This window comes from Hoplias malabaricus, chromosome 6 (assembly GCF_029633855.1).
Source record: "Hoplias malabaricus isolate fHopMal1 chromosome 6, fHopMal1.hap1, whole genome shotgun sequence".
In the NCBI taxonomy this organism is placed as follows: Eukaryota; Metazoa; Chordata; class Actinopteri; order Characiformes; family Erythrinidae; genus Hoplias; species Hoplias malabaricus.
The window spans coordinates 844,742-1,092,241 of NC_089805.1; the positions used below are offsets into that span (position 1 = coordinate 844,742).

At 42.3% G+C, this 247,500-nt stretch overlaps 4 protein-coding genes across 12 annotated transcripts in view; all 4 read left to right on the forward strand.

Annotated features, from left to right (window-relative positions):
• Positions 1 to 36,571: 36,571 nt before the first annotated feature.
• Positions 36,572 to 82,462, forward strand: atp1a3a (ATPase Na+/K+ transporting subunit alpha 3a). 2 transcript variants are annotated; one of them, XM_066673665.1, is made up of 21 exons: positions 36,572 to 36,698; positions 56,706 to 56,819; positions 57,615 to 57,674; positions 60,232 to 60,435; positions 61,664 to 61,777; positions 62,128 to 62,262; positions 62,404 to 62,521; positions 66,116 to 66,384; positions 70,021 to 70,219; positions 70,717 to 70,961; positions 71,298 to 71,490; positions 71,903 to 72,215; positions 73,244 to 73,394; positions 74,676 to 74,844; positions 74,959 to 75,113; positions 75,351 to 75,474; positions 77,757 to 77,902; positions 78,404 to 78,534; positions 79,261 to 79,362; positions 80,488 to 80,579; positions 81,110 to 82,462. In XM_066673665.1, the coding sequence occupies exons 3-21, from the start codon at positions 57,627 to 57,629 to the stop codon at positions 81,136 to 81,138; spliced, it is 2,937 nt and encodes a 978-aa protein (XP_066529762.1). In that variant the 5' UTR covers positions 36,572 to 36,698; positions 56,706 to 56,819; positions 57,615 to 57,626; the 3' UTR covers positions 81,139 to 82,462. The 2 variants fall into 2 exon arrangements, with proteins under 2 accessions (XP_066529762.1, XP_066529761.1); XM_066673664.1 differs by lacking the exon at positions 36,572 to 36,698 and adding an exon at positions 48,407 to 48,713.
• A 15,536-nt stretch (positions 82,463 to 97,998) lies between these two features.
• On the forward strand, positions 97,999 to 160,149 carry pou2f2a (POU class 2 homeobox 2a). 5 transcript variants are annotated; one of them, XM_066673716.1, is made up of 17 exons: positions 97,999 to 98,073; positions 100,905 to 101,168; positions 102,009 to 102,096; positions 140,512 to 140,580; positions 141,097 to 141,131; positions 141,658 to 141,714; positions 142,407 to 142,520; positions 144,058 to 144,333; positions 144,833 to 144,944; positions 145,047 to 145,138; positions 145,310 to 145,510; positions 147,806 to 147,947; positions 148,080 to 148,228; positions 153,736 to 153,927; positions 154,887 to 154,935; positions 156,284 to 156,432; positions 158,777 to 160,149. In XM_066673716.1, exons 3-17 carry the CDS (start codon positions 102,027 to 102,029, stop codon positions 159,083 to 159,085), a joined length of 2,016 nt encoding a protein of 671 aa, XP_066529813.1. In that variant the 5' UTR covers positions 97,999 to 98,073; positions 100,905 to 101,168; positions 102,009 to 102,026; the 3' UTR covers positions 159,086 to 160,149. The 5 variants fall into 5 exon arrangements, with proteins under 5 accessions (XP_066529813.1, XP_066529815.1, XP_066529816.1 ...); XM_066673718.1 differs by lacking the exons at positions 97,999 to 98,073; positions 100,905 to 101,168; positions 102,009 to 102,096 and adding exons at positions 103,966 to 104,986; positions 157,895 to 157,968 and having other exon boundaries at positions 158,777 to 158,933; XM_066673719.1 differs by lacking the exons at positions 97,999 to 98,073; positions 100,905 to 101,168; positions 102,009 to 102,096 and adding exons at positions 103,966 to 104,986; positions 157,895 to 157,968 and having other exon boundaries at positions 156,329 to 156,432; positions 158,777 to 158,933.
• An 8,848-nt stretch (positions 160,150 to 168,997) lies between these two features.
• erf (Ets2 repressor factor) lies at positions 168,998 to 228,256 on the forward strand. Of its 4 annotated transcripts, XM_066673723.1 has the most exons (9): positions 168,998 to 169,065; positions 169,198 to 169,460; positions 175,480 to 175,610; positions 176,904 to 177,017; positions 214,535 to 214,769; positions 223,301 to 223,416; positions 223,517 to 224,439; positions 224,538 to 225,005; positions 225,319 to 228,256. In XM_066673723.1, exons 4-9 carry the CDS (start codon positions 176,927 to 176,929, stop codon positions 225,331 to 225,333), a joined length of 1,848 nt encoding a protein of 615 aa, XP_066529820.1. In that variant the 5' UTR covers positions 168,998 to 169,065; positions 169,198 to 169,460; positions 175,480 to 175,610; positions 176,904 to 176,926; the 3' UTR covers positions 225,334 to 228,256. The 4 variants fall into 4 exon arrangements, with proteins under 4 accessions (XP_066529820.1, XP_066529817.1, XP_066529818.1 ...); XM_066673720.1 differs by having other exon boundaries at positions 224,538 to 228,256; XM_066673721.1 differs by having other exon boundaries at positions 169,005 to 169,065; positions 169,344 to 169,460; positions 224,538 to 228,256.
• A 12,079-nt stretch (positions 228,257 to 240,335) lies between these two features.
• Positions 240,336 to 247,500, forward strand: part of cica (capicua transcriptional repressor a) — a 45,145-nt gene continuing 37,980 nt past the window's right edge. The window contains exons 1-2 of the mRNA XM_066674192.1: positions 240,336 to 240,501; positions 243,660 to 247,396. Of these exons, the coding sequence (XP_066530289.1) occupies positions 243,817 to 247,396 (3,580 nt within the window). The 5' untranslated portion in view covers positions 240,336 to 240,501; positions 243,660 to 243,816. The remainder of the gene's footprint in view (positions 240,502 to 243,659; positions 247,397 to 247,500) is intronic.

Consider the following 247,500-nt stretch of genomic DNA (forward strand, 5'->3'; position numbering starts at 1 on the left):
CACACCACACTCCTCACAGACAGTCACCCGGAGGAAACCCACGCAGACACAGAGAACACACCACACTCTTCACAGACAGTCACCCGCAGGAAACCCACACAGACACAGAGAGAACACACCACACTCCTCACAGACAGTCACCCGGAGGAAACCCACGCAGACACAGGGAGAACACACCACACTCCTCACAGACAGTCACCCGGAGGAAACCCACGCAGACACAGGGCGAACACACCACACTCTTCACAGACAGTCACCCGGAGGAAACCCACACAGACACAGAGAGAACACACCACACTCCTCACAGACAGTCACCCGGAGGAAACCCACGCAGACACAGGGAGAACACACCACACTCCTCACAGACAGTCACCCGGAGGAAACCCACGCAGACACAGAGAGAACACACCACACTCCTCAGACAGTCACCCGGAGCGGGAATCGATCTTGCGTTTGTTTGTAATGCCACGACTGAAGCCACCAAACAACACGTTTTCCTCACCTTGACCTCTGAAACAATAACTTCTACCGCGCAATCTCCAAAGTTTCTCTTTCTTGATTTTCGGTCCTCCATAGTCTCCACTCTCTCACACAGAAATGAACAGAGAAGATCATATTTAAATATTCATGAGGTTATTTGCATTGAACGTTTATAGGTAAATGTGGGCATTATGGAGGCGGAACATGAGACCAGTTCCTCTGTGCACGTTTTGTGGAGTCAGTTCCTATTTAAGTAACGTAACAGTATCAGCACAAATAAGTCAATATCACCCAGCGATGAAGCAGGCGTAGAGTAACATCCTCATCTCTTTTCATGCTTTTCAACATTTGGAGGTCTCTCCACCATCGAAAGGCCTCCAGATGCTGTTTCTCGGTTGTGGCTGAAGGAAAGAGAAAGCCTGAGCCAGTTGGCACATAGTTCTTTTGTTTTTCCCTATTTACTGAGCCAGGGCTGCATATAAACAACTGACTTTTTTCCACTTTTCCACTTTTTTTCCACAAACAGACCAGAGAGCTGGCAAATGGTGAAGAAGTATTCTCTGAATTTTCAAAACTGTGCACTGGATTTTAATGATGTACAAAGTGAAAAATAACAGGTAGATTATTCCAGAGGCTGCACAGGACTACTTGTATTGTACTGATATTATTTGTTCACGTTCCTTCGCTGCCTGATGAAGACCCTAAAGGGCAATACTTTGCAACATTAATAAGGGAGTTTTCTCTCATTTTGTCTTATAATTTTTTATTTATTGTGGCTGGTTTTGCACACATTTTTATACGCTTTTTATATTAGTTCTGGAATATGACTCGAAGCAAGGCCTGATTAAATCTATTAAATACAAACATGTCAAAGTATTATTGTCCCTATGTTTTGTTTCTGTGCTTTTGTTTTTGGTCTAATTTAAGCACACATACACAATGACATATCATGAAGAATAATGACAAAACAAGCCTTTTACCCACTTTACAATAGACACTAAATGGTCCATGTCGTGATGAGCAGCTTTCATGCTCACACTAAAAGTAAATACTAATGACTCAGAGAACTGCGTGATGTTCTAACACTGCCAAAGGCCCTTTATGAGGATTAATATGATGAGCTGGTTATATCATCTCCCATGATAACCGTAAAGTCAATTACTTCTACAGTGAGTGTGTGTATGACAGCCGTACACCCACTTGCCCTGGGAACTCTGGCTGGAAGTTGTGCAAAGATTGAAGGGTTTCATTCCATCTGTACCCATATTGGCTTTGTAGAGGTCACCTTAAAAGCACCGCATTCAAAAATGAATGGCTTCATTTTCATGCCTGAACTAAGCGATTACTAGCTGTGAAGCTGATTGCTGGTATATGTGGTCATGTAATGCTGTATATAAAATCACCATCCTATTGGCAACAGGCACATGGCCCTCAGCTACAGCCAGACTAGCCACCAGATGTGAATGAATGGCTACAATAGAATTTCAAAATGTAACAGCTGCTGGACCCATGCGAGCTCATTCTCACCCAGACAGATTTAGACGCCGTTATTATCCATGAATTCCCAGCTGGCACAGCAAGATCGCATATGTAACATATGTTTAAAAGACAGGCTTTGCAGACATCCCATAATAGTTTTAAAATCGGAGACAAAACAAAGAAATCACCATTTACTCACTCATGTCAGTGCACACCTTCGAGCAGATAGTGGGTTACTAGGTTTTTTGGGTATGTCTAATAAGTGTGGTATTTTACATCTGGCTATGGGTCTTACATAATGTCGCATGTGTTGTAAATTTGCTGCATATTGGATGGTGGTATGATCTTCCAGTGAATTATACGTTACACACTTTAAAATGAAATGGTGTGATTTTACAGTTAGTTACAGTGCAGTTGTCTTATTTCAGAATAGTTCTGCATTTTGCTGTGAATTCCGGGAGTTGATGTTCAATCTTATGATTTTTGTATAATTTCTTTAAAATGTACATATCCCAGAATTCCCTGCATTCACTACAGAAGTAAAATGGGAAAACTAAAAGCTTTACTACAAATTCCATAACATTAAAACAAAACAAGCTAAATTTGATTTGACATTTAATAATGTTGTATTAATTCATCTTAATTGCATTATAAGCAAAGTGAGTAGTAAAGATGTGGTACATTACTGCAGCTTTGATGGTGTTTATAAGAGGTAGATTTGTGGGTGGGAGCTGTACAGTGAATAGTTACAACGTCTACCACCTAAAGTTATGCAATAAAAACGACACAGTATTTTATAATCTGAAATAAGGCTTATTACTGTTAGTATGTCGCTGGTTAAAGATAAAAACTACAGCATGTAATTCTTGTTTTATTGTTATTTACTATTAGAGTTTTAACACTGCTACAGGGGTTTGGCTGAAATCTTGCAGAATGGTCCAGTTGGGTTGAGCAATTGAATTAATTTATATACAATTCAAACCTTCCTGTTCATTAGTTAGCCAGCAAAATGCCCCAACACCGTAACAGAGCCACCAGACCCCCTCAGGGTAAGGGTCAGGCATTCAGGTGTGTACCGTTCTCCTCTTAAAGACATACACTTGTCATCTTGTGGAGAATTTGATAAATGATTTATTGGCCTATAGACTAGCATTAGTTTACTCAATACTTAACTTTCAACTATTCATTCGTCTTTGTACTGACGGATATATATATATATATGTGTGTGTGTGTGTGTGTCTGCATGGAAATGGACAGATTGTCTGTTCACATTCTTCATTAACATTCTCAGTCACGTAAGAAACAGCTGCTTCTGTTTTCTCTTGTTTTCCATTGTAACATCTGGGGATTCTGGGGAACTGCTGCTCTCTCTGGTTTGTTTATTTTCAGAAGCTCTACATCTTTGTACATGGTATGTTTGAGGAAAAAAAATTACTGTTGTCTGAATGTGGCTGAAGTTTAACTTTTCTGGTTGTTTTTATTCACTATTTTCCCACAAAAGCTCCTTTTGTAACTCGAGTTGTTTTGAATTGTTGCATGTTTTGTCTGTGATTACTTTCATGAAGTTAGCAATTTCCCAATTTTAGAGTCATTATGTCAAATTATGTCAACATTGCCCAACTATGAAGCAGGAATAGAGCAATATCCTCATCTCAGTTTGTTTCTTGGTGGTCTCTTCACTGTCTGAACACTTGCAGATTACATTTCTCTGATGTGAGAAGAGAGAGAAAGCCTAGAATATCAGTTATTCGAGTTTTTTTTACCCATGTACTGACATTGACAAATGTGCACGGTATCTCAAAATCAGGGCAGTAATTCAAAATTAGGGCAAATTTAGGGAAATTGTGTCAAATTTCTCTTGTGTCTGATTAAATTAAGTACAAGGCCATAGAGTTTATTTATTAAAGAGAGTCACAGGGAGGGGGCGCTGTGGGAGTTGTCACTGGTGATGACTGGTGATGTCACATTCTGAAAATGGGTCGGGAAAAAAACAGTAGCCCACTGAGATTAACGCTGAGTTTGGGTAAAAATTGAGAGGAAGGAAGCTGAAAACAAACAAAATACCCAGAAGAATTAAACTGAACACTACTGGAAACCACTCTAATGTGTATATACTGTGCTAATATTTTGAAACAATATGAAAAAACATGGATACTGCCCATTCCTAATTGTGAACATCACCTTCAATACAAATAAAAATTTTAAACAATATTTTATTGTCTATTAATGATATTTAAGGTCTACACCACAGATCTAACCACATTCACTTACCATTCTTACTTCTACACTAACCAGCATCGTTACAATATGAGGTTCCAACAGCCATAAACTGTCTGTACAGTCCAGCTAATGACTGTGTGTTGATCTTTCAGGATCTAGATGACGAGAATCCCAGCAGTCCTCAGAATGGTGGCGCCCCCTCTGCTTGGGTGGGCTCGGGACACCCTCCTGAGATGGATGAATCTGCCAGTGATGCCCTCCCTCCATATGAGCCTGCAAACCACAACAGCGTGGATGCCAACCATGAGCCCCCAGCTCCTAACATCACGTCTGCGGAGAGCTTTGTGTCTGCACCCATGTTGGTCTAGAGATGAAGGCTGTGCCAGCAAATCGCACTGCCACGCAACCTAAGCTGGAAATAAGAGGAAGGTAACCATGACTTGGGCACCTACAAAAAACCACCCCAGCCTAAATATGTGGTCAAATAAATTCTAATTATTCATGGTTGATGTCGTATTGCCAGTTTTCATGCTTTTTTGCAAATGGTCAGTCTGTTACATCTCATGTCTGGAGCATTGTAATCATACTATATTTTTAAATAATATGGGGTTTCAGTGAAAACACTTATGCAATGACCTTTTTGGGGGCTAAATTATTGAATGAGAATTGGTAACACTTTACTTTTTAGGTAGTGTGTAATATTCTAGCCTTGTTTTGTCAGTCACTTTGACCAATAGATCAATGAACTACATAAGAATATGCTTTCGGTTTGTCAAAATACACTGCATTTACTAAAATATATCTGTGCGTACTTTACATTTTATTTTGAAACCATGCCGTACGATGCACTTTTACTCACTTATATCACCTGCCTTTGTCTGTGTTTTCAACTTTGGTGATTTTAAAGAAATTGTCTTGTAGTATATGCAATGTATTTCACAAATGGCAAAGAAAATGTATTTTTATATTTTGTATTTGACCTTTTTGATTTGCAAGGTGACTAACATGGTTTTATTTTCATTTCTTTCCACATTACGTTTTAAGGTTGTTTTCATTTGGAGGGCACCAAGAGAAAATCTGTAAATAATATTATGAGGAGATATATATTGTTAGGTAAATGTGTGCTCAGAAAAACTGAACATCAGTGAGTAAATGAAATTGTACATTTTTGACACCTTATTGGAGCAGGTACTATTATTAATGTTGTATGCCAATGTTTAAAAGATAAACTGTGAAGACTTTTATTCTGTATAATCTGCATGGCATGAATGGTTGATTTTCTTAACACGATGGGCACAATTTTTTCACATCATGCCTCATTCCATCCCTCATTTCTCAGGCCACATAAAGCACAATTTTATAATATAGAGCAAAGGGATGGGAGAGGGTTTTTAGTGAAATAATCAACCGTGGGCCGTTTTAGCCTTTTCAAACGAAAGCAGTTTTTTGATCATTGAAAAGCAGTGAGCGATTAGTAAAACATGTTTGATCACATCGGTTAAAGTAGTTTAGACTATAGCTTCTTCCTGTCCTGTGATTGATTTACTCATATTGTCTTAAAGATTAATAATGCTGATAACATACAGAGACCATATTCGTCTTTCTTTGAGAGTGGAAGCGGTATCTCAATCATTTGGACATGCTGCTACTTCAGTGAGCTCTCACTTTTCCTCTCCTGAGAGGTTTGCCTTTGAGTCTGTATCAAACACACAGAGCCCTCAGCAGATGTAAAAGTGACTGAAAGCTTCAAAGTGTGCTCGTGCCAAAGAGCTATAAGCCAACGTCCTGCTTTCCCATCCTACTTTGCTCTGCTCATCGAACTTTACTTCGCCGTATCTTTGTCTAGAGCAGGCGCACTACGGGGACCATTACTTTGGGTCCTTAAAAAAAATGGGCTGGACCAAAGCCACCAAAACATGCTTTATGTAATCGCTTTGTCATGTGGCTACAAATCTCAATATTTCTTGATGTCAGCATTCATAAGAGAGCAGTGTCAGACTGAGCAAACGGACCAATCAAACACAGCTGTGGAACACATGTCTGAATGATGCTTCAGGCAGTTGATCACATGATTTTTATTTAAACAGCAGTGATCTAAAAGCTACAAATACATTTAAAAAGTGTATTTTTGTCTAACGTATCATTTTAATTCATATATTCTCCCAGTTGTTAGTCATTTAAGGGTAATGTTGCATGGTATTAAAAATGACAATGGTCGTTTTATTGAAATAAATAAAAAATTAAGCATTAATATGCTACGTAAATGATCGCTAACACTGCAATCACCATCTTTAAATCATCTATTGGATGCACTCCCAAGAACCACACAAATTGATGCACATGCTTTTGCAGGCCTTCTTCCTCAATAAAACTCGTAATACTTCATTTTTAGGTTGTTTTTGATTGAATGAAATTAAATTTTCATTTTTTTTAAATACTATACAGCACTTACCATTAAATGACCAATAACTGGGAGAATGATTGAAGAATTAATTACATGATTTGAATGTTACACACACAAAAAAAAAATAATAGTAATACAGGGGGTCCTCGACTTACAACGTTGAGCCGTTCCTACGTTGCGTCGTAAACCGATTTTCGGTGTAAGTCGGAACATACGTACATACTGTACGTAAATAACATACTGTAAGCACTTATCCTCCTCCTAACACCTATCATCCTCGGTCCCGAGCCGCGTCACCGTGTATTCTTCCACTGCGCAGCGCACCACACACGAAGTTCACCAGTTCACTATGTTCAACCACTTACGTCGAAACAAGGCTTTATACCGTAAATGGGATTTGTAACCCGAGGACCTCCTGTAATAGTTGCTTATTTGTTCACCTAATACGTAAAGAATAGTGCAATGGTAAAAAGTGAAAATTGAGTTTTTTCTGCACGTGTAAAATAAAAACAATTGGACACTTTGGAAGAAAATGTAAGGATAGTTTACACACCACAATATTTCATTCTATATATGACAATCTAACCATTGCTTATTTTCTCTTTCCTGAGCGGTAATTTAGTCTGTTTACTTACGAAAAAAAAGAAGAAATGGGCGTCTGCATGCTGCATGGAATTCTGGGTAGTTTGCACAAGTGCCATGTGCAAGGTGGCAGGTCATTCACTAAAAACAGTGCAGCACAGGGCAATCACAGTATTGCTGTTTTTCTCAGAAGGGACATATAAGAGTGTGTTAACCCTTTGATGCATAGAGGTCATCTCTGTGTGTTATCATCAGTGGGGAACCCACTTCAGATAAGGCCTTGTAACACTTTGGAAATAAAAATGTGGGGTTCTTTGCTTTATTTTATTATTTTAATTAATAATTAGGTCCATTGTGTTATTTTTAATCCAGATGTGTTTTTTCCCAGTAATATCAAGGTAGATACAGTCAAACAGGCTTGTCCTTAAGTATTAAACATCAGATTAACTGTCACCATAATTAGAAAGATTCAGAATGGACAACCAGTGATTTTTTTTAAAACAAAGATCAATTCTATGAAAAAGGTCATCATTCTGACGATTCTAGACAGTCACTTTGAGTATGAGGATGTTCTAAATGGAAAAGAGCAGCAGCAGCTCTACAAAAGGGTTCTGTTTTGAAAGAGCCAGAGTAAAACCTGTACATACGACTTAAAACATGATGAAGTGTATAAAATACTACAAATAAAACACATTAATAAGTTTTGTAAGTTTCATATTGCATGTTTAACCTACAACCAAAAAACTGTTAAACATCCCATAGCAGAAATTATACGTGCTGTTTTTTTTCTCGTTAATTCAGCATGCTTTTGTTTTTATTTTATTTCATTTATTTATATATTTTTTAAATTTTTGTGGTAACTCAAATCACATAGAATTTCATTTTGGAACCATGTGTGTCTGAACACAGCAGTTTCAGATGTATCTGTTTACGCTACACTGCAGAAATGTGGACGTACTGTATTAAGTTGCCAGAATCATTATTATTGGAAATATGCATCAAAGGGTTAAACTTAGATTTTGTTTTTAAATTATCATTAGGGGTTTACAGCATATTTTTTACATACATTTTTATTTTAAAATGATTATTTCCTGTGTTCTATGTGTTGTTTCACATTATTGCTATGTTTATGAACCTATACAAAAAAAATTGTCAAATAATAGACAATCATGGTAATGTGAAAACAATAGATTTTGCCTCCACAGGCTTAGATTAACTGCAGTGGCTGCAAAAGGTGCATATCTACTGTACTTGATGTAAATGTGTGCTTTGTCTGAAATTACCATTTGAAAAGGCATGGGCTCTGATTGATGTAAAACCAAGAGCAGCTTCACGTCTGCTACTCCTTAGCTTGTTGATCATCTACCAAGCCAAATGTGCCTTTGTTTTCTTTTTTTTTAACGTGTCTTTGCTTATGTTCTGCCACTTTGGGATTCTAATCACAAGATCACAGTTCACACTCTGCACCCTTGAGACATTTTTAGTGGGGGTTATTTGTCTGTAGGGGCATATAAATTTATACCCATTATGAGAAACTTGTTCTGTGTTTTATGGATCATTGTGATGTCAAATAAAACATAAGCCTCATTTCCACTACTGTTTCTTTGGGAAATTCAATGTTGACACTGGTTAAAACTTGTAATATATATTAATAATTAAATGCTAAAATATGACTTTCACTGGTTTACCATAATGTACTGTGCTGCTTGTTATCATTATGGTTGCAAAGATGTTGAACAGAATAAAGCGTGCCGGCGCACACATTTTAGCATGTGCAGAGATGTTCTAGCTTTTAATTATGCTCGTTAGCGTGGCTGCAAGTGTGTGTTTACATTGTGTGAATGAATGTTCTTGGCCTGCTGCACCTTTTCAAGAACAAGCACTTCACATCCAATGTCCTCGTTATTAATGTCCTTTATTTATTTGAGTGTTCTCACAGTGATGTTCTCAGCCTTTTTGGCAGGAGCAGGCAAGTGAAGATCACATGTAACGCAGTCATTCACCATCTGGAAAGACATCAATAAGCACAAAACACAAAGTACCAAAGCTTATCTTGTTGCATTACACCTTTTAAAGTTTCCAGAAGCAGTTCTGATGTCTGGTCTGATGCTTTTCAAACGCGAACGACTAAAAGCCCATGGCACTAACCCACTTCTGACCTCAGAGTTTGAAAGGAGTCTATCTACCTTAATGTCCCCTGTGGGGTCTGCTTTTGTGACGGCTTGAAATGAGTTGAAGTAATCCTTTACTGTGGTAGGAATCAAATGAATCCCTAAAGCCCTAACGTTTTGGGCTAATGACATTTTATAAAGTACATACATTTACGCTAATGAAGTTGCTTAATATTCACATTACCGTGCACTTCTCTGCTTACAATTAGGGGACTGTCCAATCCTTTATCAAGTATTGCACAAATGCATTTAACTATTGGTGTTTTTCCACTGGATTGAACCTACACGACTCAACTCTGCACGGCTCTTTTGCTTTTCCACTGGCCAAATCTGGTACCTGGTCCCTGGAGCTGGGTACGTTTTCAGTCCCAGCTCACTACGGGTTCCAACCGTGCAGAGTAGGTACTAAATGGTGATGTGTAAACCCTGAAGAGCACTGATTGGCCAGAGCCATGTTAATCACCAAAAAATGCAGAGCTCAAATCCAGCAACAACTCGCAGATTGTAAAATCTCTCAAGTTACACAACGGCAGCTTATAACTTTACCTCAAGGTGTTTTGAGGAGGTTTAATTGCTCCATGAGCCGATGGCCGATGACAATATCCAGTGAAAGCAAAACGTGCAACAAGTGAATCTGATCTGTGAGAACTGTGTTTAGTCCAAAAAACTAAAACAACACACGAACACACAATGAGTAAACAGCGCCACAATTGTTGTGGTTTTCAAAGTCAGTGATTATTGTTAGAGATGGGTTTTGCGACTTCACCGTCTCCATTTCGCAGGAGCCAATGGAAACGCGACAAGCTTTAAGTGTGCAAAGCCAAGCCATGTCGAGTCATGTAGAGCCGGACCCATGCAGTGGAAATGCACCGTATTTAAAATGAAGCCTATAGAAGACACAGGCATGAAATTAAGCACTGACACAGCTTGTACAAATGTCTGTTGAAAAGCACTGCCTCTAGAACGATACACATTTTCAATCTACAAACTAATGCCAATGCACAATGCTAAATGTTAGCTAGAGCAGTGTAAAGCCCTTCAGCACTGGTCCCAATCTTTTCTGGTGAGATGACAACGAATGACATCTCTCTTTAATCAATAAGTGTTGCTGGTTCTCCCTTTACTTTCATGTTTTGCTTTTTTACCAATAGCCTTGATGTAAAGTGCAGTTGTGCCAGATTTTCTTTATCACAGCACTGTCCAATACCATTGAGATGAGCTGAATCAAGTCATATCCTATGGCAATGTTCCAACGTTAAGTGTAAAGCCTCTAAAAGAAGTAGAGGCAGTTAACTGCAGCAATGGGAAATAAACCTCAAATCATATTAATGAGTCATATTATTATTAATTTTATAAGAAATTGTGGAAACCTTTGCAAAAACTGTAAAATACTCACTAGATTTCACACTACGACGTATTCAACATTTGACTGACAACGTTACTTTGTTGTAATGAGCATGATTTATATTTGTCTTTCACTAATAATAGTTTGTTAATGTTATTGTTAATGAGTGAAATGATCTAATGTCGTTTTTATGTATAAAGAATTACTTTGATTAAACAATTTGTCTGTGATGTGTTGAGGTAGAATGAAAGGCAGTTTCTCCAGGACAAAGTGCTAACATAAGTTCCGCTGCAAAACAACCCCCTGTGAGCGTGACTGTTATTTCATTGGCTGCGGCATTGAAAGACGGACAGATAACTCTGTCATGATGTGAATATGCCCATAATATGAAGCACCAAAGCTTCTCAAGGACCTCTAATAGGAAGGATATGTTTTTTGGGAGTTACCCTCCGACTGCTGATACGCCAGAAGGTGTATGACATGCTATGCAGACAATGTCGGTCCAGCAAATCTAGGCTTGCCTGGTCTTGCTTTTTATTCTTCTTTGACTGAAAAGCAGCTGAACTTAACCTGGTGGATCATACTTTGTTATACTATTTTTAAAAGTATAATGGCTACATTGTCATGGCAATAAGCTAAGCTGCTATTTCTTGCTCCCTCCCATTGACCAAACACCAGTCATGGTGCAGTAATAAGCTAAGCTTCTGATGTGACATATATTTTATTTCTTTTGTGGAAGAACCTTGGCAATTACAGCTTATGTGAGCACCCATCACTCTGCATGCGTTAGCCCCTTCCTTAATTAAAGAGTTGGGTCCCTAGGCTCCATTGCTGATGAGATGCGAGCTGAGTGTAGAGATTTCTCTGTGTCACATCTTGTTAAGTCATAGGTGGGAAGCTCTGGGATGTGACTGAGGCCATTATTAAATGTTGATAATAATGATGTGCAATCAGCCGTAAAAAGGGGTGGGAGGAGCATTTGTTAACAGCTAACTTGCTTTAAGCCCTGCCTTCTGGACACACACAGTGAGTAGGGCAGTCTACAACAGAAGAGGGAGACAAAATAAAAAGAGGTCTTGAGAAAGCAGTTGCAGTGACTAGAGGAAAAAAGAAGAGTAAAAGCAAGTTTGAGCAAACAACACAGAAAGATGGGTTTTCCTTTCTTTTGACTTGATCTTTGATCTCGATTAGCCCGAGGAAGATGAAGGGTCAGAGTGAACAGGTATTTTCTGCTGGAAATGGGAAAGATGGAAATATATGCTGCTGTTAGAAGAGTGAGAGCTACCTCTAGTGGCCAGGAGCTTTCATATAAAAATGTGTTATTATAAATCTGTCTAGATCTAAGATGAATAATTTGTCACACAGCCAAATTTAAAAATGAATTTGGTACTTCCCACATCCATCCACCCGTTTCTTCTTCCAGTTAAACACACAATTCCCGCTACTGGTATAATTCCCTTACACATTTGTTTATAAAAATATGCTGCAAAACATGGTTTTATTTTTAAATCAGGTTTTATGATATTATTATAATTATAATAATGATGATACGGGCTGGTTTCCAGGACATGGATTAAGCCTCCTATTAGACAACAAATCTGAATAGAGACTCTCCATTAATATTAACATATAGTCCATGATTAGACGTAAAGCCTGTTCAGGATAAAGGACCAGCATGTATAAATGAATTAATGTATAAATATATGTAGTGTTCTGGGTATTGCTTTACCTTGCCTTGTGTATAAATGTATAAACGTTATACATGATTCTAATTCCTGATGCTATGAAAAATGGCACAGGATTTTCTACAGCATCATGTTTTTGGTTTCCCAGACGATGTGATGTGATGGTGTTCATATAAATAATACATGTACTAACATCAAATAAATATGTATATATATTGCAGAAAAATATACAGCTACATCTAGTTATTTATAATGCTGAATAAAGTTAATTCCTCATATCAATATTCTAATATATAATATCCCCTTAAATTCAGAGAATATATTAGTCAACAAATATGTAGATTTGGCCATTTAGTGTTTGCCATGTTATTGGGCGGCATGGTGGTGCAGCAGGTAGTGTCGCAGTCACAGCTCCAGGGACCTGGATTTGTGGGTTTGAGCCCCGCTTAGGAGGAGTGTGGTGTGTTCTCCCTGTGTCTGCATGGGTTTCCTCCGGGTGCTCCGGTTTCCTCCCACAGTCCAAAAACACATGTTGGTAGGTGGATTGGTGACTCAAAAGTATCCATAGATGTGTGTGTGTGTGAGTGAATGTGTGAGTGTGTGTCACCCTCCGAAGGACTGGCGCCCCCTCCAGGGTGTGTTCCAGCCTTGCACCCAATGATTCCAGGTTGGCTCTGGACCCACCGCGACCCTGAACTGGATAAGGGTTACAGATAATGAATGAATGAAAAAAATTAAATGATGAAACAACTCATTACAAATATATAAAATAGCATATTTTATTCTAGCCCATGCTTCAGTTGCGATGAAATAAGAAAGCACATAATGGCGCACAAGTAGTGAGATTAGATTAGCTTAGATTAGGTTAGATTTCAGGGAGCTACTTGCATGTAGTTTGCTCAGTAGAGCTTGACATTGTTTTGGATTGTATTCCCTCTGTGAATGACATTGTACACCTAGAAGATTTTAAATGGCACTGTAAAAAAAACTGTCAGGGTGAAAACCATATGGGGGCAACCCTAATTTCAAGTCATTGATTCATTCATTGTCTGTAACCACTTATCCAGCTCAGGGTCGAGGTGGGTCTCACACATTCGCTCACACACTCCCACCTACAGGCACTTTTGAGTAGCCAATTTACCTACTAAAGTGTGTTTTTGGACCATGGGAGGTAACACAGTGACACAGGGAGAACACACGAAACTCTTCACAGACCGTCACCTGGTGCGGGGCTTGAACCCACAACCTCCAGGACCCTGAATCTGTGTGACAGCAACACCACCTGCTGTGCCACCCTACCACCCTATATTTGTAATGTGCTTGTGAATAAATATTGTCTACATGTCATTTTAAAGACACTAGCAAAAGTGTCAAAAGAAAATCCTGTAAGATAGTGGGAGGGGATAGAGCAAGACCTATTATTATGAGCCATGACTCAAAAGGCCTTGGCTTAATGGAAACATTAATGATGTCAGGGATTAAGACATAATCAGATCTTACACAGGAAAGATCATTTTGATAAGCCCATGATTAGTGTATAAAGTCTGGAGGGTGTAGAAATACTATACACTTAAAATAAAATGGCTACTTGGACATGTCAGAGATGTGTAATCATGACTAATGATAACCAGTCTAAATACAGAGGTGTGCACCTGATGTGAGGCAAACTGTCATTGCTGTCTAATTAAAAACATCTCCAAAATAGCAACTGTACAAGAGAAAGGAAAAACCTTAATTCAGTAGAAGTCAATGTAAAAAGATTGTATTCCAAACATTTGTGGAACATTTATATTGGCCCCTTCATCATGAAACTTTCACACGGTATGAAGGACATTTTAAAAGTACAGCAACGATATGTACTGAAGGCTGTCATGTCAGCAGGACGTCCAAATGGCTATGAATGGTGATAGAGGTCCTGTAGAACTCAGCTAAATTAATTAGGCACCACATTTCTCAACATGTAAGAAAAATGTGAATATTTTGACAGAGATTCCAAAAGCCTAATAGCTCTAAATAATGCCTGCTTCTCTTCCTGTGACTGAACAGCCAATCCTGCATGCCCTGTATGTGTTGTGTGCCCTCTTCTGGAGCTTGCTTTTGGCTCTTTGGTGCTGCTATGTGAGCTGACACATGGCCTTCAGCTGTTTGAGCAGGCATCAGTCAAAGTTGGCTTCATTGACAACATTGTCCCTGGCCCTAAATAGATGACTAAACACCAGGCATTTGGCACCTGCAGGCTTCACCCTATTCACATCACCAAGGGAAAGTGACCAGAGCTTCGACTGCAATCGCTCCCTAAAAAGAAATAGTGCACTATATAGTGCCATTTTGTAGTGTTGTTCGAAATCTCCACGGTACATTTCAGGCCCTTGCCCTGTGTCATGCATTCCTGTTCTGTTTTTGTTTCCTTTTCACTACCATGTGATCATTTAGCATATGGCTCTGTTTGTTTTGGTCCTTGCACTCTCGCCAGTGTCGCCGCCTGTGTCTTCTCTGTGGTCCTGCCCCTCGTTTGTCCTGTGGGTATATGCAGGTGCTGGTCATAAAATTAGAATATCATGAAAAATTTGATTTATTTCAGTAATTTCATTCAAAAAGAGAAACTTGTATATTATACTCATGCATTACACACAGACTGATACATCTCAAGTGTTTATTTCTTTTAATTTGATGATTATAACTGACAACTAATGAAAACCCCAAATTCAGTTTCTCAGAAAATTAGAATACTGTGAAAAGGTTGAGTGTTGAAGTCACCTGGTGCCACATTTTAATCCGTGAATTAACTCAAAACACCTGCAAAGGCCTTTAAATGGTCTCTCAGTCTAGTTCTGTAGGCTCCACAGTCATGGGGAACACTGCTGACTGACAGTTCTTCAGAAGATGACCATTGACACCTTACACGAGCAGAGCAAGACACAAAAGGTCATTGCTAAAGAGGCTGTTCACAGAGCTGTGTGTCCAAGCTCATTAATAGAGAGGGGGTAGAAAAACATGTACAAGCGGTAACCACACCCTGGAGAGGATTGTGAAACAAAACCCATTCAAAAATGTGGGGGAGATTCACAAAGACTGGACTGCAGCTGGAGTCAGTGCTTCAAGAACCACCACCACACAGACGTATGTAAGACATGGGTTTCAGCGTCGCATTCCTTGTGTAAAGCCACTCTTGGACAAGAGACAGTGTCAGAAGCGTCTCGCTTCCAAAAAGGACTGGACTGCTGCTGAATGGAACAAAGTTATGTTCCCTGATTAAAGTAAATTTTACATTTCCTTTGGAAATCAAGGCCCCAGAGTCTGGAGGAAGAGAGGAGAGGCACAGAATCCATGTTGCTTGTGATCTAGTTTAAAGTTTCCAGAGTCAGTGATGGTTTGGGGTGCCATGTCATCTGCTGGTGTTGGTCCACTGTGTTTTTTGAGGTCCAACGCCAACTCATCCTTGCATATCCTGGACAAAGGGGCACCAGCCAAAAATCTTACCTAGGACTCAGATTGGTTTTGGCCTGGCTCTACTCACGCTCTGATCATCTGGGGTGTCTAAATCACTGCACAAACTTATAGCAGCTCCACGGTTGCTGTTACAGCGTGGAGTGCTGCCTGGTATTGGTGTGGGCACACCAGAAATGTGAGTCGGAAAATGGAGAAAGTCTAGAAACATGTACTAAACCACAAAATGACTGAAAAACAAAGAGACAAGGGACCAGGCATTTAAAACATCAGAAAACATAAAGGAACATTAAGAACGTGGAATGGAAAACAAAACAAGGGAAATCAAGATGGAAACAGAACTGTACAGAAAAACAAAACTAAGAGAAAGAAGGGCAGAGCAGAAATGTCACAGTCCAATAAATGTCTGCTGAATTTCCACAGTATTGCTGTCTTCTCAGTGTAGAATAGGTCTTAAAATGGGTGAAATCTGCATAAGCTTTACCTTGACCAATCACATGGTTCCACCTCTATAAGCCTCACAAGAAGTAAACCCAGTGCTTATCCCAAGACTCACCCTGAGTAAAATCAGTGCCTACTCCTCTACTCACATAAGGCTCACATTGTGTAAAACAAGCACTTTTTCCCTTTTTTTCACTGCTGGATCCAGAGCTCACAGTCTTTGGGTATGTACATATATGAATGTATAAATCACTTCTCTCCATGTGTGCCATTATGTTGTGTATCTACACCGGTCAACCATAACATTATGACCACCTACTTGTTTCTACACTCTGTGAATTCTCTTAGCTCCACTGACCATACGGAGCACTTTGTAATTCTACAGTTAAAGACTATTGTCCACTTGTTGCTCTACATTTGTTGTTTGCCCAGATTCACCCGGTTCTTCAATGGTCAGGACCCCCACAGGACCATCACAGAGCAGGTATGATTTGGGTGATGGCTCCTTCTCAGTGCTGAAGTGACACTGACGTGGTGGTGGTGTGTTATGCTGGTGTAGAGTGGATCAGACACAGCCTTGATGCTGGAGTTTTTGAACACTGTATCCACTCACTGTCCACTCTGTTACACACCTACCTCATTTGTCCTCCTTGTACATGTAAAGTCAGAGACAGTAGCCCATCTGTTGAGGCACAGTTTGTTTGGTCATCCTATAGTCTTTCATCAGTAGTCGATGGATGTTGCCAGCAGGACTCTGTTGGAAGGATTGTTTTGGTGAGTGGACTATTCTCAGTCTAGCACTGACAATGAAGTGTTTAACAACACCAGCAGCACTGCTGTTTCACAATTGCACATATTTTAAAGGGATATTTACAACTGTGACATGATCACATTTCACAGGTTTATATTTTCCACCAGGTGTCTTCCACCATATAAACAATTCTCTTTTGTGTTTTATATTTAAATTTGCTTAATGCTTCACATCACACACATATATAGTAATATACAAAAAAATCAATACATCAAAATGTGTTCCCTAGGGCTTTAAATGTTCTCCAAGCTCCAATATTATATCTTATTTTTAAGGATGGTTTTCTTACAGTAAATAGTCCTAACAACTGTTTTACAGTTTACAGTTTAAATACAGTACTTGGGAGTGCTGGTGCTTTCCTCTGTTTAAAAATTATATTGTGTTACTTTATATATTTGTTTTCATATGAGGGATATTTAGGGATACACTTTATGGTTATTCCATTGATATTGTTGGGCAAGTTACTCTTGTTTTATATATTTTCTTGCAACTGAACATGAAGAGGGTGGTACGGTGGTGCAGCAGGTAGGTGTCGCAGTCACACAGCTCCAGGGACCTGGAGGTTGTGGGTTCGATTCCCGTTCCAGGTGACTGTCTGTGAGGAGTGTGGTGTGTTCTCCCTGTGTCTGCGTGGGTTTCCTCCGGGTGACTGTCTATGAGGAGTGTGGTGTGTTCTCCCTGTGTCTGTGTGGGTTTCCTCTGGGTGACTGTCTGTGAGGAGTGTGGTGTGTTCTCCCTGTGTCTGCGTGGGTTTCCTCCGGGTGACTGTCTGTGAGGAGTGTGGTGTGTTCTCCCTGTGTCTGCGTGGGTTTCCTCCGGGTGACTGTCTGTGAGGAGTGTGGTGTGTTCTCTCTGTGTCTGCATGGGTTTCCTCCGGGTGACTGTCTGTGAGGAGTGTGGTGTGTTCTCCCTGTGTCTGCGTGGGTTTCCTCCGGGTGACTGTCTGTGAGGAGTGTGTTGTGTTTTCCCCTGTGTCTGCGTGGGTTTCCTCTGGGTGACTGTCTGTGAGGAGTGTGGTGTGTTCTCCCTGTGTCTGCGTGGGTTTCCTCCGGATGACTGCCTGTGAGGAGTGTGGTGTGTTCTCTCTGTGTCTGCATGGGTTTCCTCCGGGTGACTGTCTGTGAGGAGTGTGGTGTGTTCTCCCTGTGTCTGCGTGGGTTTCCTCCGGGTGACTGTCTGTGAGGAGTGTGTTGTGTTTTCCCCTGTGTCTGCGTGGGTTTCCTCTGGGTGACTGTCTGTGAGGAGTGTGGTGTGTTCTCCCTGTGTCTGCGTGGGTTTCCTCCGGGTGACTGTCTATGAGGAGTGTGGTGTGTTCTCCCTGTGTCTGCGTGGGTTTCCTCCGGGTGACTGTCTGTGAGGAGTGTGGTGTGTTCTCTCTGTGTCTGTGTGGGTTTCCTCCGGGTGACTGTCTGTGAGGAGTGTGGTGTGTTTTCCCTGTGTCTGCGTGAGTTTCCTCCGGGTGACTGTCTGTGAGGAGTGTGGTGTGTTCTCTCTGTGTCTGCATGGGTTTCCTCCGGGTGACTGTCTGTGAGGAGTGTGGTGTGTTCTCTCTGTGTCTGTGTGGGTTTCCTCCGGGTGCTCCGGTTTCCTCCCACAGTCCAAAAACACATGTTGGTAGGTGGATTGGTGACTCAACAGTGTCCGTAGGTGTGAGTGTGTTAGTGAACGTGTGTGTCTGTGTTGCCCTGTGAAGGATTGGTGCGCCCTCCAGGGTGTATTCCCGCCTTGTGCCTAATGATTCCAGGTAGGCTCTGGACCAATTGGATAAGCGGTTACGGATAATGGATGGATGGAAGTAGTCAGTGTGCAAGTTGTGCCTGTGGCTTCTTATTCCTTATTTATTTATGACTTTATTCATTACTTGCTTGTGATTAGGTTGCACTGTACAGCTGAAGTTTAAAGAGAAATGCCAATGAAATTACTGAAGAATTTAGCAAGAACATAATCTGGTGGCTCTTTTTGTGTTCTTTTCATAGTTTATCTGAAGCTTAGAATAATTAACTAAACAAATATTTATCTTGGTACCTTGACTGTTGATATTGGACCTGTAATATGTGAGATATACTGACGGATATAAACAATGAGTGCTTTTTTATCCCACCGGGGGCTCTGATGTGATAAGTGGATAAAAACAGTGCCACAGCAGAAAACAGCTTGAAAAATAATAACTTATTCAGTAACATTAGTGAGATAACTTAACACACTGCTCAAAAACATAAAGGGAAGACTTAAACAACACAGTGTTACTCCTATTAAATCACACTTCTGTGAAATCAACCTTAGGAAGCAACACTGATTGTGAATCAGTTTCACCTGCTGATGTGTAAATGGAACAGACACCAGGTAGAAACGAGGCAATTAGCAACACAACTCTATAAAGGAGTGGTTCTGCAGGTGGTGACCACAGACCATTTCTCAGTTCTCATCCTTTCTCGCTGATGTTCTGGTCACTTTTCCATTTTGTCGGTGCTCTCACCCCTAGAGAAAGCATGAGGCGGTGTCTACAACCCACAGAAGTGGCTCAGGTAGTGCAGCTCATGCAGGATGGCACATCAATGCAAGCTGTGGCAAGAAGTTTTGCTGTGTCTGTCAGCACAGTGTCCAGAGCATGGAGAAGATACCAGGAGTCAGGCCAGTACACCAGGAGACGTGGAGGGGGGCCATAGGAGGGCAACAACCCAGCAGCAGGACCACTACTTCCTCCTTTGTGCAAGGAGGAACAGGAGGAGCAGTGCCAGAGCCCTGCAAAATGACCTCCAGCAGGCCACTAATTTCCATGTCAGTAATGGTGTGGGGAGGTATTCTTTGGAGGACCACACAGCCTCCATGTGCTAGCCAGAGGTACCCAGACTACCATTAGATACCAGGATGAGATCCTCAGACACGTTGTGAGACTATATGCTGGTGCAGTGGGCCCTGGGTTCCTTCTGATGCATGACAATGCTAGGCCTCATGTGGCTGAAGTGTGTCAGCAGTTCCTGCATGATGAAGGCATTGATGCTATGGACTGGCCCTGGTTCCTCAGACCTGAATCCAATTGAGCACATCTGGGACATCATGTCTCGTTCCATCCACCAATGCCACGTTGCAGCACAGAACGTCCAGGAATTAACTGACACTTTAATCCAGGTCTGGGAGGAGATCCCTCAGGAGAACATCCGCCGCCTCATCAGGAGCATGCCCAGGTGTTGTAGGAAGGTCCTGCAGGCACATGGAGGCCACACACACCACTGAGCCTCATTTTAACTCGTTCTGAGGAGTTTCCTCTTAAGGTGGATCAGCTGTAATTTGATTTTCCACTTTTATTGAGTATGATTCCAGACCTCCATGGGATAATAATTTTGATTTACATTGATTATTTTTATGTTATTTTGTTCTCAACGCATTCCACTATGTAATGAATAAAGATTTTCAACTGGAATATTTCATTCATTGAGATCTAGGACGTGTTATTTTAGTGTTCTCTTTATTTTTTTGAGCAGTGTATATGAGCCTATACAATCAGTTTTACCTCATAACTAATGCAGAGTTAGCTAGCGAGATTAGCTAATGTTAAATTATGAGCTCTCACCCCTCGCTGCCATTGTATTCTTAGCTGAACCTATGTGTGCTTTTAGGTCCTTTACACCTTTATTTGCTACACAAAACATGGGAGTTTTTTTTTTTTTTTTATTCATCCGAGAACTTACATTTACGTTTCGGCATAGCTGCTCGAGATGAGGGTGGGTACATGAGCTTTGCCTGACGTAAACAAGGACTACTGACGCGCAGACTGACCAATTAAATGTTTACAGAGAAGGTTATCGACCAATAACGGTAGCTCTACAGTCAGACCGTCCAATCAGAAGATTTTAGGCTACTTCACCACGCCCCCTTCTCACTCAAGCGAACCAATCGGAGTAGGGGAGGGCGGGAGTAGTTTGTGAACGAAACTTCTCGAAGTTCTATGTAAGCTCTAGAAAAACAAAATCCTGGACGTTTGTGAAATTCCGCCCGGACATTTTTTAAAGTCTAAAATAGAGGACATGTCCGGGTAAAAGAGGACGTCTGGTCACCCTGTGTTAACTAATTTTTGCTCTTTTAAACTGAAATCAGTTAGCTATCTAAAAGGTAGTAAATCAATTGGATGTATTTATATAATGCTCTACAAACTTCACATAAACTTTATAAACCAGGTAATAATATCAAAAACATTATTTTATTCCTCACTTCTTATGCAAAGTAAGGGCAGCTGTGAGGGAGTTATCAGAAACAGCTGAAAGGTGTAGTCAGTGGTAGTTGTTAAGGATGGCCGGTTGTTGATCGGATCATAAACGGCCACAGCAACCTTAGCGTTGAGTTGTAGGTTTCAACAGGAATTTTGGTGGCTGCAGGTAGGAGGAGTGTGTGAGTGAGGGCCCTATGTGAAGGTCTAAGGATTGGCATAGGATAGTGTACATCTTGTCTTGTGTATGATTATGATTACCTCGTCAGTAGAGCACACTGTCTAGAACCATCTAAAATGGACAAAACTGGCTCCATCCGGATTAAAATGGCTCCTCTAACTTCCAAATCTCTGTAGCCTTGGCAACAGTATGCAAACTGGGCTGCACTGTGGAAAACGTGTTATTTCTCCTAAAAGCAGTTATTCATGCAGTTTTTATGACATTTCAGTTTGGAAAAGTTAGGAAATTGTATCATTGGGAGACCTTTTATCAAAATCAAGTTACATTTATGAAAAGTTTCAGGTTTCATTGATGTTACTGTAAGAACCTTTACTTCAAACATTAGGAGAACCTCGGCATAACGTTAGCCAAAGTTGTTAAGCTCACATATTTTGGCAATGTTTTAATTAATTAAATGTGAGGTGGCTCCAGTCCATCACAGGGCATCACACAGTCACTCACAACAGTAACACATGTTAATAGACAATCCAACCTAGCGGAATGTGATTTTTGCACCAGGGGAGGAAACCCACGTAGCACCATGCTGCCCTTGTGGTAAAATAATGTATAATAATGCTACTGGACCTGCACATTTTTTAAAATAATGAATATATATAATGTGACTAAAATTGGGGGCTCTTTTGTAGATATAGATTGTCTAAATGAACAGTGTTATACTCAACTTTGCTGTGCCCTTTAGCATTGGTGGTTTTCAGGATGTTAAGATATGGTAATTTTTTTATAATTACAGTATCCTTCAGTCAGTAATAACTGGTGTTTCCTCGTCCATATCATTCTCCTGATTCTATTTCCTAATTGTTGTCCCCATGCTAACACCTTGAGACATGGCTTCATGACTCATTGGTAGGATTCATATTTAGTGATATTTGGGCCATTAGATGGCGCACTGCCAATTCATTTCCAGGTATTACTCTCAGTGTAGTTTATGTTCCTATCACACGGCTTTGTTGCTGTAGTATAAAAGTAAGATTCTCGTCGCCCTGAAACTCACAGGCCTTGAACACAAAGCACAACAATGCTGAAGGCAAACAGGCAAATACAGGAGCCAATTCAATGCACTTCCCAAACAGCAGAGGGCGCGCTAGCGATAGACACTAGCGCCACAAGGACGTGAGATAATCCTACGCAGCGCCTTATTCTCGAAGCAGATTGTGCGGGGGGCCGTGCTACAGAGATGTCTGTCAAGGTCACTTCACCGTTTCTTATGTTACTGATTCTTCGCATGAAAAGAGTCCTTATTTGGACTAATATGACTCCTGATGTCCTCAAATCATATATTTCCCTCTGTTCATAATCTGCTGAACTGTATATGCAGCAGTTTAGTGGGTTGAAATAGAGGGAGGTTTTTACTTTTCAGGGGTGGGTTAAGGTACAGGTGCGTCTCAATGAATTATAATATCATCCAGATGTTCATTTGTTTCAATAATTCAATTCAAAAACTCATATAGATTCATTACAAACAGAGTGATCTATTTCATTTTTATTTATTTTAATGATGATCAATGAAAACCCAAAAGTCCTAATCTCAGAAAATATGAATATTATATAAGACCAATATAAAAATAATTTTAATACAAAAATGTTGGCCTACGGAAAAGTATGTATAATATATGCACTCAATACTTGGTTGGGGCTCTTTTTGCATGAATTACTACAGTTTGCTGGTCAATCAAGCAACCACAGTGATATTATGGTTATTAAACCAGGTATTGATACTTTTTGCAGTGTGGACAGGTGCCATGTCCTGCTGGAAAATGAAATCTACACTTTAGTTACAGATTGGATCCCATATGTTGGTCTGTATACACTTTGCACCTTTTCACCACCACAGAGCAGGTATGATTTGGGTGGTGGATCACTCTCAGTGCTACAGTGTGTTAGTGTGTGTTCTGCTGGTATGAGTGGATCAGATACATCAGTACTGCTGGAGTTTTTAAAGCCCTTATTGCCGCATATGGATTGAGAATACCTCAAATCAGTAATCTCCCGCCAGAAATGTCCTGTGGGCAGCGATGACGGACTAGAGGACGATCAACACACACTGTATCTGACTTTACTTCTACAAAACATTCCAGCTAAACACCACACACACGCTCACCACATACACACTTGCACACACAAACAGCACATACACAACAAGCAAACAGACACCCACAACAACAACGTCGCAATGACCTGGACTTAACAACAACTTGGCAACCACATGGAATACAAAGCAAGCACTGAATTCTATGGCAACATCCTCAAATCACCTTAAAAAACATCTGGGACACCATAGCAGCACCTTAGACACTTCCTGGAATAGCAACTACATTAGCAACTATCTTGGATACCACTGCAACCACCTAGCAACAGCCTAATAACACTTTAACAATTACCATGTTTTCTGTTGCAATTGACAAGTGACAACATAAGCAACTGTAGCGATGTCATAGAAACACATTAGCAAAGGTATTACATCTTCTTTGAAACCACCTGGTGTAGCATAGCATATGTATAGCAACACCCTAGCAATCACTTTGGATACCATAGAACCTGTCTAGCTTCTACATAGCAACCACTAGGATACAAACCACCTAACCACCTCACAAAACATTACAAACTACCCCCCATACACACACACACACACACACACACTGTGCTACACAAGAACACTGTCTTTCCTTTCACTTCATCTTTCTGATTTTCAGCATCATTACTTTCTCCTCATTCTCTCTCTCTCTCTCTCTCTCTCTCTCTCTCTCTCTCTTTGCCTATATCATCCATATTTCTCTATTCAATCCTGGATAGAGAATACCCCATTCATCCCCCTCCCCATTTCCCCAATGTGGTGGTGGCATTGATAAGCCATTTCCATGGAAACAGCTTAGCAACAGGCTGACTCCACTCAGCCAATGAGGATGCTCTGTGATTTCGGCTCTCGTCCAATTACTTTGGTTTGTTTGGTAAGCTGAGCTTGTCAAGGTGAATGCTCAGAGGAGCATGAACACTTTCTCTATGGTAAATTTCGTCCCTCTGTCCCTCTCTTTCACCCTCTCTCCCACTTGCTGAAACACACACACACAAACACACACACACACAGACATTCCTCTCGCTCCAGTGCCTCAAAACCTTTTCCCTCAGAATATCTCTAAAATGGATGAGCAGCTAATGCACTTCTTACTTTCCGGTTCTGAATCTCAGACTAGTTATTATGGGAAGTGGTTTATGTAACAAACCACAAACTAGGTTTCTGAAAGTCCTGCTAGGCTTAAAACGTCAAGGGAAATAAAGTGGGAGTGGTGTTTAGATGGTAGAAAGCGAATGATAAAAACAATGTAATGGTCCTAATGTAACATAATGGTCCTAAAAGGGAAATCTTGACAAACATCAAAAAATTACATTTATGTAATGATTTCCTCAGACATTACTCCATCTATTATCTGTAAGTGCTTATCCAATTGAGGATATAGACAGACAGTCACCCGGAGGAAACCCACGCAGACACAGAGAGAACACACCGCACTCCTCACAGACAGTCACCCGGAGGAAACCCACGCAGACACAGGGAGAACACACCACACTCCTCACAGACAGTCACCCGGAGGAAACCCACGCAGACACAGAGAGAACACACCACACTCCTCACAGACAGTCACCTGGAGGAAACCCACGCAGACACAGAGAGAACACACCACACTCCTCACAGACAGTCACCCGGAGGAAACCCACGCAGACACAGAGAGAACACACCACACTCCTCACAGACAGTCACCGGAGGAAACCCATGCAGACACAGGGAGAACACACCACACTCCTCACAGACAGTCACCCAGAGGAAACCCACGCAGACACAGGGAGAACACACCAACTCCTCACAGACAGTCATCCGGAGGAAACCCACGCAGACACAGGGAGAACACACCACACTCCTCACAGACAGTCACCCGGAGGAAACCCACGCAGACACAGAGAGAACACACCACACTCCTCACAGACAGTCACCCGGAGGAAACCTACGCAGACACAGGGAGAACACACCAACTCCTCACAGACAGTCACCCGGAGGAAACCCACACAGACACAGAAAGAACACACCACACTCCTCACAGACAGTCACCCGGAGGAAACCCACGCAGACACAGGGAGAACACACCACACTCCTCACAGACAGTCACCCGGAGGAAACCCACACAGACACAGGGAGAACACACCACACTCCTCACAGACAGTCACCCGGAGGAAACCCACACAGACACAGAGAGAACACACCACACTCCTCACAGACAGTCACCCGGAGGAAACCCACGCAGACACAGGGAGAACACACCACACTCCTCACAGACAGTCACCCGGAGGAAACCCACACAGACACAGGGAGAACACACCACACTCCTCACAGACAGTCACCCGGAGGAAACCCACGCAGACACAGGGAGAACACACCACACTCCTCACAGACAGTCACCCGGAGGAAACCCACGCAGACACAGAGAGAACACACCACACTCCTCACAGACAGTCACCCGGAGGAAACCCACGCAGACACAGGGAGAACACACCAACTCCTCACAGACAGTCACCCGGAGGAAACCCACGCAGACACAGGGAGAACACACCACACTCCTCACAGACAGTCACCCGAAGCGGGACTCGAACCCACAACCTCCAGGTCCCTGGAACTGTGTGACTGACACCACCTGCTGCTCCACCGTGCCGCCCTGTAATTAAGTCGTTTGTGTTAATTGTAACAGTCTATGTAAAAAAAAAGACCTTTAGGGCATTACATAGACAAATACTGGGGAATTCACTTATTCAAGCCACACTTATTGCTAATATGTCCATAAACATCAGCATACAATCATTTGAAACCCATGTAATTGATGAACATTGGAAGTAGAACGAGTGCTGAGGACCTCAGTGATATTCAGTGTGGTCCTGTCATAAGATGACACCTTTCGAATGAGATTATTTGTTCTGCCATGTAAATGATACTGTGAAGTGGAGACATCTGGGAATAACAAGAGCTCAGCTGTGAGTTAAAAAACAAGATTATATCACACATCTAACCACAGAGTTACAAAATGCATCATAAAACAAACAAGCAGTTTATTTGGAAGCTTTGTGAATTGAGTTTCCACAAATCATTTGCTAGAGGAGTAGAAAGCATTGAGTTACAGAGTGCAGGAACAACATCAGTATCTGTACCTGACTTTACTAAGGCACTGTGGTTACATTCAGTCAGATCCTCAGCAGTGAGTTTTAATCCTTCCCCAGAAGAGTAGAGCCTCCAACCAATAATGTACCTTATTCCAGAAGAAAAACCGGGTTGTGTCTGCAAACTTTTGGATGTGTAATAAAGGTCGATTAATTCAATCTTCTGAAGGAGATGAATAATTTAAAACACAACACTGAACAGTGTTATTAATCACTCCTGGTCTCAGGGCGTTGAGGGCAAAGGGGGCAAAGGTTTTGTTTGTTGCAAACTGTTGGTGATTGATTTTTTAAAAGACTACTAGGAGATTAGATTTCATAAAGTCTCTGCTTGTAGCATGACCTTGATACCGAGGGTCAGCGTTGTTTAGAAAAATGAGTGCGCAGATGATTGATTTATTTATTTGTGGATAGAGTTGAATATTAAAAGCCAGATGCAACAGATATTTTATATAATGTCACAAACTAATGATACACAGCAGTTATTTATTAAATGTATTCATCAGCCCAATGTCCACTGATAGTTTGGTGATCCTGGCAAAATTAGGAATCAAATTCCAGTCTCTAAGTGCTTCCCAGTAAGGGCTGCAGTGTTTCCCACTAGGCAAAACCAGACCTAATAAAACAACACCACAGTAGAAGACATAATGCAGAAGATTGTTCAGTCAACATGAGAAGAAAGAGTGCTAAAAATATCCCAAATATCTCTGTACTGTGTCATGGTAATAGACAATAGAATCCTTCAGTGACATTAGCGATAACGTATCACATATTCTTCTTCTTTCAGCTGCTCCCTCCCGTCAGGGATCTCCACAGCTGATCACCTGCGATCCACACCATCGATCTGGCACGGTTTTTATGCCGGATGCCCTTCCTGATGCAACCCTCCCTATTTATGTGGGCTTTGGAACTGGCACTACAACACGAGGCATTCGAGAGGTTAGGTACACACATTCACACCTATGGACAATCTCACGAGTTGCCAGCGTGTGTTCTTTGGATCGTGGGAGGAAACAGGAGCACCTGGAGGAAACCTACACGGACACGGGGAGACCACACCAAACCACCTGGAGCTGTGACTGCGACACTACCTGCTGCACCACCGTGTCGCCCAATAACGTGGTACACATTACAAGGCCAAATCTACATATTTACTGACCAATACAGAGTGGGCCATTTATATGGATACAGATTGATAAAATGGGAATGGTTGGTGATATTAACTTCCTGTTTGTGGCACATTAGTATATGGGAGGGGGGAAACTTTTCAAGATGGGTGGTGACCATGGCGGGCATTTTTATGTCGGCCATTTTGGATCCAACTTTTGTTTTTTCAATGGGAAGAAGGTGATGTGACACATCAAACTCATTGGGAATTTCACAAGAAAAACAATGGTATGTTTTAACATAACTTTATTCTTTCATGAGTTATTTACAAGTTTCTGACCACTTATAAAATGTGTTCAAAGTGCTGCCCATTGTGTTGATTGTCAATGCAACCCTCTTCTCCCACTCTTCACACACTGATAGCAACACCACAGGAGAAATGCTAGCACAGGCTTCCAGTATCCGTAGTTTCAGGTGCTGCACGTCTCGAATCTTCACAGCATAGACAATTGCCTTCAGATGACCCCAAAGATAAAGGTCTAAGGGGTCAGATCGGAAGACCTTGGGGGCGATTCAACTGACCCACAACAACCAATCCACTTTCCTGGAAACTGTTCATCTAGGAATGCTCTGAAATATCTGTAATAAAATGTTACATAAATCATACAAATCTTCTTCTAGAGAAGAGAATGTAATGTACCATTAGGGAACACAATAGGACTTTAAAACCAGGAATTTTTTCACAGTTTGTACCTTTAGTGACAATAATGCACCTCTGTCGTACTTGTTTATAGCAAAAGTGAACCAAAAACATTGAGTGAAGGTACATCACTACAAACATGCAGTTCCTCTGCTTCACAGCCCAGTGCAGAGTGTTTAATTTCCATCTAGTCTATGCTTGTCATTGGGAATGGTGATCTTAAACTCATGTGTGACTGCTTAATTTCATTCCATTTATTGCCAGCATTGTTTGCTGAAGATGTGGAAATCACTCTTTATTGCATGGGTTGATGTGATGTACTTCAAAGTTGAAAAACCCTCAGGCTATTGATAACCAGTGAAAAATGCCCAGCAAAGATTTATTGATTTGCCCTAAACATGAGTATAGTTTTTTAAGGTGAAGCCATGGAATATTTTGTCATTAATTACGGAGGGCGACCAATCTTAGTCCCCAGCTATAAACATTTATCCATGGAAACAACATCCTAATGACGCCAGCTGTTCACAAATTTGACCCTGGCATTTATTTGCCTGCAACCATGACAGCGGCAGTGATTTCCACGTACGTTGTATCTCTACTCAACTAATTCGGCCATATCTGAAAAAAAAGTTAGTTAATTCATACATTGTCTGAAACCACTTATCCAATTTAAGGTCGCGGTTGGGTCCAGAGCCTACCCAGAATCACTTGACGCAAGGCAGGAACACGCCCTGGAGAGGGCACTAGTCCTTCACAGGGCGACACACACTCTCACCTACGGACACTTTTGAGTTGCCAATCCACCTATCAACGTGTGTTTGTTGGTGTTGGAGGAAACCCATGCGGACACAGGGAGAACACACCACACTCCTCACAGACAGTCACCCGGAGGAAACCCACACAGACACAGAGAGAACACATCACACTCCTCACAGACAGTCACCCGGAGGAAACCCACGCAGACACAGAGAGAACACATCACACTCCTCACAGACAATCACCCGGAGGAAACCCACGCAGACACAGAGAGAACACATCACACTCCTCACAGACAATCACCCAGAGGAAACCCACGCAGACACAGAGAGAACACATCACACTCCTCACAGACAGTCACCCGGAGGAAACCCACGCAGACACAGAGAGAACACACCACACTCCTCACAGACAGTCACCCGGAGGAAACTCTTTCAAACTATACTCAATTGAATACAATACAAAGACAAGATATTTAATGTTCAAACGGATAAACTTTATAGTTGTTTGCTCCCTTTATACCCAGTCATGACACTCACCAGTTTCCAGTTCACCTCTTCACCTGTGGAATGATCCAAACAGGTGTTTTCTGAGCATTCCTCAACTTTCCCAGTCTTTTGTTGCCCCTGTCCCAACACATTTGGAATGTGTTGCTGGCCTCAAATTCAAAATGAGTGAATATTTGCAAAAAATAATAATAATGATAAATAAATAAATAAAGTTTTGCGTTTGAACATTAAGTATCTTGTCTTTGTTGTGTATTCGATTGAAAAAGATTTGTAAATCATAGTATTCTGTTTTTATTTGTTTTACACAACATCCCAACTTCACTGGAATTGGGGTTGTATATACAGTACATGTTTGATTTTTTTTTTCTTTTTGCATGCTTTATACTTACAAAGCAATAGATATCCTGGCTCTATTTGTAGTCCTACACTTTATAGTTCAGTTTGCTCTATGGATGCTTACTGCTTACTTTGCACCTCCTACTTGTCAGACTACATTTGCCATGCTTAAACCTCATGCTGTGTCCAAAACCTCATACTATCTTACTTAGTAATACCGTAGAATTATGAATAGCCATTATTCACACCATTGTGCATTTATTAAAACAGCATGTGTTTCTGCATGAAAAAAAAACAAACAGATTTTCACCCTGTGAACACCAGGACACTAATTCCTGGCAGTTAAAACATCGGTAGGAAACTGACCCACTGTGGGTGAAATGTTTGGGGCGTTCAGGCAGTGGAGGTGTGAGTAATTTGCATATGAAAATAGTTATATGTGGTTATAGATACAGTACACATCTCTAGTAATTTTAAATAAATAACTTTTGTGGGCGTCACGGTGGCGCAGCAGGTAGCAGTCACACAGCTCCAGGGACCTGGAGGTTGTGGGTTCGAATCCCGCTCCGGGTGACTGACTGTGAGGAGTGTGGTGTGTTCTCCCTGTGTCTGCATGGGTTTCCTCCGGGTGACTGTCTGTGAGGAGTGTGGTGTGTTCTCCCTGTGTCTGCATGGGTTTCCTCCGGGTGACTGTCTGTGAGGAGTGTGGTGTGTTCTCCCTGTGTCTGCGTGGGTTTCCTCCGGGTGACTGTCTGTGAGGAGTTTGGTGTGTTCTCTCTGTGTCTGCGTGGGTTTCCTCCGGGTGACTGTCTGTGAGGAGTGTGGTGTGTTCTCCCTGTGTCTGCGTGGGTTTCCTCCGGGTGCTCCGGTTTCCTCCCACAGTCCAAAAACACACGTTGGTAGGTGGATTGGAGACTCAAAAGTGTCCGTAGGTGTGAGTGTGTGAGTGAATGTGTGTGTTTCCCTGTGAAGGACTGGTGCCCCCTCCAGGGTGTGTTCCCGCCTTGCGCCCAATGATTCCAGGTAGGCCCTGGACCCTCCCCGACCCTGAACTGGATAAGGGTTACAGATAATGGATGGATGAAATAACTTTTGTCCAGCTACATTAGCAATTTTATATAATGGCACATGTGATTTCTAAATCATTACTGAATGTACATTTAAATTTGTGGTGTGATTCTCTTGGTGTGTACCAAAGCAGAAAATGATACATTGTTACATTTTAGTTTTGATTTATCTTGCATTAACACTGGCATGTCCAGCCTGACACCAATGATGTAACTGATTAAGAACTGATTTAAAAAATGTCAGGTAAAACCCACACAAAATTCTGAAAAATAATAAATAATACAAAATATGGGACACACATAATGTAGCTGTGCATTAAATCTTTTGGAAATAAGTTATTTTAATTTCAATTTATCATTATGTAATTAGACCAGGAATTTTTAAACACTTTTCATATGATTTCTGTCCAAAGAAAAACATCTAACTACAAAATAGTAACTTTTTAGAAGATAGAACAATCCTTAACTTTCAATGGAAGTCCAATTGAAATGGTTTTTAGTAACTTTAGGAGCATTTGTATTGGTCTGTTCATTTGTGCCACACTTTAGAGCCAGCTTTGAGGAGGGAGTCTAGCTGATCCCGTGTTCTCAAACCTGTCCGTGATTGGCTCCTTGGACACTAGAGTGTTTCAGGCAGAAATGTTCAAGTCCTGAATCTTCCAAGCAGCAGCCATTTTCCCCAAATTAATATTTAGACTGATTTATAAACTCTGGCCCGGCATCTTTCACCATAAAGAGACAGAGACACATTTTTTAAAAGCACTACCAAACTGGTTTATCATAATGAGGACATGCTGCCATACTGTGATGCTCAGACGCTGCAGATGCAGATTCCAATGTTGGTGAAAGCTGTTGTGTGTGTGTGTGTGTGTGTGTGTGTGTGTGTGTGTGTATGTGTGGTGAGTGAGACTGTGCCAGTACCAGTTATCTCCAGTCACGTGACCAGTCCAGTAACCTAGCAACCACCCACCCCCTTCCCCTCCTCTTTCCCTTGTACCCCTCTTCACATTTCTCTCTGTCCATTCCTTTGCTGGTTCTTTCCTCCACTCTGTGCCTGTGGGCGTGACAGAGCGAGCCAATGAGATGTAGTTATTTATAGATCTGACGGGTAAAATGGTGATGGGGATGAGTTAGGTGTTTTCTAAAATTAAACCTTGCCTCTTGCTCTGACTCACACACACACACACACTGGTGTCATTCATGACATGGCTGATGATCAAAGTCTGTAGAGATGGCAACTGTTCTGTAGCTCTTTAAAGAACCTGGAGTCATGCTGATGCTGAAAATAGCTGGTAATATCATTTTAATAAGATCTTTTATTTATAAAGCAATAAAAATAGCGCAGTTCATTTAAAGTTATTAATGACCAGTTTTTACTGTGAAATGATAAGCACTTATTTTATTTACAGAGCTTCAGTCAAAGACACAATGTCATCCTCTGCCCACGATTGAATTCAGAGGGCTCTGTTTTAGTCTTCCTGCTGTCAGCTGCACAGATGAGACGACTCCATTTAGGGGAAGAGAAATGCATTTGATGGGATTATTATTTTTAAATAGAAGCACCAATGCGAACTAAACTGTGAGCGGTTATAATTAGTGACGGGGTGCTGTTATTATGAGGCCTAACACCGTTGCTGATTGGTGGGCTGCAGTCTGAGATAAAACCTCTGAGCTGTGCAGTGCTAGATCGGGGCACATTATTGACTGACCTCTTTCAATGACAAAACCAGGTCACTCCTTTCTGCCCCTTTCATTTCTGTGTGAATGGAGCCAGGCTGGTGTACCGCAGCGGGCCGGAAGAGATGAGAGTCCGTGATGGAATTATTTTGGATTAAATGTCAATGTTTTCTTTGGATTCAACAGAGAATAACAGGTTCTTTTCTTTCATCACACTCACTCCCTCATGCACAAGCACAGATAGAAACATCTCCCTCAAAACAACACGGAACAGAAGCATAATGGTCCAGTTATTCCCAAACACATTCCGTACACATTCCGTACACATTCAGTACACATTCCGTACACATTCCGTACACATCTCACAGACAGTCACCCGGAGGAAACCCACACAGACACAGGGAGAACACACCACACTCCTCACAGACAGTCACCCGGAGGAAACCCACGCAGACACAGGGAGAACACACCACACTCCTCACAGACAGTCACCCGGAGGAAACCCACACAGACACAGGGAGAACACACCACACTCCTCACAGACAGTCACCCGGAGGAAACCCACGCAGACACAGAGAGAACACACCACACTCCTCACAGACAGTCACCTGGAGGAAACCCACGCAGACACAGGGAGAACACACCACACTCCTCACAGACAGTCACCTGGAGGAAACCCACGCAGACACAGGGAGAACACACCACACTCCTCACAGACAGTCACCCGGAGGAAACCCACACAGACACAGGGAGAACACACCACACTCCTCACAGACAGTCACCCGGAGGAAACCCACGCAGACACAGAGAGAACACACCACACTCCTCACAGACAGTCACCTGGAGGAAACCCACGCAGACACAGGGAGAACACACCACACTCCTCACAGACAGTCACCTGGAGGAAACCCACGCAGACACAGGGAGAACACACCACACTCCTCACAGACAGTCACCCGGAGGAAACCCACGCAGACACAGGGAGAACACACCACACTCCTCACAGACAGTCACCCGGAGGAAACCCACACAGACACAGGGAGAACACACCACACTCCTCACAGACAGTCACCTGGAGGAAACCCACGCAGACACAGGGAGAACACACCACACTCCTCACAGACAGTCACCCGGAGGAAACCCACGCAGACACAGGGAGAACACACCACACTCCTCACAGACAGTCACCCGGAGGAAACCCACGCAGACACAGGGAGAACACACCACACTCCTCACAGACAGTCACCCGGAGGAAACCCACGCAGACACAGAGAGAACACACCACACTCCTCACAGACAGTCACCCGGAGGAAACCCACGCAGACACGGAGAACACAACACACTCCTCACAGACAGTCACCCGGAGGAAACCCACACAGACACAGGGAGAACACACCACACTCCTCACAGACAGTCACCCGGAGGAAACCCACGCAGACACAGGGAGAACACACCACACTCCTCACAGACAGTCACCCGGAGGAAACCCACGCAGACACAGGGAGAACACACCACACTCCTCACAGACAGTCACCCGGAGGAAACCCACACAGACACAGGGAGAACACACCACACTCCTCACAGACAGTCACCTGGAGGAAACCCACGCAGACACAGGGAGAACACACCACACTCCTCACAGACAGTCACCCGGAGGAAACCCACGCAGACACAGGGAGAACACACCACACTCCTCACAGACAGTCACCCGGAGGAAACCCACGCAGACACAGAGAGAACACACCACACTCCTCACAGACAGTCACCCGGAGGAAACCCACGCAGACACGGAGAACACAACACACTCCTCACAGACAGTCACCCGGAGGAAACCCACACAGACACAGGGAGAACACACCACACTCCTCACAGACAGTCACCCGGAGGAAACCCACGCAGACACAGGGAGAACACACCACACTCCTCACAGACAGTCACCCGGAGGAAACCCACGCAGACACAGGGAGAACACACCACACTCCTCACAGACAGTCACCCGGAGGAAACCCACGCAGACACAGGGAGAACACACCACACTCCTCCGGCCCCTGGAGCTGTGTGACTGCGACACTAACTGCTGCGCCACAGTGCCGCCCGCTATATTTGAATGTAAGGGCTAATTTCACAGACACACATAGGAATATGCAATGTGTAAGCAGCTGTGCTTCAGTCTGCACAACTACAAATGATCTAGAGTCATTTTATCATTAACATGTCTTGATGTTAATAACTGATTTATTTAACAACCTTTAAATAATTTATATTTAATTCGGTGCATGTCGTTGTGTTTGTCTGTCTTTATGTCCTTTATGACCTGTATATAACCAAACATCGTGAAGCACATACCCAAGCTTTGCTCTACTCAGGAATGACAGCCTGCCAATGTCGTCTAGGCGTACAGTATTGTGTGTGTGTGTGTGTGTGTGTGAGAGAGAGAGAAAAGAGAAAGACAGGAGAGAAAACCACATCCACCACTGTGCCTTTCCTTTTTTTCACCCTCTTATATATTCTACATGAAGATTATGCAACAATTATGCAGACTGAGGCAGAAAAGGAGTGAGGGAAGAGACGAGAGGGTGAGAGAGGGAAAGAAAAGAAGAGCTGAAACATGGATGGGGAATTCCTTCCACCAGTAAACCAGTGCTGTGGAATGCACACACCTCCACAACCCCCCACCCCATCCTCCCTTATTCTCAAACACCCTCCCATTCTCTCCAACAAGGTCGTTGGCAAGGACACCCTTGTTGCAGCATCACCTCCCTGATTGGCTGCCACAGTCGGCAGGGATTTAAAGAGACAGGAATATGATTCTGGAACAGAAGCTCTGTTAGATTCCCCCAGCCTTGCATGGACAGATAAGAACATTATGTCTATAAAGGAGATTGAATGGATATAAAGGAGACTGATAGAATGGATAAATACCTCTGTCGTCTCAGCTTAGTGAGAAGGGTTTTTGGGGCTGTGTTCAGAAAGCAGTTAATCTCCAGTTGTACACTGTCTGCATCAGAGCAGGAGCACCAGACAAGGTTATTTGGAGAGTATTCATGAGGGGGGGCAGCTGCATTGATTGCGATGGAAGCTTTTCTACCCACGCTGTGACGCAGTCCTATAGATCTCCTTGGGTAGAATTACAGTGAGAGTAAGACAAATGGAAACATGGGCAGAACCCATGAGTAAAATGAGTAAAAGAGGCTCAGACATAAAGGATTCAACTGATATGGAATTTCTGTGTAAATAATTCTAATGAATAACTAATATCTAGTAATCTAGTATCTTTATGCATTTTAAATAGGTTCAGCACTTAGGTTTAGCAGTAGTTGTACTTGATTATTTGACTTAACCGTTGCCAGAAATATGCTACGTCATGTCGTATGCCAATCACTTCCTGTGACTGATTATAGTCAGTGCCATGAATTGGTTTAGAAACACCTCCCTTGTATTAATTTCATCAGCTCCACTGATCATACAGACTGTAGACCACCTGTATCTCTGCATGCTTTCTTATCCCCATTCCACCCTGTTCTTCAATGGTCAGGACCACCACAGGGCAGGTACGATTTGGGTGGGGGATCATTCGGGGCAGTGCAGTGACGCTGACATGGTGGTGATGTGTTAGTGGGTTCTAACCAAACTGGTTACCAGGATTGTATAGTTTGGTGCCATATTTTGTTTTAGTTTTCCTCCTATCCACTAGGGGTGGTAGAGAGGTTTTCCCTGAGGTGGAGTTTAAATAGAGGAAGCCAGGTAGGGTGTAGGTGAGAGTTGGCCTTAAGCAAATACATCTGGTGGCAGATCTTCTATTTTTATTTTTGTTTTTGAGAAACCCAGTGTTTCAAGTTCATTGTAAGTTTGTTTTCTTTCTCCTTTCCTTTAGAGGACAAAGATGGAGTTTTGTTGCCTTTTTATACATATAACACTAGTTTATTTGGCTGGGCAGCAGTTTAGATGCTAATTCTAAAAATGCTAATGCCTTTATGTGAGAGTGCGTATATATGCTGTAGTTGAACATAATTCTGTTTTTCAGGGATCAGTCCTAAGCCTTTTTCTTTATATCCTGCACATACTGGCACTTGGCTAGATCATTCATCGTCAGTGGCCCAAAGGTTTAATTTTACAGATATTACACTCAGGTGATTGTTGGAGTGTTCAGTTTTCAGCAGTGGTTCGTAAACTTGGTGTTCATTTAGAATCTTTCCTTTGTGTTGAGTCTAACATTAAGACTCGAAATCGTTTTGCCAACTTGTGTCAATCACTATTCAAACAGGCTCTCGAGGTAGCGCTGCGTTCGAGGTAGAACGAATGTAACTGTTACCAGCCAAAAGGTGGTAGCCAAAACCCTGTGTTTGCCTGCTCTGACTGACTGCCAGAAATGTCTCTGGAAGTAATGTGTGCAAGTTACATTTCCTTTTAGAATAACGTAATGGCCTCTGAGGAAGCTGCAGATATTAAAATGCTCTGCTGCCTCTGAGGCAGATTCTGAACATTTGAATTATGACTGCTGTGTGTGAACGACCTTCGGGATGTCATTCAGTACTACTCTGCTTCCTCTGAAGACAAAATGAGACAGCGCATGATTGCTGCCTCTGAGAAAGCAGCGCATTATTTTATGTTGTTCTGCAGCTTCTTCAGAGGCAGCAGTCATACATCAAGTGTGCACAATGTACTTCTTTACAATCTGCTTTTGTAACATTCTGCAGCTCCCTCTGAGGCAGGAGTCATAACTCAAATGTGCAGGACAGTGCTTCTTCAGAATCTTTATAACAGCCCCCAAAAAAGAAAATTATATCACACAGTTATTTCTTCCAAAGTCATTTCTGACAGCAGCCAGAGCAGGGAGACCTCGGCGGAGCTCTACCAGTTTATAGTGCTGTATTTGAAAATCTCCACTCAACGTGTGCTAATCATGCTCATCATCACCTGTTGCCTGGTAACCAATTACTTTGGTTCTGCCTCAAAGGCAACACTACCTTCAGAACAATTTTGAGTGATGAAAGTCTTTCACCTATTCAGTGAAAGAAGCTGAGAATCTGGTCCATGCTTTTAATATAATCCCGTTTAAATGACCACACCTCTGTTTTCTTTGAAGTGCCAGTTGAAAACCTCCCTCCTCTTGAGAATGTACGATATTCAACCATTAGAATTTCATCTAATGCCAAAATGAACAAAAGAATTCTATTTACCTCTTATATCTTTTTTCATACCATTTTTCACAATATTTCCATCTGCCTCTCACACCAATACTTTTTGAATATGAGAAAGATGCTATGTAAATTAAACCTTTTTTCTTCTTCTTCTTATTGTTATTAATATCATTTCTAATGCACAGACATCACAGTCAATAAACGTATCGTTCTGAACAAAATATCCAGTTCAGATCTCTTTAGTAAAGAGTTTACCATAGATTTAAATAGGAAACTGGATGCAATAATGGGCTTTCTTTCACTCATCTTTTACATTTCCTCGTTATACAAAACAGAGAGAGAGATAATGGGCCTGCACTATATTTCTACACCCACCACAGAGTGTGGTATGGTGTTAATTGCTTTTCAACATAATGTAGTTTCTATCTGTTTAAGTGCTCACCTATTGATCTTCAAGTCAAAAGAAAATCCCTGTGTTTTTTCAAAAATACGCCTGGTGTGTCAGTGCTGTCTCGTGTGTGTGAGGAGAGAAACTAAAACTTATTTGAAGGTAGAGATGTCCCCTCTCCAAACTTTACCACTCTGTTTTCACACCAGCGCCCGAGCTTCTTGTTTTAGTAAATGTGTGGAATATTGTAGACGTACAGCAGCTCTGCACAAAAGTCAGAAACCACACAGCATTTTACTTTCCACTCGAATCATTAAGAACGAGCGCTGTACCACAGAAACGACACAGATGGCCGATAAATAAATATTAAATCAAGCTTTTTGATATAAACAGCCCACACAGATCTCTCCACGTCCCTCAGTTCAATGCCGTCCCTGATCACTGGGGCCTACGTCCTCTGAAATTTATTCGCAAAAGAGCAGTGGATGGAAATACAACTAACTTAGTTTTTTTTTGTTTGTTTGTTTGTTTGTTTTTCTGCAGATATTTCTTTATTACACAAAACATATGATAAACATACAATACAACAAATGAAACCCACCTATTGTTTATTCAAAAACCTTGTTCCATCACACTTTTGCACATTAACGATATTCTAACTTCCCCACCTCGCCCGAGCGTAAATATTTAGGTTTTTTATACGCATTTTAATAATTCGCTAAAATTCAGTGAATGGAAAACTCACTACAGATTTATTCTCGCTGCTTAAACACAGACAAAGTTCTGAAAAAAAAAAACCTGTGTAGTTTCTGTAGTAATTGTAACAGTGAATATAAACTTACAAGAATCCAAGCTATGTACGACCAGTCATCTAATTTTTTTTCTCCCTCAAACATACAGTTTCACTGTGGTCCATGAAACGTATATTGTTAATTCATTATCCCGTTCACTGGGCGCAAGGCGGAGGCACCAGTCCTCACACATTCACTCACAGCTACGGACACTTTTGAGTAGCCAATTCACCTACCAATGCATGTTTTTCCTGTGGGAGGAAACCCACGCAGACACGGGGAGAATACCCCAAACGTCTCACAGACAGTCATCCGGAGGAAACCCACGCAGACACGGGGAGAACACACCACACTCCTCACAGACAGTCACCCGGAGGAAACCCACGCAGACACAGAGAGAACACACCACACTCCTCACAGACAGTCACCCGGAGGAAACCCACGCAGACACAGAGAGAACACACCACACTCCTCACAGACAGTCACCCAGAGGAAACCCACACAGACACAGAGAGAACACACCACACTCCTCCCAGACAGGAGCTGTGTGACTGTGACACTACCTACTGCGACACTGTGCCGCCTGAAATTCATATTAAAAAAACAAAAAATATAGCAAGATACTAATACTAAGTATTATAGCAAGACACTAAGAACTAATATAGATAAGTACTTGTATAAATCTTGCCTTGCCCTGCCTTTATTATTTCCTCTCTCCTTCTGCACACTCATCCTCTCCTTCCGACTGACTCATGCTTTTCTTCCAGTTGCTTCACTGTGCGTACAGAAAACCTGCCAATTTTACAGTTCCCTCAGTTGCACTCTCTGATGGGCCCAGGTTATGGTCAACACAGGCTTTTCATTATGGCTTTTCATTCAGATTTTACTCTCTTCTCCCTGTATGCACACAAACACACTTACATTTGTACATTGTGCATAGCTACACATGGCCTTGTTAACAAAAAATGCAATGGGAAGTATGTCCATGTTTTCCTCTTCTTCATCAGTTCAGTCAGTTTATCAGTGTAATGCTGTATGACGTATAAATGTAAATGCCCCCAGATTGCCCTGAATTTAAATGAAAGATTAAAGTGCATCGACTGGATGCAGAACATTCCATTGTGCATTTACAGCTTTTATTATTTTCACAGAAAAGTGAAGCTCAGGAGCAGCTGCACAAGAGTTTAATGCCACCAGGCTTAATGCTTGCTAGAGGGGCAATAAGGCCCTCAGCTGAAACAGTGGAACTGCATTCTCTGGAGTGATGTAGCACTCTCCAATACCTTTGGGATGAGTTAGGTTGCCAACATGGCAGAATTCAATCTAACGCTCACAGCAATCTCCTAAATAGCTCTAAAGCTTTCCTTGAAGAGAAGATAACTTTTACTGAAGGAAGGGGGACAATCACAAAAGCAGATATCAGTTCAGAAAAATGTGTTGAGTGAGAAGTGAGTAATATTTTTCACGTGGACATTTAGTGTACAATGAGTAATTGCACTGAGAAAGATACTGGGGTGTATTTGGAGGCAGACCTTTACAAGGTCACAGAAAAGATAGCAAGGGAACAAACAGCAATTTTGGCTTGCTGCCTAGCGTGATGCAGTGGCACCAGACGTCCCAAACCCCCTTCTTCTTAATGGCAAACACTTGCACAACACCTTACCTCATTACACACCAAGCCCCAACCACACACACTACACAAACCCACAACAACAACATTTAACCTGTAAAACAGCCCCTTAAAAAACCCAAAATAAAAAATGGCGGCTGTGAAACGTGCTATGAACTCCCCAGCTCCTCCCATACTTTGCACCACCACTTTAATAGAGAGAGAGATGCTACATCTGATATTCTCAAACTAGAGGTTGCTATGGGGATTTTCCAGGGAGTCACAAAAGGCTGATGCTAATGGAGTTGTGAAATAACGCTCCTCTTTAAACATCAGCTAGGTTTTCTCTGAAGGTCTACGTCACTTTTTTTTCCAGATTTAGTTTTGTTAGTATTTTGAAACCGATTGACATCAAACGTCTGAATATTTAGAAGTTTGTTTTGCATTCGTCTCATAACTCAGAAGAAACTGAGCCCAAGTATTTTTAGCTCTTTATAGACATTACATAAAAAGTCCTAGTTTGAGTAACATTCCACTTTTACATTGCAACTGATCAAATGTAGCGTATGTAGCACTCACATGGGTCTGTTATTTATTTATTTATTTATTCAATAATTGACATTTATAGAGTTCCACCTGAATAAAAGCACAATTTCCAGATGTTGTAAACACAGAAAAATGCGCTGAAATACAAACTCAATTTCCAGAAGTCTGTGATTTAAGTCTCATCATAATCGTACAAAGATACATTTACACTAAAGTGAATCCTTCTTTGCTCTCCTCCTACATTTTTCCAGTAGACTTCCCATATTTCCTTTTGCTTCCCTAAAGTTTACACTCTTGATCGATTATCTTGGGGCCAGTAGCTGGTGCATCGTCAGAAGTTTGAATTATTGGTTAATTAATATTGGTTAAGTCTAATATTTTGTACTGCCACTAACCTCATTACAAACTGATCATTATTTCTTCATACATCTTTTTGGTCATATATCCATTCTGCACTTATCCGCTTGCCCTTCATCTATCTCGTGGTCTAGTGTTCTCAAAATCTTACTGTCAGCAACATGATTAGACAGCAAGGTTACTTAGCTGCCGTTGCCATGGAGATGAGAGAAAAAGAAAGAGAGAGGGAGGTGGGAGTGTGTGTGTGTTGTGGGGGCAGTGGTGGGAAAAGTGAGATAGAGAGACCTCAGATTGAAAGTGGAAAACAAAGGTTAAAGGAGGATATTGAACCTCAGATGCTGTCAACAATTTTCTTCTTCTCTGAACATACTTTTATTTATAGCACAGACCGGGACAGATGAAAGGGATTGAAAGAAAGCATCTCTGGAAATTGATTTCACCAAAATTATTTGGCTGATTTTAACCTGGCGTTTGGAACAGAGGCACAACTGACATGAAAACAACAAAATGTAGCCAGATGAACTAATGCTAGATTTGAATGGTGATACTGAATCTGTAATCTGAATTTGTAATCTGGGGGAGCTAAACATTTAACTGTAAGAGCTAATCCAGGTCAATTTGGTCCGAGGTCTCACGTTTTTAAAATGCCTGCAGATACCCCAATGTCCATTATTTGATTTATTAATTGCAATAAATAAAGCAAAAGCAAGAATATATGATTTCTGTCATAGACTTGAATTGTCAGTACAAGTTCACCCGAGCACATGTTGCTATATTTATGAATGTAGCATGACTCATGCGATGCTAAGGGCTCAGAGTCATTCACATTCGACAGTGCTGTACAGCCATTCCCAAACAGACTAAGATTTCTCCTGATTTCCTGAATATTCTTACAGTATAATGTGTGATATAAAGTGAAACATCTACATTCTTTGCTTTGAGGAATGCACTTTTTACATTTTTTTTTTAGACAATTGACTTGAGACGTTCAGCCCAAACTGGTGAGCCACAGCCCATCTTTACTTGTTAAAGCTGGGCCATTATTGGATGCTCGTACCTATTGTAGAATGTGTCAGAATGTGTCCACTCTGCTGAATACAAACCCCTTTTCAAGAAAAAATTGGGACACTTTCTAAATGGGCAATAAAAAATAGCTTGTTAATATACTTCCACCTTTATTTAACAGACAAAATGACAAAAGAAAAAGGTTTGCAGTGTTTTAATGACATCAATATTTTTAGTAACACATTTACAATGTCTTCAGTACAATTTAAAAAACCAAAAAAACATGTTATTCACTGGGTCATGTCACCATTTCTTTTAATTCCACTTTTATCATCTGTAAGATACTAATTGTAGTTGCAGTTTTAAAAATGAAATACTTTGTTTGAGCCGCTCTACAGTCTGGCTACAGTCTGTCTCTACAGCCATATTCTGATTCTGATGGATCCTTGGACCTTGATAACAGTCTGTATGGTCTACTTTACACAGATTCATTCATTCATTCATTATCTGTAACCCTTATCCAGTTCAGGGTCGCGGTGGGTCCAGAGCCTACCTGGAATCATTGGGCGCAAGGTGGGAATACACCCTGGAGGGGGCACCAGTCCTTCACAGGGCAACACACACACACACACACCTACGGACACATTTGAGTCGCCAATCCACCTACCAACGTGTGTTTTTGGACTGTGGGAGGAAACCGGAGCACCCGGAGGAAACTCATGCGGACACCGGGAGAACACACCACACTCCTCACAGACAGTCACCCGGAGGAAACCCACGCGGACACAGAGAGAACACACCACACTCCTCACAGACAGTCACCCGGAGCGGGAATCGAACCCACAACCTCCAGGACCCTGGAGCTGTGTGACTGCGACACCTACCTGCTGCACCACCGTGCCGCCCCTTCACACAGATTCCTACGTCCAAAAACAAGCCAAAACATGGACTCATCTGGCCACAGAACAAAATTAATATATGGCTTCCTCTTTGCAATGTACAGTTTGAGGTTGCATTTCCCAATGCATCTGAGGACTGTGTCAAATTACAGTGACGTTCCAAATGACTCCTGAGCCCATGAGGCTTTGTTCATCAAGGTATGATAGTTTCTCAAAAAAATACCACATATTTAGCAGTGTTTTCTGCCCTTGGTCTTTACACATCAGATTTCCACTGAAATTCTGAGTCTTTGACATTTCAATGATATTCTGAACTGTAGAATGTTGAAAGACCTACATTCGTTTCAATTTTGCATTTCAGAATATTCTGTTTGAACATTTTCTTATGTAGTTTGGCATAAAGTGATGGGCCACCACCTGTTTTTGCTCGCACAGCCTGAGTAATTTATGAATGCTCCATGTACACATTTCATATTCATCTGCTTATATGTAAAGGTGGAGCAGCAGGTGGTGTCTCAGTCACACAGCTCCAGGGACCTGGAGGTTGTGGGTTTGATTCCTGCTCTGGGTGACTGTCTGTGAGGAGTGTGGTGTGTTCTCCCTGTGTTTTATTTTGATCACTTTCTCTAAATAGAATGTCTCTAACAGCTGTCTCTTATTCTAAATGAACCCTAGAACAATAAAAATAATCACAAACACATACATGTCGTTGACATATAACACTTCCAAGGTTCCAAAAACATGGATCAATTATATAAGCTGAGACAACAGGTGCTGCAGAGGGGAATAAGCTCCTTAGATCAAGAGAACTCTGTTGAATTCTGATCTGGAATATGTTTTTGAAGAATATTTAACTGTGTTCACAAAATTGAGCAAGACTTATGCAGTACTTTCCCTTTCAATATTATTATCACAATCATAGTATGCATCAATACCCAAGAGTAAGAGGAGAGTTTTTGAAGATTGCTTCTTGCATAAAACATTTTACGAACATTCAGTTAAATGGAAATTAAAGAAATGCCTAAGCTGTAATTTTAGATTATTGTGTGTCCAAAACAGTGCTGAAGCTTCAAACAAAGCCTCAACATAATTGTAAGGGATTTTGTTTTCTTTTCATTTAAAGTATTTAAGATTGTGAGCAGCTCACAAGGGGTTAAAGGAACATTTTGAGGCCAAAATTGAACTTGATTATTATATGCAAATTTCCACTGGTCCACTTTTATTTATACTCAGTGATCACTATTGGTTTCACAGTTAATTGATGATACACTAATCAAATGTCACAGAGCTTCTCTGAAGGTAAAGTCCACTGACATAAAGCTGTTTTTAATGTCATATTCTGTCAAGGTGGGGGGCAATGGCAAATATGTATTTGAGATTCAGCGTACGTGGTATATTGTGAATCAGTAACATCAGGTTAAAAAAAAGATATGTTTTATATTTATTATTAGTTGCAAATAATTTAATTAATAAACCTTTAGCCATTTTTAAACTGTAGCTGCTTATGATCTTATTTATAGGCGGTTTTCATGCTGTAGAATGTTTGCTGAAGTTTAGCCAATGCTCTTTTAGTCATTTTAATTTAGCATTTTGATGTCCAAGAAACAATTATATTTATATATTTTAATGATGGTTTATATTCTGTTCGCTGTCAAAAATGGATACAGATTTTACTTTGGTTTCTTGGTCACACATCTATGCTGTGAACCAAGTAGGTTTTAATTACCAGTACTAGATCATTAACTGGATAACTGAAGTAGATTCACTGGTCTGAAAGGTAGTGAAGCTTGCTACAGCATAAAAACGGTATGTCAACCTTTTCATATAAACAATATGAATCCATGGGTTTATACACATAGTAGGACCAGCTGATCCTAGGCCTGTTTTAATACAAAGCATTTGTACAGTATAGGATTAGAAAGTAATGTAAATGTGATTAGTTAAAATACCGCACCATAAACCGTAAACTCTGCCTAGTCCACAGTTTGAAATGGGCGCAATATAATTAACTTGTTTCATTACAGCACACTTAGTTACGTTGCATACTTTGTTGGAAGTGCAAAAAATATCAGTATTTAGTTTCACTTTGGATGATTTTCTGCTTCTCAGAGTGCTGCAGAATGTTATAGAATGATGCTGTTTGTGCTCTGAGGCAAGCACTAAGACACAATGAAGCTCCTGACTGCTGCCTCAGAGGAAGCAGAGAATTATTGTGTGTCTTTCTGCTGCTTTCTCTGAGGCAACAAACACAACTCAAATGTGCAGCAATATACTTTTTCAGAATCTATCCCTGAGGAGGCAGAGTATAATTTTTATTACATTTTGCAGCTTCTGAAGGCCCATGATGGGTTCCATATAAAGTCAAACCAAAGGCATGTGACCCAGCGGGGATGGTGGATAGGGATCATCCATGTCAGATAGGTACAGTGAATGTCTATAGGAGACGGTAGCTCTAGGACACAGGATGATGCAGCCATGAAGGCAGACAAAAACCGAGGACAGCAGCAGCAGTCATGTATGGAATCCCATATCCGGGCACATCTGGACCAAAGTAACTCAAATGGTGGTCCCTAGACATAAGTCACTCTCAGATGTAAACAGCAATGGAAGCATCGTTCAAGAGCTCCTCCACTGGGGAAGAGAAGTCTGGTATGGGCTGGTCATCAGTCACTGGCAGCTTGTTAATCAGTACCTGCCACTGTTGAGGCTGGAGACGGAGCAATAAGGTCTGCATGTGAGTCACAGTGCTGGAGAAATCCTCCCACAGGATACTTTTTAGGATGCTATGCCGCAGCGGAGCTTGTGACTTCTCATTATGCAATGTTTGGTAGCAGGGGTCCCCAATATACTCAGTAAATAAGTAAGTAAAACAACATTTAAAAATACACATAAGACAAAAATCATCACAATCAAACAGAAGGGTCGAAGACTAACCTGTAAATGTAGGTTTTTAAAACCCACAAATGTTGGGATGCTACATAAAATGTAAATAAGTGTAAAGAGAACTAAACGCAATTATTTATAAACGTTAGAGACACATCTTAATCACAGTAGAACATAGAAAACATATCAGATATAGAAAGAGAGAAAATGTTTTCTATGGGGGAAGGTTCCGGACTGAAGGCAGAGTTCTTCTTCTGCGAAACCATGCTGTTTTGCTTGATGCAGTATGTGGTTTAGCACTGTTTTGCTGAAATATGCAAGGCCTCCCTTGAAAGAGAAGTTGGTCTGGATAAGAGAATTGTTTTTGTTCCAAAACCTCTATGTAATGTTCAGTATTGACAGTGCCTTTCCAGATGTGTAAAGTGCTCATGCCATAGGCACTAATGGAACCCTTATACCACCAGAGATGCAGGCTTGGGGGATGGTCCCACATCTCTTGAGTATGCAGGACATGGCGTCGTTGTTTCCAAAAGACAATTTCAAGTTTGTATTCATCGAACCACAAAGCAGTTTTCCATCTTGGCTCTGTCCATTTTTAACTGAGCTTCTGGATCATGTTGACGTAGGGCTGCTTCTTTGCACCAGACAGTGTTTTTTTTTTTTTTTTTGACTTACTTTGCTCACAGACAGTGATTTTTATAGATGTTTTTATCCAGTTCAGGGTCGCAGTGGGTCCAGAGCCTACCTGGAATCATTGGGTGCAAGGTGGGAATACACCCTGGAGGGGGCGCCAGTCCTTCACAGGGCAACACACACAGATTTACACCTACGGACACTTTTGAGTCGCCAATCCACCTACCAATGTGTGTTTTTGGAGTGTGGGAGGAAACCGGAGCACCCGGAGGAAACCCACGCGGACACAGAGAGAACACACCACACTCCTCACAGACAGTCACCCGGAGGAAACCCACTTAGACACAGGGAGAACACACCACACTCCTCACAGACAGTCACCCGGAGGAAACCCATGCAGACACAGAGAGAACACACCACACACCTCACAGACAGTCACCTGGAGGAAACCCACACAGACACAGAGAGAAAACACCACACTCCTCACCGACAGTCACCCGGAGGAAACCCACTTAGACACAGGGAGAACACACCACACTCCTCACAGACAGTCACCTGGAGGAAACCCACACAGACACAGAGAGAAAACACCACACTCCTCACAGACAGTCACCCGGAGGAAACCCACTTAGACACAGGGAGAACACACCACACTCCTCACAGACAGTCACCTGGAGGAAACCCACACAGACACAGAGAGAAAACACCACACTCCTCACAGACACTCGGAGCGGGAATCGAACCCACAACCTGCAGGTCCCTGGAGCTGTGTTGTGGATTCGATTCCCGCTCCGGGTGACTGTTTGTGAGGAGTTGGTATAAATTAAATACGTAATTACCTAATAACAAATAACAGATCAAAAAATACATTAAATAATGTCAGGGGACTAAAAAAATATATTAACGTTACTCCTTACAATATACACCACAAAACTATGTGGACACGTTAAATCATAGTAGCCCCACTAGTTCTGTTACTATCATAAAGTATCTTTTTTTGTGTGCTGACCCCTCTATAAAGCTCTTTACTCGTGTTAACGTTACTAATTACATTATACGTTGCTAATACTCCTAACTGATAATCCTACATTAGAATAGTAGATAACCGAGAGACAATGTGATTTAACGCGTCCACATACTTTTGCTGCGTATAATCAAATTGCCCTTAGCAAAGTTTGGTACGGTCGCCGGCGCTTCTTTCAGCCGAGCATTGAGCGGACCGGGGTGTGCCGCGGTACCAAGGAGAGGCGGAGGGACACATCGTTGAGAGGAAAGCACTTCGGCTCTTCAGTGGCCGGCTGCTTTAGCGTTGGTGAGAGCGGCGGCGCGCGCACCCGAATCACCTCAACGAACCGACCCCTCGCGCTGCTAAACCGACACTTTATAGCGGGGTTTACTTCATGACGGCCCCACCGCGTTCGATATTATAAATGATATCTTAGAGAAATCTCTCATTTCATTCATTATTTTTGTCTACCACTGAGCAGGGGTCTTTAAGGTTTTTCTCCGCGCGTTTTTCGTTTTCCATCTCTCTCCTGACTGACGGAGAAAAGCCAACGCCATTTGAACGACAGCAGAGACACCCGCTGACTGCGCCAACATGGGGGTAAGAACTAGACTTTAGCTCAAAATGAGACTCACTATATTCATTTAATTTTCATCGTGTTTTAACCGTCTGTCCCATAATTCCATTTTCCATAGCGTTAGAGTAATTCGTTTGTATTGTCCCGTACATATTACTTGGATCTAATTTTTTAGCTGTGGTGAATTTAACATTAAAATAGTTCCTTTTTCCGTCTTCCACTGGTCTGTTCTCTCGCGTTTAAAGAAAACAACCGTCACCTATGGAAGACGTGATTGATATTCACAGGGTGCACTGCCGTCGTCTTCTACAGCACCACACACCAGAATACGAACTCGATAACACCTTTCATGTTTTATTTCATTTTTGGGACCGACCCTAATATGTGCCCAAGCTTCTTTATGACGAGACGCACAGCTGCAGATCCCGTTATCAGAATGGCTGGAGGATGGTTGTAGGATAGTGATGGTATGATATGTTGCAGTGCTGTAGAAGAACAGACCCCAGATCAGAATACAGACAGTGATGAGCATTCTACCCTCTTTTGATACCCTTTTATAGCCAAATACAGTCACACTATGTGCTGGACTCGTGACGTCCAGTGAGTCCAAATGGTTGATCAATGGAACAGACAGAGGACTGGTGCAGACAACTGCGTCAAGATGGATGCCTGCTCCCCCAGTTTCTGCATGTATTACTGATTCAAATTGGTGTTACAGTCAACACCTAATGCAGCAACCTTCAGGTTTAAGATTTTATTGAAGCTTCTGTCAAATCAGGAGCGTCTGCCTGTATTTCCTTACGACTGTGCTGGACAAAAGCAGGTGTAAACTTGACAAATGAACCCACCTCTATCATTCAATCATTACTCTTCTGAATGCTGTAGACGTATCTAAATGGTGTCATTCTATCTTAGTCTTTGTCGGGCCCCTGGAGGGAGGACTGTGTTTGACACTCAAGGGTTCATCAGAGTGGAAATTCCCAGTGCTAGTACTGCTGTAATGTGTTAATTTGCACAACAGGGGGCTAAAGAACGGTAATGGTAAAAGCTAATTTAAATAAACCTCAATCGATAATAAGGAGCTGCATGAGACTGGTGCATAGGGAAGAGATGAATGAAGGTCAGGCAGTCGAAGGGTCATGCGATAGGGTGTAACTCAGTTTCCTAAGAAGGAATGGGGGAGGATAAAGGACGAGGAGGGAAAAGGAATGGAGATCGTGTCACCTTCAGGTGGCCGTAGTTGGTGGTTTGGCGTCTGAGGCTTGAGGGCATTGGATTGGGACCAGTGCGCTGGTGAGGGTGATTCCGGCTGTGATGCCCTTGGGGCACTGCTCCAAAGAGTCAAACCAATCTGGGAACTAGAAGGGAAGGGTGAGTATGTGCTCATGGTAATTCGAGCCATGAGAAAGGACCCCCCCCCCCCCCCCCCCACCATTGTAGCCATTTTCAGCTACCATTTTAAACACAGACTCATTCTAATGTATACTTATGCATTATGCAACTTAAAGTTGAGGTTTGTAGGGTGCCATAGGGTGTAAGGTGTGTGTATTTGTTAGTGTGAGCTTGAAAGAGCGAGATGGACAGATGACACAGAGAAAGAGAGAATGAGTCAGAGATGTGTGATTATACATGGTTGTGTAAACCACTGTTCAATATCCCGTTCACACTGACGGTACTGGCTGTTCCCTGTGAGAGATGGAGGGTATAAGACTGTGTGTGTGTTATGTAGTTTTCCACTACGTATGACATCCATAATGATTTTATGCCACAGCTCAGGGTCACCCAATCAATATTTGCAGGCTGTCATGCTATTCGTTGATGACCTGTTCTTCATGGTGATGTCACATCCTGTTGGACATTCCCCAGTCGATCAAGAAGCTTAATGTGATCGCCCACTGAGTAGAATCGCTTAGTTTGTTTTCTCTCCCTCAGGATTGATTTCTCAGTCATTGTATTATATGTAATTACTGAGATAACAAATGTTATTTTATTTGCCTGGATGTACCATCTGTTAAAGGGCTATAAAATAATAACTGTAAGGCCCTAATAAGCGTTCAAGAAGGTTGTATTACCTTTCACTGTAGTGCTTTATGTGTTAAACATATGTGGTCAATGGTAAGCATATTTGTGTGTATGAATTAATCATCATGGGGGATAGATTGTCTAATTATATTAAGTACGGATTGCACAAAAATGTCAGAATTCTTTAAAATATAATAAAATATTAGTGTTTTAATACATTTCTAATTCTATATGCACCAGAGTATTAGGTATCTTTATATATTTATATATAGATTTCTTCAGTGTTCAGTTTTCCATTTTAAATTGTCCGTTTGTGAGTGAGTGAGTGTGTGTCGCCCTCTGAAGGACTGGCGCCTGGATAAGCTGTTCATTTATAATTTAACCTTGTTAGATTTTGGATTGCTTCTTAATGAATTGTGTTTTGATTTTTTTGTTCCAGCTCTACTAATTACTAGCAAATTTGTGAACACAGCCATAGTCCCCCTATGATATTGGGCAATAAAGCAGTAAATAAAAACAAGATACAGTAGGGAGAGATACTAAAATGGCAAACAATGTTTACAATGAAAGAGTTTTAATTTGTTTGGTTATAGTTTTGATTGCATGTACCCTGCTGGAACACTCTAATTTCCTTACATAAACCTAAATAAGTAAGGTTAATTAGGAAATATAATTATTATATTTAATTGTATAGTTACAATAATTATTCAAGTTCTATCAGCTGCCATATCAAACACAACAGCACCTAGAAATCGTAGAGTCACAGAGTGGAATTGATTGGTGGGCTGTTGTAATACTATCCAGTTTAGCGGTTCAGTTCATCTGCATGACCATATCAACTGTACTGATTGGCACCTGAGTGAAAATGTGATAAAATAGTAGTGTTTCAGTGGACTTTTGATGAGGTATGAAACACGTTTGTGACAAAAAACTCTGTGTTGCATGACTGAAGTGCCCTTGAGCAAGGCACCTAACGGCTTTACGGCCCCCTGTCTTGCTTGAGTGTCAGTTCACTACCCCTAGTGTGTGTGTAAAAAATTGTGTGTTTGTGTGTGGGGTTATGGGACAATCTCTTTTACCAAATATCTCTGATGATTAACTGGAGTGCAGGTACACAACTTTTTTTCAGCTACCAGCCGTGTTAATATTATTACAGATGTGTATGGATTAACACAATGGCATGGTGGTCGCTGTCCACAGTTCCAGGGTCCTGAGGTTGTGGGTTCAAGCCCTGCTCCGAGTTTGGTGTGTTCTCCCTATGTCCGTGTGGGTTTCCTCTGGTTTCCAACACCCGTTGGTAGATGAATTGGCGACTCAAAAGTGTCCATAGGTGTGAGTGAATATGTGAGTGTGTGATGCCCTGCAAAGGACTGGCGCTCCCTCTAGGGTGTGTTTCTGCCTTTCCCCCAGTGATAGGCTCCGGACCCACCACGACCCTGGTTTCAGACAATGAATGAATGAATGGGCAGCATATTGTTACATATTGACATTTGGTATTTGAGTACATGATGTGATTTCTCTGCCATCCACTGGTAAGCTGTTTCTAGAACTAAATCCAGTGTGAGTGCTTTATGCATTGGTACTGATTATCCATGAAAAGTGCACTTTTACTGCTCCCAAAGGAACTCGCAATAATCAAGGTGACTTGAAATAAAAGTACTACAATATTTCCCCTGGCTAACATTGTTTGTGTTAAATGAGAGTGTGCGTCAAATGAAAAATGCTTTGGGAATGAAGCTAGGAGCACACTTCTGGGGACTCATAGATACATTCAGCAATGTATGAGAGAGAATACCCAGGATATCAAATGAATTTGAAGAAGGGAATATATGGACATCTGAGTCTTTCAGTGGGAGAGAGAGAAAGAGAGAGAGAGAGACTTACATTACAACTGTTCAGTGGGTTAATCCAAGCTGTAGTAAACAATCATAATCCTGCTCTACTGTCGCAGCCAGAGGACAGAATGAGGAAAGTCTCGACAGATGGCCAAACTGATCAAATACAACCTGAACCATCAGCGACACACACACACACACACAAACATGCACGAACAAACTCAAATGCTGTAACTCTGGCATTTTGTTTGATTTAGTTGCAGTATTTCTGTGTGTATTATGTAAGTTAAGACTACTACAGCCTCAAATATATATATTTTTTGCTGCGTTATGATATTAAAATGATCTTCAATTTTTTCACTGTTTTATTATGCTTCAAAATAATTTTTCATCAAATCATTGATAGAATTTTTAAATAATATTTCAATCAAAATTGTGATTGTTTCACCATGCGTTGGTTACCAGCTCCAAATAGGCCACCGAGACACAGCATATTAACAGATGACACGTCAGTACAGTGACTTAGTATGGATTAACCACATTACCACAGTAGACCACCCTTCACTACACGCACACACACATGCGCAAAAATGTACCGGCACACACACATCTCTAATACATATCAGGGGAACTCAGAAGGACAGAGCATGTGCAGTAATAATGGTGTGGGTGTGTGTGCATGTTCAATCTGAGTGGAATTTCCTCTTGATTTTGCGTTCTAGCTTTTTTTGCCTGAAGCTATAAAATGTGCTAAATATATCATTTAAAGTATTACACATTTTTTTTATATCTTGGCTTAAAATCACGGTAGCACAGGGGTCACAAACAGGAGTCTTGACTAGGGGTGGGTGATATGGCCCTAAAATAATTTGACGATATTTCAGGTTATTTTTGGCAGTAACGATATTCTTGGCGATATGAAAAAAAAACAACACTTTTATTAATTTCAAGAACACACTGTTGTGACAAAATAAATGTTATATTAATATTAATTATTTTAAATGAATAATATATTTAATTACTTATTTAAATTATATTTAATCACATTTTATTTTAGTACAAATCTAACCATTTCAAACATTCAAAAGACATTACAAATAAATGTGAAAACATTTGCTTATTTTTTAAACAACCGTAACTTTCCAAGATTCTGACATTTGTATTAAAAATATTTACAATATTGATATTTTATTTCCAAACCACCTCCACACGACTGAAGTCACTCATCCTTTGGAGCAAATTTTTGAACGCAGAGCAAATTTCCATGACACCTGTCTCTGTGCGTAAATGACATCATGACGTAAACAAGTCAGAATATCACGATAATCACGATATTGATTTTTCTTTTATCGTTTAAAAATAAAATTGCGATATTATTGCACACGATACGATATGGCACAACCCTAGTCCGGACCCAGATGCTGTCCTACACGGACCTGGACCTGTAACTGATAAACTATTAAGAGCTGTTTGTTTTAAATGGTGTGAATCTTCTAGTCGTTACGGTTCCGTTTTAGCGCTCTAGGAAACTCATAAACTAATCACATGTGTTTCTGTATATCGCACTTGAGGCTACTCAGCCAATCAGATCCATGCATTATGATGAGTGACACCCACAGGGCGGGGCTCCAGACTCCTGTCCTGGGGCCAGTAAATACAGCCCAAGGGACGTGATAAAAGCTATTCTGTACACTTTCAGGATGATGGTGTTGTTTGAGGTAAAACCAGAAACATTAAAAATAAAGGAACAATTACAGGTTGAAATTCTTATGACACTGAACATGGATTTCTGTCCTGCAGCATAAAGAGCCAATCAGCTTATTGTTCACGGATAAAGTCCCGCCCTCCAGCAATAAGAACCAATCAGATTGCTGGTTATGTAAAGCAGTAAATCAACTGCAACTAGTCATAAGTCATAAAGGACATTATTTACACTTGCATTTTTTTAATCATTGTTTTATTTGTAAATAAATTGAAATGAGAAAAGGACATTTTATTTAGATAATTTGTAATTTACAATATTTATAAATCGTGTTGAAATATATTGGAATGTAATTGAAAGGGTAATTTGATTTTAAATCCTGTTGTTAACGACATAAAATGGTGCTATAGCTACAAGGCTACGTCATTATGCAGGATATGGCACTAATCATAATGCAGGTTATACGTTATGTTCCGAACCTTGGCTTGAGAAATTTTTCTCTCACTGGACCTTAATGAATTTTAAATAATTACCCCTGCAGTTGTGGACTTGATTTCCACAAGTCATTTAGCTAACAATAAATCCTCTTCCTTAAGTCTACAGTGCACATTTCCTGTTGAAATAATTAGAAAACTTCATTGTTTAGGATAATTGAGAGGGTTTATTTTTTTCATTTTTGTGCTTAAATTCAACAGCGTTTTTTTAGATGAATAATAAAAACTGCTGAAATGCAATAAGTGAATTAATAAAATTAAATTTTTATTTGATTTGTTATGTGAAAATGTATAAATATTTAAATTGTTTGTGGCCAGGATTACGTTAAGAGAAAATAAATTATAAGTTTGCATCCATTTCACTCAAAATGTAAAGAATCACAAAATTGCAAATTAAATGAGCTCAGATTTCAGAATCAGGTTTTACAGCTATTTAATTATATACTGAATGGAATTCAAAGGAAGGGATTGCAACACATGACAAAACTCAGGAGGAGAAAAAACGAGAAAATTATTAAAGACGCTGTCCATTGAACAGAGGAAAAGTGCAACTGTAGATATAAACAAACACATTTATTTTGCATGCTGCAGTTTTTCAGTGACTATAGAGGAATCTGAAGTCTGAGCTCTGAGTTTGCTTATGTCTTGCTATTTAAGGACTATGACTCGTTTGATTTTGGATAAGCCAAGCAAGAGCAATCAACTATTAAAGGCTAAGCACCATTTAATGGACCTCCATGAATATTTCACATTATTATTGTAGTTACTGACATATATGTATTAATTAAAATGAAAATAGCTGCTTAATTTGCTTTAAAACTGACAATTTTATTAAACTGACGGAAAAACCCGAGCTCGCTACGGAAATTCTCGAACGCAACCGTGACGTCACTGGTGGACAACAGCTGAACAACGCCGCGGTAAAACACCGTTATGACTGACTGTTATGACAGTATCTAGCTAAATACCCAACATTATTCATGACAATAGCCTAGCAATAAGCTAAACTCAAATGTAGAGGTACCGTTATTCTTGTAAATGTGATCGAAGTCAAACTCGAATTCATCCGACACTATAAACCTCCGTAATGCAGCTACGTAGACGAGTATAATCTGAGCCACCGAGTTTAGCGAGTCAAGCTAACGTTAACTAACACCAACTAAAACAGGCGAAGTGAGTGTCCTTACCCTGTTTACCTCCATGTTACAGAGGCTCTTGAACACCTTTCGTTGGTGTCCTTACATGCCCATATTGTTGGAAAAGCGCCAGTGAAATGAGCTACAGATAACGGAGTGAGCGGAGGGTCCTTTCCAAAGTGCCCGTTTAAAGTGGACAAATTTAGTCCATTTTCTGGATATTTTGGGATCTTTGGGCCATTTGTGCACAGATGTCCCACTGTACATTGAATGATTGCAGCCAAAAACAACACACCTTTTCCTCATTTTGCATTAAATTAAGTGCAGCTTTTAGAGTTGTTGTCCACCATCTACGTCACAGGCAACGGTCTTTTAAACCTTATTCCTTCAATTAGTAAGAAATAACATGTTTTCTGACTCTCAATAAACACAAGTTAGGAACTCAAACTCCACTGTGTTTATTTGTTTGACTCTTTCATAGAGCTGCTGCTTAGCCTTTAAAGGTTAGATTCAAGTCATTTCCATTAATCAGATTCAGAAATGCCAATATATATTAGATTGGGACCTCAATCCCCTACCTCCATCCTACTAAAAAACATCATTAACTCTAATTGTCATTTGTGTCTGGTTTTAGACTCATTACTCCAAAAAATAAATGAATAAATTGATAATCTATTTTCCAATTTCTTGGTTGACATTCATGTCTCAAATTACTATTCATTATGTTTTTATATTTGTTTAGATCTCCCAACACTAATGTAATATCTTAATATATTAGGATAGTAATATCGTATAATATCATAATATCCTAAACTTTATTCTGCAGTATGGACGTTCGGACAGCTATCGCGTGGCAACCACGCAGGACAACGATGAAAAAGACTCCCCAAAAAAGAAAGGAGGGAAGGATCTGGATGACTTGAAGAAGGAAGTACCGTTGGTAAGGGTCAAACACACATGCGTATTGTTCTGTTACACCCTTTAAGAACTAAAAGATTTAAAAAGACACTTTTGGTTTTATTTCAAATTGCACTTTCTTTTGTAGTTTTACCGTGAAGTGACATATGAAACTGAAAAAAGTTCAGTCTTCTGTCTTTCACGGATTGTTGAAGTTGTTTTTTGTTTGTTTACTTCACTGATAAACTCCCTCATTATTGTTATGTGTGTGATATCATTCACTTTAGTTCAGCAGGTGAAAATAAGTTAAAACTAAGAAATGATACAATAACTGTGGAAGAAACTTAGTTGCGTTTTTCAGCTGGTCAGTGTATTACAGCACTGTGTGATTACACATTCAAACCCAGAGCTATCCGTATACTGGATGAGTTCCTGTGAAAAGCTGAGGCACAGCATAACAATTGTTAACAAGTGTGATGAGTGCATTACACCAGTTAGTGGTTTTGCGCCATTATTCAAAAAGTGTAACCAAATTTAGCACAGGTACAGTAAGGTTTACTGGGCATTGAAAACAACAAACCAAAATGCGATCACAGATTTGTAACTGAACCACATCACCTTCGTAGAAAAAGACTATTAGAGACCAGTAATACCACTGTGAAATGCCCGCACATTTTAATTTTTTAAAACTTTAACATCATAGCAGCAAAACATACCACCAAATGTCTTTCTCATTCATTTATTTATTTATATGTTTATGCCTAATCAATCTTTTTTTTCCTCTTTCACTCTGTTTCTTTTTACACTCTGTCTGTGCTGCTTTCTTTCTCCTAATTAGACAGAGCATAAGATGTCCATAGAAGAAGTGTGCCGAAAGTACAGCACTGATATTGTGCAGGTAGGTTCTGCACATGATTTGTTTTCTCTGAATTCAGGGGGAGCAGAAGAGTTGTTCAATTCATGGGATGTAAAGTTAAGGTTCACAAGCCAGCCTACGGAAAAGTATTTCTGAATAAAAAGATTTGCATACGTATGCATTGACCAGGGCTTGCACAATAGCAGCACGCAACAAACACAGGTCTGTGCACCTGCCCCTTGTTCTCTCAGTGTTTACGGCTAACAGTGTGAGGACACTGGTTTGAGAATCTCCACTGTTGTTCATCAAGTACTTTTTCAAATGACACAGACAAGATGATGTGACAGGAAGTGTCAGAAATATCCACATCATTTTGTAAATGAATCTTTATATGTCTTATGTAGGGTAAGAATTCCTGAGGGCTGGAGAGACCTGTTAACTCTAGGTTCATAATAAAAAAAACTTCCAGTAGTTATACTGCTACTGATCAGTGAAGTAGCCAGAAATTGACCTATTCATTCATTCATTATCTGTAAGTGCTTATCCAGTTCAGGGTCGCAGTGGATCCAGAGCCTACATGGAATCATTGGGCGCAAGGCGGGAATACACCCTGGAGGGGGCGCCAGTCCTTCACAGGGCAACATAGACACACTCACACATTCACACACCTACAGACACTTTTGAGTCGCCAATCCACCTATCAGCATGTACTTTTGGACTGTGGGAGGAAACCGGAGCACCCGGAGGAAACCCAAGCAGACACAGAGAGAACACACCACACTCCTCACAGACAGTCACCCGGAGGAAACCCACGCGGACCCAGGGAGAACACACCACACTCCTCACAGACAGTCACCCGGAGGAAACCCACGCAGACACAGAGAGAACACAACACACTCCTCACAGACAGTCACCCGGAGGAAACCCACGCAGACACAGAGAGAACACACCACACTCCTCACAGACAGTCACCCGGAAGAAACCCACGCAGACACAGGGAGAACACAACACACTCCTCACAGACAGTCACCCGGAGGAAACCCACGCAGACACAGAGAGAACACACCACACTCCTCACAGACAGTCACCCGGAGGAAACCCACGCAGACACAGGGAGAACACACCACACTCCTCCCAGACAGTCACCCGGAGGAAACCCACGCAGACACAGGGAGAACACAACACACTCCTCACAGACAGTCACCCGGAGGAAACCCACGCAGACACAGGGAGAACACACCACACTCCTCACAGACGGTCACCCGGAGGAAACCCACGCAGACACAGGGAGAACACACCACACTCCTCACAGACGGTCACCCGGAGGAAACCCACGCGGACCCAGGGAGAACACACCACACTCCTCACAGACAGTCACCCGGAGGAAACCCACGCAGACACAGAGAGAACACACCACACTCCTCACAAACAGTCACCTGGAGGAAACCCACGCAGACACAGGGAGAACACACCACACTCCTCACAGACAGTCACCCGGAGGAAACCCACGCAGACACAGGGAGAACACACCACACTCCTCACAAACAGTCACCTGGAGGAAACCCACGCAGACCCAGGGAGAACACACCACACTCCTCACAGACAGTCACCCGGAGGAAACCCACGCAGACACAGAGAGAACACACCACACTCCTCACAGACAGTCACCCGGAGGAAACCCACGCAGACACAGAGAGAACACACCACACTCCTCACAGACAGTCACCCGGAAGAAACCCACGCAGACACAGGGAGAACACAACACACTCCTCACAGACAGTCACCCGGAGGAAACCCACGCAGACACAGAGAGAACACACCACACTCCTCACAGACAGTCACCCGGAAGAAACCCACGCAGACACAGGGAGAACACAACACACTCCTCACAGACAGTCACCCGGAGGAAACCCACGCAGACACAGGGAGAACACACCACACTCCTCACAGACAGTCACCTGGAGGAAACCCACGCAGACCCAGGGAGAACACACCACACTCCTCACAGACAGTCACCCGGAGGAAACCCACGCAGACACAGAGAGAACACACCACACTCCTCACAGACAGTCACCCGGAGGAAACCCACGCAGACACAGAGAGAACACACCACACTCCTCACAGACAGTCACCCGGAGGAAACCCACGCAGACACAGGGAGAACACAACACACTCCTCACAGACAGTCACCCGGAGCGGGAATCGAACCCACAACCTCCAGGTCCCTGGAGCTGTGTAACTGCGACAGCTACCTGCTGCGCCACTGTGCCACAGGGCACAAATATTCATTCTGGAATAATAAACAAATGCAAACCTTAGGGGTGTGGAGGAATTGGTTTCAGTTCAGCACTTGTTTTAGTATTATTATCAGAGTTATCTATTGTGATTGATTTGTGTATAAAGAATTACTCTGCAGTCATTCAGCCTTATTGTCATCACAGATGCGTTGAGGGAGAATGTGTCATGTCCCATTCAACCTTTGCATTCCTCCTTTTCTAATTTTTGCTTATAAAAGCATACAGTTGTTGAGCCTGCACATAGAGTTGTCCATCATAAAACTAATTTTCCTGCTACACTGTTAATGTGTCTCTGTATCCAGGGTCTGACTAATGCTAGGGCAGCTGAGTACCTTGCCAGGGATGGCCCAAACGCACTGACCCCACCCCCCACAACACCAGAGTGGGTGAAGTTCTGTCGGCAGCTCTTTGGAGGCTTTTCCATTTTGCTGTGGATCGGAGCCATCCTTTGCTTCTTGGCCTATGCCATCCAGGCTGCCACTGAAGATGAGCCAGCTGGAGACAATGTGAGGGCACACACACACTCACACACACACATATATAAATGAACATGCAAGTACAAATAAGTTGTCAGGGGGAGGACCTCGAGGAGTGCAAGGAGATTAAGATTTATTATTATTATTATAGCAAAATGGAAAAAATAGCTCCACTGACCGTACCGGAGCACTTAGAGTTCTACAAATACAGACTCAAATTCACCTGTTGCTCTGCATACTTTCTTACTCATACTTTCAACCTGTTCCTCAGTGGTTAGGACCACCACACAGCTGGGGTTTTTGGCTTATGGGTCGTTCTGTGCACTGCATTGACACTGAAACGGTGATGGTGTGTTTAGTGTGTGTTGTGAGGGTAAAAGTACACTAGACATAGCTGTGCTGCTGGATTGTTTAAACCACTCAATGTCACTTCTGGACTGAGAACCACAGCATCCAGTGGGCTGTGTCCTGAGGCCAATGATGAAGGACTAGAGCATGACCAACACGAAAAAAGTGCAGCAACAGATGAGCTGCTGTCTATAAATTTACATCCACCAGGTTGACCAACAAGGTAGCTGTGCCTAACAGAGTGGACACTGTTTAAAATCTCCAGCAGTCTGATCCACTCGCACCAGCGCAACAAACCTTAACACACCGCCACCACGTCAGTGTAGCGGCATCACTACGAACGATCCACAAGCCAAATCATACCTGCTCTCTGGTGTTCCAGTGGGAGTTCTCACCATTGAAGAATAGGTTGAAAAGGGGCAAACAAAGTACACGGAACAACAGATGAACTACAACGTGCTCCTAAAATATCAGTGGACCTGATAGAACAGGCAGTGCCTTTAGAATCTGTGTGTATCACTTCAGATTAATATCAGCCCACCTGTGACACAGCTGAAAGAACTAATCAGGAACATCTCAGTGTCAGAACCAGGCATGTTAGATTAAGATTGAAGCTAAGCTCTTCAGAAGCGTAGCTCTCTAGACGTTGTGCACCCACCTGTTGTCGAAGGGAAACCAAAGTCTTTCAAACGTGCAACTACAAAGACATGTAAACAAGCGAAATAACATCGGCGTAGCAGCGTTTCTCCTTTTAAAAATAAGCTTAAGAATACTTCATTGTCCTCAATTAGTTTCTAAGAAACCAGGTGAACACTGACAGAAAAAGTAGGGATAGATTAGTAATCCCTCAAAAGAACATAATCACGAGATTGTGCACACACTAATCCATAATCTCTCCCTCTTTCCTCAGTTGTACCTGGGTATCGTGCTCTCTGCAGTGGTCATCATTACCGGCTGCTTCTCCTACTTCCAGGAAGCTAAGAGCTCAAAAATCATGGAGTCTTTCAAGAATATGGTGCCACAGGTGCTAAACATTGATAAGAATATTTTCTGCATTATAATAAATCTCCAGAAACTTCACAAACGTATGGTGAAATGTGAAAGTCCAGTCCATGTTTAATGGAGATTGCACGATTGGTTCAAATAAAACTTTCAGACATAAGCCTGAACATAAATTGGTCATAAAGAACCCAAATGACTCGCTAGCACTGCTTTAACTCTAGTCTAAGCACTTAACATTAGTCTAATTGAAGACTAATCCCAATTATTTTCTCCTGCCTCAGACACAAAATCCTCTAAACTGTCTTAAGATGCCTGGATGTAATCCTCTTCTTGTGTTCAAAAATATCATTTGTATGTGTCTGTGTGACATAGCAAGCACTGGTGATCCGTGAGGGTGAGAAGCTGCAGATAAATGCTGAGGAGGTGGTGGCTGGAGACTTGGTGGAGGTGAAAGGAGGAGACAGAATCCCTGCTGACCTTAGGATCATCTCTGCTCACGGCTGCAAGGTGAACACAGAAATTCTCAATATAACACGATTACACTTTTCATTTTACTGTGGAAACTATACTTTTATTAATTGTTTAATTTTTACGACCGTTTAAAAACTAGCTAGGTACACGTTTTTTTTAAAATATCCTCATTTTCAGGTTGACAACTCTTCTCTGACTGGGGAGTCAGAGCCTCAGACCAGGTCACCTGACTGCACCCACGATAACCCTTTGGAAACTCGAAACATTGCCTTTTTCTCAACCAACTGTGTCGAAGGTACGATCACTGACTTCAGTTACGTTAACTGTAATCACCTTTACCTTTGTAAGGCTTTAAATATTTAATTTTGTCTGTCTCTGTTTTTCATACTGTAGTATTTTTCTGTTCTTCTTTGCTGTGAAATGGATGAGAAGTGTTGTCATGACAACCTCCTTTTCTAGTTTCCTTCCCTGCTTCATCACTCCATCTTGTTGCTTATCAATCACCCACACAATCTCTTTCTCTCTCTCTCTCTCTCTCTCTCTCTCTATTTTTCTCTCTCTAATTTTCTCACTCTCTCTCTTTCTCTACTCTCTCTCTCTACTTTTCTCTCTCTCTCTTTCTCTACTTCTCTCTCTCTCTCTCTACTTTTCTCTCTCTCTCTCTCTCTCTCCCTCTCTCTACTTTTCTCTCTTTCTCTCTCTACTTTTCTCTCTCTCTCTCTCTCTCTCTACTTTTCTCTCTCTCCCTCTCTCAATTCAATTCAGTTCAATTCAGCTTGGCTTTATTGGCATGACTGTTTCAGTAAGAATGTTGCCAAAGCACATAAACAAAATTACACTGAACATATATTTTTTACAACAAATACTTAATTAACCGTTTATTTAAGCAAATAATCATTAATTTCCATTAGAAAACAAATATATATAAAAAATACAATGAATAGATAAAATAATGATAATTATAATAACAAGAACAATAATAATAATGACAATCAGACAATCAATCAATCAGTTAAAAAAAAAGACCACATATTATTAAATTAACAAAAAAAGACTTTTTCTCTCTCTCTATTTTTCTCTCACTCTCTCTATATTTGTCTCTCTCCCTCCCTCTACTTTTCTCTCTCTGCTTTTCTCTCACTCTCTTTCTCTACTCTCTCTCTCTCTCTCTACTTTTCACTCTCTCTCTCTCTACTTTTCTCTCTCTCTCTCTAGTTTTCTCTCTCTCTCTCTACTTTTCTCTCTCTATTTCTCTCTCTCACTCTCTCTCTATTTCTCTCTCTCACACTCTCTGTCTATTTCTCTTTCTCTCTCTCTCTCTCTCTCTCTCTCACCCTACCTCTCCCATACTCATTACTACTCTAACTACTTCCAGTATAGATGTAGTGTAAACAAAATGTAACACACGTTTATTTTTATTGATGTTAAACGTTGACACGTGAAAGACACTTGCTTGGTGTGGCTTCAGTTTTACATCCTAACAAAGCAGGTGCAGACACTGAGCTGAACACTTAAACCAGTTGATTTAATAAACCTAATCAGATGTGATCAGGCTTGATTGCAAACAAAATAGAACAGCTATGTCTGTCTTTTGTGGATATAATTAGGTCTCCCAATAATAGATCAATGCAATTGTCTGATGAGTCAGACCAAAACACACCAAAAAAATAAGGAATTCTCTGCCTAAAATAAGTCTGCTGTTCTTATGACCTTCGGCTACTTTATTAAAGATTGGGTGCACACTCCACAGATGACTGAGCAACAGGGGAGTCCTTCCAGAATTTGTGATTGATGCTAGCGTGTGTTTTTTAACTAAATCTGGGATCAGTTTTACTTTCACATTCTAACAAATGCCATTGCATGACGGGACAAATATTCTCAGCAGGTTTAGATGCTTGTTCATATGAGCCATGGCCTTGTGTATGGCTTCTGTCACCGTCAGCCTGTGAATGCCTCCCAGTCACTGAAGTGCCTGCTTTAGCTGAGGTCAATAGACTTATGCTACTGTTTAAAGGGCGTCTGTCTGCATATGCTAGGGCTGTCAGCAGGATGCTCCTGTCCTATGATTCCTGACACAATCGCTTACAGGCGTGCTTATCTCTTTAATGGAGATCTACTGCCCCTTGTGGCAAATGAAAGCCATATTAAAAGCATCTCTCTCTCTCTCTCTCTCTCACAAACAAATTTAAAAACATTTTTCGTGTTTATTCTTTTAATATAATAAATGTGTGTGTGTGTGTGTGTGTATATACTTGTGAGGACCTCCATTCAAATAATGATTACTGTAGATTACTATTAGCACTTCTCCTACACCTGACCTTAACCTTAACCTTAGTAACCAAAAGTAAATCATTTTCTTTTTATATTTTATAGGAAACTGATATTTTAATGTGAAAAATTATAACATTAGAAGGACTACCTAAATGTGTCTCACTATACCACAAAATGTGAGATATTCCTATCCCTGCTGGGACATAAAAACACACACATTTTTTTTAATTGATTAATTTTATCTACCAGAAGGGGGCAGTAGATATTCATTATATAAATAAGTCCACTAGTAGGAATCTTCGGGCAACAGTAATGAATAATGTATAACATGTATAAAGCACCTACACATATCTGCTATGGCTGAAAATGTAAGCACATTTTTTGGCCTACTCATGGGGATTTATCCAGCTGGATGTGTCGCAAGTGCAAATGTTACTGAGGGGTTTGGTACTTAGGGGCCCGGCTAAAAACTAGAAAATTAATGCAAAATACATCCATCCATCCATTATCTGTATCCGCTTATCCAATTCAGGGTCATGGTGGGTTCAGAGCCTACTTGGAATCATTGGGCGCAAGGCAGGAATACACCCTTGAGGGGGCGCCAGTCCTTCACAGGGCAACACAGACACACACACATTCACTCACACACAAACTCACACCTACGGTCACTTTTGAGTCGCCGATCCACCTACCAACGTGTGTTTTTGGACTGTGGGAGGAAACCAGAGCACCCGGAGGAAACCCACGCATACACAGAGAGAACACACCACACTCCTCACAGACATTCACCCGGAGGAAACCCACGCAGACACAGGCAGAACACACCACACTCCTCACAGACAGTCACCCGGAGGCGGGCTTGAACCCACAACTCCAAGTCCCTGGAGCTGTGTGACTGCGACACTAACTGCTGGTTTTTTCGGGTGCTCCGGTTTCCTCCCACAAACACACAGTAGGTGGATTGGCTACCCGGAAGATTGTCGATAGTCCAAGTGTGTGTATCTAGCCACTGGAATGCATCGCGTTGTAGTGCTGGTCCCAAAGCCCGGATACATATGGAGCGTTGTGTCAGGAAGCGCATCCAGCATAAAAACTGTGCCAGATTGACAGAGCGGATTGTAGTTGATTCACTGTGGCGACCCCAGACGGGAGCAGCCAAAAGAAGAAGAATGCTTTGTCAATGTGGTCCATATATACGTTGTTTAATAAAAAAATATCAGCATGATAAAGTTGATATATATATATATATATATATATATTTTTTCTTTTTTTTTTTTTTTTTTTTTTTTTTTTTTTCATTCATTGTCTGTAACCGCTTATCCAGGGACTTGGTGGTTCCGGACTCTACCCGAAATCACTGGGCGCAAGGCGGGAAATTCACCCTGGAGACGGTGCCAGTCCATCGCAATGAAATACATTTATTAACCTAAAATATATTCTGTATAACTTATTAAAAATATGGGAAATGTTGTATGGGAAGATGGATTTCTAATTACGGCCTGGTGGAGGCTTGGAAAGGGCAAAAAATGTGCGTGTGACCAAACTGATAAATGGCTGAAAATAATCAATGACAAACAAAAGCAACAGGCACATTTACGCAATCTCTTTCCACCTGCAGGAACAGCTCGTGGTATTGTTGTGTGTACTGGAGACCGTACTGTTATGGGCCGTATAGCAACTCTGACATCTGGCCTTGAGACTGGCAAGACACCGATTGCCAAGGAGATCGAGCACTTCATCCACATCATCACCGGTGTGGCTGTCTTCCTGGGTGTCACCTTCTTCATCTTGTCCATCATCCTTGGCTACTCCTGGCTGGAGGCTGTCATCTTCCTGATCGGCATCATTGTGGCTAACGTGCCCGAAGGTCTCCTGGCTACTGTCACTGTGAGAACTATTCTTCACCGTTTTTTTAAGTTTGTGTGTTTGTGTGTTGTGTAGTCAAGCGTTAGTTCAGAGGGATGTTATACGATGAGATGGCAGGTTGCTTTTATGGGACAAGGGGCTAAAATTGCATCCTGCCTCCTTGCTATATCTAATACATCCTGTACTATATAAAACTGTTAAAGTAAGTGACAGTTCAACTGTAGTCATATCTGTGATTAAAGCACTTATCAATTTAAATGATTAGAGTATTAAATCTCTTTAAATTAAATGATGTTTTAGGGCACTTAGAAGACTTGCCTAAGTGACAGGCTCAATAATGTGCCTATGACTTCCCAAAAAACTACAGAAATGATGTAGATATTTTTAGAGATTTATTTCCATAAGCTTTAAGTAGTACCAGTGCAAAGCAACATTTTGTTGCTTTGACAGAAAAGCTAATCTCACCAGCTCCAAGCAGGTAAAATGTTGTAGATGTTTTGTTTAGTTGCAGTCTCCATTGCCACATTGCTTTGGCGTTTGATAGCCGTTATGACTGATGGTAGCAGAATTAGAAAAAAACAGGGCTTATAGCAGTTTCACAACCCTGATCAAACACTGTGAAACCACGATACAAACACAACCCTATTCCTCATCTTAGACATATGACATACAACTGATGAGAACTTTGTTTAAACTACCATTTTGGAGGTATTTAAGGCCATTCTGCAAATTTAGCTTCATCCATAGTGTAGAAAAGATGCTATTTACAAAAGGATTACAAAATAATTTGTCATTTCTGGCTTGTTTTACTGCTAAATTGGGAATGTCTCATGAAGAAGATACAGGGGTTGGACAATGAAAGTGAAACACCTGTCATTGTAGTGTGGGAGGTTTCAGGGCTAAACTGGAGCAGCCTGGTGAACAATCTTCATTAACTCCACACTGCACCAGTAAGACCATGTGCATCCAATGGTTCAAACACTGTGTCCTGAAGGCGGTGCCGTGTATCAGGACGACAATGCACCAATACACACAGCGAGACTGGTGAAAGATTGGTTTGATGAACATGAAAGTGAAGTTGAACATCTCCCATGGCCTGCACAGTCACCAGATCTAAATATTATTGAGCCACTTTGGGGTGTTTTGGAGGAGCGAGTCAGGAAACGTTTTCCTCCACCAGCATCACGTAGAGACCTGGCCACTATCCTGCAAGAAGAATGGCTTCAAATCCCTCTGACCACTGTGCAGGACTTGTGTATGTCATTCCCAAGACCAACTGACGCTGTATCGGCCGCAAAAGGAGGCCCTACATCGTACTAATACATTACTGTGGTCTAAAACCAGGTGTTTCACTTTCATTGTCCAACCCTTGTATATTACTGTTATGTATTCATTTTTAGTACTATTTATTTATGTCTGTTTCCGGTGTAGAACTATGTCAAGCCCTGATGACACGGCATGATTTTATCATCATATATTTGAAACACCTTGCGTTCAAATGAGAAAAAGAGAGAAATTAGTGTGAAATAAAGTGAAGGCTGTGCTAAGTCAAAGTTTTCTTGATTACAACCAGCGTATCTTTGCTCTTAATACTATGTTATCACAATTCTGCACAGAGGTACTCGTTAAATGCTTGTGGACTTTTTAGTATCGGAAAGGGTCACAGGTACATGCACTTACAAAGTAATTACTTTCAGATCATATAGATAAATAATGCTGTAAAATGAGAGTTGATCCAAAAAACAGTGGCTTATTAACACCTTAAGATTTTGTTTTTGTCTTATTGTTCCTGTCCAATTAAAAAAATGTATCTCCATTTTTGTGGATTTTTAGTTTCCTACATCATTTGAACAGTGCCCCTGTCCTTCACATTGTGTAAACATTTCATGACGAATGGACGAATACATCATCATCTTCTTCTTCTCCACTCCTCCATTTCAGGGTCGCGGTGTGGACGAATACAAATGCTCCAAAATAAAAATCATTTTACATTGACCTTCACCTAAAGTTAAGAAGGATTTCCTTGTCCTGTAAAGTTGCTATTTTGGAAGATACATGGTTTTCGTTGGACAGCGACATTGTGCTTATCCAGTTTTAGTGCTATATAACTACAGGGGGTCCTCGACTTATGACGTTGATCCGTTCCTACGTCGCGTCGTAAACCGATTTTCGGTGTAAGTCGGAACATACGTACATACTGTGCGTAAATAACATACTGTAAGCACTGATCCTATCCTAACACCTATCCTCCTCGGTCCCGAGCCGCGTCACCGTGTATTCTTCCGGAGCGCACACCACACACGAAGTTCACGTTACGACGTTTATGACGCAAAACCACTTAAGTCGAAACAAGGCTTTATACAGTAAATGGGAGATGTGTCGTAACCACGAAACATCGTAACTCAGGACTGACGTAACCCGAGGACCTCCTGTATGAACTTTTTTGCTGTTCTAACTGTAGTACCTCCAAAATGGCGTGTTGGTGACATCACATGCAGGAACCACACACAAGTGACAGACGAATACACACATACTGTAGTACACATGGAGTATACTGGACTCATCCTTTGGCTATGATTCTCCCTACTACCTACCTACGACTTTATCTTTTCTATTAATTTGTGAAAATAATCTGGAGGTTTGTGAATCACAGGCACATTATTAAGTCTGATTTTATTTGGCCGTACAGGTACAGGCTGAACTGGTAGATTAGAAATCAAAATACATATTAGACAAGGTAACAAAACAATGTAAAATTCACCAATTTATTTTATTTTTACTCACTTTGGTTTGATTTAACATTTTGAATAACGTATGCTATAACATAACAAATCTAAACGTTGATAAAACTGTGCTCCTGTAGACTACTCTTTTAGTACATCTTGTTGTTCTTTGAATTTTCAGAGGTAGCGTATGTGATCCTTTGGTGTTAGTGGTGATCTGTGCTATCGTTGTGTCTGTCAGTGACAGCTTGTGTCAGTGTTGTGTGATTCTCTTTTACTGTATCCCTTCTATCTAATCCTGTTTCTGTGACTCTTTGTGACTGTGACTCTATCGCTCTCTTTGTGTGTGTGTGTGTGTGTTCCTCTCTTGTCCTCTTTTTCAGACTCTCACTGTTGAAGGCCAGTGTGAAAAGCTGAAAAAGTATTACCATGTGTTATACTTAGTTTGCTTGCGCTGGCTGATGGATATAACTTAAGAAATATCTGACACTCTTGCAGTCAATAGCTTGTGCTGTGCTTGGCTGTGCCGGGCTAGCCTGTGCCCACTGAGTGCGCTACATTGCTAGGAAATGCTTTATCTACCTGTGCTACACCTGTGCTTAGCTCTCTAGGGCCTTCTTTCTGAAATGTTTTGCAAGTGCACTGCACTGAACTCCAATACACTTTGCCACTAAAATTAGTGGAGTTTCACTAACACCAGCTCTCTTCTGTTTCTCTCTCTTTATTTTTCTATATTTTCTTTAATGTCCTATTTTCTCTACTACCTCTTCAACTATGGCCCTTTTCTCGCTGTCTCTCTCACAAACCTTTTCTCTTGTACTCTGCTATTCTTCCTATATTCCTTCTCCTTCCCACTGTCTGAACTGCCCACTCTTGCATTGGCTCTTTTTTTTTTTTTTGTTGCTCTTTTTCGTTCTTTCATTCTCTTTCTCAGGTGTGTCTGACCCTAACAGCTAAGCGCATGGCTCGTAAGAACTGTCTGGTAAAGAACCTCGAGGCTGTAGAGACTCTGGGTTCTACCTCCACCATCTGCTCAGACAAAACTGGCACTCTAACACAAAACCGCATGACCGTTGCCCACATGTGGTTTGACAATCAGATCCATGAGGCTGACACCACCGAGGACCAGTCTGGTGAGAGGATATCCTTGTTAGCATTCTGTTCTATTAGGGATCTGTTGCTTACCTGTCGCTGCTTCCATATCATATCATTAACTGTATAAATTAAATATTCTTAGAGCTTATAAAATATTACTTGATGACACTGGAGCCACAAATACCACATTCAGTATAAAAATGTTTTATTATCAGGCATTAAAGACTTTGGAATTTTTTGCAATGAATAAAAGATTTGTCAGTTTTATTTAAATGATAAAAGTACAACAAAAGTATAGCAATGTTTTTAGTAATTAACAATTGACAGTATTTTGTAAATATAAACAAATTTAGAATTGGATGCCTGTAACTCCAAAGAGTGTCTTATATCATAATTTACACTTTTTAATCATTGGGAACTGAAGATACAAATTGTAGAAATTTTGCAAGTGGAATCATTGCCCATTTTTGCTTGATACAAACTTTGATACAAACATTCGCAACTTTGCAAACTGGAAACTGTGTTGTTTTTTTAGGAACATCCTTTGATAAGACGTCGGTGACATGGGTATCTTTAGCCCGTGTAGCGGCACTCTGTAATAGAGCAGTGTTTAAAGCTGGGCAGGATACTTTGCCAATCCTTAAGAGAGATGTGGCTGGCGATGCCTCGGAGTCAGCCCTGCTAAAGTGTATTGAACTCTCCTGTGGCTCAGTCAAAGCCATGAGGGACAAGAACAAGAAAGTGGCTGAGATTCCATTCAACTCCACCAATAAGTACCAGGTCAGTTATTATTTAAGGCAGTGACGTCAGAAAAACTATAACAATTAGGTACTTTTTATGTGGCAGACTTTAAACTTGTGGTGAAGATGTTTGGTATTAATTTGGATCCCCACTTATTAATTTCCCAATTTCCTCTAAATACGTTACTCAAGAGCTACACTGAAGTTATTTTTATCATTTGCCGTGATTAGCCTCATCACATATTAGATCAATGTGTTTCTGAAAAGGAGAGAATTTCCATAATCAATAAAATGAAAAATGTTATAGATTTAGTTCTTTTAAGGGAAAATAATTCAGTTATTAAAAAAGAATCTTTTGTATGTAACATCCCTCCAGCTTTCTGTTCATGAGAATGAAGACCCCAACGATAACCGCTACCTGCTGGTAATGAAGGGAGCACCAGAGCGTATTCTGGACCGTTGCTCTACCATCATGGTTCAGGGCAAAGAGCAGCCAATGGATGAGGAGATGAAGGAGGCCTTTCAGAACGCTTACCTGGAACTGGGAGGACTGGGAGAGAGAGTGTTGGGTGAGTGAGAGTGTAGTAATGATACAAAACACAAGAAGACTTTAACCATTAAACCCAGAGTGATGGACTTTGTTTGAACATGTGTGATCTAGGAAGATCACTGGCAACTGAGTGAGAGAGACTCACATTAGTGTTGCTTCATGGAGCTTGTAATGTGGTCATAGAGAGACGTAATCATCTAATAGAGCAGGGATGTTGACTAACAGGCCCAAGGAGCTTGAGGAGTAGACGAGTTGTAATTGCCCCATGATTTATGATCAGGTCATGTTTTAGAACAGAATCTTTGCATTGAAATTGTCAAATAGATTTAAAACAATAGATGAGTCGAACGTTTCTGTGGAATTTACATCACTCTTTACATCTCTCTCTATCTCTCTCTCTCTCTCTCTCTCTCTCCATTTTGTTACTCCAGGTTTCTGCCATGTGTTTTTGCCTGAGGACCAGTACCCTAAAGGCTTCGCGTTTGATACAGATGATGTCAACTTCCAAACAGATAACCTCTGCTTTGTGGGGCTGATGTCCATGATTGACCCACCCCGGGCTGCGGTCCCTGATGCTGTGGGCAAATGCCGTTCAGCTGGCATCAAAGTCATCATGGTGACAGGTGACCATCCAATTACAGCCAAAGCCATTGCCAAAGGGGTGGGCATCATCTCTGAGGGAAACGAGACAGTGGAGGATATTGCTGCCCGTCTTAATATCCCTGTCAGCCAGGTTAACCCCAGGTACAGTCCCATTCATATGATGTGTATGTACACACACACACACACATGGTGTAGGCCTGTACCACTTAGGGTGTGTTCAGACTTGTATTCCTGTTCCCTTGGTCCATACCAAACAAGAAAATGATAAACTGTTACTGACCTTGTTTGAATTCACACGGACACATTTACAATCAACATGTGACTTTTATTTTGCCGTTTATTTGTCATTTAGAGTCATCAGCTGGGTTTATTACATTTATAGGGATTAGTGTGTGTTTACATGGAGGTATTTTTAATAACTGGAAACACAGCATGATGTGGTAAAATGCATCAGTCAAAACAGGGTCAGAAATTCTTTCGATTCACAAACCAAAGTCCACTTCAGGGAGAAAATGTTAGGCTTGTCCTCAGCGTATTGTTTGTTTCCAATGTTCCTTTGCTGCCCAATTATTGTTTAATCTTTGGACATCACGCCCTATGTTTGGTTCATTTAGCTGCCTTTGGTTTATATTGCATTCACACTTGACACGAACCACAACACAGTTTGTTTAGAAATATGCAGTGACCTCTGAGGTGTCCAGTCTTGCTGTAGACTGAGATTTCTTTAATCTTTCCATTGTGTTATGTCTGCTATATATTGAAAAGCCTAAATTCTTGCATTGACAATTTCTTTTTGAGTTGATTGAAAGTGGTCAGCCAAGCCCCAAAGCCTTTGGTAGATCTGTTTTAAAATATATATATATATTTACCTGTTTATTGATTTAAAATGGTGTAATTAGAATATTATATTTTGCCCGTCATAAATATTTTGAAGAGTACAACAGGCACCAATGTCTAGATTTGTTTATTTTTTCACAAAATACAATGATGTTGTTCATTAAAAAATTTATTTTTATTTTTCAATGAACATCATTTTTTTTTTTTTTTTTTTTTGTCAGTTAAAGTGTCAGTAGAATTATGAAACCAGAGACTTGTTTTACTTGCATTTTAAAAAGTTCAGTCTTTTCTGAAAATGGGTTTGTAACACTTTTTTTAATGTATGTCGTCAGGGATGCAAAAGCTTGTGTGATACACGGCACAGATCTAAAAGACATGACCCAAGAGCAGATGGATGATGTGCTAAAAAACCACACCGAGATTGTCTTTGCCCGGACATCACCACAACAGAAGCTGATAATTGTAGAGGGCTGTCAGAGACAGGTACGCACAAAAATCTCCAAAACATAATTGCAGGTCAAGAACGGTCAGAATGTCCACCGTAGAGCAGGTATTTGGTGGATGATCATTCTCAGTACAGCAGTAACACAGTGTGGTGTTGGCATCTTAGCATGTGTTGCACTGCTAGAGAGTAGCGCTGCTTCCTGGGCTGTGAATAAGTCCAGCATTTAAATATTTTAGCCAAAAGCATAATGTGATCACTATTTTAGGATTAAACCATGACCAGCACAAACTGTGGACCATGGTGTGGAAAGTGAGTGGACACTCTTAATTAGCGCAACACAAATTTACATGCCACCATCATGTCTGTGTCACCACACTGGTGAGAATGGTCCCACAAGTCCACTCATCAAATGGTTCAAGCTCTGTGAAGGTCCTTGGGGCTTCTGATCATTTATTGAACAGGAAGAAACAGGGATAACACTTGCAGAACAAACATGGAGTAGAGTCTGCTAGTGCTACGTGCACCTAAAGGATAACTGGATATGGACAATGTGTGTAGAAACAAAGAGGTAGTTTTATGGTAGTCTTATGAGATGGTGTTTTTTCCCATAAACATCACCAATTGAAAGTATTATCAAGGGAGGTCTGGCAGACGAGCAACATCCGCTGCTTTCCAAAAAATATCCTCTTAACCCTCTCAGCCAAGGTTTACAGCAGGTTTATTCACAGCATGGAATTCCAGAAAACTGTTTAAACCAAATCACAACAAACACACCCATGTTTCTGGTGTTAAACTCACCCACTTCATAAACTAGTTTTGTTTTTACTTTCATTTTTATCGTTTGATAGAATACCACTGTTGTCACCTGGCATTCAAAATCAGTCAAATACACTGCAATAAGCCTAAACAATCCTATGCCAATGGTTCCAGTGGTAATATTGTCAATTAACAATTAAGATCATTGGGGTTTGGTTAGCATCTGTATAACGCTAGTCATATATCGTTGCTGTCCATTAAAAAAAACGTGTCTCCATTTTTGTAAATTTTTTTTTATTTACTGCATCTTTTGAACCCAGCAGCTGTCCTTCACATTGTATGTGGATTGGACCAATAGAAATGCTCCAAATCTTTTTACGGTGACTTCCATTTAAATGTTTTTTCCTTCTCCTCTAAAGTTGCTATATTGGAAATACATGTTTTTCATCGGACAGCAATGATATGGATTTTGGGTTAAACACATTGTTCATTATAAACATATAAATGGATCCCCATCTTGGTTTAAACACGATGTTAAGACAAAGTGCCCTGTCATTGTTCAGGGGGCCATTGTGGCTGTGACTGGCGATGGCGTAAATGATTCTCCCGCTCTGAAGAAGGCTGACATTGGTGTTGCCATGGGAATCTCTGGTTCCGATGTTTCCAAGCAGGCAGCGGACATGATTTTGCTAGATGACAACTTTGCTTCTATCGTCACTGGAGTGGAAGAAGGTGAGAGAATAATGATGATCTGAGATGAACAGAGAAATAATAAAGCAGTTTGAATGAATGGTTGAGCTGTATAGTGCATGCTTGTGAATGTATGTGTGTGTTTTGTTTGTGTAGGGCGCCTGATCTTTGATAACCTCAAGAAATCTATTGCCTACACTCTGACAAGCAACATCCCTGAAATCACTCCATTCCTGTTCTTCATCTTGGTTAATATTCCTCTTCCTCTTGGGACAATTACCATTCTCTGCATCGACTTGGGCACTGACATGGTGAGACGCACAACACACACACAACTGAAATGCAGTGCGTAACAGAGTAGAGGCAGAGCATTTAGCGATTAGATTAACCTTACAGCCGCATGCATTGAGAAGAATTATTACATAAAAGAGCCACACATAGAATTTGAAACGCAATCCTGTGTACACGTAACTATAATTTCTCCTGAATTATAAACACAAAGCTATTTACCTTGCACACACTCACCAGTCACTCTTTCTGTGTCCCAGGTGCCTGCTATCTCTCTGGCTTATGAAGCAGCAGAGAGTGACATCATGAAGCGGCAGCCTCGTAATCCTCTGAGAGACAAACTGGTCAACGAACGTCTTATCAGTATTGCCTACGGACAGATTGGTCAGTACACAGCTAAAACAGCCACATTAAGGTCGATTTGTCCTAATCTAATAATACATTCTTCATTGAAAAGGTTAAGCCAAGGATTCCCCGTACACTTCACTGCACATTTTAGTGATTTGTCTCACCTAGCACACCTGATTCAACAATACAAGGGGTCCTCGACTTACGACGCTGATCCGTTCCTAAGTCGCGTCATAAACCGATGTTCAGTGTAAGTCGGAACAAACGTACATACTGTACGTAAATAACATACTGTAAGCACTGATCCTATCCTAACACCTATCCTCCTCGGTCCCGAGCCACGTAACCGCGTATTCTTCCGCCGCGCACACCACACACGAAGTTCACGTTACGACGTTTACGACGCAAAACCACTTAAGTCAAAACAAGGCTTTATACAGTAAATGGGAGATGTGTTGTAACCACGAAACTTCGTAACCCGAGTACCTCCTGTAATTATAGTGGATTGGTGCCCTGACCAGGGTATGTTCCTGCTTTGTGTCCAGTGGTTCCAGGCAGGCTCTGCAAAGTTATAAGAGATGCAGGCATGGAGGCAGGGCCCGAGTGCAGGCTGGTCTTGTTTACAGAGTCTACAGAGTCCTTTTTGCACTATGTTCAATTTTGCACAACTGCATTTTGTCTTGTACCTGTACAGAGCAATGACAATGAAGTTGAATGTTTATATCTTATCTATCTATGGGCTCTCCAAAGAGTACAGGCGAATAGACAAAAATGAGTTTATTATTTCAGGTGATACACATTCAAGCAGCCATCATTTGGAATGGCAGTTTTATATGAAAAAACGTGTATTGAGAAATGATCTCTTCTCCCTTTTATTTTTTCAGATGATTATTAAACTTTTTAATAAATTTGTGAAATGAAACCGGATTAAGAATTCTCACAAATTTTTCATTGTCTGATATTTGTAGCTGCTGCTTTTGTAGAAGTGGGAATTAAAATGGATACACTGTTTTTTTTATTATAGCACGTTATTGCACAGTGCATGTTGCATGTAAAATGTATGTTTTGAATGACTTGACTTTACTGTGAGTGATTTGACAAATGTGTTTGTAAGGTTTTCCTTCACAGATTTTGTCTCTGGAAAAGGATAATAGATATTTTGTGAATTATTATCTTTTTATTATCTTATGATCCTGTTGTTTAGTCAGCGTATTCTCTAGCTTGTATATTAAAACTGAATCAGGAATTTCATCGCTTTGTAAATATTTATAACTGTTATAAAACATGGGTGGCATTGTGGCACAGTCACACAGCTCCAGGGACCTGGAAGTCCCGCTCTGGGTGACTGTCTGTGAGGAGTGTGGTGTGTTCTCCCTGTGTCTGCGTGGTTTTCCTCCAGGTGACTGTCTGTGAGGAGTGTGGTGTGTTCTCCCTTTGTCTGCGTGGGTTTCCTCCGGGTGACGGTCTGTGAGGAGTGTGGTGTGTTCTCTCTGTGTCTGCGTGGGTTTCCTCTGGGTGACTGTCTGTGAGGAGTGTGGTGTGTTCTCCCTGTGTCTGCGTGGGTTTCCTCCGGGTGACTGTCTGTGAGGAGTGTGGTGTGTTCTCCCTGTGTCTGCGTGGGTTTCCTCCGGGTGACTGTCTGTGAGGAGTGTGCTGTGTTCTCCCTGTGTCTGCGTGGGTTTCCTCCGGGTGACTGTCTGTGAGGAGTGTGGTGTGTTCTCCCTGTGTCTGCGTGGGTTTTCTCCGGGTGACTGTCTGTGAGGAGTGTGGTGTGTTCTCTGTGTCTGTGTGGTGTGTTCTCCCTGTGTCTGCGTGGGTTTCCTCCGGGTGACTGTCTGTGAGGAGTGTGGTGTGTTCTCCCTGTGTCCGCGTGGGTTTCCTCCGGGTGACTGTCTGTGAGAAGTGTGGTGTGTTCTCCCTGTGTCTGCGTGGGTTTCCTCCGGGTGACTGTCTGTGAGGATTGTGGTGTGTTCTCCCTGTGTCTGCGTGGGTTTCCTCCGGGTGACTGTCTGTGAGGAGTGTGGTGTGTTCTCTCTGTGTCTGCGTGGGTTTCCTCCGGGTGACCGTCTGTGAGGAGTGTGGTGTGTTCTCCTTGTGTCTGCGTGGGTTTCCTCCGGGTGACTGTCTGTGAGGAGTGTGGTGTGTTCTCTCTGTGTCTGCGTGGGTTTCCTCCGGGTGACTGTCTGTGAGGAGTGTGGTGTGTTCTCTCTGTGTCTGCGTGGGTTTCCTCCGGGTGACTGTCTGTGAGGAGTTGGTGTGTTCTCCCTGTGTCTGCGTGGGTTTCCTCAAGCATTCAGAATTGTCTCTGTTTTTTTTAGGCATGATTCAGGCCCTGGGAGGTTTCTTTGCCTACTTTGTGATCATGGCTGAGAACGGGTTTCTGCCCTCAGTACTGGTGGGCATCCGGCTGAATTGGGACGACCGCTCAAACAATGATCTAGAGGACAGCTACGGCCAGCAGTGGGTGAGTAATGAAACATAGTGCTCTTTCTGCATAAAAGAAACCATATAACGGTTACACTTTTAAATTTCCTACATTCAGATGAGCAACAAATATTAAAATGTAAGTTCATCATCTGTCTAAACACTTAAAAAGCTATCTGTGGCAGTTAGGGTGATTTTGCTGGATAAATGTTACTGAATAATCTGAAAACAACAGAATTAATGATGCATGATATCAGAAAAACATCTGCAGATAATTGGAATAAAAACTATCTGTATCAGACAAAGGTTTAATATTTTGATTTGATTATGTAATTATTGTGTTCTTAAAAGTATAAAATTGAGATGATTCTGGGGGAATGGTGCTAAGATACATGCATTTTATTCATTTAACAACATTAGAAATACTACTGAAGGAATAAATATAAAAAATACCTAAATTAGTTTACATATGAACATGTGTAATGTCTGATTTTTACCTCTCTCTTAAAAAAACTGTTTATCATACTTCTTTCTTTCTCAGACATATGAGCAGAGGAAGATTGTGGAGTTCACGTGTCACACGGCCTTCTTTGTAAGCATCGTGGTGGTGCAGTGGGCCGACGTCATCATTTGCAAGACCAGACGCAACTCCGTGTTCCAGCAGGGAATGAAGTTAGTGCCATCTCTTCTCATTCCTTTTGCCCCTCTCAATCTCTCACACTCTTCCTCTGTCTTGCTCACGTTCCCTGTTCCTGTTCTCGGTATCCCCATCCGTTTCGTCTGCAGCTTTTTTTAATCCTTTTAGGGGACAAATGAAACATTTCAGCATGCTCCAGATTATGATATGAGAGTAGAAACAGAGTAGAAATCCTCTTCTTACAGTTGACATTGATTCTTAAATGAATATGTGAATGTGTTTATGGGTGAAGGAATGAGGACATTGAAGGCGTAATATTAATTGACCCAGCTAGACTTCAGTATCTTAATATTTTAAATCACATCACTGTGTGTTTGCCCTATGGGGAGTGAGAGTTCAATTCCCAGCAATGCCTTAGTCATCCAAGGCCAGGAGTCCAATAGAGCATTACCCAAGCTCCCTTCTCTCTTCCCACCAATGCTAGCCAATGTGTTAATCTCACATAACAGAATCAGATGTTTATTGTTCTCTTCCAAGTGTGTTGAATTATCTTGTGACATTGTACTAACAGCAGTTTGAAAGGATCAATAGTGTGGCTTTATGTCTCAGAGAAAGGTTCTAACGTCACTGTGTGATTGTAGAGGTCTTAGCTAACAGATGGAAAAGGTAGTGACTTAAATGGGGAAAATCTCCAGAATGTTATAAAATAAGTCCTAATAAAGTCCTTAACTCTCTGTATCTATCTCTTTCTCTTTCTGCAGGAATAAGATTCTGATCTTTGGACTGTTTGAGGAAACAGCGCTAGCTGCCTTCCTCTCATACTGCCCAGGCATGGATGTGGCTCTCAGGATGTACCCACTCAAGTAAGCAATTCAAGCATTACATAAGGAGTTGATTAACACAGCTAAAACTATACAAACACTCATTCGAATTAGTGGGTTTAGCTACTTCATCCACATGTCATGCTAACAAGGGCATTAAATGCATGTGATGCTAACACACATGCATTAAACTGTCACACAGTCACTCTAGATAATCACTGGTAGTAGCTTGAGCTGCTAGGGTTAAGTGTTGATATTTTGAGGTGGCAGCAGCTTTATATCTGTGAAATGGTAGGTACACAAGCTCAAACAGGACTGCAGAGTGCCAAACGTGTGGAATTATCTGTACCGTCATCCCTTTTTTGTTGTGCGACATGTCTTAGTGAAAAATTATATTAGGTAGGCCTTGTGGAGCATTTTAGCTTGGGGGTGGGAAGAGAAACATAATATTATTGCTTAAAGTAACACTGTATATTTTTTGTATCTTATTTATGTACCCGAAACATTCATTCATTGTCTGTGACCGCTTATCCAGTTCAGGGTCACATTGAGTCAGGAGCCTACCCCCGAATCATGGAGCACAAGGCAGGAACACACACTGGAGGGGGCGCCAGTCCTTCACAGGGCAACGCACACACTCACACACACCTAAGGACACTTTTGAGTCGCCAATCCACCTACCAACGTGTGTTTTTGGACTGTGGGAGGACACAGGGAGAACACACCCCTCTCCTCACAGACAGTCACCCGGAGGAAACCCACGCAGACACAAGGAGAACACACCACACTCCTCACAGACAGTCACCCGGAGGAAACCCACACAGACACAGGGAGAACACACCACACTCCTCCAGATTCCAAAAACACACTCCATGGTGTGTTCCTGCCTTGCGCCCAGTGATTCCAGGTAGGCTCCGCACTGACCGTGACCCTGAATTGGATACGCAGTTACTGACAATGAAGGAATATTACTGTAATGTTATATGAACGCATACTTTTGCCTGATGATTTCTGGATGTTTCTACCTTGTATTGGCACTACAAAACACAGCTGCCCTCTAGTGGTCAAGATAGAAATAGGAAATGGTGTCAGGGTGTTTTGAAGGTGGTGAGTTATTTGATTCTCTGCTGAACACATTTATGTACTTTCTCAATGTCTCTCTTTCAGGCCCAGCTGGTGGTTCTGTGCATTCCCATACAGTTTCCTAATCTTTGTTTATGATGAGATTCGAAAACTCATCCTGCGCCGCAACCCAGGAGGTATGAGAACACACACACACACACGTGCACACACACACACACACACTCCAGACATTACCCAGAGGAGCTGTAAGTGTGAACGCAAATGTCCGGAACAGTTGTACATTACCCAGATTTTATCCTGTGAGTTGGCATGAATCATAAAGACTGCCTCTTTCTACACATCATGCAAAAATAACATTGTGATTGGTCCTTCTGGGTGTCAGTCAAATTTTTTTCACTGCAGTGGTAGGCAGTTATTGACCATGTTTAAGCGGTGAAAGGTACCAGACTCTCCCTAGAGAGTGTAGCAGAGCGAGACTACCCCATACCTAAATAACGTGGACCATTTCCAGCTGTGAGAGAAGGAAAATCTCTGTCTGTACACTACATCTCTGGAATATGTCTGGACCCGATTTTCCTTTTGCAGAGCTCATGTGAAAACAGCTATACACACACACACACACACACACTCTCTCACTCATACACAGTGATGCAGAATTAAATGATGAATTAACCATTGTTTCCCTTTTATTTTTCTGTCTCTCCAGGTTGGGTGGAAAAAGAAACCTACTATTAAATTATCAATTCATGCTTTACTTCATTCTGCCCCCATTCCCTGCACTTCCCCTTCCTACCACTATCTCTCCATTCCTTTCTGTCCCTCCTTCCCCTCAGGGCCATAACTCATGCTACATTCCTCCATCCAAATAAACAAACACACAAAACAAATGCCAAAAGAATGAGAAGACCAACGACAGAGGAGAGGGCTCCACTCTCCTGTCTCCCTCATATTTTTCGATGCGATCCTGACTTGTAACTCACACTATGACATACATATGCCTCACTCACTCACACAGTTAAGAAAAGCACCACAATGTGCTGTTTCTCAGATTTAATCACATTTACGTAATGCTCCACAGAGATGTGCTGGTGTGCTTCGCATCAGTGACACTTTGTGTTTTTGTTTTCTTTTTCTGACCTGAAGAATTCAGCTCGGTCCGTCAGTGTCTTTCTTGTGTTCTTTTTTGTTCAGTACACTGCCAATGTTGTGAAGAACACAGATGAAGCTGTAGCTGGCAGCTGCACTTCAATTCAATTGCGACCAACTGTGACACCAAGTGTCCTGTGCACACACTGCCACTTCATTTCTCCCATCGGAACTATTACCAGCCACTTGCTGTTCTATAGTTTCACTCATTTTTCTCTGTCTTACTGCTACAGTTCCACAACTCAACGGTCAAAACCCTCTCTCGCCATCTAGAGGCGAATAAAAGGATCAACATACACTCATCTCTGGTCCATTTCTCTTCGTTACCCTTTACTCCTTCCTCTTTCTCATCTTATTCCTGCGACTGTGTTTTTAAAGACGGCTAGAGGTTTTTTGTTTGTTTTTTCTTTTTTCAGAAAAGGATTGTAAAAATGTTGTTTTACTTTTTTATGTTTGGTGTGGGACTGAGAGCTACTTATTTTGATTTTATTGAATTTTTTTTCTCACATGACAAAGCACACTGCCACTGTCACTCTCTCTCTCTCTCTCTCTCTCTCTCTCTCTCTCTCTCGTGCACGCTCTCACTCCTTCCTTCCCTCTCTTTCTCCTGCACTTTCCTGTCCCTCCCTCCCCTTTCTGTCCGTTTGTCTGTCTGTCTGTTTGTGGATGCCGTGAACAAACCCTCTTCCCCAGTCCTGCTCCTCTCACTTTTCTCCTCCCTCTCCCGTGTTCAGAAAAAAAGAACATACGATCTTTCTGTGTCCTAGGAAAAAGAGATTTCTCTCCAGTTTCATTATTTAAATAAGTGAGGAAAATAGGAAAAAAAAACTGAATAAGGTGGCGTACCTAATGTGCGAAACAGCAGTAAGAAAATGAAATAAAAAAGAAGGATCTCTCTTTTTCAGTTTGGTGTCAATTTTGTTTCTGGGTGTGGTTTATTAAATAATTCGTCTTGGCTGTTATTATTCATAATAATTCATTCATCAGCTCAATGGTGTTTTATTAATTCTTTCATTTCTCTGTAAACACTTATCACTTCATCTTATTTTGGGTCACTGTGGGTCCAGAGACGATCTGAGATTATTGGCTGCAAGGCAGGAACACACCCTGCAGGGGGCGCCAATCCATCACAGGACATCACACATTCGCTCAAAACACACACACGTACCTGTGGACATTTTAGGAGCTAGTCTACCTGTGTTTTTTGACTGTGGAAAGAAACCAGAGCACCTGGAGGAAACCCATTTAGACACAGGGAGAACACACCAAACATTTCAGTCAGTGACTTTAGGCAGGGCTTGGACCTCCAACCCCAGAATCCCCTAAGTTCTGTTAAAATGACACTATTAGTAGCGCAGCGCTGTTGAATGTTTTAGTTAAAGCCTTTAACACTGATGTAGACGTCATGAAGGGCCACTTTTTTATTTAGGGGCTTTAAGCATCATGTACAATTATATAGTCTTATATTATTAAATGCTGCAGGGTATTAGGCCCTCTTATATTGTTTAAAGCACAAATGGGTTTTGCTGACTTGTTAGGGTAGAGTTCAGTGATTGTTCCATCCATTATCTGTAACCCTTATCCAGTTCAGCGTCGCGGTGGGTCCAGAACCTACATGGAATCATTGGCAAGGCTGGAATACAACCTGGAGGGGGTGCCAGTCCTTCACAGGGCAACACGCACACTCTCACACACACACACATTCAAACCACCTATCAACTTGTGTTTTTGGATTGTGGGAGGAAACCGGAGCACCCGAATGAAACCCACGCAGACACAGGGAGAACACACCACACTCCTCACAGACAGTCACCGGGAGGAAACCCACGCAGACACAGAGAGAACACACCACTCTCCTCACAGACAGTCACCCGGAGGAAACCCACGCAGACACAGGGAGAACACACCACACTCCTCACAGACAGTCACCCGGAGGAAACCCACGCAGACACAGGGAGAACACACCACACTCCTCACAGACAGTCACCTGGAGGAAACCCACGCAGACACAGAGAGAACACATCACACTCCTCACAGACAGTCACCCGAATGAAACCCACGCAGACACAGAGAGAACACATCACACTCCTCACAGACCTATACAGCTATGTGTATGCTGCAGAACAGTTGGAAACAGGTGACAGTTGATTCAGTTTTGCACACTTTTACATTTCTTCCAAGCAACTTCAAGATGAATGACTCCAAAGGCTTTTACACCAGTGACGTCTGTAGAGGATCTAATAAGTGGTAAACTTTGGTTATTTTAAAACAAACTGCAAGCATTTAACACTTAATAAAATATTGTTTTAAATAAAAAAATAATAATAATTTAAAAAACCTACATTTTACTGATGGAGAAAGTTGGTCAAAAGACAGAAATAAATGTTTTGTCTCTACGTTTTTCATAAATGTATATTTAAATCAAGCTCATGAATCTATAACTTAATGTTAAGTTGTATTTATATAGCATAATTTACAGTTAATGAGATGGAGATTCATAATCATTTTTAATCTGAATATTATTAATAAAACAACAATAATAATAATAATACAAATGATGGGGACTAATTATACATTGAATGTGACGTGGAAATAACTGCAAACTTCATTTAAATTCACCTCCAGCACCCAAAATATTTATTACCAAAATTATTTTTAATGCCATAAAAACAAGAATTTGTCATTTGTTCATTCTCCTAAAACTTTAGAACAGAGCAACTCAATTGGATTTATTTACCAAATTTTGCATTTTGATTGGGGCTTTCCTTATGATTTAGCTTTTTTGGCCACGGAGGCTATCATTGAGATACTGAAATACATGTGAGCCCTGTAGGTACCCCAACTTCCGGCCACTTTAATTACAATATTGGAAATCTTAGCTTACTGTAAATAAATAGAAGGACTTTACTCACTCAAATCAACATTTTCCAGGAATCAAATATGTGTAGATTAATGTCCAAGACTTGCTTGACTTTGAAAGAAAATGTTTTTAGATTAAAGCGCTTTTGTTTAAGTAGGTGCCAATACTGCTAAGATTATTAGCGCCCCCTAACTTCGGCCACCTCCCCTGCTTGTGACAGTCAAACGAGACCGTTACCACCACATTCAGTGGTTCTGAGAGGTTTGTCCTGTGTTGGTATCCGTACTCTACATGTAAGGATTAAAATGGCGGTAGATTTTCCCCTCAGAGAAAAGGAAGCTAGCCGGTAAGCTAACTTTTACACTGAGGGAAATATCTGTCGCGAAATGGAAATGTGTTGTGTTCTACATGCAGTTTTGCACACAAAGAATTACAACACTGTTAGAGACACTTAAATATAGTTTAGATGTGTGATTTCTTGCAAGATTGATGTTTAAATGTCCTACTAAGGCTTGAATTTACGTTTTATTGTTTTACCCAATGCGACTGGCGAAGAGAGAGAGAGAGCGGAACTGCACCATATACAGCAGTGGCCGGAATAGGGGGAAAGACTGATATATGACACTTTTTTTAATATGTGATGTTCATGAATTTAATAAAAAAAAATTAATACTTTTATTTCCTCCCCGTTAGCTAGTTCTCCAGTGTGTTTTTGAGGTGGGTAAGTCCTCGGGTTTGTAACGTTTTTGTAACTGACAGAGTTGCTCGCTCTGACTCTGAGAGTTAGCGCCGAGAGACGGGAAGCGGTTGGATGTGGGCGAGACCTCCGAATGTTGACCATGGAAATAACCTCAAAAAAGGGGGTAACAAACACTGTTATTTGAATACCATTTTTACTGTTTTTTGTGCCTGTATTATATTCGCATTATAAGAACTCATGAGGCCCGTTAGATAGTTTGTGTGGAAGGAACCTTTATTTTGAAAGTTGGTTTACCGTTCGCTGCTTGTTCGTGTTGTTTTCAAGTCATAAGCATTAAATATACGATGAACCACCAGTCACTGAAAAGCCATCACTCAAATGGGGAATGCTACGGACCATGTAAAGACATGATGACGTTGTTCTCTTCCTGGAACAAGTGGAACTGTTTATAAACTCAGGAGACTGCTGTGGAAGCAAATCTGTCTCATCAGACTTTGAAATATTACCACCTTTAAATCTGTAGCATATTCCACAGATTCTGTCAAATCACACGCTCTGTTCACAGGGCCATTACTAAAAAAATCCACAGTAAAATATCTTCATCTTCAGGACATCAATAGTCTGTTATATTGTGTCTTTAGTGAGACTTTCAGATTTTTGAGACACTTTGAAAATAAAGAGCTAATTTCCGCGGAAGGAGGCTAAACGTGTAGTTTTTCCACGGTGTGGAAGTTGTGTTCGTATGTCGTCATCTAGCGGCGATAGAATGCAACTACTGCACCATTTAAGGTGAAAGAGAAAATCCTCATGAATCGATTGCTCATCCTTGGTGACCCGGATGTGTATCTGAGTTTTTTGTAACTCGTATTTTGGGATCTGAATGCCGTCTACCGAATTCAATATATTGTTTGAATTTTTTTTATCTGAATTTATTAACCCTTGAATAACAGTGAAAACGTGTTCTTGAACATTCACGAGTTCTATTCAAGAGCGATTATATTCAGACGCATCATTTCAGTGCAAAAAAATATTCAGTGCTACAAGTTCAAAGTTGGTTATGTTTCAGAGTCTGATGAGACGGTTCTTCCATAACTGCTAGTCCAGGCCACACAAGCTCCGCCCATAAGCTGATGGCGAATCTGATCGTTTCAGGGCATTATCCAGGCCCCAGGATATTCCCCCCAAAGCGTGCCACAGGAAGTGAGCGGTGAAGCTATGAGAGGGTCATCAAAGAGTAGCGCGCCTTTCACTCCCATTCATTTCGAGCTGAGGATGTAGATCTCCGAGCCGTTTCTGAATACGACACAGAGGATGATGGGCTTTAGATGAATTTGATCCACAAGTTTAACAATCTCTTCATAGTTTAAAAATGAATGTTTTTGGAATGTTATAGTCTTTCAATCTTGGTGAAAAGTGTATATTTATTTTCACACTTGTCCACGAAGTAGTAGATTATAAGACATCTGCTGCCTGTAATTTTTGATCGACTTTCTTGTGACATACAGACGTTTAAATCCATCTGGTTCTTCACTGAGATTTTGTTTGTTTGTTTAATACTTTAATATTTTGTTTTATGCTCATCTTAAATCATCACTAATTATTTGTAAAGGAGCACAGTCAAAGTCTGGCTCGAGGAAACAATATGAGAAACTTCCTAAATGCAGTGAGAATGAAGAAAACACCATTGCAGGAATAAGTCAGAAAGAGAATTATAAATCCATCCATCCATTCATTGTCTGTAACCCTTATCCAATTCAGGGTCGCGGTGGGTCCAGAGCCTACCTGGAATCATTGGGCGCTAGGCAGGAATACACCCTGGAGTGGGAGCCAGTCCTTCACAGGGCAACACACACTCACACACACATTCACTCACACCTATGGACACTTTTGAGTTGCCAATCAACCTACCAATGTGTGTTTTTGGACTGTGGAAGGAAACCGGAGCACCCGGAGGAAACCCACGCAGACACAGAGAGAACACACCACACTCCTCACAGACAGTCACCCGGAGGAAACCCACGCAGACACAGAGAGAACACACCACACTCCTCACAGACAGTCACCCGGAGGAAACCCACGCAGACACAGAGAGAACACACCACACTCCTCACAGACAGTCACCCGGAGGAAACCCACGCAGACACAGATAGAACACACCACACTCCTCACAGACAGTCACCCGGAGGAAACCCACGCAGACACAGAGAGAACACACCACACTCCTCACAGTCACCGGGAGGAAACCCACACAGACACAGAGAGAACACACCACACTCCTCACAGACAGTCACCCGGAGGAAACCCACTACTGTACTACTGTAAGAACATTAAATATTACTGTACATGTGCATTCAATTTTATCAAGGTGCAGACAATATTAAAGCCTTCAAAGGTCCCATAATGTATATTTGATGAGGTTTAAAGGTACACTGAATTCGATGATTCAATATATTGTCATAAACTAGTATTTTTAAATTGGAAAATTAAGTTAAATAATAAAAAATTTATATGTTCTCAAAGAAATAACATAAACATACTCTTCATCACAGTTTACTCCACGTCTTCAGAGAGTGAGAGCACTGCTGTAAACCACAGATTCAAACAGTACACATCTAATCAACACATTTATTTAAACCTAAAAACAAATCATTTAATTTATTTAATCATTTGAAATTGGGGTGATACTCAGTCAGATAAAGAAGGATGTAGCAGGTCTATATCCAGGGGACTAGTTAAATCACACTTGCCTGACATGAGGTTTTGAAGTGAATACTATAAGCAGTATGGAAAAAAGGGAAAGACGGGCAACACTGGAAAAGCTTTGATGAATTCCCTGGTTAGACGCGGCCTGCATTTCATTTTGATGATGAACACAACAGCAATGAGCCTTACACACACACTCACACACGCACACACACACACACTCACACACGCGTACGCACACACACACTCACACACGCATACACATACCTACTAAACAAAATTACCAACATGCCTCGGAGCCACCTCTCCATAACAACAGAAATATGTCCCCTCATTATAATGCGTGCGCACACACACACACACACACACAAGTCTGTTTCTGTGAATTGTGGGGACATTATATTGAATACAGTTTATTTGATAGAGACCTAAACCTTAGCCACAATTAATCCTTAAACTAACCCTAAGATTTTAACTTTTAAGCATGTCGTCACTTTTAAATCTGAGTTTACATTTAAGTGTGTGTGTAAACAGATTTTGTTCCCCACAACATGATATATCCCTGGTACACACACACACACACCACTCTTTTATCAGCTGTCCTCCCCCGCCTTATAATCTCTCTGCACCCCCATTTCTCTCTCTCTCTCTCTCTCTCTCTCTCTCTCTCTCTCTCTCTCTCTCTCTCTCTCTCTCCCCCTCTCCCTCTCTCTCTCTCTCTCTCTCTCCTCTCTCTCTCTCTCTCTCTCTCTCTCTCTCTCTCTCTCTCTCCCCCTCACGCTCCACTGTTCTGTGTGATAGAATATCGATCGCTTGCCTTCTCTCAGCAGAGGGGGGAAAGGAGGGGCTGTGGTCAGACAGGCTCCAAGGTCGTCTCCCATGGCAACTACCGGATGGGTCACAGGGTTGCCATGGAGCCTAGGTCACCAAGGTCACATGACGGGTGGGGGGGTGGGGGGGGGTCATCTGGATGACCAGTAATGTTTGGGTGATGAGTAATTGTGGATATGGGATTGGTGTGTGTGTGTCTGTGTGTGTGTGTGTGTGTGTATGTGTGTGTGTGTTGGGAGGGGGACTCCCTGAAAATATATGTATGGTATATTTTTTTTATTCTAAACCATCAACAAGCACCAAGTTTCCAAATGTTGTAAAGCTGTGTATTTGATTTAAAATGTATAACGTAAACACCTGAGTAGTCCATTTATGAAGAGATATGAGGTGTGTATGGAATTCATGGGGCTCCATTAGTGTGAGCGAGCGTACAGGTGCTTGTAGCTGTGTGTAGTTTTCAGGTCTGGAGCTGGACTCAGGTTCCTATGGTAACCTGCCTGGTAGCATCTCCAGTGTGCAGTTAGTAAACAACAGCAACCAATCATCAGCGCAGCTTCATGTGTGAGTGGCAACAAACCAAGCCAAAGGCAGCTTAGGGGCTGGAAAGAAAGAAAGAAAGAAAGAAAGAAAGAAAGAAAGAAAAAGAAAACAAAGAGGCAAAGAGAAAAAATGCAAGAAACCTTTTTTTTTCATTATATTTTCTGAATAAATTACTCCAGTTTTATATAAAATAAAAATTAAATTGAAGAATAAAAAACAACAAAAAAAGACAATAAAACAAGACATTTTTGAAAGACTACAAGAATATGCTAAAATTAATACATGATATAAAACTGCAAAAGAAAGAAGAACAAAGACGAGAGTCACAGTAAAGACAGGAAAAGGAAAGATACTAACAAACTTAATCTAATGACCGAATTAAATAGGAGAGAGAGAGAGAGAGAGGGAGAGCAGTATTCCCTGTTTACAGAATATCACTGTGTTTGTAGAAAAGTGCCACCTCTCTAATAAGAGCTCATCATTTTTCATCTAACGATATTTCGATTATTATTGTATTTATTATCATTTATTTGCGAGTCTGAAGATCAATAATCACATGACCCCCACACCGCCACCGCCAAAAAGCATTTGCGTGTTTTCTTTGAGCGCGTGAGTGTAATTAATGTTTTCCTTCCGTCGTTAATTCAGTCTTAACTCTTAGCGCAGAATCAAACTGAAAAAAATACCTACAAAGAGCAGAAGCGCGGTCAATAAACTGCTGTTCGAACGAAGAGCGAATGAAAAAAGTCAGAACATGAGAGAAGCAGGTTGTTCGGACTTTTTCTGCCTCTTCGCGTGAGATATTTGGAGGTTTGGCGAATTATTTAATAAAAGAGCACGTGTGTGGAGTTTCTGAAATGAATATGTACCAATGAATATATATTGGATATGTGCAGGACGTCTTTGTGACCGATAGATGGTGTCAAAACACCTCTAGAGCAGTGGGGAAGGTCCGGCGATGGGAAAGAATAAAGTTCACATATTTTTCAGAAAAAGCCTGTTAGATTACTTCTTTGTAGCGGAAAAAAACACGTGCCTGCTGCTGATCGTACAAACTCAGATTTACAAAACGGCAGCAATTAAATAGCCATAAAAATGTCAATCTCGGGATGAACAGCAGCAAATATAATGATCTGTGAAACTGTTAATCTCGCTTTTAAATGATTTTAGTTCACAGTCTATTTACGCGCTACAGAAAACGACAAGACCATATGCGGTCCGTCTGAATGTTAAACAGATTTCTAGCAAATTCTACCAACAGCTAATTTCACACTTTAGCATAGATGCTATGTATAAATGAACCCATGTCGTGTATTTATACGGGGCTGCGTTCAAAACCGCTTGCTAATATAAAAGTCAAAAATTGTACGTCACAGTGAGAAATATAATCTGAGAGTATAATACAGAGAGTGTATAGTGAGCCATTAAGGTTTGGGGCGTGGCCTTTACGTCTCTAGAGACTTCCAGAAAAATCTAGAAAATGTTTATCCCAAAAAAAAAAAAGCAGTGTTGGAGCGTTCAAGTTGCGTTTCCGTTTCCGGGACGAAAAATAACGTTGAATATATGTTGAGTATATTCAGTATTTTTAAGATGTACTCGCATTAAGGTTGTGTTTTGACTTCTTGTCGCTGTCCGTGTATGTTTTAATCGATGGTCTTTGGGGATGAAACGGTTTATTGATGAATATCATGACTCTAGCTGTTATATTAGTGGGTCACCGGTTTACGTTGTCTGTTATTATCGTTGTTATGAAGCTCACAGTTGCAGAAAACCCCCCAAACATCTCCAGTTTGTTAAGTTTTCCTAACGATTAACTTACAGTATTTCATTATGTGCCATTGGCAATCAACAACAATCTGCCATCTAACAACTCTTTACCCCCTTCCGCACGTGCCCCTCTGCCTCCATAGCGCCTACCAGGTCGCCATGGAAACAGCCAAGGTGAGGGGAGAGAGAGAGAGAGAGAGGTTGTGAGCCAGAGGAATAGGGAAAAGTGTCTGAAGGTCGCTCGTGGATTAAAGGTGGGTGGTTTTGACCGCGTGCGCGCGCTTGTCTTGGTTTTGGGCGCTTTTCTCTCTTTCAGGAAGCGACACAGAATTTCAGCGTCATCCGAGAAATGTCCGCACAAACATTTAATTTAACCCCCTCTCCCCTGCTCTTTTCACTCCAACATATTTTACAGTCAACTTTCTCTCTCTCTCTCTCTCTGTGTGTGTGTGTGTGTGTGTGTGTGTGTGTGTGTGTGTTTCTCGCTGAAAGGGCCAGATGGGGTGAGCTGTTTTATTCTCAGAGGCCCTCCTGCACGTGCCTTCTATTGAAAGCCTTAAAGCGTTTAATTCATGAGAGGCTTGATTCTACAGCAGAGGGGCCTCAACATCCGTCCTCTCTCTTTCTCTTTCTCTTTCTCTCTCTCGTTGCTCCCCTTTGTTTTTTTTTTTCCTGTACCTCCCGCACTCCTCTTACCCAGCGTCTACCTCCCTGTCGCTCATTCCAGATTCAAATGTTGTTCTTCTATCATCTCCACGCCTTTATCCGCTCACACTTTTAACCCCCAGACGGTTTTACAGTGCGTTCATTTGGAGACGTGTGGTTTATAAACAGTAAACAGAGAGTCTCACACCGCGGGGTGTCTCATTTCTGTTTTATTTATTGTACCGGATATTAATGTTTTACCTGGTTCTTTCTCTTTGGGAAAATCACACACGTGTGGGTGTGTGTGTGTGTGTTTGGCGAAGAAAAGAAGCAGAAATGCTGATCTTGACCGGTGAAAATGAAGTACAATATTTGACTGTATTTGTACTGTATTGTATTATATAACTGTATTAATGCACCCCTTACATATGAATCCAGGTCACATTCAACGCTCTACACCGTGTGCACAGCCCCCTCCCCTGTGCCGGGGGAAACAGGATTATTTAGTGTTGTTGGGCCTTAATTGTTATTGAATGTGGCGAGTATTAGTGGGCGCTAAGTGCGGAATAATAAGGCCGCTGTGTTGGGGGCGACGGGGCTGTCGTGCGGGGTCCGGAACAAAATCGATGGACACACTGAGTTAATTATGTGAAATCAATTAAGAGGAGGGAGCGGCTGTTTTACAAGAGTCGAGCGCTTCGAGGAAGAGGAGGCGATGGATGTGATCTCTCCTCAGCTCCTCACCTTCGCCTCCTAAAACATCTGCAGCGACGCCGTTTCAGAAATGTCACAACGTCTCCTGGTGATTGTTTCCAACGCTCGAGCGCAAATACACGAGCTCCAAATTAGCAGTGCCTTAAAACACTTGAAAAGTAAAAGAATTGTTTAAAAAAATACCTCTAAATGAGCTACAATCGTTTAATATCAGACTGATCGGTGTTTAACAGATTAATACATCCCCCTTTCTCCGTTTCTAATATTAAACAATATCTATTTTTAAATGATATATAACTAAAGGTTCTAAAACGCTGATATTAATAATAACCCTGTCTTTAAATTAAACCTCAAATATCGTAAAGGCTAGTTGCTCAATATTTGTGCGCGTGCTTTAAAGGAACGAGAAAAGCGTTGAGGATATTCGGAATTTTAAGTTGCATTTCATTTAAAGATAAAAATAAGAGAGTTGTCGTAATACTTCAGTGGAGGTGTGATAAGGTTTACGTCACACAGGAGAACATCTGGACGCGTCCACACTAAAGTCCATTTCAACATTAGCATATTATTTTTAGTGATAAACCCGAGAGAAAACGCGTCAACTTCCGCTTTGTTTTTCAGCGTTTCTTTAAGTGAGAGTTCAGACGTTAAATAATAAAAATAATAATAAAGAACAGTAACTGATGTAAAGACAGTGAGAGGAGCGGAAAGACACTAAAAAGATACTTCTGTAGGAAAAGGAATAAATAACTGACAAATTTAGTGAAGCGTTTAGTAACAGAAAAAACCCTGTATTTTCAGTTGAGCGCGCGGTTCAAAAATAACTGACCAAATGTAGCCGTAGCGCGTTATAAAATCTAAATAAAGTTCCCAACTCTTACTCACACGGTCCAATGTTGTGAACTACACTCCTCCTGTTTTTGACGGCGTCTAAAATATTTATAGCGATCATTCTCCTGTATTTACACGAGTTTAAAATAATATACACGACATTAATATTTAAACCCGACACATCCCCGATCGCCTTTATGCATAATTACAGTGGTGTAAATTTGCATATGCAAACGTGCCCTATTTTAATATTCACAGGTCCGCGGCGGTTCTGAGTGAAGACGCTTGGCCAAATTCCTCCGCTTTAACGCGCAAATATTCAACAGAAAATATTCAGATATTCATCCAGAAAAACAGTCATTTGTATTTTTAAATAGAATTTTAAACAGAACCCGGATGTAGAATATCGGAATTTACAGGAAACAGAAAATAATATCAGTGAAAGATTGTATGATAATAAATGTATGCAAATTATGCAAATAAATAGGGGAATATTTAGCGGTAAATATTGCAGGACGCTGACGAGAGGATCGCGAATGTTTTGTTCCCTCGCGGATTGAGACTATTGTAAAATTCTTTTGAATATTTAACAGCTGAAATGTGTTTGTGAATAAACTGATTCCAGTCTTGTTTCTCAGCGATGATGAGAGTTTCTAGTGAAGATTTAACAAAACACCAGGGCGGTATTTTCTGTGTTAAATAATCAGGAGTTTAATATTCATAAACATACCTTTGCATATCAATAATGTCGCGTTTATAAATCCACTCTAAAGTCTTGTGAGCTTGTATAATAATAATAATAATAATAATAATAATGATAATAATAATAATAATAATAATAATAATAATAGTTTAGTGTGTTATAATTTTACTGGTTAAAGACATAAATGGACGCTCCTTTTTTTCAAGAATTCACTGTTTTATTCGCTATTTTTTATCATTTGGATTTAAAGCGCTGTGATGATAAAAATTGACTTAATACACTTCCCCTCTTTTGCCGCCTCTTGTATGAGTGCACTTTGAATAATCACTGGAAATAAAGAGCTGTTACATCATTTAACACTTTAAATCAGTTCTGTAAGTTTACCGTTTTTATTTATTTTTCTTTTTTTCCCGTTATTTTCTTTACAGATTATATATATTTTTAAATTGTTAATGTCATTTTATTACAACCTCCAAGTCAATGCTATGACCGTCAGAGTCATATTTCTTTCCTATCGTTCAGAGGGAGGGGATAAGTGTGACACTGAAACAAACAAAAATAAACAAAAAATAGCGAAAAAAGCGGAAGTGAGCAACGCCGAGTGTGATCTCGAAACAGTCCACTGTCAGAATTCACAAACGCACACAACACCAACGCACTCATATTTACCCATATCTCAGATCCATAAAATAGTGCGTGAACATCCGCGAATATGTTTCAGCTGAAGGGCAAATGTAGAAGAACGTACTCGGATTGTTACATAGTTAGTTTCACCGTTTGTTGCCGGTTCCTGAGGTAAAAAAGAAATAAACGTTAATATTATAACATCAGATAAATGTGTGTCGAATAAAAAGTAGTTCTCGTATCACGGTGAAATCATATTTTTTGGATTATGTTCACATCAATAGGACGTTATTCAAGGCTGAGTCCACTCTGAGGCCTTTTGTTTCCTTTGGCAATTGTTTAATCAATGGCTTTGATTTTCTAATCCTGATCATTGAATCATCAAAGAGAGAGGATCAGCTACACATCGATCCACAAATTGATCTTGTGTTTTGGTTATTGGTGTCAGTACATTGATATTGTCCGCAGTGGGAGTGTGTGTGTGTGTGTGTTGGCCAGAGGCCACAGAAGAGTCGTTAAGCACGACCCCAGCCGTAACAAAATGTTTGACATTCCTCAAATAAATAATTCATGGCTGGGAAGGTGAGCTGAGGTGATGTCCACCACACAGTCGTCGCTGATCTACAGCTTATGAGGAGAATAGATAAATGGAATGCAATTGTTTAGTTGCACACACAAACATGCACGGCACTTACGGGACGGACGCTGCCCGGCCAACCAGGTGCTTAGGATGCGGGCTAGCGATCAAGCAGAGCGGGTCAAAGGTCAGTTCTATCCCAGACGAATGACCTTATTCGTTTGTGACTGACCCTTGTGGTCACACTTGTAGGGGGAGGAGAGAGAGAGAGAGATGGTGATTTTGCTGTCTGGTGATTTCTGAGCTAGTCGCATTCTTACATACTTTCAGCGTTTATTGTCTATCCGTGATATTGCAACTCTGTATTTCTTGTTTTGACCGATATTTCATTGCTTCCCTCTGCTCATGAATTAGCACCTGACCTTGAACAGTGACCCCACACATATGCACTGACCCTTACCCTCTGGAGCACCCACACCCCAACTCCCAATGCCCCGACACACACATAAACACACACACAAAGACAAACACATTTTCACTTAGAGACCGAGGCAGAGACGAAGACTACAGAGAATACAGAATAGAAGAATACAGAGCAGAGGTGAATATTAAGAAAGGTTCCAAATATTTTGTAAAGTTCAAAGTACATCCAGCACATGAACAATTGACAATCCAAAAGGCATGTCCTGAGCTAACAAACAAAATGGCGGTGTGTGAGGGCCGTGGCTGCCGCAGGATGAGATCGGTTTATTAACAGAGGGCATGGAAAATCTGTATCGCCACATTTTATTGAGTGCTATCTTGGAGCATTATTGCTTTCGAAGGTCCCTGGTGTTGCAACCACAAAAAGTGGCCAGTCAGTTCTTACAGCTCTACAGTTACCTGCAGCAATTAGTCGGAATCTTCTAGCAACCTGCATTCAACACGTGCTCTGTGCTCTCCTGGTCACACACACGTAACGGTTCTTGTTGATGATAATTTAAACGTGAGCAAACATCTGTGTGAGATCTGCATTTCTCATGTAGATACCTGTGAACTCCACCGTCCTTCAGCAAAGCTTCGGATCACGTGTTTACGGCGGCTGTAAAGTTGCCGTAATCTACGGGTGGCAATAGAGAGCATGTTCCACTGTGGCTAGGTTTACTGTCACCTCCCCGTAAACAAGGAATGAGGAATAGACAAGCAGACAAGAGGCCTAGGAGGGGTTCGTGGAGGAAAGAGTGATGGACACGGGCATTCTCCTGACTAAGTGCCTTTGGCTCTATTGTGTGCAGACCCTTCTCCTCCCCAAAACATCCCTCTCTCTTTCTTTCCCTCTGCTTCCTCCTCCTTTCCTCAAGTTAATCCCTCCCCACTCCACCAGGTTTTCTAATCCCAAATATCTTAGACCCCCCACCCCTATTGCCTTTTATAGCCGTAATGCAGTATCCTCCATATCCTGTCTTTCCCTCCCTCTCGCTCTCCCTCTCTCTCTCTCTTATCACTCTCTGACACTCCCTTTACTTGTCCTCTCATGCCACATACATACGCTGACCTCTTGTTCGTTTCTCCTCCATTGCTTTTCTCACTTTCATTTTCTTCTGGAATCGGTTTCCTACTTGTAAACTATATATATGTAATGTGTCAGAAATGTGATCAATATCACGTCTGCATTGGTTTAATTTGGAGTTTAAGCAATCGTTGTCATTAGTCAAAATTCTTTTGTATTTGACATGCTGTTGATTTTGTTTGTTTGGGTTTTTTAAATTAACATTAATCTATAAACATGACGACATTTGGCCCTATTTTATTTTGACACATTTAAGTATGAATGTAGATGTATATTAGTAAGATGTGATCAAAGGTGTATGTACAGGACGCTATATTGATCTCATGCTTCTATGTTGGTAGGCCTATTGTTCATATTTTAACAACAGTGTGCTGTCACGATGATGACCTGTGAGACTGTTGTCAGTGTCAGTTGTGTTCTTATCTATAGCTTGACTTGTCTGATGTGCGCTGGACACTGGCCCAGCAGAGACAACAGTCTCAAGGTGAAATCAGGTAGACGACTACTGATTATAAATGACTGAGTGTAATCCGTTTCAGGTTTAAAAAACTGCAAGGTACACAAGTTGTGTAATGGTGCGAAAGAACCCATAGAAGAACATTTAGGAATGAACAGGTTAATACCCTAAATGTTGGAGCAGTGGCTGCTGTATTTGAAGCAAATTGGTAAGAGACTTTTATTTTGCCTTTTTCAAAAACATTAAAATAAATATCTCAAGTTTCACTTTGTTATTCGGGCTGTCACCCAGTAAACATTTGATTCAACGTTGAAATAACGTAATGACTGCCGTCTAATCAACGTTCTCTTAAGGTTGAAAATAAAAGTTGAAAAAACGTCCAAACACAGACATTGAAAAGACGACTATTAGACGTATTTTGGACGTCCATTGACGTTATTAATTGGTCCCGAAATAAATTACTTGTATACAACGCATTTTGGACGTCCACTGACGTTATCGATTGGTCACCACTTAACTAACTTATTAAGATGGAATTTGGACGTTCATTGACGTTTAAAATATGTCCTTGACGGTCAGACTACTTTTAGACTTATTTTGAACGTCCAGGGACGTTTATAAAGATGAGAATCAAACAGTTTGAAGTGCATGACTTCCGTAATTCCAGAACTTCAACGTCACTGTATCACATGACCAGTACTTATATTCCAGAACTGTGAGCTAAAGCCTGTGCGCGCGCGCCCTCGTGCGTGTGTGTGTGTGTGTATAGCCAGGGTGCCAAGTGTCATATCGATAGGTTAATGGCCATGGTGTCAGATTCAGTAAGTCACTGATTAGTTGGCACTTCACTAATCCACACACTAGTCAGGAGTTATAGACCCTCCGCCATTGATTTTTTCCGCTTGCCTTTGGGAGTGAGGTAGGGCTCGGGTGGGACGAAGGTTCAGGTATCGATCGACCTCAGTTCAACCCCATACAGCCGCCTCTGACCTGACCTGCCTCCGCTTTCCCCTGCTTTTGGAGGTGAACAGAACTTCATTCGGAAAGCTTCGTCCGTTGGACACTTTGTTTTTATTTTTTGTAGTAATTAGGTATCGATAATTAGGCGTGTATTTGATTGACAACCAGATTCACACACTTACTAATGGATGAGTAGCTCTGTGTTTGACCATCTGATGGAACCGTTGAGCCAACTGCCACCCACCCACGCGCGCGCGCACACGGAGGCTAACCTTCGACATCCTAATTTGCTTAGTCACCGCTGAGAAGCTAATGATGAACTCTTTCGTTGGCTGTTCGCCATAATGGCGACACAACTTGCCAGAAACCATTTACTATCGGTGTCGAACCTTCTCCTCGGTCCAAACCTTGCCTTTTCTCACTTTTATTTTGCCTCATTGTCCTCCCTTGACGTCTACCTCTCTTTGCCTTTCTCATTTGTCCGCTCATTGTCTCTACGTCCTTCCTTTCCCTTCTTCCCAATCCCTCCATCTCAGTTCAGCTTGTCAGCTTTTCTCTTCTTCTCCTCCTCCCCTACTTCTGTTGCTCCCCAAATCCCAACTGTAATCTCATCTTCTCTCTCTCTCTCTCTCTCTCTCTCTCTCTCTCTCGTGCTCCCTCTCTTCCTCGCAGTGTAAGCAAGAGAGAGGAGGTTGTTAAACATTTTTCTTCTCTCTTAATTGTTTTGACTTGTGCCATTGGCATCCCGATTAGAGCCCATTGATTTCCTGGTGCTAAGTGCATTGATTTCTACATTTCTTATTGATCCTGGTTCTAAATCTACCCACACACGGTCTCAGTGCACAGGGAGAGTGGGAGAGACGGGGGGGGGGGGAGAGAGAGACGGAAGGAATCTGTTCGGGGTATTAGAACAAACCTGTTTGCACTTGACCAACACTGGGAAATCGAATGCAAAAAGAGAGAGAGAGAGATGTATTAAGTAGCACTGATAAAAAGGTAGAGTTGGCCGCTGAGATACAACGCTTTGGGCCGGTGATACTCTTGATTTACTGTCATTTTGATGTAAATGCTCAAAAATCACTAGAAGTGTGGAAGTGTGGGGAGATTTTTATTTATTTTTTAACAATGATACCATCCACACATGAAACACATCCACCCACACACACCCAGCTGAGATGCACTGCTCTCTCACAAACACACATGAGCATGGATACACAAAAAACAAATCCATGCTGCATTCGCTTGATCTCTCTCTCTCTCTCTCTCTCTCTCTCTCTCTCTCTCTCTCTCTCATAAACACACACACGTTTGTATTATTGTTTTGAGGGCATTTCTGTTGTAAATACAGTGATAATACCCTATCAACAAAAGTAAAAGAAGAATAATAACGAAGCTCGTTTATCGTTCGTGTATAAAATACGTTGGCTTCAATTATTAGATGGACGTAACGCAACTGCTGGATAATTACAATTGTTCCTGGAAAAAGTCTTGAAACCCCAGGGTCTATAACTCAGCTCAAGCGTGGCTTATCATCATTTGTTTTTCAATTCCCACTGTAACTTTTCCGAAAATATTTTATATAAAAAAAAATCAATAGGGTGTGGGGTGTAAGGCCAAGATGCAAGTAAAGCAGGGGTCCTCATAAAGAGCTGAATACACGGCCACAGGCACAAACTGCAGCGTGAAAACCCACACGCGTGCCTCAGGTTTTTTTATTATTTATTTATTTCTTTAACACTTCCCTGTGCCACCATGCAACTCCGTCACACACAGACAGCCGTACAGATCAGAGACTGGGTGTTTGGCTCTTTATCCTGTTCCTCTGTATCGGCGGATCAAATGTGTAACGGCTCCCCGCAGGACTACGGCCTGCACGCCGCTGATATACCTCATAACCGCCGCGCTCCCCACACTTTATCACAGGAAACGGGCCGCGCTGAATACCGTAACATTGGTGTTAATAGTATGGGCAAAATAAGGGGAACTGAGAATTCCTGCCACGGGCAAGCGCATTAAATCCCAATAGTTTGAGGATATTTTGAGCTCGAGGGGCCTCCGTATTCGGTTTTCTGAGGTAAAAACAAAATGGAGGGGGTTCGGCTTTGAGATGTCGCTGTGCCAAAATCAACACGTAGCTACCACAGCTTCCGTGCTTAGCTTTTTTTTCTGAGTGAAATCTGGACACGATACGTTTTTATTGATACGAAATGCGTCGAACAGTAGGCCACATTATACAATAAACCAAAGCCCAACTGCCTATTAGACTCGTAGCTCGGGTACAATGCTAAAGCGGCTAACCCCACTTCTGCTCTCCCCCGTCGACTAAACCCTCTCAAAATGAACCTCCGTTTATCAAAATAATGTATTTACAAGTTATTTCCAACAAAACAGCCCACTACTGCCTTAAAAGTGGCTTATTCTTTGTAATTGATTTTGTAACACGTTTGGATTTATACTTTTTACAGTTTTGTACACCTTTATCTCCAGTTACTCATCAATTTGAATTTGACTGGATTGGTTCCGTAGGTCTGTGACGCATGAAACCTTGACTTTGTAACGCTACACGTTTGCCTTCATTCATTAATTATGGCTCTATCTCCACTATCCCCATCCACAGTAAGTTGACTGGATTGTTGGTTTGTTAACTTGCCCATTTGAGACTGTCTTTGGCACGGAAACTCGAACATTGCTTATTTTGTTCATGAGTGATTTCTAGCATGTTAAACCACCACAGGTGCATGATAACGAGTTCACAATATACATTACTGTTCCTGACTGGATGAGTGCTTTAACACAGCGTTCCCTAAACCCAGCCACACTGCCGTTTACTATTCTTCTGTAAAAATGCAGCATTATCTAAAATTCCACTTTGTGTTTCCCCATCTTTGACGTAGAGCACAGGGGCTCGGATGCAGTTTTTTTTCCAGTCGGTGTGGGAAAAGAAAAGAGCTCTGCCCCCATCTTGAGACCCGTCTCCAGCATTCCGCAGCGACGGTGGCTTCAGAAATCTGCGAGATGAGCTACGAGCCCACGTCCAGTGTGTTGATGAAGAGAGACCAAGCCCAACACTAAAGGCGCTGCAATAATTACTTCACCTGGACACAAGAGCTCCTCGGTGTTGTCAGGCCCACGACTCAGATAATGGATATGTATTAGAGGTATTGGCAGGGGTTGAGCTGGCTATTGACAATATGTCAGCACTGATCATTAGGCCAAGCTCACAAAGAGAGACAGCCTGTGTGCGAGTGTGTGAGAGTGTTTGAATCTCTTCTCACTTTCTTTCCCAACCTCTCTCTCACTCTCTCTCTGTGCCCCCTCACTCAGAAAGGCGTTGACAGACAAGTGATAAGGGAAACGATAAAGTAAGGCTAAGTGTGTGTGAGAGAGAGAGAGAGAGAGTGTGTGTGTGTGAGTGAGTGAGTGTGTGTTTCCGTATTAGGCGATTGTATTCAAGCACGCTTCGGTGCATGTGTTTGTGTTTCGGTGTTTAGGAATTGTATTCAAGTTGAATGTAAGGACAGCACTGTGTGTGTGTGTGTGTGTGTGTGCAGGCCACAGTATTAGCTGCTTGTTAGAGTGAGCGGGGGTGGTGATATAATTGTAAGCTCGTATTGATTGGGGGCGCCTTGTTATTGATGAGAGAGAATTTAATTCAACCAACTCGTTTGTCAACATGACATTGCCATTTAACAATGAACTCTCTCTTTCTCGCTCCCTCTTGCACACACACACACACACACACACACACACACAATAAGACGTGACGTCCGCTTTTTTAATCATAGGCGTCAATCTATAAATAAAGACAATATAATATTGAAATAATAAATAATCAGGGGAATGACTTGCTGTCGCCACATAGAGCTCGGTTCCTGAGTCACTGCGACTTCTGTCATTGCTGTTAAAGCCCAGATGGACGGGTTTATGGCACGTTTCTTTATACATGTGTTTGTGAGTTGATGTTATTAATTATGTTCTTTTTTATTATTATTATTTAGTCGTTTTCACCGGCTGAAATGATTCCGTCTGTGGTGGACATTACTGAGGCCAGAGCTGCTGTAAACAGCGACGTGAACGCTGGACCAGGTAAGCTAGAAAATGTCAGAGATGTGTGTGTGTGTGTGTGTGTTTGTGTGTGTTCTCAGGGCGTTATTGGGCTCAACACCATCTTCAATCCACCTTCCTTCCCTCTCCGCGCGATAGACGCGCAAAACACACTATATTCTACAAGAAATAATTGCTTTTGTCTGGAAGGAGTTTGGATGGGGGGGCAGTGGCCTCTCCGCTCAGGGGGGTTCGGGAAGGACAACCGCGCGTTCCCCTTTTCCCTCATTCTCCTACTTTTTCTCTACCTCTCTCTCTCTCTCTCTCTCTCTCGGGCTGGACACACGGATGTCATCTGTCAAACGCAGAGGAGGAAGAGCAGGAGGAGGAGGAGGATGAAGTGGGACTGTGGCGGACAATGAGGCTTCCACAGTCACTGCGTCTTTACAGGCCTCCGCGCGGCAACGAGAACGGAATGAGCTTTAATACCGAGAAATAGGGGGGTCGTGATAATATTTTAACAAGGCTGCCATTACCAGTCATGAATAAATCTGTCATATCTCGTCATTAAATAATGCTTCCAGTTTTTATGATCCGTGGGTCTATAATTGATCGATATCTCATTAAAAAGCCTGGAGAGAGAGAGAGAGAGATATACAGAGGGAGAGAGAGAGGCAGGGAGGGGTAGAAGGAGGTGGGGGTGGATCTGGCTCTGTGCTTTCGATTTCCCCGTATTGACCGCGATGTTTAGCGTATAGATTTTTCTATTTTAAAAATCTATGTGGGCAATAATCTTGAGTGTAAGTGCGCGGCGCAGATTGTAGCTTTATAAGTGACAGTGCGCGGCGGATGGGAAGATGGGAGGGGAGGAGAGGGAGAGGAAAAAGACACGGCATCTGATCTTAGGAACTCACAAGCCCTCGTTTCTGCTGCCAGAGGAAGGGTATCACAGGTGCATTTTGTTCGTCAAAGCGTTCCACGAAGATAAAACAATACCCTGTGAATGACACGAGCCTGAATACGTCACTCACTTTGCAAGCGGAAACGAACGTCGCCTTAACGTTTATTAGAAAAAAAAGGTCGTCGGTTCAACTTAAACATATGATTGTGGTTAAATACATGCGTAAGGGCCGCAAAAAGTGTAAGGAACAGGTGTACATTAGTGTGTGTTGGGGGGGGGGGGGGGTATAGTAACACAAACTTTTACAAACGTTTAATACCAGTGACCCATGAAGCTGCACGCGTCCAATTGCCAATGTATCGTACGTGTGTTTGGACGCAGTCGCCGTATCTTCGCCTACACTATGGGCCTGAATACCATCCTCGAGCCCCCCCCCCTATACCGTCTTTATCAACACCTGCGCGGAAAGGTGAGCGCTGTGCCGCTCACCTGCTGAAATCCACCCCGCGCGTGCATATTGTGTAAAAAACCCCTATCGATTATCCGCGGCTCACCGCAATCATCAGAGCCGCCCATAATGAAGAAAAATCAGGGGATCAATACGGGGGAGAGCCGCCCTTCTATAGGATTAGTCAAAAAAGAGAGAGAGGGGAGGGGGGGGTAGAAGAAGGAGGGGAATGGGGTGGTGGGGGAGGTATACAGAGAGCGCGAGAGAGGAGGAAAAAGAGGAGGGGGTGTGGGGGGATGCTGCTGCTGCTGCCTCTCTCTCTCTCTCTCTCTCTCTCTCTCTCTCTATCCTCTGTTGCAGAGCGCGTTCGTCGTGCAGGGAGGCGGACGGAGCGAGAGGAGAGCGCGAGGCCTTCCCCAAGCACGGACACACACCATACAGACACAGAGCACACACACGCGCGCACACGGATGGCGGGACACAGGCAAGGAGTGAAAATTGCGTGACCGGTACCGTGCTCCTTCTTTTCTTTTGCTTCAGTTTCAGCGTGTGCTGTGTTTTGAAAGAGAGAGAGAGAGAGAGAGAGAGAGAGACAGGAGAGTCCGCTGTGTTTATTTATTTATATTTCTAACTATCGATTGCTTGCGTTTTAATTAGTGGCCTGTGACTGCGAGTGAAGGAGGGGGGTGTAGGAGGAGCACAGCGCGAGCCTTACCTCACTGACACACTTATTTAACGCGTTTAAGGGTTAAACTACAGATTTACGTGTTTTTTATTCCGCGTCCGAGAACGTTGCTCAATGCGTGAGAGCGATCCGCAAAGAAAACCTTAACCGCCCCCCCATCACTGAAGGGTTCTGCCGTAAACGGGGTGCGATCCGGCAGCTTTTGTAGCGAAGCGAGCAGCGGAGCGCCAGGCGAATGGAGCGGCTGAGATTCGGTTGTTTTAGCCACGAAACCAAAGCGAAAGGCCACCACGGCGTGGGTCCGCGGTCTGAATGAGATCCGAGGAGACGAGAAAAGTGACTCGGAGCGTGTGTGTGTGCGTGTGCGCGCGCGCGTGTGTGCGTAAAGTCAAGAGTTTCCACGTAGCGTAAGAAAGAAAGTGGTAAGCGGCGTCGATACAACAACAAACAAACAACGTGACAAAGACGCGCGCGCCGACCGTCCGCCCGCGTGCGAATCCGAGCATCGGCACCAAAAACAAAAAACAATACAAGCAAGACACACCAAAGGAGTCGTATAAGAACAATATGCCAGAGACACACAGCACCAGAACCAGAACCAAAAAGCTCGCCTAGACTTTCAAACACCCTCCTCCTGCTCCGCATCCCGCAAAGAGCGTTTACACAGAGAATAAATCAAAGAGCAGCGCGAGGACAGAAGAGAAGAGGAACCGAGGACCAGTGCCTATAAAAGCACCCCCAACCCCACCCCCCACCCACCCCCCAAAAAAAAGCCAAAAAGCCAGACGACAGCGGATCATGTTTGTTCCCTTGCCGGTGCCGTTGGTTTTTCAAAGAAGCTCCCGCGACTTCGGCGCCTGGCGCCTCAAGGCTCCGCTGCCTCTACGCTCCAGCTCCGGTAAGAACCCCCCCCACCACCCCCACACACTCATCTTTCCTTTTAATTCACATCTTTCTCCGACACCCGCTCTCAAATCCTTCCCCGCTCCAGTTTCTCCAGCTCGCTATTACTCTTCTTTCCATCGATAAAGGCAGCGCTGAGTGCTGATAAGCAGCTAATGGCGCCTGTTTTAACGGCTCTCGGCTTCTTGCTCGTCGTCCGTCTTTTATTCCTCGTGTGCCGTCCTCTATTTGCTGTTCACTCTTTCCTCTGCTCTCCTCTTCTCTCCTCTCCTCTGGTCTTCTCCCTCTCTCTCTCTCTCTCTGTCTCGGGTCGGTTTGGGGGGGAATATTCATGGCAAATCCATCGATCCCGCCGAGATCGATCGCGGGACCGCGGGAAGGAACGAGCTGCTGAGGGGAGAATTTAGCGACCGAGGAGAATAACACGGCTCTCTGTTGTTTATTCCCCGCACTTTTCTCATCGTCATATATTTGTTTTCTCTGTTCACTGCTTTACACGCAAGTTTCCCTCAGAGTATTAGCTGTTACACCCTCGTTATTTATTCTTCTTAGTTACTTTAGTTGACACGTAAGTAGCAGCCATTTTTTATGTTAGTAGTTTCTTCTCTCTAAATGCGAGCTGCTTTCAGGTGATTATCAGAAGTGACGATGTCCATTTACATCCAGGACACAATCGTTGAATATTTAAATTAGTTTCCTCACTGCCCTTCACTGATCTGCCACCCCACACACACCCCAACCCCAAAATCACAACTGGGTTTAGAAAGCATTTCTACCCTCTCTTTAAAGAAACAAGACATGGACTTTTATTATTTAATTCTTTTTTTTTGTTCAATATTCGTGACAAACCCGGGTCCAGATGTTCCCACATCTCCCAGATCAGCACCGACTAAGCCACATGGCCTTGTCCTTTCTTCCTGGGCAGGTAGTGTTAAAATTGGATTGGAGAGAGGCCTCCTAAGCCACTTTGGATAGGTCAGTTATAGGTGGTTTTATGCAAGAGTTGAGAATAAAGAAAGGAAGTGTATGAGATGGCACCAGTGTGAAGAGTTCTGGGCCTGGAGTCTCGTTTACCGACGTCTTTATAAAAGGATGTTGATCCTATGGCGTTTCCTGTGTGTTCGGGGAATGTATGCCGATGTCTGTCAGTGTGCAGTGTTTGCCCACGCCTCGTGGTGTCTGACTGCTTCTTTAATGTCCCACATTATGGCGTTCACCCAGCCCTCACCGGCTGCTGGCTGCTTCAGTGTGTTTTTAGAGGTTCGTGAGATTGTGTTGTTGTTATGTTGCAAACTTGGCAGATAATGTATGTGGTGTTTTAGAGAAATTCACAACAGATCGTGGGCAGCGGTGAAATAAGACATTGTGCAAGTCCCGAGCAAATGGTGGACCAACAATTATTAATGAACGTTTGTGATGTTTGGGGAGGGGCCTGTGTGTGATTGCTCTGATTCTCCCGATCGATAGGAACGCCTCCGTAAAAGCTCCAAAGTTTTAATCATTGTACGACATTCTTGTTCCTATTTTCCTGTTACTATATCGTCGGTGCCCAAAGGGAAAAATGGGCCTCCATTTTGGTCCATTTTGAGTTTACTCCGTCATTTGAACACAGTAAATAATGTTGTTTATCTCGTGTGAAAGAGTCGTGATGAACCGACCAGTAGCAATGCTCCAAAATGTAATGTCATTTCCTTCTTCTGTGAAAGTAAATATAGTAAAAGTTACTGTTTGGCTTTTTGAAGTCTGATGCATGTTTAAATGCTGTATTTCTTTCTGTATCTGTATTGTAGTTGTAGTCTTGGAGTTATGGGTCAGAAATAACCGACTCAACCACAAAAACAACGTGGCAGAAAACCCACAAATTAATAACAAAAATAATAAAAGAATCAGCCAAGATATATTTTTGCCATTAGTTAGGCATAGTGCTCAAAAGTTACATAGTGCAGTTACTGCAGTGCTGAGCCTGGAGTAGCAATGACAGAGGCTCTGTTGCCCATATTACAGCACAGTGGAGCGTCCTGTACGTTTTAAATTCTTGACCGTTTTGGCCTGTTGTTTTGCCGTCAGTTGTAAAAGGTGCTATGACGATTTGATTGGATTAGATTTGCCGTTTTTGTCGTTTTGAGATGTGAAGGTAAACGACGTTCCCCTTCATTCTTTATCAATCACTAACAGACTTTTATTGTCACTTTTATTTCTGCGCTTAATTTCACCATCGCAAAATAACGACAGACTGCATGCTGCTTAGAAATGGAATGGGATTTGGAACTTGTCGAGGCTTTTAAAGCAAACTGTGGTGGGTGAAAGTTGTCTGGAGGCATTCTTTGGTAGAACTGCACTGATGGACACTGAAGACCCTTAACTCAGGGTTTAAATACATATCTTCCAGGATTCGACCCATTGCTCCCAACACATGAACTTCTTTTCCACTCTGCGCACACACACACACACAAACACACACACACACAAATCATCATAGCTCTCCACACAAACCTCCTCTACTATTACCTCCAACAATCCTCACATTACTGCCCTTCCTTGGCATGGGGTGGCGCAAATTGCCCCTTTTACTGTGGGGTTATAGGGGGTTAACTCTATGAGTGGATGGGAATGTGAATAGTGTACTTTGTGGTCAATTAAAGTGTACAAGAGTGTGTGTGTGTGTGGTGCACATGCACTTGTGTGCCAAGTTCATATCAATACAAATTTGCAGTCAGATGCGGCATGAGGTGTTTTAACCTCCAACTGGTATTGATTAAGCAACACTGACTTAGGCGTCCACATGCGGGCTGTGTGTGTGTGTGCGTGTGCGTATATAGATCGGATTTGAGCAGTAGCGTCGGCAAGTCCCAGTGCTAACGTGATTGCGAATGACAAAATGTCCACCAGGGTTTGTTAGGGACATAATGGGGAATCAATAGACACAACAGAGATGTCAATACAACATGCTTTATTGCATTAAGCTACCTCTCTCATCCTTGTCCCAACACCTACACACTCTCTCTTTCTCTCTCTCTCTCTCTCTCTCTCTCCCCCTCTCATTCACCGCTCAGCTCTCACACAAACATACATTCAATCATTCATCAGTTACTTCCCCAGTTTGTCAATTTTAATCATGTTGTTCGACAAATAGAATATTCCCATTTCTGTGTGACCTGCGTGTTACATCTTTATAATCCTGTTGCTATTCAGTGGTGCACTGTGCAGTTGTGTATCATTTTCTCCCCCATTCATACACACACACACACACACACACACACACACAAAGACATACACACATACATTAGCTTGTATCTACACACATAAGCCCCCCACTGAGTACCTGGCTCTTCAACGTGACCCATCCCTATCCCTCTGTCCCTCTCTCCCTTTCATGTATCCATGGAGACATTCATAGGCCATTAAGCAGATAGCAATAAAAATATGTAAACACATTCTCTGCCACAGAAGTCTCACCTCTCCAGTGGAAACTGCCGCCATGGCCATCAGCGCCGAAATGGACCTCATTTGGTCCCTGATACTCTTATATCTGACAAGAGGGGCAGGAGACTGTGCATTTGTGTGTGTGTGTGGGAAAGAGAGAGAGAGAGAGAGAGAGCAAGAGGACATATGCGTAATGATAGCTGAGGGCATAGTGTGTTGTCTGATTCTGATAGCCTTTAACACACTGAGCAGTTTGACCGGCCGAGCGTCAGAAATGGAATCCAATCTTCATACGGTGCTAGAGCGAGGGTTGAAGAAACATTTGTCTCTCTCTCTCTCTCTCTCTCTCTCTCTCTCTCTCTCTCTCTGTCTCTCTCTCTGTCTCTCTCTCCCTCCTTTGGCCTGGCCCAGCCTGGCCTGTTATCAGCCTCATAAACCAAATTACACACTGCAGCCATGTTAATACACTCACTGGTCAAGTAATTCCAACCCTTCTCTCTTCTTGTGCTATTTTCTCTTTCTTTTCCTGTCACATTCACTGCCACTCTCACTCCCCTCAGACACACATTTTCTCTTGTTCTTTTGATTGCCTCACCCATTCTGCTGGGCCTGTCATATTTATTTCAGAATAACTGCACTCATTATACAAAGTTGTTAGCTTTCAAGTCTGTGTTCACATCAGAAAATTGAATGTGAATTATCATCCATTTTCCTTGACGACGTGTAAAAATACATGAAAATAGGAGTTGTATGAGACATGAGAGAGGCGATCTGTCTATCTATCTATCCATGTATGTATGTATCTATCCTTTATGCTCGTGCTGTAATACTAGCATTCAGTGAACACGATAGTGACAGGGTTACAGTCTACCTCTCTTTCATCTACAAACTTCACTTTCACTACCGTTAGCTGCTCTTTGTCTCTCTCTCTCTCTCTCTCTCTCACACACACACACACGCTCACTCTGTCTCTCCTGTAACAGGGCAGTGTGTTTGTGAAAAGCTGTATGGCTTGTAGCTGATTAGCCTCCTCATCAGAGTCAGATTGTCTCTGACTTTTAATTAAGCTGACAAGTTAGATTTCACACTTTACTGATGAACCCACTGCACAGATAAAAGCATACACACACACACACACACACACACACACTCATTGTATTACCCGTTCACGATACGATGCCATCTTACTCACTCTGTCTCTCTTTCTCAATTTCTCCATCTATTTGTTTATGAGACCTTTTTATCAAGAGGAAATCCTCCACTTTGGGCCTTGAGGAATAAAGAATACAGGCTGTTCACGCAGTCTTTATTGGCAGACAGAAAGGCAGTACGTTTCGCTCACTGGCCTGGCTGGGGGAGGAGGAATGTGGTGGAGTAAGAGCAGATTGTGGTTCCTCCTGGGCCTTAATATTGAGAGAAGAATAGGGTTGGAAGATGGAGGGAGGAGATAAAGGGAAGACTAGAGGGATGGAAGCGGTGGAAACAATACAAATACACCCCCAGCTGTGGATAATGATGTAGCTCGTCCAAAGCTGTCTTAGGGCTGCTGTAATTAGTAGAAGGATTTTACATTGTAATTAACAACCGTAGCGGGTCTAGGCCAATCTTCATAGGACAACGGTGTCCGCGCACGGGCCGCACAGCTCAGCGAAAACACGAAAATAATAAAAGCTTGATTGAGTTCTGCCCCTCCATTTCATATCCTGCCCTTCGCTGAAACGCTAGAGTTTTTGGGAGGGATTTAAACACCCAATTTAATTTAGTGGACAAGCCTTATGATAATGAGGGTGTGTGTGAGACCTCAGGGACATGCTGCCCTTCCAGTGGCTGCCATTTGAAGCACCGGGGTTACAGTCAGGGTCCGATGGGGAAATTTAATATCACACTACAATGTATGCACACTGACCGAGTGAGTGAGGCAACAATGCAAGAGAGGGAGAGAAAAAGGGGCGTGAGGCCCAGCTTTTAATAATTCTGAGTGCTTTTGCACTTCAATCTCTCCAAAGTAACCCCATCTTTAACCTCCCTGGAAGACACATTCAGAGAATACACACACACACACTCACAGAGATGAATAAATAGAGACGAATGTATGCATAGATTGACGTACTGCGTGTGTATAGATAAAAAAAAAAAACGTTCCCAAGCCCTTTCACCTCCATGATGTCACATAAAGGTTGGAATATTCACTTTAAAATTAAAAACATGAAGCTTTATCTAAATCTATGTTTATGGGACACACGGTCACAAGGTGAGCATTAACGGTGCCACGCAGGCTCACGACAGGTCAAAAGTTAATTTCCCTGTATCCTCTCCTCCTTCATCTTCCCGCGTGTTCCTCGGTGTATTCCCTCTGTTCCTGAAATGAAATTAATCTGTTGTACTACACCAGTTCTCTCATAAAGGGTCTTCATATTGGATATGAATCTGTTAGACAGCCCTCGCCTCAGAGCTTTACATTTTTACACACACGCACACACACACACGTATGCTAAGCCCGAATATAAAAACACACCTGAGCCTGCACACAGACACATCCACACATCCAAATACACACCTACACATGCACGCACTCAAACATTCTTGACAACCTGACAAACCATCTTCTGATGGTTTCTTCAGGGGATTCAGTCTCTGTCTCTCTCTCACTCTCTATCTGTCTCTCTCTCTCCCTCTCTGTCTGTCTGTCTGTCAAACACACACACACACACACACACACACACACAGATACGCATCAGCTGCCCAGCAGGCTGCTCTGCTAAGAGCACACAACACTCATCCGAACCTGTATGTGTGTCCGTGTGTGTGTTTGTGTGTGTCTGTGTGTCTATAAAATACTATTGGCCCACTGTTTGTTCAGCCTAATACATTACCTGGAGTGTTTTACTCCACTATTTTTTTTGTGTTTCAGTGCCGTGACATCCACCATCCTTCTTGCTATAACATATTTCATCATTTTCAAACATTTTTCACAAGACAAGAGCAATCCTTAATGGGTTTTGGTCTGCTCTGACTACTCTAAGTGTTTGTGTGTGTGTGTGTGTGTTAGTGTGTGTATATAATAGCATCTATGCTTTTTTCTTTACTGCTTTTGTCGACTATAACTAGGCCAGGTGACCCCCCACCCCCGCCCCAACCCCCCAAACACACACACGCTTCTTCTTTTTCTTCTACTTTTGCATCTTCTCCATTCTTCCCCTGTTCCATATGCAGGATGAATATGGTGAATATGCGGAGAGGTCAGCTGCATAATTCTCTAAAGGAAAGCCTGGCTGATTACCCAGGGGGCAGCTGCGGGAGCGGTCGGTTGGAGCTGGGTGGAGTTTACCTGACAGGCCGGCTAGCTAATACCACAGATAAGATAAATAGCCATCATGCTGCGCAGCGAAACTGGACGTGCCCTCCTCCAGCTCTGCACGGCTGCATGAGTTAAACTAATGAAGGAGGGGGGGGGTGTCACATGCAGGCTGCATTCGTAAGTTCGTAATAATATTCATCATATTTTGTCACTTTGAGTGGCATTTTTAAGAGAAGGATAGAAACAAAGGGAAAGAATCGTGTGTTAAACAGGATTTGAAAAGTCTTGATCTTATTTAGAAACATGAATCTGACTGAGGCTGAGGCTGTGGTTTAACCCTCGCTTGTCTACTCACGTACATCACTTGTGGATTTATATTATACTCATCGTCATATTCATTTATTAAACAACGTAATAAAGAAGTCAAATTAATCACGTTAAATTCAAACAATAGAGTACACCTCTCAACCACTCAGAACATGTTGGTGAAACTTGTCAGGGGCAAGTGTCTTGAAAAGAATGTAAGTGTAGTAGTGTACAAGGATCTTTAAAAGGTTGCGCTAGTGTGTGTGTGTGTGTGTGCGCGCGCTTAAAAAGGCGCCCTTGATTGGAGTGTGTTCGCCAGTTGTTCATTCGGCCGCCTGCTCCAACCCCGCTCGCCTCCTTTTGTCTGCGTGGTCGGCCAGTGGGGGTCGACAGGTTGACCCTTGACCTTTGCCTCTCCACTCTGCCTCCCCTCTCTCGTGCCCCCACCATTCATATGCAGACGCCCATCACCCCTCACTCTGCTTTTTCATCTGCCCCTCCATCCGTCTCGTATTGACCTGTGTTCCGTCTCAAGTTCAAGGCCCTAGCCAGGCTTCCACAGCCGAGGCAGAGCAGACGCAGCCATGGCGAAACCTTAGCATGTGAAAAGGCATCTGTTCAGTAGTCATTTTACACTCTCATGCCTTAGTCACTGTGGAATAAGACTGTTCTAGTGTCCATTCCTATTATTGTACTATTGTCCAAAAATACCCTCGTGTGGCTCCAAACAAAGTCACTTCATTGGAGAAGGGAAAAACCTTAACGATCAAAAAGCATTTGGAGCGTTTGTATGGGTTCAGATGTCGTGATATTTTCACACAGTGTGAAGGACAGTTTATTAAATGATTATAAACGTAAAAAAATCAACAAACACTTAGAGGTATGTTTTTTCCTCTGGACAGCGACAATATACTTAAATATAATTAATTTGCTGAAGCTATTTTTCCTGAGAAAACCCTGTACTGGAAAATATAAATATAAATACATTGTGCTTGGTGTAAATGGCCAGTCAAACTCTCAGCCTCTCAGGTCTTTATCTAAAAATATAATGCTCACTTTTTTCCCCAGAAATAATCCATTTTTGTCTTTAGAGAGAAACAGAAAAGAAACTCGATGCGTATTTTTTTCGATGACTATTTTCCAAGATGGGTTTTAACGTCTGTTAAAAGTGAAGTCCAATTTAAGCTTCTTTTATGTTCACGTTCACCTCCAGAAAAATGGCTCTGAAAAGAAACAGGAAACACTTTGATGAAAATATTATCGACAGTACGTCACATATTTGGAAAATATTCGTTTTTTTTTTTAAATACGCAGTTTTATAAGTTTCCTTATGTGCCATTGGAAAAACATCAAAAAAAAAATGCGATACCAATACATTCAGCTTCATTGAATGGACCCAAACACCTCAATTACACACTCGTCGTCATTTGTGGCTTTTGAAGGAGGAACCCCATAGAGCAAGTAAACATGTCCATAAGTGTTTATTCACACGCCGTCCTTCTATTGTGTCTCAGCACATCCACTCAAAGGGGAGGAAGAATAGAGAGCAAATTGTGGAAGGACAAAAATATAATAAAAAAAAAATAGTGGGGGGAAAAAGATTAAAGCACCAAACCGTGGTTCTTAAGAATGCAGCGTGGAAGGAAACTCAGACGTGTGAAGGATGTCGGCAGATGATTGAGTTTTGTTGCTTTTATTTAAAACAGTTTTAAGCTCAGAGCTCAGGGCTCATCTGCTGCAGCCGTAGACCACACAACTGAATGATTACTGGAGTGACCTCGAGGTTGGAGTTGGAGATGCTGAGGTGTAAATGCTGGACATATTCCCTATGTACAAAAAAATAAAAGCTAGAATAGAGACGTACTGTGAAGGCAACATAAAGCAATGGGTGCTGCGATGTTTTTTAGTGCGGAGTATAAAGGGTCACACTGTGGAATGACCATCAAATGTTTCAGGATCAGTAGGTCCCCTGGAATCTATTGAAGCCGACTGGAGAGGGACTAAAACGTACATGAAATATGTTGAACACCTTGACCTGTCCCGCAGCGTTTACGCTTTTATTAAAGGCGTAGAAACGAATATAAATATCAATTCTATTCGTGCGCTTTGGTATTTTTACGTTAATTAAAAGTCGTTGTTAATATATGCGTGCTCTTAATTTTAGTATGTAATCTACGTGACTGAACTAAAGAGTGTACACATCTTCAAAGGCAAAAGGCACTCACAAATGTAATCCGTAACAAATGCTGCAGAGTGGAGTGTAATTGCAGTTTTCCGTGTGGCTTTTAAAAGAAAAGAAACACATTATTTTATGTCTGTGCCATCTGCAGATGCTTTTTTATTTTTTTTAAGATCTCTTTCCATTTTTCACGTACATATATGTGCACACACACACACACACACGCGCGCGTTTGCACACACATGTACACTTACACATAGCCTGTGCGCTTTCTGTCCTAAAAGCCCTCTTTTTTGCTCCTGCAATTTTGTCCATTTCTCCCTCTCTCTCCGTGCCTCTCTCCCTGCTTTTATATCAGATGGCCTTGAAAAACACTATACAGATAATAACACATAAAAATGTGCTTTTGAGACCGCGAACCTCATATGCCTGTACTTGGAGAGAAGTCACCTTGTTCTGCTTTAATCTATAACCAGATTTGCCACGTAACAATTAACGGTATTGGATTATTAATGCTGGAGAGAAATTATGGCTATGGGTGACCATCCCGGTCCTGCTGAGGAGAGCAGCAGTGATGCATCTGCACTGTCATTTTTCACTGCTAGAATTATTAAAACACTTGTCAAACCGATGGAGTGCTCTAAGCAGGGGCAATCTGTCTATGTTGCACTTACATTATTTCTACTGTATACATGACGAAATGAGCGCAGGCATTCAGATTCAAGCCATAAATAAAGAGGACATGTATGAATATTCCTTTGGAGAGGCAAGCACAGTTCTGATGGGATGTTTTTTTTTTTCAGTCGGTACATTCATTATCAGCTACTTGACAAATGCGCTTTGACACAAGTGGATCATAAGGGAACTGCTGTAAAGTGAGCGAATGTGAAAGTGGCGTATCTCATCAGTCGGTAGTGCACATCCTCAATTACATGAATTGATAACTTTTAAAGTCAGCGTCAGTCATTCATTAAACACTATTTTTAAAAAAAAAGAAAAACTAATTTAGAAGTAGTTCCAAGAATAAAAAACTCCCAATGCCTTAAACGTTGCAGTGGTACCACTTTAAAATAAGAGTAGGGTTGAAATAAGAATAAGGGATAACAATGGTTTCAAATCTGTTTATTACGTTGTAAACACCTTTAACCTGTTAACACAGCGTCCTGAAAATGCCAAAGTAAAGAATGAGCTAAGATCTGTGAGAGTGAATTGAGTCTTTTCGTATGTTAACATGCTCCCAATTATCATCAAATAAAAATGTGCCGAAGCAGACAGGCTTAAAATTGACTGATGGAGAAGACAAAGTAAGATCAGGACTTTAACAGTGAGGTTTAACAGTGTCGATGGATATGGGTTCACTATTTGGCAACTAATAGTTCACTGTTACCTTTTCTATCTATGTGTTCTAAATGATTATTGAGGACTTTAATGTGTTTACAACCTAATAATAACTGTTATAAACGGCAGGCACGGTGACTTGGTGGTTATCACGTTTGCCTCCCAGTGCTGGGATCCTAGGTTCAATCTGGGTAGAGTTTACATGTTCTCCCTGTGTCTGTGTGGGTTTCCTCCCACAGTCCTAAAACGTGGAGGTTAATTGGCTTCTCTAATAACTGTCCTTTTGTGAGTGAATGAGTGTGTATGTGTGGGAGTGAATGTGTATATGCTAAGATATTGATTGGCGTTCTTACCTGGGTGAAACCCTAGTGGCCGATGCAGCCCTCTAAGTGGACGATTGTTCCTGGTTGAGAGTACGCTGTGTATGTGTTTGGCTTCTCACCAGTGTGTGTGTGAATTGAGTGTTGAATGGAATGGCATTGAGCAGTGTTGATTGTAAAGCGTCCTTGGGTATTAGAAAGGCGCTATATAAGTGTAATAATAAATAAAATAAATAAACGAGTTTGTAAACCATGTATAAGTTTAGAAGTGCTAAAGTGCTGCAGATGCAACTCTACACATTTGCAGTCATTCAGTGTGTGTATATCTATATTCACCCAATTAGTCCCAGTTTCCTTCTCAACGTTATTTCATTTGAACTTGGGTGTTGGGTGTTTTTGGGGTTCCAAGTAGGACATTTTAACAGTGGAGCCTCACCAACCTCAAGTTCCGAATCCAAGATGGCCGCCTGCTATCTACAGTGTGTAAAAGCAGTTGATTAAAACGTCTCATTATATCAGTGATACGCACAATACTGCTCCACCACTGTATGTGGACACGTTTCCATGGTGTTTGGATGTAAAATGTGAAAACCAACATTACACCTCTGATGCTCCTCTGTGCCTTGAAAGCTCACACATCCAAAGTTGACGGGATTGGTTCCTTAGAAATCCTGCCTGTCTGAATTCACACATTTGAGACTTTGGAAAACACTGCTGTTTCCATGCCATGGTGTTAACTGCTTATTTCACTCATGATACACCTTCTAGTGAATAAACAAACACCACACAGGCATTGAAGGGAACATCTGTGATTGTTGTGAAATGCTGTTGTCTTCTGTAAGTTTACGTTCAGAAGCTCCACGTCTTTTAATGTGGAATGATATGAAAACGAAGAAAAAAAATGAAAATGTGCAATTATTATTATATTATATTTGTGTAAACTGTATCTTCTGTATTTAACCCATCATGTGGCAGTGAACACACACACTCACTCAGAACTGCAGGCAGCCATCTGTGGCGAACGGGGAGCAGTTGTGGGATCGGTGCTTTGTTCGAGGGCCCCTCAGCCATGGATTGACGGAGGGGGACAGTACTGTTCCTTCACTCCCAATGCCCCCCATTTTCCTGCCAGTCGTGGGAATCAAACCAACAACCTTTCAGTTCTAAACCCTCTTCTCTAAATATTAGGCCACGCCTCCCCATGTCTGAGGGGAAAAGTGACTGTAGTTTTGTACGTGGCTGAAGTTGTTACGTTTCGCAGCACTTTTGGTGACGCAGCTGGCTGTTTCCTGGATTTAGAGACGTTTTCACCTTAAGTCTTTAGAAACAACAAAAACAAAAGGTTAATATTACACACTTATGGAGCAATATCTGAATCTCAGTTCATGCTTTTTAATGAGAGAGAGAGAGAGATGGAGAGAGAGAGAGAGAGAGATGGAGAGAGAGAGAGAGAGATGGGGAGAGAGAGAGGGAGAGATGGGAGAGAGAGAGGGAGAGGGAGAGATGGGGGAGAGAGAGAGAGAGAGAGAGAGATGGAGAGAGAGAGAGAGAGAGATGGAGAGAGAGAGAGAGATGGGGAGAGAGAGAGGGAGAGATGGGAGAGAGAGAGAGGGAGAGGGAGAGATGGGGGAGAGAGAGAGAGAGACTAGCATACCAGGCGTGACACTTTTTTTTTCTTTCCCCAGACACTTTATGCACATTAGATCAGTTTTGAAAGCAGCACTGAGAACTGGCAAATGGTGAGGAAACATCCTCAGAATGTTATAATAATTACATTTTTGTTTAATGTAATGAACGTTGCCTTTAAGTAATTAATTAGGTACAAAAACTATTTCTTTGGATGATGTTTTCAAGGAGGAAGTCATTAAAATACATTAAGATAAATTAAGTTAAATAACTGTGTGTTCTGTGTTTATCTTTTCTTTACCTCCCTCTCCATAAAAAAACTGAATAAAATGTAAAAACAGAGAGAGAGAGAGAGAGAGAGAGAAAGAAAGTTAGGCAGTGTACACTTTGCTAAAGAAACAAAAACACATGTCAACAAACTAAACTTCAAAATTTAAACGCTGGACATCTCTCGCTGTTATTCTCACTCTCTCATGATGAGGAGCCTAGTTAACAGAGGAAGGTGTGTGTGTGTGTGTGTGTGTGTGTGTATGTGTGTGTGTGTGTTATAGACCAGGTCTCGGAAATGAGAAATGACCAACACACACCAAACCCCCTGCACTGTTCCCTCTTTCCTCCTCCTCCTCCTCCACCTTGGCCCCATCCCCCTCTCCTTTATCCTTCCCCCAGGAAAGAATGAGGGAAGAGATAGAGAGAGTGAAAGAGAGAGAGAGAGAGAGAGAGAGAGCGAGCAGAGGGATGGGTCAGGAAGAGAAGGGGTGGAAAAGGGTGGGCAGACAGAAAGCATTAAAATTCATGGCCTTTTTTATTTTGCTCACTGAAAATCAATACTGTCTACTATGGATGAGGTGAACAGTGGACAACAGTGGTTGTGGGTCGGCAGTGGGGGGTGATCGAGGGGTGGAGGGACTGGGGGGGCAGAGAAAGAGAGAGATTGAGGAGGTAAAAATAGGCAGGGTGGGGGGTAGGAGGATGGGGGGGTTGTTGTTCATTAAGTGTAAGCAGCAGCAGAGAGGACCCCTCAGAAGGGCTGCAGTAGCAGGGGCTATTGTCCAGCCACACTCGAGGGAGGGGACGCTGGAAAAAGCCGGACGGTCTGAAAGAGCCGCCGCGTGGATGTGGTCACAGTAATCCTGAGTTCACAACACACACACACGCATTCATGCCCACACTTGCTCAACCCCAACACAAGTGCACATACTTTCAACGTGAAACCGTATCGATTTAAACCCACCGCGGTGTTTGGGGCTCAAACGTGCCTCGTCATGTTCATGCGCACTGTTTGAAAACTGCATTTGTTTTGTGCAGAAAGCACACACATTCATGCAAGTTCATATTCACACTCCCTCTGTGCAGAAACCTCAAGGATATACACTTCCACGCCCCCCTCTCACCCAGAATACGTTTGTGTAGTTCCTGCAAACACACATGAAATGACCATTATACATGTAGAACAAACTGTGTGTGTGTGTGTGTGTGTATATATATAATATTTGTGCACCTATAGGACTCAGGCAGCTGGTTACTATGGGAATAGGTGTGAAGAGGGCTAGGCCAGTGCTTTTTTTGACGTGAGTAAAGCGTTATAAATAATTTAAGGAGACAGCATTGAAATGCAAAGGCTAAGGCGTAGATATGTGGACGGTATTGATGTTTGCGAATTTCATCATCTGAGTGTGGTGTTTCCACCTCTACCTGTGGAGCCCAAATATTACTGATTATTAGCATATATCTACATCTGATATCTGCAGCACGCTGTGTGGTACTGTTCGGCTCATTCGACTCTGTGTTAATGTTGGGGGTTGTTTTTATAAACGTAGGCGTGTGTCGTGTGATTATAAACGTTAGTGGGGCCTGCCTTTCAAGCAACTGGTGGCCATTTTATTCATTCCGAGTTTCCCAAATGCCACCAATGACTCCTTTTATTGTTTTTAAAGTTATTATATTTTTTGTTTGTTTGTTGTTATATTTTTAAATAAATATTTGGCTTTTAGTGTGTTTTTAAAACTCCTTTCAGTGTAGAGTGGTCTGCGTTCTTTATTGAGGTTTGTCTTGTCACGAACAGTTAAAATAAAATGTTATAAACAATAAACAAAGCAGGAAGTCATATAAATATTGTTTAAGTTCATGGAAATGGTAATTTAATATTTGGCTCTTCTTTCTGCTCGTTTCAATGACCTTTGTGTGAGAGAGAGAATAAAAGCCTGATCACACCGTGCCTTTTGAAGTAAGCGAAGGTTTATTTGATTTCAGTTGAATACCAGAATCCCTGTGTCTTGTGTGTGCTCAGATGTTCTGTAGGGCTCTGTACTAGCTCCGTCAGTGTTCTGATGCTCGTGGAAAGCCAGGTACAAACCAGCACACCCACAAATGTCAGATTAGGACGGTAGGCTTTGTGTTGATACGTTTTTTTGCATGAATGCAGAGGCGTAGTGTATAGGACAGTATCTTAATTTAAAAGCGACGAAGCCTGAGTTATGAGCCGTTCGTGTGGCCGTACACCAGCACGGGTTCCGCTTTCGGTACACAGTCTAAGCACATGTTCTCGGAGATGAGTTGAAATTGGAGTCTGTAGCCCCGGCCTATTACGATACTGAAAGTAGGTTCAATAATAAAAGCATAAAAGCTTGTCTGGCTGGCATGTAAACCTTAAGTGTGCTTTGCGCTTGAAGTATCCTATATGTCTACATGCCAGTCATAGAGTAAAAGTGAGCCCAGGCCTGAATTGCACAATGAATCACACTTGGAGTGCACTTTTTTTTTCTGTATATGATTACACATGGAGGCACAGCTCATGGATAGAGGCCTGTGCTACTGATAGAGGTTGGAGTGCATTGCATGCTCACAGGTGAGGGTGTGTGTGTGTGTGTGTGTGTGTGTGTGTGTGTGTGTGTGTGTGTGTGTGTGTGTGTGTGTGTGTGTGTGTGTGAATGAGGACCCTTTGAAGTGGAAATGGGCCCTGGTTGGCAGTAGGCCAGTGCATCAATAAAGCCAACTGGAGTTTGAGAGCCAGTGAGAGCCATTTAAGCTCCATTTCTCCCAGGCCTTACAGCCTAGGAAAGACCTGCACACACACACACACACACACACACACACACACACACACACACACACTCTAATACACACACAGCATGCACACAAACACACAGTAATCAGACAAGGTTTGTGTTCTACCATGTTGCTAAGGTTTCAAGTTTTCCTACAGGTCGGTGTGTGTGTGTGTGTGTACGCACATGATTGTTTGCTGATTCCGAAGTGGTCTGTTATAGGCACCAGCACAGTGGGGTTGTCTTTCAGTTTTAATTGCAATAAGGTGCAGTTTTTTTGATCTACAAAACAGAACACACACACACACACTTTCGTGGATATACACAATACTCCCTGTCTTTACTCAGTAATTCCTTTTTCTGTATCTTGTCTAATCTTTCTTCACATCCTTGATAATATCCACACAAACACGCATACACACACAAACAGACACACACACACACACACACACACACACCCCTAGCTCTTTAGCCGTCTGTTCCCTTAGCGACCGTTTCCAAGGTGCCCATATTCTCCCAGGCTAGGGGGCGGGGACTTGTGATGTCAACCATGCATAACCATACACCTGTACCACTACAACCGTAACCCCCTCAGCCACCCCCCCATCCACTCTACCTTCCCCGCCTGTCTGTCTCTGTTCTAGGCCAGTGTCACTGATGCAGTCTAATCTCAATAGAAGTTTAAACATCAGCTCTGCAGTGAGTGAGTGTCCACACTTTCAGGAGTTGTTAGAGTATTTGTGATGGGACAGTGAACCGCGGTAGTGTTTATTGTCAGGTGTTGGACCGTTCGCATTTGTATTTTCTAAATGTTCATGTGGAGAAACGAGCTTGGGATCTGTAGGTCACTGGTTTAGAAGTGTGTGTGTGTGTGTGTGTTTGCTGTCACAGATTGGTTAAAAGCAGAGTACATATTTAATTGTGTGTCGTACAATAACAAAATAAAGTAGGTTCATCTTGTTTTAAAAGTGTTGTTCGTGGTGTACTCAGTCTGGAATGCTGGGATTTCTTTCTCTGCTCACGACAGAGGAATGGCATCAGGAGGTGTTCAGAGGAGGAAGAGACCTCCAAATGATGAAAATCATGAAAAGAGATGTGGCTATTGTTTAATTTTTTGCTAAATAAGAGGGTAATACTGACTTAAGGTGGAACTGCCTCTAAACCCGGGAGACGGCTAACTTCATGAAAGTAAACACAGACCGAAAGTGCTACAAAACCCAGAGTGACTGAGTCTGTCTTTTTGAGGCTGTCTCTGGAATATTTGCATAATTGAAGTTAAAAGTAGATGGTCATGATGTTGAATGCTTAATTCACTCGTGATAAAACTTCTAGTGTTTACAAATCCCCACACGTTAATGTTAACAAGGTGGAAAACCGATTTTCTCAAGAGATTAACTTTAAAACCAGCTTTAAACAAATGTAATATCAATATTATGATTTACACCTGCAGCTGCCATTTCTATTGTTTTCTAAAAATACAATACACTTTAAATATGTCACTCTTCATGTCCAGCATTTTTAAAAAATGTTGGAAAAAATGGAATTTGGAGAAGTGTAAAAAAGAAAACAAAATCTACAGACTTCAAATTATTATTATTACATTTTTTTTAGTGTTGTGTTCACCCTTTACCTTTATTATAGCCACAGTTATTCTTTCAAGTCCTTACCTGCTGTCATTCAGAAATCAGAGTTTTTTTTTAAATATTTAAATTGATATTTTCAGAAACTCAAGCGACTGTGATCACAACTGTGAGTTCTGCAGTGATCCGTTCTTTTGAGAAAACTAATTGTATCAATAACAACTTGGTGACCACTACACATTCTTTCAGAACAATATCGTATCATATTCTATAATCCATTTATTCATTGTCTGTAAACACTTAGCCAGTTCAGGGTCACGGTGGGTCACGAGTTCTACCTGGAATCACTGGGCACAAGACGGGAACACATCCTGGAGGGGGCACCAGTCCATTGCAGGGCAACACACATTCATTCACACACTCGCACCTATGGGTGAGCCAATTCACCTACCAGCATGTGTTTTTGGACCATGAGAGGGAACCGGAGCACCCAGAGGAATCTCACACGGACACAGAGAGAACACAATAACAGACTCTAAAGGAATAGCCTAGAGGACCTTGGGTCCCTATGTAGTCTCCCATACAAAGCTTCACTTTAGAGCCCAGACCAGGCCAGGCGTTCTGTGAGGACTATGGCTGACTTCATGGCACGACTGTATAACATTGTGTTATATCTTTACTCATTTACTTATTTTTACTTTTCTATTAACACATATTTTGTAACTGTTTTTTCCTGTTTCTTTGGCAAATGGACTTTTTTTTTCATACTTGTTTCTTGAAAATTTGATTAATGACAGGGCGCCACAGTGGTGCAGCAAGTTAGTGTCGCAGTCACTCAGCTACAGGGACCTGGAGGTTGTGTGTTCTAGTCCCACTCCGGGTGACTGTCTGTGAGGAGTGTGGTGTGTTCTCCCTGTGTCTGCGTGGGTTTCCTCCGGGTGACTGTCTGTGAGGAGTGCGGTGTGTTCTCCCTGTGTCTGTGTGGGTTTCCTCCGGGTGACTGTCTGTGAGGAGTGTGGTGTGTTCTCCCTGTGTCTGCGTGGGTTTCCTCCGGGTGACTGTCTGTGAGGAGTGTGGTGTGTTCTCTCTGTGTCTGTGTGGGTTTCCTCTGGGTGACTGTCTGTGAGGAGTGTGGTGTGTTCTCCCTGTGTCTGCGTGGGTTTCCTCCGGGTGACTGTCTGTGAGGAGTGCGGTGTGTTCTCCCTGTGTCTGTGTGGGTTTCCTCCGGGTGACTGTCTGTGAGGAGTGTGGTGTGTTCTCCCTGTGTCTGCGTGGGTTTCCTCCGGGTGACTGTCTGTGAGGAGTGTGGTGTGTTCTCTCTGTGTCTGTGTGGGTTTCCTCTGGGTGACTGTCTGTGAGGAGTGTGGTGTGTTCTCCCTGTGTCTGCGTGGGTTTCCTCCGGGTGACTGTCTGTGAGGAGTGTGGTGTGTTCTCCCTGTGTCTGTGTGGGTTTCCTCCGGGTGACTGTCTGTGAGGAGTGTGGTGTGTTCTCTCTGTGTCTGTGTGGGTTTCCTCTGGGTGACTGTCTGTGAGGAGTGTGGTGTGTTCTCTCTGTGTCTGTGTGGGTTTCCTCTGGGTGACTGTCTGTGAGGAGTGTGGTGTGTTCTCTCTGTCTGTGTGGGTTTCCTCCGGGTGCTCCGGTTTCCTTCCACATTCAAAAACACAAAATGGTAGGTGGATTGGTGAATCAAAAGTGTCTGTAGGGGTGTGTGTGTGTGTGTGTTGCCCTGTGAAGGACTGGCTCCCCCTGTAGGTTGTGTTCCTGTCTTGCGTCCAATGATTCCGAGTAGGCTTCGAACCCACCGCGACCCTGAACTGGATAAATGGTTACAGACAATGAATGAATGAATGATTAATGACTTACATTAATATACTGTATGATATAATGTAATAACAAAACTTAATAATATGGCGTTGTATTGGGAAGCATTAGTAGGAACCCTGCTTTCATACAACATCAAATACAAATATCCTTCTCTGTAATAAAATGACCACAATTTATTCACACATTATACAATTTATCTACTACTCAGTATGAGATTCAGGGTCTTTATATGTACTCCTCCCCCCGGTAAATAAATAGCTTTAGTAACTGTGTGAATATCCTAAAAAGTCTACATTATTCATTATAATAATAATACATTATTACTGACTGTGCTCATGTGATCATGATTCGTACTAAACCGAGAATTCCTGATTCTACAGCAGCTGTCAGTCTCTTCAAAACTTCATCGCACACTTTCATTTGAAGCGTCCAAACTTTTCCCCTCGTCTTATTTTCATCCAAACGGTCCCCTCCCCTCACCCAACTGTTGCACTGCACTTTTTTCCTCTGCAAACTCACAACCTGCCCTATTTCCAGCACCCTTCCTCATCCCTTCCCTCTCTCCCCCTCTCCCTCTCTCTCTCTCTCTCCCTCTCTCTCTATTGATCTAGTCATAGTTTTCTGTCTTCAGTGTGCTGGCTGGCTGGCTTTAATCAATACAGATAATTGTCTGCTTTCTCCCGATGCCAAACACTCTGTGTTTTTTCTGAATGAATCCAGGTCTTCCCCCACCACACACGCACACAAACCCCGCCCGCCTGGGATTCCCCCCATTAATGACAGGAGATAACCTGCTTTCCTTACCGATTTTTCCTTCCCCCCTCCTACTACTCTGCCCCCCCCTCCCCATCCTCATCGATTGCCGTGAGATATCGGCCCGCGTGCCCCTCTCTCCCAGTGTAAACACAGTGCGCACGTGGCGCTGAGACTGCACACACACTCACGCATAAACAAATAGGCAAACACACTGACTCGGGCCCTGTGCGGCTCTGCGCCGTGGTGTGGTGACTCTGCGCTGCGTACCTCAGCAAAAGTTATTGGAGGCCTCAGAGAGAACCCACCTGAGAAAATGTGTTCTTGAAAATGCAGCATAACACACACTATTTTAGTTTTTATCACGTATGAAAGCCGTGTTTGGGCTCCTAGTGTGTCACTCAGGTTTGAATACGCGATGCCCTCGTGTCACGTGTCACACACGTTGTCATACCTTACATTACACGTCTTTACAAAGTGACATTGATAGTCTTTCTTGATTGATGATGTAATATACATCTGCGTAATCCACACTGGCTTTATCCAGGTCCCACAGCCCACTTCAGGTGGATCTAGTTATTACGCAACATATGGGTCTTAAACAAACACAACTTCTAATGATGCCACAGGACTTTTCAGTGGTCATTTTAAATCTATAAGACAGTTGTATGTTTCAACTGTGGCTTAAAATGCAGGTCTGATTCCATTTTCCTCAACCAGCAGCGTATGAAAGACACCGTAATCCTGTTCTTCGCTGTTAATCCCAGTTGAGCATCAGTTGCCTTCATTCATTCATTCATTCATTATCTGTAACCCTTATCCAGTTCAGGGTCGTGGTGGGTTCAGAGCCTACCTGGAATCATTGAGCACAGTCATTCATTGAGCCAGTCCTTCACAGGGCAACACACACTCACACACATTCACTCACACACTCACGCCTACGGTCCCTTTTGAGTCACCAATCCACCTACCAACGTGTGTTTTTGGACTGTGGGATGAAACCAGGACACCCGGAGGAAACCCACGCAGACACAGGGAGAACACACCACACTCCTCACAGACAGTCACCCGGAGGAAACCCACGCAGACACAGGGAGAACACACCACACTCCTCACAGACAATCACCCGGAGGAAACCCACGCAGACACAGGGAGTACACACCACACTCCTCACAGACAGTCACCCGGAGGAAACCCACGCAGACACAGGGAGAACACACCACACTCCTCACAGACAGTCACCCGGAGGAAACCCACGCAGACACAGGGAGAACACACCACACTCCTCACAGACAGTCACCCGGAGGAAACCCACACAGACACAGGGAGTACACACCACACTCCTCACAGACAGTCACCCGGAGGAAACCCACGCAGACACAGGGAGAACACACCACACTCCTCACAGACAGTCACCCGGAGGAAACCCACGCAGACACAGGGAGAACACACCACACTCCTCACAGAGTTGCCTTCATGTCAAACTTTAATGCACAAGACAGTTGCATGCAGTGGCCACAAAAGGCTGGAATGGTCAGCTCATGTACAAAGAGCTAAGGACAGTCACAGATTTAGTGGCAGTGAGAATGAGCAGTGAGTTCAGGCGTGACTTTATTAATAACAGTGTGTGTTCATGTCTTTTGACTTAATGAATATTAATCATTATCAGCCCTAGTTTGTGTGATTTTTACAGACGTTCAAAAATGTTGATAATAGACAGATTATTCAGGGTGTTAATATCATATGTAAATATGCTCTGTCCCGGTCAAAGTTATGATGTAAAGGGTTCTATTCACAAACCCAGGTTCATAAGCAAAGCCTTAAAGCGTTTCAAAGGTAAACAATGCAACACTTAATGTGGTGGGTCTTTTTGTAATTAAACACAGTTCAGATGGTTTTTGTCTTTTATTTACTGTATGACGGCGGTCTCCAGTTGGCACATGCTCCCTCAACGGCGGTCCGGCACTCAGCACCGCAGTGCTGGAGATTCGGCCATTTTGTGTCTTATTTTTTTGCTGGTGCAATGAGAACGCGGCCTGATCCAATTTGTGTTGGTCACCAGTGTGAAATGGCGGTCGGCCGGGGGACGGGAGCTCTCCAAAGCCTCTCTCTCTCTCTCTCTCTCTCTCTCTCTCTCTCACACTCTCTTTTTCTCTCATTCTGTCTATGTGCCACTCAGCAAACACCTCACTATCCTGGCACCGCCATGCACCCAGCATGACCACAGCCTTGCAATCAAGAGACAACACTTATGTGGTTTTACACACATGTACACACACACACACACACACACACACGCAGGTACATACTCCTACACTCATGCATCACTTGACCTTTTGATGTTTAAAAACTGGAAAGCTTTATTTTTCTAAGTTGTTTTACAGTGTTCTGGGCGCATTGTTAATTAGGACGTCGCTATTTATGTAATACATTTAAATATATATTAATATTTTTGCATCAAATGGCTGTAGGTGCAGGAGCTCAGACCTTCACTGTGAGAGGGGAAGTCTGTTTCAGCGTTCTGTGGATTTCTCTTTGGGTTTTAGTTCTGTTAGGAACATGTTGTGGCCTTCATCAGGGGCTTACTACATTATATTATATGAGTGTATAAATCTAATGTAAAGATACTGGGTAAAAATGATTATTATTATTATAAATAATTTTAATAAAATGTTGTACTCAAAGCCATGGGGTTTTTTTTAAATCACACTCAGATTTGTCAAATGGATGGGCCTTTCTTTGCAGTTAATAGAGGTCTCCCTTTCGTGGTGTAAATAAATAATTGATGAAATACATTCATCATGAGTTTACAGCTGTGAAATAAATATCTGACACTAAATTATATATATATTACTTTCCAAATCAGTGTATTTCTGAAATGGTTTTGTTCTGACATTTAACATTAGGTCTGAAAATGAGTGAGGATTTCACCCCTCACCCCTCACCCACAAAAATATAATACTTCTTTATTTAATTAATGAATCCACATACACTTTCAAACCTCATGAAATCTAAATAAATATTGGTTCTTCTTTTACGTCGAGCCTCACAAAGTGAACCTACAATTAAAGGTGACTTGTATTGTTGAGAATCGCTGGCGCTGGCAACCAACACACACCTCAATTTTGTGTCCTTTGCGAAATTACCGTGCTTGACGACCTTATAGCCGCCAACGTAGCAACTAAGAGTGAGTGTGAGCGGCGGACGGACGGATGGATGGATGGATGGATGGAGGTGGGAGGGGGGTTTGTGTGTGTCATTTGGTGAATGAACATAAGTGGCTCTGAGGTTGTCAGAGGTGCACCTGATGGAAAGGGGTAAAAATAGAGGGAAAAGTGGTCGCCTTTTCTTTCTTTCTCTCTCTATTTTTTTGTATTTTGAACCGACAGCGCCGCGGTTGGCCTCAAAGCACGAGCGGACCTGAGCTTCGTGTCGAGCGCGTGGTGGCTCAGAGCGAGGTTTTATTAAACAGAATCAGTGCAGGACAGCACTGGTGAGCAGAGGTGAAAAACCTTGCCCAGGGGCACAAGCAGAGGGCAGGGGGGCACTTCATCCCTCCATCTATCTCTCCCCTCCCTCTCTGTTTCCCTCAGGGTAACTATCAACCTGACCCACCCCTGTTATTTTCTTATCCCTAAATCCAGTGTCGAGTTCATCCTCTCAGTTTACACACGAGCTTGTTCTCTACCTTTAAAAGTGGGGAAAGTGCCCTTTACTCGTGTTAGAATCTAAAGGCAGAGGAGGAAAAAAATGCATTACTTGCACCCACTCTTTTTACTGTGATTAAAAAAAGAACGTATGTTTTCTGTGGTTAACTCTAGCAGCTGATGAACTGACTCTTCATTGACAGCAGCATGAATACAGAGAGGGACGTGGTCTGAAGAGAGAGAGAGAGAGAGAGAGAGAGAGAGAGAGACGTGGACAAAAGGACGAGGGGTCAGAGTAAAAGAGTTAAAGAGCCGTGTACACGTGTGCTTTTCATTCTTTCCTGTCTGCACTACGGCTTCAAAAGGAAAAAAAGAAAGGCAGTTAGGTAAATAAAGCCCAGTGCTAGCTCATTGCCTCTTAACCTCTGAAAAAAATACAGACAGGTCTGAATCCCAGAGCAGAGAATGCTGGAGTAGACAGAGGGATAGGAGAAGGAAAAAAAAAGGGGGGGGTGTGGGTGAGGATGGGGAGGGGGCAGCCGGCGCTGCAAAAGTACCTCCAACACGCGGGGGTCTGAGCTGCCTGCATGAGGGGCCCCGATCGATACCAACTCGGAGCAATAAAGCTTTCTCCCTGTCATCTCCACAGAATACAAAGCAGAATGGGGAAGAGGGAGGGAGGGAGGAATGGAGGGATGAGGGGGGCGAGAAAGGGGTGAAAAGCTGTTCCGCTAGCCAGACCAATTTCCTACCCCCCAACCCTCCTTCCCTCCACCTTTTCTACCCTCCAAATCTTACAACATTCACCATCTTTTCTTTTTTCTTTCCTTCTTTCCCTGGCCTTTCTCTTTCTTTCCATCTCCCTCTACCTCTACCCTTCTCTCTCTCTCTCTCTCTCTCTCTGCTAGGCACGAGCCAAGGTGTCGTGCATGTAGGTATATTATTGATAGTGTTTGAATAAATAAAGTTAATATTTGATTGTGCCGTCTCTCCTCACAGAAGGCTCTGGACGTCGTTGAGAGTGCACACAAGCCAGCGATGTAAGGGTTTACGACAAGGGGTTGAGGTGATGGCCTTAGAGGACAGAGGGGGGAGGAAAGAGGTATTAGAGAGAAAGAGAGAGAGAGAGATGGATGTGCTAGTGATGGAGAGAAGAAAGGAGGGGGTGATGGAAGAAGAGAATATTTAAGGACAGGAAGAGAAAGACAAGCCTGTGTAGTGTGTGTGGGGTGGGTTTGGGGGGGTGTGTGAGAGGGGTCAAATAAGCATTCTCTTTAATTGAGAGCCAATTTAAGTCTGGTCCAATCGATAGAACCATATAGCGAGCAATCTAGCGGCCCCCATAACACATACATCACAGCGCTTAGTTGCTTAGTAGACACTGTCATGAACAGAGACTGTCTCTGGCCCTTGATGGGATTTGGAGACGTATTGGTTTCGCCTAACGCCTTTGGCCATTGAACTTGTTCTTGGTGTACTTTGATGTGCAGCCGGCTCAGGATTCCCTGTCCACCAAGGAACAAGAGCCAAACTGCTAGCAGGTAGAGGGAATAATTATTCAGCGTGTATTAGAGAGAGAGAGAGAGAGAGAGAGAGAGAGAGAGAGAGAAACAATCTCTCTCTTTCTCTCTCTCTCTCTTTCTCAGCCTATTCCATCCCCCCCTCCCCCCCCTTCCTCCTTTATTAGGAGGCAGCTGTGTAAGTCTTTGTTGCCCTCCCTGTCGTTCCCTCCTTTTATTATACGATCACAATGCACCGTCACTCTTCTCCCTTGTTCCCTCTCTTCTCTCACTCTCTCCCTTACTCTTCTTCCCTATTCCCTCTAACACTTTAAACCCTACGTTCGTCTTGGTCGTTTCATCCCTCACCCTTGCCTCTTCTCATCTGGCAGCCCTCTCCCCCTCTCTCTCTCTACCTCTTTCTCTCTCACTCCTTCTCTCTCTCTCTCTCTCTCTCTCTCTCTCCAACGAATCTTATCAGGGCCTTATGAAAGAAGGATAGAGAGATGGCGGATGGACGAATGGATAGATGGAAGGAGAGAGGCAGCCCTCTCTGCCTGTTTTGTGTTGTTCCCTGGGGAGGGTTGTAATAATGGTAGCCATGTGGGGAGGGGGTGGGGGGATGTGTGTGTGTGTGTGTGTGTGTTAGGGGGAGCGATTATTGTCTTGTAGGGAGTCAGAAGTATCGATCGGCCCAGAAATATGTGGTGCGAGAAAGAGCTACTGTATCGGATATAATATACACTCCTGAGATGTGGGGCTTGCACTCTCTCTCTCTCTCTCTCTCTCTCTCTCTCCCTCTCTCTCCCTCCCTCTCTCATATACACACACACCCATACACTCATGTACAAATACAGAATACCCACTGAGACGCACACACACACACACACAAACACACCTATATGTACCTACAAATACACTTTTCTTGAAGCAAGCAATGTCAGATACATATATGTACAAACATGTACCAACTAGAAGCATCTATAACACACACACACACACACACACTCTGATATACTGACCTTAACAAAACATATAACTACAAATACATACCATATAATTGGCTATAAACCTTAATTAAAATTGAAAGCTAAAGCCTCTACAGTTTCACACAGAGACCCTTCCATTACTGCGTTTATCTTTCTTTAACTTCTTAATTCCCCAGCTTTACCAAGTAAATACTTATAATCAGAACTCACTTTAAGAAGTCGTATCCTCCTGTGGGAGTCCTGAGCATTGAAGAACAGGGTGAAAGTGTCTAATAAGCAACAGATGACATTGAGGCGGTACGTGGTGATGTACAAAATGCAAGTAAATGGCAAATAGAGTTAAACAGAACTGATAAAATAGACAATGATTGTGTAAACAGAGGTCATTTTGACGGCTATACACACACACACACACACACACACACACAAGCTTTAATCACAGAAACGAATAAAAATGTTTGTGGGCTGAAGTGTATTGACTTGTAATAGTTTACTGCTCAAACTGTGTACACAAAACAACTTATTAGCCATAGAAGAAAGCACTTGCCCTTAGGTTGATTGGACTATCACATGTATGCCCATACACACACACACACACACACACACACACACACACGCGCGCGCACAGACACACTCCTCTTTCACTGCTGTTGCCTAGCAACGCGGCTTGGTGCCCTATTGGCGGGCAGCGCTGTCCGGTGATGTCATGACCGCTGCTGACCAGCACTGCTGCATTGAGGGGAGAAGGAAAGAAAGGGGCTATGGGGGAGAGAGATTGATAAAGAGAGACGGAGAGCAAAAGAGTGAAGAACAACCGTAAAAAAAGAAAAGAACAAGAGAAAAGGGAGAGAGCGTTGTTTCCTAAAAAAGTCAAATATGTGCAAAGTTGTATATTATATTTATTATTATTATTATTATTATATTCAGTGTTAGTTACGTGTTTTTATTATTTACAGTGTGTCGATGAAGGGAGGATCTAGGCGGTGAGAACCGAACTTGACCATGACTCGGCTGCATTCATTGGGCCGTTCGGAAAGAGGGAGGGAGCAAGAGAGAGGAAGAGAAAGAATGATGGAGGAACTCGGGGGTCTAATTTTAAACCTGTACTCCTCCATTGTTCCGCTCCATTGTCTTTAAATCAGGTCAACAGCCAATAAGATTTAACACCCCAACCTGCCTGCCTCCGTCTCCCTTCCTGGACCGGGCGAGTCAAGCGTGAACTTCAACTTTGGGAAGTGAGGGAGAGAGAGAGAGAGTGCCGTCAAAGTAGTGGTGCATGGACCTTATGAACCTTGTTTAAAGCACCTTTGAGGCAGTTGCAAATCATGGCCTTATTTGACGGTGTTCGCCGTCTTATAGATGTTTCTTATAGATGATTAATATAACTCCATAACTTCCCTAATAATTTGACATATAAATATAATTTGGATATATTCCATTTTAAAATATACACACCCCAATCAGCCGTAATTTACCTCCTTAATTTGACAGTCATTGTCCATTTTATGAGCTCCTCATTCTGTATTTTTGCAGTTTGTTTTACAATCACAGTCCATTATCTGCTCTTTATTAACCTTTTTAACTTGAGCTGGGGCAGGTATATCCTGAGTGTTGGGTCATTCTCAGCTCGGCGGCGGTGTGTTAGTGTGTGTGAGGATCAGGAAAAGCTTGTAAATGTAAAGACAGAGTTGATCTATTAATGCACAGTTTGTGTTAGTCGTCCTCTGGTCCTTACGCAGTGTCAACAGGGTTCTTCATACGGTACTCAGTCCAACGTTTCTAGTTATTCCAGTGCTTTTTGTGGGATACCTCTTTTCTCAGCTCCACTGTCCACACAGAAGCACGTTGTAGGTTTACAGTTACACACCGGAGTCCGTCTGTTGCTCTGATTTTTGACCCTGTTCTTCGCCTTTGACCCTGTTCTTCAGTTACCAGAACCCTCACAGAACCAGTACAGAGATTGTTTGGATGGTTGATCATTTGAAGTGCGTCCATGACATTGAATGAGTGATGTGTGCTGTGCTGGGATCAGACACTGGATCAGACACAGCAGGGCTGCTGGAGGTTTTAAACCCCTCAGTGTCGTTACTGGACTAAGAATAATAAACTAACTCAGACTGTTCTCTCTGACTTTACATTTCCACAGGGTGGACCCACACAGTAGGAGTGTGTAATAGAGTGGGAACTGCTGTCTCTGATCCATGATCTTTATATGTAACACACACTGAGCGTAATACACAGTTGAACCGTATTGGTCAGTGGAACTGAAAAAATGGTCAGTGAGTGTAGAAAAAGAAACTGATCGTAGTGTTATGGTTCATCTGTAAACACACACACACACACACACACTCTAACAGAGGCTATACTGGACACAGAAGTTTTAATGTATAAAAATGCTATTGTGCGGTTCATGGCCCAAACCAGAGTTACACAGGAGTGTGTGTGTGTGTGTGTGTGTGTGTGTGTGTGTGTGTGTGTGTGTGTGTGTGTGATTCTCTGTGTGTTGACAGAGAGAGAAAGAGAAAACAAAATGGAGGGATAGCCCATTTATTATATATACATATTGGGAACCTACTTTCACCAAATACTCGTCACTCGTCTCACAAAATCGTAGGTTGTTTTTCTGATGTAAACACATCGTGATTAGTTACGAATATCTCTGAGTGGGTTTGTTTACGATCGCTCAGGTCTCTTGCTCAGCCCCTATTCTGCCTTTTACACAGAGGAGGTCTTGGGTGGCTTCAGCAGGTCATCTCTGGATTCGGTTCTTCTCTGTGGATGATTTTCAAGGACAGACTACACTCTGTGTGTGAAATTTGACGTTGACGTTATTAATAAAAGTGGTAAAGGTGTGTAAAATATCTCATTATTATATATATATTGGGTTATTCCACATTTTTGGGGGAATAAATATATATAATAATTATTTTATTTTATATGAAAAGGGAAGGCATCTAAAGAGACTGTTTAGAGTCATTCAGATATTATTATACTGTTATTAAATATGAACATAATCACTTTTTAAAATTCCTTAATGTTTGAGTTGTTCTCAGTGACACCTTATGCATGATCTGCATTGCAACTTAAACACAAGCTGCCCTCGTCTTGCCACCCCTCCTCCTCCTGATGCCCCCCTCCTCCTCTTCAGCTTAAGGGCAGACGAACCCTCTGCTCGGCCTCTCCAGAGGTCAAAGTGGAGGGCTGCTTTTTTGGGGAACAGGGTAGTTCCAGTGGGCCAGCGCTGGGGTGACCTCTGATCCCAACACACGCCACCCCGCACCCCTCTTTTCTTGTCCCTAACACACACACTCGTACACACCCACGCGCCGTCTGTCACAGACCTGACAGGCGTTGCTGAGGAGGTTATGGGGTACAAAAGGGAGGGGGGGGCCTCAAAAAACCTGCTAAACTCCTGACAGTGTCCCAGAGTGTCACACACATGCACACACACAAATCCTCGGCCTTTGTCACCTTGTGAGCGTCCAAAAGACAGATCTATCATGAGGCTGAGTAGTGGGGTGCGGGGCTTGGGCTGTAGGGAGGTGGTGGTGTTCTGAACCTTTATTCTGTGCCTTTAATTAGGGAACATAACTGTACCTTATTCTATTTTAATGGTTGCTTTTAAAGCTGTGTTGATTTCATACGCCTCTTTCATCTCCAGGACTTTTACACACTTCTTTTATGAAAGATTATAAATATTCACCTCTCCGTCGGGGGAAGAGAGTGTAATGTACCTTTGGGGACACGGCTGGACTCTAAAACCACTGCTGTACATTTAGTGACCAATAATGGACCTGTACAGAACCTTTATTTCTGAGAGTGGAGGGAACCGGACCAGACTCTTATCATTGATTTCATTCGCCCAGGACTTTGTTTATATTTATTTTACACCTGGATTCACCTTTTCCTCTGAAGAATGTAATGCACATTTTAAGGAACACAACTGGATTTTAAAACCATTATTGCAGCTGTAAAAGTACAATCACATTCTTTATTCTTTTTGTAAACAATAATGGACCTGTACAGTGTAGTCTCCAAATGACTGCTGCACTTTCACAGTAAATTAATGTTCACTTTTACACTAACTATTGTATTTAACTGTGTATTGTGGAATTTACATCCATTCTTAATCCATTTACTCCACAACCGTCCGCTGAAACTCTACAGAAGAATAATCAGAAAATAAATGAATATATATATTTATTTATTTATATTTATTTATTTATATTTATATAAAATTCCAAAACACAAAGTACGAGATTTCACCAAATAATCAATATTCAATGTATCTGAATGTTACAGTGTAGTGTGTGTGTCTGATGTTGGGTGGTGTGTGTGTGTGTGTGTGTGTGTGTGTGTGTGTGTGTGTGTGTGAATTAGTCTGCTGATGTTGTGGTGGAGATATAGCTACAGTGTCTATAGAGAGGGGGATAAACTGGGTCTTTATCTCTAACACAGGTCACTGCTGTAGAATTCTAGTAAATGAATGGTGTTCAGTGCGTTGTTGTACTGTGTTGGTGGTGGTTGAGCTGCCAGTAAAAAGTAAATCGTACATGATTTTATTACTCTACGCTGTTTTACTGAAAGAGTTTGTTCGCTGTGGGATTTAGGTGCGTGGTTTTACATGTGATTCTGTCTTATAACGGGATACAGATTGTGGCCCGGACCAATTGATTGATTTTCTATCAAGTCTTGAAAGGTGAGGCTGCCCCCATGTGGCTGAGCCACGCTGTTGCAGTTTCCTTTTCTGGAGTTGTAATTGCGAGCTGAGCGAGGGCAGTGGAAAAGGGAGAGGGTGAAAGAAGGAAGCACGAGAGTGACAGAGGCTTGTTTTTCACTCCAGTGATGAGCACTTTCCAGCCACCCCAGCACTTTCCAGTGATGACTCTCTCTCAGTCTTTATTTCTCTCTCTCTCTCTCTCTCTCTCTCCTTGTGTCTATCTCTTCTTAGTCTGTGGGTTCATTCTCTGTCTGTCCTTTTCATGTTATTTGACGCATTAAACCACATTTCTAGCCCCCATACCACAGGCCACCAGCTCCCTTCTCCTCTCTCCTCTCACGGCCGGTGTGACTGTGTTAGTGGTGGACACACAGAAATGCTTTTGAGGGTGGATTGTGGAGGTGGCTGGGAGGAGGTTAGGAGAAAGTGACTCTCTCTCTCTCTCTCTCTCTCTCTCTCTCTCTCTCTGTGTGTGTGTGTGTGCTGTCATTCTTTCTTTTCTTTTTTTTTTTTGCCTTTATCATCACCTTTTCTCAACTGAGGGCCTCAAATAGATTTCAGTTCCTCTGCATAGTGCTACATGAGCCACTGGTTTGTGCTGAATATTATCACATAGAAATATTACAGTAGTATTCATAGTTGCATTTGCATCCAGCTGGATTAGAACAGAGCTGTGTACAGAAAAGTTTTAGGAGTGGGGCTTCCTCTGCATGTTGATACATTTGTGACTTTTAGACAGAACTGCAGTTTATTTATAAAATGGCGGCCATGGCAAAATGTCTGGATTCCAGGTGAGTGAGCTGCACTGTACTCTCTCTCTCTCTCTCTCTCTCTCTCTCTCTCTCTCTCTCATCCTCTCTCCCTCTCACTCTAATGATCTCTCCCGAGGTGGGGTTTGGGGGTTAATTAGCTTTGCCGTTGGTAACGGACTCTGCTAATGAGAGAACATCAAAACCAGCTGGAGTAAGAGCAATAGTAATGAAATGTCAAGGCCAGCTCTCCAGAGGACTCTAGGACGCCACATTTATATATGTTTTGTGTAAGCGCGCGTCTGTCTCCAGAGTTGGTATGAAGTCTCTAAGAAGAGCATTTCTACCTGATTTCAGCACGTGTGTTGTCATCATTTGCATATGTGAGATTTTCTGAACGAAAGCTAAAGAAGGCTGTCGCTTTGCTGTGTTGCTGTGTTTGCACTCAGGCAGTCGAACCTGCTAACACATCACCTTTAGAATCAGGCCAAATAAGAGTATTCTACACCTGACACAGTAATACGCACTATATTCAGTCTCTTTCAGATTCTAGGTGTAGTTTTCTTCTATGATACAGATACATTTGTGTTATTTTATGTCGTATATGACAAACAAAAATTATATATCTGTAAGAGAGAGAGAGAGATACAGTGCAAAATCTATGAAAATTATTTTTAATAAGCTATTGATCTGGACAGTATTTAATGAGCAAAACTAATATTAAAATAAATGTAAATACTATTAAAATAAGTGGTTCAGTGAATAAATATTCAGCAAGCAATATGTTCATTTTAATATTTCCAAAATTGACCGTAATGTAGCCCAGTTTTATTTAAAATGATCATACAACACCTGGTTTGGCCGATCAGTGTTTTTTTAAAATTTAATTTGGAAAGACTTCCACCAAACTTGTGGTGTTCTGACTAACCACTTATTTTTTAAAAAATAGTACATTCTTGTTACTGTTAGCTACAATGGCCCTCTGATAGTATGTAATATTTTTAATAGCAAAATTATAGTGAATGTTTTGATAAAATATAAAGATATTTCACAGTAACAAAGCCTAACCAGGTTTATAGTGTGTGTTAAACAAGGACAGATTTCTAAAGTTAGACTAACAAACGTATTTGGTGAATCAACACTCCTTTCTGTGACATACACACACACGAATGCACAAAGCCACATACATGTGATAGCATGTGGAAGACCACAAGAAACAGGAAGCTTCTACGTAACATTACAGTGAGTCTCTGCTGAGAGAAGAAAGATATTTGTGGGTAAGGAGGTGACACACATTCGTCTTCCCTCTACAGCCGTATTACCTTCCACTGTCTCATCAGATTCTAATCTATACAGAAATAAAAATCCATTCTCTAAGATTCCTGAGGCTCAGCAGGACTTTATGATTAGTGTACATGAAGTATTTTCTGTACATGAAGAATGTGATTTTTATGTTATTGATATGCATCTGGCCTTTACATTTGCTTTAGACTTTTTGCAAAAAAAAAAAAAAAGTATTTTGAATTGTATGAAACAAATGAACTTGAGAAGGTTCACTGACAAAAATAAGACATTAAGGTAGAATTTCATAACGTTTTCGTGATAAAGTAATGCATTTTAGGTTTCACGAGAATGGCTCTGGAGTAGTTTTTCTCAGAAATAGAATCTCTTTGTTTGCTAATTTCGCCATTTTCCCTAAAGCCCCCTGAGAGCTGACACTTTCACCACACCGTCGACTCAATACTAGTTTATTTACATTTAAAGTTCATACGCTGTAACTGCTCCTGATTATTAATGATTTAATGTCATTTTATCTGTGTTTATTTCATTTAGATAGTGGTACAATTGGCCAGTGTTTGCTGTTTAGAGCAGAACACAAAGAGCCGACATCTGTTGGAAAACGGTGCTATATTTTTGTCCGTTTGCTTTTTAATATCAGTGAGTAAGTCAGACTAAATTAGTAACACAGACTCGGTGGGTGGCGAGGGCTGGGAGTTTCAGTTCGCCTACAACTAAAACCTCGATCGGAAAGTGAATCTGTCTGCTCAGCTCCGGCGGCCTGTGACTAAAGCAACTAAAGCAAAACTCGTCAGTGAACCGCTGAGAGGAACAGAGGCGTTGGGTTCAGCCTCAGTGTATTCCCGCCGTTTTTAGTGAAGGAAACGTTAGCGCCAGAATGCTAAAGAGTGTAATGGCGGAGGAGCACCAGTGTTACAGAAATAACAGTAAAATAACCCCTTCACGTAAGGGGAGTGTGAAGGATAGGATTTAAGGAGGATCTGTCTGTTTAAAATTGACAATCAGATGATGACAACGGACACGAAAACCGCTATGACCCCTTTATATCTCCCCTAAGCCTTTTTTAATCTACAAAAGTGTAGCCCCCATGTCTGCTACTACAACCTTTTTAAAATGGTCCTAGGATTAAACTGTAATCTATTGTTAAACTCTAACCATTTAGGTATATTTAAATAGTTTTGGCCTAACACATAACAAATATATTCCGATATTTGCTTGAGTAATTTTGTGTGTCTGTGAATTAGCTTATATGAAAAATGTGATTTAAGCCAGAGTTTGTTACAAAATACTTTCTGGTTGATATTGGTGTATTTGACATATTACAGATATCAGGCTTTAAAAAGAACAAAAGAGGCTGGAATTCCACTGTGGGGGAAAAAAAGGCATACTCCTCAGCTAGATGAGACCCTCTTTCTCATTTTCTCCCAGTAGCTTGAGGTGTGTGTGTGTGTGTGTTAAATGCAAGACCAGACCTGTCCCTCCATCAGAAAGTGCGTAGGAAATACAGGCCCTTTAAAAGAACGTAGGGGATAAAGGAATAAAAGTCACTAAAAGCCAGTAACCTCTGTTTGTGCATTGACTCAACCATTGCCATTTTCACATCGATTATTTAGATTATTTTTTTAAATAATACTCATTTTTGCCTCTTATTTTTATATATGCTACACAGCAATCAGCAACCTACTTGTCATTTTTTTAAAAAATTTTTTACTGTTCCAGTTCTCATAAACGTGCACACTGGTGTAGTTCTACAATTACACATTATTGTCTCTCTGTGGATGTGCATACTTTGTTAGCACCTTTAAGCCTGTTCTTCTGTGGTCATGACCCCAAGACTACCACCGGGCAGGTATTATTTGGGTGGTGGGCCATTGTCAACACCGGAGTGAATGTAGGGTATGTTAGTGTGTGTTGTGCTGGTTAGAATTGTGTGTGTGACAATTGTGTGTGTTACATTTTGTGATGTAAAGCAACTGTCTAGTCCGATATCGTAGAAAATGACCTTTTTAAGGTAATGTATATTTCACTGTGTTAGAGGCACTGTTCAGACATCAGATTAAAACCACTCACAGGTGAAGTCAGTTTGTTTGTCTGATTAATTGAAGGTGCACTGACTGAACGTTCTATTAATCAGAATTCAGCCCTTTGTTAAAATCATTCTGGACTTTTATGCTTGGCCATATTTCCTGATTTCACAAATCAAACTTAAGACATGACTGTTCATTGCTAATTATTATTTCACCCACACAGCAGGAGGTATTCAGTGTTATTCACTTTACATGTCAGATGTCAGTGGTTTTAAACATGTGGCTGATCAATATATATTTGTTTGTGTGTTTGTTTGTTCGTCTGTGTGTGTGTCACCACAGCATTCAGTCTGGTTTTGTGTTGATTTGCTTTAGGTTCCCGGCTGTAGCAAAATAACAGATACTGCTGATACAAATTATTCATACATTTTTAAATATTTTCTTCTTATCACATATGGGGTTTTTAAATCGTTTAAGTGATTTTAACTGAACTGATTCATTGAAACACTGCATAATTGTCACAGTGATATTAAAGCACAGCTTGTTTTCTATTTTTATAACGTATCAGAATGCCAGCTGACGTATACAGTGTGAAACTATTTAATGGCGTGTTTACAAGTGAAAATCTCCCAAGTTACTTAAAGATGACAATCTTGTTTCATCATTTTTTATTCTCCTTTAAAAATACCATTCCAGTGATTCCAGTTCCTTTCGTACACGACTCTGTGTGGAAGTGTGAAGGGAAGTATTGCCCACTGCTCTTAGTGTGTCCTTTACCTTTAATCAGAGTCGAGGACTGATGCCTGTGCTCAGTGACTTGCTGCCATTTGCTGCAATGGTAGAATGATTTCACATTAGATTTTTTATTTCTCATGCTCTTTTACTCTCTTCACAGTAGATATCAAGATGTCTAAAGCAGTTGAGGATGAGAAGACTGGTGCTGACTTTCCTGCGGACAGCACAGGTAAAACTGTGTGAGAGTGTGAATCTTTAAAAAGATTCTGTGAATCATTATCATGTGTGGGGGAGATATGTGGCACACTCTGCACGGTTACTCACGGTGATTAATTTCTTCATCTAGTGTACTTGTAGGTGTTTGTGTGTATCAGTGTGTCTCTGTGTGTGTGTGTGTGTTGTTGATGGGATCAACTTGGCGACATTTCTCATATTTTCCACTAAGCGTGAATCAGATCCACAGAACGTTTTAGTCAGCCAGGGTCTCAAATTTATGTCACAGCAAAGGCCAGCACATGTGTATACACACACACACACACACACACCACACGTATGCGCTTACATTCTCACACTCTCAAACACATACACACAAACACTCATTCAACCCAGGTTAAACGCTCAGTGGTATTCTAGTAATGTGATGCCTCTGGCAAACCAGCTGACTCTTTGTTGATGTGAGGGCCGAAGCCTGAGGCACTACTCTGACCTCGTGTGTGTGTGTGTGTGTGTGTGTACTGTCTTACAGACTCGGAGAGGAACAGTCCTGAGGCTAGCGATCAGGTGTGTCATTTTTTATCTATCCTAGATAGCACACATTTTATTTTTCATTTTTTCATGAATTTATTTGGTGTTTGCAATAAAGGGATATTATCAAAAGGGGAATGTGTGGCTGGGGGATGATTAATTTAGCAGTGAATTAGTTTAGTAGTGTAATAATATGATTATATATGTATGTATATATGTAATACTGATATTGATTAGACGGCATTTGCATAGGCATTTGTTTATAATAAAACAGAGAGAAGATGTAAAAGATTGGAACGTACCCTGTCCTGATATTATTCTGATATTAAATAAACAGGGCTTATTTTTCTTGCCGTGGTTAGTTCATAGTGTAATGAACTGGGGCAGAGAGACTGGGAATTCTTATTCATCTGTCAGAAATATTTAATTTGTGCCCACATTTCTACAGTGTTCCACAGACGCAACCGGAAGGTTCTGTGGTAGTTAGGCCCGGCTCTGCCTGCGGCAGAATGTAATCTAATGTCTTCTCTGTTGGCCTTTTTTCCTCCTCCTTTCCGTTCAGACTCTGCCAATGAAAACAAGTCCGTTCTGCCTCTCTCTGACCCCAAGCCACACAAAGGTGAGTGTGCCCGTGCGCGGGGGGGAGGTGGGGGGTGTTCACGTGGAGGTTTATGAATTTGTTTTGGAATATATGTGTCGCCCAGAGCAAGAATGTTTTTCTTTTGATGCGTGGGAACCTTCAGGTGATTCTGTTTAAAGATTCAGTAATATGCAAATACAACTGAATGAGTCTCGTAACGACTGTTCCCCGCCCAGATTTCTGCCAAGATACACAGAGGGAGAGTAAGAGAGAGAGAGAGAGAGAGAGAGAGAGAGAGAGAGAGAGTGAGACACTCAGTGGTAGCGAGCAGACGAGAGTGAGACATATTTATGTGGTGGATATACAGTTACTGGTGCTGGAGCCCCTATTTTGCATAGTGTTAACTGCTTGGACAGGCCCTGCTGCTACCTTTAAGGAAACATCCGTGAGTATATTATCGAAGGAGTACGTTTTTTGTGGCGTTTCCTTTTGGAACAGTAAAGTTCGGCAGCTCAATCAGTGACTGAAATTGAAAGTTTAGAAAGGAGGGAACTCTTTTCTTTTGTCTAACCTTTAGACTAAATTTAAATGCCGCCAATTGAATGCGTATAATCGCATCTTATTTGCATATTTGTTTCATTTCCGTATTTATTTATTTATTGCACATCTTAATATTATTTCACAAAATAAATGACACTAGATCCTTTTTAATAACTTCGTTTGTTTTACAGGTTAAAGCAGAAGAACCACCCGAGATGCCCAGCTCTCATGCTCCACCTCCCCCACCTGCTCAACCCACCTTACCACACACACAACTCATGCTGGCCGGCAGTCAACTAGCTGGGGTAGGCATATACACATGTACCTGAGCGCGCACACACACACAGTGCATATGGAGTAGACCTGCAGTAGGTAGGCATCGGTGTGTGAAATGGGGCCTGGTATTTACATGAGATCTTTTGGATGTAAATTTGTGTTATTGCAGATAAATATAAAACGTAGAAACTGATTTAGAAACAGAATCTAATTTGAAATACATTCTGCATTTTTATTTACTCAAGAACATAAATGCTGACAGTGACATTCCTTTGAACATCCTTGGTATGTAGGCATGCATGTCAGATTTGTAAACTCCAGTGACCTGCTTTAAGAACCGTGGTGACCTTCTTATCTAAACTCAACTTCAAAAGTGGCTGATGAGCAATTACACACTGCTTCTGACCTTTTCTAAATGCTAGCTCTCTGCATTAAATCACTGGTCCGAGTTGAATCAGCTCTAAACACTGATTTGCCTAATTTTTGATTTGAAGGTATTATAATTCATATTTTAAATACTGTAACACGAGACTGCAGTGATAACAGTGTGTACTGGTTTGCTTTAGTGCTTAAGGACAGTGTGTTTACCACCATTTTATGTTCCCCCTATTATGTGTTTATTAATTACATTCTGTGTTTAAACAAATAATTTAAAGAAGTATGTGATTCTGGTGCTTGGTTGGTTACATATTGTGGTAAACTCTCCAAGGTCATGCTGGTGTACTGTTTTATTTTTGGTATCATATCTGCCCACATCCTGGAGAGTGTTCAGCATTTGTTCAACAAGTGAATGTGTTTTTTTCTCCATGCGTCTTCTTAGTTTCATACTTTACGAGTGTGTTCCATGTTCTGCCAGTTATTTACAAATGCTAAATATAAGCAATGCATTTAACAGCTGATGTTGACACACCTTATGTTTGATTGATTAATTACATTTTCTAATGTTTTGCTTCACTTGCATTTGCACTTTTTGTTCCCAGACTCCCTCCAAAAAGAAATAGCATCTATATAATAAATTATCAATCAGTTTCTTTGCATGTATTTGGACTCATACAAAAATAACACAGACACTTGGACAACAATCAAGTTTAATATGACTGTAGGTCCCCTGAGAATGATGACACTGAGGTGAAATGAGCTGTATGAGCCGCATACAATTAATACAGATGACCATTACAAATGGAATTATGCAGAAAACCTACAAATCAGACCCCACTCTATTGGACCTATTCATATATTCAACGAGGGATATCAGATATTAAATTAAACATGTATCTGTTGTAATGGATTGTCTGTGTAGTGAGCGACCCTCATCAGCACGACCTGCTAAGACCCAATGCACTTGTTCACTCTCTTCCTGAACCTTTCTGACTTTTACAGCTCTAACACTTAAACTTAGCCTCTTATGTCTTCGCAATTTCACACAGAGGCTTCTATATAACATTTATAAAGCTATCTGCCTCATGTCAGAGCTGAGCCTCTCTACTACCGCTTTGGTGACACTGTTGTCTGCTTTGTTCTTTCCACCTTTGGGCCTTTCCCGCCATTCTTCGCTCCATCTTTTAGCTGGCAGCTCTGCTTCCAACGCAGCAACAGCTTTTGCTGCAGCAGGCACAGGCGCAACTCCTGGCTGCTGCTGTCCAGCAATCCAACGCCGCACACGCTGCCCATGCTGCACAAGCTGCTGCCGCAGCCAGTCAACAGCACCAGGCCCAGCAGCAGCAACAGCAGCAGCAAGCCAGTCAAACCTCAGCGCAGGGCCAGCAAATCAAATCCGAGCAAAGTCCCGCTCAAGCCCCTCCACCGCTTGCTTTATCACAGCCAATCCAGCTCACTGCCCAGGTACGACTGATGCTTTAGATGAATGTGTTTCATCAGTGCGAATGTTAAAAACAGGATGAATATAATAGATAAGTTATCTTTTAGCCGCTGTTTACGCCGTAGTGTAATCGTAGGGGTGCCCTGATGCTACATCGTAAAGGCTGATTCAGATTCCTAATACCCTTTTATATCCAAATTATACACAGTTGGCAGCATTTAACAAGGGAAGGATGTTGAGGTTCCTCTGTCCTGGGCTGCTATGCCAAGTACAAAGCCAGCCACTTGTTGCTAGGGGGCAGAAATAAGAGAGCGCACATTAGCAATCAGCAGCTCAGTAGTAGCCCATAGTTTCAAACAGAACAAAAACAGTCATTTTGAAAAGCCTTAAAAAAAAACCTTAACTAAAAGGTGATATGTTGGTTTCAGAAAGAGAAAGGATTAGATTAAAAATGAAAAAGAAAATGTAAATGTTTTAGTAATATTTAAGTAATATTAATTATTCATGTTTAACTCAAAATAGGACATTCAGCAGTTATTACAGCTACAGCAGTTGGTGCTGATGCCAGGTCACCATCTCCAGTCTCCTGCCCAGTTCCTTTTACCCCAGGCCCAAGCCCAGCAGAGCCAACAGGGTGAGACACACACACACACACACATACATACAACAATTTAAATACTAGATTTTGAGACTCCAATTAAATATCCTTCTTTTTGTCTTTCATCTTTTCATCCAGGTCTTCTTTCAACATCAAATCTGATTCCACTACCTCAGCAAAGTCCAGGGGCCCTCCTGACCACCCCACCCAGACTGAGCATGCAAACACAGGTACAGTACAAACTCAAAGGCTTGGATCTGAATGTTCAGTTCACTTCGGTGTTTACATAACGCTGTCTCTTAGTAAAATGATCATTTGGGGGAAATCTTGTGCATGTGATTGTGATCTCAAACCGCATGAATGTTGTAGATCATAGTATGTGTGTTTCATGTGTGCTGTAGCGTCGTCATGACGACAGGCTGTGGTCATTACAGAGGGAGAAGAGTGTAGAGAGCGCCGTGAGCTCCGCCCCCTCTGCAGCTCCACCAATGAGCTCAGTTTCTGCAGTGACTCCGCATGCTGAGGAGCCCAATGACCTGGAGGAGCTGGAGCAGTTTGCTCGCACCTTCAAACAGAGGAGAATTAAATTGGGCTTCACACAGGTTTGTGTGTGTGTTTATTTGTGTGTGTGTGTGTGTGTGTGTGTAAACAAAAATTTGAACAGCATTGTCATTACTTTATCTAATAAGAGCCAATTAAAGACTGACCAGTGTATATCTCCTGACGGTAAGGTTCCCCTAATGTATAGGTATTGGCAGGAATCCTTTAATATGTTGGGTCTGTTAATGTGTTTTAGCTGTAGCCACAGTCTGCGTTGACAATAGTCTTGAGATGAGATGATGTTTTATAAAATTGCAAGCATTTTAAAGAATTTAGTTTTGCAAAAACAAAGCTTTATTTACTGTAGCTAACTGTTTGCTCATTTATTAGTAACTGGGCCACCCTTTAGTGATCTCTCTCTCTCTCTCTCTCTCTCTTATTTTTTCTAAAAGCTATTTCAATTTTTTGATGCCAGCAGCAAGTTTTAAAAAATTGAGACATTTTTACCACTGTATGGCATCTCCTCTTATGTTGGGACCTGAGGAGGACAGCTGCTGTAGTTTTGAAAGTGAAGTGTTTTAGTGTTCTTGCTTGGTCTAGAATTTCAGCTGCTCAACAGTCCATTTAATTTTTATAACACGCCAAATTTTTGATGGATGACAGTTTTTGATTGGAAGCAGACCAGTTTAGACCGTTTACTACAGAGTTGTGCTATTGCAGTACGTTCAGAGTGTGGTTTGAATTGTGCTTGAATCTTGAAAGCTAGACCTTCCCTGACAAATACGTCGTCTGGATGGTAGCACGTGTTGCTCCAAAACCTGCATCGAATGTTCAATGTCAGTATTGCGTTCACAGAGTCATGTGAACTCTATACCCCCACCACAGGCAGTGGAGGTGAACTATGTGCTGATAACAAGCTGCGTTGTCCATGATTTCCAAACAGATTTTCAAATGTCAGACCACAGGATACATTTCATCATCTCACTCCGTCTATGAATAGAGCTTTGCCTCAGGGATGGGGACAACCTGTTTATATATGGTTCCTTCTGTACTTGCATTTGTGGATGCAGCAAAAACCTGTGTCCATGCAGTGGCTTCCACTACAGAATAGTTTCTGTATGTAATGCAGTGCCATCTGAGGGCTGGAAGATCATAGTCATCAAGTATTGTGTTTTTGCCTTAGCCTTTGATAATATTTTTCTGTTTTTATAGTGATTTAAGTGCCATGGTTTAATCCCTGGTTTATTTACTTTGTTATTTTATATGGAACAGTGTTATTCTTGAATAATCCCAAATCTACTGAGCCTCACTGGTATGATTTATGTCCAATCACGTTACTGACCAGTTGTCAGTGGCCAGTTAACCTAACTGCGTGTTAGTCTTACTGAGATGCCGTGGGGTTTCTGCATTCAGGAAACCCCTCAAACATCACACAGCTGAAAGGACGGTTACGGATCAGTCTCAGCACTGCAGTGACACTGATGTTTTGGTAGCATTTGAGCATGTGAGAGTGAATCAGACACAGCAGTGCTGCTTGAGTTGTTAATCATCTGAGTGTCACTGCTGTACTGATAATTATCCACATACCAAAAGTATCCAGTCATTGCAGCGACTGATGGGCTACTGTCTACAGCACTGCTGTGTCTTATCCACTTGTCCCAGTGCAACACACACTAGCATATCACTACCATGGCAGCGTCACTGCAGTGTGGAGAATCATCCACCGCCCAAATCATACGAGGATGAACAGGGTGAATGAACATAAATAGTACACAACGTCATATGCAGACAGTAGCATGTTTGACCCTTAGTGTGCCTTTAAATCAAGCATAGGGCAGTTAGCATAACCACTAGACGCAGTCACACTGTATATTCAGTTAGGACTGGTGCCAGAATCTTTTTCCGTTTTGCTAGTGATGACATGCTTTGTTATTATTCTGCAGTCATTTCCTTTCTTACTTTCTTGTTATTCTCTGTTGGAAAAAAAAACTGCTGAGCAAAAGGAAAGACACATCACCTCAAAAAGCACATCCAATAGGAGGAGGTGTAATCTTAGATCTGCACTTACAGTGACACACCTAGGTCACACGAATAGCCAAGCTGTGTTTGTTAACGCTAGTAAACTATGGACTATTAACGTTATATTATTATCTGTGAAGTATCTGTGTGCACTGTGTCTTTTCTGATGTGTGTGTCACCGTGGGCCGAACTGATTAAAAGCAAATGAGTGATGTTGTGTGTCCCAAGTGAAATCTTTGCTGTGTGTGTTTTTATATGAAACAAATAGACCCCCCCATGCTGTAGTGTTGATTTTTTGCAAATTAGATTGTGTTTTCCGTTCATACTTGTCTCTGTAGGGTGACGTGGGGATGGCCATGGGGAAGTTGTACGGCAATGACTTTAGTCAGACCACCATCTCTCGATTCGAGGCTCTGAACCTCAGCTTCAAGAACATGTGCAAGCTCAAACCCCTGCTGGAGAAATGGTTAAGTGATGCAGGTGAGTGTGCTTTGAGAATTAGTATGCCGAAGAAACAGAGGCATATGTGTTGGGTGGCATAGGTGCGTTATTGATACTTGCTTAGAATAGTTATTTTGTCACCAGCTGTTCTTACTCTGTGTGTCTGTGCAGAAACCATGGCAATAGACAACATGCTGCCTAGTCCCAGCTCCTTGTCTTCTCCAATGCTGGGCTTTGAAGGGTTGCCCGGACGACGCAGGAAGAAACGCACCAGCATTGAGACAAATGTCCGTGTTGCCCTGGAGCGCAACTTCATCACGGTGAGACACGAACCGAGAATTATTTAGAGAGCCACCACATGCTAGAATTTGAACAAATGTTTACATACCGTTTAATTTTAATAAAGCAGTTATTTTAAATACATTACTATCCAGAAATCTTCATCTATTTTTCGTCCATTTTTGATCAATGGAAAAATAAAAATCACAATTTCTCAGGACAACAGCAAACTTCACAGAAAACATGAAATGTTTCACAATTCAAGCTCGTCACTTCCACCGACTGAAATGTCTTGGGTGTAAACATAATAAAGACTGTTAAATAAATACTGTAGAAATGATGAAGATTAAGAGTCCCTCTGTACAATGTAATGTTACATCTATTACATCTAAATATAGCATTCTTCCCCCACCAAGGCTTCCCACTCATCACACACACAGGAATACGTCTTTACTCACAAAACTTAAATATTATTTGCGTTAAAAAAAAAGAAGAAGGAATATTTTGGTAAATAAATGTTTTCAATTATATTCCACTTTATTTTACCAGTGTCCAGATTTAAGTCAAATCAACCATTTAATTAGATTCCAAACAGCCACAAAGTTGCATTAATCCCAGTGAATAAAGAGGTGTTTACGGTAAATTGTAGTGTTCACCTCTGACATTATTGGCAGTCTTAGCATCTGATTTTGACTGTGATTCAGCCACATCCTGGTTCAATTGCCTTCATTTATATTGCCATTTAAATCTCAGTCCTTACATTTGTGTAGTATTTGAATTAATAAAATACTTTGAATCGTCCCATAGAAGTGAAACACTTTATATTTTATAATGTCCTCAGAAGAGATCAAGAGCAGTTTAGGTTCAATGACTCTGAACAGGAAATGAATGTATTTCCTAACCCAGAAAATGTGTGATTGTTTGTAAAAGGTACTGAGTACATCATGTGAAATGTCGGTTGAATAATTATTTAACTGAAAAAATATACAATGAAAAGATTTCCAATGTTGTCTCTGACCAAATTGATTGGATGTTTTTGATATAAACAGATTTCAGTGTGATGCCCACAACACAAATGTTGGAATAGAGGCGTGTGTTACATAAACCTTTTTTTAATTACCTTTTTAAACAGTTGAGAACTGAATTGTTGCTTGTTTTGCAAGAGGAGTTGTTGCCCTGTCTTTGCTTGATATACAAGACTTCAGCTGTTCGATTGCTTGTGGTCCCTGTTTTCTGATTCTTCTCTTCATGGTGTGCCATTAGAGAGAGAACAGACCTGCAGGCTGGGGCAGTCGAGCAGACACAGTCTGTGTCTATGAAGCCATGCTGTTTAAGTTCTTGCAGACTGAGGGCTGATATTGTCTTGCTGAAATAACCATGGACTTTTGAGGAAAAGCCTTCACCTTGATGGCAGGATATGTCTCTATAAGATCCCAGTATCCACCGACATATCGATAGTGCTTTCACACAAGTCGCTCCTGCAATAGATAATGGATTTTACGCAAAACAGTTTGCATTTCTTAATGCATTTCTTCACAACAGTATGACGTTTTCTGATGCAGTGCCCTCTGAGAGCTCAAAGGTCATTCATATTCAGCAGTGGTTTTGGGCCTTGACCTACAACAGATTGATATTTCAGTGGATTTCCCTTTCTGCGACATAACACACGGTACATAGTGAAAGATCTAACTTGGATCTTACCTGGAATCATTGGGCGCAAAGCGAGAATACACCCTGGAGGGGGCGCCAGTCCTTCACAGGGCAACACAGACACACACACATTCACTCACACACATTCACACCTACGGACACTTTTGAGTCGCCAATCCACCTACCAACGTGTGTTTTTGGTCTGTGGAAGGAAACCGGAGCACCCAGAGGAAACCCACACGGACACAGGGAAAACACACCACACTCCTCACAGACAGTCACCCGGAGGAAACCCACACAGACACAGGGAGAACACACCACACTCCTCACGGACAGTCACCCGGAGGAAACCCACGCAGACACAGGGAGAACACACCACACTCCTCACAGACAGTCACCCGGAGGAAACCCACACGGACACAGGGAGAACACACCACACTCCTCACAGACAGTCACCCGGAGGAAACCCACACGGACACAGGGAAAACACACCACACTCCTCACAGACAGTCACCCGAAGGAAACCCACACGGACACAGAGAGAACACACCACACTCCTGACAGACAGTCACCTGGAGGAAACCCACGCAGACACAGGGAGAACACACCACACTCCTCACAGACAGTCACCCGGAGGAAACCCACACGGACACAGGGAGAACACACCACACTCCTCACAGACAGTCACCCGGAGGAAACCCACGCAGACAGAGAGAGAACACACCACACTCCTCACAGACAGTCACCCAGAGGAAACCCACACAGACACAGGGAGAACACACCACACTCCTCACAAACAGTCACCCAGAGGAAACCCACACAGACACAGAGAGAACACACCACACTCCTGACAGACAGTCACCTGGAGGAAACCCACGCAGACACAGAGAGAACACACCACACTCCTCACAGACAGTAACCCGGAGGAAACCCACGCAGACACAGGGAGAACACCCCACACTCCTCACAGACAGTCACCTGGAGGAAACCCACGCAGACACAGAGAGAACACACCACACTCCTCACAGACAGTCACCCGGAGGAAACCCACACAGACAAAGAGAGAATACACCACACTATTCACAGACAGTCACCCGGAGGAAACCCACTCAGACACAGGGAGAACACACCACACTCCTCACAGACAGTCACCCGGAGGAAACCCACGCAGACACAGGGAGAACACACCACACTCCTCACAGACAGTCACCCGGAGGAAACCCACACGGACACAGGGAGAACACACCACACTCCTCACAGACAGTCACCCGGAGGAAACCCACACGGACACAGGGAAAACACACCACACTCCTCACAGACAGTCACCCGAAGGAAACCCACACGGACACAGGGAAAACACACCACACTCCTCACAGACAGTCACCCGAAGGAAACCCACACGGACACAGAGAGAACACACCACACTCCTCACAGACAGTCACATGGAGGAAACCCACACAGACACAGAGAGAACACACCACACTCCTCACAGACAGTCACCCGGAGAAAACCCACACAGACACAGAGAGAACACACCACACTCCTCACAGACAGTCACCCGGAGGAAACCCACGCAGACACAGGGAGAACACACCACACTCCTCACAGACAGTCACCCGGAGGAAACCCACGCAGACACAGGGAGAACACACCACACTCCTCACAGACAGTCACCCGGAGGAAACCCACGCGGACACAGGGAGAACACACCACACTCCTCACAGACAGTCACCCGGAGGAAACCCACGCAGACACAGAGAGAACACACCACACTCCTCACAGACAGTCACCCGGAGGAAACCCACGCAGACACAGAGAGAACACACCACACTCCTCACAGACAGTCACCCAGAGGAAACCCACACAGACACAGGGAGAACACACCACACTCCTCACAGACAGTCACCCGGAGGAAACCCACACGGACACAGGGAGAAAACACCACACTCCTCACAGACAGTCACCCGGAGGAAACCCACACGGACACAGGGAAAACACACCACACTCCTCACAGACAGTCACCCGAAGGAAACCCACACGGACACAGAGAGAACACACCACACTCCTGACAGACAGTCACCTGGAGGAAACCCACGCAGACACAGGGAGAACACACCACACTCCTCACAGACAGTCACCTGGAGGAAACCCACACAGACACAGGGAGAACACACCACACTCCTCACAGACAGTCACCCGGAGGAAACCCACGCAGACACAGGGAGAACACACCACACTCCTCACAGACAGTCACCCGGAGGAAACCCACACGGACACAGGGAGAACACACCACACTCCTCACAGACAGTCACCCGGAGGAAACCCACACGGACACAGAGAAAACACACCACACTCCTCACAGACAGTCACCCAGAGGAAACCCACACAGACACAGGGAGAACACACCACACTCCTCACAGACAGTCACCCAGAGGAAACCCACACAGACACAGGGAGAACACACCACACTCCTCACAGACAGTCACCCAGAGGAAACCCACACAGACACAGGGAGAACACACCACACTCCTCACAGACAGTCACCCAGAGGAAACCCACACGGACACAGAGAGAACACACCACACTCCTGACAGACAGTCACCTGGAGGAAACCCACACGGACACAGAGAGAACACACCACACTCCTCACAGACAGTCACCTGGAAGAAACCCACGCAGACACAGAGAGAACACACCACACTCCTCACAGACAGTAACCCGGAGGAAACCCACGCAGACACAGGGAGAACACACCACACTCCTCACAGACAGTCACCTGGAGGAAACCCACGCAGACACAGAGAGAACACACCACACTCCTCACAGACAGTCACCCGGAGGAAACCCACGCAGACACAGGGAGAACACACCACACTCCTGACAGACAGTCACCTGGAGGAAACCCACACGGACACAGAGAGAACACACCACACTCCTGACAGACAGTCACCTGGAGGAAACCCACGCAGACACAGAGAGAACACACCACACTCCTCACAGACAGTAACCCGGAGGAAACCCACGCAGACACATGGAGAACACACCACACTCCTCACAGACAGTCACCTGGAGGAAACCCACGCAGACACAGAGAGAACACACCACACTCCTCACAGACAGTCACCCGGAGGAAACCCACGCAGACACAGGGAGAACACACCACACTCCTCACAGACAGTCACCCGGAGGAAACCCACGCAGACACAGGGAGAACACACCACACTCCTCACAGACAGTCACCCGGAGGAAACCCACACGGACACAGGGAGAACACACCACACTCCTCACAGACAGTCCCCCGGAGGAAACCCACGCAGACACAGAGAGAACACACCACACTCCTCACAGACAGTCACCCGGAGGAAACCCACGCAGACACAGGGAGAACACACCACACTCCTCACAGACAGTCACCCGGAGGAAACCCACGCAGACACAGGGAGAACACACCACACTCCTCACAGACAGTCACCCGGAGGAAACCCACACGGACACAGGGAGAACACACCACACTCCTCACAGACAGTCCCCCGGAGCGGGAATTGAACCCACAACCTCCAGGTCCCTGTAGCTGTGTGACTGCGACACTAACTGCTGCGCCACCGTGCCGCCCACTAGTGGAATGTTTCAAAACTTAAATATTCTTGTACATTTTTCACTTCCAAAGTTTGTCCTATAGTCCTATATTTTTTTATTTACTAAATACAAACTAGTACTTACAAAATTGGTTGGCCAAAATATTGGAAATCTCTTCATTGCATTTTGTTGTCAGTTGAATAAAAGAAATTTTCGAAAAACAATTTAGAAATTTAGACTTTTTTTGGTTTGTTTTGCATTTTACAAAAAATCCAACGTGAAAAAACATACTCATATATTTATATGTATTTAACTCAAACAGAACCAGAAGCCTACCTCAGAGGAAATCCTTCAAATGGCTGAACAGCTCAACATGGAGAAGGAGGTGATCCGCGTCTGGTTCTGCAACCGTCGACAGAAAGAGAAACGCATCAACCCCTCCAGTGCCACCCCTCCCCTGCCCAGCCAGCCCCCCCCTGCGACGCACAAACCCCACTGCTACAGCCCACAGATGGTATGACTGCCCCTCACCCTGTGCTCACCTCATCCCCCTCCCCTCCTTGAAATCCCCTGCTTGGTCTTTTTTTAAGGTCATACCTTTAGCATGATGTTTGAATGAGAATCAGCCTCTCTGGTGCTACATGTGTTTGACCTGTGTTTGTCAATCTGTCAAACCATTACTGACCCTAGTTTTGTAGCAGCAGCTAGTTATTCTTAGGGTAAGCTGAATTTGACTTGAAGTTCTAGACCTGGACCAGTTGCTGTTCAGTTAAATTCAAGATAAATGTTATTTCAGTGCAATATAATTCATCTCATACATAATATACATTAATATATTCATTCATTCATCGTCTGTAACCCTTATCCAGTTCAGGGTCGCGGTGGGTCCGGAGTCTACCCGGAATCACTGGGCACAATGCGGGAACACACCCTGGAGGGGCACATTAATTTATTTCCTTCCCATAGTTTACCACAATTAGCACCTTTTATGGCTGCATTCTGCACTGTTTTGCACGTATTTCACTTTGCTGCTGTGTAATACACCAGTGATTCTGAACTGTAGAAGTGTATACAACACACAAATGTTTCCCAGGAAAGTGAAATTGCTCATTGTAAGGAAGGTCTTTCCATCATGTTCTGGCTTTTCTTTATAGCCCCAGTGAACAGGAGACGATAGAGCTACAGGCTGTAAAGTGGATACAAGACTAAAATGATAAATTAATTCCCATGTCACTAAATAATTCCAGACCCAATAAAATGCACTTTCTGTAGAGTTTAAAAATGACTTCTTGGATTATAACAGTTATAACTTCTGATGCGATTTGACACTGTGTTGATGTGCTGCTTTACCTTCTCTTTATGATGGGGATTCAGAACAGTTGAGAAGCACTGGTCTATCCACAGCACTCTGAGGTTGTGAAAAGTACAGAGACTTATTTGCTGCACATTTCTTTCTTCCTCTTCTTTTCCAAGATGTCCGGTCAGGGACTAGCTCAGGTGGCCACCAGCCTCAGTGCTACAGGTGAGACCCCAATCTTTATTTCAGTTCTGATAGTGGATTTATCTTCATATAAAAATGGCCTTAGAACATTTTGGATATTTTAGAGATTTAGAAGTTGACTCTAAGGCAGGGGTCACACTCATTTTCACAGAGGGCCACATCGGCGTAACGGATGTCCTCAAAGGGCCAGATGTAACTGTAACTAAATGTAGTGTAGAATAAATGTAGGTACTCCTTAATGTTAAATAACTCTGAACTTATTACTTATTTAACTTAATATTTGCACAGATGTAAAAATGTTTGCTAGTTGCTCTGTTAACAACATAAACCCTGTTCATTTGTGAGGTTCAGAAACTCTTATTACTCCATCAATCAACGACCAAACTCTCCAAGTGAATAAAGGAAAATATCATCAAACACAAGGGATGACGTTAACTTTGTCACAGTTGAAAGGGGCAGAATAACAACATCAAAGCCCAAAATTACTGTCCATTTTTCATTTTTTAAATTCCAATTCTGAAATGAAAATAAAGTCCACGGATCTGTTTATTTCAAAACAATAACTTAAAGTAATTATACACTCAGCCAAGTATTGTTTTATAAACTGGCTGCTGTAGGTTTCTTTTCTTTTTCTTTGAGGAATTGTTTTGCGAACGTCTGCAGGATTTTATTTAAACGTGTGGCTCTCTGTCCGTGATCCCATCGGTGAAAACAGTTTCAACAAAAGCACAAGCGTCCGTCTCAGGTTCATGTCGTCGAGATTAAAACTTCATCCAGGCTTTTTTCAAATAAAGGAAGTGTCTTTTTCTTCTAAACATTTTGAAGATAATCCAGTCGTGTGAAATATACTTTATTTCTAATTATTTCTAATTGGAGAGTGATCCGTCTTCAGCTGACGTTGCTCCAGAGATAATGATTAACAAAATGATCAAATATAGGGAGAAAACCAGCCTGAGCCAGCGGAGCTTGTTTGCACGAACTGTAAAGACATTTGATCTGTCAAACATTATTAAGTTAATAAAGACTACTAATATAAAATAAATAAATAACCCCATTGATGGTGCCAAATACTGCCTCTGTGTTTTGCTCACAGTTACAGAGCCCTTTCCACATAGTTTTATTCTCTAAAAACAAACATAATTTTATAATGTAACTCAAAATATTCACTGTGGTTAAAATATTTAAAACAGGAAACTGTCTAAAAAGGTGTTGGTGCCGGCTGTGTGTACATTTACAGAGCAGTCACACAGGAGTTTGTTTTAATCAATCCATCCTCCGCCAGCTGTGAGTTTGCCCTGAAAGGTCATGACTGCAGCCTGTAACTGATAAGCATCACTCCTTTGTTTGTTTGTTTGTTTGTTTTTTGAAGCTGTCAGTCCAACCCCTTCTGTGACTTGCCCTCCTAATCCTTCAGGCCATGCAGCGATGAGTGGCCGCCCCTCATTCAGTGACTCCGCCTCCTCTCAGCACAGCAAGCCCTGCCCCACCCAATTTAAGCAGCCCTGGTCTCAACACAGGGTAAGGGGTCATATTCTCTCTCTCTTCTCTCTCTCTCTCTCTCTACCTCTCTCTACCTCTCTCTCTCTCTCTCTCTCTCTCTCTACCTCTCTCTCTCTCTCTCTCTCTACCTCTCTCTCTCTCTCTCTTTACCTCTCTCTCTCTCTCTCTCTCTCTCTCTCCCTCTACCTCTCTCTCTCTACACACTCTATCAGATTTCACCATCTCTCTCTCTCTCTCTCTCTCTCTCTCTCTCTCTCTACCTCTCTCTCTCTCTCTCTCTCTCTCTACCTCTCTCTCTCTCTCTCTCTCTCTCTACCTCTCTCTCTCTCTCTCTCTCTACCTCTCTCTCTCTCTCTCTAACTCTCTCTCTCTCTCTCTCTCTCTCTCTCTACCTCTCTCTCTCTCTCTACCTCTCTCTCTCTCTCTCTCTCTCTCTCTCTACCTCTCTATCACCATCTCTCTCTCTACCTCTATCTCTCTGTCTCCATCTCTCTCTCTCTCTCTCTCTCTCTCTCTCTCTCTCTCTACCTCTCTATCACCATCTCTCTCTCTACCTCTATCTCTCTGTCTCCATCTCTCTCTCTCTCTCTCTACCTCTCTATCACCATCTCTCTCTCTCTCTCTCTCTCTACCTCTCTATCACCATCTCTCTCTCTTACCTCTATCTCTCTGTCTCCATCTCTCTCTCTCTCTCTCTCTCTACCTCTCTATCACCATCTCTCTCTCTCTCTCTCTCTCTCTCTACCTCTCTATCACCATCTCTCTCTCTACCTCTATCTCTCTGTCTCTCTTTCTCTCTCTCTCTCTATCTCAACCTCTATCTCTCTTTATCTCTCTCTCTCTTTTTTTTTTTTCTCGGTCTCTGACACTTATTGTTGTCTTTATTTCTCTTTATAAAGGACGTTTGTAAGAACACAAATACAACATAATAATCAATGAGAACATATAGGTTTCACTAGATGTTATGATTAATTTGAATGAATATTAATCAATAAATATGTACAGATGCCAGTTTAATTCTTGATCAAACAAAAGGGGCTGATTCTCTTTTGTTGCCAGTGCTATGATTGGGGATATTATGTAGATCATTGCTTCTAAAGCAACGAGGCCTTGTAGGTTTCCACTGATAAGTTCTTCACATTAAACACTGAAATAACATTCACATGTTTATAGACGGTGTGTTGTAGGAAATGTGGCTAAAAAGCCCATGTGAAGGATTAGATCGTTCTGAGGTGATATTTGAGCAGTGAAGGATCTTTCCAGAATGTTCCTGCGTACACAAACAGTCTGACTTTCTTGCTCTTTTTGTTGCAGAGTAATGTGTTCAGACACCACTTCACTGTTATGTACGATGCCGAGATGCCTCTAAAAACCCTTGCTTCTCCCCACATGTGTGAATGTGTGTTTGTGTGTATGTACATGTGTGTGTGTGTGTGTGTGTGTGTGTGTGTGTATATAAATGGGACCATACACATTACAGGAACACATTGATGGGTGTAAGCACAGGCATGAACCAGGCTCTCATCAGCAGCAACCCCCTGGCTACCATGCAAGGTGTGTGATCGATGGAGCAGGTGCCGAGGGAAAGAAAAAGTGGGAAGATATAGTCATTTAAAAGAGCAGAAGAAACCAAGGATCACTGCTCGTAAAAACAGATAAATAAAATGAATAAGTAATAGATTAGTGATAGATCTTTGAAAAACGTTTATTTGCTAGATTTGTGATTTATTATGAAAATATACACAGAGCGGCCACAAGATTAAAACCACTGACAGGTGAAGTGATTACATCACGACGTTGGCGCCTGTCTAGGGGTGGGGTACATTAAGCTGCAAGTGACCAGTCTGTTCTTGAAGCTGTTAAAAGCAGGAAAAATGGCCAAACATTAGGATCTGTGTGACTTTGACCAGAGACAAAGAGCGTTAAAGTTTTGGTCAGAGCTGCTTCTTGCAGACGTTTTTCAACGATGAATGCAATGATAAATGGAGGACTACACTTGATCCCCCACGATTCTTGAGTTTGTGAAAGTGTAATCCATTGAAGGTTTCTTCAGGGAAAGGTGCCTTTGAGCTCCATTGTTTAGGAATTCACCATGTTCCACATTCCCTCAGTTTTTGAATTCATTCACCACCATATTTCCACCGGGTGCATGTCTCTGTGTGCGAGTGAACGAGCTTTTCTCTGTCCTCTGACCTCTTTATCGTGTTTACTAACATCGCTGAAGCTCTCATTTCTAACTCTTTCATTTCCATTTCATATTCATTTATTCACCTCATTCAAGTTGATTCCAAGACCAATCGTTTAATCATTTATTAAATGCTCATTTGCTGTTCCTTTCTTGTTCTTTCCTCTCGTCTCATAGCCCTGGCTGCCAGTGGTGGCCAAATGCCCATTACAGCTCTTGAGGGCAGCGGTCAGATGTTCCTCGGTGGAGCCGGAGGTCCGGGGGCCGGGACTGCGCCCTTCCCTCTTCCTTAACCGTCCCACGCTGTTGCCCATGGCGGCGAGTGCCAGCATGGGCTTGGTCAGCGCCATCAGGGCATCTCCTCCTCCTAGCGCGAGCCGCATGAGCCCTGACTCATGCTCTGCCTCTCCCTGCTCGAGCCCTGCCTCCTTCTGCTCTTTCAGTGAAGCCTCACCCCCACCTCTGGGCGGGGCCATGGCAGAGTGACACTGAAAGAGCCCAGCTTGCTCGAAGGGGAGGAGTCAGTGGAGCAGTTGGAACACCTTGCCTTTTCAACCAAAGCCATCTCTCACTCCCTCCATTACTCTCCTTCACTCCCTCTCTCTCTCTCTCTCTCACCGAGTCTTTTAAAGCCAAAAATACACAGACCGAAAGAGGGAGGAATGATCGTGGGAGAAAGGGGGAAGAGGAGAGAAAGAGAACAGGAGAACGGGGATGTTTAAACCAAAAAAAAAAATTTGTGCTGTCTATTAATTTGGAGAGGTGGCATCGCAGAGTTCCTTGGCCATTAATGATAATGTACATGTACACGTTTCTAATCGAAAAAGAGACTTCTAGAAATGGATGAAACCGAGGGCAGGGATGAGAGGAAAGAAAAAGACTGTTGTGAAACAAAAACGGGTGGCAGAGGAAAGGAAAGAAAGAAGAACATTTGACGGAAGGGAAGAGTTTAAACCAAAAAAAGACGTAAGTGGAAAGAAAAGACTCATAAAGACAAACAATGACAAACATGCCAAAATTGCCAAAACCAAAACCAAAAACCGAAACCAAAAAATCGGAGAGAAAAGCTTTACCTAAAAGACTTGTTAAACCTGACCCGTCCAGGATCAGATCATCGACTCCACACAACGACGCCAAAATATTTCTCATTGTTCGGGTTTGAGTTCATTTTGTACCTTGCTTTAGATTCATTTTCGAATTTTTGTATTTTTTGAGGATTATTTTTGCTTTTTAAGGCATCTTTCTCAATCTACCTCTACTGTCAGCTCACTATATTTACTACATTTCAGACGACCATTCACCGGGATACTTCCAACAAGTCACGTTTTTGTCGTTCTGTTCGACTTCATCATGATAAAGGTTTCGCTTTAACGGCTTTAAAACACAAGTCGTGATGATTTACTTGTTTAGAAACATTCTGCCCAAACCTTTATCATTTTGATATCTTCATCCATCTTTTTACTGTTTCTTGTTGTCATCCTACACCCGCCCATAACTCATTCTCTTGGATACCAAAGCGTTTGTCTGACCTTTGAACAAGCCTTCAGACAAGACCTCAGACATGTCAAAAAAAAAAAAAAAGATTAAGAAAAAAACAGCGACACGTAGATGAAGAAGTAAAAAGGAAATCATTTTTAAAAGAAGTGACGCTGGTCCCCTACACCGAGCCCCCAACACCCTGCCCTCCAACCTCTTTCTACCCCTCTCCAGCGCCTTGGGAAAGATCGGATCACAAGGGCCGAATCCAGGAGGAGAAGAGGAAGGGAAATGAAATGACAACGCGAGGAGCAGCAGCGGAAGAGGACGCCTGGGAAGCACAGGGGAATCTCGACGTGTGCGAGCCGGACGGGGAGCTTCTGGACCGGGACGAAGAAAGTTGCTGATGTTGATTTCCCGTTTCGTTTCTTTTTACTTTTCCTTTTCCAACACAAGGATCAAACCAAAAATGAACGTAAGCAAAACCAATGAAGGACCGAAAGACATAAAAGGAACCCACGAAACCAAATACGAGGAGTGGACGAATAGGAGGTGGACGAGGAGGATGTTTTTTAGAGAAGGGAGGCGGGGCGGTTCAGTGTTGACTCACCAATAAGCTCCAGACCCTCTCTTCCCTCCCTCCTGTCCGTTAATGTATGGCCTCCATTCGTTCACTCTGTTCCTGGGCGGAGGGATATTTATTGACCTCACTGAACTGAACTGAAATATATATATTTTTTGTTTTATTGCTCTTTTTTTCTTGGTCTGTCCGTTGATGCTGTATGACCTTGTCTCATTCTTTATATTTTTGGGATGGGGTGATGTATTGCCTATTTTCATATTTTTGTCCAATATTATGGTTTTGATCTCGTCGTGGGGGAGTTTCTCATCAGGTGGTTTGAAATAATACTGTGAAAATGTAGCTTCCAAGTTTTTCTTTGATCAAGAATGTTGTGGGTGGAAAAAAAAAGAAGCCAAAACTGAAAAAAACCAAAATCTTTTTTTATTATTTATTTATTTATTTATTTTGGACACACAAACAAACCAAATAGCAACCAAACCAATGCACAATGGGTGGAGGGAGACAGTTGAGGAACTGTATTGGTGCTTTATGAGAAACAGTGAGAATGCATGCAGATCACCTCTGACGGAGTGTTTGTAAGTGTGTGCGCGTGGGTGAGTGTGTGTGCGTGTGTGTGTGAGCAAGGAAGCTATTCTCCAGCATGTAAAACCAAACCGAAAATAACCAGTTAGCCTACACACCTTCTGTCCAGTGTGTTACCAAAAACAGTGTTTGACTAAGTGATCTCGCTCAAAGAACACGGACGCATAGCAACCAATGAGAAATCTAGTGGGAGGGGGGGGGGGGGGTTCGAATCAGCTGTGAAGGCAGTTGATATACACTTCTAGAGGGAATGTACCTGTTAGTGCTTCGATAGATTTTGTAGGAAAAAAAAATCTATGTTCTACTGCTTAATTATTGCTAATGTAAAAAAAAAAAAAAATAAAAGGCTGTGACTTAAAAAAAAAAAAAAAAAAAAAGAGAAAAAAGAAAAAAAAAAGTCCTTATGAAAATGTTGACGATGATAATGATGACTTTAGACCAAAAGCTTTAAACTGTCTCTCTTTGGATTTTCCTTTTCATTCAGAGATATTTGTATTTATTGTTGAAGGGAGCGGGGGGTTGTTTTTGCGACGGTTTGTTCGATGATTTGTACGTTAGCGACTCATCTTTATTTATTGGCTTATTTATGTATTTATGCTGTTTTTTAATTTATCGATTTGGTCTTTTTTAATCTTTGTAACAAACTGGAACGATGTGGGGTGGCATTCTGGGAGGAATCACGTACGCGTCGTCGCTGAGATTAATGCCAATCTCTTTTCTAATCTCTTTTAAACTACAACTAGCAAAACCAACGATGTACTCTTTCTTTGGCGGGGGTGAGGTTCCCCGATCCACCCGCTGCTGAACCGACACCGAACCAACACCGAACCAAAGGGTCACAGCAAAGAACTAATTATCCAAAGTAGAAAACAGGCGCTGGACTTGTTCAGCCACGGTTCAGTCTGTTACCTGCGGTGATTGGTACTGAGTGGTACCCGATAAACACGGTCCAACCTCCAAACCCTAGATCCAACTCATTCCTTTACCTTCTTTGTCTTTTCTTTTCGATGAGTTGGATACGAGAGAAAGAGAGATATACTGCATATACCTCATGTCTGATTAGAAATGCCAAATAGATGAATACAAAAGCTTTAACTTTTTTGAAAAAGGTGAACAGAGGAGACGTTGCTCAGGAGAGGGTTTGATTAGCTTCATTTGCGTGAGTAAAAGGGTTCACAAACTTCCCCCCAGTTACGCAGCTTTCTTCTATTTCTGGCCTACGTTCAGAACCTCAGCAGAGTTGTATTTATTTGTATTTATTTTTTTCGCCAGGAATAGTTTACTGTGTTAAATCCCATAATATGTTGTGACATAACGTGTCTTTATTTCTCTTTGTGCATGTATGTGTGTGTTCTCTACAGAGAATCTAGAGTGATACCAAAGTTACCACCTGTGGACTACTGCCACTGGTACTAGACACACACACACACACACACACACACCTACAGACTATACACAGACACTTGTAGCTCAGTAACATATCAAGAGCAGCCACTTACTGATTAATTTGCCTTGTTTGTAAAATTAGCTTTTTCCGTAACGAAGGTCAGATATAAGGTGTGTCCTAATGGGCCCGGTTCTGTATCATCTGTGGATCCAGTAAATCCAGTGGTTTACTGCTAAAAACGATACTATAGACCTTTAAAAAGCAAATTTTCAAGTGACGTGCCACATATCGAAAAAGGGAACGCACCCTTCCCCAATTTTTTACGTTTGTTTTGATAGATATTTAATACGTTTAATTTTCCACCTTCCATTGTTCAAAGCGTTTTCTTTGTTTTAAAAATGCAGCTTTAATCCAAAGGTAATTTGATGAGGGCAACTAAGGAAGATTTTACTTATGATAAAAAAAAGACCTCAACAGTGAAAACCAAAGAGTTCCACGGTAACTTTTTCTCTTTACACGTTTTTATGAAACATGCAGAAGCTTTCGTTTTTCTCGTATCTCAGAAAATGTCCTCACGGAATAATGCTGACGTTGGTAGATGATAACGACTCTTATGATGGTCACTTTTTGACTCTGTATTTCTGTAAATGCTAGGATCCTTTTTCCCCCTCCTCTTTGTCTGTGTGTTCTCCTGCTCTTACCTCAGAAGCTCTCCATGGAGTTTGTAACCCGTTTTGGATTTTGTTCAGAAACTGTTGAACTGTCCTTTACTCATCGCTCTCTGTGTGCCTGTTGTTTGGGGTGGGAATGGAGAGGGGAGGGAGTGGGCGAATCAACCAATATGTGTTAGGATTAAAGTGCGACTTTAGACCAAGAAGTGTCCGAGTCTGATTTGTTTTCTCTTTCTCTTTCACCTTTGTGAGGGTTTGTCTGGGGAAAACCTGTCTACTTAAAAGGTATTTCTGCTTGTGTGTGTGTGTGTGTGTGTGTGTGTGTGTGTGTGTGAAGCCAGAGCAAAGAGCATACAAAAAGCTCAAGGGATTGAGCACCGGTGCATATCCTGAAACAAGTTTCTTTAAAGTGAAGGCCAGACTTCAGTATTCTTTGGAGATGCACAACTACACAAAACTATACAAGACAAGAAGATATGGCTACATTTTATTACCTTTATTTGAGTATAAATACAATAACGTTTGATCTAAATTCACACAAGTCACCCAATTCTGGGTTATTACTCACACTTGAATGTTTGTTGCTCCATTATAATATTCCACTATTATTAGATTTATCACAACAAAATTCACAATTCAAAAGTCTGTGAGGAGTGTGGTGTGTTTTCTCTGTGTCCACGTGGGTTTCCTCTGAGTGACTGTCTGTGAGGAGTGTGGTGTGTTCTCTCTGTGTCTGCGTGGGTTTCCTCCGAGTGACTGTCTGTGAGGAGTGTGGTGTGTTCTCTCTGTGTCTGCGTGGGTTTCCTCCGGGTGACTGTCTGTGAGGAGTGTGGTGTGTTCTCTCTGTGTCCACGTGGGTTTCCTCCGGATGACTGTCTGTGAGGAGTGTGGTGTGTTTTCTCTGTGTCCGTGTGGGTTTCCTCCGGATGACTGTCTGTGAGGAGTGTGGAGTGTTCTCTCTGTGTCTGCGTGGGTTTCCTCCGGGTGACTGTCTGTGAGGAGTGTGGTGTGTTCTACCTGTGTCTGCGTGGGTTTCCTCCGGGTGATTGTCTGTGAGGAGTGTAGTGTGTTCTACCTGTGTCCACGTGGGTTTCCTCCGGATGACTGTCTGTGAGGAGTGTGGTGTGTTCTACCTGTGTCTGCGTGGGTTTCCTCCGGGTGACTGTCTGTGAGGAGTGTGGTGTGTTCTACCTGTGTCTGCGTGGGTTTCCTCCGGGTGCTCCGGTTTCCTCCCACATTCCAAAAACACACGTTGGTAGATGGATTGGTGACTCAAATGTGTCCGTAAGTGTGTGTGAGTGTCTGTGTCACCATGTGAAGGACTGGTGCCCCCTCCAGGGTGTGTTCCTGCCTTGCGCCCAATGATTCCAGGTAGGCTCTGGACCCACTGCGACCCTGAACTGGATAAGGGTTACAGATAATGATTGAATAATATATAGTGTATAAAAGTAAAATAATATAATAATTGGAATAACACCTTTTTCTCAAAAACAAACCAAAAAATATTTTTAATTAAAAAACATGACTAAGTAAATAAATAGTGAAAATAACTATTATTTTCAGAATCAGAATCTCTTTATTTCGCCAGGTATGTTAAACATACTAGGAATTTGTCTTGGTGACAGCAACACATGTATGACATGTAACACAGACTGTTAACAAACATAACTCTAAAAGAGGTACAATAAACAATAAATAAACTAAAGAATACAGTTAAGTACTAGCAGAAAAAAAGAGCATTAAGACATAAATTAGACAACATAAAATATAAAATCTATACTGTACAGATATGAGTATGAATATAAATGTTTCCAAATATACCTGAAGTAGGTTATATTATGTATTGTTGTAGGAGTTACAGAAATAGAACTTCTGTACAGCTGTGCAAAATAGCATAGTGCAAGTGAGTAAAGTGTCCTGTTCAGTGCAGTTAAGTCCAGTCGGTTTAGTTCAGTGGTTTGGAGACTCAGAGGTGTTCACTGTGGTTGAGGAGAGCTACAGCTCTGGGAAAGAAGCTGTTAGCATGTCGTGTTGTGCTGGTTTTGATGGTCCTTAGTTTTCTACCAGAAGGGAGAGTCTGGAAGAGGTGATGTCCAGGATGTGAGGGGTCAAGCGTAATTTTGCGAGCGCGTTTCCTCACCCTGCTGGTGTGGATCTCCTGAAGCGATGGCAGGTTACATCCAATGATATTCTCTGCTGATCTGATGATGCGCTGGAGCCTGGCTCTTTCTTGTGAGGTAGAGGAACCAAACCAGGTGGTTATGGATGAGGTGATGATGGACTCGATGATCGCTGTGTAGAACTGGATCATCAGGGTCTGTGGCAGGTCAAATTTCTTGAGCTGCCTCAAGAAGAACATTCTCTGCTGAGCTTTCTTGGTGATGGAGACAGTGTTCCTCTCCCACTTCAGGTCCCTGGATATGGTGGTGCCCAGGAACTTGAGTGACTCTACAGTGGAAACTGCGGTGCCATTGATGTAGAGGGGGGATACAGGGGGTGGGTTGCGTCGGAAATCCACCACCATCTCTACAGTCTTGTCTGTGTTCAGCAGCAAGTGGTTGTCACTGCACCAGGACACCAGCTGACCAACCTCCTTTCTGTAAGCAGACTCATCACTATTGGCTATGAGGCCCACCAGAGTGGAATCATCTGCAAACTTCAGGAGCTTTACAGCTGGTTCCTTGGAGACACAGTCGTTGGTGTAAAGGCTGAAGAGAAGGGGTGAAAGAACACACCCTTGTGGAACTCCAGTACTGAGTGTTCGAAGGTCTGAGGTGTGTTTCCCAAGCCGCACATACTGTCTTCTGTCTGTGAGGAAGTTTGCAATCCACTGACACATGGAGTCCGGCACTGACAGCTGGGACAGTTTGCTTTGAAGTAGCTGCGGCACAACGGTGTTGAAAGCCGAGCTAAAGTCAACAATATTTTAAATATTATACTGAGTTTATTAATATAGAACTAAATTTTCTATGACTCATCTTTTCTCTTTTTGATTTTTGAAAGTTGGGAAGAAATGTGCTGTTCATCTTTCTTTAATTACGATAAGTCGTAGCGTTAAAGTGGTGTGTCCGCGTGTGTAATTTTCTTTTGAAGCTTCAGACGCCTTGAATATCCCTGTAGCTACTAGTTTTGGGCTGCTGCCCGACTGCTCATGCGCAGAATATCATGCTTGTAAACACTTAGCTGCTAACTCTGACACAGCTCTGATTGGTTGAGCGACATGATCGTTATTCGTCATGTTTTGTTTAAACAAAAGAGTACATCATATCTACACGGATATATTCAGCTGTAAATAAACACATTTGTAGAGGCTCTAGCTGCTTAAAACGTGAAGAACAGCAAGGAAAGACTACCTCGTGTTAATGTGTGTTTAAAGTTATTCAGTCTTGAAGATAAAGCTCCTCTGTTTTGGGGTCTGCTGCAGGGCTGCGCATGCGCAGTCTAAATCGGGCAGGTAGCGCAAAATGATTACCCTGTTGTTCACCGTTTCATGACATCACAAGTGTGACAACAAAGGTGGAACGGTGTGTTTGAGTAAGAAGCCAACTGTATCGTGTACAAGGCTGAAGTTTATTTGCCTGTGTGTAATGTCTTTTTCCTTTCATTCTACTACAATAAAAACCCATGGCTCTGTATTAACCGAGCTCTGACACACGGTGTGTCCCGCCTCTAAGTGCCACAGTCCAATCATTAGGTTTTTAGAGGCTTTACAGTGCTGCCTCTTTTTTTGGGCAGTTTCAAGATGGTGGAAGATTGCCCCAGACACCTCTCATAAATATGGAGCTGCAGAGCCTTCAGTACGTTCTCAGTGGATTCAGGGAGGGCTCACCCCAACGTACTTTCATCATATACATGGTGAGGCATGTTCCAAATGGCCCCCTACCCTTTTCCCTGCATTAATCACACAAGTGAATACCCGGAGCAGCCAGAACCGTGTAGAGAGAGTAGTTAGCAATCTGGTCAGTGTGATTTCTATAAACTCCACAATACTTTATTCTGGAACTCCTGCACCTAAAATAAAACATCTGAAGAGTGAAAAATCTATAGAATATAGAGTAGTGATAAAACTGGTCTCTCTTCAAAATATCTGTGAGAGTGACTTAATAGTAATTTATTTGTTTATGACCACAGTTGATGTTTGATTCACTGTAGAGGCAAAATAACTTTATTAAAACAGACCTTTATAATGAACACCTGGATAAAGCTCTCCACAAACACTGCTCAGTCTGTAGATAAAGAGAAAGCTTTAAGAATCTAGTGGTTACTGGTGGTATTTCTATATGAGGTGACCAAAGAAATAAAACTCTTCAGTGTTAGATGACACTGTCAAGTTAGATTCCTGATTAATTTGTACAGTGAAATGTGCCAGTTGTCTAGATCGCTAACTCTTAATTTTTCCACTAAACAAGACACTTTAGAAGTTATCGCAACAATTGCTCCCCGAAAGGTTTTCCAGGAACCGCCACTAGAGAGTGCTGATGTAAACAGAGCGGTAGAAACAACAGAGTGGCGATACTCTCATAGGGAACCGTTGTAAAGGGGGCAGAGACTTTTCTCTGAGCAGTGCGAGTGGTGAATAGTTCCAAACATGCTACGTTCAGCCCATAGAAACACATTTGTTTCCATTACTTACCAAGCAGTATGTTGCCCTTTTTGATGCATTATTTTTGTATTCGCTCAGCATTAACAATTAAATGTTTATCTTAATTAGCCAGCCAGCTACTTATTGAGACTAGCATTTTCATTTCACTAATAACTTTAAGGTCACATCACTTCTAGTCTTTGATCAGAGGCGATTGCTCTAAGACTGCAAGTGAAGCTCAGCTTCCCCTAAAATGTTAAAAAAATAAGTGATCAAATATATACTGTTGTGTACATGTCATTGAATAAATATGCACTACAACGCGCTCAACTTTTTTTCAGAATCAGCTTCTTATCACTGGTAAAGACGCGGCTTTCCTCTCAGTCATTCCCGCAGCTTCACAGTGATTTAAACAGTCCACAGAGTTCAATAGCGAAGCAGCGAAGTGCAGCGAAACGAGACGAGTCATTGGATAAATGCTGGGCTTTGTCCCGTCCATCGTCTCTGGGGGTCTATGGGGCAGTGGGCTGGCCCGGACGCTCAGCTTCTGCATGATGATTGGATGATCTGTCTGAGGCTGAATCCCTTTTTGATTGACAGTGAAATGAGCGAATCAGCGATCCTTTGGTGTAAAGATCCGTGGGAGCATTACATTTTCATTCTGTTCTGAGCTTCCCCTCCTTGAAAGACCAGCACTGTCTTTGATGTACGGTAAAGTTACATTTTAAGTTGTTGTACATATCAAACATTTTATATGAACAGTTAAATGAAACTACAGTATATTTGGGTCACGTGATATTAAACTACAGCTACAGGTGCACAGCTATGTTCATGGCAATGATCAAGGTACTTGACAGTGGTGTAATTGTTGTAGCTGCAGGTGCTGAAGAATAATTCGTCTTCTTTGCTTTTCTACTCTGACTCTTACGAACAAGATGTCCACCGTCAATCTGCGTTTCCCTCCTTGCAGCTCTGATTCACTCGGACTCTGTTCATAACCTCAGCCTGATGTACCTGCTGGTAATGTTTTTTTTCAGATCATGGCATGAAGGAAGGTTGCTTTCCAGGAGCATGTCCTCTCTTTCCAGCAGTGCCCAGCATCACTGAGCTCCATGAGGGAGACACTAGTTCTCGCCCAGAACAGCTGCTCTGCTCTACAGACGAGATCAAAGGCCTCATCTGATGGTTGGTAGAGAGCACATCCCTTGGACTCTTTCAGTCGTAGTAAAATGCTCTGTTCTCCATCAGGACTCTAATTATTGTATGTAAGTGCATCCTTGCATTTCTTACAAACTGATTACCCTCTTAACTGTGTAGCCCCCTCGATGGCATGGAACACGTGTCTGGAGCTGTGTGACTGTGACACTACCTGCTGCGTCACTGCGTATGAGATGTCTAATTTTTGTTTAATGATAACTTACTGGACACAATTTTCTGTTATTGTGGTTTCTTGTGATTGTCAGGTTTCTGCTGATCATCGCTAACCATTTTGCCTTCTGTGTTTTACCTCGGGGGAGCCATACATCTGCACTCCTTTCTTTGACTGATTGGTGCATCTGAATGCCGCACAGCCAACCATGGTATGAGAGTTGATCTATAAAACGTTACATGTAGTCTTCGTCCTCAGGCCTGACACTGTACATTTTTTAGTTAGCACACTCAAACATTTGTGTTCACACTGTTCCCTCTTATGTTGTCAATCATTCATCCATCCATCCATTGTCTGTAACCCTTATCCAGTTCAGGGTCACGGTGGGTCCAGAGCCTACCTGGAATCATTGGGCACAAGGTGGGAATACAACCTGGAGGGGGCACCAGTCCTTCACAGGGCAACACACACACTCACACACATTCACTCACACACTCACACCTACAGACACTTTTGAGTCGGACTGTGGAAGGAAACCGGAGCACCCAGAGGAAACCCACGCAGACACAGGGAGAACACACCACACTCCTCACAGACAGTCACTCGCAGGAAACCCATGCAGACACAGGGAGAACACAGGGGTTGGACAATGAAAGTGAAACACCTGGTTTTAGACCACAGTAATGTATTAGTGTGGTGTAGGGCCTCCTTTTGCGGCCGATACAGCGTCAGTTGGTCTTGGGAATGACATACACAAGTCCTGCACAGTGGTCAGAGGGATTTGAAGCCATTCTTCTTGCAGGATAGTGGCCAGGTCTCTACATGATGCTGGTGGAGTAAAACGTTTCCTGACTCGCTCCTCCAAAACACCCCAAAGTGGCTCAATAATATTTAGATCTGGTGACTGTGCAGGCCATGGGAGATGTTCAACTTCACTTTCATGTTCATCAAACCAGTCTTTCACCAGTCTCGCTGTGTGTATTGGTGCGTTGTCGTCCTGATACACGGCACCGCCTTCAGGACACAGTGTTTGAACCATTGGATGCACATGGTCTTACTGGTGCAGTGTGGAGTTAATGAAGATTGTCCACCAGGCTGCTCCAGTTTAGCCATGACACCTCCCACACTACAGTGACAGGGGTTTCACTTTCATTGTCCAACCCCTGTGTGTATATATTTTCCCTTGAAATAAATTAAGTAGTAATTTTACACGCTGATTGGTGTATTTAGTTTTAGTAATGAGTAGTATTCTGTAGCAGTACCACTTTCTGCCACTAGATGGAAACCAAGCTCAACCAAGTGTAGCGAGGGAGCCAGGGACAATAGAAGTTGATCTGAAGGTTTGGCAGATGTTTCAGAAGTGTAACTCCGAGTGAGTTAACCGTGAGGGTAATTCATGTAAATCTTTTCTTGACTGTTAACTCTCCGTGTCACAGAATGTAGGGCAAACATGTCTGGCCGGTTAAAGGTATTTTGAATAGCTGCATATTTGAATTCTAACTGTGGCTCAGAGGCTGTTGAGAGTTGTTTTCTCACTGAGACCATGTTAGACTCTGTTATTGCTCAGCCTGCGTGGACTCAAGGCAGGAAAACACCCGAACAGGGTCCACCACAGGGCATCACACACTCAAACATAAGAACAGACAAACCAACTACAATACTGTGTTTTTGTACTGTGTGAGGACACTAGCACCCGGAGGAAACCCACACAGACACAGGGAGAACACACCACACTCCTTACAGAAAGTCACCCGGAGGAAACCCACACAGACACAGAGAACACATTAAAACTCCACACAAACAGTGACCTGAGGTGGGGATTGAATCTCGACTGTATTTAGTAAGTACACATTCAAATTGTGAACCTGGCGCCTGCAGCACACTTCAGAGTGGAGGACAGAGTCATGATTACAACTCAGTTCCATTAAGACAGAAACGTCCTGGGGTCCTAAGCAACATGTTGATAAGGGGCCCTCCCTGAACTCTGTGAGACAAAATGTGACAATGTTTCTACCTCCTCTTTTTGGCTTAAACATAAACAGCCATGACCAGAACAAAATGAGGTGTACACAACCGATGTTTATTGAAAATAAACCCCAATATATAAATAAACAACACGTAAGGTGGAAGAAAAAGGACAAAACATAGCTGTGTGTTTTCCAGCTTCCAACTTTGTGTCACCTTAAATGTTGCAGTCGTTTTGTCCAGGCTCACGTTACTGCTTCACTGTTTAAGGTCAAATATGACGGTGTTAGTGTAACTGTGTTATTATCATGGCAATATTAAACTGGAACCAAACTTAGCCCGTGGTAGTAACTACGTCATGTTTTAATGTGGAATGGAATAGTAAGAAAGTTTTAGAGTGCACTGGTGTGTTTGGGGAAGTTTAAACGTGTACCTGTGTCTGCTTGGGTTTCCTCCGGGTGACTGTCTGTGAGGAGTGTGGTGTGTTCTCCCTGTGTCTGCTTGGGTTTCCTCCGGGTGACTGTCTGTGAGGAGTGTGGTGTGTTCTCCCTGTGTCTGCTTGGGTTTCCTCCGGGTGACTGTCTGTGAGGAGTGTGGTGTGTTCTCTCTGTGTCTGCGTGGGTTTCCTCCGGGTGACTGTCTGTGAGGAGTGTGGTGTGTTCTCCCTGTGTCTGCTTGGGTTTCCTCCGGGTGACTGTCTGTGAGGAGTGTGGTGTGTTCTCCCTGCGTCTGCGTGGGTTTCCTCCGGGTGACTGTCTGTGAGGAGTGTGTTGTGTTCTCTCTGTGTCTGCGTGGGTTTCCTCCGGGTGACTGTCTGTGAGGAGTGTGGTGTGTTCTCTCTGTGTCTGCGTGGGTTTCCTCCGGGTGACTGTCTGTGAGGAGTGTGGTGTGTTCTCCCTGTGTCTGTGTGGGTTTCCTCTGGGTGACTGTCTGTGAGGAGTGTGGTGTGTTCTCTCTGTGTCTGCCTGGGTTTCCTCCGGGTGACTGTCTGTGAGGAGTGTGGTGTGTTCTCCCTGTGTCTGCGTGGGTTTCCTCCGGGTGACTGTCTGTGAGGAGTGTGGTGTGTTCTCCCTGTGTCTGTGTGGGTTTCCTCCGGGTGACTGTCTGTGAGGAGTGTGGTGTGTTCTCTCTGTGTCTGCCTGGGTTTCCTCTGGGTGACTGTCTGTGAGGAGTGTGGTGTGTTCTCCCTGTGTCTGCGTGGGTTTCCTCCGGGTGACTGTCTGTGAGGAGTGTGGTGTGTTCTCCCTGTGTCTGCTTGGGTTTCTTCCGGGTGACTGTCTGTGAGGAGTGTGGTGTGTTCTCCCTGTGTCTGCTTGGGTTTCCTCCGGGTGACTGTCTGTGAGGAGTGTGGTGTGTTCTCCCTGTGTCTGCGTGGGTTTCCTCCGGGTGACTGTCTGTGAGGAGTGTGGTGTGTTCTCCCTGTGTCTGCTTGGGTTTCTTCCGGGTGACTGTCTGTGAGGAGTGTGGTGTGTTCTCCCTGCGTCTGCATGGGTTTCCTCCGGGTGACTGTCTGTGAGGAGTGTGGTGTGTTCTCCCTGCGTCTGCATGGGTTTCCTCCGGGTGACTGTCTGTGAGGAGTGTGGTGTGTTCTCCCTGCGTCTGCGTTGGTTTCCTCCGGGTGACTGTCTGTGAGGAGTGTGGTGTGTTCTCCCTGCGTCTGCGTGGGTTTCCTCCGGGTGACTGTCTGTGAGGAGTGTGGTGTGTTCTCTCTGTGTCTGCGTGGGTTTCCTCCGGGTGACTGTCTGTGAGGAGTGTGGTGTGTTCTCTCTGTGTCTGCGTGGGTTTCCTCCGGGTGCTCCGGTTTCCTCCCACAGTCCAAAAATACATGTTGGTAGGTGGATTGGCGACTCAAAAAGTGTCCGTAGGTGTGAGTGAATGTGTGTGTGTGTGTGTGTTGCCCTGTGAAGGACTGGCGCCCCCTCCAGGGTGTATTCCCACCTTGCGCCCAATGATTCCCGGTAGGCTCTGGACCCACCGCGACCCTGAACTGGATAAGGGTTACTGATAATGAATGAATGAATGAATAGACAGTATAAAAACATCAGTATAGGTTCCCATTTCACTTTCCTGCTTCAAAGTTTGGTTCATGGTACTCTTACCCTGCAAGGCTTTTAATGTTGTGGAGAGCAGCTGCGCAGTTCATGCCAACTCTAAATATATTCCCGCAGCTACGTTAGTAGACTATTATTTTTAAACAATCCGACCTCGAGAAGAATAGACAGTTTTACCTCACCGCTGTTCCCGCAGTCTCGCAGAGCCTTCCTTCCTCTTTTCGGATCCTGAAGGATAGTTTTGCTTCACCTTCTGATGATACACCCGTAACTTGACGCGAGGGGGAGACGATAAGGCCTTTATTAATTTGAGGGGCCCTGCGCAGTGAGCACATAAGGTGGTCCAGCTCTGCATTAAGAAGAAAAAGAAGAAACACCTTTATCTCTGCATTTGCTCTATCCGTGGTAGTGATCACACAAACACACACTTTTGAGCAATTCTTCACAAACACTAGGGGCAGCGAACACACACACAACCAGAGCAGGGGGCTCTTGGGGAACAGTTTGGGTGTTAGATGCCTTGCTCAAGGGCACTTCAACCGTGAATGAATGTTTCCTTGCTGGTCCCGGGAATTGAGACGGTGATCCTCCGGCCTCAAGTTCGCTTCTTTTACTTTCCCTTAACTAACCTTTAGCTTTCTTTTTAATTACAGTGTTTATTTGTTTAGGAACATAGGGTGACAAATTGGTGCAGTTTTGCAAGTGGGATTTTAGACTATTCTTGCCCGTTACTTGACCCTTATATGGGATCAAAGATATTAAAGAAATCAAACATAAACTAGTAAACATTGGGACTTATCGTCCTGCGTTCCACATTAAGTAGCAAGACCAGCACCCACAGTGCAAGCCCACATCAAGGTCACCCATGTGCACGCTGAGATGATGATGATGTCCTTTCCTAAGTCGTTACATAACTCAGTTATATTTATGTAGGAGTCCAAGACCAGAAATTCCTGAAATAAAAATGAATGAAGGTGATCAAAATCAAGCACTATTTCGGGATAAAAATAAATAAATGTATCGTTTAATATTGAGGAAAGAAAGAAATGATCCGATATTAACTGTCTGTGTGCCAAAAGTTTCTGAACATCTAGGATTATCTTTTAATTTTACGGTGAATTTAAGTGGGGTAACAATCAGCTGGGAGTGGGCCCCCTGTTCTACTTAAAGAACAGGGTTCTATCAAAGTCTGAAGTTCATAAAGTGTCTGTGGAAGTGTATCATGGAATGGAGAGATTTCTGGGGACCACACAATAATTATTGTTGATGCTCTTCAGGCTGGACATACTGTATATAAACGGAGGAAGTCCAAGACCATTGTTACCCTTCCTAAGAGCAAGGCGTGTTATAGTTGTAAGGTCCCAAAGGAACCCATGGTAAATTGTAACCGAATAAAGGCCTCTCTCACTTTGGCTGAGGTCAGTGTTCACAAGCCCACTGTCAGGAGAACACTGAAGAATGATGCGTTGGAAGTAATAAGACATTACTTTGCAAAGTGTAAAAGTCACACGAAGCTAAAGCACTACTCAATTATCTTTGAAACGCGGTGGTGGTAGTATCATGGTTTGGGCTTGTTTTGTTTCATCTGGGTCAGAACCGCTTGTCATCACTGGTGGAAATGTGCATTATGAATTATACCTTGTTTTAGGTCATATTTATAGAGAAATATAAAAAATTATAAGTGGTCACCAACTTTCAAGCACCACTGTACTCACTGTTTCACTCATATTTAGCAGGATGAGGATTCCCCACAAGGGGGCAGTGCTAGCTCTAGAATAATTATTGGTGGTTCCTCTGCATGATGTTTTGACCCAGTAAACGTGTGTGTCCTTTTAAATAAGTGTGTTGTTGGTGTTTTAGGTTCTTTATGTTAATAGCAAAAGTTTTGACGTAATTCTACTTTAATTGAGTTATGAGATGGAAGTGTATGTAGATCTAGAATGCTATTTGGTGGCATTTGACCTTATCACGTCCACAACAAAAAAGACTTTGAGTAGGTCTTAGATGACATTTATTACTATAATATAATTTGCCAACTATTTTCAACTCCTGGCTGCACTACAAATGTAACTCTGGGGACCCACACACACACACACACACACACACACCCTCCTCAGCTGAACAGACCACAGTATGACGTAGGTCTTATGATGTGCTGTTATTATTATTGTTAACAGTGCTGTTATTAATAGTAGGGCTTTGGTCTTTGTGTAGACTGAGAGTGGTGGCCGTGGCAACAGATGCTGCTGGGTGTTTTTTTTCTGCGCCTGCTGCACGTGGCTGAGGTTGGAGCGTTGGCAGGCCGGCTGCTTAACCACATTCATCCTGGCACTGGACCTTGCAAGGTACACACACACACACACACACACACACACACACACACACACACACAAACGCACGCATGCTTATTCAGACATAAACGACAGATCTGTTGAGTCGTCGTCTCACACTTCCACTCGCACCTTCGCGCACACACACACACATCAACAGAATATTCTGAACATTGACACAGACCCATACACAGTCTGAGGTGGCGTACTCTTAAACCTTAATAACATTCTCATAAACCACATGAACTCACACATAGGCAGACTTAAACACACACACACACACACACACACACACACTTTCCATTTACCCTATGTATTAAAAGGTGGAGGAGATTGTTAATTCCAGTTGAAGCAGATTTGCCACACAGTCCCCGACCCAAACCCGGGCACCATTTCACTCTTTTTCCGAACTGTGCTTTCTCTTATTTACTTTCCACACCATATATCCCAACATGACCCTGTCATTTAAATTCTCTCCCTATTTCGCCGGCTGTAGTCGCCCACATTCAAATAGCACTATATTTTGTTCCTATAACATGAAACCCAGATTTTCCCCCCTTTTTTTCTGACAGTGTGTCCAACCCAAACAGAGCAGTGACATGGGGTTTGGGGCCGCTTGTGATTTTTTTTTTTTTAAAGCCTTGTTGCTATTTTTAGGAATTTCATAGAGAGAGAAAGATTCAGGGAGGGAGAGAGAGAGGGAGGGGAAGAGAGAGAGGGAGGGAGGGGGGAGGGAGGGGGAGGGGGAGAGCAAGCAAGAAGTGGGGGGAGTAAGGGAGAATTTGAGGATGGTGGGGAAGGAGAGAAGAGGGTGGAAGTTGTGCATAGTGCCAATGTAAGGAGGAAGGGAGAGTTCCTTGGGAAGACACAAGAGACGCTGTCAACACACACACACACACACACACCCCAATATAGACTGACACCGTTCCACACATACCACTGCCCTTCTTACACACACACACACTCAAGTAGGCCCCACTCACTCACACTTTCCATATTGCTTCACTCCTTATACTCAGTCCCCTTTTGAACATTTGAACACCTGAGCCTCAAAAAGCTGATATAGGATCAGCTTGTGCCTTTTATACATCACTCAATAGAAATACACATGAACGGATGGAGCCTGACGTCACCTACGGTTTATTACAGCTTCTATTCTGTATAAATGTTGCATAAAGTAAATCCAAAAAGAGTTCCTCCACAAGTTAATGTCTTTAGTTTGGATTGTGCTATTGTCGCCAAGCAACTTTATTAATGCAAACACACACCTGAGCAGATGTTATTCATTTATTCATTTTCTTTACCTAGGTCATCGTGTCCGTGTTCACGTGATGGGTCCTGAGCCCTCCCAGGGATCGCCGGTTGCACGTCGGGAACCCTCCCTGGATGTGAGGCCGGTCGGTCGCAGGGCATCGCTGACAGGTTCACACACTCACTCGTGTTTTACAAAGTGGCAACACAATATCATTCCCATGTGAATGCAGTAATAACAAGGATACACAGAGTCATGGTGTGTAAATAGCTCTATACAGTCCTTGAGGAACGTATTCCGAGAATGTATGAATGAGTGAGTTAAAAACCGGTCACAAGCCACTCGTGGTGCACTGTGTATTTTGATTTGCATAATTATTTACGATAGACTTCTCCACATCGAATATGTTGCAGTACTTTGATGCCTGTATCTGTCAACACCAGTGCTGGTAAATGGGGTTTACCTGAGTTAATATTAGAGACGTAGCATGTACTGCACTTAGCATTGCTTATATCCAGCTATTTTAGAATTTAATATTGTTAAAAAAGCCCTTTAAAATAGCATTTCACACGTAAATTCTGTCATGATTTGTGTCCCTACTTCTAACCCCCATGTCTCTCTCTCTCTCTCCCCCTCTCTCTCCTCACAGACTGGGTGTTATAGGCAGACTTGGCGTTGTGCCTGAAACGGGTCAAATATAACTTTCAAATTCCTCTCTAGCTGTCTCTCTTCCTCACTGACTTACCGTGGCCTCACACACACAACACAGTCCGTCTCTCACTGGGGTTACTGTAGACTTTATTTACTTTATTGAGTGGTCACAGGGCACCCGGCTGCATCACTTTTGAAATATTTACTTAAAATAGCCAAACGTGTGTCTTGTGTGTTATCACCGGCCTGTAGCTATGTGAGGCATTCTCCTTCTGATAAATGAGACCTTCTTTCTTTCTTTCTACATTCATTTGTTATCGCTTTACTGTCACCATACATTCCAGTAGTGGCCTGTCGAGCCCATTTCGTTTACAATCTGTAGATCGTAGTCTAGGTTCCCTCTCATTTACATAAATAGGACTTTTCCTTTGTGTTGTCAGTATTGAAGAGTTACAGGTACGAAGATCAAGTCAATTCAGCATTAAACAATCTTTCTTTCTTTTCTTTTTTTTCTTTCTTTCTTTCTTTCTTTCTTTCTTTTCTTTTTTTTCTTTCTTTCTTTCTTTCTTTCCTTTTTCTTTCTTTCTTTCCTTTTTCTTTCTTTCTTTATTTATTTCTTTCCTTTTTCTTTCTTTTTTCTTTCTTTCTTTCTTTCTTTCTTTCTTTATTTCTTCTTTCTTTCTTTTTCTTTTTTTTCTTTCTTTCTTTCTTTCCTTTTTCTTTCTTTCTTTCTTTCTTTTTTCTTTCTTTCTTTCTTTCTTTCTTTCCTTTTTCTTTCTTTCTTTCCTTTTTCTTTCTTTCTTTATTTATTTCTTTCCTTTTTCTTTCTTTTTTCTTTCTTTCTTTCTTTCTTTCTTTCTTTCTTTATTTCTTCTTTCTTTCTTTCTTTCTTTCTTTTTTCTTTCTTTCTTTATTTCTTTCTTTCTTTCTTTCTTTCTTTCTTTCTTGGTTTTGTTATGTCTCTCTTCCCAATTTTGACCTCATAACTCCTCTCCACTATTTTTCACTATCTTTCTTCCTTCTCATCTCGCTCGTCTCTCTTCCTCCAAGCCAGAGTGTGTTAATCCTATTACAAATGTGTGAATACCAGCTGGGACAAGGAGAAGGGGAGGGAGAGGACAGTGGACCTTGTGTTTGTGTGTGTGTGTGTGTGTTGAACACACAAAGATTAGTTTGCATGGTTCAAATCTACAGACTTTTTCAGTTTGGTAAGTGATATTTGTTGTCGGGGAGACATGGGCCTTGACTGTAAGTTGTAAGTGGTAAGAGCGAGAGGTAAGTGCTGTGAGGCGTTTGAGGCAGACAGCAGAGGGACAGGCCCAGTGTGTTTCTACAAGAGTTCAAGCAGCAAGAAAATAAATAAGTCTTTTGATCACAAAGACCCCATTCACACATGCCATCACACTCTCTCTCTCTCTCTCTCTCTCTCTACTACATACACAGAAGCACACTATTTTCCACTTTATGCTGCACTCACATCCCACCCACCCCCATCTCCTTTCCATTTTGGGCCTTCTGCCTTAGCCCTTTGCACTCTCACCATTTTGGTCCCTCCCCTTTCTTTCTCTCTGTCCCTGACCCTTTTTCCTAATCCCTTATTCTCTTGAGGCTTCTTCCCTCTTTCCCCCACCCAACTTCCACACTCTTTCTCACTTACTCACTCTTTCTCTCTCTCTCTCGTTCCTCTGTTTTCCCCTTCTCAGCTTGGAAACCTGGGAAGCCCTTTGCTGCCACTGTTTATCTCTTTTCAAACCACAACCAAAAAAAAAAAAAAAAAGTGGATGGCTGAAAGAAAATGTGGCTGGAGGAGTGTGGCGCTGACCCTGACACCTTCAAACATCTTCATAATGCGTCATGTTACACACACGCATGCACAAAGGGAAAAAAAAACCTCACCGGCAGTCAAACACAAAGCTCCCTTTGTGTGTCTGTGAGTGTGTGTTTGGATTCTGCATGCATGCATATGTGTGGACGTGTATATTGGGCCCCCTTTACAGGGTCAGCGGGGGCCGTTTAAGAGCTATAGTCTTATAGTGTGGGTGTTGACCAGGGTGGGGCACTTTCCCTTTTGGTACCGATCACATTAACATTTGATTTCCTTAATAAGACCCTGTTAAAATGCAGTAAAACCTTCGGGGCTGTCTCCGCTAGCTGCTCCCTGCACGGCTCCTCTCTGATTCCTTGGCACAGTGTCCCCGCAAAATCTAGGTCACCACTTTGATCAACTTTATCTGTGACTGACGGGCTGATCATTAACCATCACCGCCGACTCCTGGTGCTTGATCTTGTCCAAGCAGCATTTAAAAAGTTAACTCGGTGGTCAATCAATGCTAATTTGTGCTAATTGGAAGTGGCTTTAAACAGATGTTACATGATTTGCCTGGGCTTGTCGACTGCGGTGATAAGCGGATGACTTTTGGATTCATGTTGATGGGGTTTATAAATGTGTCTGTTATAAAGAGGTAAACTGCAGCACATTTATATTTATTTATTTTTCTAAATCACATCATATAAGCCACTTTTTCCCAATATGCTTCACTGAGAGTGCAATAGTAGTGCAGTAAGTAGACTAGTATGGCACACACACACACACACACACACCACTACTTGAGAAACACCGTGTATATGTACTGAACAGAACTATAGGATTTATTGATATCCGGTATTGTATCCTTTCCATACAGATCTGAATATACTTGCTGTCCAGTGTGTGTTCCTGCTTTTTTACCCAGTGATTCCATGTGTGCTCCTGACACACCGTGCCCCAAAACAGGACAAAGAAGGCCAATACATGACACAAATAGCTCCCCTGCGTTTAGCTTCAAAGAGTCCTATATGCTACTCTTATAGACACAGTCTTCTGCTGTTCTTTGAAGAGACTCAAGAGTAGTTGAGCCTGCTTTAGTTACAGCCACTCCTAAATCTGTGTATGCGTAGAGACAGCACAACTCAGTTTGACTGCTACCAGCAAAACCCCCTTGCCGCACTGATAGCTGTGGACTTTCACAAAATGCAAAAGCTAATCCCTAGCCAGAGATGGTTCAGACCACTGCCTTGATCTCAAGGCCAATGCCTTGTAGTTTTGCTGTGCGACTGGTATCTTGGCCTGTTGTACCCTGTGTCACAGAAGAATGCTCCAGTGGTTTGTAGGCCATGAGAAGTACTCCTCTCCTTACTAACCTCTCCCCCTCTTAATTCTCACTCGTCTCTTTTCTGTCTCTCCCCCTTCTCTTTCTCTGCTGCGCGTCTGTCTGTCATTCTGATTAGAAACGGCAAGGTCGCTCCACAAAGGAGAAGAGAACAAGAAAACATCTACAAATGAGGCCATAAACTAGATTTAGCCTCTCTTAGTCACTCACACGTTCACTCATTTCTCTCACACTCAAACCAACAGGGCTCCACAAGGCCTCGAGTATTACATTCACATATCACTTTGCTTTCCAGAGTTAGGGTTTATTTACAAGAAATTAGGACTTGGAATTCTGGTTCATTTTTCACCTCCTCAAGAGACAACTGGTGTCATGGCACTTTAACGTGTCTGATTTAGCTCATTAGCATTCGCGCCTGTTGACCTCTTTTCCTATGGGCTTTTTCACGGAATGGTATCTAATCAGCTCCTATCTGCTTTTTTACTTTTCCACTAGGCCAATCTGGTACTGGTATTTTTTTAGAGCGCTGATTGGCCAGAGAGACTTGTCAATCACCATAAAATGCAGACCTCCAGCACAAACTTTGTAAAATCTCCAAGTCACAGGAAGGACGTTTGTAAAACATAAATAAAAACAGAATACGATGATTTGAAAATCCTTTTCAACCTACATTAAATATTAAATACACTACAAAGACAAGATATTTAATGTTTAAACGGATAAACTTTATTGTTTTTTTGCAAATATTCACTCATTTTGAACATCTCTCAATAAGCATTTGGGAACTGAGGAAACTAATTGTTGAAGCTTTGTGGGTGGAATACTTTCCCATTCTTGCTTGATGCAAAACTTCCATTATCATACTTTTTGCTTCGTAATGCGGCACACATTTTCAATCATTTTCAATAGGAGACAGGTCTGAACTGCAGGGAGGCCAGTCTAGTAAGCCACGCTGTTGTAACACGTGCAGAATGTGGCTTGGCCTTGTCTTGTTGAAATAAGCAAGGAGGTCCTTGAAAAAGACGTTGCTCGGATGGCAGCATATGTTGCTCCAAAACCTGTATGTACCTTTCAGCATTAATGGTGCCTTCACATATGCACAAGTTACCCATACCATGGGCACTAACACACCCTCATACCATCAGAGATGCTGGCTTTTGAACTTTTCACTGCAAATTCACCAGTGTTAAATCAACACTTTTAATGTTAAATCAACACTGAGAGTGTTGACAAGTGTAGATTTTAACACTAATGGTGTTGATTTAATACTGGTGAATTTGCTGTGTGCGCTTATAACAATCCGGACTGTCCTTTTCCTCTTTGGCCCGGAGGATACACCGTCCATGATTTCCAAAAACAATTTGAAACGTGGACTCATCAGACTTTTCCACTTTGCATCTGTCCATCTCAGCAGAGCTCGGGCTCTGAGAAGCTGGTGGCGTTTCTGGGTGTTGTTGATATATGGCTTATGCTTTGCACTGTAGAGTTTTAACTAGCACTTGGTGATGGAGCGACGAACTGTGTTCACTGACAATGGTTTTCTGAAGTGTTCCTGAGCCCATGTGATAATATCCATTACAGAATGATGTTGGTTTTTAATGCAGTGAGGGATCGAAGGTCATGGGCATTCAGTGCTGTTTTTTGGCCTTGCCACTTACTTACAGAGATTTCTCCAGATTCTCTGAACCGTTTGATAATATTATGGGCTGTAGATGATGAAATCCCTAAATTCCTCGAGTGAATAACAAACAAAAAACAAACAATAAAGTTCATCCGTTTGAACATTAAATATCTTTTCTTTGTGGTGTATTCAATTGTAAATTGGTTGAAAAGGATTTGCAAATCATCGTATCCTGTTTTTATTTATTTTACACAACATCCCAACGTCATTGGAATTGGGGTTGTGTTATGTGCTCATCTGTGTTTACCATTACACAAAATCATGTGCAGAATTATTCATTTCAGTACTTTGTACATTGAAATAAACAACTTTAGAGACATCAGAACCCTGAGAGTTAAGAAGATAGAGTGCCCCTATACTTCTGTCTATTTTATGTGTGTGAGCTTACAAGGAATATTTATTTTTATTTGTTCATTTTGTGTGGATGTGCCAAAAAAAGAGAAGGTTTCCAAAATAATCTTTTCCTATGCACCAGCTACTTCTTATACAGTGAAAAATGAGAGGAATAATTGATATGGAAGAATCCATCCATCCATTGTCTGTAACCCTTATCCAGTTCAGGGTCGCGGTGGGTCCAGAGCCTACCTAGAATCATTGGGCGCAAGGCGGGAATACACCCTGGAGGGGGCACCAGTCCTTCACAGGGCGACACACACACATTCACTCACTCACTCACACCTACGGTCACTTTTGAGTTGCCTACCAAGCACCCGGAGGAAACCCACGCAGACACAGGGAGAACACACCACACTCCTCACAGACAGTCACCCGGAGGAAACCCACGCAGACACAGGGAGAACACACCACACTCCTCACAGACAGTCACCCGGAGGAAACCCACGCAGACACAGGGAGAACACACCACACTCCTCACAGACAGTCACCCGGAGGAAACCCACGCAGACACAGAGAGAACACACCACACCCCTCACAGACAGTCACCCGGAGGTGTGTGACTGCGACACTAACCTGCGGCGCCACCGTGCCGCCCGATATGGAAGAATTGATATTCAAAATGGAAACCAAAGCACAGTGAAAGCAACTTGCCTCCACCCATTTGTGCCTAATTCTATTCAACCTCCTGCTGTTTTCTCATTTCCCACAGTTTAACAATTTACTGTAAGCTGTCATATTCAAGTAAGTAACACTGACACAGGGAAGACTTAATATTACACAAATCCATCTGTAGCACCACTGGTTTACATCATCATTTGCCAGATACACATTCTGACATTTCAGTACGCACTAAGGCCATTCATACCTGGCATAAACATGTATCTCGTGTGATCCGATCATAACTACAAGTGTAAATGCCACCTACTGGGACTCAGGGATGCATTGAGAACTGATCAGGAGCTGATCAAGGATTTATAAATCACTGGTGTGGACCCTGTGTCCTGATGGGTCCCTGACCAAAACAAACAGACCGGCTAATGGACCTCTTACGTCTTCACAACTAAGACAAAAGCATCTGCTGTGTGTAATTTTTACTTCTTCCCCAGTCCTGTTTGTTTAAAAGCTGTACTGGCAATGAATGCCATCTACACAGTTTTAACAACTTGTATATACAGTAATCCCTTGCTACTTTGCGGGTTTTTTCAAGGGATTTTTTAAATTATTTACATGTATTAGACTAGGGCTGTAGGTGACACAATATATCATTTACAAGTGTTTCTTACGTACAGTACGTGTGTGGTTCATGTCCACATCCGAGTGAAATTTACTGACGCTAAATCACAGCTTAGGAATGACTCTATTAAAGAAACTGGTGGGATATCACATGTAGTTCCAGCTGAAAAACATTATAGAACGACTGTTTAATGCAGAGGGTGGGTTGTTAACAGTAACAGGGAGGGGTTTAAAAGTCCAAATACTCGTTAAATACATAACAAAAATATCTTTCCTCTAGTGCGTTCTAAGACCACCCGCGAAAAACGAGGGGTCACTGTACACATGGACGAAGATGGTTCCCTATTCAGAATTCCCTGTATCACTCATTATACAGTGCACTATTAATGGGAACTGAATTCAGGGGGTTAGTGTAAAATTTCAGACAGTACTTTGTGGGTTTTTACCAAACAACACATTGGCTTACTTTTTCCAGTGCACAGCAAAATCACTTTTTTTTTGTTTGTGTGTTCAAATGTAGCAGTGTTGATTTAACGCTAATAGTGCTGATTTAACACTGGTGTATTTGCTGTGGGCATTGTAGTTGTTTGAGTGCACTACTACAAACTGACGGAACCCCAAAACAGTGCAGTTTATAGTAAATAGGGACACAGTATTCATCCGAGAAGATTGAAGTAGACAATATATGGCGTAAATTAATAAGCTACAGTGCTCTTAAAGATTAGAACTAAGTTCTGAGCTGTGGCTTTACTATAAACCGCTACCTACCCAAATATGTAGGGTGCAGTCATCCTAATGCACTTGTGTTAGTCGTCCTTCAACCCTTCGTCGGTGGTCAGCTTCTGACCGCTTAGCTGTTCCTGGCTGGTGGATCACACAATTACTAGTGACACTGATGCGTGTGAAAACCTGCAGTGCGTGATCCATTTGCACCAGCTCCAAACACAACCCCAAACAAATGGGTGTCACTGTTGAGAATCGTTCACTATCAAAACACTACATCGTTAACATCCATGTGAGTGCTGAGTTGACTGAACATTTGTTTAAACACAGATTTGGAACTGATGTCTTAATAAAGAGATGGATACCAATGAATCATTAGAGATTTTAAATTCTGAAGGAGGGACACAAACAGATTAATTGAATTTGTTCTGTTTATATTTGTTTTCCAAAGACTGTTAATAAACTATTTAAAAAAAAAGAGGGTTCTTTAGTCAAGGCTACGGTTCGAGTTAGAGTCATGTGTTCTCTATAGTTCTCTAATACAGTTCTAAAATGGCTCTTTCCCCACTGAAATGATTCTTCAGATTGATGGGGGAAAGTGTTAAAAGGGTTCTGTGTAGCAACGTCTTTTGAAAATGGTTCTGTTGAGCTTCCAAAAGGGTTCTCGTCATGTGACGAAATCTGGCTTTTTACCACAGAAGAACCATTTATAGCAGCTTCATCTTCCACATTTTACTCCATTTTGGTTGCTACTTTAGCAACTGCCATTGTGCTTTTCATGCAAATTGGAATAGAAACTATATAACACACACACACATCCTCATGCTATTCTGGTTGTTGTTTTGCCATGATGACCAAAATATACCAATATAAGGGGAAAAAATAGTGAGTCAAATACACTCCTGCACAACACCTCTAGGTCCTGTAGTGTCTCAGCGTAGTGACTGGTATTTGTTCACTCTTCGTAGATGTTCCAGGGCTGTTTTCAGTCTGTTCTTTTAGTTGTATTGTGCTTTACTTTACTCTACCCTTATGCTTTAAGGGGACATCATCTCATCGACCTGTGTTTAACACAAAGGCTGGAGTCTGTGACCTGTGCGCATCAGTGTTGGGTGTCTCATGTGATGGACACTGAGTGGACATCAGTGGTAGGTGACATTGATTCATTTTATGGTGAACGTAGGGCAGCTCCTGCCTGTTGTTACGTTGATTTTACCCACGACCACCTCTCCTCTTTCCCACACTCGGATGAGATAATCGTACATCTTGCTGGGCCACACGCGTGCGTTCGTGTGGGTCAACGATGTGACGCCACCTCGCGCAAATCGACGGGCGGCGTTGGCGGTCTCCACGGTAACTCCGCGAGCTGCAATGACGCCAGCCGAGCAAATGGCGAGTGGGCGTGACCCTCCTCCTCCTCCTCCCCCCCCTCCCCCTTCGCGTGGGCGGCCCCGTGTGGTCTGGAGAACGAAACACGACACTCCGACACAGAGGGAGAAGGGGGGGCGCGGGGAAAGAGTGGCAGAGAGTGAGTGAGTGGAAAAAAGAAAAATTCTGTGAAGAGAAGGGAAGGAGGGAAAAAAAAAAACGCCTCAGACTGTGATTTTTTTTCGCCCTCTTTTTTTCGGACATGGTATGTTTTGACTGTGAGAATGACGTGGACGTGTTGAATATGCAGCATTGCAAGGCGACTAAACTAATTAGTAATTTAGCGAGTGGGCTCCCGGGGTAGCGCTCCCGTCCGTCGGCACGACGCGCCGCTCCACTTGGTTCTCCTTTCGGCTTTTCGAAGAATAAAAGTGAACTGCTCCCGGAGCGAAGCAGCGTTTTCCAGCGGGCGGCTGGAGCCGAGTGCTCAGCCTCGAAACGGACGGTCTGGGAACGGTAGGGGGCCGAGCAGAGAAAGTGAGAGCGGGGAGGAAAAGTAAAAAAGTTGAGCGAGGAGCAGCGGCGAAAAAAAAGAGAACGCTAAGAGCAAGAAGAAGAATAAGAGTGGAGGCTGTTGATTCCACCGCTCCGGTGATTTGAGCCACTCTTCGAGTTAGCGAGCGAGCTAACCACCGAGCTTCTACCGACATGAAGACCCCGGGGGATTCGGGTAAGTTTTTAAACAATGCCTAAACCACGAGCTGACAAGCTAACGCCTCAGACCTGGCCGTTAAGTTGTGGAACGAGTGTAGACCGTTAAATGTCGTTAGTTATCGAATCCGCTGTGATTAATCGGTTGAATTAACATTAGACTGAAAGCACTAAAAGTAAGAGTGAGCCGGGGTTAATTAGCCTGTCAGGTAAACCGCTAACATCGCACCGTAGCTAAGTTAGCTTTACGACAATTACTTCATACTGCTTCAAAAGATAAGGGTTCTGCGGTTCTAAACTGAGTTGGACGGCGTGGTCTGGTCGTCTTTTTCTGGAAAAAAGTGGTCAGGAGTTTAAGCGAACAATAAAAGCCCTTATATTTCGGGAGGAAGGCGAAAGCTAACGTTGAGAGCTAACACTAACCAGACCGAGCAAAGTTTAACTCGATGAAAGTTGTTTTTCGGCTCGGTTTGCGGTCGCGTTTTTACATCTGTGCAGAAGGAAAGTATTTAGTGCTTTTACTGAAGCCCAGCCCCGTCGTCGTTTATCCCGTGGCGTCGGACAGAGTGTATCGCTTTATTTGAAACGGAACTGAAAAAGTTGTGCGCTGCGGCGCCCAAGTTGTGGCTAACTTTCCGTCGCTGTTCACTTCTCTCCAGCTGGACTTGCTAACCCTCATTCCCCAGCTAAGCGGCTATCAGCAAGCTTACATTTCCCATTTTGTTCCGTAAGACTTCCAGTGAGTAGTGAGCGGTGATGTACTCAGACAGCGAGGTCGACTCAAGCCAAGACGAATGCTGAGGAATGGGCGCGTGGTGTTTGTAACCGGCGATTGTGACCCATTTATGGCATCCACCATTTGCTGGTGTTCCTGCCCAGCCATTTGACTGGAGAAAGTTTCGCTGCAGAACCAACGTTAGCCAGGATCAGTTCTGCCCGGGATTATACCCCCAGCTCGAGCTGTTGGCTTCACCGTGACCCCACAACACGGAGCTAGACGTGTAATGCTTCAGAAATTGACCGTGTTTTTTATAATTTTTTTTAAGTGCTGGCAGGGCATTCCTAGCTGACACCGAGGTGTGTCGTTAGTTTGAACTGTGTTTAGCTAACGTTAGCACCGCTGCCCCGAATCAGAAATTTGATCTCGGAATAACGTTGGCGGATTAGTAAAAGCTCCCAACTTCTCCGTAGTAAGAGCACACATCTCAAACTCGCTTCAAAATCCGGATTAGATTTTTTAAAACTGATAATAACACGGATAACAACTTGTGTAACTCTTCACCGAAAAAACACACATACAATGGTGGCAGCTGAATTTGTCGCGCTCCTCGTTTGTCAGCCTCAGCTTGCGGAAGCTCCTATAATGTTTTGCATGTTCTAGCTGTGATAAACGTTTCTTTTCTTAGAGTTAAAGTATGCAAATAGGTGTTTTGTGGTTGTAACGCGTTCTGATATTGCCCGTGAGAGTGTGTGTGTGTGTGTGTGTGTGCTTAAGTCCGCTCATTGTGTCCTGAAGACTGAGGTATGCGCCGAGAGGAATGAAGAGGGAGGGAAGTGTTCAGAGCTCGGATACTGTTCGTGTTCGGGGGCATTTTGGCAATGGGAGCTGTTTTAAAAGAGACTATGTCTTAAAAGAGAGAGAAGGAGAGAGAGAAATCCGCCGACAGTGAAGTCATGTTTTCATGCATTAAAACCATTAGCTGATTTCTTCCATTCCCCACCTCCCCCTCATGTGGTGGTCCGAAAGCCTGCCATGAAGTAACTCTCTCTGTGGTGTAGTAGGAGGGCTCCGTGCGTCGTGCCTCTTTCTGTGTAGGTGAGCAGAGGTGGGCACGACAACTCCACTCCGCCGAGGCGGTGATAGAGAGACTGGCTGCAGCACAATCACGGTACTGCCTTCAAGCGTTGCTCTTACGATTAAAGACTATTGATGCAACAACAACCACAACCAGTTATTTATTTATTTAGATAGTGTTATTAGCCCAAGAAACATTTTTCTATAATTAAGATTTAGCCTCATAATTGAGATACCTTTATAATGACAATTACGAATTGTCGTAAGTAGTATTTTCAGTGAGGAGAACACTTCTAGTAACTTCCCATTTATGTGTAATAGCTCGTAATAGTGATAATGCTTTCTCAGAATTATGACGTATAGCTCATAGTTGAGAAGTAAAGTCATAATTCCGAGGTAATTCGTAATTATAGAAAGCTTTCCCAAATTTAGGAGTAGTTCCACTTGAGATACCAAGACACCATTTGAGAAGCTTTCTCATATTTGAGTCAAACTTTGGCATGAAACATGCAGGTAGTTCATTTCCAGTCTGCGAAAAAGTCCATCAGTACACGGCATTCCAGTTTCAGTACATCATTACAACGCTATCAAATTCCTGGACACTTTCAAAACCACGTTAGGCTTAAAACTTTATTCATGGTTTAGCCACAGTTTACACCATCAGTTAGCGCACATTCCCTACATGACTGAGTTTAGTTTTTGTCTAAAAAGAGTTTCTGATGATGAGTCAACATTAAAATGGCAGTTTAGTCTAAGCTTATGCCAGAAATCAGCGTTTAGTGTTTTGGGAAAAGGCATCAGCAAGGGTGTTTTGCTCTCGTTAAAACCAAATGAGCAATGCATTTAATCAGAGCAGGTCATCCACTGCTAAATTGAGTTAACGCTGTAACTGTTATGACCATATTGAGCTAGCTTGAACACATCAATTCCAAATATTCACTAGGTTAAACCAGAAATGAAAATGAGGATCTTAGACGATCACTACTGAAATTGATCAACATTGTGTTTAATCTTAAATTTATATGTTTAAGGAGTCGTAAAATAAATCTGTTTATTTTTTACACGAAAATCACAGGTTAATTTAGAGAAAATAATGTGGGGTTTCTTTTTGGGAAGCAGACAACAGCCATAAGTCAATTATAAAATGCTGATTTGTTCTCATGGTCTGTCTCTGCAGTACACCACACCCAGGCCTCCCTATGTGCAGGAACTCTGAAATCTCTCTCTTCCTGCGAATTCTTGCTTGGGTACCCAAGGGGTTAATTACTGACACTGTAACATCTATTTTACAACTCTGCCTCTCAAAAGTCCACAGCTCCTTTTCTTCACGTTGCCCGTGTTAACACTCGCTCTGGACATTGTTAATGATCTCACAAAAAGTGGAAAAACTAAAGCTGGATATTTTTTTGTCTTGTATTCTTTGTTAATGTAAGATACGGTGTGTTTTAGATTCTACCCATTGGTGGGTGCATTAGTAAAGGTATTTAGTTGTTCTTTATGATCTTGGATGTTTACCAGCTATACGTCATATCGACTCATCTGTCTCACAGACCAGTGGTGTCCCAGTTTGATATTTCTTTCCACTTGCTTTACTCATTATATCAACAGTCCTCTACATGCGAGGCGGAACATCTGGAAATGGGCGAGTTGTTGTCTCTTCCAACATGTGAAATGAAAATACCCATATGGGCAATTAGCCAACATTTAGAAAAGCCATCTCTGGGTGCTGTTAGTTTCAAAATAAGGCAGTGACTGGATTGAACTGGGTGGAGGTGTTAGTGGGTTATTCAGCTTTGCAGGAGTGATTCACCGCTCTGCTGACAAAGTGCCTGAAGTGTTTAGAGACACAGGTATGGCAGGTAAATGGGTAAGCATAAAAATGCCAGTTTGCAAGTCTGTGTGAAGTCATTGGCCACATTACACTTACCCTATACCCACTCACAAAAAAAAAAAGTTTCCATAATCATAATGCATTTCTCTTTTTTTTTAATAATAATGATTTTTTTTCAGGATAAGACCTTGTATTACTGACTGTCTCTAAAGCTGGGGTTACACTACACAACTTTTAGCCTGATTTTAATCCTGTTTTCCAGCCAGGGGCTGTGCTAGTTGGCGCTAGTCCGCAGGGGGAAAGTCAGGTCGTGTGTGAATCGTGTTTCCCACCAGTCGCAGCGTATCAAACATTTGATTTTTGCTGTAGTCGTGTAGTGTAAGCTCTTCACCAACTCAAGTCTGAACGAGTCCTGTCAACAGCCAATCAGAACTGAGCTCAAAGTAAACACAGGCGCGTGCAGTGGGGCTCTACAGCGGAGGATGACCCAAAGACATTTTTGTGTTTTTTTTTTTTTTTTTTTTTCTTTATGAATCTTCCCAAACAGCAGTGCAAACAATAACTGCAGAGAGTTGTAGGTTCTTATTTGTGTGTCCTAGGAAACGTGAGTTGTGTGTTTGGTTTGGGAATTTGGGGTTGTGTAGTGTGCCTGATATTTTTTCCAGTCTCTGTAAAGATCAGTAAAAGCTAGTCATGTAGTGTGAGATACCCAGTCTGTGTATAATCTGCCTCGACTTTAAAAGTTCTGTAGTGTCGTCAAGGGTTAAGGTAGCTGATCGTTTTTGCTCAATTGGGGGTGAGATATGTAATGTTGGTTAATATTATTTTCCCTGCCTGCCAGCACATGGTGATGTAATGAGATTTCTCTTTTTATCTAATATGGTGGGGGAAAATGATCATTTAAATGACTTTGTATGATTATATAAAATTAGAGGTTAATGGAAGTTGTGCATTAGACTTATAACACCTGCAAATATAGACATGCATGTACACTTCTCACACAGCGTTTCTATACTCATTGTCCAACTGATCAGCTCCGTTACTATATATACAGCTCTTTGTGCTTTAACAATGAATGAATTTTTTTAATCTTTTGCTCTGCATACTTTGTTAGACCTCTTTCCCCTGGTTATTTCTCGGGACTTCTATAGCACCACCACCGTGCAGGAAATGATCTGGTATGAGTGTATCACACACGAGTTTTTGAACATCTCCATGTCACTTCTGAACTGTGAAAAGTCAATCCAAAATATGCAGCAACAGGTGAGCTGCTGTCTTTGCCTCTACAAGGTGGACCTGCTGTGCGATGGTCCTTTGTGTTCCTGACCCTTCAAATAACAGTGTGAGGCCAACAAAATTTGGAACGCAGCGGATGGATTACAGTCTGTAATTTTTATATTAGTCCACATCTAGTGATTGGAAACAAGGAGGTCATTTTAATGTTAATGGCTGATTGGTGTGTGTTTAGAACAGATAACCTTGATGTGTGGTGGATCAGTTTCAGCTGTGATGTGGTGGTGTGTTTTTGTTTTGCACTGGTACCAGTGGATCAGACACAGCAGTGCTGCTGGAGTTATTCAACACGGTCCGTTTGCTGTATTAGATCCACCTATTTTTTGGGGTCACTTTGTAGATGTTAAACCAGAGACAGTAGCTCATCTTTTGCTGCACAGTTTGTGTTAGTCTTTCATCAGTGGTCTCATTGGTAGCATATTTTTTGTTGGTAGACTGTTCCCAGGCCATCGGTGACACTGAGGGGTTTAAAAATTGACATTGATGATACATTTACACTGCCCCAGGGCTTGACGCCACCCCAACATATCCAATTACTTTTTAAATGGCAAGCAGGGTACATAATGGTTCTGGCTGTTCAAGTTAGGGGGATGTGGTAAAAGCTGAGTGGAGATTAACTTTATGCAAATCAAATTATAGCTGGTGTTTGTGTAATAAGTGTCCGTAATGCAGTGTATGAAATATTTGTAACATATTCAAACATAATATTGTGAACCCAAAGAGAATGGCATCACTTTCTCCACAAGTACAGAATAGAAAAATATATATATTTTCCACCATGATAAATATAAACAGCAGTTCATAAGTCCACATATTTATACTCAGTAGCAGTCCCTACAAAATACAAATCCAAGTGGGAAAACATCTGTTGGATATTAACATTCAATCATCATCGTCTCTGGCCCATCACCTCTAAAAACAAACAGTTTTAAACACAAATACAGCATAACACCAACACCACAGTGTCAGTGCAGCACGGAGAACGGTCCACTAGCCCAATACTACCTGCTCTGTGGTTGTCTTTACCTTTTGAAGAACAGGGTGAAATTGGGACATATAAGATATGCAGACCAACAGATGGACCACAGTTTGGAATCGCAGAGCTATGAAGTGGTCCTAGCGGTATAGTCAGCTGAACTGACAGTGTGTTTATGGAAACATGCAGGTAGTCATAATGTTATGGCTAGTTGGCATATGCCATTTTCTAAGGCAGTCTCATTATGTTTCTCTTAGAAACCAGTAAAAAGAGAGTTTATATTTTACTGTATTTATCTTTATCCAACTGTAATTTTCTATTTTTATTTTCAATAAAAATATGGTTTGCCGTAGTGATATATACTTATATAAGCTAAGTAATTAATGGCTGTGTTTATGATGATAAAGGTATGAAGCTGTGAAATGATATTCAAGCAACTTGCTAGCATGACAGTAACTTTAAGGGTAACTTTTTTTAACGTTACTTAAACAGAAGCACATATACATTTTATCATTCAGATGTAATGTGCTTGATGAAATGACTGGGCATCGCTGAAATTCAGTCATTGATATAAAAATAAATTTCTATTTAATGGAATGTTTTGTGAGTTTTTTTCACAACTCTTAGAGCTGTGTTTTTAGGCAGTCTAGGTAAGCCAAATCACAATCTTATTTTAATTCCAAGCAAAGAACTTAGTTTTGGTTTTATCTGGAGAAATGGCCTGTTTCCTGTGATGTTAATGTAGAACACAATCACCATGCAGATGTACAGACAACAGTTAAAAGTTATTCACAATGATTTTTACAATATATTGGTGGTGATATTAGGGCTGGCTGAATATTTGGTTGTTCGGGTATTTGTTAATTTGGTAAGCATTCAGTTTTTAATTTAGAGAGTCAGGTATCGTACTTTTGGATAAATGTGGCTATCAATAAAGGCAACACTCCACTCCACCTGTATTTAAAAAAAAAGAGAAAAAAGCCTGCTGCCCCAGCAATCCACCCATATTCAGCCTTGTCAATATAAAAGTCCTAAAAGAGCCTAGCATTCTACAAAAACCTATTTACAGTGAAGAGTGGTGAAATCACAGTTCTTCTTGTCAGTGTTATACCTCGAACTAGATCAGACCACCTCCACGAAGCTCTGGTTAACTTGTGTACTCTTTGCCCTTAGCCACGCAATGTATGTGCGAGTTAGCAGCACAGCCTCTGTGTCGGACACAGATTTTCTGAACGACTATCACCCCCGCAACACACACACACACACCATTTGAATATGCGCCGAATTATGCGACAGAATCCCCAAAGCCCTAAAAATGGTATTAGGGAAATCTACTTCAGTTTTAGGGCAAAAAAGCAACAAATATTTGGGTCACTGAAATGCAGCCACAAACGGGTGCACCTCAGTAAATTATAATATCACCAAAAGTTTATTTTAGTAGTAAATTTTGGTGATCTTCTGATTTGTTTAGAGGCACCTGTATGCCACAGTGTGATGCGTTTAAACAAAGATTATGTGCCAAATATGAAATTTACATGAAGTAGTATGTAGTACTATGACCATCAAATCATACGGGAGGTGCTGGTTAAGTCAAATCCCAACAATTACGTTTTCATGTTATTCTCTCCACTAAAGTATTTTTCTAACATGTTTTATTACTAAGTTTTAAAATCTATTATTTTGGTTTTAATCCCTATATTTACTATGTTTTATGCTTTTTCAAAAAATACAGTAACATTCATAGGAATGCACCTGCTCTCTTTACTATTATTTCTTATGGGGAAATTAAATTTGACCAAAATTATATAACGTAACCTTCACATAAAAATGAGAAGTGACTGTACACTGCTGAAGAAATGCAAAATATGTCCCATTTCTGATTTTTCCCACACCTTGAACCTCTAATAGTAGCTTAAACAGTAATTGTCACCTTCCCACGCCTTGAACCCTTGAGCCTTTTTTTACTCATACTTTGACAAGGTCATAAACTTTGTGCAAAACCTTAGGCCCGAGGGCAAGATTTGGCATTTGTATGCCTCGTAAACATCTGATAGCTTAACGTTTTACATTTTTTTTTTTCTAATATTCAGGTTTTTTTTTCCCTTTCTCTAAACTTTTATTACACCATTTCTGCTGTAACTCTTGCACTACGAAGTAAAACCCACTAGGAATGAAAATCTTAGCATGCTAAAATATCCTTAGTGTCATCATTAGTGCTACCTACAGCAGAGCCACCCAAGTAGCAAGGTTTAGACTGGTCAATGCATAGAACTGGTTGTGCTTCCTGTTTGACCCGTGATGATGCACAGGAAGCAGGTTTTTCCTGGAAACAGCACAGCGAGGTGGGAGATCAGCGACAAACACAACACGTGGTGAGACTCAGGTAATATGAGCTAACCAAAAGCACATGCTGGCATGTAATCGTGACATGATGTAGGTCTAAAGAGACAACTCTAACACACACACACACACACACACTGGCTGAAGACATTCTCATCACATGGAGGTGTAACGAGAAAGTCAGCGATCTGGAACCAAGTTGTAGGGGTTTGTCGGGCTGATAAGAAGTCAGGACTGCAATCTCTGAGCACTTCTTCATATAACTTTCCTTCTGTCACATGAGAAATCTATGCTGTCTTGTCTTTGTTCCTTCCTCTCTCTCTCCCTTTGTTTGACAGGACAATATTGTTTTGAATACTTTTCTCAGTAATCTATGCAGACTAATAAAATAATGAATGTTTCAATGGTTGTTCTACAGAAAGTTTAATAATGTGCATAAAGCGATCTAAATATTGCAAAAAATCATGTTACGCTCTGACAAGTTGGTAAAGTTGGATGGAGCAATGGAAAAGGGCATTTTTGAATAAACAATGTTTGAGCGCTGGACTGCACAACCATACGCCTTTAAAGGACTACCACAAGCTCTCCTCCCCCTTTCTGTCCATGCTTTAGGACCACTCTGTTTTCATACCAGCAGCACCCGGGCTTCTTACGTTGGTGCATATGTAGAGTAGTGTACACACATTGACCACTGCACAAAGATTTTATTTATTTTTCTCTCAAAACATTAAGAACAACTTCTATATGACAAAAACAACAAAGAACCCCCAACAAATAAATACTAAACCAAGCTTTAAATGTGGGTTTGATACAAACGGCTGTAAAACCGTTCTGATTAAAGTAAGTACCTACTTAAATCAGTCCATCCCCCTCATGTCGATGCGGAGAGCCTTCATCGTCTGAAGTTTAGTTCATGGAAATATGACTCTTCACAGTTTTTCTGCAGATATTTCTTTATTGTGCGTTAGTTTTGGTTTGGAAACCCAGGCAATGTCTTTTTTTATTATTCTTAAATCCCAGAATGAGTGTGTTTCAAATTCAAGATTTTAAGTTAGGACTTTAAGTCTTCATTTGGTCAACCTATGGGCTATGGTTTTGAATATCAAAGGCCCTGCTTTGTCTCTTTGCTGGCTCATTTGTGAACCGAGCTGAATGCACAGGTTCCTCTGTATCCTCTGGCTGAAGGACAAAGGTTTCTCTGGCTGTGGTTTCGGCCTGACCTAGGCTGCTGGAGTGTTGTGTCTACTGAAAGCCATGGTTTTGTGGGAACGTTGAGGTTTGTCGAGACTCTGTCTGTCAGTGTTAGCCTTATGTGTCTGTGGCTTCAGCGTTCCCTTTGGGGTGTGTTTGTGACCAAACAGAAGTGTGTGTGTGTGCGCGCGCGAGAGAGAGAGAGAGACAGAGTGTGTGTGTGTCTGTGTGTTTAAAATTGAGAGCCCAAATTGTGTACTTTTTTGACCATTTCAAAACTATCCCTTTAGAGTTTGTGCCCAGACTAAGGGTGAGACAGGAGCAAGTTGCTGTCTCTGAAAGCGCTTGTGAATCTGTCTCTAGCTCGACACGGTTGAAAAAAGAAAGAGAAGAGACAGTAAGAAAAAGCATAGCATTAAAATAATGTTTTTCAGCCCAAATATAGTAACATAACTATCATGTAAATAATCTCATACTTTCCATAGTGTTAGCCGATTTGACTATTTGTAGCATAAGTATTTCTTTAAGGAAGTCTGTCTTTAATAAGAATACAGCTACATACAGATCTCCCTGTGGTTTAAGTGATGACCTCAGCTGAATAAATTTAGCTCATCTCTGGGGATCAATCTCTTGTGGAACCCAAAAACATATATCACAAATGTAGTTTAATAATCTTTGTCACCCTGGCATGCTGTTACACCCTTAATTTGGTTACAATAAAGAGAAGGACGTGAAGGTTTAATTGGGTAGCGTGCCTCACATTCGCTTTTGCTTGTGTGCACTCACAGTTTATTAGGGGGCCCAGACCCCCCACATTCCACTTCAATGGTTGGTGTCTGCATTGAATTAAACAAACACACACACACACACACACACACACACACACACACACACTTGCATAGGCAGCGGCACACACTTTCCTAATTCTCACACTCATGCTCAATCTCCATTTCTTGCGTTGCCATCTTTGTGGTGACGCCACTTTGACTCGCTCCCTCTTTTATTTTCACTCAGCCAATTTATTTTTGCAGGCAGATCTAGTGTTAGCGCAGCAGGACTTGGATAAAACAAGCCTGTGTGTGGTGTTTGGAAAGTTAGAGAGAAGTCCATAATATGTTCAGTTTTAAGAAAGTCTATCAAAGCTGTGCAGGTACTATGGTTCATTCTGATCTGACTCATAAAGGTCTACGTGTGAAGGTGAGAGGGCTTTCACAACCCATCACTTGGTTTTCCGATTTTGTGTAGGCCACCATGCTGGGCGGTGGAACTTTCAAACACCCTTGCAGAACAATGGAAATTAAACTATTAAAAGATGAGTTTGTTGTTCAAGAGCTGCAGCTTTTCATTGGCTTGTCATCGTGAGGCCCACAGGTGATTTCCAGACTTCTTAATTCAGTCATTTGATGTAGGCAAACGCTGTGGTCCTCTGTGGTTCATTTGGCCTCGTTCTGATATGGTTAAAAGCCGGTGGTACTCTGAATGACATGTGGCTCTGCATAGTTTGCGGAGGCCTGGTGTCTGTGTGCTAACGGAAAGCTCGTAAATGAAAGACCCATTTGCAGTTAAAGGAGAGGGATTGGCGGCGGCTGCTGCTGCTGCAGCAGTCTCTGCCTGTGGTGGGAGAGAAAACGGGGAGCGACCATAGACAGTGTTCTAATCCCACAGCTGGAGCCAGTGCATGTGTCGTCAGCCACTCTGTCTGTGCGCTCGCGCCTGGAGCAAAATGAAAGTAAAGATGGAGTCTTGAGACTTAACCACAACACAGAACTTGAAAAGAAGCAATCTATCGCCTTCTCTCCTTCTCACCCGTTCACTCCCTCCTTTCCCTGTCTTTTTCCACCAAGTCTGGCTCTGTGTCCTTTCATTTCCATGCTTTGGCATTCTTTTATTTTCTTAGCGTTTTCACTCATTGAATTTACTTAATGACTTTGTAAATTAAAATGACAACAAATACAGTTTTGAACTGTAGGAACCTGGAGTGCGGAGACATTGATTTAACTGTCGGGAGCTCGTAATGTTGGTTGACCTCAGGGAAGAAATGGTAAGGCCCAGAGTATTCAATCATTCTGGTATTTGTTTGGTGTGTAGATATTCAGTTATTAATTATGAAATTTGGATATAATTTTTTGGGGGTAAATGTAAAGGCAATGCTCCCTTCCACCTATATTCAGGTCCTCATTCATATTCCCTTTCTACCTTAAGTCCTTGCACAAATGAAGTCTAAAACTGCCCAATTCCAGTGGAGCATATTGATGCCACAGCTTGTTTTGTCAGCTTTGTACCTGAAATTAGACCAACTCCACAAAGCTCTGGTAAACTTATGCATACACTGTACTCTTAGTTTGTGAGCAGATTGGTGCTGTGTACAATCAGAGGAATGGGAATTTAAAACGGGCATCAGACACATTTTGTAAATGACAACAATATAAAGCCACCCCACCATCTGAATATGGGCTAAATTCCCCTGCTGAAGCTCAGAAGGCCTAGAAGTGATATTCAGGACAGCCCTAGTAAATAGTAAATTGTGTAGCATGACCTGAAGGGCCTTTTTTTGAATCACTTACTGTAGACAGATGTTCAGACATTCGGTCTCCTTTCACCCATGCTGTCAACATAAGTCTCTTTAGTCATGTTCCTCTGCCTCTGTCTTCAACACACCCATCAGTCAGGTCAATCCAGACAATTGCCTGGGGCTCAGAATACTGTCTCTTGGCCCCCCTCAGGGTCTGATGGGGCCTGTTGCTGTTAATGTGGATCACAGCGGGGTGCTGGTATCTAAATTGACATGTGCACTTCTGTATTTGCTCAAGATAAATAGGACAATAGGGTTCAACACGGTAACTTGACTTTCCTTTCAGTTTTTGCTTTTGATTGTAGTTATTATGTAAAGGCAGTGTAATGGTAATGGGGAATAGAGGTATTGGGTGGTGTTTGGTGTTGGTAGTGGGAGGGGGGGGGTTGTTATTGGAAAATTAGACTTTATACAAAAGTAATGTGACAACTGCTATCTGAGTTGAATCTCAGAAAAAGACAGCATTGCCACAGCACACATTCTTTCTTCAGTGTTCGGTTTAGTGTCTCATTAATAGGAAGAAAAGAATAAACTAAATGAATAGATAAGTTTTGTAGAAGAACATCCTGGAGCTACCACGGGATGGTTAAACCCCTCTCGACTCTGTGAGCTTCACCTGTATGGTGTTATAGTGTTCCTCAGTGGTTCTTAAAGGTAGTATGATGATTAAAATGTTACATGCAAATCTCTAATTAACATAGATAGCAGCTTATGTAATTTTTTATTTTACAGTATTTTCCAAGTCCTGTTTACTTCAGTTCAGTGGTCTTTCATACAGGGTGGCATAACTCAGCAGAAGTGCAATGTTCCTGTACAGAAACACAGAATCTAATGGGTAAATGTAGGCGGTTTTAACATGGCAGAACATAAGTCAGAACCCACAATAGGGAGGGAAATCCATTCTGTTTGGAATGAAAAAGTCAAGGCAGCCAAGTCCAGCCAAGACAGTAGATTATATGTGGACTAACCATGATTATTGCTCACAATACCATTTTGGCCATCTTACATGGCTACAGTAAGTGTTGCTGTTCTGAGCCATTCTGGAGACATGCTCTTTCCAGCCTCTCTTGCTAAATTCTGACATAGGCAGGGCAGTGGTATTTAAAATTAGACTCTTAGAATGAGCAGAAAAAGCGAAGCCTGACCCTAACCAGGTTCAATCTGGCTGACCTCCACCTGCCCTCCAACGGAGAACCTTGAACTGAGTTCAGTTAGATCCAGCGTTGTCAGCTTTATTAAAAGTCCTCTATAAGAGATTCTGAGACAGTATCTCAGCCTTCACATGTTATCTTAATTTTGGGTGGCAAGGTTTGAAGGACGAGCCATGTTCCTCCTGACTGACCCCAAGACCTGTCTTTGTTCTTCTAGACAATTGAGGGACGTTTTTTTTCCAGGGGTGCAAATAGTGAGACAGATACTTTATCTATTTTTTAAATAATTATTTTTTTTTTTAAAAACTTTAGAAGAACTCTAGGGCTAGACAATAATTTAGTATCAATATATATTGCAATATAAGATGTTTTAATAAAAATGATTTTATACACATTTTCAATATATATTACAGCATCTGTCACGAACTGACTGTCATTAGAGGGCGCTGCCATCAGTTTTTCACTTATTTTTAAAATTCAAAATTAATATTGACAAAGCCACATGTTTTTTTTTTTTTTTTTTTTTTTTTTTTTGTGGTAATGCCATGTTGCTTTCAGATCTTGGCCTTTTTTCTGTGTGTTTTTTTTTAAATTATTGTTCATATCGATATCGGAATTATATCATATTGACTAAGAAATATATTTTCATATAAATTTTGGCCATATTGTCTAGCTCTGAATACAGTGATCCCTTGTTTTTTGTGGGGATGCGTTCCAAGACCTTCCACGAAGTAGAGAAAAGATAAAGATAAAACCCTCCCTGTGCTGTTAACAACACATGTACTGTACGTAAGAAATACTTGTAAATGATATATTTTGTCACCTACAGGCCTCGTCTAATACATGGAAATAATAAAAAAAATTCTTTTGGCTATTCATCTTTCACGGTTTTCCTAGTTTTTCCCCCAAAATCCACAATATAGTGGCCATAAGCCCCTTTAAAAAACCTGCGAAGTAGCGAATCCGCGAAAAGATGAACCACGAAGTAGCGAGGGATTACTGTACTTCACTATTTTCAGTTTTCAATGCAAAGTGAAAGTGAGCTAATTTGATTTTGTTCTCAGCAGAAGACAAGGTTGAATGTATGTTCTGCTCTTAAACTGTTTTGAGAGGACAGCGAGGTCAATTACAAAGAACACTCATCGGATTTCGATGACTGTATGACGCTATGATAAAATGTGATACCATCCAGCCATAGTTAATACGCTGTTTATTCTTGTTTTGATATAGCAAATGTTTTAATTGCCCAGCCAAGTGATTTAGATGGCTTTTGTTCAGCAGTAGGCACGAAGTCTACCCGTATTTGACCCTATTTCAGTGTCTGGTGAACTTCACTTAAGATGACAATTTTAATATCTGAGCATTTGAATCAGGCTTTTTATCCCCAGATTGTCAGTTGACTTCCACAAATCTAAGGCTCTAACATCAAGGCTCCAGACTAATGCCTTACTGAAATCTTAGGCACTGTTAAATCTGTTCTTTTACACGTATAAAATAAGTACTTAAAAGCTAAATAACGTACTATGTAATCATTCTTTGTATCTAGTCATGCTTGTGATCCTTGGTATCTGACATTGTTTGATTTCCTAGTATTTTAACCATCTGTAATTTATTATCATTATTGCATATATATTGGTCAGTTTACTAGTTTTTGATGTGAAACAGGACTGTTTAGTGTTTTGCTTGGAGTAAATAAGGTATGAAGATTTTTTTGTCCCCCCCACCCTTTTTTTTCCGAATCTAACTTCACAGCCGCTTGCTGTGAAAAAGAAATCCCCAGTCGAAGTTAGTTTTGCATGAATTTAACAAACTTGATTCTCCTCTGGAAAAATAAGCTTCTGTGGGTCGATTAGTACCAGAGTCATATCAGAATTGATTAACACAGTTTATAGGGATTGTTTTTTAAAACCGCAAGCAAACCGAGCAGATTTTGACACCGCAGTTATAGAAAATATATGAAATACACATCGTTTTCTGGGTGAAAAAAGGAACACAGGGTGTGTATACAATGAATGTTTATGACAATAGCTTTAAGTAATAGTACAGATAACACTCATACCTCAAAAAAAAAGTTGTTGTTGTTGTAATTTTCTTACAATTACATTCTTCATATATTTAAGTTTAATTCTGAAGGCTCATGGCATAAACCCAGGGGCTGTGTTCTTGAAGCCTCAGTGAGTAGAGTACTGATGTAGAATCAGATTCTTATTTACCATAACTTTACTCTCTAAAAATGTACTGACCAAAACTGATCCTAGATCAGTAGTTCTGCTCTCAGAGATTTCATCAGTGTGGCACCAGAAGTGCACCAGCCTAATTGGTAGGTAACTGTACTGAACATATACTAAAGTTAATGATGCCAGTGGGGTGTAATTTGTGAATACTCGCACATTGCTTTCTTTTAACTGTGTGTGATGTTGTGCTTGACTTTACTGAACATGTTGAATGTGTTGCGGACCTGCGCAGGCCTGTTAGTGGAGTCATTTGGCAGACTATATTTGCAGGCTGCACCTCATGCTCGGCAGTCCTCACATAGCAGAAAAATTGGCCCAGAAACGCACCCTGCCTGACCATCTATGGTTGATTTAATCATAGCCCTGTGAGGAACTCCCCTGTGACGCGTCTGGTTTCTGTCTGGGCAGAGTTGGCTGTCGCACCATGGCGTCCCAGACATCTGGAGCACCGTCTCCACCAACCATTTGCCGGTAACTGGAGTTTTTGTTTCACTGGTGTTGACATAAAGATTGTAGATGTAAAAATAACCACTCCTAGACATTGGGGTTTTGCAGCTACCGTTGTGAGATTATTGGGCATGGACCTACCTCTTGGGCCTTGTCTTTTAGACGCTGCTTGTTGTGGGGAGTCATTTCATGGCGTCACAGAAAAATTCAGTTGACGTACTGTGGAGGCCAGTTTACTTATTTCTTTTCCCCCCTGGCTCCAGGTCACTCGTGCCGGGTTAAGATGTTCTTGAATAGCTTTCCCCAGTGTTCAAGCTCAAGCACATTAGATCAGGCAACACATGGGCAATGTTGTGACTAGGGCTTAGCTCGGGCTGTGGGGAGGAGGAGGAGGAGGAGATGGGTGGCTTGGTCTGCTACAACTTGTCTCAACAGGACGACTTATTTATTTATTTATTTATAATTAAAAGGACAAAAGTCAGAAGACATGGGATAAAAGGAGTCATTCTTAGGCCTGTCATGACAGCCATATTTGTCGCCCGATATATTGTCTCAGAAATAATTGTGATAAACAATTTCATTGTCATTTTAAGACCATTTATGCTACTGATACCCTTTTAAAGAGCATTTGAATAGAAAACTGTTTAAATGTGTTAAAACAAGTAAAACATAAATATAATTTATTTATACATAATATAATGGCCCCAGAACAAAGAGACCAAAGAAAACAAGAGAACAGCACGGTGAGCGACTAAAATACTGGTGACGTTCATTATGACAACAAACACAAGGGGTAACACTGAGATTTGAAGTTTAGGAGTTGTCCATATACTGTGAGATATGGTTGATAATGTAATTATTACGACACGCCTAGTCTGATTGTGCTGCATATTATGTTAGATGCTAACTGGCACTTCATCTGAGTTTCTTCAATCACAGTGCTGGACCTGTGTGAGTGTGTGAGACCGCAAAGAAGAGGTTAAACCTAGCGAAACAGTCACAGCAAGCAGGGGCAAATAAGGGCAAAGAAGGCTTTTCTGCTCCTCTTGCCTCACCCCTGGGCTCCTTATGCTTGAAAGTACACTGGGGCTCATTCTCAACAGGGGCAGAGACAGGGCTTTCTGAGCAGGTCTATATACACAGGGTAAGGAGAGTGCTGTTTTGTTTGATCTGTGTGGTATTGTGGAAAATGGGTTTTTAAATATCTTTTAATGTTGACATCGTTGATGCAAAATGAATAACAAAAGTGGTCCCCCTAACTGTAATGCATCATAAACACGTAATTCACGTATCAGATACTGTCCTAGATATTTGTGCTCCTAGTCTATCCTGGAATAGAGGCTCGCTCTTATCACCCTATCAATACACACTTCCATAGTCTCAGACCAGACACTGTTATTGGTAACTGGAGTTTGCCCACAGCATATCTGCCTGCCTGCTCCAGTTGGCACCATGGTGGGCTCTTGAGCACATTAAGATCAGTCATGAGGGCACTCCGTGTGTGTGTGTGTGTGTGTGAATATAACAAGATAACAGGGCTGCCACCATGGACCACAGTGCAGGCTCTTAGGGCTGCAGTCATGTACCTCAGTTGTTGAGCTTGGCAGTGGCCACAGCAGCACAGTGAACACACATACAGGCCACATTATGTAAGAGTGCACTGTACGGATAATGTGAGGGCTGAAGGTTGGCATAGTGCACCTGCAGCTGACTGCAAAATGCTTTGATCTTTTCTTCTTGACTTGCGTTTATCCTTTCCTGCTTCACTTCTTCTTTTCCCTTCCTCCCTCTCCACTTTGTTGAGTTTCCCTTTCTTTGGTTCTCTTCAGGTGTCCTCTTATTAATTCCTTTCTGTTTAGCTGCTTATCTTTGTATTTTTTATTAGATTACAGTCTCTGCTCTTTGTCTTTCTGAATGTGTAGCTCTTTAAACTGTTTATGATCATGTCTTGGGCCACCTCAGGCTTTCCACCAGCTGAAGAAACTTTTTGATTTGCATTTCATGCAGTGTGTATTTAAGAGTCTGTTACCTGATTTTGTCATGAATACCTTTGTCATTTACATCCAGTTTGATACCCTCCCCCCCTTTTTTTGTGTGACCTTTGCTCTGCTACATCAATCAAAAACACCATGTTTATTGGCATGTTTTTTTTCCACATTTCTAAGTAAATCAGATCAGCTGTGCACACTAGTGAAATATTGTATGAGGCAAAGTAAGTTTCTGTGGTACATTTCACACACACACACACGAGTAATTCCTGCCTTTTCATAAAAGCAAAAGGATCATCCGAAAAAATTGAAGATATATTGCTTGTGTGTAAAACTGACAATTGTATTAAATTGACGGAAAAACCCGAGCTCGCTACGGAAATTCTTGAATGCAGCCGTGACATCACTGGTGGACAACAGCTGAACAACGCCGCGGTAAAACACCGTTATGACTGACTGTTATGACAGTATCTAGCTAAATAACCAACATTATTCATGACAGTAGCCTAGCAATAAGCTAAACTCAAATGTAGAGGTACCGTTATTCTTGTAAATGTGATCGAAGTCGAACTCGAATTCATCCGACACTATAAACCTCCGTAATGCAGCTACGTAGCAGAGTATAATCTGAGAGACCGAGTTTAGCGAGTCAAGCTAACGTTAACTAACACCAACTAAAACAGGCGAAGTGAGTGTCCTTACCCTGTTTGCCTCCATGTTACAGAGGCTCTTGAACACCTTTCGTTGGTGTCCTTACATGCCCATATTGTTGGAAAAGCGCCAGTGAAATGAGCTACAGATAACGGAGTGAGCGTAGGGTCCTTTCCAAAGTGCCCGTTTAAAGTGGACAAATTTAGTCCATTTTCTGGATATTTTGGGATCTTTGGGCCATTTGTGCACAGATGTCCCACTGTACATTGAATGATTGCAGCCAAAAACAACACACCTTTTCCTCATTTTGCATTAAATTAAGTGCAGCTTCTAGAGTGTTGTCCACCATCTACGTCACAGGCAAGACGCCTATTAGAGTTTCCCAACACCGTTGGGGGGGGGGCAACGGTCTTTTAAACCTTATTCCTTCAATTAGTAAGACATAACATGTTTTCTGACTATCAATAAACACAAGTTAGGAACTCAAACTCCACTGTGTTTATTTGTTTGACACTTTCATAGAGCTGCTGCTTAGCCTTTAAATGAAAAGGCATTCATGGGATAACAGTCTAGCATCTACACTCCAAAAACATCTGGTCAAGTGTAAAGACATTCAAGAGCGAAATATCTGCCATTCCAGGGCACTTCAAAGAAGTACTCTCTCTTAATTGATTTTGGGGAAAAAAACTGCTTTGATAACGTGAATGTAAAATCCATTTGGCAGTTTGGAACGAGCAAATCCATAAATCATGATGTTCTGCGAGTTGTGTGTGTTTTGTCCAAAATAACATTTAGAGATAGCCCTCATTAACGTTTGAGCAGGTCACTCTCTGCTGGTCTTCACACGGTCTGATAATGAGTAGAGCATTCAATGTAAACCTTTGTTTGTGAGCAAGTCATGATTATGTCACATTACACGATGTTCCTCATCCTCCCCCCAACGCTCAGTATTCTAATCCAACAGCGGAAAACTCGTCAGTCGAGCTACATTCATGCATGATCCAGGTGTAAGACGGCATGTATATAAATGTCCTGCAGCACTTTCTTACTGTTTTATCTCATGCTAACAGTTAGCTCTTTCTGAACTGTTGTAGATGTATATTTGTAGTTATTATTGTGTAAACCACAGACGTGTATAATCAATCAACAGTGAAAGTAGATATGTAGTCTAACTGCACATAAGGAGCACGAAACATGTTCCTTCACTTTAAAAATTGAGCAGAGGACTTTTGCTGTAAATTGTAAATGGAACATTGAGGGGGAGCAGCAGATCTTGGCTTTGTATTACTCATCCCACAGATAACCAGTCTCTCTCTCTTTCTTTCTCTCTCTCACACACACACACAGAGCACACCTTACCTTTTTCCCCGTCGTCACCATCATTAGCAGATGGAGGCCGACCTTTTCCTCTGGCTAAATATAGAACTTACAAAGAATGGGAGGAAGGGAGGGAAGTGGGGAATGCATAGAGGGAACACAGATAGAAAGACCAAATGAGTGCGGGGGCCCTAAACATATTGGAGACATTAGTTACGCACGCTAAAGTAACACAGTTTTTTTGTTTTTCTTTTTCTCTCTTCAAAATTTCTTATTGACATCACACAGTTTCCATGAAAAGAGCTTTTATAGCGAAGCGCCAGTCAAAACTAAATGGAAGTTTGTTTGTAGTTGAGTCGCTTAAACAAGACTTATTTTTTTACATTTGCCAAATATTTGCATACATTGGGTTTGTTTACACAGAAAGTGAACTAAATACATAACACAGATAGTAAGCATCTTGAAAAGCTCAATACCATCTTTAAAAATGATAATATTCATAATTCATAACCTCACTTTGTTAGTGCAGACGTTCTGTAAAGTTATGTCATCGATTAATGGGAGTGTGCAACAATGCTTACTAGTATAATCATAAAGTTTTTACACACACACACACATGCATATTGTCGCTGTCCAATTTAAAAACGTCTCTCAAAATAGCAACTTTACAGAAGAAGAGAAAAATCCTTTTAACTTTCGATAGAAGTCAGTGTAAAAATATGTTCCAAAATTACTCTAAGTATCTTCTACTGCTCTGTTCAGAGTGAACGTTTCACGCAGTGTGAAGAACAGATGCAGTGTTGAAATGTAATAACAGCGACTTTTTGCAATGCTAACTTCGCCACTGCTTGCTCACTGGGAGCAAATACCTAGAATTATATAAAGCAGCTTTGTGACAACACTATTTGAGTTAACAAAAAAAAAAATACAAATTGGATTGAATAATTTAACACTCTCTTTATTATCATTTAACTGTCGGAAAGCTTCGGTGTGTCAGCAAATCTATATTTTATCAATTGATCTAAGGTGTGCTATTAGACGCTTTACATCAGTGGCACTGTGTCCTTGTTTTGTTATGAAAATTACAACAATAAATAATCTGTAGGTTTAATTGATAGTATGATAATTATTAATAATACATAGTACCTCTGACGTCACCAAATCACGACATCAGTGTTTTCTTTTGCAGTGTCTGCATGAGTGTTATATTACATACAGTATATTGTTGCTTAAAATTGATTAGACCTATCACAGAACGGTCCCTCAGGACTACTACTCCCTCAGGCAAAAATCCAGTGCTCCACTAAAGCGGACTCTGTTGATGCCTCACTGTTTAAAGTTTTGTTTATGGGATAAATGACATCAGCCCTCGTGGTTAGTGTGGGTGAAGTGAACATAAGGATTACAGTGCCGATTTATATCAACATAATTATGCTGAAATCATTTTTTCTTCCAGGATATATTAGTAAATATATGGCAGTGTTTACGCTAGAATTCTTTTTTATTTTTTTTAGCAGTGGTCGCAGGCACCCCCCCGCCCCAACACACACACCCCCAGTCCCCAACCAGTGCAGAGCAAAATTAATTACAAAGCAAAGAAGAATACAATACACAATACATTTTACAGTTGTGATTTAGTAAACATAAAATAAATGTAATTGTAGTGTTAAACTAAAATCTAAATGTTGGTGATTAACAAGGATTTACATCCAATCATATATGATGGGGATATATGATTCACTGGTTCTTGTTTGGTGGTGGACAGCAGGGCAGTGACCTTGTAACCGCCCCCACACGCGCTCACGTTGGGAATCAAAGCTCAAGAAACCAACCGCGTCATCGTGCATTGTTATAAAAATCCACTGATATTTCGTGAATTATGTGCTCTGTGTAGTGTTTGGACGCTTTGAGGAACTTACACGATGGGTTGAGTGTAGAGTCGACTCATTGAATGAATCGGTTCACGAATCGAGTGCAAATACAAATCAATGATGCAAAACATTGTTTACAAGCATGGGCTGCACATGCTCTGACCTCCTGTACACACAGCCACGGGGAAACTCAGAGACAACACACAGCTCGCCTTAAACACTGGATTATACTTCAGAACGTGTGTTTATGACTGAAAACTGAGGAATAACGCATTAAACGAGTCACAGAACGTATTTTGGTATCTCTTAGTATCTCTCATTATTGAGTGTTTTCTACAGTGGATTGATTAGTCACGGATCATTGGACACAGCAGAAAGCCACGCGCAAACACATCGGACGCCTTGATAAGAAACTGAATGAAGTGCACAAAATGAATTGTGGCAGGAGTGAGGTGAATGACGCTGTCAAGGGGCAATCGACAACGAAGGGCAGCCACCCTCACTGTAAAGCACTGCGTGAAACCCGGAATGTTGAGGTCAAACTTGGTCCTATGATTAATCCATGTTAAAAATGAACATTTAGCCTTGACAGTGCTCTTTTAAAGCTTATATGTAGAATCCAAGCAGGGTCCGTTCATCAGGCTGTATTCGCCAAACCGACCGAAAGTAACATTCTAAATGTTTTAAACTGTAAAACCTTTCTAACTTAACATGTGTGTCTCTCTTTCTGTTTCTGTCTTTCTCTGTCTTTCTCTCTCTCTCTCTCTCTCTCTCTCTCTCTCTCTCTGTGTATGTGTGTGTGTGGAGATAGAAGCAGCATGGTTGGTATAATTTGTAATCCTTGCTTCCTCTATTCCTCTGCTTTTGTAATTGAGGTTTCATGTAATTATTTAAATTCTGATGGAGTGGTGGCAGTAATTAAGCAGCGGCGTGCCACCACCACAAAATACGTGTTTCGGAATCACTACAGTGTGCTCACGAGCAAGATAAAACTTCTTAGTTTACTGGGAAACCCGTAACTGTGTGTCTCTCATAATTAAATAATTTGTCAGCAATACATCATCTTTTTGTGATTCCCGTTTTAAATTTTTCGTTCATATTTGGTCAGAAGCGTTTATTACAAACAGCCCAGGTTTACTAATAGGAATTCTCCTGCTTGGTGTGTTAATTGGACAGACAGGCAAGCTGTGCAGACCAGAAAAATCAGCCTACTGTTTAGAGAGAGAGAGAGAATCAAAACAAAGTGTTTGCCTCATCCAGCAATGTTGGAGAACCTTCACTGTTTAATGACATCTGTTAATTCTGTAAATCATGTGTCTCAGGTACGTGGATGATAAGCTCAGTGAGTGAGGCTCGTTCTGCTTGTATCATGTAAGAATTGTGTCAGGATGTTTGCGCATATGTTTACCAGGTGAGGTGCGAGCGTGTGGGTGTATGTGTATGTATGTGTTTGTCAGGTGGTCTCTCAACCCTGTATACCCGGTGGTGACAGTAACCATCTGAGAAACAGCCCTCCCCACAGAGCCGACATCAAGGGACATAGCTGTTATAGCTGTTATTGTACTTTAAATGTGTTTGTGTGCACTGTCCTTTGCCTCATGGCCTTTAAACCGTGTGCGGTCGCTATTCCTCAGCTCTCCCAAGAGACCATCTCCATGAGATTGTGCTCTGACTTGTGTGATTTTTATATACTTTTCTTTTCAATAATTGTCATTAATAACTACCCACTTATTTTTGTTTTTTCTTTTGCTCCTTCTCCCTCTTGACATCTTTAAACAGCCCCAGAGCATGTCACTAAGACTGCATGTATTTCTCCTTCTCAAATGCAGAATTACAAAGCTTTTCTGTTTTATTTGAACTTGTTTTTTTGTGTCTGTTCAGAACTCAAAGATTAGATTGAAGGTGGCATACAGTTACAAAAAAAAGGTCTTAATGGCAAACTATCTGGGCAAATTTAGGTGCTCCATCTCAGGCAGCATCCAAACATTGGTCTTCAAAAATTGTGAATGTTTTGCCTGTGTTTCCAGTTCATGCGTCTTTTTTTTTCTTTATTAATTGAATTTTGTTTTGCCTTTTTTTCAGCTACATGTGTATTTATAGAGCTGAAGTGTCTTGTTGCTAGGAGATGGTGTGGGAGCAAGGGAGCAAGAGAGAGAGAGAGAAAAGGATGAGAGCAGAGGGAAAGGTGCACTTCTTGTGAAAGCTGAATGACAAACACTCGCACATACGCCATGAGTCAGCACTGACGCACACGCACAGTGGGATGCAATGTGTGTTTGCGTGCCCACTCACATGTTCGAGGTCTTGTCCCACACACAGTCATGAAGTCATGTATGAGCCCAATCTGTGTTGTGACTTGTCTCTCATTTGCAGCAAGCAAATGAAATGTGCTGTAGGTGTGAAACCAGTTTTTAACTACATCTTTGGCACCGTTTTGATGTTCCCCTCCGCAGAGCTTGGCATCGAATGTAAAAAAAAGAGCTCTGAACTTCAGGAGGGAGTTGTAAATTACAGAGTGGTAACACGGCAGTCTGCTGTAGGGCAGTTCATTGTTTGGTCACTTAAAAACCTGAAGTGGTCCTCAAGGGTGCTGTAAATAGTCTTTAAGTATGTCATATCCAAACCTAAAGATCAGATATTTGTGATGTCTACACCAACCTTTTATCTCAAATGTTCAGGGATAAATATTATACAATCCTTTCGCTTTCTGTCGCATATCCCTTGCATTGTAAGAGGGGAATTCAGCACTGGCCTTCACCAGAGTTCTTCTTTAAATTGCTGCTTCCTTTTAGGTGTTTGTTTGAAGAAAAAAATGGTTTCTGAACCAGTCACTGGTCCTGTTTACAGTTCTCTCGTATTTTGTCAACTTACACCTTTTACTGCGTATAGCTCATAAATTCAACCTGGGAATTGCTGCCTCTTGTTGGAACATGACTGAGAAACGTTGAAACTTACTGAGAGCGCATTTGTTGCATTAACAGGGCTTTTTGTGTCCGTACTTAAACAGTCTCTGAAGTGCATACAAAATACAACGTTGTATTTTCAGTGTGGTGTTGTGTACACACAACTGATTCTCCAATGTCTCTTTGTTAAAACGTATTGTAAATTTTCAGGGTGCGGGAACCCTATATTTTAAGGCGCATGTTGTATGAGATTTGGTATGCAGCCTGAGAAACTAAGGTTTTATTAGATTAAGAGGTGATGACACCATTGAATTTCACGCTGTATGCAGTCAACGGTGTGGATGAAACATAGGAGCCCGCTAACATTAAAACTCATAACACAGAGAATCTGCACCTCATGTATGAGCTGGGCAGTTTTGTTTAAAGCAGTCGCTGTCGGTCAGTTTGCTGTTGTCTACACCCCCACAACAGAATGGTAAAACGTGACAAAGGAAGAGCAGCCCTAACAATGGCGGTGTCGCTGTCACACAGCTTCAGGGTTTGTGGGTTCAAACCTGGCCTCCGGGCACTGTCTGTAAAAGAATTTGAAGTGTCCCCCCCCCTCCTGTTTTTCATGAGTTTTCTTCCTGGTGCTCCATGTTGGGTGGTGGATTTTCAAATATGTCCATAATTAAGTGTGATGCTTGGCGATGGACTGGTGCCCGGTCCAGTGTGGGTTCCTGTTTTGCGCCCAGTGATTTCCCAGTAACCCACTGCGACATGGAAACAGGACAATGCTGTTACAGAAAATAAATAATTTTATGTGAAGCGCATGCAGTCTGGAGCGTGAACCTTGTATGCTTTTTAACAGTAATTCAAAACTCGCTTTTAAACTATGCTGAAGTGTGCCTGTCCCAATTCACTGTAGGTGCATTTAGGTACAGCAAATCTTCATAGGCAACCCAGAAACTATTAGTTTGAAGGCCTATATCAAATTGTATAGAAATACTGAATGCAGAATTCTTCCTCTCCTGAAGTCTCTCCCGCTTATGCCTTGTTTTCCCCCTCCTTTTCCTTTTTAAAGGTTAAGATCTGTTGTGTAAGCACTATGAAATGAGCATGTGTCAGCCAATCAACATCACTGGTTGTAGAACAGTTTTCCTGGATGTTGAGAAATAGCTCATGGAACCTCAGTCAGCCTGCTGCCCCCTTCTCAGTGTGTGTTCCCACAGCACATGTGTGGGGTTGGCAGTGTGTTAGCACTGATGGTAATGCCGAGCTGTTCTGCATTATCTAGCTAACACTGCGATGGGCTTTATAGCAGTCAGGCTCCAAAACCCTGCAACACTCGGCATCCCAGTCAGCAAAACACATTGTGTGCCAGGACTTTTTGTTTCTTTGCTGTAAGTGTGGGAATTTCGTTTATTTTCAGACCACTAGCCGCACTGTGAGGTAAGTGATAGTATCTTAGTTTGAGACCCGGTCATTGTTCTTCGTTGTAAGGTTTTTTCCCCCTAGTGTTTAAGTGGTTCCCTAGTCTTTAAATGTCTTTATATGAAAACAATATAAAAATATCTAGACTAACATGTTTCATCACATAAGGAAATGGTTTAACAACTCTTATATTCCATCTAGAACTAGCACTTTTACTAAATTCAAGTGCAGAATTATTCCTTATTCTTTTGTATGTCACAGTGCCAACGAATATTTTGTGGTTTGTTTGATGCGCAAATGTTTAAAGCTCTGAATCAAGACACCTCTAATAGACAAGCCTTGACCAATGCCAAGAATTTGAGCCATTGTCTATAAATTCCTTGTATCAGATGGGAGTTTATTACAGCATTCACTTGCATCACAAGGACATCATCTCTAGCTCCTGAGCCTCATTCAGAAAGCAAGATTTGCTGTGCGGGCCTTTGGGGAAAAATAACCCAAGTCATTACATAGACCGGATGTGCAGAGCCAAAACAAATTACAAATTAACTTTTATGAGTCACAGCTCCTGATTAGTGGATTAATATAATCATTGGAGATTTACGCATGCCTGCAGTCGCTCAAGTCCAGTGCCAGACATTTCCAGTCACTTTGTTGCAGCCTTGAGTGTGATATGAATGCTTTTGCTCGTGCTTTTTGACTGCACTCGGACTGATTTATTTGAGACTAAAGTTGATAGAAGAATAGCCCTAGGTGGGTGCATATTATTAACCGCACTGCAAAACAAAGAGTCTAACAGATGAGCTACTGTCTCTGACATTACATCTACAAGTTGGTCCAGCGAGGTAGTGTGTCTAACAGAGTAGAAACAATGTTGAAAATCTCCAGCAGCACTGCTGTGTCTGGTCCGCTCGTACCAGTGCAACACACACTGACCCTCTCCCACCACGTCAGTGTCATCGCAGCGCTGAGAATTATCCATCACCCGTATCGTACCAGCTCTGTGGTGGCTTTACGGGGTCCTTATCATTGAAGAACTGCATGATAATGGGCAAACAAAGTATGGAGAGCAACAGATGTTTCATCTGTAATTGTAGTGACTCTTAAATACTCCCAATGTTACGGTCGATCAATGTCCTGTCGTTGAATTCATATTTTTCAGTTGGTAAGCTGTGTTTATGAGAGAGACAAAAGTTGAGTTATTTTCTTATCAGCACCTAGAATGTCAGTGCTGAAAATGCAGAAGTACTCCAAGCTAGGTGTGACCTTCTACTCCCAAGTATTGAGTCTATTAGAAATTTAGAACACATGCACACGCAGGCACCCTTCTGTTCGACTACCTCTGTGTGGGTGTAGGTTTGAGCATTGTTTTGACTGCTGCCTCAAGGATTCTGAGTTCAAGACTACATAAATGGATAAAATGCAGATTATTATGCTTATTTTCTAAAACCTACCTAAAGGTATTCAGAAGAATGCTGTTAATTTCAGTTGTTGATTAAAGCTGACTATAAAATTCACATTAAATAACTTTGATATATATATTATTTTAAATGAATGTATGTCCTCATATTTACTCATTCTGAGACAGACCTTAGCTCGTGTTGTTTATTTATTTTTCCACCCTCAGAATGTTATCTTGAACATGAATGAATTAATGTCCTGGGTAGAATAAAATACCATTCTGAGGGGGTTGCTTCCACTGTTTTGAACTTGATGTATGTTGTAATTTGGTGAGTTTGTTTAATTAGTACATTTACTTACATTCTTCCTTTCTTTCTCTCTCGCTCTCCCTTTTTCTTAAGGGTTTGCCTTCCCAGAATGGGCCTACAAGCCAGAGTCAAGTCCAGGCTCCAGACAAATACAGCTCTGGCACTTTATTCTGGAGCTGTTGAGGAAAGAGGAGTACCACGATGTCATTGCTTGGCAGGGGGACTACGGCGAGTTTGTCATCAAGGACCCAGACGAGGTGGCACGACTATGGGGTGCCCGCAAGTGCAAACCACAGATGAACTATGACAAGCTTAGCCGAGCGCTCAGGTAGGGACGGATCAAATATGTTTCATCTTCTCATGACTGTGTTTGGTTGTGTCACAAGCGTATTTCTGAGTAGGCTGTTAATTTTTGGTTGAACTGCACTTTTATTATTACTAGAGTCCTAGTGAGAACCAATGGTTTAGGGCAAGGTCAAAGAGCTTCTTTCACTTAGAGATGGTCAAACATTTATGTGTCAAATAAACATAACTTATGGTTTTTTAGTTTGCTTGAGCTCAAGACTCCTCCTTGTACATATATAAATAAATATATATATAAATATAAAAAACAATATTTTCCTCACCACTCTTTCACATTTTTTTTTGCCTGTCCACATTTGCTGTTTTTTCCTCTATTCCACAGTCCTTTTTTCTGTCTACATGTTATTTAGGTCTTCGCACTAGTCTCCACGGCAACGCCAAATGCCCACTTAAACTCACTGAACCTGTCCTCGCCATCCCATAATAATCAAAATCACATCAGCCTTCTCTAACGGGATGAGCACACTTCCGCAGCTTCTGAGAAGAATAGTGTTCTCCAAAGAGGCAGGAGAGAGAGGAACCCAGTCAATCACGGAGAGTGTAGTTAAGATCTAGAACTAGTTGCTTTATCTAGCATTGAAGCTCGTGAAGTTTTGCAGAGGACTGAAGAATGGAAAGACCTTGTTGTGGGTGTGTGTATGAGTGTGTGTGGGGGGGGAGTTGGGTGGAAATCAGGTTTCATACTTTGAGGTCTTTTGTAAACACACCCATACACATGTTATGTGATTCTTACATAATGCGTACACTAACCTTTTTAATGCATATTGTAAGAAGTACAATTACAGAGTTTGATATCTTTAAATAACTCGCTCTTGCTCTTTGTACTTTGTTTAAAACGGATAGTGTCAGCAGGCCTGGTCATTGATTATGAATTGTCTAATGCTTCCAAAACCCTAAATACATCCCCGCATTTAGTCTCTCATGCACAAGCACAGTCTTCACAGCATGAGGTTTCAAAGTGAATTTTAAAACCAGAGCAAACACGTGCACATAATAACATACTCGGTGTTGACCAGATCACTAATGGTTTCAATGATTTAATACAAGTTACTACAAATGAGCAGAACGTCTTTATATGGCACCTACACAGGTCCAAAATAAATGAATACAATTGTAACACCATTTACAACCTGATGGTGTCACAATGTAACTTTACAGATTTTAGAATTAAAATGAAATATATGACCCCAGGTGAGCGAGCCAAAGGCAACAGTGGCAGGGAAAACCACCCTCGAAGCTGGAGGAAGGAATCAAGACTCACAAGGGAGACCCATCCTCCTCTGGTCAAACAAATCATGCAGTTTTAATATAAAATTACAGGTGGAAGCAGCTTTGGAGTCACAGGTGTGTTGTGAAGGTGCTGCAGATGTAGGGCACATAAGACTCAAGTCAGGCTAGCGGGAATCTCCAGCAACCAGTCTTCCATTAGTGTCACCTGGACAGGAGGGTAGTAATTACTGTGAAGGGAGTAGAGGGGTGGCATTAGTTCTGTCTTTGTATTTATGGATTATAGAGAATATGAAATTTATCAGTGTTGTGAACAACTCCGGCAGATGTTAACTACAATAAACAAATTAAAAGACGAGGACCAGCAGGACACAGAACCCGAGGACACCCTGAAACACCGGTATCCCCCGCTTCACCGTCAACAAAACCTTTTCTCAAAAGAACTCTGGTTCTTGAACTGTTTCCGTTCGGGCTTATAAGAACTCTGCTGTATTCCGCAAACAATATGCATCACAGAATACGTCATCAACAGACTGAGTAAACAGCAGAACAGCTGCAGTAAACAGAAGTTGGAAGAAGGCAGAACGTATAGACTACCTGTAGGCATTTGTGCTGTTGTTACAGACGAGTTTTTCTCCAACATTTCATGATTAGAATACTACACACGCTCTTCATGGGTGTCTCCATTGCTCCTTGCTCCAGGACAACTAGACACACCCACAGATGTCGTCAGGGTTAGTGCTGAAAAAACTACTGTACTCTGAGTCCCACTGCGAACAAACTTTTCAGGTTCCAGAACCTATTTTTGTGAGTTGAAATACGCAGTTCAATATTAGGTTCACAAACCAGAACCGAGCCCGTTCCACGTTGGTGGAAAAGTGCCGTGAGTGATTGCTGGTGCTGTTGTCTGAGTTTACCACAGTTCCCCATGTCAATGAACCCCTGGGTCTACAACCTTTATCTAAGGGGAAATGTTAATTACTAAAAACTACACTAAACTATGTTTTTTTTTAAATTTACTTGGGTTTTATGCTGGAACACGTTACTATAATCCAACGATGATCTAAGTTTGTAGTTTGGTTCGTGTGATGAGTACAGCTGCGTATCATAAGCATAAGAGTGGATGGATACATGTGGATACATTAATGGATGGATTTTGGATGTGAATAGACGGTGCGGTGGTGCAACAAGTAGTGTCTCTGTCAGACAGCTCCAGGATCCTAGAGTGTGTGGATGGATGGATGATGGATAGATATAGCTAGCTTACTTGATTGAGTTTGACAAAAAATATAGCAGGGGAAAGCTGCTGTTCCAGAATGGCAGCTGTAGATGGACCTGATCAATATGCAGTGTGATGTAGCATTTGAAATGTTTAATTCTGTAAAAGATGCTGGATGAATTCTACACACCCTTGAACAAGGCCAAGCAGCAAAAATGATTTAGCTTTTCAAAATCAGTTTATTTCGCTGAATGTTACACATCTTGGTGAGTGTACACACGTATGACATGTAACATGCTGAATATGAAAGATATGAACAGACTAATTACTGTAATACAGGAAGTAAGATATCAACTAAATAACACTAAACTTACAAAGAAATTAGGGTGAGTAATAAAGTATGTAATTATATAAACAAATAAGCACACGTGCGCTCCATGTGAAAGGAGCCAAAGGGTATGAATGAATATTTACATGAATATATTTGCGCAGTTTTAGCTGAGTAAGGAGATCATCAGAAAACAGTGGAATTTATAGGCGATCAGCATAACATTAAAATGACCTTATTAACTCTCATTGCATTTTTTTTTGTCCATTTTATGAGACCCACTTACCATATATGTGCACATTTATAGCTCTGCAATTAGACTGAAATGCCTCTGCTGACTTGCATGCTTATTGGCTCCATCACTGGCCACCGTATCTGTTGCTGCACAGTTTGTGTTAGTCATCCTCTAGTCCTTCAAATGTATTCACTGGTTTCTTGTAGCTGTATGTGTTTGGTTGGTGGACTATTCTCAGTCTACCAGTTTCACAGCATAGGCTTTTATCCCCGCTGCTACTGTGCTGTCCATGCCGGCCCAGTGTGGCCACTATCTCCGCTGTACTGCCGACAGAGTGGGTCTGCCTTCCCCGCTGCTACTCTGCTCTGCACACTGGCCAAGTGCGGCTGCTATCTCCGCAGAAACACCGTTAAACACGCCAACCAGGTGTCTTTCACTTCCTCCCCAAAATTGGTGAAAAGCTGGATAGCTAACTCGTTTACTAATGGCTCATAAGCTTTAGCTCAACATTCTCTTCGACTCAGAGGAGGAGACATGGCTATGATAGCCTTGTGATTGGTCAGGGTAATAGTGACATAAGCATTACCCACATTTAGGTCTGCCCATTCTACATCGAGAGGAGAGCAGTTCTGATTACTTTTGAGGAGAGATTTATCATATTTAGGTTTTGTGCTTTTTATTTAAACTTTGCTGAACTTTTCACATAACACCCAGCTTCAGAATTATACAGAAAAATCAAATTCAAAATGGGTTCCCAGGGGCTTTTGAGAAGATGAGTGTATTAAGAGCAACAGATTTGCTACAGGGTGTAATTATAAAACTATAAAGTTAACCAATATATTAACACCATCAACCACCAAATGATCATCTGTCAGCAAACGGAATTTTTTATGTTAAATATTTAATGTTAAATTGTTTCACAGTCTATTTTGAATTATTCTGTTGGTCTATCATTTTCTACACAGAAGATTCTTTATCTCTTAATAAATGCAGATGAGATCAAAGATTAACATTTACCTAAAGACTTTTCAAAACTCCACACCATCAATCAGAGCATGTATTTTATCAGAGGTTATTGATTGATTAGAGGCTTCAAGATGATGGAAAAATATTCTATTGCAATATTTAGTTTTTCTAGCAATTTTAAAAAGGGCAAGGATTTTCTGCAGAAGTCAATGGAATGTATCAGGTTATTAATAATGCATGTCTGTAGCCTAAATAAGGGGCTCACCTGTGAATTATGAAGGTGGGGTCTATAAGGGATACAGGAGCTTCAGGAAAAAGTCACCAGCAGCAGAAAAGTTGTAAATTAAATTCAGTGCACTATTTAATTAAAAAGCAAGTGTGGTCTTGGCTTCAGAACCATGTGTTTACAGTTAAACACATTTGCCTTTCTCTTGGCTCTGCGTTTCCCCCACTGTCCCTTCCCTCTTCCCCTTGGCTGCTGTCTGTAAGTCGTCGTCTTTTCCATTTCTCAGTAAGACAAAAAAATATCGTGACTACTGCGCATGCGCACATCGCAATGACAATGCAAATATGATATATCGTGTAGCCCTACTGTATCAAAACTTCTTTACATATTCCAAGTTGAGCGTGTTTTACAAATACACAGAAGCTGAACTAATAAACTCATTTAAACGTGTGGAACAAGGTTTAGTTGAAACCAAAGACTACAACAAAAGGGCTGGAGGAATCAGGTGCCAAATTGTCTTTATCAAGGGAGTGCCATAGCATTAAAGCCATGCAAAAAAGAAGCCCCTGTGCCAAGACTGGCATTAAAGTAAATAAATAAATATGGAAAAAACAGACTGATGATTATAATGTGCATTTTTATTTACATTATAGTAAATAAACCTGAAATAACTCTTTTAGCTGTTACCTTTAAACTTCAATCTTGTGGGAAGTACAAACCCTAACTGAACTAACACATGGTGTGACATGAAATGAGCTTGAACGGTTTTATCTTCAGTGAATGTAAACTTTTGGCCTCAGCTGTATGAAAGAGTGTTCTGTCTTTGAAAAGTTAACCATGGTAACGTTTTTCCATGAAATACTTAGTTAATCAAAGAAAGAGGATGGAATTTATGTTTTTACTCAGACTGCATGTGCACCATGTACGTTTTGGAAGCCAGTGCTGTGCAGTAACACACATGCGAACAGAGACATGCTTGAGCGCTGTGTCCTTTTTTTGAAGTGAGTTCAAATACACTTCAAAGAGTGTTTCTGTGTGCCTCAGCATATTTGACTGTGCATATGTGCCCTTTGTAGTATATGTTTGTTGAGAACCTCCCCTTCAACTAGGAATATGAGAATGCATCCAGCAACAGCTAAAGATTAATAAATACTTCCTTGTGCTAAGTCTGAGCACTTTCATCAGACGTGTAGCAGGGTTTTACTACACATTTCTGCCACATTATGATCTATCAACATGCATAACTATATAAACCCTGTTTCCATGGGTTGCAAATGCAATAAGAACAAGGATTTAGGCATTGAATTTAACCTTTTATTTAATGAAAAAAGTACAAATATGTAGAAATATACCCAGTGTTTTTAGTGATTAATTCTAAATTTGCTTAAAAAATGCATTTTGCTTGTCACAATAACCCACACAATAAAAGATGGTACCTAGCATCTAAGAAAGAGAGAAATATTTACGGGATGTTCAAATTAAGAGTTTTTGAAACATTTTATACGCACCTGCTTTAAGTATAACGTTTGTTTCTGCAAAGAATTTATAGTGATTTGACCATCAAACTTTTCATAATGTTGAGAAAAGTTTCAGCAAATCCAATGCAATCTCAGTCTTTGACAACAACTGCCTGACCTTCCGTTGAGTGAGAAACTACCGTTGCGTCATACTAATATAATAAATATAGCCACATAAGACTATTGTCACAGCACTGTTTGCCCCTGCTGTAAGAAATTCAATCTGAAACGGTTGTGAAAAGAAAGTAATACATCAATTCTGTGCAGAGACACTGCTTAGCTCCCTCCATGCACATCTCAGATGGTTTGAAAGGCTGTGGATACGTGTCTTGTGGTCCGATGAATCAATGTTTTGGGGAAAGGCAAAAGAGGCCACCTAGGCTTTGATCTGAGGAGGTGGTGAAGGCCAGAATCTGTCATGGAATGGGGTGCATCCGTCCCTACAGCAGGAATAACGTGCATATATGTGAAAGTGTCCTTGATGTAGAGGACTACATTGGGATTTGAAAGACACAAATGCTGCCAACAAGGTGACATTTTTCTGGGAAGTCCATGGTTATTTCAGCAAGGCATTACCTTGACTCATTCTGCATGTGATACAAATTTGTGATTGACAGGCCTGCCTGCAGTTCAGATCTGTTTCCTGTAGCTCATCACAAACAGAAGGATTAACAGTGGTGACCAAGGATTGTTGAGAAGCTGAACACACATTCTTGTTGCAAAACAGCAGTATATATTTTACCTTCAGTTCAGAGAGGTGATGCAGAACGGTCTCTTGGTTTTTTGAGTGCTGTGCAAACTACCTTAACAAAATACAGTCTTTTTATTATTCCAGTCTGTGGTGTGTGTGTGTGTATACACGACAAGGCCCAACACCATGATTAGACAGACTCTGATGAGTAGGTTGACAGTGATTTCCTCTTATTACATAGGGGGAAAAATCTGAATGGCTCCCATGTTTTCTGACTTGTGCACCCCACAAAAAACAGAATGTGTCTTATTCCACAGTCTGGATTGGTGGGCACTCCAGAGCCCCAAGTTCATGTGAAAATGCAGATTTTCTTTATTTATTTAATTCGTTCATTTTAATTTATTTGAATTTTATTTTATTTTAAACATGTCCCTATTTTTAGGAGAATAATTATCCCAAACTAACTGCTCCTTCTTATGGAGGAGTGGAACAAAAAATGCCCCTGTAATTCAACAAGCTGTGCCCTCATAATCCCACCAAAAGTTTTGTTCCGTTTCGATCTGCCCAGCGTTCGGAATAATGACCAGTGTAGTACAGGACTGGGTCTTCAGTACAGTGTCACAAGGGTACAGACTACAGCTTTTGCCACCGTTTGCTGCAGAGACTTGTCCAAACCCAGCCTAGCCAATCTAGCCTCAGGCATTTTTAGGCTGAGGCTCTGTCTACAACCGCAGCAGGGGGTTGGGCTTGTTTTTATTTTAATTAATTAATTATTGACAAAACTGGAATAGGTGTTGAATCTTCTCACAAATTGCTAACCTATGTGTATATATATTCAAATAAGAGTACGGCAGCAACAAGTCAAGGAAATCATACAAGAAACTAGATAAATATTTGAGAAACTGCAGGCTTTTGTTAAACTCAGATAAGCATTTGTTATTCCACTGTTTAGAAAGAGACCAGGGGAGAATTACTGCTGACAAAAAGTGGAATTTTTCTGAAGGCTGGTTACAGCTGGCTACTACAGAATTTTACTGTGCACGTGGACATTTCGATGAAACTTTCAAACAGAGCAGTGGTAGTCTGATGATGTGGGATGCTTTCCTGTTTCAAGGCTCATATTCACAGCCATTACTTTTTCTCTCAACCAGTAAATGCTGCACATCAGTTGGTTCTGAAGCTCAAGCACAATTAATTTATGCAAAATGACACGTTTTCTGATATAAACACACAAAGATTTAAATAATGAATTTTTTAAAAATACATAAATAAATAAACAAAACTGTTCTGTATTAGCCAACACATTGTTCGTATTGTTTGAACATTTAGATGTCTTGTATACACACATTAGACAAATTATGAATGTAGAACTTCTCTCTGCAGAGGGTCTGTGGTTTCACCGGGTTCACAGATGAGTGTGGACAGATTGGTGACTGTCTACACTCAAATTTGTAACCAGTGCAACCACAGACACTCGGCATAGTGCAGTATATCCGTAGTTTTACTGAATTAGCATTGCTAAAATAATGAATTGGCGCCTTCATTGCATGTATAAATATAATAGCTCCTTATATAAAGTTAGTAAAAATATTTGGAGTGGTGTGCCCATCCCCCATCCTCAAAATGTTGAAAATTGCCCACATTTGTACTAGCCATAAACTCCCATGTTTGGAGTACGGTGTCACTACAGCGGTGGGTGCAGGCCTGGAGTGGCTAATGGACTGCGTATTTATGTGTTACTACAGGATAAACAATGGACCAATGAATCAATAATGTAATATTTATTGGTTTTGTCAGTTACTTGTTGCAGCCCTAGGAACGTCAAGGTGAAACAGGATCCTGCTTGTAATAGGAATAGTCTGTGTGTATATATTTGTGTTCACGGAGGTCTGTTGCCGATGAGTTTAACTTTTCTGGCTGCTATTGCACTGTCAACCCATTAACAAAAGCATCACTATTGTCTAGGTGTTTGTTCTGTAAGTAAGGGTTAGGAAAAAGAATACACAGCCATAAGAGTGGAAGCTCAGATATCTTGAACTGAGATATCGTTCACAGATAAGTAACCATGCCAACGTTCATCCCCCCAGATATTACTACAACAAAAGGATCCTGCACAAGACCAAAGGGAAGAGATTCACCTACAAGTTCAACTTCAACAAGCTGGTGCTGGTCAACTATCCATTCATAGACATGGGATCTGCCGGTATGTTTGATTTCTCTGTTTCTCTCTCCAACCCCCTACTCTCACTTTATATATGCATTTGTAATGCTAATTTTCCTTTGTTCCTTCCCTTCTTTGTTAGGCTCAGGAGTTCCCCAAAGTGCTCCCCCTGTTCCTTCTGGAGTGGGCACCCATTTCCGTTTTCCTCCATCCACGCCATCAGATGTGCTCTCCCCAAGCGAGGACTTGCGAAGTCCAGGAGTCTTTAGTGCTGTGGCTCGTCGAATGGCTCGTGGCTCTGTCTCAGATTGCAGTGATGGCACCTCCACCAACTCTGAGTTGGAGGAAGCTAATGTAGCTGCAGGTGATGATCGCCAGTCTGATCGTGCCTTTAGGAATCTCCTGCACCCTCGACTATCCCACGATTCCCTCTTTCGTGTCTATGGCGCCCCTCCCAACCCACCAGGGCTGTCACGTGGAGGTCCTCATGCACCCCCCCACAGAGTACACCCTGAGCCCCTCTCTCCTTTCCCAGTGTCTCCTCTCCCAGGTCCGGGTGGTCTTCTGGCCCCACCTCTCTCCCCAGCCCTCTCCATGACCCCTACCTCACACCTACCCTACACCCCATCCCCGTCCCTTTCTCCCATGCTGGGCTCACACTTCTCTTTCAATCCAGAGGACATGAAGCGCTACTTGCAGGCTCACACCCAGAGCGTCTACAACTATCACCTGAGCCCCCGTGCTTTTCTGCACTACCCCAACATTATCATCCCACAGCCCCAGCGCCTGGATAAGGCTCTTGGAGGTTCAGCAACAGCAGGTCCACACCTCCCCACACATCCCCTACACCATCATCAGACTGAGGAGCCTCACCTCTCACCCTTCAAGTTCAAGCTGCAGCCTCCGCCACTCGGTCGTAAGCAGAGAGAGGGCCCTCCAGCCTCTGGGGCAGGACACACCCCTTCAGTCACCACCTCAGGGCATGGGTCCTCCTCCAGTCAGGGTTCTAACCCTGTTTTGTCTAGCTTGGTGAACAGCAGCTCAGGAGTGCCACCAAAGATCAAGGTCTGTATTTTCTGTCTTTTTCTGAGTACATTTAAAACACAAGTGTAAAGGTAAAAGGTAACTTAATATTCTTTTTTTTTTTGCCCACTCTTCTACAGGTTGAACCCATCTCAGACATAGAGTCAGAGGAAGAGGTGGAAGTCACAGATATTAGTGAGGAAGATGATAACTGTGACGTTTTCGCCTCGCCTAACTCCAGCGGAACCGCTCAACCGTCATCCTGCCATGACGGCATGGTGGATGATGCCGATGATGATGAGAATCTCGAGGAAGATGTTTTCAAGACCCCTGCTGCCCCCACTTCTAGTGCTGGCATTGGACTGGCTTTGCTGGGCCTCAAAGCTGAGCCCAGAGAGCTTAGCCTGGGCCAAGGTCCTCCCAGCAGTCCCGGTGGTACCCGCTGCATCCCCCTTAAGCTTCGCTTCAAGCGACGCTGGAGTGAGGACCAACGCATGGAAGCTGAAGCAGAGGAGGCGGAGGACAAGAAGAGCCGAGCTGAAAGAGTTGAGCCTCTCCAAGAGGTGGAGTCTAAGAGGCAGGAGGAGAATGGAGAAGTGAAGAGCCCTGTAAGTTTGGCTGCTCCCCTGGGGACAGGCCAGAGGAGAGTGAGTTCTGAGCTGCAGAGAGCAACAGCACAGCTGTCTTTAGAGAATAATGGCTGCTGAGGAGATATAAAATGCACACACTCAGAGATGGAAAGACTCACACAGGCCTGTGCTTAGTTATTTGTGACTTAGATAAAGAAGTGCGTTCAGAAGCGTTGTGTGAAAATATAACAGATCTACATTGTCACTTACAACAGGTTTCGTTTTATAAATATCTGAATTAACATGTGCAGAGTCAGGCTTATTCACACAAACACACTTCTTTCACTTTCAGGTGCTGAGACACTAAGAATGGCTAATAATGACCCCTCTTCTCATCGTTACAAATTGATAATCGCCACCCCTAAACCATCAGCCTTTTCCAATATTTCTCCAAACTTTCCTTTGCCATTTGACTGCAGCATCCCAGTGTCAACCATATTCACACACAATGGATTTGTTTTTTTTGTTTTTTTTTTGCCCCCAGCTGACCCCCGGAAAACCCTACCGTTTGGGATGTGGGTGGCACCCAAATTGTCTTTCAAAAAACAAAAAAAATAGAGATAACTGAAGTGCCTGAACTACTGGTCATTGCACTCGTTTACAATATTGAGTGCAATGATTGTAGGGGGGTGGGCACTCTCCTAACAGATCCAATCGGCCTTCTCTTCTTTGTACGCGGAGTCTGGGGCCGTAGTGGCCATGACTTCATTAGGAGTTAGACACTTTTGGATCGAGTCACACACTCAAGATGATGGCCCACTTTCGCAGATGTCAACGAAACGGTCCTCTCCAGTCAGCATGCAGTTCCTAACCGAGACTCACGGATGTCACGGAGACCTCTGCCGAACAACCTCGACTTTTGTTGAACAAGCTTGCCTTTGCTCCCAAATCAGGACCTCTTCATACAGTCACTGCCTTCAGACCTGTCAATGCTAACATGCTAACCGCTAAGCACTGCCTTTTAATGCCCTTGGGGTCCAACAAGGGGTCCCAATCCTGTCTGGTCAAATCAGCCTCTGTTAAAGGGACCAGTTGACCTTACTCACACGTGTATATACATCCCTGATTCATGAGGTGTGGTCTGTCTTTTCTTGCTTTGTCGAAGATTGTAATCAAGCCCTGGCTGCAACAAACCGTGGATTATATACGAAGACTGCTTTTCCTAACGTCTCTTGTGTTTGTGAGCAATTTTAATGCTGAAAGGAACATTAGTGCACCATGAAAGGGTTTGCTCTTGAAGCTGAGGATGATCATGTGATGAATGGAAGGTTTTAGCATATGCTTTTGAAGCTCTTGGAAACCCACTAGAAAAAAGGAAAAAAAAAACATGGAGGGTTTGAGAGCAAAAAAATATCTCAGGCATACTTCACTAAGACCTAACCTCATACTCTATAGAGTCACATTGAAGACAGTCTCTGTAAATTCCAAAACGCCTTCTAAAGAACAAAAAGTGAAATTGTGCCTTTTTGTACACAATATAGGAGACTTACTACCTTATGTTTTGAGTACTCTCCCATAGTAACACACACCCACAGAAGCCTTAGAAACTTGACCTCAAACACTGCTATTATGCCTTTGTTTTATATTTTTTTAGCCTAGAAGAAAATATCCTAAATCAGATCAAAAATAAAGCCCATATGTTCTCTATGTATTTTAAACGTTAGTTATATATATTTGATACAGATGATCTATATTCAAAACTCTGGATTTGATAAAAATCTATATTTTTAAGAAAAATAAGAATATATGGAGAATATACATAAGGTGACCTCAAAAGAGTTACAGGGATCCTATAGTGCTTTATTTAGAATGAATGGATGAAGTGTTATTGGAGAAAAGGCAAAATGACTGTAAATGGATCAATTTTTCAGAACTTAAGCTTGCATTTTATGGCCTCGTGTGCCCTCTATACACACACACACACACACAATAAATAAGAAAAAAGCCTATACTGATGTTTTTCAGGTTGACTACTCGTTTTATCCCTGGGAAATATTAGGGGTGGGGGAGGATAATCATAACGGACTCTAAGTCATTGCTTCAGTCAGGTTAGTGTTGTTGCAACAAAACTTGCTCATGGGCCATTCGTTGAAAGGAGAACATGCGGTTACTCGTCACCAAAGGGATTAACACTGGACTTGCCCAATCGTAATCTTCTGTTTAGATCAGGGGTGAAAAACATAATGGCATTTCATTCATGGGCCTGGTGTAAATAATACTTTTCGTGATGTTACTGGGAAATTGATCTAACAAGGCGTTGTATGATGCCCCACTGACACCATCGATTGAATAATTAAAATATCTGTAGTTACTGTGAGGCAAGTTGAGACATTTTCCACAGTACAATTTGAGTCGAGTCTTATTTTTGTTCCCGCCGGCCTTCCATATCTCGCACTCAACAGTCCACACCAAAAAGTGTTCATTATGCTGAGTACATACTGTGAGTAATCAGCAGGCAGCAGTACAAGCTTTTGCCCACAGCCTTAGTCTCACCCCCAGTTTGTTGTTGTTATTATTTTTTTTTCTTACCTTTAGATTTTTTAAAAATCTTTTCCCAAATGGATTCTGGTCTTCAGTCTGCACTCAACCTGGCAAACTGCCTTGCTCACTCGTACTTGTAAACAATACATCATTTTCTCTCTCTCTTCAGTATAAACATTGCTGTTTTATTATGCTTATTGTTCTTGTTAATATTACCATTTATTTTTAAGTGATATACTTTTTTATTTTATTTTTATTTTTTATTTTTTTTTGGTGTACCCCTTTCCTGAACATTAGCTTCATAAGAGGAAAACGTTAACGACATATTCCACAATCTTGTGTTCCTTTAAAACTACATAATGGCAAATGCAGTTCTCTGGCTTTGTATCTATGCTGATTTTTGTTTGTAATTATAAAAAAAAAACAAAAAAAAAAAAACAAAGGGGGAGGGGTAACATGTTATCATGGTATCTTTAATATGTTCTTTTCTTTTTGTGTATATATATATTTTTTTTTCCATTTTGGGGGACTATGTAAGAAAAAGGCATTGTTATTCTTTGTGTATAAGGTCTCTCCTTTTTTTCTATCCATTTATCCATCTCATTCTCTCTCACCTTTTCTCTCAGCGGTTATGTAACACTCTAAAGAGGAGATGAGACTTGACATCATGAGGAAACGTGTAATACTTTAGTTTTCTTTTTTTCCTCTTGTAATTAAAACTGTAATCAGGGTTCATTAAAAACTGGTAAACGTGGATCAAATTGTCTCCGTTGTCTTTCTCTTGCATTTGTCTGAATGGGTTTGATACCTATGAGATTATCACGTTTTAAAATTGGAAGCTTTAGATGCTTCGGTGCGTTGTGTTTGTCCACACATCTTCACAGTCCAAAGAATAATATGTAGTTTGTCAGAAGGGGGTGTAATTTAGAGTGAGAGTCGATGTAAAATATTTTATTTCAATTCATTTTGGAGCGTTTTTATTAGTCTGTTTTTTTTTTGTTTTTTTTTCCACACATGAAGGACCACTCTTTTGTTTAAATTATTATTTTTTTAAACTAAAAATCGACAAAAATTTAGATATTTTTCTCGATAAGGAGAAACTAGCTTCCTAACAACCGCGCAAGGCCATCTACACTACAACATTGGTAACTTAGGGTGACCCGACGTCCTCTTTTACCCGGACATATCCGCCATTTCAGATTTTAAAAATGTCCGGCATTTTGTTTTTCTAGAGCTTACATAGAACTTCGAGAAGTTTCGTTCACAAACTAGTCCCGCCCTCCCTTACTCCGATTGGTTCGCTTGAGTGAGAAGGGGGCGTGGTGAAGTAGCCTAAAATCTCCTGATTGGACGGTCTGACTGTAGAGCTACCGTTATTGGTCGATAACCTTCTCTGTAAACATTTAATTGGTCAGTCTGCACGTCAGTAGTCCTTGTTTACCTCAGGCAAAGCTCATGTACCCACCCTCATCTCGAGCAGTTATGCCGAAACGTAAATATAAGTTCTCGGATGAATTAAAAAAGAAATTCCCATGTTTTGTGTAGTGAATAAATGTGTAAAGGACCTAAAAGCACACTTAGGTTCAGCTAAGCTCACAATGCCTTATTTTAAACATGAAATAAAACGGTTCTTTTCAAGAATCATCGCCGGTTCCTTACCTCAGGTTTTGGGAGTGTGGACAGCCTCAGGGACTTCTTCTAGGTGCAGGACTCTGACCAGTGATTTCAGATCGACCAGAAAAGGCTTATGAGGCAGCAGAGACTGCTTTGTGGCTTTGTTTTCAGTTTTATAATTCGTGAGCAGTATGTCCCCACTGAATGTAGCGTTGTGTGTGTGTGTAACGAACAGTTTATCTTCGTTAATACAGAAACTAGTTACAATTCACAAAACCAGAAGGACACTGCACAGGTGAAGACCTCTGAAGGTGAGGCCTTACAAAGCACAAGAGGTCCACACACTATCTTCGCCCACAGTCACATTAACACAGGTGGGCCACATTTTAATACTTTTATTTATGTTTCTCAACAGAAGCAGTTTGTATTTTGGTTAACAAAAAAACTGAGTTTTCAAAGAACCTTTTAATAAAACGCCATTGTTATGAAATAGCGCCCCCTGCTGAATGCATCTAACGTTTTTCTTTGATCATCTCCAAGCAGCTGAACAAGTTGCTTCTTGTAGCTCTGTAGGACTGTGAATATTAAATATTCTTAAACCCTGTGTCACCTCATGTCCTTAAGTTTGGTGAGGGAGTGTCAGTCTGAAGGATTTGGAGAGACTCTTATTAGATACTTTTTGACAAAAGGAGGGGGGAGAGCAGAGGCAGATGAGCAACAACATCATCAGCTCAATGCCACGTATTCATTACACAGACACTAATGGTCCACGAGCCAAAAACATCCAGCCAACTGCATCGCCCTTTGACCACTGATGAACAAACAGGTGAGTTTGCAGCAACTGCCTTAGACGTCACATCCACCAGGTGGACTAACAAGGTTGGTGTCTAATACAGTGACCAGTGAGTGGTCATAGTGTTTAAAAACTGCAGCAGCAGCAGCACTGTGTCTGATTTCCTAAAACCAGTTCAACACACTCTAACCCCACCAGTGCCCGTGTAGTGTTGACATTTTTTACCACCCAGAAAATACCTGCTCTGTGGTGGTCCTGTGAGTGTCCAGAGCATGGAACAACTGGGTGAACAGAGCAACATATAGACTACAGTCTGTAATAAAAACAAATGTCTTGATAACTTTATGGCCACCTCCTTGTTTCTACTCACCATACAGAACCACTCTAGTTTTATAGTACATTTGTTGTTCTGTATACTTTTATTTTCCTCTTTCCTCCTGTTCTTCAGCGCTCTGTGAGGAGTGTGGTGTGTTCTCCCTGTGTCTGCGTGGGTTTCCTCCGGGTGACTGTCTGTGAGGAGTGTGGTGTGTTCTCCCTGTGTCTGCGTGGGTTTCCTCCGGGTGACTGTCTGTGTGGTGTGTTCTCCCTGTGTCTGCGTGGGTTTCCTCCGGGTGACTGTCTGTGAGGAGTGCGGTGTGTTCTCTCTGTGTCTGCGTGGGTTTCCTCCGGGTGACTGTCTGTGAGGAGTGTGGTGTGTTCTCTCTGTGTCTGCGTGGGTTTCCTCCGGGTGACTGTCTGTGAGGAGTGCGGTGTGTTCTCTCTGTGTCTGCGTGGGTTTCCTCCGGGTGACTGTCTGTGAGGAGTGTGGTGTGTTCTCTGGGTGACTGTCTGTGAGGAGTGTGGTGTGTTCTCCCTGTGTCTGCGTGGGTTTCCTCCGGGTGACTGTCTGTGAGGAGTGTGGTGTGTTCTCCCTGTGTCTGCGTGGGTTTCCTCCGGGTGACTGTCTGTGTGGTGTGTTCTCCCTGTGTCTGCGTGGGTTTCCTCCGGGTGACTGTCTGTGAGGAGTGCGGTGTGTTCTCTCTGTGTCTGCGTGGGTTTCCTCCGGGTGACTGTCTGTGAGGAGTGTGGTGTGTTCTCTCTGTGTCTGCGTGGGTTTCCTCCGGGTGACTGTCTGTGAGGAGTGCGGTGTGTTCTCTCTGTGTCTGCGTGGGTTTCCTCCGGGTGACTGTCTGTGAGGAGTGTGGTGTGTTCTCCCTGTGTCTGCGTGGGTTTCCTCCGGGTGACTGTCTGTGAGGAGTGTGGTGTGTTCTCCCTGTGTCTGCGTGGGTTTCCTCCGGGTGACTGTCTGTGAGGAGTGTGGTGTGTTCTCCCTGTGTCTGCGTGGGTTTCCTCCGGGTGACTGTCTGTGAGGAGTGTGGTGTGTTCTCCCTGTGTCTGCGTGGGTTTCCTCCGGGTGACTGTCTGTGAGGAGTGCGGTGTGTTCTCTCTGTGTCTGCGTGGGTTTCCTCCGGGTGACTGTCTGTGAGGAGTGTGGTGTGTTCTCCCTGTGTCTGCGTGGGTTTCCTCCGGGTGACTGTCAGTGAGGAGTGTGGTGTGTTCTCCCTGTGTCTGCGTGGGTTTCCTCCGGGTGACTGTCTGTGAGGAGTGTGGTGTGTTCTCCCTGTGTCTGCGTGGGTTTCCTCCGGGTGACTGTCTGTGAGGAGTGTGGTGTGTTCTCTCTGTGTCTGCGTGGGTTTCCTCCGGGTGACTGTCTGTGAGGAGTGTGGTGTGTTCTCCCTGTGTCTGCGTGGGTTTCCTCCGGGTGACTGTCTGTGAGGAGTGTGGTGTGTTCTCCCTGTGTCTGCGTGGGTTTCCTCCGGGTTCTCCAGATTTCTCTCACAGTCCAAAAACACACATTGGTAGGTGGATTGGCGACTCAAGTGTCCGTAGGTGTGAGTGTGTGAATGAATGTGTGTGTTGTCCTGTGAAGGACTGGCGCCCCCTCCTGGGTGTATTCCCGCCTTGCGCCCAATGATTCCAGGTAGGCTCTGGACCCACCGCGACCCTGAACTGGATAAGGGTTACAGACAATGAATGAATGAATGAATGTTTAAATATATAAGATAATTGCACATTAAATCACAGTCACACTATTGGTCTAAAAAATTGCAATTTGATTTTCTCCAAAGTGTTCAGCCCTAAATGTGTGGCATTGTGTTGCAATTTCCACAGTCAGTTTTTCTCATTCCAGTGAAAACAGTAAAAACACATTCAAAACAGCTACTAAGCTTTGGAGTGTGTAATTTCGGAATGTGCGCTCTTCTATTATATTGCCGGCAAAATACACGGCATCCGTTGTCAACGCATATCCAACTTATCTTTAACAATCACACACTCCCCCTCCCCCCACCCATTATTACAATACCACAAAAGAACTGTAAACCTTTTACTGTAACCACCCATCCATAAACAAACAAGCCTGCGTTCCATGCGCCCTGCGTTTTGTCACTGTCGAGCTGTTAGCATTCTTTAGAACCCATCAGTCAATCGGAGTGTTGCCCCAGCCCTCTGTAACCTCTCTCAGTCAGTCAGACACTTCACAACCAATCCCAGTCAGCAGGAGGAGGTCTCCCAGTGCTTGAGTGACGAGGGGCCAGGACTCACGCTGAGAGGGTTTTGTTGACTTGCTCAGGGCAGGGTCAAAGGTCAAGGTCTTGGGGGAGTAAAAAGAGTTGTGGACTGTGACAAAGAGGGCTAATTAGTGTGTGTGTGTGTGTGCATGGGAGAGAGTGAGAGTGCCAGAGATGGCTAAGTTGGTTAAGTACACAGCTTGATTGACAGCCACCCACTTTCCCTGTTAATTCAGCCATTGTGTGTGACAGCTTTCTGATGGGACTGCTTCAGACTGAAGGAGACTTCTGAGCATGTCCCTGACGTCGGACACTTCTTTAGCATCGCTTATTCACAATGTGGTCCTCACTTTTTAAAAGCATGGTCATTTTCTTTCTTTGTTAAAAAGGTTTCTGAGGCACAGTCAGTTTCTATAAGTGAGGAATACATGGAGGATTCATTGTTTATAGATGACATGTTTTGCAAAGTTTAAATATGATCAATTATGAAAGAGCACTTTCATTGTCCACAAAAAAAATAAAGGGAAATACGTATTTCTTGGAAGGAGGAAGAAAAGGAAGGGTTTTACTCTGTTTTCACTCAACAGTTCTGCATCTTTAACGGTGGGTTGGAGTAAGAAGCTGATTTTAACTTGTTTGTAAGTTTTTATTCAATGTTTGTTTTACCTCAGAGACTCATTTGTAATTCATACTGTTTAGTTTTGTAGCGTTTTCCGTCTGCGTTTACTTTCATGAACACCATTAGTGGTCGGTTCCACCTCAAGTAATGCATCAGAAAGAGAGAAAAAAAATACACATATTACATTTGTATAGAGCAGGAATAGAACAACATCCTCAACCTTTATCAACATTCAGAGGTCTCTCCACCATACACACGCCTCCAGATTGTTTCTTAGCTGTGGTTCAACCAGTGATGCCAAGAGAGAAAGCTGGAGCCATTTCAGAACGAGCCATTTGTTTGTTTCCCATTTACAAAGCCAGGGATTTGTATGAACACCTGACTCTTTCCAGTCTGCTAACATCCCAGAGAACTAGTAAATGGTGAGGAAACATTCTCTGTATTGGGTTAAAATTGCGAACGTTCTTTTAAAATTATTTATTTATATTTTTATTTTTTTTCCCTGAAGGGTTACTGGTTACTCTCTTGGAAATTTACTTGAATTACTTTACAGATACTCTCCCTCTACAACTCTTGCATTTTTGTTTCCTACAATTCATTGCAGGTACCTTTTATGCCATGAATATTTTTAACCAATATCTCAGTGCCATCGGATTGTATTCAGAACCATTTTGTGTGATACATTTCTGTGAGTTCAGTGAATGATGTTAACTGCTCAGATGTCTGGTTTGTGTTGTTACTGCTATGACATAATATTCATTAATTTATTGTTGCAGTGGTTCCGGAGCCTACCCTGAATCATTGGGCGCAAGGTAGGAACACACCCAGGAGGGGGCGCCAGTCCTTCACATGGTGACACACATATGCACATTCACTCACTCACTCACACCTACGGACACTTTTGAGTCGCCAATCCACCTACCAACGTGTGTTTTTGGACTGTGGGAGGAAACCGGAGGAAACCCACACAGACACAGGGAGAACACACCACACTCCTCACAGACAGTCACCCGGAGGAAACCCACACAGACACAGGGAGAACACACCACACTCCTCACAGACAGTCACCCGGAGGAAACCCCCCGCAGACACAGGGAGAACACACCACACTCCTTACAGACAGTCACCCGGAGCAGGACTTGAACCCACAACCTCCAGGACCCTGGAGCTGTGTGACTGCGACACTACCTGCTGCGCCACAGTGCTTACTTACACACACACACTTTTTCACACACACACACACACTCTCTCTCTCTCTCTCTCTCTCACACACACACACTCTCTCTCACACACACACATCCTCACACACACTCACACACGCTCTCTCTCACACACACACACACACAAATGTAGTAAAAATGAATATAAAAATTACTAAAACATGACAGAGTAAAAATTCTGATTTGTTATTAACTAATTTACTGAAGTAGATGTAAAAGTATGACAAATCATAGAGAGTAGCCTTCAGATTAATTTATATTTTACTTAAATGCATTTACCTACGTTAATGTAAATAACTACCAACCTCTATGAAATAGGACCAATGATCCCTCTCTGACAGGTTTCTGTATGTTTATTGTTCTACTCATAAAACCTCTCTCTCTCTCTCTCTCTCTCTCTCTCTCTCTCTCTCTGTGTGTGTGTGTGTGTGTGTCAGTCAGAGAGCGAGAGAAACTTGTGTCTGCCCTCTACTGGACACCAACTGTCGATACACCCTGCCTGGATGACCTTTTAAGGCCTAGTTCCCTCGTGTTTATAATAATCCCTTTGGATTGTTTTTCTGCTGGGGATTCTGGTCCATTGTCAGGTGTTTCATATTTAAATAAGAGCCCGTGGCGCTGCTGTGGATGATAGAGTCTTATTATTTAACCCTTCTACAGAAGTGATGGCTTTGATTGTAAAAGGTCTCTTTTAGGTATTTACTGCCCTTTGTCTTTGACTGATTCACTGAGTGAGTGACTTGTTGAATTCCACAAAGATGCTATCTTCCAGTGGGGGCTTTAATTGCCTTCACAGAGCTACACCGCTCTCACGTTACAGGACTTTGTTTTCATACCAGTCCCACTCTCTGTGTTCAATGCTTGTGTTAAAAAATGTTCATTATTTTAATCCAATAAAGTTTTTAGAAAAATTCAGAGAATGTATCTTCACCATCTGCTAGTGTTATGGTGTTTTTGTGCTGGAACAAATCCTGTATTTACACACGGCCCCGGATCAGTGAATGGGGAAAAAGTGGTCTTTTAGCAGGACATTGATCGTAAACATTGCTCCAATGTTGTGACAAAGTGGTTTAAAGGCTACATTCCTGATAAAAAATTCAAAAATGTTTTTTTCACCGTTCCACATTTAAGGGATTTAATCTATGACCAGTCTGTCACAGTCTTGGCCTAAATCCCCTATTAAAGTGTGTGCTGAACCTGTTTGTGTGTGTTTGATCAAAGAGGCCAACACCGTTCACTGAATTACAGCAGCTGTGTCAGTAGCGAGGCGCTAAGTCAGGCGCTAACATTCCAGAGACGCATCGGAAGAAACATGTAAATTTTCATCTATTTAAAGGAGCACTGTGTGTGTTTATGGTTGTTTGCTCTAGAAGCTCCCCTTAGTTCAGACCAGTGAAGCATCACAGTGTGTCACGCCTAACATTACAGTTATAACAAGGAACTTTCCTCCACAAACTCAAACTCCCAGGAAGCACTGGACTCCCAAGAAGCATCACGTGACTCCCAGCCACAGTCACATGACACTGCACCGGTCTGACGCCCCTGACTATTACTCACTCTCACCTGTTCTCCGCACTAAATAAACCCTGTCCTCAGCGCAGTCTTTACAGAGTGTTCACAGAGTATTCCTTGGTGTTACAAAGCGGTTCCTCAATCTGTTTTATCTCCGTGGTTCTGACCCTACGCCTGTTTTTTCCGGTTCCTGCCTCTCGTCTTTCCCTCGTACTATTCTCTGTTTTTTTTTTACTTGCCTGACTTTACCCAGTAAACAAGCGTCTCTGGACGTTCAAAATAGGTCTAAAAGTAGTCTGACCGTCAATTACATATTTTAAACGTCAATGGACGTCCAAAATCCATCTCAATAAGTTAGTTAAGTGGTGACCAATCGATAACGTCAGTGGACGTCCAAAACGCGTTTTATACAAGTCATTTATTTCGGGACCAATTAATAACGTCAATGGACGTCTTTTTAATGTCGGTGTTTGGACGTCTTTTCAACTTTCATTTTCAACTTTAAGAGAACGTTGGTTAGACGGCAGTCATTACGTTATTTCAACGTTGAATGAACAGCTAATTGTTTACTGGGTAACCACTCTTTTGGATCTGTGTTTAATAAAATCTTTATTTTCGTTGTCTGCACTCTGTCTGACCGTGACAATGATGTAATTTTAAGGTAATTATTACATAATGTTCCTTTATTGAAATTAAGGAACCTCTAAACTATTAGTTGTAGGATTAATTTTTAAAATATTTTTTTTGTTGTGTGTGTAATGTATAATTGTATTTCAAAACATTAAAAAAATTAAAAAATTAAAAGTTGAAAAGCTTGAAAATGACAAGTGAGAAAATCCTTTTTAACACTGCATTTGTTTCAGGAAAAAGCACTGCAAACGCGTGCGTGTTGGTTAAGGAGACCAGATCTGAGATGGACGACGACTACTGACGTGCAGACTGAACAATTAAATGTTTACAGAGAAGGTTATCGACCAATAACGGTAGCGCTACAGTCAGACCGTCCAATCAGACGATTTTAGACTACTTCACCACGCCCCCTTCTCTCTCAAGCGAACCAATCGGAGTAGGGGAGGGCGGGACTAGTTTGTGGACGAAACTTCTCGAAGTTCTATGTAAGCGCTAGAAAAACAACATCCCTGACGTTTGTGAAATTCCGCCCGGACATTTTTTTTAAGTCTAAAAAAGAGGACGTGTCCGGGTAAAAGAGGACGTCTGGTCACCCTAGTGTTGATATGTTTTTGAGGATAATATTGTATCCAAAAGTGCATGTGAGTTTTGGTTTAGACTTTTGAAAGATGACGATTTTGATGATAGCAACATTATATTTTTTCTTTTTTAATAAAACTTCAGTTGTCATTTTTAATACTAAGCAATAGTCACCATAAAATGACAAAAGACTGGGGGAGTATTTGGAAATTTTGTTATAAATATATGTTACACACAAACGTTTTAAAACTTATTCTGAATTGGCTTTTAAACATTTAAATGTGAAAGGCTTTACCCTAGATGCACAAGGCCAACAATTGTCCAGCATTTAGCCTCCCGCTGTGTAAACAGTTTTTTGTCTGAACTAGACGTAGTGCCTGAACGTGTTGTATATTAATATTTATCTACAACTTCACAGTGAGAACCGCTCATTGACACGATTACATCTAAACTATATGAATGTTGGCATGTTATATTATTATTACTATTAAATTGCATTGACCTTTATGTATATGGGCGGCACGGTGGTGCAGCAGGTAGGTGTCGCAGTCGCACGGCTCCAGGGGCCTGGAGGCTGTGGGTTCGATTCCCGCTCCGGGTGACTGTCTGTGAGGAGTGTGGTGTGTTCTCCCTGTGTCTGCGTGGGTTTCCTCCGGGTGACTGTCTGTGTGGAGTGTGGTGTGTTCTCCCTGTGTCTGCGTGGGTTTCCTCCGGGTGACTGTCTGTGAGGAGTGTGGTGTGTTCTCCCTGTGTCTGCGTGGGTTTCCTCCGGGTGACTGTCTGTGAGGAGTGTGGTGTGTTCTCTCTGTGTCTGCGTGGGTTTCCTCCGGGTGACTGTCTGTGAGGAGTGTGGTGTGTTCTCTCTGTGTCTGCGTGGGTTTCCTCCGGGTGACTGTCTGTGAGGAGTGTGGTGTGTTCTCCCTGTGTCTGCGTGGGTTTCCTCCGGGTGACTGTCTGTGAGGAGTGTGGTGTGTTCTCTCTGTGTCTGCGTAGGTTTCCTCTGGTGCTCCGGTTTCCTCCCACAGTCCAAAAACACATGTTGGTAGGTGGATTGGCGACTCAAAAGTGTCTAGTTGTGAATGTGTGTGTGTCCTGTGAAGGACTGGCGTCCCAGTGTGTGCGTGTGTTAGTGAGAGAAGTCAGAAGTAATTTTTAATTACCAAGTCTCATGTGAGTTAGGAGTGTCCTGCATTCGGTCTGAACATTTACAACTTTCCGCTGCCCTTGGCCTATCCACTGTGAGAAGGCAGCCTTTCATATTCTCCTCACTTTTATCCTCCCACCTCTCTCATATTCTCAGAACATACGCACCCTTTGTTCTTCACTACCGTGAAGTCTTCATCACTTCGTTTTCAACTGTGTGCTCTCACACCTCAGAGTCTCACTATGACTTCTTGGATAATGAATCCAGTCCCACTTTTACTTTCAAATCACTTTCTGGTCTGTGAACAAACCGTTGTATTTATCTTTTACACTTTTAGTGAAGACGAGACCCATATTTACATTAAATACTGCGCAGAACTGAGACACCAAGTTTCATTTATGTAGCTTCCATGGGGCAATATTTTCTCATTTAAAATGGACAAATGTTTTTTTTCAAATCAAACAAAGAAACACCTGTTTTGTTTTGTTTTTTGCTTTTTTTCAGAAATGCAGTCGTCAACTGTATCTTGAAGATCACACCTGAAAACTGAAAGATGGTGTTCTAGAAACAGCTGAAACTGCAGTAAAAGCACAATTTGAACACAACTAGAACAGAAGAATCTGATGTTTAATTTAGTTCTCTGTAATTGTTTGACAAATACATGTGTTCTGGCACTGAACAAATAATAACATGTAGTGAATGGCTAGAAATTGAATAAATGAAGGGTGGCATCTGGCTTTTGTAGTCTACAGAACCCTGTGTGACATCCTAAGTGAAAAAGTACTTTTGTGAAGTACGCTGCTGCTGTAATAATTGTAACAGAAATACCCCACAGTCACCTTACAACTTCAACAATTTCAGATATGTCCTGACTGTAGTTCTCACCTCCAGCTGGGTGCTGAGGCCTTGTGACTAAAATAAAGCAGGCGAAGACAGCAATGTATGCTGATGCCGGGGCGTGGTGTATACACACAGATCTTTCTGTGATATTGTGTGTGTGTGTGTGTGTGAGAGAGAGGCAGTTATGTAACCCTCTATTGCATGTAATAACTGCACACTGCATGCATTAGACTCCAGCTGAGGTATGACACATACATGCATATCATATACAAGGCTGTTTCTTTCTCTTGCAACAATCATTCACCATCTCTTACATATATCATGTACCCACATCACACATATCCACCCCTTCTATCCACCCACACACACTCTTTCGCGGTCTTACATTCATACAAATACACACTCAATGAGCCTAAAATAAGCATAAACCCAAAAAAAATGGAGTAAAAAGGGCCAAAGTGCGGAGAGTAGGGGATGTATATGGGTCACTGAACTGTAATCCTTGGATTAGTCTCATTTACTCGCGCTCGTAGCCCTTCCCTTTGGGTCTCGGTGATGGCAACAAGCATAATGAGCTCGTCGTAGTGGCTGCTGATTGGCTTACAGACTGGCTGCCCCTGAGCCTATCACGACTCGACTGGGTGACGTTAGCGGTCTTCCTCCACTCAGCTTAAGCTAGAGGCGGGACTTAAGGAACAGTGAAGCCGGACACCTTTCTCTGATTGGCTGGCTGCGTCACGGGTTGCCTGAAAGAACGTTAGCTCGGTCCTGCTAGCCACTTTTAACATTTAAATCTCAGAAAGGGATGTATGTGGCATATGTGCCTCTCATGACCGTCATGAAATCACGCTGAGCGTTATATAAAACACCCAAGACTGAATAGGCACTTTTTAGCATAACATTCAGTAAAGTGAAGCAAATGTTCTCCAACAGGTGTGCCTTGATAGCCCCTGACTACAAAAAAACATCATTTCCCAACGTGCACTGTATTATAAGTGGCTGTACAGGGCGTACGGCTCCAACGTGTGCAGCCGTAGATTGGTGAATAGTGTTATTTTTCTTCATTTCTCCCTCCTACTCCCTTTCACTAGATGCTCCTCGCGTCCTGATTGGATAATACGCTTTCAGGTCCGACCAGCTGTTTCTTGTTTTCCCACCATCTGATTGGCCCGAGGGCACTGTCCGTTAGCCGCACTTTGACAGCTCGCTCCGCCTCCACTAATGTTACTCGCTTTCTGATTGGCTACTGTAAGCGGCTGTGTGCGCTGAGTGGCCGAGCTGAGTAGTTGTCAAGGCTTTGGGCTTCATTCACCATTTTGCGACTGTAGTGTAGCCCGAAACATAAGCGGCTGTACTTTTCCTCATTCGGGCGGCTTTGCGGAAGAAAAAAAAGCATTTTATAAACCCACGGCGAAGCTTCAGTGTTTGTGTCCGCCTAGTATTTTTTGTTCACTGTCATTTGGTCATTTGATCGCCACTGTAAATATTCCGAGGGTGAGTTGAAAGCTTGCTACAAATCTTTCTTCTGCAGCGCTGCGGTGATCTGCCCGTTTTGCCGTGTTGAGCTTTACGCCGATGGGTGTTTTCTGAGTTGCTCGCGACTAAAAGCTTCAGAAGGGTCTGTTCGGAAATCATTTTATGTTGTGTTTTTTAGGGCAGTGAGACGAGGGAGGGGGCTGTAAGCATCTGAGCAGGCACACATCGAAAGGGAGGGGTGGGGGTGCACAGTCAGCCTAAAACTTTTTTTCCAGAAAATATTCGAACGACACAACAGCGACTATTTGGAGGAACAAAAAAAAAAAAACTTGGGCGCAGCACTGCGCGATTCTCGCACGTCGGGAGTCTGAGGCGATTTTTGACGAGGGTTTTTGTCGTCTTTTAAACTTGGATATTTCCATAATACGCCGTAATTGTGACACACTTTCACCCTCCCACTCGCTCCCCTTCTCTCACTCGCGGCCCTCTCGTCCCCGACGGCCGAGAGCCACACATCGCTTCCTCAGTACAAAGATCTGTTGATCAGTCCTTGGTGCTAGATTACCTTCACGATTAACGTTCCTGCCGCAACGCAACGGTTCCGTGCAAAGCGTTCACCAACGTAATTCAATTTCGAGAGCTCCCTTCTGTTGGTTTTCCAGGTTAAATACACGTAATGGCCGGTGTGTGAAGCCGCGGGATTAACGTTACGGACGGTGTTAGCGGTTATTTATTGTGGTTTTAAGAGAGCTGGACCTCTGCGCGGCCTTGTGTTGTGGAGAGAGGCCTGCGTCACTCGACTTCACTCTTTGTGTAGTAGGTGGTAGTAAGCGCAGAGTAGGGCACTACGTCCAATAAAAAGTGCTTGACACACATACAGTCAGTCCACTACTCAGCAAAACTTTCTCGGCCTTGCCTTCGTTTGGGCGTTCAGCAAGGGATTCTGTCATTTTTTTTTTGTTTAACTGAATATTGGCAGTTTCACATTTGCTTAGCTTTTCGTCGCCTTGTTGCGTGGGAACCTTGAACGCGAAGTGTATTTATTCTGAGAGGACCGTACTTAGCCGTGTTTGTGTCACGGTAGGATTCGTAGTACACGTAAAGAGTGGTGGGGGAATAGAATATACACCAATATACGACAAATTACTCGAGCTTCGTGTTTGTTACATACGCGTAATTGTACATTTTTAACACTAGCCTACTACAGTTTGTAGTATTTTATTTGAATTAGCAGCAATGCTAGTTAATGGGTGACACCATGTAAACACTTTCTACAGGGAACTCACTCATGTACATTTTAATACATATTTATACAATTCTGAAAATTCCATTTCTGGGTAAAACATAAAATATATATGGCCCTTCCTCAAGTTATGACACTGACACGTTAAAATTAAATTAAATTTGTTGTTTTTCAGTATACTACCCTCAGCACAGTTAACAGACACTAAAGCAGACATACATTTGTTAATCTATTTTCAACAAACATTACATTTTTAATGTTAAAACTATGCCTTTGACTCTGTTTCTCGGTTGTACGTGTGGCTCAGTGTCAGTAACACAAACCCTCCTTTTTACTCCGTGTTTGTTCTGTAATCTCCAGCTCTTATTGAAGAAATTTATGATGGGTTTTTATTAGCGGTGCAAGTTTACCTCCTATCTTTTATTTGCCTATGCTCTGCAAAATGGTGTTACAATGCAAAGGGACAAGAAAAGGGTGGTTATTGTGGTTTTCAAAACAGAATGGGACGGTTCTGTAACAGCTCTGCAAAAGACGAGCACTGTGTTTAAGCAGTTTGTCAATAAAGCCATAGATACTCTGCTGTTATTACAGTGTCGTAAATAGTTTGTGGACTACTTCATTTGTTATGTACTAACTCTTTAATTGGTATACACTAACTCCTTTAACTGTACAATAGAACTGTGTATTCAGTGTGTTTCCTTTTTGTTTGTAAAACTTTGAAATTTTCAGTGTGAGGGGACGGTTTATTTCGTTTTTATATAAAGTTCCGAAAAGGTCAACAAAGCAATGCTAACTGTCCGTGTTTATGTCATTTTGATAGTATCTTCGTGTCTAAGCATAATTCTGAAGTGAGACTCGCAGAAATAGTGTGTGGTCACGTAGGAAAATGTTATGAGAGAAACGCTAAGACTCACTGAGAGAAGGATCATGATGTATCCAGAGATATAGTAATGGTGTGACAGGAAGTGAGGATTGTAGGGGTGGAATGTCTCAGTACGAAATGCATAAAGGTCACTTGGGTGAAGTAGAGCGATAGAGAACGAGAGAGATGGAGAGAGACGACTGAAATACCAGTGAAAAAGGAATTCCCCCGCCTTCACTGTTCCAGCCAAGAAACTGAAGAGAGTGTGTGACTTGTCTGGGCAGGCACTTTTCTTTGTGTTTAGTTGGTCTTTGACTATGTTCACATTACAGGCCTCTCATTAATTAATTCAGATTTTTTTTTGGATTTGGATTTCTTGACCGTTCACATGTATAAATATAAGTGAAGTGTATCTGTGTGTAATGTGAACAAATCTCTCCCCGAATCAGCGTTCATACACACATTGATATGATTATGCAGCTCAGTCCCAAATGGGTTCCTAAGCCCTGTGTAGTGCACAAATGTGGTCCTTAAATAATGGCTTATACACCCAAGTATTGGACAATATGACTAATGCAGATTCATAACCATTCAAATATTATCTGCGTGGCTCCATTTCTATCAATCTGTGAATTATTTTAGTGCAGAAGCTGTTGTTGCATCATGCGCTCTATAGGAAGCACAGAGTCATTTGAGACACAGCCTGCATGTTGCTACCAGTGTTGGCTGATGACAGCGCTAAGTGCATGCGTACAGGCAAAACGTTCACTTAAATACCACATGCTCAAAAATGGTGATATATATCTGAACAAGAAGAGCATATGAGTGACTCAAATTTGATTTGATAAGATCAGTTTTGACACGTCCACAGAGCCCTGAAAAAATAAAAATAAATTAATTTGAGTCACTTCAGCCTTTTAGCCTTTGTTATGACACGAGGTGTGAGGTTTACATAAGTGTTTTCTTTATGGTTATAGCTACATATGTGTTATAGACCATAGATTTTACTATGTTTGTGTAGAAAGTGGAGGCAGTAAAGTAATTTACCATGCATTCTATGTTTTACTACAGGTTTGATTCGGAGCAAACAGGGCAAACAGGAAGAGGCAGGCATAAGACAAGAAAAGAGAAGGGCGGGATGAGAGAGGGAAACAGAGTGGAAGATATTGATAGGCTGGGACACACAGGGAATCTTGAGGACTAAAAAACTCCTTTCAAGCTGTTAGAGATGAAGCCCATTAAAAAACAAGGCAGACGGTCATCTCCTTCCACACGAGCCAAGGGGGGAAAGAGGAGGGGGCCGGCCGATGCAAGCCCAGAGGAAGAGAAAAGAGACACAGAGGAAAAGCCCAAACTTTCGCCCACCTCTCCCAAGAGACAGATCTCCTCAAATTCAGATTCTTCACAAGAGGAAACAATGAGAATTAGCAGGACTCCAGAAAAGGAGGGACAAAGAGAGGGGATACTGAATGTAGCAGGGGACTGTGGGAAAGCAGAGGAGAATTCTGGGAGTTTCAGGTCAGGTGGAGCACAGAGTGACAGCAACAGCAGCACAGCAAGCGCCAATAACAGCCCCAACCCCTCATCCAGCCGTAAGACAGCCACCTTCAAGGCCCGCGTGCCCAAGAAGAAGTATACCTCTGAGCACTGTGTTGGAAACCATGGCAACGCCAGCACTCCCAGTACTCCCCCACAGAGCAACAGCAGCACAGCTCACAATGGCTCTGGTGCTAGTCAGGGCTCTGCTGCTTCTGCTACGCACACAGACACACGCAGCCAAAGCAACCGGCTGGCTGAAGACAGCACGACAGGGGTCATTCAAAACAGTGTGTCAGTGCTGGTGGACAGAGCGGCAGACGAGGGTGGAGAGAGAGACAAGCCAAGCACATCCAGTCCTCAGCGCTGCTCCTCCACAGACACGGCCAGTGAACACTCGGCTGACCTCGAGGTGACGCAGCGACGATCTGACTCCCACTCAAATTCACAATCAGCACAAGTACATGCTAGTCCTGCACCTCTACAAGAAAGCTTGCCAGCTGGGCTTTCTGAAGCGCTGGCTAAAGGCTTAAAGAACCAGAGGGTCCTGGCCAGGATGTGTGCCAGAAGTGGGGAAAGATGGCCACCTGACCGAGGCAGAGAGACCTTGGGAGTTTTCCGTACTGGCGTCGTTCGGGAAGTAGAGCATGAGATTGTGGAAGTACAGCTAAACGGGGAGAAAAACTTATGCAAATACCCATTCCGAGGAAATACAGAAACGGTGGACCTGATTCTAGATGCACCACCTCCAGGGCAGTCACCTGTGGCGATAGGAACACATGTGTGTGTGCCTTTTGGGGGTGGCAGCGAGAGCAGTGAAGGTGCACAGCAGTGGTACAGAGAAGGCATAATCACTCAGGTGGATTCCCACCCTGTAGTTTCTTATCCATATCGTGTCCAGTTACGGGAGGATGCAGCAGATGAGAAGGAGAGAGCAGGAGCGGAGGTGGGTGAGAGGGGCACTGCCGCTCAAGCCGTGTGGGTCTCGAGGCAGAGCCTTCGCCTCCTGGTTCCACCTTGGGACTTGGAGCTACCGGTGTCGGGCGAGCTAGAAAATGACGGTCGAAGAGTGAGGGGAAGAGAGAGCGACTGGGGGGACCGAGACGAGATGGAAGTGGAACCGGAGCTGTGTCGTATCAGCATGGGGCATGAGGTAACTAGGCCAGAGTTAGTAAGAGGAATGTTACATCCTGTACCTTCTTCATTACCACCTTCTTCCTCTTCTGCTGTTAGCTCTGCTATCACATCTGTGCTTAGCATAGCTTCCGAGCGAGACTGGGACCGTAGCCGAGAGAATGAGCTGGAGAAGGAGAGGGAACTGCAGAGGCAATTAGAAAAAGAGAGAGAAAGGGATAGGCTTGCTCTACAACCACCAGCCCCAGAAGAGGATATGGAGGTCAGCCGTTTCAGCATGGTCAAACTCAGGGAGGGTGGCCTCTCCTCTAATATGGGCGGCAAACCTCTGGGTGTGCCCTCCCAGCATCGGCCCATTCTTTCGAAACATACAGACTACCTCAGCTCTCATCTGTCTGTGGTGAGAAGCATTGCCACCTCGTTACCATCCCACATGTCACTTGTCCCTCCTTCCTCTGTGCTCCTTGGACTGGACACAGCTGCAGGGGCAGCAGTCATCTCCCCTGCCCCACAGTTACCTCCTTTGCCTCCCTCTTCTTCCCGCAGTTCCCTAGAGAAGACCTCAACTTCCAGCTCCCACGGTGCGTCGGGGGGTGGCTCAGGCTCCTCATCTTCTTCATCACGTTCCCGCACTCCACTCACGGCTGCCCAGCAGAAATACAAGAAGGGTGACGTGGTTTGTACACCCACGGGTATCCGCAAAAAGTTTAATGGAAAGCAGTGGCGTCGACTCTGCTCACGTGAGGGCTGCTCCAAGGAGTCTCAGCGACGTGGCTACTGCTCCCGCCACCTCTCAATGCGAACCAAGGAGATGGAGGCCGGAGGTGGAGTAGGCCGAGACCGGAGTGGTGCCAGCAGCACGGGCACCCTCACACCTGATCTCCGGTTAGGAGGTCGCGCCAGCAGCGAGTTTGACTGGGACGAGACATCGCGGGACAGTAGTGAAGCCAGCAGTCGTGGAGCAGACTCACGGCCTCGTTTAGTCTTGCCTTCGCTCCTACCGCAAGAACTGCCACGAGACCTGTCGCGCTTCGACTTTGATGAGTGCGAGGCCGCAAACATGCTAGTGTCACTCGGCAGCTCACGCTCAGGCACCCCCTCCTTCTCCCCAGTATCCAATCAGTCCCCATTCTCTCCTGCCCCTTCTCCTTCACCATCCCCACTTTTTGGATTCCGCCCAGCTAATTTCAGCCCCATCACTGCACCTGCGACTCTCACCTCTCGCCGCCCTCGCCATCTCAGTGGCACCAAGCTGGGTACTCCTGGCTCAGAGCGGGAACGGCACATATCCGGAATCATGCCTACCTTCCAGACCAACCTGACCTTCACTGTGCCCATGAGTCCCAGCAAGCGCAAGTTGGATGCTCCACCTCCCCCACTTCCCAATGCTCCTGACTATGCCAAGTCAGATCCCCAGCTCAGTGACCTGGGACTGGGCCTAAATGCTGCAGCCTTTAGGGCAGTATCCCCTCAAAGCCAGCCGACCACCCCCTCCTCTCTTTCTTTTCCTCGACCAAGAAGTACGACCAGCCGCCCCTCGTCTTCTGCTGCATCCACCCCTCCGCCAATGTTGGTTTCCCCCACGCCTCCTTCACCTCTTCCTCAGGACCCCAGCCCTCGTCGTATCGTCCCCTTACGCGACTCGCCTGTCATTGTCCGCAACCCTGACGTGCCACTGGCTAAGTTCAGCGACGGACCTTTAAATCGGCGAGCCAGTTCCCGTTCCCGAGAACACAGTCAGCCACCTCACCTGGCTGTGGGTCTCCAGGCTCCGGTGCCTATTAACAGAGCTGCCACAAATGGTGCAGTCTTGCTTCGCAACCCTGCCCCCACCTTAGTGCTGGTGACCTCTGCCCAGTCATTGACCACTGTGGCTGCCGGACGTCCAGCTCGTTCAAGCCCCACACCTAGCAACGTGTCTGTTTCCAATGCAGTCACTGGTCCTGCTTCAGCCAGTTCAGGTTTCGGGAGAGAGCGAGATCGAAAACCTGGTGATCATGCAGATGCATTAGGAAATGTGTTACCACAACCTGTGGCTTGTCATCCATCTCCCACCGCCTTGCTTCCCCTCATCCTACCAGCGGAATCTCCACATCCTGCACCTCGCAAGGACATCATCATGGGACGACCTGGCACCGGTAAGACATATAGAAGGTTATATAGGTATAGACATAATAGAAAAATGTCATGTTTGGCTGTTAATCCACAGAAATAGCATATATTAGCATACTCTTTCTAACCC

Excerpts from the sequence above, each read along its gene's own strand:
- atp1a3a (XM_066673664.1), top strand. Across the intron at positions 62,522-66,115 it reads CTCAACCAACTGTGTCGAAG|GAACAGCTCGTGGTATTGTT; the intron begins GTACGATCACTG and ends TTCCACCTGCAG. Across the intron at positions 73,395-74,675 it reads TAGAGGGCTGTCAGAGACAG|GGGGCCATTGTGGCTGTGAC; the intron begins GTACGCACAAAA and ends GTCATTGTTCAG.
- erf (XM_066673720.1), top strand. The coding sequence starts at position 176,927 with ATGGGTCCTGAGCCCTCCCAGGGATCGCCGGTTGCACGTCGGGAACCC. Across the intron at positions 177,018-214,534 it reads TCGCAGGGCATCGCTGACAG|GGTTTGCCTTCCCAGAATGG; the intron begins GTTCACACACTC and ends CTTTTTCTTAAG. Across the intron at positions 214,770-223,300 it reads AAGCTTAGCCGAGCGCTCAG|ATATTACTACAACAAAAGGA; the intron begins GTAGGGACGGAT and ends TCATCCCCCCAG.
- pou2f2a (XM_066673715.1), top strand. The coding sequence starts at position 104,887 with ATGTTTGTTCCCTTGCCGGTGCCGTTGGTTTTTCAAAGAAGCTCCCGC. Across the intron at positions 145,139-145,309 it reads GACTGAGCATGCAAACACAG|CGTCGTCATGACGACAGGCT; the intron begins GTACAGTACAAA and ends TGTGTGCTGTAG. Across the intron at positions 147,948-148,079 it reads GAAATGGTTAAGTGATGCAG|AAACCATGGCAATAGACAAC; the intron begins GTGAGTGTGCTT and ends GTGTCTGTGCAG.